At 53.8% G+C, this 262672-nt stretch overlaps 12 protein-coding genes, 3 long non-coding RNA genes and 2 other non-coding genes across 38 annotated transcripts; 10 read left to right on the top strand and 7 right to left on the bottom strand.

The window, feature by feature from the left end:
* Positions 1 to 9465: 9465 nt before the first annotated feature.
* Positions 9466 to 67368, bottom strand: LOC102447265 (uncharacterized). Of its 5 annotated transcripts, none has more exons than XM_075918139.1 (10): positions 67216 to 67368; positions 21154 to 21300; positions 19664 to 19754; positions 15831 to 16302; positions 15038 to 15060; positions 13858 to 13955; positions 13269 to 13373; positions 12538 to 12725; positions 11184 to 11287; positions 9466 to 10202 (listed from the first exon to the last, which is right to left on the bottom strand). In XM_075918139.1, the coding sequence occupies exons 4-10, from the start codon at positions 16239 to 16241 to the stop codon at positions 10034 to 10036; spliced, it is 1098 nt and encodes a 365-aa protein (XP_075774254.1). In that variant the 5' UTR covers positions 16242 to 16302; positions 19664 to 19754; positions 21154 to 21300; positions 67216 to 67368; the 3' UTR covers positions 9466 to 10033. The 5 variants fall into 5 exon arrangements, with proteins under 5 accessions (XP_075774254.1, XP_075774253.1, XP_075774255.1 ...); XM_075918138.1 differs by lacking the exon at positions 67216 to 67368 and adding an exon at positions 23905 to 24044; XM_075918140.1 differs by lacking the exons at positions 21154 to 21300; positions 67216 to 67368 and adding an exon at positions 20420 to 20800.
* On the top strand, positions 19775 to 23989 carry LOC142825925 (uncharacterized). The gene is made up of 3 exons (XR_012900239.1): positions 19775 to 19943; positions 23725 to 23781; positions 23860 to 23989. It is a non-coding gene; the product is annotated as an uncharacterized LOC142825925 (long non-coding RNA).
* LOC112544979 (U2 spliceosomal RNA) lies at positions 25483 to 25673 on the top strand. Its single transcript, XR_003088372.1, has one exon. It is a non-coding gene; the product is annotated as a U2 spliceosomal RNA (small nuclear RNA).
* On the top strand, positions 42031 to 53695 carry LOC112546115 (uncharacterized). Its single transcript, XM_075918086.1, has 3 exons — positions 42031 to 42112; positions 44580 to 44717; positions 49964 to 53695. The coding sequence occupies exon 3, from the start codon at positions 49980 to 49982 to the stop codon at positions 52068 to 52070; it is 2091 nt and encodes a 696-aa protein (XP_075774201.1). The 5' UTR covers positions 42031 to 42112; positions 44580 to 44717; positions 49964 to 49979; the 3' UTR covers positions 52071 to 53695.
* A 6743-nt stretch (positions 67369 to 74111) lies between the features above and the next one.
* Positions 74112 to 80466, top strand: LOC142825923 (uncharacterized). The gene is made up of 2 exons (XR_012900236.1): positions 74112 to 74248; positions 79686 to 80466. It is a non-coding gene; the product is annotated as an uncharacterized LOC142825923 (long non-coding RNA).
* Positions 79434 to 79624, top strand: LOC112545347 (U2 spliceosomal RNA). Its single transcript, XR_012900240.1, has one exon. It is a non-coding gene; the product is annotated as a U2 spliceosomal RNA (small nuclear RNA).
* Positions 80467 to 81022: 556 nt separating the features above from the next.
* On the bottom strand, positions 81023 to 104671 carry LOC102446875 (butyrophilin subfamily 1 member A1-like). Of its 7 annotated transcripts, none has more exons than XM_075918130.1 (13): positions 103506 to 104671; positions 102895 to 103070; positions 100753 to 100869; positions 99149 to 99496; positions 96621 to 96905; positions 94592 to 94696; positions 92588 to 92608; positions 91791 to 91811; positions 90273 to 90293; positions 89642 to 89662; positions 89033 to 89059; positions 88514 to 88546; positions 81023 to 82303 (listed from the first exon to the last, which is right to left on the bottom strand). In XM_075918130.1, exons 2-13 carry the CDS (start codon positions 102905 to 102907, stop codon positions 81792 to 81794), a joined length of 1524 nt encoding a protein of 507 aa, XP_075774245.1. In that variant the 5' UTR covers positions 102908 to 103070; positions 103506 to 104671; the 3' UTR covers positions 81023 to 81791. The 7 variants fall into 7 exon arrangements, with proteins under 7 accessions (XP_075774245.1, XP_075774249.1, XP_075774250.1 ...); XM_075918134.1 differs by having other exon boundaries at positions 102905 to 103070; positions 103506 to 104670; XM_075918135.1 differs by having other exon boundaries at positions 102925 to 103070; positions 103506 to 104670.
* Positions 88295 to 94116, top strand: LOC142825924 (uncharacterized). Of its 2 annotated transcripts, none has more exons than XR_012900237.1 (3): positions 88295 to 88568; positions 89059 to 89200; positions 93984 to 94116. It is a non-coding gene; the product is annotated as an uncharacterized LOC142825924 (long non-coding RNA). The 2 variants fall into 2 exon arrangements; XR_012900238.1 differs by lacking the exon at positions 88295 to 88568 and adding an exon at positions 88589 to 88677.
* Positions 104672 to 110130: 5459 nt separating the features above from the next.
* Positions 110131 to 125440, bottom strand: LOC102458154 (butyrophilin subfamily 1 member A1-like). The gene is made up of 8 exons (XM_075918102.1): positions 125308 to 125440; positions 120954 to 121142; positions 117858 to 118205; positions 115005 to 115289; positions 113247 to 113351; positions 112074 to 112094; positions 111930 to 111956; positions 110131 to 110953 (listed from the first exon to the last, which is right to left on the bottom strand). Exons 2-8 carry the CDS (start codon positions 121051 to 121053, stop codon positions 110451 to 110453), a joined length of 1389 nt encoding a protein of 462 aa, XP_075774217.1. The 5' UTR covers positions 121054 to 121142; positions 125308 to 125440; the 3' UTR covers positions 110131 to 110450.
* Positions 125023 to 142480, top strand: LOC102458398 (butyrophilin subfamily 1 member A1-like). Of its 4 annotated transcripts, none has more exons than XM_075918121.1 (9): positions 125545 to 125685; positions 127074 to 127291; positions 130139 to 130486; positions 133399 to 133683; positions 137688 to 137792; positions 139322 to 139342; positions 139466 to 139492; positions 140081 to 140192; positions 141767 to 141949. In XM_075918121.1, exons 2-9 carry the CDS (start codon positions 127099 to 127101, stop codon positions 141882 to 141884), a joined length of 1209 nt encoding a protein of 402 aa, XP_075774236.1. In that variant the 5' UTR covers positions 125545 to 125685; positions 127074 to 127098; the 3' UTR covers positions 141885 to 141949. The 4 variants fall into 4 exon arrangements, with proteins under 4 accessions (XP_075774235.1, XP_075774236.1, XP_075774233.1 ...); XM_075918119.1 differs by lacking the exon at positions 140081 to 140192 and adding an exon at positions 125978 to 126085 and having other exon boundaries at positions 125560 to 125685; positions 141767 to 142480; XM_075918120.1 differs by lacking the exons at positions 125545 to 125685; positions 140081 to 140192 and adding an exon at positions 125023 to 125217 and having other exon boundaries at positions 141767 to 142480.
* A 367-nt stretch (positions 142481 to 142847) lies between these two features.
* On the top strand, positions 142848 to 163204 carry LOC102458639 (tripartite motif-containing protein 10-like). Of its 2 annotated transcripts, XM_075918107.1 has the most exons (9): positions 142848 to 148392; positions 149957 to 150052; positions 150539 to 150769; positions 151111 to 151133; positions 152678 to 152793; positions 155370 to 155429; positions 157094 to 157285; positions 158185 to 158349; positions 159888 to 163203. In XM_075918107.1, the coding sequence occupies exons 1-9, from the start codon at positions 147793 to 147795 to the stop codon at positions 160061 to 160063; spliced, it is 1659 nt and encodes a 552-aa protein (XP_075774222.1). In that variant the 5' UTR covers positions 142848 to 147792; the 3' UTR covers positions 160064 to 163203. The 2 variants fall into 2 exon arrangements, with proteins under 2 accessions (XP_075774222.1, XP_075774223.1); XM_075918108.1 differs by lacking the exon at positions 157094 to 157285 and having other exon boundaries at positions 159888 to 163204.
* Positions 163205 to 163289: 85 nt separating this feature from the next.
* LOC102445456 (butyrophilin subfamily 1 member A1-like) lies at positions 163290 to 175568 on the top strand. Of its 4 annotated transcripts, none has more exons than XM_075918116.1 (8): positions 163290 to 163621; positions 165510 to 165710; positions 167407 to 167754; positions 170024 to 170128; positions 172552 to 172572; positions 172981 to 173001; positions 173124 to 173150; positions 174553 to 175568. In XM_075918116.1, the coding sequence occupies exons 2-8, from the start codon at positions 165611 to 165613 to the stop codon at positions 175065 to 175067; spliced, it is 1137 nt and encodes a 378-aa protein (XP_075774231.1). In that variant the 5' UTR covers positions 163290 to 163621; positions 165510 to 165610; the 3' UTR covers positions 175068 to 175568. The 4 variants fall into 4 exon arrangements, with proteins under 4 accessions (XP_075774231.1, XP_075774229.1, XP_075774232.1 ...); XM_075918114.1 differs by lacking the exon at positions 163290 to 163621 and adding an exon at positions 163791 to 164253; XM_075918117.1 differs by lacking the exon at positions 163290 to 163621 and adding an exon at positions 164333 to 164708.
* LOC102445691 (uncharacterized) lies at positions 170414 to 185564 on the bottom strand. The gene is made up of 4 exons (XM_075918103.1): positions 185421 to 185564; positions 181648 to 181848; positions 179879 to 179992; positions 170414 to 177858 (listed from the first exon to the last, which is right to left on the bottom strand). Exons 2-4 carry the CDS (start codon positions 181832 to 181834, stop codon positions 176333 to 176335), a joined length of 1827 nt encoding a protein of 608 aa, XP_075774218.1. The 5' UTR covers positions 181835 to 181848; positions 185421 to 185564; the 3' UTR covers positions 170414 to 176332.
* Positions 185534 to 204243, top strand: LOC102446793 (butyrophilin subfamily 1 member A1-like). 2 transcript variants are annotated; one of them, XM_075918105.1, is made up of 8 exons: positions 185534 to 185681; positions 192632 to 192739; positions 193984 to 194331; positions 195745 to 196023; positions 197706 to 197810; positions 198612 to 198632; positions 200190 to 200216; positions 202484 to 204241. In XM_075918105.1, exons 2-8 carry the CDS (start codon positions 192643 to 192645, stop codon positions 203083 to 203085), a joined length of 1479 nt encoding a protein of 492 aa, XP_075774220.1. In that variant the 5' UTR covers positions 185534 to 185681; positions 192632 to 192642; the 3' UTR covers positions 203086 to 204241. The 2 variants fall into 2 exon arrangements, with proteins under 2 accessions (XP_075774220.1, XP_075774219.1); XM_075918104.1 differs by lacking the exon at positions 185534 to 185681 and adding an exon at positions 189915 to 190635 and having other exon boundaries at positions 202484 to 204243.
* A 10-nt stretch (positions 204244 to 204253) lies between these two features.
* On the bottom strand, positions 204254 to 221454 carry LOC102458564 (zinc finger protein RFP-like). 3 transcript variants are annotated; one of them, XM_075918112.1, is made up of 8 exons: positions 218309 to 221454; positions 217125 to 217546; positions 215572 to 215667; positions 212187 to 212417; positions 211851 to 211873; positions 211046 to 211161; positions 208614 to 208673; positions 204254 to 207679 (listed from the first exon to the last, which is right to left on the bottom strand). In XM_075918112.1, the coding sequence occupies exons 2-8, from the start codon at positions 217539 to 217541 to the stop codon at positions 207168 to 207170; spliced, it is 1455 nt and encodes a 484-aa protein (XP_075774227.1). In that variant the 5' UTR covers positions 217542 to 217546; positions 218309 to 221454; the 3' UTR covers positions 204254 to 207167. The 3 variants fall into 3 exon arrangements, with proteins under 3 accessions (XP_075774227.1, XP_075774225.1, XP_075774226.1); XM_075918110.1 differs by lacking the exon at positions 218309 to 221454 and having other exon boundaries at positions 217125 to 218301; XM_075918111.1 differs by lacking the exons at positions 215572 to 215667; positions 218309 to 221454 and having other exon boundaries at positions 217125 to 218302.
* Positions 221455 to 224604: 3150 nt separating this feature from the next.
* On the bottom strand, positions 224605 to 233694 carry LOC102452791 (uncharacterized). The gene is made up of 2 exons (XM_006114725.4): positions 233591 to 233694; positions 224605 to 226905 (listed from the first exon to the last, which is right to left on the bottom strand). Exon 2 carries the CDS (start codon positions 226894 to 226896, stop codon positions 225508 to 225510), a length of 1389 nt encoding a protein of 462 aa, XP_006114787.2. The 5' UTR covers positions 226897 to 226905; positions 233591 to 233694; the 3' UTR covers positions 224605 to 225507.
* Positions 233695 to 238632: 4938 nt separating this feature from the next.
* LOC102453049 (uncharacterized) lies at positions 238633 to 254278 on the bottom strand. Its single transcript, XM_075918100.1, has 5 exons — positions 253508 to 254278; positions 246808 to 247356; positions 240791 to 241291; positions 238698 to 239146; positions 238633 to 238656 (listed from the first exon to the last, which is right to left on the bottom strand). The coding sequence occupies exons 1-5, from the start codon at positions 254106 to 254108 to the stop codon at positions 238633 to 238635; spliced, it is 2124 nt and encodes a 707-aa protein (XP_075774215.1). The 5' UTR covers positions 254109 to 254278.
* Between the last annotated feature and the right edge of the window lie 8394 nt (positions 254279 to 262672).

The raw sequence follows: 262672 nt of genomic DNA, 5'->3' as shown, positions 1-262672 counted from the left end.
CCCCCCCAGCCCTGCCAATGCCCCTCACTCCTGCCCCACAGCCCCTGCCCCCCAGCCCTGCCTGTGTCCCTCACTCCCACCCCACAGCCCCTGCCCCACAGCCCTGCCTGTGCCCCTCACTCCTGCCTCACAGCCCCTGCCCCCCAGCCCCTGCCCCTCACTCCTGCCCTGCAGCCCCTGCCCCCCAGTCCTGCAGGTGCCCCTTACTCCTGCCCCACAGCCCCTGCCCCACAGCCCTGCCTGTGTCCCTCACTCCCGCCCCACAGCCCCTGCCCCACAGCCCTGCCTGTGCCCCTCACTCCCGCCCCACAGCCCCTGCCCCACAGCCCTGCCTGTGCCCCTCACTCCTGCCCCACAGCCCCTGTCCATGTCCCTCACTCCTGCCCCACAGCCCCTGTCCATGTCCCTCACTCCTGCCCCACAGCCCCTGCCCCACAGCCCCTGCCCATGTCCCTCACTCCCACCCCACAGCCCCTGTCCCCAGCCCTGCCACTGCCCCTCACGCCCGCCCTGCACAGAGCTGAGCGATGGGGGGGCCGGCTGGGTCCCAGAGGCCCAGCCGCGCGTCCCAGGGGTGAGCGAAGCCGGTGGGGGCCGGATCCAGGCAGCGCGCAGGCGCCCCGGCCGGCCCAGGCGTGCCAAGGACTCGGGCTTCGGAAAAACAACTCCCGGCCTCGGCAGAGCCCCGGGGATGTTTATTAAACACAGCGGCTAATTGCCGTCACTTCCCTTCCCCTGTGGCCTCCCGACCTCTCCCCGGGATGCTTGGCTGGGCAAGGGCAGCGGGGCTAGTGGTTAGAGCAGGGGGGCTGGGAGCTATGATACCTGGGTTCTCTCCCTGGCTCTGGGAGGGGAGTGGTGCCTAGTGGTTAGAGCAGGGGGGGCTGGGAGCCGGGATGTCTGGGTTCTCTTCCAGCTCTGGGAGGGGAGTGCGGGCTAGTGGTTAGAGCTGGGAGCCAGGTCGCTGGGGTTCCCCCCAACTCTGGGAGTGGAGTGCGAATGCTGCAAGAGGAACGTGATTGCTGGTGATGTCAGCCCTTGGCCGGTGTCCGGGCTGACACAGAGCTGCTGGCCTGGCGGTTCAGACGTGTGGTGCAGCACAGCACAAACAGCTGCTCAGGGCCAGCTGGGATGCTGCCAGCTGGGATGCTGCTGCCAGGGACCTGCACCTGTAGCAGGGTCCCTGGAGCAGCAGCACATGGGGTGTTTGGGGGCTAGAAAGGGGGGGTGTAAGTCAGGGGCCTGTTGTGCCGGACGCTGCACATACACGGTGAGAGACAGTCCCTGCCCCGGCTGAGATCAGGGGCCCGTTGTGTATCCACCCCATGTGTCTGTCTATCGCCACACATCTCTGTTTGTCCATCTGTCTATCCCTGTAACCCCCGTATCTCCCCTCCCCATGCACGGCTGTCTGTCTGCCCACTTCCCCCCACATCTGGCTACGCTCGGACGCCCCTGCTCCAAGGGAAAAGACGCAGCGCGACAGGCTGGAAACGGGTTTGCAGAGCAGAGATGCCCACAGCACTGAAGGTTTGGAGCCGGTCGGAAGCAGGAAGCCACGAGCACACGAGACGGCGAGGCCGTCGAAATGAATTCCGTAGCTCGCCCTTCACAGCGGAGGATGTTGGGGAGATTCCCAAAGCGGAGCCCTTCTTGGGGGGGTGGCAAAGCTGCGGACCGGTGCCAGCGGGAGGGGTTATTAGAGGAGGCTTGGGAACGAGTAACGAGTCCCCGGGACCAGATGGCATTCGCCCAAGAGCGCTGAAAGAACTGAGATGTGCAATTGCGGAACTAGGAACTGTGGTTTGTAACCGATCCTTCAAATCAGCGTCCGTCCCTACCGCCTGGACAATCGCTTACGTGATGCCAATGTTTGAACAGGGCTCGACAGGCGATCCTGGCAATTACAGCCGGTAAATGTCACGTCAGCACCGGGCAAACAGATTGAGACTTACTGTAAGCAGGGAATGATCTGAGAGAAAGATAAATATGCAGTGGGCGAGGTGTTAGCACAGCCTTGAAGGGCAATTCTGTCTCATCAGCAGGGGAAATCAGGCCTCACCGATCTGCTAGACCGGTGTCTCTCAACCAGAGGTACGAGTTCCCTTTGGGGTACTTGAGAGAAGTCTGAAGGTTACGTCAACACAACTGACATTTGGAGCACACGGATGTTTGGTTGTAAGTTTTACAGCGCTTGGGTGTAAGTTTTACAGCGCTTGGGTGTAAGTTTTACAGCACTTTATTATGTTTGTAGTTTTTACACCCAAAAAAGTCATCGCCCATCCGGTTACGATGAAATTGTTTACACAAATATGTTGCAATGCTAGAAAAAAAAAAAGGGGTGTCCGAAAACTGTAGGTACCGGGGGTACTTACAATGTTTTTAAAGGGATACTTGATACAAAAAGGTTGAGAGCCACAGTGCTACAGTTCTTCGAAGGGGTCAACCATCATGTGGACAAAGGGGATCCAGTGAATATAGTGTACTTAGATTTCCAAGAACAACCAGAAGTCCTGTGGCACCTGATAGACTAACAGGTTTATTGGAGCTGTCATGGCTCCTTCTCCACTCTGGCATGCTAAATGCAGGAATAGGGACCAGTAAAAGTCCCCCCAAACCGTCTCTACCAGGCTTTGGTATAAAACTTCCCCCCAAAATCTTAACAATCTAGATTTTGGGGATAAAATCCTGCTGCCACCACACAAGTATTGATACAAAAATATCAGGGGAACCTCACCCCTAAAGTACAAACCAGGACACAAAAATGAACCACTACCAGGTTAATAAAAAGAAAAGAGAAAGAACTTTTATTATCACCACAACATCCCCCTTGCAAGCATAAAGACTAGATGGAAAAATCACAAAATAATATACTCATGGAGAAACTCCACCATGGGCCTAGAACTTAGGGTATGTCTACACTACCCTCCTAGTTCGAACTAGCGGGGTAATGTAGGCATACCGCACTTTCAAATGAAGCCCGGGATTTGAATTTCCCGGGCTTCATTTGCATAAGCGGGGAGCCGCCATTTTTAAAACCCCGCTGGTTCGAACCCCGTGCAGCGCGGCTACACGGGGCATGAACTACCATTATTCCTCGTGAAATGAGGAGTAACGGTAGTTCGAACTAGGAAGCCTAGTTCGAACTACCTAGTTCGTGCCCCGTGTAGCCGCGCTGCACAGGGTTCGAACCAGCAGGGTTTTAAAAATGGCGGCTCCCCGCTTATGCAAATGAAGCCCGGGAAATTCAAATCCCGGGCTTCATTTGCAAGTGCGGTATGCCTACATTACCCCGCTAGTTCGAACTAGGAGGGTAGTGTAGACATACCCTTAGTTACAAAGGAAAAGTCAAAACATTTTTTAAGAGTGCACAGACATCAGATCCCATACCCAAACCATGAACAAGAAAACCCAAACCATGAACAAGAAAACCCAAACCATGAACAAGAAAACCTAACAGCTTGATCTAAACTTTACCCTACTCACAGAAAGTGAAGAATGGTTTCTTGGCTTTTGGCCGTCCCGTCCAGATCCGGCCCGACCTGACCGGATGCCGGGGTCTCAGTAGCTGGAGAAGAGCTGCCCAGGACAAAAGAGGGAAAAAATGAAAATTCCTTTTTCCCAATTTGAAATTCCTACCTACATTCCTATTGGCCACTCCACCTGGCTTAGGTAAGGTTAACCCTTTAGTTCCCAGGCTGCTGACTAACCCTCGTGGTCACGACAGGAGCGTAAGCTTTCGTGGGCAAAGACTCACTTCGTCAGATGCACTTGGTTAGATTCCCAGAAAGCCTTTCACAAGGTCCCTCACCAACGGCTCTTAAGGAAGTTGTCATGGGATAAGAGGAAGGTCCTTTTGTGGCTTGAGAAATGGTTACAAGACAGGAAACAAAGGGTAGAAATAAATGGTCAGTTTTCTGAGTGGAGAGAGATCTCTAGTGGGGTCCCCCAAGGGTCCATCCTGGGACCAATCCTATTCAATCTATTAATAAAGGATCTGGAGAAAGGGGGGAAACAGAGAGGAGGGAAAATCTGCAGACATCATGGTGGAGGGTCCTCTGCAGACACCCCCGTCCCTGGGCAGCTGCCGCCAGGGAAGCAAAGAGGAAGCGGGGACTCTCTAAACCGGGAGGGAGAAGGCGGCAGGGGCTGTTTTAATTGCCTCTGGATAAATTCCCCGGGACGCCCTCTGCTTGAGGGCTGCAGGCAGATGTCTCACGGGCAGGGGGTGACTTGTGGATTTCGGGAGGCCTGGGAGGTCCTAGCAGGGAGGGGAGGGGCACCGATGCCTGGACCATGGCCCCGCCTCCATGCTCAGAGGCCCCACCCATGTGCGACCACTTCCCCCACCCCCAATCCGCCTCCTCCTCTGAGTCTTCCCCCGCCTGCAGCTCACTCCTCTGAGGGCCCCCTTCTGTTCCTCTGCACCCCTCCCACAGCCCCCCCCACCGGCCACCCGCTCCTCTCTGTCCCTGACCACCCCCAACCCGCCACTTGCTTGCTACTGTCTGCCCCACCTTCTGGCCGTCAACTGGATCCATTCTGCCCCCTCCTGGTGGAAAGGCGAGTGCTGGGAGAAAGGGGGCGGGGAGGAGCGAGCGAGGGGGCGGGGCCTCAGGAAGGGGCGGGGCCACAGTCGGGATACAGGTGGACTCCCACGTCTCGGGAATTTCGGGGGCGGCCCTGCGCAGGGAGACAGGCCACATCCTTTGTGGCGGCTTCGCCTTCCTAAGCCTCGTAGAATCAAAGACTCCTACGGCCGGAAGAGACCTCAGGAGGCATCGAGTCCAGCCCCCTGCCCACGGCAGGACCAACCCAACTCAATCAACCCAGCCAGGGCTTGGCCCAGCCAGGTCTGAAACACCCCTAGGGATGGAGACTCCACCCCCTCCCTCGGGAACCCAGCCCAGCGCTTCCCCACCCGCCTAGGGAAATAGTGTTTCCTAATCTCCAACCCAGACCTCCCCCGCTGCAACGTGAGCCCATTGCTCCTTGTTCTGCCGCCCGCCCCACTGGGAACAGCCTCTCTCCAGCCTCTTGGGAACTTCCCTTCAGGAAGCTGGCGGCTGCTCTCAAATCCCCCCTCGCTCTTCTCTTCTGCAGAGTAAACAAACCCAAATCCCTCAGCCTCTCCAGTCTCCTGAGCATTTTGGTCGCCCTCCGCTGGCCCCTCTCCAATGCGCCCACGTCCTTTGTGTAGTGGGGGGCCCAGAACTGGACACAACACTCCAGATGTGGCCTCACCAGAGCCAAATAAAGGGGAATAATCACGTCTCTGGATCTGCTGGCAATGCTCCTCCTAATGCACCTAATATGCCATTAGCCTTCTTGGCTACAAGGGCGCATTGTTGACTCATCTCCAGCTTCTCATCCCCTGCAATCCCCAGGTCCTTGTCTGCAGAACTGCTGCTCAGCCAGTTGGTCCCCAGCCTGTAACTATGCTTGGGATTCCTCCCTCCCACGGGCAGGACTCTGCACTTGTCCTTGTTCAACCTCATTGGATTTCTTGTGGCCCGATCCTCTAATCTGTCCAGGTCACTCTGGACCCGATCCCTGCCCTCCAGTGTATCTACCTCTCCCCAATCGCCCCGCTCTGCCCTGGCAAAGCAGCACGGGAACTGGGAAAGGCCCAGAGAAACGAGGCAGGGCCAGGATCGGCGTCCAGCCGGGGCTGCTCTGTTTCGGAAAGAGACGCCCCTGCCGGAGGTGAACGAGATCCTGACGGGGGCCGAGAAGGCGAGTCGGGAAAGCGGCATTCATCCCGACTCGCGCCAAAAGTGCCAGAGGGCGCCTGCGGAAAAGAACAGGCAGCAGCCTTGAAACAAACCAAAGGCAGTCACTTCCACCCAGAAGCCAGAGTTAACCTGTGGAACTCCCTGCCGGGGGAATGTTGTGGCGGTCAAACGTGTAATTGGGTTTAAAAAAGAATAAGAGAGTTCATGGAGGATAGGCTATCTATCTATCCCCTCCTCTCTCTCTCTCTCTCTCTCTCTCTCTCTCCACTATCTATTTACCTGTCCATTCATCTATCTATCTATCTATCTATCTATCTATCTATCTATCTATCTATCTATCTATCTATCCCCACACACCCCCTCTATCTATCTATCTATCTCACCACCTGTCCATCCCTCCATCCCTCTCTCCTGCAGGGCTGAGGACGGCAGCTGAGCAGTGACGGGTGAGTCACCATGGCGTGTGAGCAACCAGAGGGTCATGCAGCTGGAGGATGAGCGAGCCCCGGGTGTCGTCATCTGGTCCTTTCCCTGCTGGGTGCCGGAGGAAGGGTTCGGTTCACAGGCCAGCCCTGCCCCTGAGGCGATGTCTAGATGGCAGGCTTCTTGCGAAAGATGTTTTTCCCGAACAGATCTTCTGGAAACCGGCTTCCGGAAGAGAGCGCCCGCACGGTCACAGCGCCTCGAACAAGCCACCTGCTTTTTCGACAGAGCGTCCGCACTGAACGGACGCTCTGTCGCATGTCAGCTGGGATTGCTACGGGCGGAGCTGGGCACCTGGGCTTTCTCCTCTTCCCCCTTCTTCTGGCAGAACTCCCTCTTCCCCGCCCACATGCGCCTTTTCCCGAAAGAGCTCTTTCCCCAAAAGCCTCCTTCCTCACAGGAAGAGGAATACCGACGCCGGAAAACCCCCTCTGGGCTTTCAGTTTTCTTGCAGAGGGTTGCAATCGCAGTATGGACGTAACTCACGTTTGGTCGGGAAAAACGGCCGCTTTTCCGACAAAGCTCTGTAGCGTAGACATACCCTGAGCGTCAGACTCGTCTGCCCTCCGGTGGGTGGGACACAATGTGGGGAGGGGAAAGGGGGCAGGGGCCTGTGTGCGTGAGAGTTACAGGCTGACACTAGATCTAACTCTCCCCGGTACCCTCTGTCCCTTAGTTCCAGCTCATCGCTCTGCCGGGACAACAGGCCCCGTCACTCATGAACAGCCCCCCCCCACCTCCGATCGCCCCATTGGCCCAGCCCTGGCCCACACGAACCAGACGTTTGCCCTGCTGGCAGGGGTGGAGTGCTCTGGATGCGGCCTGTGACGCGGGTGTTGGTGTGACCACCCGGGGCAAGGGGCGCTCATGCCCAGCACCAGTGGTGGCAATGCAGCCAGCGCTGGGGAGGAGCAGGTGGGAACAGCTGCACAGGGACCCCGCACAGGGATGGTTTGCCTGACACCGACATGCAGCCAGCTCTGAGGCGGAGCAGGTGGGAACAGTCACCCAAGGATGGATCAGGCCAACCCCGAGATGCAGCCAGCTCTGGGGTGAAGCAGGTGGCAACAGCCGCACAGGGACGGCTTGCCCAGTGCCGAGATGCAGCCAGCTCTGGGGTGGAGCGGGTGGGAACAGCCGCGCAGGGACGGCTTGCCCAGTGCCGAGATGCAGCCAGCTCTGGGGCGGAGCGGGTGGGAACAGCCGCGCAGGGACGGCTTGCCCAGTGCCGAGATGCAGCCAGCTCTGGGGCGGAGCGAGTGGGGACAGCCGCGCAGGGACGGCTTGCCCAGTGCCGAGATGCAGCCAGCTCTGGGGTGGAGCGAGTGGGAACAGCCGCACAGGGACGGCTTGCCCAGTGCCGAGATGCAGCCAGCTCTGGGGTGAAGCAGGTGGCAACAGCCGCACAGGGACGGCTTGCCCAGTGCCGAGATGCAGCCAGCTCTGGGGTGGAGCGGGTGGGAACAGCCGCGCAGGGACGGCTTGCCCAGTGCCGAGATGCAGCCAGCTCTGGGGCGGAGCGGGTGGGAACAGCCGCGCAGGGACGGCTTGCCCAGTGCCGAGATGCAGCCAGCTCTGGGGCGGAGCGGGTGGGAACAGCCGCGCAGGGACGGCTTGCCCAGTGCCGAGATGCAGCCAGCTCTGGGGCGGAGCGAGTGGGAACAGCCGCGCAGGGACGGCTTGCCCAGTGCCGAGATGCAGCCAGCTCTGGGGAGGAGCAGCGGGTCCCACCCTCACCACATAAGCTGAGGCTGAGCAGGGCAGGAGAATCCTGGGACTGAGAGAGGCTTCGGCCGTGCAGGGGCTGGCTGCTAGGGGGCTGGGCAGGGGCCGGGCTGGGCCAGGGGGGCCGGCCCCTGTCGGTCTCTGTTCTCTGATTGTTGGGGGGACATTCCAGGGGTAGGGGGCCAAGCAGGGTGCAGATGCCCTGCCCTGGAGTCCCCCCACCCCACAGAGTCACCCCGCCCTGAGAGGCTCAGAGAGGCTGTAACAGGGGGCCCATGGGGCCAAGGAGGCATGTGCCCGAGGGAACCTCACCCGGGGCCCATTCTGCAGCCTGCTGGGACCAGAGGGAGGCACCGCCCCTGGCCGGGGGGGGGGGGTGGAGAGAGACCTGGTGTGTGTGTGTGTGTGTGTTTGTGTGTGTGTGTGAGCACCACCCCCTGCTGGTGGGTATAGAGACCTGGGCACGGTGTGTGTGTTAGCACTGCCCCCTGCTGGTGGTAGAGAGAGACCTGGGCCGTGTGTGTGTGTGTGTGTGTGTGTGTGTGTCTGCCACTGTGTGTGTTAGCACTGCCCCCTGCTGGTGGGTACAGAGACCTGGGCAGAGTGTGTGTGTGTGTGTGTGTGTGTGTGTTCGCCCCCCCCCCCCACTAGTCACACAGACCCCTGCTTCCCTTTTCTCTGGTCTGGTGACCCCCCCATAACACACCCATCCTCCACTTCGACCCAGACTCCCCTTTACCGATCCCGCAGCCCTGGTCCCATGTACCCCCTCGCCGAAACCCCACTGGGCCATACCCGGCTCCTGTGCCCCCCACCCCGCCAATGGCAGGGCGGGGTGGGGAAGGGGGGAGGGGTGGGTGGGCAGGGCCGGAGGGCTGGCTGGGGGGATGTCTGTGGGGCTGGGTAGGGGGCTGAGGAGGGAAGCGGCACCTCTGCCAAAGATTTGGGGGGTGTGGGGGACTGTCCGTTGTCCGGGACCTCCCTGGGGGACGCTGCGGAGACCCGGGGAGGCATAATCAGGGGAGGCGCGAGAGGAATTGGCCCCGGTGCGACCGCTGCCGGGATCCTGCGTCCACATCTGGGGCCCTCTGTCCACGCAGGCAGGGCCACGGGAGTCGTTAACGGCGCCGCGTCGTCGTCTCCGTCACGCAACGTTTTAGGTCAAGACCGACTGCTTTTCGGAAAGCGCTGGCCCCAAATTATCCGGGATCCCCTGAGGCCCAGACTGGGGGAGCCCAGCGGTTCTGTCTGGGCCGGGGGTGGGTAGGACCACCTGGCATTTCTAACCCGGCCCCTCTGTTTGCGGCCACAGTCGCTTCCATCCCCCCCGCCCCCCCGGCCACAGCTTTCCCTCTCTCGTGGCCGCAGAAAAACCTATCAGTCTGCGTAACCGGCACAGCCCGGAACATTTTAACCCGCCGGGGCACTCGCTCACGGGTTTACAAGGAGCTGTTCTTCTCAAGGAATTTCACAAGAGTGCGAAATTGACACTGATCAACAAATGTGACACAGTTTCCCTGGGTTTGCACAAAGACTTTAACTGGATGGCGCATTATAAAGCCAGTCTCTCCCCTACCTCCAACCGCCGCATTTTTTACAACAAACACAAAGACTGGGACACTTCCAGCTCACCCAATTAGCCTCATTAGCATCGTCCTACAATTGACAGGTAGCTTTCCCCTCTGTTATAGCCATCTTGCTTCTGTTCTTTCCACGCCAGTACCTCTGAGGAAGTGGGCGTTGCTCACCAAAGCTCCTGGTCCCAGCTAGTGATTCGTTTTTAAGGCGCCACAGACCCGCTCGTCGGTTTCAAAGCCAAACAGATTCGTTTCCCCATCTCCGACCGATCTCTGGGCCTAGCGTGGCTCTTGGAGGGTGTCTCACGTGCGTTTGCTGTGTTGGGGACACGGTCCGCTTGTGTTAAAATTCAGATCCTTGCATGCCGTCCAATGTTAGCCGTGGGCTTTGGGACCCAGCGGTACTACAGGCCTCCCCGCATGCGAGGGTGACGCTTGGAGGAGACCTGCTCTGGTGTGGTCCAGTCCGGTTCCTGCCGGGAGCTGTCGTGTAAGGCTGCAGGTTGAGGGCTCTTAACACTCGGCGTCTTCCGGCGACGCGCCTATCCGTCCGTGCGGCTTGCTGCAGGCCCATTTCCTCTCCGTGTCGCACCCCGCGCTGCTCACAACGCCGTCCGCCAGGTAAGCGCACAGTCCGGCCCCCCGGATCGCAAAGCTGTGGGGCTCAAGGGGGCTGGTTAATCTATCCAGAAGAGGCACCCATGGATAGAATGAGGAGCAGAGGGAGAGAAAAAAGGAACCCGGGTGTGAACCTGGAGAGCGTGGGGTAGATGCAGGGGGACGGACAGACTTGCCAGGCCCCCAAAAGGGGCAGGACTTCAGATGGAAAGAGGGGGGCTGGTCCTAGCCCCCAGTTTCCCCCACTAGCCATTTTCACCCCAACTCTGTGCCCCCCAGTAGCTCCATCTGCCCCACGGTTCTTGCCTAAGGGGCTGGGCTGGGTTCTGCCCCATGGCACTTCTGCAGCACGGGGCAGAAAATTTAATAGTTGCCCCCATCACAAACGTGGTGGCCTGGACAAGCTGCCATTCCGCCCTCACCCGCTAGAGGGCGCTGCAGGGGCTGGTTTGATGACACAGCGGCCCCTGGTGGGCAGAGTCGGAACTGCAGCATTTAGGCCAAAGGTTTTTTTAAGCAGGGAAATACAAAACCATGCCAGGCGGATGGATGTGCAGAATCCCCCCCGAGTCTCTCACGAGTGCTTGGGTTATACGAACCCTGGGACACATTCCTAAGTGCCACTAGACAGCGGTGTTCCCGTTCCAGGAACTGGCCTTGGGAGACGGGGAAACGTTGCCTGCCGTCCTCTCCCAGTCATGACTTACAACACTGCCCAGACATGGGATGTTGCACCCCTGCTAGTGAGTGACAGTCCATAGCAACCCCAACCCAGCAGGGGGTGCTGTGGGGCAGGAATGAGGAGAGCAGTAGACCCGGCTGTTGGGCAAGGTATCCCACTGCTGCCACCAATACCACTCTGGGAGTAGACAGGCCTCTGCGGCCACTTCTGGAGGTGCCAGAAAGGGGGCAGCTACATCTCTGGGAACGAGGCTTTCCTAATGCTCCCAAGTAGTGGGTGGGGCTCTGACCATAGTTGTCTTCTATCATGACGTAATCCCCTTAATCCTGCCCTTCGTGTGCAATCAGAAAGAAGAGGACTCACGGGTGGTTGAATGCAGCGCCATCCACCCATCTCCAGGGCTGGCCCGGTTCCCTCCGGAGTCCAACCCAGTGATTGGAGGGCCCTTTACGGTGCAATGTGATATTCTGAATAATGCAAAGGGAAATCACGTCATACATATCCCTCTCCCCTGCCCATTTATGGCGCGTATGCGGCCGTGGGGGTCTACCATGCAGTTCCGTTGGAGGCCACCAGGTCCGTCCATGGGAGCTGGGCTCCTAAATATTCTCCAGGTGACCACAAAGGTCTGCAGATGAGCTAGGAATCGAGCCCAGGTTATTGGCCTAACCCTGAGACTAAATGGTGAAACCAACCTGCATTAGCTGCATCTCACCCACCTCCCATCCGGGGCTGCCCTACAGGAGCTGAATTGGGGATATCAGCTGTAGCTTAAAGTCCCATGCCTGGAACTAGGTCACTGAGCCTACCCGTGGCAGGCAGGGAGTGGGGAGGAAGGGCTGCTATTTTGTGCTTCCAAATCTTAGATTACAAACTCTTCAGGGAAGCATTGGCTGGCTCCTTTGTGACATGTCTATACAAGTATCTCATACAGCCAGTAGATATCGCTGGGATCTTCACAGAATCACAGGGTGGGGTTCCTTGGTTAACAAAAGAGGCAAAGTTGGAGCACGAGCTCTGTAGAAGTCTGTTTGGGTCTATAGTTTGCATCTGTTTTCTTTTAATAATTCCCCACACATTTAAGATGGATTGTGGTTCCATATATCAATGTGCCCTGATCTCTGACTGTAACTTCTAGGCTGACTATAATAGAACTAATAGAGTCAGAGAATTGAGATGCTCTATCCCACATGGTTGAAAATGAGAACTGATTGTAAATGATACAGCCACTCCTGCCTGAGTCTGCAGAGAGCCCAAGCCAATCATTTAACACGATGGCACACGCCCTGCTAATTGCCGCTGGGTGTTGACTCTGAACCCTAATGACAACATCTGGATGTTTAACCCCATCTGGAGTTGCCCTCTCTTATGATTTCATCGTTAGACTCAGTGTGTAGTCCTGAAACCCCAGCTCGTAAGTCCTGGGACTAGATAAAATTCTCTGCCTCCCGTTAAACATGTAAAACGTTGCCAGCTCTGTGTTTGCGGAGGAAAGCTTTGAAATGTGTCTGAGTACCACGGTTTTTAAGCCTCATCTCATGATTTCTGTGACAGAGGGACACTTGGTGTCATGTGGGGGCGGGGCTTGCATTGGGGCAGGGCTTGCATTGGGGGCGGGGCTTGCGACCACATTATTTTTCCTGGTCTCATACCCATACCTCCTACTGTCCCCAATGTGGTATCACTGAATCAACACGTATAGATGGTTCTGTCTTACCAGAGCTTCTAAGCTATCGTTCGCAGCCAGAGAGGCGGCGTGCACAGAGCAATAATTCTGACTGGTTTCCCAGTTCCTTTCGTCTTCAGAAAAGTAGTAGCAGTTTCCTCCGGCACCGATCCAGCCTTCTGGACAACAGGAGGCTGCGGATGGTCTTGGATCAGCCCCATCAGGTTTGACGGCTGCTCCTGGTAATAAGTTATAACACCACATGAAGGCTTCCCCCTCACTGGGGTGTCGTCCTGGTGCCACGAGAATGGCAGGTAAATTTCCCACTGGCACCAGGGAGACACAGCTGTAATTGTCGAAATGTTGGGCTGGGACAATGAGAGGGCATCAAGTCTGCTGGGGCAGAATCAAGTATACCCAGACTGTCCCAGATATCCCCAATCTTGATTTTTTACACTTGCAATTTGTTCCCCCTTGGTCAACAAGAGAAGCAAAGTTGGAGCGCGAGTTGTGTAGATGTCTATTTGGGGGCTGTAGCTTGCATCAGTTTTCTTTTCATAATCCCCCCCCCCATTTGAGAAAGTGATTCCATATAAGACGACATTCTCAGTTGTCTACGCTAGTAGGGATCTCCCCTCTAAGAAAGGGAATGGCCAACTAGGAAGCTGCCCATTTCCATCAGGAATAGCTCAAAGGGGATGGGGTCTGGTCTTGCCTGGGAAAGGGAAAAGAGAGCCAGGAGGACAGACTGTGTAGCCGAGTCCTGGGCCCTTCCCACTCACGTGCAAAAGCAAAGATGGTGGCGCTCAAGCCGCCGATGGCAATCAGGAAAAGGAACAGGACCAACCACGCCATGAACGTCTGGACCCTGGAGAAAGACGGTGCATCTGCAATGGGGGAGGGGAAAGCCCTTTAAAATCTCTTGGGGGCAAAGTGAGAGCCCAGGTGTGGACAGACCTTGGAGGACACTGGCCTGCATTTTCCCATCCCTGAGCCATTTCACGCCCATCCTTGCCTCAGTTTCCCCTCTGCAAAACGGGACCAATTTCCTGTGTCAAGCCCTTTGCGCCCCACCAATGAAAAGCACCACGTATTCCTGGAAGCGTTTTGGCCGGGTGGCCCTGCCTTCCTCCATACCCCCGGTATGCGCACATCCCATGATGCACCAGGCTCTTCCTATTGGATGATGCATCACAGGAGTCACGTTACCATGGGTGCATCATGGGAGATGTAGTCCAGCCCGGGAGCCCAGCCCCTGGGGGAAAATGAGGGCACGCGGGAACTACAACTCCCATGAGGCCCTGCAGAAAGATGCAGATCCACGCATTCTGAAGAAGAAACCCTCTGCCCCAAACAATCATTTCCCGTTACCTTTGAGTCCAGCTAGATCACCGTCTGCCGCCAGCTCCTCCATGTGTAGGTCTCTGCTCGCAGCAGAAGTTGGCTTTGAGCTTGGAAACTTCTCCCAGCTACAGAAACACAAGAATCCACTGAAGCCGCCGGCCGGGCCCTCTCCGGGTGGGAAGGGGGGAGAATGGGGGAGAGGCAAGGGGGGGTGGGATTTATTATTACTGGCTATGTGGGCCATCAACTGAGTCCTCATCCAACGTCAACAGCTGGCTGGCCTTGCAAGTTATTGGCCAGTTATGACTCAGCCCCCTATTTCTGTCTCAACAGGAGCAATGAAGCCCCTTTCGGCAGGAGGGAGAGCCGCAGACACCGGACAGACTGCCCAAGGCCCGCGACTGCTGTAGCCCACGACACAGGCAGTCAGGCCAAGGGGTTCAAGGAGCCTGGGACAAGGCAGGAGCTAACGCAGCAGCCAGAGAGAGATTCAGGCTACGTCTACACGGCGAGTTCTCAGCAAAGAATATGCTAATGAGGGACTCATTTGCATGTGTTGCCATCTCATTTGCATATTCTCTGCGGATTCGTTTTTGTGCTGGAGCGTTTTTGCACAAAAACAAGCTGTGTGGACGGTTTCTTTTTGCATAAAAAACCCTTTTCTGGGGCGTATGGATCTTGCGGAAAAAGGGGGTTTTGCACAAAAAACCCCTTTTCCCGCAAGACCGGTGTACCTCCTTTTTTGGGGCACAAGGATCTTACAGAAAAAGGGGGTTTTTGTGCAAAAAGAAACTGTCCACATCGCTTGTTTTTGCGCAAACACCCCGAGCACAGAAACAGCTCGGCAGACAATATGCAAATGAGATCATGATGCATGCAAAACGAGTCCCTCATTCGCATATTTTTTGCCGAGAGAAAACGCGTAGTGTAGACGTAGCCTCTGACAGCGAGGACAGCTAGCGCCTCCCGGCAGCTGCAGAACCCGCACGACAAACAAAGCAGCAAAGGAAACTTGGCCCGGGGCTGGAATCCGTCTCCAGTATGAGTGGGGGAGTTCTCGCCGCTATTACCAACCTGCCGGGGGAGCCGCCGTCAGCCGAGTGGGGCCCTGACGGTGCGGACTTACCCTTTGGGCTCACACCTGTTTCCCTGAGCCCTTCCTAGCATCACAAAGCACAAGAGGAAGCAGACAGCCGGAGCCACTTACCCGCCCCAGGTGCGCCGGAGGTCCTAGAAGAAAAAGCAACAGCCCCTTACCCTGTGTTCCCGACACCTCTAGTAGCAAGAGGCGGCTCACACCGGAAGAGGCCACCAACTGTTGTAACTCACCCCCCTGCAGAACAACTGTTTCTTGTCAGTCCAGCACATGGGACTTGGGAGCGAGTAGAGGGTGAAGGAAAAGGCTTGGCCGGCCGGATTCATAGCTCACTTATATTTGTCACTGATATTCAAAGTGTGTGTGTGTGGGCCCGACATCAGAGCTCTTGGCTCAGGCTGTGACCACTACAGCTTGTGCCTTAGAGGTAACTCCATCAAGCGACAGAGGTAGTAGGCTGTTATCCACCATGTGGCCCAGCTGTGTGACAGCAACGCAGGTCGCGCTTTAGACGTAGTGAAACTCCCCAGGGCAGTGGGAAAACGCAGGAGAAGTTCAATGTTTTGATCCCAGTTTCACTGACATTTATTAAACAATCAAATAAAAAAAATTAAAAGTGGCCATTTTCCCACAACTTATTTTGTTCAAAAATATTTCAGTTTGCTCTAAGGATGGTGCGTTTTCCATTGTTTGCCTTGTCCCGCCCTGCAAGTTGTTTGGGGCAGGGACTGTCTCTTGCTGTGTCTGTGCAGCGCCCGGCACAACGGGGCCCTGATCCCAGCTGGGCAGGGACTGTCTCTCGCTGTGTCTGTGCAGCGCCCGGCACTATTGGACCTGATCTCAGCTACGGCATCTGGGAGCTGCTCCAGTGCACGTAACAATTATCGAATTTGCAGTTTCTTACCTGGCTCATGTCGGTTTCAGCCTCCCTTCTGGGAAGCACCGTGTGGGGTTGATGACTCCGGCTCGCCCTGCAGACCCGGCAAATGAAGGTTTGATCCTCCACGCAGAAGAAGTTTAGCTCTTCTTTGTGGTTCGCACACACCCTCTCCGGCCACGCACCCGGGTCCTCTAACAGGAATGGCTCGTCTATTTCATCCCCCGCCCAGGCGTGGCTGCTGGATTTCCCCCCCTGAAAATCTTCCTTGCACCAAGGACAGGGGATTTGCTCTGTCACGTCCCTCCGGGGCCGGTGGACGCAGGCCGGGCAGAAGCGGTGCCCGCAGGATCTGATCACTGGTTCTCGACAGCGCCCCTGGCAGAGAGAGCAAGTCGCGGGACCGTGCCGGTGGTCAGCATAGTCCGGCGTTGCCATGGCTCCTGACAGAGCTGGCCGACTGTGAACCTTCCTTGTGTGTGTCGATTTACCCCCGGCCCTGTGGGAAGGAGGAGACGGAGAGGGGGTGAAGAGGAATCAAACCGAGCACGGACGGGCAGAGATATTCCCTGAGGCAGCGGTACAGAGATGGGCGTGTGACCTCAGCGCTAATCAAACCAGGCTGGATGGGGCTCATCTCCACCAAGGATAAGGTGAAAGACAATATGCAAATGAGATTGCCACTCATGCAAATGAGACCCTCATTAGCATAATTTTTGCAGAGAAAACTCATAGTGAAGACGGAGCTTTAGGGTTTACACTCAGCGTGAAATCTAGTTTGTTTCAAAGTAGGAGTCAACAGCTGTTCCTGCCGTTCCTGCTTTTGCATCCGCCTTGGTGCTGTCCTGCTATTGATCGGTTTGCAGGCTCTTTACTCTCGTACAGGTTTTTCTCCCGCCCCACTGCTCTGGGGAGGAGGGACCCGCGCACAGGACACTAAAACTGGAGGAAGTGGGTCTGGCCCACGAAAGCTCATCACCTAATAAACCATCTTGTGAGTCTTTAAAGTGCTGCATCGTCCTGGCTTTTGTTTCAGCTACACCAGACTAACACGGCTGCATCTCTATTACTAAACTGGAGCGGAGAAATTGTGACCGATTGTACACAAAATGCTGCTCCATGCAGGAGAATAAAAGCAGAGAAATGTTTTTTCTCTCTCTCATAACCTGATCTCGTGGACACGCCCGTCGCTGCAAGCGTGTGAGAATTCCCACTGGGACTAATCAAGTGATACAAATGAGCTTAGACTCAGGACTTAATTGAAAACAATCCGCTCAGTCTAAGGGCGATTCTGTGCCAGCACAAACATCCTTGCACCAGCCACACAAACTAAACCCACATCCCAGCCAGTTCGAGCTGTGAAACACGCGACGCTTTCTCCAAAGGCTGCTAGACGGCCGGGGACTGGATCAAATTGATTCGACCGAGGCTCGTGGCGGAAAAGGCAAATTCATTCGCCCGTGTCGGGGTGCAACCAGCTTTCTGGAGAAGCCGTACCTGGACGGTGGCCTGGGGTTGTAGCAGGCCCTGGCTCCCGGGAGTCCTCACCTGAGACCCTGCGCTCCGCCGCACCGAGGAGTCCCCAGTGAAACAGCTGGTCGCAGCAGCCAGAGTCTGAGGAGTTCAGAGAGGGGCAGTGAAACTGATCAGGGGGAGACCGAAATAGCGAGCGGGGCTTGGTTGGCTGATTTCTCCTTCTCCGCGAGGGTTGATTGGCTGCTGGCAGGAGCCCCATCTGGGGCCCTGGCCCACAGCTGCTTCACCTCAGCCTCACCCCACACCTGCCCCCCATAACTCTCCTGTCCTGGCCTCCTTGCCCCTCCCCGTGCCCTGGCTGATTCAGCTAGCTAATGCCCTGTGAAGTAAACCGTGCTGCAGCTAACCTGCCTCACACCGATGGTTCGCTTTGCTTGTGTGTTACACCCCCTTAAACCTACCCTGTGTCTACTGAAATTGTAACTCCTTTGGCACAGGGACTGTCTCTCGCTGTGTCTGTGCAGCGCCCGGCACAACGGGGCCCTGATCCCAGCTGGGGCAGGGACTGTCTCTCGCTGTGTCTGTGCAGCGCCCGGCCCAACGGGGCCCTGATCTCAGCTGGGGCAGGGTCTGTCTCTCGCTGTGTCTGTGCAGCGCCCGGCCCAACGGGGCCCTGATCTCAGCTGGGGCAGGGACTGTCTCTCGCTGTGTCTGTGCAGCGCCCGGCCCAACGGGGCCCTGATCTCAGCTGGGGCAGGGACTGTCTCTCGCTGTGTCTGTGCAGCGCCCGGCCCAACGGGGCCCTGATCCCAGCTGGGGCAGGGACTGTCTCTCGCTGTGTCTGTGCAGCGCCCGGCCCAACGGGGCCCTGATCTCAGCTGGGGCAGGGACTGTCTCTCGCTGTGTCTGTGCAGCGCCCGGCCCAACGGGGCCCTGATCCCAGCTGGGGCAGGGACTGTCTCTCGCTGTGTCTGTGCAGCGCCCGGCGCAACGGGGCCCTGATCCCAGCTGGGGCAGGGACTGTCTCTCGCTGTGTCTGTGCAGCGCCCGGCACAACAGGGCCCTGATCCCAGCTGGGGCAGGGACTGTCTCTCGCTGTGTCTGTGCAGCGCCCGGCACAACGGGGCCCTGATCTCAGCTGGGGCAGGGACTGTCTCTCGCTGTGTCTGTGCAGCGCCCGGCACAACAGGGCCCTGATCCCAGCTGGGGCAGGGTCTGTCTCTCGCTGTGTCTGTGCAGCGCCCGGCACAACGGGGCTTATCTCAGCTGGGGCAGGGACTGTCTCTCACTGTGTCTGTGCAGCGCCCGGCACAACGGGGCCCTGATCTCAGCTGGGGCAGGGTCTGTACCCAGCAGCGCAAGCACCCACTCACAGCCATGTGTCACGCACCAGTGCAAGCAGCCACACCAACACAACACAGGCACATTTGGGAGAGTCGGTGAGAATCTCCCCTCCCAGCGCAGGGGGACCCCGGGTCACAGAGCAGACACCCCCCTTGTGCCACAGCAGGGACTGTGCCCCGCACAACGGTACCATGGTCCCTAGGTTCGACTGTACTACACTTCATGCGTATTAACAATGTTAACAGGCTTGTAAATTGGAAGTTGTAAACAGCCGGGCGGCAGACACGCTCCCTTGAGCGACCGGCCCAGGTGCAGGGAGGAACCTGAGAACGGGAAATGTCAGATCCTTCAGCTCTGCGCTGAGTAAGGTGATCTGCCAGGCTGTGTAATTACTGCTGGACGGGCGGGGGCCGGGAGGAAGCCCTTAAGCGCTGGCGGTGATCCGGGAACTTGCGGCTCCAAGCCAGGTTCTGACAGAGGGATGCTCAGAGCAAGGCCCCAGGAACCGAAACGGCTGGTCCAGCTGCCCCTGTAATGCAGGGCGGGGTCGTGATTTCCTGCCCCACGGATCGAACTGCATCAATGCTGAGTCCTGCGCCTGGCCCATGGAAACATTCACTGCCAGTCTGAGCCCCACAGACAGACCCCCCTCTGCCAGCCCCTCCCCCACATCCCTGACTAACTGCCAGTCTGACCCCACAGACAGAGCCCCCCCATGCCAGCCCCCTCCATCTCACTGTAATAAAACAGGTCGGGCCTAGGCATCGCTCAGGGCGAATTGCTGAAAACCAAGGCTGCTTACAGCCCCAGACTGGAAACCTTCCCTAAACAGTCCACACACCAGTCCCACTGAGCGCTCCAGCTGCCAATCCGGCCCGCAGGAAGCCTCACGAGCAAAACCCCTCAGACACGCCAGCTCTCCCTGCGCCACCATCAGCCCCGGGCCTGCACACAGGTGAGGGGCTATAGCATCCAATCCTACCTGCCCCAATGGGTCCCCCAGTCCCAAAGAACCAGCCATACATCTCCAGACAGTTTACCGTGAGAGGGCCTTGAGTCCCGTCCCCTGCCCCCATGGCAGGACCAAGAGCCAAGGCAGCAGTGAACCCAGCGTGAAGAGCCAGGGCAAAACTGTCAAAAAAGAAAAAAAAAACAAAGACGTCGTCCCCTTTAAGAAAACAGCTTTAAGTGCCTCCAGGGTCAGACTAGGGACAGCAAGACGGGAGCCGTTGAGCACTAAGACCCAGTTCTTTAGGCTTTTTGCCAGCGGCTCTTTTGTTTTCTTCATGGAGCTGGAACGCAGCTTCCCTACGGACCCAGGTAAGCGGGGGAGGGAGGGGCGGAGATGGGGGGCCCTAGGGGCTGGGCCCAGTTGCTGAGGGTGTAGGGTTGACGAGTATCCAGTATTTTTGCCTCCTGGCTAGGAAAAAAAAAAAAATCAGAAGATACAGGACTTTTTAGGTGTCTGGTATTTTCTGAAGTTTTTTATCGCACAGGAGGCGAAAATACCAGACTGTCCGGGTCAATACTGGACACCTGGCGTAGGGGCAGCTTAATGAGCCATAGTGGGGGGGGGGGGGGGGGGAAGAGCCACATGTGGCTCACAAGCCACGGGTTGGCCACGGCTGGTCTTAGACCGTCCCTGACAGGTGCGTGTCCAGCCTGCTCTTGAATATCTCCAGAGATGGCAATTCCACAACCCCCCCAGGGAATTTAGTCCGGTGTTTCACCACCCGCACAGGCGGGATGTTTTTATTAATGTCCAGCCTGAACCTCCTGTCACGGGGCCGACTCACCCCCACGGCGCCTCCGGCGGGTTGCTCTGGGAATTAGCTGGTTGACTCGCTGGACGCCTCCCCCCAGCTGGGGTCTCCCCGTGTCTCTTCAGGACACGGCCCTCCGGCAGTGCCCACACCAGAGTCTGAGCCCTACTTTCGGGGGTGGCTGTTTATCCTGCGTGCACTCCAGGGTCCTCCCCTCCCTAGGGGCACCCAGTTCTCCTGTCCCCACCTTGCCTCAGAGACCCACGGCCAGTCTCCATCTAGGCCCTGCCTCTGGGGCAAACTGCCGCCTGTAATGGCCACTCAGCACTGGCAAAGGGGGTTGACCTGCTGCCCCTGCCTAGCATGGCTGCCTCTCTACAGCCCCAGTAGCTTCAGGCCCTATAGCCTGGGGGCTTGTCCAGACCCTCCTGTCTTCCCCAGCCCTGCTCTACCACACTGCTAATCCTGCTTCCCTGGCAGCCAGGTCCCTACTGCTCTATGTCCAGAGCAGCAGTGAGTTCCACCTCTCCCTCCAGGAACCCTTCTTTATATCACCCCCAGCTGGGCCCTCATTAGCCAGAACTGCCTCCCCTGGGGCTTTGCTCTCAGCCTCGCTCACAGCTGGGGATTTGCCCTTAAAGGATCAGTGCAGAGCAAACACCGTCACACTCCCTGGCTGCAGTTTCAGCCCCTTGCTGCTTGCCCTGTCCTCAGAGGCCCAGGAGAACAATTTTTCTCCTTCCTCCTTGTGACACTCTTTTAGATACCTGAAAAAGGCTCTCATGTCCCCTCTCGGTCTTCTCCTTTCCAAACGAAACAAGCCCAGTTCCTTCAGCGTCCCCGCACAGCTACGCTGACCACATGACTTGGAAAATCAGGGACAGTCCCGAATTTCAATCTTCTGTCCTGGTGCCCTGTAAATGCCCCGGAAAGGAGAGTGCAGCTAGAAGCGGCTGCAGGCTGCTGTTTCTCCCCCTCCGCCCTCTTCCAGGGGAACGCACATGTGCCAGGACCTCCTGACGGGTTTTCCCCACTGCTCTGGAGCCAGCCAATAGGAGCAGCGGGAGGCAGGGCCTGATCCTGGCCCTCTGCTGCTCTGTGCTCAAACCGGGATCAGTGGATTCTCAGCTCGGCTGGCACCCTCCTGGGCGGCTTTGCCTTTTAAAGCGAAGGAGACCTGCATGGGCCTTCCTAGGGTTAAAGGGCAGAGCGGCAGCAGGAGCGGGAGCTGGGAATCAGCTGATTCCCGGTCTGGATGCCGCTTTGCCCTTTGAACTTAGCAAGAGCCACGTGGGTCATCTTAGATTTAAAAGGCAGAGCTGTGCAGGGCAGCCTCAGCTCAGACTCCCAGGTACTAGCTGAGCTGCTCCTGCACCCTCCCCCTGGCCAGACCTACCACCAGCACCCTACTCCCTTCCCCTGGCCAGACCCCCACCAGCACCCTGCTCCTTGGCCAGATGCCCACCTGCACCCTGGCCAGACCCCCACCAGCACCCTGCTCCTTGGCCAGATGCCCACCTGCACCCTGGCCAGACCCTCCACCAGCACCCTGCTCCCTTCCCCTGGCCAGACCCCCACCAGCACCCTGCTCCTTGGCCAGATGCCCACCTGCACCCTGGCCAGACCCTCCACCAGCACCCTGCTCCCTTCCCCTGGCCAGACCCCCACCAGCACCCTGCTCCTTGGCCAGATGCCCACCTGCACCCTGGCCAGACCATCACCAGCACCCTGCTCTCTGGCCAGATGCCCACCTATGACTACTGTGATGTCTACACTGGCCCTTTTCCGGAACAGTTTTTCCAGAAAAGGACTTCTGCCTGAACGGGAGCAGCATAGTTTTTCCAGAAAAACAATGACGATTTTACATTAGATTGTCATTGCTTTTCTGGAAAAGCAAGCGGCCAGTGTAGACAGCTGGCAAGTTATTCCGGAAAAGCGGCTGCTTTTCTGGAATAAGTGGCCAGTGTAGACACAGCCATTATGGGTTTATGAGATGCAATCCTATTCCGGGCACATCCCATTTTCTTGGCACAATCAAACCTTGTGTTGCTTTACGTTATGATGAGAGGAAGCTATATTCCGGATTTGGTGGGCCTCGCTCTTACCGTTTTAGAGGCATTCTTGAACAAACAGACAAACTCTCTAAACTATATCGTACTATTCTCACGGGAAGCAGGCTGCCTGTCAGGTATGGAGAGTTTATTTTCCCCTCGTTCAGTCAAGTGTTCGGATCAGAACACCAGGTGGTGCCAGAGCTCCACAGCCAATGGCAGAAAACATTACAAGAAAGGAAGTGAGTTCTGACCGAACGTGATTTCGCTTTCGGGGAAATGGACAGGCATAGCTGCAGTGCCTAGCTCCTGTGCTGTAGCTATTTCTGTATAAAACTCCCCCGGGAGCCTCTGTGCTAAATAAAAGCAGCTCTATTTCCAACTTTTACGCGGCTTCCAAAGCTATTCTGCTCTAGCCATGCGGGTCAGTTTTGTCCAGGCAGACGGGCCCTGAGACTTGCCTAAGTGTGCAATGATCCAAGCTGATGGGAGCGAGATTTTTGTCATGTTTTATTGGTGCTCCCTTGGAACAAACGAAGAGCAGCCAGGGACTGTCGATGTCGTCAAGGGTGCCTGCCTTTCTGGACGACAGATCTAGTCCCAGGCATGTTATTTGGCTTCCGGTGGGGCGAAAGGATGAAATTCTAACGCCTGCGTGACATGGGCAGTCAGATCGAACGACCCCGTTGTCCCTGATGCCTTTAAGGCTAAGAATCAGTTGGTAGCTCACCCCATCCCCAATGAATAGTATATTTTCAGCACTTTAACCCTTTACTTAACTGGGAATCCCCAAACTCTTAAACACTGGGCCTGCCTCTTCTCCCCTGAGCTAGAGCAGACTTGCCCTTCACACACTTGGGCTATGTCTACCCTCGCGGCTTCTTGCACAAGAACATCTTGCACAAGGGTTCTTGTGCAAGAAGTCTTGCACAAGAAAATGTCCACGCTGTCATGTGCGAGGTGTGCTTTTGCACAAGAGCGCCCTTGGCAGTGTGGACGCTCTCTTGTGCAAGAAAGCTCTGATGGCCATTTTAGCCATTGGGGTTTTGTGCGCAAGAAATCCCTGCTGGTGTCCACACTGCCCTCTTGTGCAAGAGCTCCTGTGCAAGAGGGCTTACACCTGTTAGAAAAGAGCAGAGCTCTTGCGCAAGAATCACAGAACACTAGGACTGGAGGGGATCTCGCGAGGTCATCGAGTCCAGTCCTCTGCCCTCATGGCAGGACCAAATACTGTCTAGACCATCCCTGAGAGACATTTATCTAACCTGCTCTTCAATATCTCCACAGACGGGGATTCCACAACCTCCCTGGGCAATTGATTCCAGTGTTTGACCCCCCTGACAGGTAGGAACTTTTTCCTAATGTCCAACCTAAACCTCCCTTGCTGCAGTTGAAGCCCATTGCTTCTTGTTCTATCCTCAGAGGCCCAGATGAACAAATTTTCTCCAAACAGAAGCCCTCTCTTACCACGCCGTACTGTAAAGTTCCTTGCACAAGAGTGGGCGGGCAGTGTGGATGCTTTGCGGATTCTTGCGCAAGAAGCCACGAATGTAGACACAGCCTTGGGTTCCACTGCTTGCCTCCTCAGTGGCAGACTCGCATTCAGCTCCCAGGCCGTGCAGGACCAGAAATGACGAACCTTTCAACATTTCACATTATCGAAGTGCAGAAACTGAACAGGACTCGCCAGTCAGTGATGGGGAGGCGAGTGTGAATGCTCCATAACAAAGCACATGGCAGTAGATTCAGGAGACAGGAAGGAACCTCTGGAGTGGATATCGGCATGCAGAAATGAACCCTTCTAGGTCTCAGCTCTGTTAGCAAGAATAGGGATTTTGCTGGGTAGGCCTCTGTGAATGCTCCTGCCAACCCTCCTGGTGTTTGTACAATGCAGTATTTTCAATTGTCCTTCCACGTGACAAGCCTTGCATTATGCAATTTGATCGTTTCAAGTGTGTGAGATAAGACCCTTGAATACAGACATTCATTGATAAAAGGAAGACAATGATGTGTGCCTAAGGGAACAGTGTAAAATGAGCAGTTCACGCTGTTGACAGTCCTATTCTAGATCCCCGCTTTTAACTCTATGAACTCCTTGCCTGTTTTCTCATTTGTTGCCCACTGTATTTATTTGATCCTGGATCCAGTAGCTCCTCTCCTTAGTCTGGGGGGGAGGCCAGCACGCCTGGGAACTCAACACAGTAGAAACTCAGTTACAAACACACCAGAAAGGAGGCTGTTTGCTTCAGAAAGCAATAATTCCAGCAGACGTGCGCGTTTCCTCCTGGTTGCTTGTTTGTCGGTCCGAGAGAGCTTGTCTCATCTGCATGAGGCCAGCCCTTACGTTGCAGCGTGCTGACGACATGAGGCTGTGAAACGTTCGTAACACTGAACAAAACAACAACGGTTGTTCTTTCACAAGTTTACAACTGAACACTGATTGAATACAGCTTTGAAACATTACTAGGGAGAAGATTCTGCTTTAACGATCTTAAACTAAATGGAAAGAAAGGACAAAAAAATGTTCCTTTCCCTTTTCAAATCTTTACGCTTTCCCTCGTATTTTTAGTAGTTGACGTTGAACAGAGCACAGTGTTGTATTTGCTCTCCCTCTTCTTCACGTCGGCTTCCGGATTGAATATTTTCGGTTCCAACTGAGAAGTGTATGGTTGATTGCACAGTTCAGAGTTTGTAACTGAGAGTCTACTGTCGATACAGGGTTAACAGCCTCGTGTCGTCAGCACGCTGCAACGTAAGGGCTGGTCTCATGCAGATGAGACAAGCTCTCTCGGCTGGAGAAACAAGCAACCGGGAGGAAATGCACATGTCTGCTGGAATTATTGCTTTTTGAAGCTAAATTACCAGGCAAGAAGTGCTTTCCTTTGACTGGATACACAGGAGACGCGGGACGGTCAAGTACATGCAGGTTTTAGGCAAACGATTGTGAGAGTCTCGTTGCGGTGCCTAGTACATGTCTCATGCATGTCCTTGTGATGTAGAAAAATGTGCAGGTAGGAGGGGTGCATGAAATTTCAGCGTATTGGTATCGCTTCTCGGCCTTTTGGCTAAGATCAAGTGTAGTATCTGTTCTTATCAGTTTAATATCTGATACGTCCTCTATCTGAGGACTATATATTAAATGGATTTTTGGAACAGGGAGATGGAATAGGAGCTTGCTCCATCCACTCCACGCATCGACCTGGTATTGCAGTACCTCCAGGAACGGTGCACCTCCCCTTGGGGAGACTATTCTGGTTGAAAAACAGAATGAATTTCACTCTCTGCTTCTGCCCCGAGCTTCACTCTGTTGCTGGTTTGAACCAGAACGGGTCTCACTCCTGCGCTGGCTGGGATTTGACTGCAAATCTGCCACGAAGGAGGAGATTAGAATCCATGTGTTTCTAAGGGGCAGGGCAGCTCTAGCTCAGCTGAGAAAAAGCTGCCATCGGCACCCCCTCCTTCTCCGCTAAAAAATTGCTCCAGCACCCCTGGACAGACCCGGAATCTCAGTTTGATTAAATACTTAAGCCTTTGGGAGGCTGGTCATTGGTCCAACACCAGCCCCCTGCTCGCTGCTCTCTGTTTCCCCCTGCTACCCATTGGTCCCTCTCCAGTCACCTGCTCACTGCTCCCGGGCACTGCCCTGCTGCCCAATGGTCACTGGCTCACTACTCTCTGCCACCCCTGCTGGCCATTGAAAACTCTGCAGCCACCTGCTCACCGCTCTTTGGTACCTCCTGCTGGCCATTGATCTCACCTCTCCATCACCGGCCTGCTGGCTGCTCCTCACACTGCTTAAGCGAGTAGTCAACTATGCTCCCCTCCTTGGTGCTTCTGTACTCTCCCTCCCGCTTGCTGCCTTGCTTCTCCCCCCCCCCCCCCACTGCCTCTTGCTACTCGCTTCCCCCCGCTTCCTGAACCAGAGGCAGCAAGTGCGGTGTAGGGGAGCCTGGACAACCCCGTCTTGACCGGTATAATACTGTCTGCATTGTCCGGCCCTGCCTTGACAGGACTAACGACGGCTGTCTGACCTACAAGGTGGATTTCTAACAAAGCAAATCCAGGCCTGTCTCAAGTCTGGTGCATGTATGTGTCACAAGAGGGCGCTGCTGCTGCTCGGATGATCAAGCCAAGCAAACAACCTAACCACAGGATGCTTCTTCCCAACAACCACGAGACTTACCACACTAATACCAACTCTGGAACTTTCCCTTGCAACGAACTGAGTGATTGGGCAACAAAATGGCAAATGAAATTTAATGTGGATAAGTGCAAAGTAATGCACATCGGGAAAAATAACCCCAACTAGACGTACAGTATGATGGGGGCTAATTTGGCTACGACAAATCAGGAAAGAGATCTTGGAGTTATCGTGGACAGTTCTCTGAAAACTCCCACACAGTGTGCAGCGGCGGTCAAAATGGCAAATAGGATACTAGGAATTATTAGGAAAGGGATAGAAAATAAGACCCAGAATATCTTACTGCCCCTGTATAAAACTATGGTACGCCCACATCTTGAATACTGTGTACAGATGTGGTCTCCTCACCTCAAAAAAGATATTTTGGCCTTGGAAAGGGTTCAGAAAAGGGCAACTAAAATGATTCGGGGTTTGGAACGGGTCCCATATGAGGAGAGGCTAAAGCAACTGGGACTTTTCAGTTTAGAAAAGAGGAGACTGAGGGGGGATATGATAGAGGTCTATAAAATCATGAGTGGTGTGGAGAGGGCTGATAAAGAAAAGTTATTTATTAGTTCCCATAATAGAAGAACTAGAGGACACCAAATGAAATTAATGGGTAGCAGGTTTAAAACTAATAAAAGGAAGTTCTTCTTCACACAGCGTGTTGTCAACCTGTGGAACTCCTTGCCAGAGGAGGCTGTGAAGGCTAGGACTATAATAGAGTTTAAAGAGAAGCTGGATAAATTCATGGAGGTTAGGTCCATAAAAGGCTATTAGCCAGGGGATAAAATGGTGTCCTTGGCCTCTGTTTGTCAGAGGCTGGAGAGGGATGGCAGGAGACAAATCGCTTGATCATTGTCTTCAGTCCACCCTCTCTGGGGCACCTGGTGCTGGCCACTGACGGTAGACAGGATACTGGGCTAGATGGACCTTTGGTCTGACCCAGTACGGCCGTTCTTATGTTCTTATGAACCCCCAGTGCCAGCTTTGTCCACATATTTACTCTGCTGACACCATCACTGGACCAACCCATGTCAGTTACATGAGCAAAGACATGTGTTCCTGTTCATCCAGTAATATAATTTATGCCATCATGTGCCAACAGTGTCCTTCTGCTATGTACATTGGACAGACTTCTCAGACACTTTGCCAAAGAATTAATGGCCCACAAATCAGACATCAGACATTATCACCACGAAAATCACTTTCATTTCATTTCAACCAACCTAGGCATAGTCTTAACGACCTTACTACATGTATCTTACTTCAAAGAGACTTTAACACCAGACTACAAAGAGAAACCTCCAAACTAGTAATAGAGTTGTAGCCGTGTTAGTCTGATCTTGCTGAAACAAAAGACAGGACGATGCAGCACTTTAAAGACTAACAAGATGGTTTATTAGGTGATGAGCTTTTGTGGGTCAGACCCACTTCCTCCAAACTGTCATTCATGCTTAAATTTGACACTTTACAAATGGACCTTAACAAAGATGCTAATTACCTTACCCATTACAAAGATAGCTTCCCTAACATTCCACGAGGAGTAACGGTAGTTCGAACTAGGAAGCCTAGTTCGAACTACCTAGTTCATGCCGCGTGTAGCCGCGCGGCACGGGGTTCGAACGAGCGGGGATTTAAAAATGGCGGAGCCCCGCTTATGCAAATGAAGCCCGGGAAATTCAAATCCCGGGCTTCATTTGCAAGTGCGGTATGCCTACATTACCCTCCTAGTTCGAACTAGCAGGGAAGTGTAGACATACCCTGTCTGAAGGATTGGAGCCCATAGGGTTGTATCTTAGGACTGGCTGTAGACGATCGATCGGGTGATGGGTCCTGGACGGAAGCTGGAGGCATGTGGATAAGAAGAGCGGTCAGTAGGGTTCCAGGATGGGGTGATGTTTATGTGACCATAAAATATTTGCGCTGTAGCACCCAGGACGTGGCTTCTTGTGTGGATTGGTCCAGGCTGGGGTTGATGGTGGGGAGAACATTTCTGCAATCCTGGTGGAATATTTCAAGGGCTTCCTTTGGGTGGCTCCATGTGATGAAACAGGGCAGGATTTGCATTTCTCCTTTGGGATTTGCAGTGTCTGAACGTACCCACAGCCAAGGCAACTACCTAGGAAGGGGATTTTGGCCGTTGCTTGTTGGATCTGTCGTCTGTGGGCGATGGCCCAGCCCTGGGTCACTGACCGGCACCCACCGAACAAAGACACCCTGGAGCTGGAGCGGAACCAGGAAAACTTCACGACTTCCCCGTCTTTGTTCTGCCCGTGCTCAGGGGCCGGTTCTCCCCTGGGCTCTGTCCCCTGCAGGGCACAGGGGCCAGCAGTGCTGGTGATACAGGCGGGCACCATGCCGAGGGAGGGGGACTGTGCTCCAAGGGGTGTGAAAAGGGAACAGTTCAACGAACAGCCCCCCCCACCTCAGTCTGGCTCTGCCCCTCAGCCCTAGGCTGGGCTCAGCCTTCCCCTCCCCTCACAGAGCGCTGGGCAGCTGTCTCTTCCAGTTCTATGGTTCTATGATAAGGGGATGGTTTGATGAGAACATGATCTTGGTAACTAATTGACCATTCATTATCAGAGGTAAATAGGTCAATGGAGGGATGACAGGAGTTACTACAGGGAACTTTCTGGGTGTCTGGCTGGTGAGTCTTGCCCAAATGCTCAGGGTTCAGCTGATCGCCATATTTGGGGTCGGGAAGGAATTTTCCTCCAGGGTAGATTGGCAGAGGCCCTGGAGGTTTTTCACCTTCCTCTGTAGCATGGGGCACAGATCACAGCTGGAGGATTCTCTGCATCTTGGGGTCTTCAAAGTATTTGAAGGCTTCAATATCTGAGATCTAGGGGAGAGGATTATTCCAGGAGGGGTGGGTGAGATTCTGTGGCCTGCACTGTGCAGGGGGTCAGACTAGATGATCATAATGGTCCCTTCTGACCTTAAAGTCTATGAGTCTATGAGCTGGGCACCGGGTCCTGCTTGTGGCTGTCACAGAGCCAGGCTGGAGCTGACGCTGTTCTTCCTGTGGCAGTCAAAGTCTCCCTTGTGTGGGAAGTGAAAATCTGTGGCTTGGCTAAATGCCTGTAGCATGCAGGGGGCTGTTTTCTTGTCATCTCAGCAGGCCGGGTGCCTGCCACACTCACACGCAGCCCTCTGGTGTCTCTCACAAAAGCACCATCAGGGAAGGTCACTGACCCGCCACGTCCCAAGCCGCCTGTGCATTGTCTGGCTGGGCTGCCCCTGGCTGGAACGACGACTTATCCGCCCAAGCTCCGAGCGGTGCCAGCCTGCCCCCCAGCACATGCTGAGGGTGCAGAACCCGGCGCTCCCCTTGGGTGGTGGCGCAGGGAGCCCCAGGCTGGGCTCCTCTGCTCGTCTGAACCGGCGTCACGGCCCTGAAGTCGGGGGGAGGGACCCCAAGAGCAGAACCCAGCCCTGGCCTATGGCCGGCCCTGGGGTCGCTCTGGATTTGCACCCGGGTCTGCTCCGTGGTTCACTTCCTGGTCACAGGCTGGCAGTGGGGGGCAACGGCGGGATGGGGGGGGGTCAGTGCGTAGGGAGGCCCTTGGCCTGTAATGACCCTACTGCTTTGGCCAAAGGAGGAAGGAGGGAAGTGCAGCCGCCAGCAGCGAGTTCCCAGCTCTGCCCTTGTGCGCAGGAGGATTGTGACAGGACACGGACACGAAATCCATCCTCTGGCAGGGAGTCCCGGCCAATGGCTCCCTCCCCTCCCCTCCCCTCCCCCACAGCCAGGGCACTGCCCTTCCCCTAATCTAGGCACTTTCACTTCCCTCTTCCTTGTTCCCGGGGCCGGCCCCCAGCGGAGATCAGGGCTCCAGGCTGTGAGGCAGCCCAGCGCCCCTCTGGCCCGGCCCAGCCGCCTGGGGCTCTCGCTGCACCTCCTGCCCCGTGAGGCTCAGGCTGCGGGATGTCGATGGGTAGCAGAGTACAGGGTTCATCGATAAGCCTGAGCTCGTGGGTTAACCCTGCTGAGTACATGCTCTCCCCTCCCCTTGCTGCCTCTGTATCAGAGGGAACGAAGGGGGGAGGGGGAGCCAGTGGCCTGGGTACGGGCTTCCAAGCCAGCTCCCCACGAGTCCTGGATCTGCACAACTGCCTCTCCCCCGCCCGGCACTGCTGCCTCTGATGGGCGGAGAGGGGCAGGTGGGAGCTAGTACATGCAGGAAGCCGGCTTTCCAGCCCGCTCCCCACACATGTCAGCTAATGCGAGCTGCTTTCTTCCTGCCCGTCCCCCACCCATGCTGCTGCCTCAGTATCAGAAGCAGCAGCGCTGGGACGGGAGGGCAGAGGCTGCTGCCTCAGAGCCGCCTTTGTACATGGCGGGCCCAGACTCACCACAGACAGAGGCTGCTCCGTGGGATTCAGGCAAGGCCTCTGTCCCCAGGGAGCCTGGGCCCATTCTCAAGGTAACCCGTCTCCTAGACCGGTGCCCTGCTTTTGTTGCTGCTGGAGAGGACAGCCGAAGAGATGGCGCCATGTCTGCCGCCGGATGCACAGGCGGTGCTGCTGGTGCTGTTACACAGGTGAGTCTGATGCCGTCGGGCTCGTCGGTGAGCGGTGCCGACACTGGCGGTGCCGACTTTGACGATGCCATTGGTACGTCTTGTTCTTCCAGCGCCGATGCCGGAGCCGAGTCTCCGCCATGGAGGTCAATGGTGCCGGTTCCCTTGGAAGGGCCAGTCCTGGTGCCGATGTGCTGTGGTCCTTCTTGTGCCTCTCGGCATGACGGCTGAGGGCCATTCCCGACGTTCCCGGCTTATCCCCCACACTGATCCGCTTTGATGACGAGTAGCGGGGTGGGGATACCTCCTTCTTGGGAGCGCTTGGGGTGGTCCAATGTTTACTCCCCTCCTCCCGACCCCGGGATCTGAAGGACTCCGTGTCCGTAGGCTGCAGAGCCTTGTGGAAGAGCAGCATTTTCAGCCGCATTTCGCGATCCCGTCTGGCTGGTGCTGGGAGCGTGGAACAGCGCGGGCATTTCTGAGGGATACGACCCTCGCCCAAGCTCTTAATGAGTCTCGAGTGGCCATTGGAGGCGGCATTAGATTGCGACACATAAGAGATTTTTTGAATCCCAGAGATCCCAGCATGGCTACTTGCTAAGCTATCTACCGAGACTATGACAGCAACGTTGTTGTTTTTGAATGACTATGAACAGAGAACTATCGACTGTAACTACTGAACTAACAACTCTACCAATTGCCCTGGAACAGGAACTTTCTAACTCCCTCTAATCTTTTCCCCTCAGGCATGAGGAGAAGCCGTTCACTCCGTCTGCGGTTAGGAGGAACTGGCGGGAACTGGACTGCGCGCACTTGAAAGACGTCGCAAGCATCATGAGACGTCTGCCGGCTAGACTACTGCTCACGAGTCTCCGATCTGCGGCCCCGGGACGAGCTCGACACCTAGACTGGAGCACCCGCGGGGACACGACCTGAAGAAGAACTCTGGGTGACTGTTGATCCTCACAATGAAGCCTTTCTCTTGGAAGCTCACGCTGCAAAGGCCACCGCCAAGGTCCCGGGAACACAGGTCTTCGCTCGCTGGGGAGCCCTGTGAAAGTGCAACCAGACCAGGGCAGTTCTTCAAAGACTGTCTCCAATTGTTGGGAGTCCGGCAGAGACGTCCGCATCCCATCCAGGCAACAGTCACCTGAGGGGGTGGAGTGAACAAATTGGACCCTGAGCTTGACTCTGAGGAAACTGGTCGAGGTCAGTGGATACCGACCTTCCTGCAGAGCCCAGGCCAGAGATGAATAATTTTTCTGGGCGTTAGACAAGTCCAAAATGGTCCCCGGGTGTCGGGGGCTGGGGGATCACGTCCAGTATCACTTACTCCATCCCCACATGAGTCCCCGTTGAAGTGACATGCAGCACATTTAAAAAGGGACATTTTTCCTGCCCCGGGGCAAGTAGCCTGTGGAATGCCTGGTCACGGGACCTCATCAGAGCCAGAGGCCTGGCAGCTGTCGGACTGGACAGTCACAGACCCGTATGCGAGGAAGGGAAGGGAGGGTGAAACGTGCAAATCCCCCCCCCCCATATTTCCCCTAAGTCTGAGGGGGCTCTTTTAGAGCAGTGGGTCCGCAGCTTGAGCTCAGCCCGCCTTCCTCCCCCCACGGCAGGAAGGGGGAGCTGGCGCTCCAGCCTTGCCCTCCTCACCCCCGCGAGGTTGGAGCGCCAGCCCCGGCTTTCTGCTGTGGGGGGAAGAGAAAGCTCCAAGCCCTGCTGCTTGATCAGACTAGCGGGGAAGAAGGGCTCCCTAGCCCCAGTCGCTCTCCCTCCCTCTCTCGGGCTAGGGGAACAGCAGTGCATGGGCACACTGCCTGGAGGCTTTCCCCACTGCTCCCATTGGCTTGAATGCAGCCAATGGGAGCAGCAGGAGGCCTTGCCTCAGAGCAGTGCAGGGCACAAAGGCAAGGAAGTGTCCCCCTACCCCTTCCTGTCCAGCCCCCCGCAGTCCCAGACCGCTCATGCTGTCCCCCACCGAGATTCTGCACCCCCAGCCTGCTCCTGCCCCCTCCTTGCTGGCCAGGCACTTGCCTCCTGGCCAGAGACTCTACTCCCAGCCTGCTTCTGCACCCTACCTCATACAATCATAGAACCATAGAGCCGGAAGAGACCTCAGAAGGTCATCAAGTCCAGCCCCCTGTGTGGTTCCCAACTGATTTTTCTGTGGCTCAGTGGCCCCCTCCAACCCCAAAAAGATTCCCCCCTGCACTGCTCTGAGGCAAGACCTCCTGCTGCTCCCATTGGCTGCATTCAAGCCAATGGGAGCAGCGGGGAAAGCCTCCAGGCAGTGTGCCCATGCACTGCTGTTCCCCTAGCCCGAGAGAGGGAGGGAGAGCGACTGGGGCTAGGGAGCCCTTCTTCCCCGCTAGTCTGATCACGCAGCAGGGCTCGGAGCTTTCTCTTCCCCCCATGCCAGAAATCCGGGGCTGGCGCTCCAACCTCGCAGGGGTGAGGAGGGCAAGGCTGGAGCGCCAGCTCCCCCTTCCTGCCGTGGGGGGAGGAAGGCGGGCTGAGCTCAAGCTGCGGACCCACTGCTCTAAAAGAGCCCCCTCATGCTTAGGGGAAATATGGGGGGCGGGAGGGATTTGCACGTTTCACTCTCCCTTCCCTTCCTCGCATACGGGCCTGTGACTGTCCAGTCTGAAAGCTACCAGGCCTCCTAACCGCAGACGGAGTGAACGGCTTCTCCTCACGCCTGAGGGGAAAAGATTAGAGGGAGTTAGAAAGTTCCTGTTCCAGGGCAATTGGTAGAGTTGTTAGTTCAGTAGTTACAGTCGATAGTTCTCTGTTCATAGTCATTAAAAAACAACAACGTTGCTTTCATAGTCTCGGTAGATAGCTTAGCAAGTAGCCATGCCGGGATCTCTGGGATTCAAAAAATCTCTTATGTGTCGCAATCTAATGCCGCCTCCAATGGCCACTCGAGACTCATTATGTGCTTGGGCGAGGGTCGTATCCCTCAGAAATGCCCGCGCTGTTCCACGCTCCCAGCGCCAGCCAGACGGGATCGCGAAATGCGGCTGAAAATGCTGCTCTTCCATAAGGCTCTGCAGCCTACGGACACGGAGTCCTTCAGATCCCGGGGTCGGGAGGAGGGGAGTAAACATTGGACCACCCCAAGCGCTCCCAAGAAGGAGGTATCCCCACCCCGCTACTCGTCATCAAAGCGGATCAGTGTGGGGGATAAGCCGGGAACGTCGGGAATGGCCCTCAGCCGTCATGCCGAGAGGCACAAGAAGGGCCACAGCACATCGGCACCAGGACTGGCCCTTCCAAGGGAACCGGCACCATTGACCTCCATGGCGGAGACTCGGCTCCGACATCGGCGCCGGAAGAACAAGACGTACCAACGGCATCGCCAAAGTCGGCACCGCCAGTGTCGGCACCGCTCACCGACGAGCCCGACGGCATCAGACTCACCTGTGTAACAGCACCGGCAGCGCATCCGGCGGCAGACATGGCACCATCTCATCGGCTGCCCTCTCCAGCAGCAGCAAAAGCAGGGCACCGGTCTAGGAGACGGGTTACCTTGAGAATGGGCCCTAGCTCCCTGGGGACAGAGGCCTTGCCTGAATCCCACGGAGCAGCCTCTGTCTGTGGTGAGCCTGGGCCCACCACGTACAAAGGTGGCTCTGAGGCAGCAGCCTCTGCCCTCCCGTCCCAGCGCTGCTGCCTCTGATACTGAGGCAGTAGCATGGGTGGGGGACGGGCAGGAAGAAAGCGGCTCGCATTAGCTGACATGCGTGGGGAGCAGGCTGGAAAGCCGGCTTCCTGCAAGTACTAGCTCCCACCTGCCCCCCGCCATCAGAGGCAGCAGTGCCGGGCGGGGGAGAGGCAGTTGTGCAGATCCAGGACTCGTGGGGAGCTGGCTTGGAAGCCCGTACCCAGGCCACTGGCTCCCGCTCCCCCCTTCGTTCCCTCTGATACAGAGGCAGCAAGGGGAGGGGAGAGCATGTACTCAGCAGGGTTAACCCACGAGCTCAGGCTTATCGATGAACCCTGTACTCTGCTACCCATCGACATCCCGCAGCCTGAGCCTCACGGGGCAGGAGGTGCAGCGAGAGCCCCAGGCGGCTGGGCCGGGCCAGAGGGGCGCTGGGCTGCCTCACAGCCTGGAGCCCTGAGCTCCGCTGGGGGCCGGCCCCGGGAACAAGGAAGAGGGAAGTGAACGTGCCTAGATTAGGGGAAGGGCAGTGCCCTGGCTGTGGGGGAGGGGAGGGGAGGGAGCCATTGGCCGGGACTCCCTGCCAGAGGATGGATTTCGTGTCCGTGTCCTGTCACAATCCTCCTGCGCACAAGGGCCGTGCTGGGGACTCGCTGCTGGCGGCTGCACTTCCCTCCTTCCTCCTTTGGCCAAAGCAGTAGGGTCATTACAGGCCAAGGGCCTCCCTACGCACTGACCCCCCCATCCCGCCGTCGCCCCCCACTGCCAGCCTGTGACCAGGAAGTGAACCACGGAGCAGACCCGGGTGCAAATCCAGAGCGACCCCAGGGCCGGCCATAGGCCAGGGCTGGGTTCTGCTCTTGGGGTCCCTCCCCCCGACTTCAGGGCCGTGACGCCGGTTCAGACGAGCAGAGGAGCCCAGCCTGGGGCTCCCTGCGCCACCACCCAAGGGGAGCGCCGGGTTCTGCACCCTCAGCATGTGCTGGGGGCAGGCTGGCACCGCTCGGGGCTTGGGCGGATAAGTCGTCGTTCCAGCCAGGGGCAGCCCAGCCAGACAATGCACAGACGGCTTGGGACGTGGCGGGTCAGTGACCTTCCCTGATGGCGCTTTTGTGAGAGACACCAGAGGGCTGCGTGTGAGTGTGGCCCGCACCCGGCCTGCTGAGATGACAAGAAAACAGCCCCCTGCATGCTACAGGCATTTAGCCAAGCCACAGATTTTCACTTCCCACACAAGGGAGACTTTGACTGCCACAGGAAGAACAGCATCAGCTCCAGCCTGGCTCTGTGACAGCCACAAGCAGGACCCGGTGCCCAGCTCATAGACTCATAGACTTTAAGGTCAGAAGGGACCATTATGATCATCTAGTCTGACCCCCTGCACAGTGCAGGCCACAGAATCTCACCCACCCCTCCTGGAATAATCCTCTCGCCTAGATCTCAGATATTGAAGCCTTCAAATACTTTGAAGACCCCAAGATGCAGAGAATCCTCCAGCTGTGATCTGTGCCCCATGCTACAGAGGAAGGCGAAAAACCTCCAGGGCCTCTGCCAATCTACCCTGGAGGAAAATTCCTTCCCGACCCCAAATATGGCGATCAGCTAAACCCTGAGCATGTGGGCAAGACTCACCAGCCAGACACCCAGAAAGTTCTCTATAGTAACTCCTGTCATCCCTCCATTGACCTATTCCCACTGATAATGAATGGTCAATTAGTTACCAAGATCATGTTCTCATCAAACCATCCCCTTATCATAGAACCATAGAACTGGAAGAGACAGCTGCCCAGTGCTCTGTGAGGGGAGGGGAAGGCCGAGCCCAGCCTAGGGCTGAGGGGCAGAGCCAGACTGAGGTGGGGGGAGGGGTTGTTCGTTGAACTGTTCCCTTTTCACACCCTTTGGAGCACAGTCCCCCTCCCTCGGCATGGTGCCCGCCTGTATCACCAGCACTGCCGGCCCCTGTGCCCTGCAGGGGACAGAGCCCAGGGGAGAACCAGCCCCTGAGCACGGGCAGAACAAAGACGGGGATGTCGTGAAGCTTTCCTGGTTCCGCTCCAGCTCCAGGGTGTCTTTGTTCGGTGGGTGCCGGTCAGTGACCCAGGGCTGGGCCATCGCCCACAGACGACAGATCCAACAAGCAACGGCCAAAATCCCCTTCCTAGGAAGTTGCCTTGGCTGTGGGTACGTTCAGACACTGCAAATCCCAAAGGAGAAATGCAAATCCCGCCCTGTTTCATCACATGGAGCCACCCAAAGGAAGCCCTTGAAATATTCCACCAGGATTGCAGAAATGTTCTCCCCACCATCAACCCCAGCCTGGACCAATCCACACAAGAAGCCATGTCCTGGGTGCTACAGCGCAAATAATTGATGGTCACATAAACACCACCCCATTCTGGAACCCTACTGACCGCTCTTCTTATCCACATGCCTCCAGCTTCCGTCCAGGACCCATCACCCGATCGATCGTCTACAGCCAGTCCTAAGACACAACCCTATGGGCTCCAATCCCTCAGACAGAGACTAACACCTCCAAGGCCTCAGTTGGAGTATTGTGTCCTGTTCTGGGCACCGCATTGCAGGAAAGAGGTGGAGAAATTGGAGAGGGTCCAGAGAAGAGCAACAAGAATGATGAAAGGTCTAGAGAACATGAGCTAGGAGGGAAGACTGAAGGAACTGGGCTTGTTCAGTTTGGAAAAGAGAAGACTGAGAGGGGACATGAGAGCGGCTTTCAAGTATCACAAGGAGGAGGAAGAAAAATTGTTGAGGAAGAAAAAAGGTCTAGAGAACATGACCTGTGAAGGAAGGCTGGAAGAATTGGGTTTGTTTGGTTTAGAAAAGAGAAGACTGAGGGGGGACATGAGAGCAGTTTTCAGGTATCTAAAAGGGCGTCACGCGGGAGAGGGAGAAAAATAGTTCCCCTTGGCCTCTGAGGACAGGACAAGAAGCAATGGGCTTAAACTGCAGCAAGGGAGGTTTAGGTTGGACATCAGGAAAAACTTCCTACCTGCCAGGGTGGTTAAACACTGGAATAAATTGCCCAGGGTGTTTGAGGAATCTGGAGATATTGAAGAGCAAGTTGGACAGTCAGGGATGGTCTAGACAGTATTTGGTCCTGCCATGGGGGCAGGGGACTGGACTCGATGACTCTCGAGGTCCCTTCCAGTCCTAGTGGTCTATGATTCTGTGAATCTAAGGCAGTGTAACTTTGTAAGGCCGAGGAACACCAAACACACACCGGTGTGCCGCAGAACACAGTTTAAGAAACACCGTTCTAAGCTCTTTATCCAGCATTCTTACAACTTAAATATACACCTGGGCTACGTCTACACTGGCACCCTTTTCTGGAAATGCTTAAAACGGAACAGTTTTCCGTTATAAGTATCTCTGGAAAAGCGCGTCTACATTGGCAGGATGCTTTTCTGGAAAATCACTTTTTGCGGAAAAGCGTCCGTGGCCAATGTAGACGCGGTTTTCCGCAAAAAAGCCCCGATCATCTTTTTCGCGATCGGGGCTTTTTTGCAGAAAAGACTACTGGGCTGTCTACACTGGCCCTTTTCCGGAACAGTTTTTCCGGAAAAGGACTTTTGCCCGAACGGGAGCAGCATAGTTTTTCCGGAAAAACAATGACGATTTTACATTAGATCGTCAGTGCTTTTCCGGAAAAGCAAGCGGCCAGTGTAGACAGCTGGCAAGGTATTCCGGAAAAGCGGCCAGTGTAGACACAGCCCTGGGGAGAGGAGAAAACAGACTGACAAAGCCAGTCAGGTACCCAGAGCCACTGAAACGCTTAGCCATGAACCTGTCCCTGCAACAAACACCGTTGCCAACTCTGTCCACACATCTACACAAGCGACACCATAGGTACATCCGGACTACACAGCTTTTTCGACAGATGCTTTTTCCACAGTATCTTTCGAAGCATCTAGAGAACAAGAAGTTTTGTCGAAAAGGCGGTTCGCTTTCTCAAAAGAGAGTCTAGACAGTCTCTTTTGAAAGAGCCCTGTTTTCATGCAATAGCGCCTTTTTTCGACAGATTTCTGCCGGAAAAAGGCGTTCTTCCTCGGAGAATGAGGTTTAGGTGTGCCCGTTAAGTGCCCGTTATTTCATAATAGTAGGTTTGAGAATGGGGACACTTCTCTTGTTATTTTGAAATAATTCCCTAGGGCAGACCATGGTGCACAGTCATCATCCACTTCCTGATTTACTCCAACTGATTTTCTCGAAACACAAAGCATGTGGAAAAATCTAAATGTAACCCTTAGTTTTTCGTGTGACTGTTTTGATTAATCCAATTCCCCTCCCTTCGCCCTAAAAAGAAACAACACGTACTGGAAATTATGCCTACGTCTAGACTGCAAGCGTCTTTCAAAAGAGGCTTTTTCGAAAGATACTTTGAAAAAAGCCTCTTTCGAAAAAGAGCGTCTAGACGACAACCAATACTTTTGAAAAGGCAAGCTGCTTTTTCGAAAGAGAGCATCCAGGCAGTCTGGATGCTCTTTCAAAAAAGCACAGTTTGCATTCCATGGTGCCTTTTTCCGAAAGAGCGCTTTTGAAGAAGGCGTTCTTCGTCATAAAACGAGATTTTCTGGGGTTGAAAAAACTGCCACGTTCTTTCGATTTACTGTCAAAAGAATGCGGCAGCAGTCTAGACACAGGGGAAGTTTTTTCAAAGAAAGGCCACTTTTTTTCGAAACCCCCCCTATAGTCTAGACACCCCCATGGAGTGAATTGTTGAATAAGGATGGATTTGCGCACAGGCCTAATGTTAAGTTGTGCTTAAATGAATCAGGGCCTTTTTTAGCACAATTCTTATACTATCTAGTGCTAGTGTGTGTGTGGGGGGGGAGAAGGAGTGGTTAGGAACTGCTTCTTTCAAGTGGCAATGGGTTGCGGTCTTTGCATAGCAAAAGTAGGTCCCTCATGTTGTCACTTTTGAGAGTTTCATTAAAACCATTTTCTAATGAACTAGAACCTCCCAAAGGAAAGAGAGAATTGGACCATCTATGGACTCCAAATCTTTGTGGAATGGGCACAAACCCTCAGGGATAGAGAGTGGCTGGCTCTCAAGAACAGGGCAAAGTGATTTCCTAGATCCCCTCCTGCCAAGAAAAGTTGGGGACCCAACATATCAACACTGGTCATCTTGTCACACTCAGGAACACTTCCACAGTGTAAGGACGGCCGGACCAGGCTGCTGAGGGAGGTCATGGAAACTCCGCCCCTGGGGGCCTTTTGCTCCGGGGAATCCTGCGCCTCGGAGCTGTGCGGGGTTTGTGCAGAATGACTGTTCTGTGCAGAATGTCACTGTTCTCCGCAGCACTGGCCCTGTGGAGCTGCCGGCTGCCACTAGGGGTCGCAGGATCTGGCAGAGCCCAGCAGGCTCCCCAGTTTGCAGAGAATGTTGCCAGTAAATGGGAGGGGGAACTGGAGGATTCCTGGCAGCTGTGGACATGACCTCTACCACCCCCAGAAGGAAGGACGCTGCGTGTCCTACAGTGAGCAGAGCCAGCCGAACACAGCCCAGTGCTGAAATCCACACAGGAAACCCCACCCAGCCCATCTGCCCAGCTTCAGGCTGTGTCTGCCTATTGGCCTCTGGGAAGAAAGGCTGCAGGTGCCTGAGTCGGGGGCTCTGTGCAGCCCCCTGGACGGTCCCCCTCCGAATCCTGCTCACTCTCCCCCTTGCAGGGCCCTCTCTTTGGGAACCTCTGAAAGGCAGCCCCAGGGTGGAGGGGAATCGACTAACAGGCCGGAGGGGCAACGCTCTGCCCCCAGCTGTGCCTGGCTGGCGTGTGTGACCCGTCCCGCCCCGGACTGCGGTGCCCAACTAAACGAAAGCAAAGCAGAGAAACAGGCATCATGTGAACTCGACTCCTGGCGGGTCAGTGGGGCAGCCTGGATTAGGGACGTAATAGTGGAGTCGATTAACCGAGAAGCAAAAGCTGCCAGTTTTCATCGGATGTGTCCCTGGAGGTTTCATCTCATGCCAGTCTTTATGGAATGAGCTTTGATCCCGATAAGCCAAAGCTGATTGGTTAATGCTTTAGACTACACGCGTTCACGCCCCCCGCCCTTTTCCAGTCCATTTTTTAGCAGACTGGCGAGCAACCCAGCCCAGCCCAGCCCAGTCCTGGATTGCCCCGGGGCTGGGACTTACCCCCGCTGAGGTTCTGCATTTAAAGTGTATTAGGAGCTGGGTGGGCAGGCAGCCTGGCTCAGTTCTGGCTCGCACCGGGCCTGGGAGTTTAAGTGCTGGATAGGGGCCCTGTTTCAGGGCAGCAGCATGGGGCAAGAGGCAGCTGGTCCCTGAGGGGAGCTGGTTTTTAAACTGGCTTCTCTCTTGGTACAGCTCCCACCTGGCACCTGCGCTGGAGTGGCAGGGGGCTAGCCGAGCGTGGGGCTGGACGCACTGGCTGCCGGCCCCGCCCCCAGGGACTATGGGCTAGTCAAGTAACCGATGAGAATTCATGAGGTTACTCACCGATTCAGTGACCGGACACTTCCCGGCTCCCCTTGTGGGCTCACACCAGCTCCTGGGCCAGCAGCAGGCGCTGGATAAACTGCGCCTGGAAATGAGGTGTCAGGGTGGCCCGGAGGGAGGGGCGGTAGAGGGGCTGGTGCCCAGCAGGGTCCCCTCACTGATCTGAGCTGGGATCGTCTGGGGTTAGCTGGGGGGCGGGGTTGCCAGCACAAGGGCCCTTCTGGCTCCGAGAGCCACAGACAGAGTCCGGCCAGCTGGGGCCATTCCCACTGGGGGGGGGGGGGGGGGGGGCAGCGCGCTCTGCCCCTCTGGGGCTGGCACCATCTTTGGGGGGCATTTATCGGGCCCAGAACTAGCCCTGGGGCGGGGAAGGTGCGCTCCGCGCTCCACCCGCCCCCGCGCAGAGGCCGCTCCACCCGCCCCCGCGCAGGGTGTAGACGCAGCTGGGCAGGGGAATCCGACGTGACGCCGGGCGCTGTCCATACGGGGCACGCGAGCGGTGGGCGCTGGGGGCAACACGAGCCCCCGGGCCCCAGCCACGGCGAATTGCACAAGGGCCCCCCCGGCCCCGCAGGCGCAGCTCCCTGGGCGCTGCTCTGGCGTCATTGGTCTGCGGGTGGCTCCGGCCCCACCGGGGTGGGGGGCAGCGAAACTGAAAGCGGAGGGAGCCAGCCCCGTCCGCCCGCCGCGCTGCCCCCAGGCCCTTAAAGGCAGCCGCCCGCCCGTCCCCGCTCAGAGCGCGGTGCCCCGGAGCCCGGAGGAGGCAGCGCGTCGCGGACGGGCGCAGCGAGCGAGCGAGCGGGCGGTTCGTGGTGAGGCGTCTCCCCCGGCAGGTGCGGGGCACTTTGCAGGGAGAATCAGGCCTGGGAGATCTCGCCCCCCCCCCCTCCCATCCCCGGCAAGTCAGGCGGCTCCGGGTGTGAGTAGCCGGCTCTGTGCGCAGCCCCCCCCGCCGCAATCCCCGCACCGCTCGCTTGCGGGACTCGGAGACTCCAGAGCAGCAGGGCCGGCCGGGGCTGGCAGCGTCCGTGAGCGGAGACCCGCCCCGTTCCGTTCCGTTCCGTTCCCCGCGTCGGATTCCCCCGGCCAGCTGCGTCCACACGGGACTCGGGAGCGCACCCTGGGCACCTTCCCTGCCCCGGCACCGGCCCTGGGCGGCTCCCACGCCTGGGGACGCCCAGGAAATGCCCTGGGGGCGGCTCGGCTGGGGCTGGGGGAGGATCCGAGCCCGGCGGGGCACAGCGAGCTGCCCCCCAGCGGGAAACGGCCCCGGCCGGCCGGACTCTGTGTCTGCGGCTCTCCGAGCCAGAAGGGCCCCTGTGCTGGCGACTCCGCGCCCCAGAGGATCCCAGCACAGATCAGCGAGGGGACCCGGCCCCGCTACCGCCCCTCTCTCCGGGCCTCGCCGACGCCTCCAGGAGGAGTTTGCCGAGAGCCCGGGCACCCCTCTAGCTCCCGCTCCGGCCCAGGGGTGACATGGCCAGAGGCTGGGGGAAGGGCAGAGAGGAGGGTCCCAGGGGGTACACAGGGTGACATGGCAGGAGGCTGGGGGAAGGGCAGAGGGGAGGGGTCCCAGGGGGTACATAGGGTGACATGGCAGGAGGCTGGGGGAAGGGCGGAGGGGAGGGGTCCCAGGGGGTACATAGGGTGACATGGCAGGAGGCTGGGGGAAGGGCAGAGGGGAGGGTCCCAGGGGGTACATAGGGTGACATGGCAGGAGGCTGGGGGAAGGGCAGAGGGGAGGGGTCCCAGGGGGTACACAGGGTGACATGGCAGGAGGCTGGGGGAAGGGCAGAGGCGAGGGGTCCCAGGGGGTACACAGGGTGACATGGCAGGAGGCTAGGGGAAGGGCAGAGGGGACGGTCCCAGGGGGTACATAGGGTGACATGGGAGGAGGCTGGGGGAAGGGCAGAGGGGAGGGTCCCAGGGGGTACACAGGGTGACATGGCAGGAGGCTGGGGGAGGGCAGAGAGGAGGGTCCCAGGGGGTACACAGGGTGACATGGCAGGAGGCTGGGGGAAGGGCAGGGGGAGGGGTCCAGGGGGTACACAGGGTGACATGGCAGGAGGCTGGGGGAAGGGCAGAGGGGAGGGGTCCCAGGGGGTACACAGGGTGACATGGCAGGAGGCTGGGGGAAGGGCAGAGGGGAGGGTCCCAGGGGGTACACAGGGTGACATGGCAGGAGGCTGGGGGAAGGGCAGAGGGGAGGGGTCCAGGGGGTACATAGGATGACATGGCAGGAGGCTGGGGGAAGGGCAGAGGGGAGGGTTCCAGGGGGTACATAGGGTGACATGGCAGGAGGCTGGGGGAAGGGCAGGGGGAGGGGTCCCAGGGGGTACACAGGGTGACATGGCAGGAGGCTGGGGGAAGGGCAGAGGGGAGGGGTCCCAGGGGGTACATAGGGTGACATGGCAGGAGGCTGGGGGAAGGGCAGGGGGAGGGGTCCCAGGGGGTACACAGGGTGACATGGCAGGAGGCTGGGGGAAGGGCAGGAGGGGAGGGGTCCCAGGGGTACATAGGGTGACATGGCAGGAGGCTGGGGGAAGGGCAGAGGGGAGGGTTCCAGGGGGTACACAGGGTGACATGGCAGGAGGCTGGGGGAAGGGCAGGAGGGGAGGGGTCCCAGGGGGTACACAGGGTGACATGGCAGGAGGCTGGGGGAAGGGCAGGAGGGGAGGGGTCCCAGGGGTACATAGGGTGACATGGCAGGAGGCTGGGGGAAGGGCAGAGGGGAGGGTTCCAGGGGGTACACAGGGTGACATGGCAGGAGGCTGGGGGAAGGGCAGAGGGGAGGGTTCCAGGGGGTACATAGGGTGACATGGCAGGAGGCTGGGGGAAGGGCAGGGGGAGGGGTCCCAGGGGGTACACAGGGTGACATGGCAGGAGGCTGGGGGAAGGGCAGGAGGGGAGGGGTCCCAGGGGGTACATAGGGTGACATGGCAGGAGGCTGGGGGAAGGGCAGGGGGAGGGGTCCCAGGGGGTACACAGGGTGACATGGCAGGAGGCTGGGGGAAGGGCAGGAGGGGAGGGGTCCCAGGGGGTACACAGGGTGACATGGCAGGAGGCTGGGGGAAGGGCAGGGGGAGGGGTCCAGGGGGTACACAGGGTGACATGGCAGGAGGCTGGGGGAAGGGCAGAGGGGAGGGGTCCCAGGCATGTCACCCTATGTACCCGCCTGGAACCCCTCCCCTCCTGCCTTTCCCCCACCTCCTGCTAGTGCAATGGGCGGGGGGGAAGGGAAGCCAAGGGGGCTCCTCACAGGGTAACATCTCACCCCAGCCCCACAGATCCCTCGGTGCAGCTTGGACCCCCAGGGAGCCGCGTGGAGCCCCCACTGTGTCTGCAATCGGCGCCAGGCAGCGGCTTTCCAGCTTCCGCAGCAGGACTGAGCGAGCACCCGCACCCCGACCGCTTATGGTGAGGCTCTGTGCTGTCCCGGTGGCAGCTGGTTGGATCTGTTGTGAAACAGATTTCCCTGGCCGGGAAATCCCCCCTGGTGAATCAGGCGGGTGGGGGCCGACAGGGTGTGAGGGGTCGGCTCTCTCCGCGCCCAGCCCACTCCGCGCCCACTCCACTCCAGACGGCCCCTGAGGTCCCCAAGCCAGACGGGAGCCGTGGGGTGTCTTGTGTGAGCTCCCGCAGAGCGCCCGGTAATTCCCAGAGCAGAACCCTCCCAACTGTGCATGATGGAGGCTCCCCCGGCCCCCGGGGAAACTGGCCCCAGGGTTAATTCCCTCGCTGTTCCGAACCGACGCCTTGTTTCCAAGCTGAGCGGGCCCCGTTTCCTCCCAGCCACCGTATCCCGCTGGCCCTGCCCCATTCACTGAGCAAATGTGTCCCCGCGTTGGCGTCCTGGAGAATTCCCTGGGGAAACTGATTCGGCGTGTTCTGCTGTCGGAGGAACCGGCTCTCCGCACGCCCTGCCCGAGAGCCATTTACTGCAACTCTCCGGTCAGCAAGTCTGGGGGGACCATGCAGGCGAGGGATGGGAAATATCGTTAACTCAATCGCCGAGTAACCTCCCGAATTCTTATCGCTTTCTTGACTAGTCCATAGTCCCCGGGGGCAGAGCCGGCAGCCAGTGCGTTCAGACTGTACTCCTGAGGAGCCCCCACCCCTGTTAGACATTGGGAGCTTTTACGAAAGATCTCCAAAAACAAGGACTACACGATCGTTTTTGTTTTGGAGAGTATAAGATCTTTTGAAAAAGTTCCCCGTTGTCGGAAAAACCTGTCTAACCCGGGGATTCACTTTCGACATGGCGCTTGTTCAAAACAGTGCCATGACAGGATTATGCAAATGATTATTTAAATCCCTGCTTCATTTGCACTTTCAAAACATCTAATTTACCTCCCTCAGCTGACAGAGGGGTGTGGTTTAGAAGTACCCTTATTGGCAACGGGCTGGGGGAGGGGGAAGGGAGGTGTGGAGTCTGTAGCATTAACCAGTAAGCTTTGTCTTTGTTTTCGCTTATCAGTTAATCGACTATTTTATTAGTCCCTCATCCAGGCAGCTCTACAGGCCCACCTGGAGCTGAGTTAACGTAATGCCTGTTTCTTTGCTATGTTTTGGTTTAGTTGGGCACCTCAGTCTGGGGGTCACGCACACCAGCCAGGCACAGCTGGGGGCAGAGCGCTGCCCCTCCGGCCTGTTAGTCGATTCCCCTCGACTCTGGGGCTGCCTTTCAGAGGTTCCCAAAGAGAGGGCCCTGCAAGGGGGAGAGTGAGCGGGATTTGGAGGGGGACCATCCAGGGGGCTGCACAGGGCCCCCAACTTGGGCACCTGCGGCCTTTCTTCCCAGAGGCCAATAGGCAGACACAGCCTGAAGCTGGGCAGATGGGCTGGGTGGGGTTTCCTGTGGGATTTCAGTGCTGGGCTGTGTTAGCTGGCTCTACTCACTGTAGGACACGCAGCGTCCTTCCTTCAGGGGGTGCTGGGACCCTCCAGTTCCCCCTCACATCCACTGGCAGCATCTGCTGCAAACTGGGGAGCCGTGCAGGGGTCTGCCAGGTCCTGCGACCCCTAGTGGCAGCCGGCAGCTCCACAGGGCCAGTGCTGCGGAGAACAGTGACATTCTGCACAGAACAGTCATTCTGCACAAACCCCGCACAGCTCGGAGACGCAGGATTCCCCGGAGCAAAAGGCCCCCAGGGACGGAGTGTCCATGACCTCCCTCAGCAGCCTGCACCATGGTCCCGCTGTCCTTACACTGTGGAAGTTTCCCGAGTGTGACAAGATGACCAGGGTTGATATCTTGGGTCCCCCACCTTCCTTGGCAGGGAGGGTCTAGGAAATCCCTTTGCCCTGCTCTTGAGACCCAGCTGCTCTCTACCCCTGAAGGTTTCTTATGCTCTTCCACCTTGGGCAGGGTTGCCCTCAGTCCTTTCTGCTGGGGCACAGGGTCTCTCTTCCCCCAATTCCCCAGCCTTTCAAATCTCAACAATTGCTCCGGTTCATAGACTCATAGAACACAAGGAGTGGAAGGGACCGCGAGAGGTCATTGAGTCCAGTCCCCTGCCCTCAGGGCAGCACCAAGCACTGTCTAGAGCGTCCCCGTCTAACCGGCTCTTAAATATCCCCAGAGATGGAGATTCTACAACCTCCCTAAGCAACTTATTCCAGTGTTTCACCACCCTGACGGGTGGGAAGTTTTTCCTAATGTCCAACCTAAACCTCCCTGGCTGCAGTTTAAGCCCATTGCTTCTTGTTCTATCCTCACAGGCCAAGATGAACAAGTTTTCTCCCTCCTCCTTGCAACACCCTTTTAGATACCTAAAAACCGCTCTCATGTCCCCCCTCAGTCTTCTCTTTTCTAAACTAAACAAGCCCAGTTCCTTCAGCCTTCCTTCCTCTAGACCTTTCATCATTCTTGTTGCTCTTCTGGACCTTCTCCAATTTCTCCACATCCTTCTTGAAATGTGGGGCCCAGAGCTGGACACAATCCTCCAGCTGAGGCCTGATCAGCACAGAGCAGAGCGGAGGAATGACTTCTCGTGTCTTGCTCCCAGCACTCCTGTTCATGCAGCCCAGAATCATGTTTGCTTTTTCTGCGACAGCGTCACACTGTTGGCTCCTGTTTAGCTCGTGGTCCACTCTGACCCCTTGATCCCTTTCTGCCATACTCCTTCCTAGACAGTCGCTTCCCATTCTCTGTGTGTGAAATGGATTGTTCCTTCCTAAGGTGTGTTGTGAGCAAGACACGAGAAGTCGTTCTTCCGCTCCACTCTGCGCTGGTTAGGCCTCAGTTGGAGGATTGTGTCCAGTTCTGGGCACCGCATTTCAAGAAAGATGTGGAGAAATTGGAGAAGGTCCAGAGAAGAGCAACAAGAATGATGAAAGGTCTAGAGAACATGAGCTATAAGGGAAGACTGAAAGAATTGGGCTGGTTTAGTTTGGAAAGGAGAATATTGAGGGGGGACATGAGAGCAGTTTTCAGGTATCTAAAAGGGTGTCACAAGGAGGAGGGAGAAACCTTGTTCTTCCTGGCCTCTGAGGATAGAACAAGAAGCAATGGGCTTAAACTGCAGCAAGGGAGGTTTAGGTTGGAAATTAGAAAAAAGTTCCTAACTGTCAGGGTGGCTAAACGCTGGAATAAGTTGCCCAGGGAGGTTGTGGAATCCCCATCTCTGGAGATATTGAAGAGCAGGTTAGAGAAATGTCTATCAGGGATGGTGTAGATGGAGATTGGTCCTGCCATGAGGGCAGGGGACTGGACTCGATGACTCTCGAGGTCCCTTCCAGTCCTAGTGTTCTATGATTCTAAGTGGAGCACTTTGCATTCGTCCATATTGAACTTCATCCGATTTACGAGAGTTTGAATTAGGACCCCATCCTCCAAAGCAGGTGCAACCCCTCCCAGCTTGGTATCATCTGCAAACTTAATAAGCACCCTGGCTATGCCAATATCTCAATGATTGATGAAGATATTGAACAGGTTCCAAAAGAGACCCCTGTGATTTTGGGCTCCGGATGTCAATTTCGGGCTCCGCACCCCAGGTCGGCATTTTCGGCTTCAAAAACGAAAACCTCCTTTGTTCTGCCCTCCCAGCAGGTTTGTGAAGTGTTAGTAACGACTCTGTGAGAATGGTTCTCCAGCCAGTTCTGCACCCACCTTCTAGTAGCCCCATCTAAGTTGTATTTGCCTCGTTTACTGATAAGAAGTGCATGCGAGACCAAGTTCCTCCATTCTTCCTCACTCCACCTTGTCTTCCTGAAGCTGGGTGGGGGCGTTTATTAGGTTCCTAAGCAAAGACTTAATTGGCTACCGATGCTTCAATTCGCCTAGCATAGCCGTCCCCTACCCACAGGGACCCCACGGCTTAATTAGCCTAGGGTTCCCCTTCAGCCCTTTGCTCCTGCTCCCTGCCCCTGCCTTGCTGCTTTAAGATGTAATTGACATCGGTGGTGCTGTAGCTGAACCTGTGCAGCAAGAGAGAACAACTTTTCTCCCCCCCTTTTTTTTAATAGCCGCCCTCCACATATTTACAGACTATTATCATGGTCCCTCTTAATTTCCTCTTTTCTGAACAAAACGTACCCAGTCCCTTTGGCCTTTGCTCACACAGCTTCCAATCCATCCCAGCTCTGTCACTCGCCCCTGCAGCCTTTCTTGGTTGGCTACAGACTTTCTAGGCACTGGAGACCAAAACAGGCTACAGGGCCCTAGCTGAGGCCTACCCAGCACAGACTAGCACCATCCGATCACCTCCTGTGAGTTGATGCTCTGCTTCTGTTAATGCGGCCTACGCTAGTGTGTGCTTTTTATGTAACACCATCCTGCCGGTGACTCATACTGAGGTTGTGATCCACCATGACTCCCAGACCCTCCTACGCACTGTTCCTGCCAGGCCAGCCACCCCCCCCCCCTCCATCCCCCATCTGTATTTGTGCATTTGCCTTATTTCTAAGCATGACACTTAACATTTGGGCCCCGTTGTGCCGGGCGCTGCACAGACACAGCGAGAGACAGTCCCTGCCCCAGCTGAGATCAGGGCCCCGTTGTGCCGGGCGCTGCACAGACACAGCGAGAGACAGTCCCTGCCCCAGCTGAGATCAGGGCCCCGTTGTGCCGGGCGCTGCACAGACACAGCGAGAGACAGTCCCTGCCCCAGCTGGGATCAGGGCCCCGTTGTGCCGGGAGCTGCACAGACACAGCGAGAGACAGTCCCTGCCCCAGCTGGGATCAGGGCCCCGTTGTGCCGGGAGCTGCACAGACACAGCGAGAGACAGTCCCTGCCCCAGCTGAGATCAGGGTCCTGTTGTGCCAGGTGCTGCACAGACACAGTGAGTGACAGTCCCTGCCCCAGCTGGGATCAAGGCCCCGTTGTGCCTCAAACTGAGATTTACAGGCTCTTGCAGAAAAGGGAGTTTTGATGACAAATTGCCCCATGTACACAGGGCTTTTTATCGCAAAAAGCCTCTTCTACAAAAAGGATTGGAAGTGGATATGCAAATGAGAGCATGCGATATGCAAATGAGCTCTCCATTTGCATTTCCTCTTCCACAAAACAGCCACAGTCTAGCCGTAGCCTTCGTGCACTAGGTCTCTAAGGGAAGCGAACATGGGTTCAGGTCTCTGTCCTACACCCAGCACGTTGGAGTCTCTCTTCGCATTGGGTGCTGCCCTAATGGACAAATTTAATCACAACTCATCATGTTTTCAGCGTTACTGGCTGCCCAATGGCGGATGAAGACAGGAAGTCGTCCCAAGCGCTGGTTAAAGCTGAGCTGAATGTCAGCAAAGCTCAGAGTGTGCGGGAGGAGACGGCGCTGAGGATGAAGTCCTACGCCAACTGGGAGGAGTTCCTCATGCCGGCCCCCATCTCCATCGCCATCCTGGGGCAGCTCGTGTTCATTTCAGCGGCGCAGAAGGACTTCTCCATCAATAAGAACCCCCCTAAGGATGGCTTCAAGCACATCAAGTACCCAGAATCCTTCAGGGCCTCCTTGTGTCAAGTCAGCAACCAAGGCTGGGAGGCCTTCAACGCTGCGCACGTCAACATGGACAAGATCCGGCTGCTCTCCATGAGCGTCCCGGGACGGACGAAGACGATTGTTAAAATTCTGTTCCAGGACATGGAGACAGTGAACGCCATGCTGCCCACGCACCTAAAGAACATGAAGGCCGTGGCAGACGACTGCCAAGCCTTAGCCAAAGCAGTGGAGGACAAGTATTCAGACGTCATCCACCTGATCCAGGAGCTGATGGAGGCCTGTTTGAACGCCAAGAAGGGTTACGAGGATGAGCTGAAGGAAGTCGAGATCGCCCTGCAGCAGGCTCGGATCAAGGAGGAAGCCACCAGGGAGGCGCAGAAGCTGGCTGAAGAGTATCACAAGCAGATGAAGAAGCACGTCGATGAGACCTTTGACCAGTTCAAGGACGCCATGAATTCCATCCCCACAGGGTGGGATGTAGTGGGCATGAACATTGTGGAGAGTCTTGCAAATGGAATCCTGAATGTTGCCAATGGGGCTGCAAGTGTGTACACAGGAAAACTAGGCAATACACAAGCTGGGGCAATGGGAGGAGGTACAGTGGCCAGCCTAGAGGAGAGTGAGCATGGATGCATCATACCAGAACTCAGAATTTTTCCCAAGTCAGGGACGCTCCTGGCGTACGCAACAAGCCTCAAAGAGCTAATCGTTCAGCCCGCTGGCCTCGACATGCAGAAAATCGTCAATGAGCAAACTCAGACAGTCAACACCAACTGGCTGAAAGATGCTTTCCGAGAGCAGAAGAGCAGCATAGACAGAGAAAACGAGTGTAAGCCAAAAACTCAAGCTCAGAAGATCTGTACATTTGGCCTTAGTATTTGTGAACAGCTGGAAAAGTTGGCCTTGTCCAAAAACAAAGATAAGGAAGAAGAAAAGTCTCTTGTTGAAAAGATCCAACGCTTATACCAAAGTGCCTCGGAGTTCGATACAAAGAGTAAATCGTCAATGGGATCGCCGGCCTTCACCGCCAAGCCGCCGAACATGGCTAAATCCCAACAAGCCTCCACGGCAGCATCCGGTGCCGTGCAAAATGCACATCTGAAGGTGGAACAGAGCCGGGCGATGATGAAGGAGACCCAGGAGGAGTATCAGAGGAGCTTTGACAACTTCAAGAAGCAGAACGACGAGCTGAAGGAGCTCTTGTGCACCATGGAGAAATGCAAGGTTCAGGAAATTGATTTCAAGACGGCCAAAGAGATGCTGATCAAAGGGCTGGAGGCCTTAGGGAGGGTGAAGGAGCAGTGGGAGAAGATGGTGCGGTTCTTCCAGATGATCTCCAGCCTGATTGAGTCCTGCCTCAGTCGGGACATCAAGGAATTTGTGAGCTCTGTCTCGGACGTACAGAAAATTGGAAATTATTCCTCTAACTGCTTTGTCCTAGACATGATCTACAGCCAGGCGTTCAACGCTTCCAACGTGGCCCACCTGGTGCACATGATCTCTGAGACCTACACCCAAGTGTCCAATAAATTCCTGATGGATCGCATAAGCAGCTTGGGGCGACTGATCGCCCTGGAACCATCTGACCCGAAATTCAACATTGAGCGGGAGAGGTTACAGACAGGTTGCGAAGAGGCCCGCCAAGCCATCCATGACTTGGTGATCGAGAAGAAGGAGGAGTTTGATCGGAGCGTGGAGGCCAGGGTGGAGACGATCGACAGGGAGCTGAAGGCCGTGCTGCCCCCAATGAGTGTGGCAGAGCAGAAGGCAATCGAGGGAGCGGTGCGCCAGGGGATGAAGGAGTTGACCGCAGGGGAAGATGATCAGTTTGCGTAGATGGACGCATTGCTGGGGTCCTAGTAACTGGCTCTCGCTGTGAAGAGTCTTTGTAATCAAGTAACTGCAACCCCACCTCGCTTCGCTCCATATACAACTTTGCTTTGCATGGCCTGAGCCCGGGAGAGGCCAGCCGCACAGTCAAGGTGCTTCATGAGAACACAGCAGATCTGGGTTCTAGTCTTCACTCTGCCACACGCTGTTCTTTCTCCCCCTGGGCAAGTCACCATGTTGCTCTGTGCTGTGGCTTCCCGTCTGCAAGCTAGGGCTGTCTCATTGCCCCCATCTCAGCCATGGGGTGCTGCGCGTGGAGGGTGAAACACGCAGGCTGTAGTGGGCCCTTGTAAGAATCTACTGAGTGATCCGGGGAGGGGCGACACTATTGGGCTGTAACATGAATGTACGAATCCTTGTTGCAACCAGTGTAACATGTTTGCACCAAACCCTATACAAGGCAGGCCAAGTGTCATGTCCATGAGAAGCTTCGGATTCCCTGGTTTCTGTTGACACTGCTCGCACGCACGTAGCGGTGTTGTACGAGGAGCTCTGAGCACTGGCTCTGCACTTGCATTTCAACGCTGGCTTCGGGGACACGCCCTTAGGAGACGGGGCCCGTCTCTTCGGAGAGGTTTGACAGCCAAGGGAATCGCAGCCCTTCCCTGCCAGCGCAGCTCAGGGTTGTCAATCCACATCTGATGAGCTTGGTCGCGAATGTTCAGACCAGCACGCGAGCCGGGGCGGTGCCGGAAACGGGTGGAGTCCTGCGTGGACAGATGACCTGTTTGTGTGACAGACTCTGTCCTGGGACCTGCTTTTGCACAGCAAGAGCAACGGGATTCTCTCCACGTGGGTACGGCTGTGAGATGGCACAAGCCCCAGGGCCTCTCTCTCTTCAGCCCGGCGGATCACCTGGCTGCAGTTCAGTGCAGAGTCTGGAAGAACTGACGGCCCCGCCTAACAGACGATGGATTCCAGAGACATAATCACAAACAGCTGATTGCAGCTCTGCTACAAGCGGACACCAAGACCGTTGTAACTGGGGGGGGGGTCATTTGATTCCTTTCACAATTTTACTCTGTTTCGTTAATAAAGCTTTAGACTGCAGATTCTAAAGGACTGGCTCGCGGGGTGTTCTTTCAGGGAAGAGCTGAGGTACAATATTATGATTTCAACTGAGAGCTCCCCGCTGAAATCCTAGATGAGCCTCCACTGATCAGTTATAAAATGGATAGGTAGCGTGCCTCAGTTTCCCTTCTTATACTGCCGATCAGGCTTGATACGGTTTTTCTGCTGTGCTAATGGTTATATTTATTTCCAGGTGACTGCTCAGAAGCATGATTACAATGACTGTTTAATTACTTCGAGCATGCCTACACAACAGGGCAAAACACAAAATAAGCCACGCAACGTTGCGTCGCTTAATCCAGAATAGCTTATTTCGACGTTGGGTGCTGTCTACACAGCTGTTATTGTGAAACAGAGCCCTGCCCCCCCCGACTTGCCTTACTCCTCGTACAATGAGGGTTACAGGAGTCGGAGCAAGAAGCTGGTTGTTTTGAGTCCTTTAACTAGTCCTTTAACTGCCCCATCGCAGGGTTTCCATAAGAACCAGACTCCGTCCGTATCTTGCTATTTTAAATTGCGGGTGAGGGTTTGTAAACCAGTAAACGTTAAGCCCGTTTGTCCTCTAGGTGAGCACGGGACAAGCATCAGTTAAAGCAGCAGTCACCAGCCAGCAGCTCAGGATCGATCAGTAGATCTTGGAGCCGCTGGCAGGTGATCCTGACTGGTTTGGCCAGGAAGCTATCAGGGGCTGGTACTTCAGCTGCCCTTCCACCCACTCTTGTGCTATTCCTGCCCCCTGGGAGCCTCCTACTTGCTGGACAAGTTGTGGGAGGGAGAAGGGGGCCGGGGAGGGGGGCGCGGTGAGTTCTAAAATGCCGAACCTGGCATGGCTGGAGGAAGTATCCCCGTGGGAATTGCTGCTCCTGGATGTGGCTGGCCTGTCCCTGTGGCCTCCGTGAGAGGTAGATCAGGGGGTCTCCACGTGCTGTCCTGGCCTGCAGACACCGCTCCTGCAGCTCCCTCTGATCAAGAATGGGGAACCGTGGCCAGGAGAAGCTGTGGGCTCAGTAGATGAGGGCAGCACATGGAGCCATTGCCGTACGTGCCAGCTGCTTTCAGGAGCGGTGCAGGGCCAGGGCAGGAGTCAGCTGCCGTAACCCCACAGCTCCACCACCCGGAAGCCGTCTCAGTTAAACGTGCCCAGCCAGAGCCTGCTCCCTGACCCCCCGCCCCAGCCCTGAATTGCCTCCTGCACCCAACTTCCTGCCCCAGTCATGAGTCAACCTGTGCCCAAACTCCTTCCTAGAGCTTGCACCCTGAACCCCTCCTGGACCCCAATCTCCCACCCTGGGCTAAGCCCAGAGCTCCTGCAAACCCCTTGGCCCAAGACTAGAGACTAGAGCCTGCACCCCAGTCTGGTGCGAGTGAGTGAGGATGGGGGAGGAAGGGGTTGGAGTGAGCAGGGGGAGGCCTTGAAGAAGGGGCAGGAAGGAAGTGGGGCAAAGGGATTTGGGCTTCAGGTTGATCTCACCTTGCACTTACATTGAAAAAGTGATCTTGTGGTTGTTGCTGGGTGCGATGGGGTGGAGTGGAGCCCATGCGCCCTACACTCAGCCCGCGCCGACCCCCACGCTTTATGGGCACGCAGTGAGCGGTCGGCTGCCTGTGCCACCTGTTCCCACGCAGTGGCCCAGTGGAGCGGCGCCGCGGCCGGGGGATGCCGAACGCAGCCGCTGCAGTGGCGCGCCGGGCTGTACATCCAGGGGGAGAAGGGAGCAAGAAGTCGAAATAGCAGGCAGGCCTGTAACGGCACTAGTGGACTCTGGGTGTGGCGCGCCGGGCGGTACATCCAGGGGGAGAAGGGAGCAAGAAGTCGAAATAGTAGGCAGGCCTGTAACGGCACTAGTGGACTCTGGGTGTGGCGTGCCGGGCGGTACATCCAGGGGGAGAAGGGAGCAAGAAGTCGAAATAGTAGGCAGGCCTGTAACGGCACTAGTGGACTCTGGGTGTGGCGCGCCGGGCGGTACATCCGGGGAGCGGAGGAATCTGGAGACATTATCGGGTACGTGGGTTGGGGGAGGAGCTGGCAGGGTGGGGCCAGGTGAGTATGGCCACAAGAGGCTGCGGAGGAGAGAGAGAGGGAGGGAGAGAGGAGGAGGGTCGGGAGTAGGACGGAGAAAGGAAGCAGAGGGGTAGGGAAGACGCCAGGCGTCTGGGGTAAAGAGGCAGAGGGGGTGGGAGAAGTGTGAGCAAGGTAGGCCGGCTCCAGAGGCTCTCGGGGGTAGGAAGTAGCCTAGGGTGGGGCTTTTTTACAATTAGCCCGTGGGCTGGTGCGTTGGACAGGTCTCCACCTGTGCCGGGCCCTGGGCTGGGACCTGTGAGAGAGGGCAGGTCCGGGTCCCCCTACCCCACCCGCCATCAGCGGGGGAGAAGCGTTTGGGACTATCACAATGAATGACTGGAAGTGGTCTAACGGGCGTGGGGATCCCGCGTGACTCTGGCAGGTGAAATGTGCAGGATTTTCAAATCCTGGGCGCAGAATTATTTTGGGGCTCAGAGTTCCCTTGGGAGTACTCCTGCCCGGGATGTGTGCGCCTCCTTCCCACCCGACCCCGAGCCCCCTTCCCACCTCAGCATGGCGTCGGGATGCCCCCTCCCCATCCCTACCCAATGTGCACCCTCCCCTCACCCTTCCTGTGTTGCCCGTCTCTGGCTGGGGAACCAGGCATCCTGGCTGTCAGCCTGCTCCCGGCCCGGAGACGAGGGGCAGAGCAGCAGTGACGAGGCATTTTGCCGCAAGCTGCCAACAGCCCGTTCGCTGGCCTACAAGTATCTGCAGAAGTTGCTGCAGGTGCCACCTCAATAAATTGCCTCCCCTCTGCCCCGCCCTGCATCAACTCAGGTCCATGCTGGCCCCACTGAGGTCAGGGAGCTGCTCCTCCTCCTCCCCACAACCTCAAACCCCTGTGAAGCAGGGAAGGCAGTTAAAGGTGGGTGTGGCTGGATCTCATTCTCCAGCCGTCACCTGCCTCCTTGCCACGATGCACGCGGGGCACAGGGCGCCATTTCAGACTTGGTAGCGGGGGGCCGACCTTGCATGCATGATGGGGTGGGGGAAGGGGAGTGAGAGCAAGGGGGGGCAGATGGAGGACAGAGGCTTCAGCAGTGTTACTGAGCATGCTTGGTACAAATCAAGCACAAATGGGGGGGCAACCCCATTCGCTCCTCCCCCGCCACACTTCTACCCAGCAGCTCCTAAGGCCTGGAAAACTCTGCGTTTCTGGCCGACGACTTGGCAGGGAGCTGACGGGAGCCCTGACTCTCATTCCTATCCCAAAGGAAGGAACGATCAGAGCCGCTCAGATCTAGCACTAACCGATGCTGGCGTCTTGGGGCAAGGCACTTTAGGCAGTTCCCAACCACCAGGCCACAGCCCACGGCGGAGCCACGGCGATGAAGCAGGAGGCACCTTTCCACGGCTCCCGCTCCCCCAACCGGGTTGAGCGGGGTGGGGTCACAGGGCAAGAGGGTGTTGGCCTGGGCTGTAGAGGTCAGCGGTTAAGGGTCAAATGGCATGGGGTATAGGGGTAGGAGTCAAAGCATGTTAGGCACTGGGGACACTGGGCTGGATTGGGGCTAGGGGGACTGGTAATATTTTATTTGCATATTTGCATGTTCATTTTGCATAATGAATATGCAAGTTTGCACATTACCAGTCTGCCAAATGTTTGTGAATGAGTTTGACGGTCCGTGGCATAAGAAAGATTGGGAACCACTGACTTAAGGGACACTGGTTAGCCTCAATATTGTCATCTAGGTCCGAACTCGGTGGGGAGAGACAGAACCCATGTGGACTCCTGGGCGCTCTCAGCTCTGGGAGGGGAGTGGGGTCTAGTGGGTACAGCAGGGGGCAGGTACATTTCAGCTCTATACAAGAATATCAGAATGGCCAGACTGCGTCAGCCCAATGGTCCATCTAGGAGTTGATGACACGGAGAGTCACCTCCATGTTAAACCAGGGACCTGGTGGGGAGTCAGGGCCCTTGGTGGCTCTGTGGGTACGTGGGGCCCTTTCCCACGGAAAACAATGAAATGACAGATGCTGCTCATGGGAGCTGATGCACTTTGGGGTTCAGGTCGGCGGGGGAAGGGCAGACACGGACGTGCAGAGCAGCCAAGGGATGGGTGTGTCCGGTAGGAGAACTTTGGGCCTGAACTTTTCCATTTGGGAGGAATCAAATAAAGGGCCAGATTCTGAGCTCAGCAACCCGGGTGTGAATCCAGAGCTACCCTGCCTCAGGGGTTGGAGACAAGGCTGGGATCTGGTCTCAGTGACCCCAGGGTAAATCCAGAGCAGCCCGGCTCTACCATGGAGTGATGCTGTACTGGAGCACAGAGCAGCTAACAGCTGGACCCAACAGCTGGCTGTGCTGCTCAGAGTTATTTTGTTCTTTCAGGCAGGTACCATCTTGTGGCAGGTACCATCTTTCCCCATGGCTCTTTCGACTCTTTCTGGATGGGATGAGAGTTATAAGAAGATTGTCCGGGACCATTTTGAGGCAGGGATGAGGGAGCTGGTGGGTTTCACCCAGCACCTGCTCGAAGCTGAGGCAGATCTGGACGCACATGGGGAAATCCGGGAACGAATCGAGGCAGCTTCCCGAGAGTTGTCAGCTGCTGAAGAGGAGCTGGGAAGGCAGCGGAAGAAGGTCGATGCCAGAACGGAGGAGCTGGTGGTGAAGAGGAAAAGCCTGCAGGACGAGCAAGCTGAGAAGAAAGGGAACCTCACGCAGTTAAGGATCCAGCTGGACTCCTGCCGCAGGTCGGAACGCGAGGCCAGAGAGATGCTGGAAAGGGCCAGCCGGCACCTCAGTGACATGCAGGCCGAGGTGCAGAGAAGACGCGATGAAGCCGAGCGCAACCGAGTGCAACGCGATGTCGGCATCGGCCTGATGTTTCTTCCTATTATAGGGACAATTATCGGTGAGTGGCTGGTGGAATTTGTACCCTATAATCCCACGGCACCTCGTGGCAGAGTCCGTCTGTTACTGGTGCCGTAGGACGGGGCCGCTCTGTCCCCTTTCTAGCCGTGTCTGCTGTCCCAGTCTCCACTGAGCACGGAGAACCAGAAGAAACGGGCCGGCATAAAGGGCTTGGGAAAGAGATGGGGCCTTTCCCTTTTAGGGGGCCCTGGCTCACCTTTGGCCCCAGAGAGGGTGAATGGAAGCGGGGGGCTGTAAGGGATGAACCAAGAGCCAAGGGTTTGGGCTGGGTCGATGCCTGGCTGCAGCTGGCCTGACTCTCTCCCCAGCTGCTGGGCAGCTAGGCTGGGCTGAGGCATCGCTACGCTACGGCAGGCCTAGTGCTCTCCAGACTGACAGTGGGGGGTTGGGCTTCGCCAGGCCCAGCTGGAGGCCATGCAATACCCCACCTGCCTCTCCCGCCCTCCCCAGGTATGGAGAGCTGCTCGACAACACTCTGTCACCCCCCCCCCCGGGAAAAACCTATTTTATAGAGAGACATGGGCAGGTTCTGAGCCTGGGTTTCCCCAGGGCTGCTAAGTATGGTCAGACACTGAGACCAACACTCCCTCTCCCCCAGAGATGCCTCGCTTCACAGCTCAGGCCCAGAGCTTAGCACGTGGTAGCAGGAGACCCCGCCCACCAGCCAGCTGGGTGCAGGATAGATTCCAAACCCAATGGGGAACCCAATGGGGCCTCCAAGAAAGTGGACAGAGACATGGGCTGCAGGAGGCCAAAAGTGTGTGGAGATAGATAGAGGAAGTGGGTGGGATGGAGGGGGGTGTATGGGAATTGATGGGTAGATGGAGGAAGAGGTGGGTGGGATGGAGGGGGTGTATGGGAATTGATGGGTAGATGGAGGAAGAGGTGGGTGGGATGGAGGGGGTGTATGGGAATTGATGGGTAGATGGAGGAGGTGGGTGGGATGGAGGGGGTGTATGGGAATTGATGGGTAGATGGAGGAGGAGGTGGGTGGGATGGAGGGGGTGTATGGGAATTGATGGGTAGATGGAGGAGGAGGTGGGTGGGATGGAGGGGGTGTATGGGAATTGATGGGTAGATGGAGGAGGAGGTGGGTGGGATGGAGGGGGTGTATGGGAATTGATGGGTAGATGGGGCAGGAGGTGGGTGGGATGGAGGGGGTGTATGGGAATTGATGGGTAGATGGGGAAGGAGGTGGGAGGGATGGAGGGGGATGGATGGGAATTGATGGGTAGATGGAGGAGGAGGTGGGTGGGATGGAGGGGGTGTATGGGAATTGATGGGTAGATGGGGAAGGAGGTGGGTGGGATGGAGGGGGTGTACGGGAATTGATGGGTGGATGGAGGAGGAGGTGGGTGGGATGGAGGGGGTGTACGGGAATTGATGGGTAGATGGAGGAGTAGGTGGGTGGGATGGAGGGGGTGTATGGGAATTGATGGGTAGATGGGGAAGGAGGTGGGTGGGATGGAGGGGGATGGATGGGAATTGATGGGTAGATGGAGGAGGAGGTGGGAGGGATGGAGGGGGTGTATGGGAATTGATGGGTAGATGGAGGAGGAGGTGGGTGGGATGGAGGGGGTGTATGGGAATTGATGGGTAGATGGGGAAGGAGGTGGGTGGGATGGAGGGGGATGGATGGGAATTGATGGGTAGATGGAGGAGGGTTGATGGGGATTGATGGGTAGATGGGGAAGGAGGTGGATGGGTTGGAGGGGGGTTGACGGGGATTGATAGGTAGATGGGGAAGGAGGTGGGTGGGATGGAGGGGGTGTATGGGAATTGATGGGTAGATGGGGAAGGAGGTGGGTGGGATGGAGGGGGGTATATGGGAATTGATGGGTAGATGGAAGAGGAGGTGGGTGGGATGGAGGGGGTGTATGGGAATTGATGGGTAGATGGAAGAGGAGGTGGGTGGGATGGAGGGGGGTTGATGGGAATTGATGGGTAGATGGAGGAGGAGGTGGGTGGGATGGAGGGGGTGTATGGGAATTGATGGGTAGATGGGGAAGGAGGTGGGTGGGATGGAGGGGGTGTATGGGAATTGATGGGTAGATGGGGAAGGAGGTGGGTGGAATGGAGGGGGGTATATGGGAATTGATGGGTAGATGGAAGAGGAGGTGGGTGGGATGGAGGGGGTGTATGGGAATTGATGGGTAGATGGAGGAGGAGGTGGGTGGGATGGAGGGGGGTTGATGGGGATTGATGGGTAGATGGGGAAGGAGGTGGGTGGGATGGAGGGGGGTGTATGGGAATTGATGGGTAGATGGGGAAGGAGGTGGATGGGATGGAGGGGGTGTATGGGAATTGATGGGTAGATGGAGCAGGAGGTGGGTGGGATGGAGGGGGGTTGATGGGGATTGATGGGTAGATGGAGGAGGAGGTGGGTGGGATGGAGGGGGGTGTATGGGAATTGATGGGTAGATGCGGCAGGAGGTGGGTGGGATGGAGGGGGGTTGATGGGCATTGATGGGTAGATGGGGAAGGAGGTGGGTGGGATGGAGGGGGGTGTATGGGAATTGATGGGTAGATGGAGCAGGAGGTGGATGGGATGGAGGGGGGTGTATGGGAATTGATGGGTAGATGGAGCAGGAGGTGGGTGGGATGGAGGGGGGTTGATGGGGATTGATGGGTAGATGGAGCAGGAGGTGGATGGGATGGAGGGGGGTTGATGGGGATTGATGGGTAGATGGGGAAGGAGGTGGGTGGGATGGAGGGGGGTGTATGGGAATTGATGGGTAGATGGGGCAGGAGGTGGATGGGATGGAGGGGGGTTGATGGGGATTGATGGGTAGATGGGGAAGGAGGTGGGTGGGATGGAGGGGGGTGTATGGGAATTGATGGGTAGATGGAGCAGGAGGTGGGTGGGATGGAGGGGGGTTGATGGGGATTGATGGGTAGATGGGGAAGGAGGTGGGTGGGATGGAGGGGGGTTGATGGGGATTGATGGGTAGATGGGGAAGGAGGTGGTTGGGATGGAGGGGGATGGATGGGAATTGATGGAGCAGGAGGTGGGTGGGGCACTTCTGTGGGGAGAACACAGGAACAGCCCCTCGGGGCTCTGCCTGGATACCCACTCTGCTGCCCCTCTCTGGGGTAGATCAGAGGCTACACGGATGTTGGAAGGAGGCAGAAGCTCCAGGGTAAATGGGAGGCGCAGCAGAGCCAAGAGGGCAGGAGGCCCCCGGCTGAGGCTGTGGGGAGGGTCCCTGAGACTGAGTGGCGGGAGGTGAGTCCTGGGTGAAGGCCCGACTCCCCAATGGTGTTGGAGGAGCTGCACCCACACAAGGGGGCTAATTCCTTCCCAGCTAGGGCAGTGGCTGCCTTCCTTTATGCCGGGGATCGGCAAACCCGTTCGCCAGCATTTGGCGAACCCGTAGCCTTTGATTTGCATATTTGCACATTCAGGATGCAAATAAACTGTTACCAGCCCTAACCCTAGCCCAGCCCCGTGCTCGCCAGCACCAACCACCCGTTCACCCCCTCCCTACGCTCCATGCCCTTTGATCCTTTAACCTCTGACCCCTCCAGCCCTGGTCAACAGCCTCCTGCCCCAACTTTGCCCCCCAGAGCAAGGCTGCCCTCTCTAGGGAGCATGGCCATTACCTCTGTGCGGGCAGGGGCAGCAGCCCTTCTCCTTCGCGCCCCTTCCTCTTGAAGCCCAGGCGGGATCGGGGCAGGAAGGTGCCTCCTCCTGCCACCACCTCAGTCACCACGGTTGCTGGGGCTCCCAGAGCCGCCGTGGCCGGGTGGTTGGGAACCACCGAGCTGGGGGACCCCCTGCACTTGTGAGTCTCTGCTGGGGAGTGTCTGTGCTGCCCTAGTGCCGGGGGGCCCTGCTCTTGGGGAGGGGCAGGTCTGTACAGGGCCTGTCATGACGGGAGGTCTGACCTTGGACAGGAGCGATACCAACGGTAACACTGCCGGGAATACTTTCAGGGACAGTGATAAAATTGCTTGGCCCATGGGCAAAGCGGGGTGGGGCGGGGGTAGCTCCTCTCTCCCGCAGGGGCGGGGCCTGAGGTGGAAGAGGTGGGGCTGCCCCCTCGCTAGCCCTCGGCACAGTGCAGAGCCCAGCGCCCCAATGACAATTTAAAGGGCCCCAGGCTCACTACTGTGGCAGCAACGGCGGCCAGAGCTCTGCTCCCTTTTGAATGCCCAGGCCCGGGGGGACTTGCCCCTTTGTTCCCCCAGCCCCAGTTGGCCTGACTGCTTCTACTCGCTTTTGCCAGGCGCTACCTTGGTCGGCTGCGGGCATGTGGCTATGGAAGCCGCTGAGGCAGCGGCGGGGGAGGCCCAGAAAGCCGTCGATCAACACGCACATGAAGAGTACAAGTACTCGGTGGAAGTCTGCAGCTGCAGCGCACAGGAGCAGCAAACGGAGGCTGAGATCGCGGCTGACGAGCGGCGCCTGGCTCAGATCGACGAGGAGAAGCAGGCGCTAGACAGATTCCAGGAGGAGATCGTCGCGCTGCAGAGCGGGCTGCGGAAATGCACCACCTTCATCAATGTGCTGGCGGGGAGGGTCTGGGTGGTTGAGAGGCTCACCAAGGACCTGCTGATCTACGAGGAGATAGCCGGCATCCTGGGAGAGGTCGTCCAGCAGGTGCTGCCCCTAACAAGCCCGGGAGGTGAGGCCGGCACGGGATTCCTGGCCCTGGGGGAACTCCGGGACCTGACTGAGAAGTTGAAGTCGGGCAGCCAAGGCCTCAGAGCCCTGGCCGACGCCGAGTCAGCAGCAATCGACTATTAGGGCCACGGTTTGAGAGGCCACAAGCCCACGTCCATGGCTGAGCTGCAGTGAGCTCATTGGTTTACACCAGTGGTCACCAGCCAGTCGATCGGGATCTGCTGGTCAATCGTGGAGCCTCTGACAGGGGATCCTGGCTGGTTTGGCTGGGAAGCTCTCAAGTGCTGACTCTTCAACTGCCCCTCCACCCCCTCTCATGCTGCTCCTGCCCTCTGCCTGGGAGCTGCCCCCCGGGAGCCTCCTGCTCGTTGTGCAGGGTGTGGGAGAGAGAAGGGGGGCGCTGATCTCAGGGTGTCCCTTCCCCCCACTCCTGTCCCCTAACTCCACCCAGAGAGAGGGGGCTGGAGGGAGCTTGGCAATGCAACTCTCTGTCATTCTCACACACACACTGACCTGCACTCTCCTCTCCCGACCCAACACATACGTGGGGGGGTGTTACTTCTGTCACTGCTGGCAAAGTGGGGTATTTGGGGGGTTTCACTCACCTGTGCAGTTCATTGTTTTCATCTCTCTTGTGCTCAAATGGGATTCTTTGCATGGTGAGTTCTAAAATGCCGAACCTGGCGTGGCTGGAGGAAGTAGCCCTGTGGGAATTGCCGCTCCTGGATGTGGCTGGCCTGTCCCTGTGGCCTCCGAGAGAGGCAGAGCAGGGGGTCTCCACACGCTGTCCTTGCCTGCAGACGCCGCTCCTGGATGTGGCTGGCCTGTCCCTGTGGCCTCCGAGAGAGGCAGAGCAGGGGGTCTCCACATGCTGTCCTGGCCTGCAGACGCCGCTCCTGCAGCTCCTTCTGATCAAGAATGGGGAACTGTGGCCAGGAGAAGCTGCTGGCTCGGTGCCTGTAGACGAGGGGCAGCACATGGTGCCATGGAGCCATTGCGGTACATGCCCGTTGCTTTCGGGAGTGGTGCAGGGCCAGAGCAGGAGTCAGCTGCCTTAACCCCACTGCGCTATCACCCAGAAGCTGTCTCAGTTCAATGGTGCCCAGTCAGAGCCTGCTTCCTGAGCGCCTGTCCCAGTCCTGCACCCAACTCCTTCCCCGATGTGAGTTCCCCTGCACCCAAACTCCTTCCTAGAGCTTGCACCCTGAACCCCTCCTGGTCCCTATTCCCCTGCCCTGGGCTAGGACCGGAGCCCTCCACACTCTGAATCCTTGGAAACAATCCCCCCCGGCCTCTGTTTGAATCACAGACAGAGCAATGAAAAGGCTGGGAGAGACCCACCTAAACCCCTCAGACAAGGGCGATAGGGTGAAGGGAACACCCCAGCCCCATCTGCACTGAAGATATATATAGATATAGCATATAGAATGGAGAGCAGCTCTTCCAAAGCAGGAACCGCACTGACCAATGGGATACCGAAAGCAGAGAAGCACGGCCTGATGGGAAATCTCTGCTCCAGAGGCTAATAAACCCAGGCCTGCTCACCCCCAAGTTAGTCATGATCAGACCAATCCCAGTAATGGAGCCTATTGATATCCAAACTACTGACACTGCCTATTGCATCGTGAGCTGCTTCAAGGGACATCCCCCACCATAGCCAGGAGCGATCAGTCTCTGTTGTCTCGCCTCTGGTTACCCAGAACAAACCCAGTGTCCTGTCCCGACAAAAACCCCTCCCCGTGCCCAAGAAACACTGCTCTGATACCTGCATTTAAACTGCATCAATTCCATTGAGACTCCATCTCCGGCCTGATCGAGCTGGGGGCTCTGCTCTGTTTGTCTCCTCCCCTCCGGACCCCCAGCTCCCATCGCCATCTGGGAAACCCCGATGAGTGCAAGCACCATGGAGTGGTGAGGTCTCTCTCTCTCTTACCTCCCCCCCAAACGCCAAACCTACCTTTCTCTAAGCTTAGCCTCCTGCCCCTGCCCTATGTAATCAGTTATATGACTTGCTAGTCCTAACACTCATAATCAGTTTTCATTTAGATTTCATATTGTGCCTGTTGGATTTAATATTGTCCCTGTTTTGTGTGTTTGGCTCTCGCTACAAATATCTGTTCACTACCCAGAAATAAATCACTTTCACTGTTAACCTGGTTGCTTCTCCCTCTTTCTCTTTTCTCTCTCAGTCTTCCTCAGGGGTGTGGTTTTGGCTTCCCCATTCACTCTGCAAGAACGCCTTCTGTACCCACATTAAAGATCCCTGGAGGGCCCCAAATCCTGGGGGTTTGCTCATCACGTGGTTTACCAGCGAATGCTTGTGGGGTGAGAGTGGGGATAGGGAGGTGCTGAACCTGGGGGCATAGGTGGATGGCAGCTTAAAGTGCTGTGAAATCCAGCCCACGGCGCCCAAAGGCACACGAGGATTCAGTATGATACTGCTGTTAAACCAGCTTGCTGAGTCCAGGGACATAGGGGGGTCAGTGAGTGAGTTCTGATGACCCAGTCCCCTCAGACGCGCTCTGGTTGTGGGGGTGAGTGTTTGTGTGTTGCTGAGATGGGAAAAACCCGTCCTGAGGATCCCAGTTCCTGCAGGAGAGCTCCAGTGGGAGGGGGAATTGGCAGCAGGTAGAATCCAGCTCCATAGGCGAACACAAGTAGCACAAGCAGCACACGGGTAGAATTGTTAACCCCCCCTTAGCCTGATGAGGAAAACCCAGAGTATTGGGCAAATCTAGCAACACTGGTGAAAGTGAGGGTATGTCTACACTACCCCGCTAGTTCGAACTAGGAGGGTAATGTAGGCATACCGCACTTGCAAATGAAGCCCAGGATTTGAATTTCCCGGGCTTAATTTGCATAAGCGGGGCGCAGCCATTTTAAAATCCCGGCTGGTTCGAACCCCGTGCCGTGCGGCTACACGCGGCACGAACTAGGTAGTTCGAACTAGGCTTCCTAGTTCGAACTACCGTTACTCCTCGTAGCCGCGCGGCACGGGGTTCGAACCAGCTGGGATTTAAAAATGGCGGCGCCCGGCTTATGCAAATTAAGCCCGGGAAATTCAAATCCTGGGCTTCATTTGCAAGTGCGGTATGCCTACATTACCCCACTAGTTCGAATTAGGAGGGTAGTGTAGACATACCCTGAGTGAGGATGAGGAAGGAAAGGAAATAGAATGAGCAGGGTGAGGACTAGCAGAAGGGGTGGGGCAGGGGCAGGGCCTAAGAGAAGGGGCGGGAAGGAAGTGGGAAAAGGGGGTTTGCATTCGAGGTCAATCTTACATTGCACTTTTATCAAAAACGTGATCTTGTGGTTAAAAAGGTCGGAACCCCCGATTGACACTCTTCCAGCTCTCCCACCCCAGCAGTGATTAACCAACTGACTCACGCTTGAGAATCCTAGCCGTCTAACAACACTGTGCAGGATAAACTTAAAAAACAGCAAAAGGTCTGGCAGCACTTCATAGACTAACAAAACATGTAGATGGGATCATGAGCTTTCGTGGGCTCAGCCCACTTCTTCAGATGTGCCCACGAAAGCTCATGACCCCATCTACATGTGGTGTTAGTCTATAAAGTGCTACCAGACCTTTTGCTGTTTTTTAAGTTTATCCTGCACAGACTAACTCAGCTACCCCCTGAAACACTGTTTAAGTACGGTGGCTATTTCTGAGCCGAAATAGATTCATATTTATGGCGGCCCTGAGCATAAAGAATATTCCTCCCCACCCCATGATAAACACAACTGTATCAAAATGCATTATTGCAAAGTCTCCGTTCGGTGTTTACACACACTGCATTAAATAATAAAGTCAGTCCTGTCCCAGGTCACTATGACTCCATTAACTGCTCAATTTTTTCACATTGAAAATGAATCTGGCCAGATATTACCCATTCCCCAGAAGTGTTCACAGCTAATCTGGACAAGACTGGTGTAACAAGAATCAGTCATTCTCAGGTTAACATGTGGTTCTTCCATCTCTCCCAGTTTTCTTAAATCCTGATCATTATGCATTTTTTCCACCAATTGATCCTGTTATGGTTCAGCTTTTCTACCATGGAAACAACTCTCACACTCCCCAGAAAGTAATTGAATTTAAAGAAAGAAACTTAATCAGAGGTGAAATAACTCTACTATTAAGAACTTTACATTTCAGCCAATGGTGAGAACTGGTTGAAAACGAAGTTTGCAACTGCTCATATAAGCTATGACAACATGTTTAAAAAACTGGATGTGTGCCAATCACGTTTGAGGACTATTTCAGCTAATCAGAAACTTTCAACTTAGGCTTGAATAAAGATCTGAGCTGGCTAATGCACTACGAAGGCAATTGATACTGTTTTGATATTCGCATCTCCAACTACAAATACTGGGAGTTGAGGTACCGGGAATTCCCCAGCCCCCCTGAGCGCAGCAGCCCCCCACGACCGCGGCCCCCGACCCCACTTACCGTCCATGTTCTCCTGGGCGCTGGGGGGCTGCAGGGAGCGTCTGCCCCCCCGGCTCAGCTCCGGCTCAGGGCGGGAGGACTCCAGCTGGGTGCGGCTCCCCCTCGGCCTGCGGCTGGACAGGACACAGCGGGGACCCCGTCGCCCATCGCAGCCTGGCCATGGGGCTCTGTCTGTGGGGCAGAGACTGGCAGTTAGTCAGGGATGTGGGGGAGGGGCTGGCAGAGGGGGGTCTGTCTGTGGGGCACAGACTGGCAGTTAGTCAGGGATGTGGGGGAGGGGCTGGCAGGGGGGGGCTCTGTCTGTGGGGCAGAGACTGGCAGTTAGTCAGGGATGTGGGGGAGGGGCTGGCAGGGGGGGGCTCTGTCTGTGGGGCACAGACTGGCAGTTAGTCAGGGATGTGGGGGAGGGGCTGGCAGAGGGGGGCTCTGTCCGTGGGGCACAGACTGGCAGTTAGTCAGGGACGTGGGGAGGGGCTGGCAGAGGGGGGCTCTGTCTGTGGGGCACAGACAGGCAGTTAGGGATGTGGGGGAGGGGCTGGCAGAGGGGGGCTCTGTCCGTGGGGCACAGACTGGCAGTTAGTCAGGGATGTGGGGGAGGGGCTGGCAGAGGGGGGCTCTGTCTGTGGGGCACAGACTGGCAGTTAGTCAGGGATGTGGGGGAGGGGCTGGCAGAGGGGGGCTCTGTGGGGCACAGACTGGCAGTTAGTCAGGGATGTGGGGGAGGGGCTGGCAGAGGGGGGCCCTGTCTGTGGGGCACAGACTGGCAGTTAGTCAGGGATGTGGGGGAGGGGCTGGCAGAGGGGGGTCTGTCTGTGGGGCACAGACTGGCAGTTAGTCAGGGACGTGGGGGAGGGGCTGGCAGAGGGGGGCTCTGTCCGTGGGGCACAGACTGGCAGTTAGTCAGGGATGTGGGGGAGGGGCTGGAAGAGGGGGGCTCTGTCCGTGGGGCACAGACTGGCAGTTAGTCAGGGACGTGGGGGAGGGGCTGGCAGAGGGGGGCTCTGTCTGTGGGGCTCAGACTGGCAGTTGGTCAGGGCTGTGGGGGAGGGGCTGGCAGAGGGGGGCTCTGTCCGTGGGGCACAGACAGGCAGTTAGTCAGGGACGTGGGGGAGGTGCTGGCAGAGGGGGGCTCTGTCCGTGGGGCACAGACTGGCAGTTAGTCAGGGACGTGGGGAGGGGCTGGCAGAGGGGGGCTCTGTCCGTGGGGCACAGACAGGCAGTTAGTCAGGGACGTGGGGGAGGGGCTGGCAGAGGGGGGCTCTGTCCGTGGGGCACAGACAGGCAGTTAGTCAGGGACGTGGGGGAGGGGCTGGCAGAGGGGGGCTCTGTCTGTGGGGCTCAGACTGGCAGTTGGTCAGGGACGTGGGGGAGGGGCTGGCAGAGGGGGGCTCTGTCTGTGGGGCTCAGACTGGCAGTTAGTCAGGGACGTAGGGGAGGGGCTGGCAGAGGGGGGCTCTGTCTGTGGGGCACAGACTGGCAGTTAGTCAGGGATGTGGGGGAGGGGCTGGCAGAGGGGGGCTCTGTCTGTGGGGCACAGACTGGCAGTTAGTCAGGGACGTGGGGGAGGGGCTGGCAGAGGGGGGCTCTGTCTGTGGGGCACAGACTGGCAGTTAGTCAGGGACGTGGGGAGGGGCTGGCAGAGGGGGGCTCTGTCTGTGGGGCACAGACTGGCAGTTAGTCAGGGACGTGGGGAGGGGCTGGCAGAGGGGGGCTCTGTCCGTGGGGCACAGACTGGCAGTCAGGGACGTGGGGAGGGGCTGGCAGAGGGGTGTATGTCTCAGACCACATAAGCGATGTTACAAGGACTCTCGAGGTTACGCAGCACATCAGTATCTGCACTGGGCAAAGCAGAGAGACATTGTAAATCAAGCAATTAAGGCCTTTAGCCGTCAACATTCCTTTAGTCTCATTAACATAGACAAAATACCAAAACTCTGTCTCTTTATTCGCTACACTTTAAAACAAGGAAATATAGGCTCTATATACTTAACTAAAGAATTGTAATTACGACAATATTAAGTATGATTATATATTACCTTACACCACTACATTACTGACCCTAAACTACAAATATAAAAATATGATACAATTTTCAATCCTACATCCTCTGTTTCAGAGACTGGCTCCGGACTTTGGAGGACAGGCTGCTCTAGCCCAGAATCCACCACAATGGTGGGGAAGAGGGATTCTCCACCAAGGACGTGGTGGAGCTCTTGATAGTTGGGTGTGGAGTCCTGCCCCTGAGCGTCCCCTCCACTCTGTCGCCCTGAAATATCCCTGATGGAGTTCCTTTACCTCGGCCCACACCTGTTCTATGGTGACCTCGCTCCATCAGGGACGTGGCATGTGGGTGAAGGTGTTGGAGGTGCAGACACTCCGCTGGTTTTTGCACAAAAACCTTGTAGTGGAAAGGTGGCCAGACATCACACTTGGCCCTTGTACAAGATTTGGTGCAAACGTGTAACACTGGTTGCAACAAGGATTTATACATTCATGTTACATCCCAATAATGTCGCCCCTCCCCGGATTGCTCTGCAGATTACCAGGGCCCACTATTACCTGCGAGTTTCACCCCCCCTACCCACAACACCCCCTGGCTGAGATGGGGGCAACGAGACAGCCCTAGCTTACAGACGGGAAGCCACAGCACAGAGCAACACAGTGACTTGCCCAGGGGGAGAAAGGACAGCGTGTGGCAGAGAAAAGACTAGAACCCAGATCTGCTGGGTTCTCACAAAGCACCTGGACTATGTGGCTGGGCTCTCTTGGGCTCAGGCTGTGCAAAGTGAGGTGGGGTTGCCATTGCTTGACTGGGGAGACTCCACATAGCGAAAGCCAGCTGCTAGAACCCCAGCAATGTATCCATCTACGCAAACCACTATCAGTGGTACTTCTCTCTAGCAAAACTGATCATCTTCCTTTACGGTCCTTTCCTTCATCGCCTGGCGCACTGCTCCCTCAATTGCCTTCTGCTCTTCCATGCTCAATAGGGGCAGCACGGCCTTCAGCTCCCTGTCGATTGTCTCCACCCTGGCCTCCACACTGTAATTAAACTCCTCCTTCTTCATGATCACCAAGTCATGGATGGCTTGGCGGGCCTCTTCGCAACCTTTCTGTAACCTCTCCCGCTTGGAGTTGAAGCTCGGGTTGGTTGGTTCCAGGGTAATCAGTCGCCCCACGCTGCTCACGCGATCCATCAGGAATTTATTGGACACTTGGGTGTAGGTCTCGGAGATCATGTGCACCAGGTGGACCACGTTGGAAGCGTTGAACGCCTGGCTGTAGATCATGTCTAGCACAAAGGAGCTGGAGGAATAATTTCCAATTTTCTGTACGTCCGAGACAGAGCTCACAAATTCATCGATGTCCCGACTGAGGCAGGAGTCAATCAGGCTGGAGATCATCTGGAAGAACCTCACCATCTTCTCCCACTGCTCCTTCACCCTCCCCAGGGCCTCCAGCCCTTTGATCAGCATCTCCCTGGCCGTCTTGAAATCAATTTCCTGCACCTGGCATTTCTCCATGGTGCACAAGAGCTCCTTCAGCTCGTCGTTCTGCTTCTTGAAGTTCTCATAGCTCCTCTGATACTCCTCCTGGGTCTCCTTCAGCATCACCTGGCTCTGTTCCACCTTCAGATGTGCATTTTTCAGGGCACTGGATGCTCCCTTGGGGGCTTGTTGGCATTTACGCACATTAGGCAGCTTCAGGGCGAAGGCAGGAGCTCCCATTGAGGATTTACTCTTTGTATCAATCTCTGATGCTCTTTGGTATAAGAGCTGGATCTCTTCAATGAGAGACTTCTCCTGTCCCTTTCCTTTGTTTTCAGACAAGGCTAACTCTTCCAGCCTTTCACAAATACGAAAGCCACAGATGCAGATCTTTTTTGCTCGATCTTTTGGCTGACACGCATTTTCTGCATCTATCGTGCTTTTCAGGTCTAGGAATGTTTTTTTCAGCCAGTTGGAGTTACTAGCCCCAGTTTGCTCATTGCCAACTTTCTTCATGTTGAGTCCAGAGTGCTCATTGATTAGATTTTTGAGCTTCAATGTATAAACCAGTGGGTGTCCTGACTTTGCAAAAACGTTGAGTGTTGACATTGGGCTTCCATCATCATCTTCCTCCAAGTTATCTCCTGCATGGCCTTTCTTTTTCCCAGATGTGAACAAGCTTATGTGCCCAATAGCCGAAGCCTCCACAGTGGCCATGCCCATTAAATCCCACCCTGTGGGGAAGTCTTGCATGGCTTCCTTGTACTGCTTCAAGGACTCACCGACCAGCTGTTTTATCTGGTTGTGATACTGCTCGGCCAGCTTCTGGGCCTCCCTGGTGGCTTTCTCCTTGATCCGAGCCTGCTGCAGGGCGATCTCGATGCCCTTCAGCTTATCCTCGTAACCCTTCTTGGCGTTCAAACAGGCCTCCAGCAGCTCCTGGATCAGGCGGATGACAGTTGAATACTTGTCCTCCACAGGCTGGGCTAAGTCTTTGCAGTCGTCTGTCACGGCCTTCATGTTCTTTAGCTGCATGGGCAACATGGTGTTCACCATCTCCACGTCCTGGAACAGAATTTTAACAATCACCTTCTCCCATCCTGGGACGTTCATGCAGAGCAGCCGAATCTTGTCCATTTTGCCGTGCGCGGCGTTGAAGGCCTCCCAGCCTTGGTTGCTGATTTGACACAAGCAGGCCCTGAAGGATTCTGGGTACCTGATTTGCTTGAAGCCACCAGTAGGGGGGTTCTTATTGATGGAGAAGTCCTTCTGCGCCGCTGAAATGAACACGAGCTGCCCCAGGATGGCGATGGAGATGGGGGCCAACATGAGGAACTCCTCCCAGTTGGCGTAGGACTTCATCCTCAGTGCTGTCTCCATCTGTACAGTCTGGGCTTTGCTGATCCTCACCAGAACTTCAACCAGTGCTTGGGATGACTTCCTGTCTTCATCCACCATAGTGCAGCCAGTAACGCTGAAACCATTAGACACATTTAGTCACAACTCATATTAGAATAGCGCCCAATGAGGAGAAAGGGCCCAGTGTGCTGTGAGTGTGACAGAGACCTGGGAAGACATGTTCAGCTGGCAGAGCATCAGACTCTTAATCTAAGGGTCATGGCGTCGAGCCCCATGCTGGGCGATGCCTTTCCTTCACTTCCATTCCAAGAACTTAAAAGAGTGTTACAAGGACCATCTGTGTGTCTGTGCAGCGCCCGGCACAACAGGGCTCTGATCTCAGCTGGCACAGGGACTGTCTCTCGTGTGTCTGGGAATCACCCAGCACAACAGTAGTACGGTACCATGGTTCCTAGATTCTACTTCACTGTACTTCATGAATGTTAACAAGCTTTTAAATTGGAAGTTGTAAGCAGCTGGGCGGCAGACACGCTTCCTTGAGTGACCGGCCCAGGTGCAGGGAGGAAGGTGAGGAAAGTGAGACTGGGAATTGTCAGATTGTTCAGCTCTGTATTGAGTCAGCTGATCTGCCAGGCTGTGTAATTACTGCTGGATGGGTGGGGGCTGGGAGGAAGCCCTTAAGCACTGGACATGGTCCAGGATCTTGCGGCTCCAAGCCAGGTTCTGACGGAGAAATGGCCTTGGGAGAGAATCTGCCTTTTCCACAGGAAAATTTCCATTTGGTTGGAAATTTCCAGACTTTTCCTGATTGCAGACACACGTCTCCTATGTGGGAGCAGAACCACGGCCAGATCGGGGGCTTTTGGTAGGTGGCACGGAACAGGTGGCACGCAGACACCAATGGGGTTAGTGCCGCTCGCGTCCTACACAATGACGGGGGCACCAATGGCCATAGATCGAACCCCGCAGATACCAGAGAAGGGAATGCCGGGCTGAGGCTGGACTCTCAGTGCCAGGGCAGGGCGCAGCCTGGAGGATGCAGGGGAGACACTTTGCGGTCTGAAACTATTTAAAAAACACTGATATATATATATATATATATATATGAATAAAAGTCGCCTGCCCCTTTAAGGGTGGCCATTTTGAATTCTGTTGTTCTCCGTGGCACACATCTGACAGCCTTGCGGCACACAGGTGTGCAGCAAAACACAATTTAAGAAACACTGGTGTGGAATGACCACAGGGGGGTATGGGGGGCTGCAAGCCCAGGCCCTGCCACTCTAGACAGCTCCGGCGAGAGAACCCCTCCACCCTTCTAACCCCCTGCCCTGGCTCCTGCACCCTTGCCCCTCTGCCGAAGCCCCCCACAGCTCCCAACCCCCGCCTTGCCTCCTGCATTCCCCATCCCCTGTCCTGAGCCCCATTCGTGTACCCTCACACGTGCACCCACCGTGCCCTGTCCTGAGCCCGCACAAGGACCCAAGCAATTCTGGGTAAATCCTCTTGTCTGCTAGATAGTTGAGAGAGTTTGTGAGTCCATCTGTTTGTCTTTGAGTCTGTTTCTTCCAGAACTCCTCCTAAATTGTAAGAGCCAGGACCACCAAATTCAGTCTGCAGCTTCCTTTTATCGTAACGGAAAGCCAGGTCAGGGTTTGGCTGTGCCGGGAGAATGGGATGTGCATGGAATGGGATTGCTCCTCAGAAAACCACAGAGAAAAGAGACAGGATCCCCAGATGAAATATAGTGCTAAAAAATTAACGCAACTGAGCGACTGTGGAAAGATCCTGAAGACAGAAACGGGATGAACCTGGAATAGGATTGATTCTCAGGACACCTCCCAGAAATGAGATACAACAGGCATTTGAAGTCATGCTGTGTTTTGGCACTACTGGGCAACGTTGGGTACATTTGCTAGTAGGGTCAAAAATAAGGGATATGCTTGACCAGTTCTCACGGGAACTCACTAGATGGCGCTCACCCCTATCTGGGCCCATGCACTATAATAAAAGCCGGACAGGACGGGAAGTTGGCTCACTTATATTTGAGGCCATGGGAGGGGTGGGTGGGCACAGCCCGCCCACTTCTCAAAGTCCTTCCCCCAGCCCTGCGGGAGGGACAACTAGACCCAGGCTCAACTGATCAGAAGCCGACTCTCTTGATGAGAGAACAGCCTTCGAGTCTGCAGGTAAGTGTTGAGTGTGGGTGTTTATTTGCAGCGTGAGTGTGGTGCTCCGCTTTTCTCACACGCCAATCTTGTTGAGCCATTGTGAAAATACGGTCGCGTGGGCCCAAAATGATGAAGAAAGAAATGTTATTTTATCGCCCCATTTAAGAAAAAAATGAGCCAAGCCCATCTCAGGCAAATGGGTGAGTAGAATTCAATGACAGCGAATTGTCTTCCTCATCTGGTCAGATTGAAGCATTGGGTTCCTAGCTAAGGGGAGAATTTCAAACCATAAAATTGGCAAGTAAATAAAATAGATTCATTATTTTAAGTTCTGTATAGTATGTAGAAATAAGGATGTTCCTGGCCCTGGTAAGCTTAGACTCCCAAGGTACGTCTAGACAGCAGCGCCATATCAGGATAACTCTGTTATCCCAATATAGTGTTCTCTGTATCTTAACAGGAGGTCCATTATTTCGAAATACAGGAGGCCCCCGAATTGCGACCACCCAAGTTCCAACTCCTCGCACTTACAACCATTTTTGTAAGTGAGGAAGGGGCCAGAAACCCCCGACTTACATCCTCAGCCCACATATATGATGGCGCACGGTGCCGATCGTAAATGCGGGTTCGAGTTACAATGGCTCCGACTTGCGACACTTCCCCCGGAAGAAGTCGTGCTGTGAGTCGGGAGCCTCCCGTATATTCAAAATAACAGGCTTGCTGTCCCAAAATCCTGGTAAACCTTGTTCCACGAGGATGAAGGGACTTGTCGGAACAGCGGTCTATTTCGAAATTTGGTGCTGTGTAAACAAGAGACTGTCTTAAAATAAGTAGCTTGGTTCTGTTATTTCCACTCTAGTTCACCATCTGAGGAAGTGGATTTTGCCCATGAAAGCTCATAATTCTATATATTTCTGGTCCTCTCCAAGGTACCACAGGGCTACTCGCTCTTTGGGTATGTCTGGACTGCAAGACTATTTTAGGATACCGGAAGTATCCTGAAATAGCTACCCCATGTCCAAGGAATGCTATTTTGAATTTTTTTTCGAAATGACCAATGCACTTTTTCGCCATCCGTGTAAACCTCGTTCCACGAGGAATAAGAGATGGCTCATAAGAGTACTTTATTTCAAAATTTGGCACTATGTAGACACAGCAAATTTCAAAATAGTCTTGTTTTGAAATTAAACCTAGAAAAGACATGCAATTTGCTCATCTTTTTTTGATTTTTGAGTGCAGTCTGGATGTAGCCTTTGACTCAGATCTGCTGGCTGTTCAGTGGATGGAGCAATGTTCACTCACTGGAATCAATCCGACTAGTACTGACACCCAAATAACACAAGTGTTAACTTCAGGAGTTGTGGATTAGGGCACTAGAACTTGCAGTGAGTGTGGGACTCCAGAAAAGACAGACTGTGCTTCCCTGTCAGTTACAGAGTCTAGGCTGGTCACGTCAGAGCCTTGTGAGAGTAAGATGGGAGGGCGGGACCTCCAACCAGCAGACTGCCTGCCCCTCTGAGTCTGGGCAAGGCTGTTTCAGCCTGTTTCTCCCTCTGTTGCAGTATAGAGCTAAACAGGCTACGTTAGGAGCCTTCCTTGTTATTTCACTCCACTGAGGTATTGGTGCCTTCTGCTTGGCACTTTTAGTCCCTCCTCGACAAACCATCTGGGAACCCTAGGTGGCGCTGAAAGCTATCCGTTTTCATCTGTGCAGCCCTCAGCAGGCTTCGAATTTGGCATGCCTGCCCTAGGGGGGTTTCTCCACAGCCATTCAGAAAGGGGCTGAGGATCAGGGACAGGGAGCTGGTCCCAGGGAGGTTCCCTGTAGTGCAAGGTCTGGACACCCAGAGAGGCTGGTATGGGACACTGTCACTGGGACGTGGTATTTGCTGTGTGTGTGTGACACTCGCACACCCCCAAAGCCGGGACAGCAACATTGACATCAGCATCGTACTAGTGCATCCAAACGCAGCCCCTACCTGCGCCTGGAGGGATGCTCAGAGCCAGGCACCAGGAACCGAAGCGGCTGGTCCAGCTGCCCCCGTAACACACAAAGGAGTCATGATTTCCTGCAAAAAGGAAAGTGAGCTCTGACCGAACGTGATTTTGCTTTTGGGGAAATGGGCAGGCATAGCTGCAGTGCCTAGCTCCTGTGCTGTAGCTATTTCTGTATAAAACTCTCCCGGGAGCCTCTGTGCTAAATAAAAGCAGCTCTATTTCCAACTTTTACGCGGCTTCCAAAGCTATTCTGCTCTAGCCATGCGGGTCAGTTTTGTCCAGGCAAACGGGCCCTGAGACTTGCCTAAGTGTGCAATGATCCAAGCTGATGGGAGCGAGATTTTTGTCATGTTTTATTGGTGCTCCCTTGGAACAAACTAAGGGCAGCCAGGGAGGAGAAGGACCTCGGAGTCCTGGTTGATTATAGAATGACTATGAGCCGCCATTGTGACATGGCCGTGAAAAAGGCTAATATGATCTTGGGATGTATTAGGCGAGGTATTTCCAGTAGGGATAAGGAGGTGTTAGTCCCATTATACAAGGCATTGGTGAGACCCCATTTGGAATACTGTGTGCAGTTCTGGTCTCCCATGTTTAAGAAGGATGAATTCAAACTGGAACAGGTACAAAGAAGGGCCACTAGGATGATCCGAGGAATGGAAAACCTGTCTTATGAAAGGAGACTCAAGGAGCTTGGCTTGTTTACCTTAACCAAAAGAAGGCTGAGGGGGGACATGATTGCACTCTTTAAATATATTAGAGGGATAAATACCAGGGAGGGAGAGGAATTATTTAAGTTTAATACCAATGTGGACACAAGAACAAATGGATATAAGCTGGCTAGTAGGAAGTTTAGACTTGAGGTTAGACGAAGGTTTCTAACCATTAGAGGAGTGAAGTTCTGGAACGGCCTTCCAAGGGAAGTAGTGGGGGCAAAAGATCTATCTGGCTTCAAGATTAAACTAGATGGGTTTATGAAGGGGATGGTTTGATGAGATAACATGATCTTGGTAACTAATTGACCATTCATTATCAGTGGGAATAGGTCAATGGAGGGATGATAGGAGTTACTATAGAGAACTTTCTGGGTGTCTGGCTGGTGAGTCTTGCCCACATGCTCAGGGTTTAGCTGATCGCCATATTTGGGGTCGGGAAGGAATTTTCCTCCAGGGTAGATTGGCAGAGGCCCTGGAGGTTTTTCGCCTTCCTCTGTAGCATGGGGCACAGATCACAGCTGGAGGATTCTTTGCATCTTGGGGTCTTCAAAGTATTTGAAGGCTTCAATATCTGAGATATAGGTGAGAGGATTATTCTAGGAGGGGTGGGTGAGATTCTGTGGCCTGCACTGTGCAGGGGGTCAGACTAGATGATCATAACGGTCCCTTCTGACCTTGGAGTCTATGAGTCTATGAGACTGTCGATGTCATCAAGGGTGCCTGCCTTTCTGGATGACAGATCTAGTCCCAGGCATGTTATTTGGCTTCCGGTGGGGCAAAAGGATGAAATTCTAACGCCTGCGTGACATGGGCAGTCAGATCGAACGACCCCGTTGTCCCTGATGCCTTTAAGGCTAAGAATCAGTTGGTAGCTCACCCCATCCCCAATGAATAGTAAATTTTCAGCACTTTAACCCTTTACTTGACTGGGAATCCCCAAACTCTTGAACACTGGGCCTGTCTCTTCTCCTCTAAGCTAGAGCAGACTTGCCCTTCACACTCTTGGATTCCACTGCTTGCCTCCTCAGTGGCAGACTTGCATTCAGCTCCCAGGCCGTGCAGGACCAGAAATGACGAACCTTTCAACATTTCACATTATTGAAGTGCAGAAACTGAACAGGACTCGCCAGTCAGTGATGGGGAGGCGAGTGTGAATGCTTCATAACAAAGCACATGGCAGTAGATTCAGGAGACAGGAAGGAACCTCTGGAGTGGATATTGGCATGCAGAAATGAACCCTTCTAGATCTTAGCTCTGTTAATAAGAATAGGGATTTTGCTGGGTAGGCTTCTGTGAGTGCTCCTGCCAACCCTCCTGGTGTTTGTACAATGCAGTATTTTCAATTGTCCTTCCACGTGACAAGCCTTGCATTATGCAATTTGATCGTTTCAAGTGTGTGAGATAAGACCCTTGAATACAGACATTCATTGATAAAAGGAAGACAATGATGTGTGCCTAGGGGACCAGTGTAAAATGAGCAGTTCACGCTGTTGACAGTCCTATTCTAGATCCCCACTTTTAACTCTATGAACTCCTTGCCTGTTTTCTCATTTGTTGCCCACTGTATTTATTTGATCCTGGATCCAGTAGCTCCTCTCCTTAGTCTGGGGGGGAGGCCAGCACGCCTGGGAACTCAACACAGTAGAAACTCAGTTACAAACACACCAGAAAGGAGGCTGTTTGCTTCAGAAAGCAATAATTCCAGCAGACGTGCGCATTTCCTCCTGGTTGCTTGTTTGTCGGTCTGAGAGAGCTTGTCTCATCTGCATGAGGCCAGCCCTTACATTGCAGCATGCTGACAACATGAGGCTGTGAAACATTCGTAACACTGAACAAAACAACAGCAATGGTTGTTCTTTCACCAGTTTACAACTGAACACTGCTTGAATACAGCTTTGAAACATTACTAGGGAGAAGATTCTGCTTTTAACGATCTTAAACTAAATGGAAAGAAAGGACAAAAAAATGTTCCTTTTCCTTTTCAAATCTTTAAGCTTTTCCTCGTATTTTTAGTAGTTGACGTTGAACAGAACATGGTGTTGTATTTGCTCTCCCTGTTCTTCACGTCGGCTTCCGGATTGAATATTTTCGGTTCCAACTGAGAAGTGTATGGTTGATTGCACAGTTCAGAGTTTGTAACTGAGAGTCTACTGTCGATACAGGGTTAACAGCCTCGTGTCGTCAGCACGCTGCAACGTAAGGGCTGGCCTCATGCAGATGAGACAAGCTCTCTCGGCCAGAGAAACAAGCAACCAGGAGGAAATGCACATGTCTGCTGGAATTATTGCTTTTTGAAGCTAAATTACCAGGCAAGAAGTGCTTTCCTTTGACTGGATACACAGGAGACGCGGGACGGTCAAGTACATGCAGGTTTTAGGCAAACGATTGTGAGAGTCTCGTTGCGGTGCCTAGTACATGTCTCATGCATGTCCTTGTGATGTAGAAAAATGTGCAGGTAGGAGGGGTGCATGAAATTTCAGCATATTGGTATCGCTTCTCGGCCTTTTGGCTAAGATCAAGTGTAGTATCTGTTCTTATCAGTTTAATATCTGATACGTCCTCTATCTGAGGACTATATATTAAATGGATTTTTGGAACAGGGAGATGGAATAGGAGCTTGCTCCATCCACTCCACGCATCGACCTGGTATTGCAGTACCTCCAGGAACGGTGCACCTCCCCTTGGGGAGACTATTCTGGTTGAAAAACAGAATGAATTTAACTCTCTGCTTCTGCCCAAAGCTGGGAACGTCGGGAATGGCCCTCAGCCGTCATGCCGAGAGGCACAAGAAGGGCCGCAGCACATCGGCACCAGGACTGGCCCTTCCAAGGGAACCGGCACCATTGACCTCCATGGTGGAGACTCGGCTCCGGCATCGGCGCCGGAAGAACAAGACGTACCAACGGCATCGCCAAAGTCGGCACCGCCAGTGTCGGCACCGCTCACCGATGAGCCCGACGGCATCAGACTCACCTGTGTAACAGCACCGGCAGCGCATCCGGCAGCAGACATGGCGCCATCTCATCGGCTGTCCTCTCCAGCAGCAGCAAAAGCAGGGCACCGGTCTAGGAGACGGGTTACCTTGAGAATGGGCCCTAGCTCCCTGGGGATAGAGGCCTTGCCTGAATCCCACGGAGCAGCCTCTGTCTGTGTTGAGCCTAGGCCCGCCACGTACAAAGGTGGCTCTGAGGCAGCAGCCTCTGCCCTCCCGTCCCAGCGCTGCTGCTTCTGATACAGAGGCAGCAGCATGGGTGGCGGACGGGGGGGAAGAAACTCTTCCAGAAGAAGCCCTGTTTTCCGACACTAGACTGTAAATTTACTTGTGCAAGAACGCACGTGCAGTGTAGACACCTGGCAAGTTTTTGCGCAAGAACAGCTGTTCTAGTGCAAGAAGCTGCCAGTGTAGATGTAGCTTCATTGTACGAGAATTGAGGGAAGTTGGAGGAACACTGCTTCATTTTGAAATAAGTGCTGTGTAGACATTCCCAATTTTGAAATAAGATATGCAATTGACGAAGCTCACTGTGTGTAGCTTATTTTGAGTTGAGCCCTGCTGTGGAGACGCATCCTAACAGGGATCAAGAAAGAGCTGGATAAATTCATGGGGTTAGGTCCTTCAATACTTATTAGCCAGGATGGGCAGAGATGGTGACCCTGGACTCTGTTTGCCAGGGGCTGGAAATGGGCGATGGGGAGGGATCACATGATGATTCCACGTTATGTTCACTCCCTCTGGGGGTGTCGCTTTCTTCACTGTGGAACTCTGGGCTGGATGGACCATTGGTCCGACTCCATATGGCCGATCTTATGTTATGTCCTTAAAGAGCCCCTGCCCCGCTGCACCCAAGTGTCTCTGCACCGACACACACGCAGCAGCGCAGGGTCCCGGGTACCTGAGTCCAGTCGTGAGTTCACAGAGAATCTGAGTCCTGCTTCTGTTCAGAAGAATAGTCTGAACGGCAAACACCCCTCCCCCCACAAAATCTACCCCCTAGAGACAGCAAAGCCCCCCCCCCCCCTTTGCAGCAACAATCCATTTCCTAGAGGGGGGACACACCAGAGAGCAACCGCACAGGGGCAGATGGAAACATTTTATTCAAGCGACTGATTCCCACACAGTTCCCCACACACAAGTTACACAGGGGCTGGGCAGGGAGGGGGCCCTGGTCTGTGTGTGGGGGGCTGGGAATGGGCGACAGGGGAGGGGTCACTGGATGTTCCCTCCCCCTGGGGCACCTGGCACTGGCCACTGGGGGCCGACAGGACACGGGGCCGGAGGGGCCTTTGGTTGGACCCCGTCTGGCTGCTCTGCTGTTCCCTGGTGAGCGCCCCCCATAGACTAGCTCAGGCAGCTCCCTGCCGGGCCTGCTGGCCTGTCCCAGACACTCCCACCCCCCGTCACTCAGGCTGGGGGCTCGCAGCGTCGTGCCAGGGATTTTCTGGGCAGCTACAATCCCAGGCAGCGCCGTTCAGCGTTGCAATAGCCCAGCCCCCGCCTGGAGCTCGCTCCTTGGCTCCAGCTCTGCAGGGAGAGCAACGTTCCCAGCAGGCGGCAGCTTCAGGAGCCAGGGCGGCTGCTTTCCTGAGCCCAGCTGGCCCCAGAGCCCCGAAGCCGGGGGGCTAGTGCGGGGCAGAGCCGTTGGGCTGGTCGATTTGTGTGACCTGATCTGAACTCCGCCTGTCCCCAGCCCGGCTGTTCGCTCTGCCCCTGCCCAGCCCCCAGCTCTGCCCCACAGGGAGGGAGGGGGGGAGCTTCTGGGGTCACAGAGAGGAGGAGCCGGGGTGGGGTACAGGGGAGTCGTCCAGGGTCACAGAGTCTGGGGGGTGTGAGGCCAGAGGGGCTGTTGTCATGGAGACAGTCGGAGTGTTTTTGTGTCCCACATCAAGATCCAGGGTCGGATTCTCTCCCCGGGGAGGGAGCCCGGCGGGAAAGTGAAGATCGGGGCCTCGGTTCCAGCATCGATAAATGTCACCTGCCCCCGGTCACAGTCCAGACAAACCCGGATCCTGCTGGGGGGGCTCAGGGACAGGAGGGCCGCAGGGCCAGTGAGAGACAGGAAGTGATCCCCCCACTGCCGCACACCCCAGATCCCGCCCTGGGGGCTCAGGCTGAGCTCTCCCTTAGTGCTCACAGACTCTCTGGCCACCCCCACCCCCCAGTCTCGCCCACCCCCCATCTCCGCCTCCCAGCAATGTCTCCCCGAGGTGAAGCCCTCCCGGCCCAGCACACAGGGCACAGTGTCAAATCTCTCCGGGGTGTCGGGCAGTGGCTGCCATGTCCATTCCCATCTCACACGTTTCCCATCCTCCGACAGGACGAGCCGGGGATGCGCCGTGTCTGGATCCAGAGTCACGTTGGCTGGGGGGGGGGAGAATCAGAGCGTGAGGGGCAGAGCTCGGCCCTGGGGGGTCGATGGCGTCAGGGACAGAATCTGCCCCAGCTGGGCCGTGACTCAGGGACTCTCCTGCCCCCCGGGGCGCCCGGCTCTGAGTGGGGAGCAGCCCTGAGGTCTCGGCCCAGCCCAAGGGGAGATGGGGAGCGGGAGGCCCAGGGCAGCAGCAAGGGAAGGTTCAAGGGAGTTGCTGGGTGAGACTGAATCCAGCAACTCAACTACCAGTTGCCTCCAGCCCGTCACCAGCCCTCCAGCCCGCCCACCTGCCCCCCCGCCCACTGCCCCCCACCAGCCCTCCAGCCCGACCACCTGCCCCCCCGCCCACTGCCCCCCACCAGCCCTCCAGCCCGACCACCTGCCCCCCCGCCCACTGCCCCCCACCAGCCCTCCAGCCCGACCACCTGCCCCCCCGCCCACTGCCCCCCACCAGTCCTCCAGCCCGACCACCTGCCCCCCCGCCCACTGCCCCCCCACCAGCCCGACCACCTGCCCCCCCGCCCACTGCCCCCCCACCAGCCCTCCAGCCCGACCACCTGCCCCCCCGCCCACTGCCCCCCACCAGCCCTCCAGCCCGACCACCTGCCCCCCCGCCCACTGCCCCCCCACCAGCCCTCCAGCCCGACCACCTGCCCCCCCGCCCACTGCCCCCCCACCAGCCCTCCAGCCCGACCACCTGCCCCCCCGCCCACTGCCCCCCCACCAGCCCTCCAGCCCGACCACCTGCCCCCCCGCCCACTGCCCCCCACCAGCCCTCCAGCCCGACCACCTGCCCCCCCGCCCACTGCCCCCCACCAGCCCTCCAGCCCGACCACCTGCCCCCTCGCCCACTGCCCCCCACCAGCCCTCCAGCCCGACCACCTGCCCCCCCGCCCACTGCCCCCCACCAGCCCTCCAGCCCGACCACCTGCCCCCCCGCCCACTGCCCCCCACCAGCCCTCCAGCCCGACCACCTGCCCCCCCGCCCACTGCCCCCCACCAGTCCTCCAGCCCGACCACCTGCCCCCCCGCCCACTGCCCCCCCACCAGCCCGACCACCTGCCCCCCCGCCCACTGCCCCCCCACCAGCCCTCCAGCCCGACCACCTGCCCCCCCGCCCACTGCCCCCCACCAGCCCTCCAGCCCGACCACCTGCCCCCCCGCCCACTGCCCCCCCACCAGCCCTCCAGCCCGACCACCTGCCCCCCCGCCCACTGCCCCCCCACCAGCCCTCCAGCCCGACCACCTGCCCCCCCGCCCACTGCCCCCCCACCAGCCCTCCAGCCCGACCACCTGCCCCCCCGCCCACTGCCCCCCACCAGCCCTCCAGCCCGACCACCTGCCCCCCCGCCCACTGCCCCCCACCAGCCCTCCAGCCCGACCACCTGCCCCCTCGCCCACTGCCCCCCACCAGCCCTCCAGCCCGACCACCTGCCCCCCCGCCCACTGCCCCCCACCAGCCCTCCAGCCCGACCACCTGCCCCCCCGCCCACTGCCCCCCACCAGCCCTCCAGCCCGACCACCTGCCCCCCCGCCCACTGCCCCCCACCAGCCCTCCAGCCCGACCACCTGCCCCCCCCCCACTGCCCCCCACCAGCCCTCCAGCCCGCCCACCTGCCCCCCCCCCACTGCCCCCCACCAGCCCTCCAGCCCGCCCACCTGCCCCCCCGCCCACTTCCCCCCCCCCAGCCCTCCAGCCCGACCACCTGCCCCCCCGCCCACTGCCCCCCACCAGCCCTCCAGCCCGACCACCTGCCCCCCCGCCCACTGCCCCCCACCAGCCCTCCAGCCCGACCACCTGCCCCCCCGCCCACTGCCCCCCCACCAGCCCTCCAGCCCGCCCACCTGCCCCCCCGCCCACTGCCCCCCACCAGCCCTCCAGCCCGCCCACCTGCCCCCCCGCCCACTGCCCCCCACCAGCCCTCCAGCCCGACCACCTGCCCCCTCGCCCACTGCCCCCCACCAGCCCTCCAGCCCGACCACCTGCCCCCCCGCCCACTGCCCCCCACCAGCCCTCCAGCCCGACCACCTGCCCCCCCGCCCACTGCCCCCCACCAGCCCTCCAGCCCGCCCACCTGCCCCCCCGCCCACTGCCCCCCACCAGCCCTCCAGCCCGCCCACCTGCCCCCCCGCCCACTGCCCCCCACCAGCCCTCCAGCCCGCCCACCTGCCCCCCCGCCCACTGCCCCCCACCAGCCCTCCAGCCCGCCCACCTGCCCCCCCGCCCACTGCCCCCCCACCAGCCCTCCAGCCCGACCACCTGCCCCCCCGCCCACTGCCCCCCACCAGCCCTCCAGCCCGACCACCTGCCCCCCCGCCCACTGCCCCCCACCAGCCCTCCAGCCCGACCACCTGCCCCCCCGCCCACTGCCCCCCCACCAGCCCTCCAGCCCGCCCACCTGCCCCCCCGCCCACTGCCCCCCACCAGCCCTCCAGCCCGACCACCTGCCCCCCCGCCCACTGCCCCCCACCAGCCCTCCAGCCCGACCACCTGCCCCCTCGCCCACTGCCCCCCACCAGCCCTCCAGCCCGACCACCTGCCCCCCCGCCCACTGCCCCCCACCAGCCCTCCAGCCCGACCACCTGCCCCCCCGCCCACTGCCCCCCACCAGCCCTCCAGCCCGACCACCTGCCCCCCCGCCCACTGCCCCCCACCAGCCCTCCAGCCCGACCACCTGCCCCCCCGCCCACTGCCCCCCACCAGCCCTCCAGCCCGACCACCTGCCCCCCCGCCCACCTGCCCCCTCGCCCACTGCCCCCCACCAGCCCTCCAGCCCGACCACCTGCCCCCCCGCCCACTGCCCCCCCACCAGCCCTCCAGCCCGACCACCTGCCCCCCCGCCCACTGCCCCCCACCAGCCCTCCAGCCCGACCACCTGCCCCCCCGCCCACTGCCCCCCACCAGCCCTCCAGCCCGACCACCTGCCCCCCCGCCCACTGCCCCCCTCCAGCCCTCCAGCCCGACCACCTGCCCCCCCGCCCACTGCCCCCCACCAGCCCTCCAGCCCGACCACCTGCCCCCTCGCCCACTGCCCCCCACCAGCCCTCCAGCCCGACCACCTGCCCCCCCGCCCACTGCCCCCCACCAGCCCTCCAGCCCGACCACCTGCCCCCCCGCCCACTGCCCCCCACCAGCCCTCCAGCCCGACCACCTGCCCCCCCGCCCACTGCCCCCCACCAGCCCTCCAGCCCGACCACCTGCCCCCCCGCCCACTGCCCCCCACCAGCCCTCCAGCCCGACCACCTGCCCCTCCGCCCACTGCCCCCCACCAGCCCTCCAGCCCGACCACCTGCCCCCCCGCCCACTGCCCCCCACCAGCCCTCCAGCCCGCCCACCTGCCCCCCCGCCCACTGCCCCCCACCAGCCCTCCAGCCCGACCACCTGCCCCCCCGCCCACTGCCCCCCACCAGCCCTCCAGCCCGACCACCTGCCCCCCCGCCCACTGCCCCCCACCAGCCCTCCAGCCCGACCACCTGCCCCCCCGCCCACTGCCCCCCACCAGCCCTCCAGCCCGACAACCTGCCCCCCCGCCCACTGCCCCCCACCAGCCCTCCAGCCCGACCACCTGCCCCCCCGCCCACTGCCCCCCCACCAGCCCTCCAGCCCGTCACCAGCCCCCCCGCCCACTGCCCCCCACGAGCCCTCCAGCCCGACCACCTGCCCCCCCGCCCACTGCCCCCCACCAGCCCTCCAGCCCGACAACCTGCCCCCCCGCCCACTGCCCCCCACCAGCCCTCCAGCCCGACAACCTGCCCCCCCGCCCACTGCCCCCCACCAGCCCTCCAGCCCGACCACCTGCCCCCCTGCCCACTGCCCCCCACCAGCCCTCCAGCCCGCCCACCTGCCCCCCCGCCCACTGCCCCCCCACCAGCCCGACCACCTGCCCCCCCGCCCACTGCCCCCCCACCAGCCCGACCACCTGCCCCCCCGCCCACTGCCCCCCACCAGCCCTCCAGCCCGCCCACCTGCCCCCCCGCCCACTGCCCCCCCACCAGCCCGACCACCTGCCCCCCCGCCCACTGCCCCCCCACCAGCCCGACCACCTGCCCCCTCGCCCACTGCCCCCCACCAGCCCTCCAGCCCGACCACCTGCCCCCCCGCCCACTGCCCCCCACCAGCCCTCCAGCCCGCCCACCTGCCCCCCCGCCCACTGCCCCCCACCAGCCCTCCAGCCCGCCCACCTGCCCCCTCGCCCACTGCCCCCCACCAGCCCTCCAGCCCGACCACCTGCCCCCCCGCCCACTGCCCCCCACCAGCCCTCCAGCCCGCCCACCTGCCCCCCCGCCCACTGCCCCCCACCAGCCCTCCAGCCCGCCCACCTGCCCCCCCGCCCACTGCCCCCCACCAGCCCTCCAGCCCGACCACCTGCCCCCCCGCCCACTGCCCCCCACCAGCCCTCCAGCCCGACCACCTGCCCCCCCGCCCACTGCCCCCCACCAGCCCTCCAGCCCGCCCACCTGCCCCCCCGCCCACTGCCCCCCACCAGCCCTCCAGCCCGCCCACCTGCCCCCCCGCCCACTGCCCCCCACCAGCCCTCCAGCCCGCCCACCTGCCCCCCCGCCCACTGCCCCCCACCAGCCCTCCAGCCCGCCCACCTGCCCCCCCGCCCACTGCCCCCCACCAGCCCTCCAGCCCGCCCACCTGCCCCCCCGCCCACTGCCCCCCACCAGCCCTCCAGCCCGCCCACCTGCCCCCCCGCCCACTGCCCCCCACCAGCCCTCCAGCCCGCCCACCTGCCCCCCCGCCCACTGCCCCCCACCAGCCCTCCAGCCCGCCCACCTGCCCCCCCGCCCACTGCCCCCCACCAGCCCTCCAGCCCGCCCACCTGCCCCCCCGCCCACTGCCCCCCACCAGCCCTCCAGCCCGACCACCTGCCCCCTCGCCCACTGCCCCCCACCAGCCCTCCAGCCCGACCACCTGCCCCCCCGCCCACTGCCCCCCACCAGCCCTCCAGCCCGACCACCTGCCCCCCCGCCCACTGCCCCCCCACCAGCCCTCCAGCCCGACCACCTGCCCCCCCGCCCACTGCCCCCCCACCAGCCCTCCAGCCCGACCACCTGCCCCCCCGCCCACTGCCCCCCACCAGCCCTCCAGCCCGCCCACCTGCCCCCCCGCCCACTGCCCCCCACCAGCCCTCCAGCCCGCCCACCTGCCCCCCCGCCCACTGCCCCCCACCAGCCCTCCAGCCCGCCCACCTGCCCCCCCGCCCACTGCCCCCCACCAGCCCTCCAGCCCGCCCACCTGCCCCCCCACCCACTGCCCCCCACCAGCCCTCCAGCCCGACCACCTGCCCCCCCGCCCACTGCCCCCCACCAGCCCTCCAGCCCGACCACCTGCCCCCCCGCCCACTGCCCCCCACCAGCCCTCCAGCCCGCCCACCTGCCCCCCCGCCCACTGCCCCCCACCAGCCCTCCAGCCCGCCCACCTGCCCCCCCGCCCACTGCCCCCCACCAGCCCTCCAGCCCGCCCACCTGCCCCCCCGCCCACTGCCCCCCCACCAGCCCTCCAGCCCGACCACCTGCCCCCCGGCCCACTGCCCCCCACCAGCCCTCCAGCCCGACCACCTGCCCCCCCGCCCACTGCCCCCCACCAGCCCTCCAGCCCGACCACCTGCCCCCCCGCCCACTGCCCCCCACCAGCCCTCCAGCCCGACCACCTGCCCCCTCGCCCACTGCCCCCCACCAGCCCTCCAGCCCGACCACCTGCCCCCTCGCCCACTGCCCCCCCCCACTAGCCCCATTCAGCTGCTGCCTGCTGCTCTCCCACCCTCCCGTTCTTACCAGGCACTGCCAGCCCTCCAGCCCCCTTAAATGCTGCCCCCTCCCTCAGTCTGCTGGTGCCTTCCCCATCCTGACGTGCCTCCCTGTGTGGGCACAGGGGGAAGGCGGGAAGATGAGCAGGAACAGCCATGGAGCTCGTGGGGAGGAGGAGGAGGAGGAGGGCTCTCTTGGCCCTGTGCGGCCAGGCTGGGCCTGTGCCCAGGAAGCTCTGCCGGGCGCACGGCCCAGGAGGCAGGGGAGGGACGGTGCCTGGAATCTGGACCCAAGGCTGCATGTCAGGCCAGGGCTGCACAACCTGCCTTCAGCCCCTGCTGTGAACTCTGCCTGTGAGCTCTGCCCTGAGCAACCAAGTCCCCTCCCCCAGTCACAGTCAGCAGCAAATGGCACTGGGACACTGACAGACCCTGAACTCGACTTACCTTCTAGTACAGGCGGCGCAGCGCTTCCCAGCCCTGAAAGCAACACGGGATCAGAGTGAGAGCCCCTCCGAGCAAGGGCAATAGCAGAGGGCAGGGCGGTGCAGAGGGAGGCCGCTCGCCGGGAGGGATGGCCGTTGAGAGCTGCGTCTGCTCCCCGGCACTGGGTCAGAACCGGACGTGACTGTGCCCAGTGCTGGACGGGGACATGGCCTTGTCCTCTCTGTCTCCCAGAAATGGCGGGCTTCTGAGAACTGAAACGAGCACCAAGCCCTGGCCCAGCCCTTTGCCCACCTGCCCCCCCAGGGGCAAGAACAGCATCTCGCTGAGACGCCTTCGGGCTCCCAGTGCGCCCAGAGAACCCTTTTAGGCCCCCAAACCAGCTGTTCTGGTCCCAGCAGCCTTTGCGCCTTCCCCCTCAGCACAGCGCCGCCCCGAGGGGCAGAGCACAGAGGCTCTGCCTGAGAGGGGCAGTCCCGGGGCAGGGGGTTTGCGGACTGATTCCACAGGAGCTGTACTTACCTGGGCAGACGATGTCTCTTCTCCAGGCTGAAAGCAAATACGGAGGGGTGAGAACTCAGCTACCAAAGGCAGCAGCCCCGGGGCTCTGGGATGAGGAGCAGCCGCCTTACGGTGAACCCGGGCGAGAGCCACGTGACGCAGGAACAAGGGCCCGTTTTGGGGCGCTAGGTAAGTGCTTTGCCCCTCGCTCCATCGAATGTGCCCAGCCCCCCTTTGGCACAGAGACACAAAGGTCCCCCCCTCTCAGCCCCCTCACTGCTTCAGGGGACCAGGTAGCGCCAGTGTCTAAAGCAGGCGGAACAGGGTCAATTTACCTTCGGGCCAGTGCCAGGCCTCACACCCTCCTCGTGGCCAGTGGGCACCCCCCTGGCAGGGTTTGGGGGGAGGGAGCAGGGGGTCTCCATGCATCTACTGGCCCTGTCTGCCCGTATCTATGCTGCCCCATACATTTCCCTGGGGGAAGGTCTTGAGGGAAGGGAGAGAGCAGAGGAAGGACGAAAGGAGGCAGGATGGGGCAGAGCAGGGGCTGGACTTGGCGGGGGGGGGGGCAGAAGGTGACAGATCGATTGACCCAGGGACAAGGCTGCCTGGGAGAAACAGGGAACTTACCAAGTTCTCTCTGGAGGGTCCCTAGGGAAGACAGGAGGAGACACACACACAGTAACTAAGTGCCCCTCTCACAGGACGGATGTAACCCCCCCCCCCACCAGGCCGCCTGCCCCTCCCAACCCCACTGATTCAGGGCGTGGGCGGGTCAGCTCCAGAGGTCTGGGGAGAAGGGTCCATTGGCCAACCCACGGGCAGGGCACAGAGCACCTGTGGAGCCCCATGAGACAGCCACACAGCAACTGACCATCCACAACCGGCTCGTGTCCGCTGGCGGGACATGGGCCGGGGGCTGTAACACTGGGCCCGAGCTCTGGGACCCTGCGAGTCCTGAGTCTGTTCCCAGGGCTCAGCTCTTCATGTGCAACTGCTGTGTAGCCCTAACATCAGTGACCTCTGAACTCGCCTTGAGGGGGTGACTGTGACCCCTGCACGGCCCCTCATGGACCCCACAACGTCCTCTCCCTGGCTCTGGGGGGCTGGGACGTGGGGTGTGACCACAGCAAGGAACCAGGGAGAATCCTTTTCTGTGTCACTCCACAAAGAATAGTGCACACGCCTCCCCACCTGAGCACCTGAGCCTGCCCTGTCCCCAGCCCAAGCCACAGAGAGAAAAGGGCCTTTTGACACTTACCCACTTCTCCAGTAAGTTTCCCTGAAAAGCACAGAAAGAAAGGTCAGGGATTGTCAGCCCCTTGCTCCATGAGCCAGTGTGAGAAGGGACATCCTACAGTCACACAATCCATTGGGAAAGACGCCGGCTTTCTTTGGACATTCGGCAGAGAGCCCTTCCCGAGGAAGTTCTCCTGGGCCTGGACGGCTGGGTCCGAGTTCATAGAACCCCAGGGCTGGCAGAGACCTCAGGAGTCATCAGATCCAGCCCCTGCTCTAGGCAGGACCAACCCAACTCCATCATCCCAGCCAGGGCTTTGTCCAGCCGGGACTTAAACCCCTCTAGGGATGCAGACTCCACCCCCTCCCTCGGGAACCCAGCCCAGTGCTTCCCACCCGCCTAGGGAAATAGTGTTTCCTAATATCCAACCGAGACCTCCCCCACTGCAACGTGAGCCCATTGCTCCTTGTTCTGCCACCTGCCTCTCTCCATCCTCTTTGGAACCCTTCCTTCCCCCCCCTCCGCTCAGGGAGTTGCAGGCTGCTCTCAAATCCCCCCTCACTCTTCTCTTCTGCAAACTGAACAGACCCAACTCCCTCAGCCTCTCCTCATAAGTCATATGCTCCAGCCCCCGAATCTTTTTGGTCGCCCTCCGCTGGCCCCTCTCCAATGCGTCCACAGCCTTTCTGTAGTGGGGGGCCCAGAACTGGAGGCAATACTCCAGATGTGGCCTCCCCAGAGCGGAGTACGAGTTAGGTGAATATGGGGTTATTTTTATTACTGAACTGAGGAACAAATGTGTTTTTTACCGATTTACTACAGGGGCCTATCTCTGTACAGCCGGGGTGAGCTACACTTTAATAACAAAATAAATGTGCATTACAGATATGAGAGGCCAGGCCTAAAGCCTAGGACCAGAGACAGACAGTGGTAACCCCCTGGGGACTAGCCAGGGCAGGAGGGGAAGGAGGTTGCAGAAAACAGATGGATTTGCTATGACCAGATTCTCTCGTTCGGTTCTATTTCCCCAGACTCCGCTCTCCTATTCCGCGCCTCTCCACACCCCCCCTGCCCTCGGACCCCGGGTTACACCGCACACGTCCTGCACACCCCTCCCCCACCCAAACTTTCGTGAGGCTCTGGGGCTCTCGGGCGCCTCCTCCCCGCCACCCCAATCCTCGCAAGGCCACATGGCTGCTGAGCCCCTCCCCACACCCAAGGCCCGCAAGGCCACTCAGCACTTGAATGCCCCCACCTCTTCCTTACCCGAGCCCCCACGGCTCCCATGTGCTTCTCAGCCGGGTGCTTCTCACCTGAGCCCAAACTGTTACAATGACACAGGCTGTTCTCTCCCAGGGCAGCCTGCAAACTGAGCCCCTCACCCCAGCCCCACCCCAGAGCACGGCTTTGCATGAAAAACAAAAAACCCCACACAAATGATTCCCGGTAAGGACCTGAGCAAGGCCGGGGAAATCTTCTAGTCAATGGAACAGCCCAACAGGGCGCAGAAAAGGCTCCAATGGGAAAAATCCAACTTACCAATCGTACTAAGATGTTTCTCTAGAAAATAAAATAAAGACCCAGATACAAACACAAATTAGGTAAGAATATTTCCAGTCACTGCAGATTAAAAGAGCCTTTCATTGCATGACTCCCTAACACCGGGTCATAAGCAAACCTCCATTTTCTGTTGGCAACTGTTTCGTATTTACCGGGGCAAAACTGATCAGATTTGCGCTCATCCCAATTCCTTATTTAATACCAAATGAAATCACACACGGGTCCCTTAATAAGCACAACGCACAGTCCTCATGCTGATCCAGCTCTGTGCCAGATGCTGAGCTGTGAGGCTGAATCTCATCCTGATTCATGTTTCAATTTAAAGGGGCTGCTACCGCTGCTCGCTACACTCACCCACCCACCTCTCAGGGGTGGGCAGCCCCTCTTGGCCCTGGGGAGAGCCAGGCTGAGGCACAGCAGCCCTGCCTGTCCCAGCTCTCCCCACTCCGGCCAGCGAGAGAAGGGGGTTGGGCCAGATCAAGACCACGCCGGCCGGCTCTCTCCCCTCCCACCGCTGGGGAAGGGAGGGCTGGGAGTTGGGCCTGACTGAGGCTGGCCCAGCTCTCTCCCCTCTGGCCGCTGGTGGGTTGGGCTTGGCCAAGGCCACTGCTGGGCCTGCCCTCTCCATCTGACTGGAAGGGGGGAAGCCACGCAGCTCCCAGACCCCCACCAATGAGAGACAACGGTGTGCGGCTCCAGACCGCCGGTGAGGCTGCATGTCCTGTGTGCCCTCCCCCACCTGGGCCCCCGAGGGGAAAGGGCCATTTGAAACTTACCCACTTCTCCAGTAAGTTTCCCTGAAAAGCACAGAAAGAAAGGTCAGTGATTGTCAGCCCCGGCCTATTAAACAGAGTGAGAAGCAACATCCTACAGTCACACAATCCATTGGGAAAGATGCCGGCTTTCTATGGACATTCAGCAGATAGCCCTTCCCGAGGAAGTTCTCCTGGGCCTGGACGGTTGTGTCTGAGTTCATAGAATCCCTGGGTGGGCAGAGACCTCAGGAGCCATCGGGTCCACGCCCCTGCCCAAGGCAGGACCAATCCCGACTAAATCAACCCAGCCAGGCCTTTGTCGAGCAAGGACTTAAACCCCTCTGGGGATGGAGACTCCACCCCCTCCCTCGGGAACCCAGCCCAGCGCTTCCCCACCCGCCCAGGGAAATTGTTTTTCACAATATCCAACTTAGACCTCCCCCCACTGTACCTTGACACCATTGCTCCTTGTTCTGCCATCTACTACCACTGAGAACAGCCTCTCTCCAGCCTCTTTGGAACCCCCCCCAGGAAGCTGGCGGCTGCTCTCAAATCCCCCCTCACTCTTGTCGTCTGCAGACTAAACAGACCCAAACCCCTCAGCCTCTCCTCATAGGTCATCTGCTCCAGCCCCCGAATCATTTTGGTTGCCCTCCGCTGGACCCTCTCCAATGCGTCCACATCCTTTGTGTAGTCTCCCGCAGCTGTAGTAGGTCAGGACAGATCTATACTAGACCCGCTATATCAAAGGCCAGAAGATTGACCTCCAGAGAGTCAAGTGTCTGGTAAGTACAGACGTGTCCTTAAGCTTCCCCTGTTTTAAAAAATGTGAATAGCAAATCTTCCAAAAGAACCAGGAAACACCATCCCCACCCCCTTCCCCACGCTGCTACAAGGACATGAGCATGTACAACAATGCCACACATGGAAAGAGAGAAGGAGACTTACCAAATGGCTCTGAGTGCTTTTCCTCATCAGAGAACACATTTATTTACATAGCGTTCCTCAAGGAGCGCTAGTGCAGAACAAGGGAGCACGGCTCTTGATTAGCAAAAAATGATTTTAAGTATAGAAATCAGGCTTGGCAGTGCCATGTGCGAAGGTGTAGCAAAAATGTATATTTCATATTGGTTATAAGATTATAAGTATGAGCATAATGATTTGATGTAATGACTTGCTCGTAAGTTCTCTTTCTCGGTCTCTCGTAATTAAATAATGTTACTGCAAGGCCTTGCTCCCTGCTAGTATTGAAGATTAAGTTGTACCCCTAGTAACTATTGATCTTGTCTAATACTCTATACAGTTGTTGTTGGGGGGGTGTCTTTATGACGGTATGCTAACTGCTTCTCTGCTGTCTTCTTAATAAACATGGTGTGTTGCCTTCTCCCCTGAAAAAGATCCCCTGTGCTTCTTAAAGGCATAACAAAGGGAGACCAGAGCCAGACGGGAGTGACCCCAGAGAACGGGGAGAGGGAAGACGGAGCAGGATGCAGATACCTGCTGTGATCTGGCTCTCTGGTCCGGCCCCGCTGCCTATTTGCCTCCTTCCAATCCCATCCCCCTGCGTGTCCGTAAGTACGAACCACCTGGCGGCTGCACTTTGACAAGCCCGTGTCTGGCAGAACTCGCCACACAAGGGAGTGAGGGGAATGAAACCTCCGTAGTCCCAGGCCTGGGCTCCCTGGCTCCCTGCTGTGCCATTGGGTGGAGGAGGCCCAGCTGGCGCAATAGGCCCCTCTGCAAAGGTGGGTGGGGATGGCCCAGGGCAGAGGACTGAGCTTTTCACCCCGTCCTCCGGCGCTGCCGTCAGGTCCTGGGGAGTCCCCTGAGCCTGCAGCCAGGGGCTGCTGCAGACGATCAGCCCACGGACAGAGGGGAACCTCAGTGGCATTTCCAGCCCTGTGCTGCGGGGTGGGGCAGTTCTAAGCTCCCGTCATGCCAGGCCCAGTGTCAGATCTGTCCCTGCGCGCGGCTTTGAAGGAAATCCCTTGTGGGCGTCCCTGTATTTCCTGCTCCATCATTTACCTTTGATTCTGAAGAGATAAACACTCAGGGCAAAGGAGCCCAGCAAAACCACCAGGGTCACTCCCAGAGACGCCATCCAGGGATTCACCTTTGGGAAAAAGGGATCTGAAAAACACAAGCCCAGAGGCACCCACGTTACTCAGTGAGCAGGGACCCAGCTCTGATGACTCCATGTGTGTAAGGCCGCCCCCGTGGGACCAGTTGGACACAAAGGAGGGAACGTGGCCCCATCGGCACGGCACCAAACACCACAAAGCAACCAAGACAGCCACCACATTTGTACACTGGTGTGCGAGTGAGCCTGGCCTGGCGTGCCATGGGAGACAACGATCAGTCTCCAGTCCCTGGGGCAGCGGGGTGGGACTTGTGAGATCTGCCGTGGGAACCTGGACGAGCTCTTTCCCCTCTCTGGGCTCCATTTCCTGGCCAGCCTTTGTGGGGTCCTGATTATTTTGATGCTTGTTCTTTGTAGTAGGCACTGACTGTCAGTCTGTGGCTTTGTGCAGAGCACAGCACAGCAGGGCTACTGTCTCATTCCAGCTATCTAACATAGTACCTGCTGCTAGTAACAGTAACAGGCCCGAGTGTTCACAGTTAAAGTCTCTGATCACCAGGTGTTATGCCAGGGAGCACAAGGCCGTCAGTGTTACAGAACACTCAGAAACTGCTGGGTTGTCTGGAAACAACAGCTTGTAGATCCACTATTTACCCCATCATCTGTCAATGAATCATAATCACAATTCATCCAAACCACTGTGCGGGAAGCGATTTATGATTTGTGGTTCTCCTCTTTAAACCTCAGATCTAAATCCCACCACTTCTTCCTGTGAAACATCACCCTGGTCAGACCTTTTCTCTCTGCCCACACTGCCAAATTCTGGAACACCCCCTGTCTTCACTTCTGTCCCCTCCTCCTCCCTGGCCTCAATGCTCCACTTTCCCTGCCATGAAACCAAAGCTAAACACCACGGCCACCATCTCACTGCCCAGACTGCATTCTTGGCCACTTTACACCCCTCTATTGGCTGCCCTTTTCCAAAGCTTCAGACATGAACCTCTTGCAGTCAAGGATTTAACAAACCATAGATGGTGGTGCTGAAATGTGGGTCCCACTGAACTCAATCAAACTCAAACAATTGACTTCATGGGGTCAAGGATCTGCCTGGAGTTATTCCCTCTCTCCTAAACAGCCAGTAGAATATCTAACCATCATACGTCTGTGCAGAGCGGAAGGATGTTTGGCTGTTTGTCTCCTGCGCCTTCCCTTTACTCTTCAAATACAGTTACAGGTTTTGGGTGAGACATTCAAAACTTCCTCAGTCAAAGAAAGCAAGTAGAACACAGCACATCCTTCAGCCAGGTCAGTGCCCTTATGGCATTTCTGGCAGAGACATAAAGTAACTAGGTTGGTCTGATTACTCCACACAGTGCGGGCAGGAATTTGAAAAACCTCATGTTTGCTCTACAACAGAAAATATTTCTAACAGCAGAGCCATGTGAGTTGGGATTGTGATATTTATCAACAGAGCTATGTCAGTTTGGGACTCTGGCATAAGATAGACCAGAAAAAGTACAGCTTAGCCAGTATAGCAGTGTCCACACCAGTGTTCCCAGTAAGCTGTGTGCTGGGGCGGCCACTCAGGAGAGATTCAGATGCCACCAAGTTGATTAGCAGAGTGCACAGAGCACCCTCAGCCAGAGGGATGTGTTTCTACTGGTGGTGCACATCTGCACATTCTGTTGGTGCATACTACAAAATGTATTCTGCACATGGATGGAAAAACAGAGAGAACACTGACCCACACTAGAAGTGTTTTGTTGGTAGAGCTGTACTGACAAAATCTTCTTAGTGTAGACAAGACTTAAATTAAAATTTTTAAAAAGTGACACCATTAATTAACTAGATTTCTTGGAGGTTTTTGGTTTGTACGTTTGTTTTCAATACACATCATATTTAATCTGATCAAGAGGTTGTTGTCTTTTTTTTTTTCTGTTGCTGCTCAGAGTGTGGTTTTTGATGGTCACTGACCTGAAATATAAAATAATGTTGATTCCTTTTCTTGGCTGAGGCGGGTGTTCCTGACCAAACAGGATAAGTTCTGATTGGAATTTTCCATTATAATGGCAGATGTTTGTGCTCCGTACAGTCCATTGGCTTCTTGGGTATTTGTCTGAGAGGCTGAAGGAAAGGCCTGTCCATTGAGATCTCTCCACGTCACCTGGGGCTCTGGGTACCACCCAGCCGTCCGGCACACCACTCGGATCCCTCCATCCTGGTAATCCTCAACCGACACATGAGGAGCAGAGCCTGAAGCTAGAGACAAATGTATAAATCCATGTTGATTTATGCACATACTGAGCCTAGAGAATAAGAAATTCAACTTTCCCTTTATTCTCAAATGATTATGGACTCAGGGAACTAGATGAACAAGCAACTAATTATTTCATGGAAGGGATGGAAAGCTTTCTCTGCAGTATTGTTCCCTCTCAAGAGCCACACAGATGTGCCATGTTTGGGACTATAGGAAACCCTTTAATTGATCATTTAATTTAGCATTAGCAGATTCTGAAAAAAAAACCAGAGAAAAATAATCCTTGTATTTCAAATGTGCCTCAAGGTGAAATGTCACCTTTTTGATTATGGAACCTCTTCTACCTGGCCCTGCATATTCAGAACTAAAGCAGAAGGGGAGAAATATCTGGACACCTACTTGAGCATAATCATCTTCATAATGGACTGCCCCCTCGCCATGCTTTAGAACATGGAATTTTGGACACAGATATCACTAACTCAAAGGTGCTTTGGACAAATTAGCTCAAGTAACTTCTCAGTCTTCATAGAATCATAGAATGGCAGAACTGGAAGGGACCTCGAGAATCACTGAATCCAGTCCCCTGCCCCCATGGTAGGACCAAGCACCAGATCATCCCCGACAGGTGTCTGTATGAGCGGCACTTAAATATCTCAGAGATGGAGATTCCACAACCCCCCTTGGCAAGTTTCACCATCCTGACAGCTAGGAAGTTTTTCCTAATGTCCAGCCTTGACCTCCCTGGCTGCAATGTCATGTCATAATCTGCTGGCTCTGTTTCTCTTATTTTGGTGTCTGTATCATTCTTGTGTGTGAAATTAGACATACGGGGCATGCACTGGCATCATGGTTTCAATCTGCCATCCAGGGTGTTCCCAATGCTGGGATGTTAAATTTTTTTAATTAAATCGTCTGCAAACTGCCTTTTGTCTGTAAGTCGTTGCAGTGGTTGGTCTTAGGAAGTCGCATGACCTCCCTAACTGGCCTTGGCTGGGGGAGACCAGGGAACTGGCCCAGCAGGACCGGGCAGGGAGGAGCCCCAGAGAGCGGGAAGGCGAGTGGCAGTGGCGGTGTCAGCACCCCAGGGGAACTCCCAAGGGGTCGTCTGTGACCTTCACCCCGTCACAATCTTCAACCACTTGACTGATGAGAATCAGTAGAGAGCTGCCCACCATGGGGTGAACTCTTCCTCCTCCCAGCTGTGTGTCGTGTTCTCCAGAAAGCAAGGGACCCTCCCAAGGTGACACCAGAGCGTCCCAGGGCAGTAAGTCACGTGGTTCTCTGTTCTAGATTAGGGATGTCAGTGACCAGTCGACTAACCGATAAGCAGGAGCTTACCGGTTAGCACTATCGACTAGTCCATCGTACCCTCCCCCCCCCCCCGGGCGCTCTGCAATGTTGGGGCAGGGGAGCCAAAGCACAAAGACGCTGGCTCTGACCCACAGGAGAAGGGACTGATCAGTCTGCATCACTTTCCCTGCTGCCGCTTCACACGGAAAGGGCCAGGGGAGCCGGCGCGTGAAGATCAATCTTCAGAGGCTTCAGTGAAGGACCTTGTCCTGCCCTCTGCTCCCCCCACTGCCTCTCGCTCCCTGGCCACTTCCCCTCTGGCCCTTTGCACCTCCTGGCCATGCAGCAAGGCCAGCGCCGGGCAGGGACCAGGCTGGAGCCTCCCGCTCTAGCCCCCTGGGCCTGCCCAGCCCTGCTCTACTGACGGTGCCTTCTCTGAGGGAACCAGGCCCTGCCCCCTCCTTGGCCAGGGCCTCACTGACTCTCTCTGCGGGGCAGCTCTCTCTATAGGGCTGTCCCTGCAAGCTGCACCCTGCTTGGCTCTTTCAAAGCCTCCCCCAATGGGCCAGGGCTCTGCCCAGGCCCCCTCCAGCCTGCATTGACCCTTCCAACCAGCGTGGGGCTGTCGCCCCCCACAGAAGGGAATTTGCATATTGGCCAATTATCTCGGGAAACAAAAAGCCATTCCTGGGCATTAGATTTAACCGTGAGACCATGGGAGATCGGGTTTTGTGACCCTGTTTGGCCCATTTACCACACCCGGGAAGTGTTCGGTGAAAGGGTGAGATGACTCTTGAGGAAGAAGGCGTCATAATCCAAGGGCACCTTCTCCAATTGTCTCCACATTTGGTACAAGTAAGTGAGTCACCTCGGCAACAGACCGTGGGTAAACTGCTCAAATAATTCGACTCACTCGGTGCCATGCCCAAGAGACGTGCAGACACACGCTACTGACCTGCCACTTTTAGTTCCAGGACGGCTTCTTCAAAAAAGAGGCCATTTTGAACAAAACAGCTGTACCGCCCTTCATCAGAGAGTCTGACGTGGAGAATTTTCAAGGTAACATTCCCCTGGCTCAGACCATCTTTCAAGAGCTCTGTCCTCCGCTGGTATTCTGGCATCTGCTGCTCGTACTGGTCCTTTCCATCGCTATAGCGATGGACGAATGGGGAGAGATGGGACCGGAACCAAGTCACCGCCATGTTCTCAGCGCTCATCCGGGGGGCCAGGTGACAGGGTAACACGATCTCTTCCCCCACCACGGCCGTGACAGGCCGGTCAGGTCCCACCACTTTAAATTGTGCTGTGGAATGTCCCAGGAGAGAAGGGAGAAAAGCTCAGAGAGAAGATCTTTCCATTCAGTCAGTGGCACACACAAAACCGGTCCTGTTTGCTGTAGTTTGTATTCCCTGGAGATACTGGGAGGAGACCAGGCACAAGGAGATGTCACCAGCCTATGGATCTTGCAGGCCGGGCTGGAGGGAGACCCCAGCTGAGAGAGCTAATGCCAGGGAGAAGAGTCCTTCCACCTTGAGCCTGAGGGCATGTGGCCACCTCCAGAGCAAGTGTCCGACCCCCGGCATCCCTGTGGCACAGCCAGGAGCAGGGTGACGGGATTTCCTTTAACATTCCCCATTTTTCAATGTAGGAAGTGCCCAGTGCGGAGACAGCACCATGGAGCGAGGACAACTCAGCCCCCATCTTAGACTTAGTCCCGCAGGAACCCTGGGCCCAGCCTTGCTGAGTTCCAAGGACTCTGCCAGAAGGAAGGTGGAAGTGGAGCCCTTGAGGTCCGGGAGGCCGCTGGGGCTGTGTCTGCCCTGCCAGAAATAATAATTCATTCCCCAGATAACTATTTAGAAATAAGCTTTTTCCTCTTCCCAAACAGGAGTGGACGCTCACCTTGGTATTTTGAAATAAGGGGAGTTCTTTTGCAATGACTGCCCAGTGTAGACAGGCCCTGGGTAAAGACGTGGGAGCGAGGACTCAGATCCTGTCACTGGCCCATCTCACCGGGGTCGTACAGAAGCCAGGAGAGTTCCACAGGAGCAGGACCATCCCCCCGCTTACACTGAGCTTGCTGTGTTATGTTTACACACTGTGGGTACGTCTGTACTGAACGCTTATTTCAAAATAGCACGTCTGCACTGCAGGGAAGCCTCAAAACTAGTCCGAGGCAGACTGTAGACGAGCTACCTCGATGTAGAGCCCCAGGAGGCCCTGGGGAGGAATAACTTTGAATGACCCTGGTGAGGGGCTATTTTGAAATAGCAGCAGCGGAGCGTCTAGACGTGCCTTATTTTGAAATAGCTATTGCGGAGGAGGCGTTATTCCTCACAGAATGAGGTTTACTGATTTTGGAATAAGCCGCCCATTGTTTTAAAATTATTTCGAAAGAAAGGAATGGCTGTGCAGACGCCCGCATTGTTATTTCAAAATACCGGTGCAGTGTAGACGCACCCTGGGAGAAGTTCCACTGACTCCGAGTTGCGCATCTTGTTAAGACACTTCTGAGACTTAAGCCCTCTAAGAAACAGCAGCCCCAGCGCAGAGTCCTACCTGATTCCATGCTGCGCACATAACAAGTCAGGAAGAAAAGAAGAAAACCAGGCAGAGGGGAGCTGGCTCTGGCGCTCTGGCAGATGGAGGGAACCTTCATCTTCCCCGTAACTTCATCTGAACAACAGGAAGGAGAAAACAAAAACTGACCACAGTGAGCAGGACACTGACTAGCATTAAGGCCAAGTCTAGACTGGCAAGTCACTGTGCAGTAAATCAGCCCCAGCGCTGTGACGTTCAAGGTATCCACCCTGACAAGGCACTTACCCCAGGCCTGCACTAGGGCCTCAGTTCAAAATAACCCCCCTTAGGTTGAATTTAGAGGTGGAGCATCCACCCTAACAAATCCCTTCTTTCCAAATAATGGGCCGCTTATTTCGAAATCTGGACTCCTGCTTTCCTCGGGGAATAGTGTTAATTTTGAAATAGCTATTTCGAAATAGCATTAGTGTGGACGCTCCAGTGTCATTATTTCAAAATAACTGCTCCCCCGAGGAATCTGAACTAGTTACTCCCTACGGCTTCCTGGGGCTCTAAGTCGAGGTCTCACATCCTCATTAACGGAGCCTGCTTCGGACTATTTTTGAGGCTTCCCCATACAGGGCATTCCTGCTATACGTCTCCCCAGTACACTAATGTTGTTGACCCTTGTAGGAAGTGTTGTGTTATACGTCCTCCCATTCCCTGCTCTTACGTCATGCAGAAAAAAAGAGACCAATTAGTGCAAATGGAAGTCAGCCGTGGGAAAAAATAGCCCCGCTTTACGTCGTTTCACTCTACACCCCCATGTTTTGGAACATATCTTGGGTGTACAGCGGGGAAGCCCTGCAGTGGGAACACGCTATTTTGATGTTGTAAAATCAGGGAAGTTATTAAGTGAAATTTAGTGATGTTGAAATCGTTTCCTAGTGTAGACATGGTCTCTGGGTACACTAGCTCTGCAGTCACTGCACTCTGCTATGCGTAACAGCCTCCTTCCCCTCCCCTCCAGCAGGGTGGGAATGGCAGCTGAGGTAACTTCCGGGGGCGCACAGCCCCTTCCTCTCCACTTACACCCCCCCCCCCACTGAACTGCCTCTGCCATGTGGGGTCCTGGTTCGATGGCATGGCCTCCCTCTCTGCCGGGCTGCCTTGAGAGCTTGGTTCTATGGGGTGGGGCAAGTTTGGGCCCAGCAGTTGCAGCAGAGGCAACCTATGGTGCTATATTTTAATACCCAGGTCCCAGTCCCTGTGAGTGTCTCCAGCTCCAGCTGGAGTCAAGGGGTAGCCTCACAATGCACATTCCAGTTGGGTCAGCCTCACTGGAATGGGCCTCCTGCAGCTGCTGCTCAACTCCAGCTGGAGCCAGGCAGCCTGTGGGGACCAGTACCACAGTACTAAAAATAGCACCATGGGCAGCCTCTACTCCATTCTCACAGTCCCACACCAGGAGCAGCTGGGATGGAGACTGTGGTAATACCATTGCAGCCCCAGGGCTGGTCCACAACATTTTGCCCTCTGAGGCAGGGAGCTCAAATGACCCCCCATGCCTGCTTTTCTCCTGCCTGCCTGTTATGTCTCTTGCTCCCTCCTTCCTCCAGCACAGCACTCCCCCATCTCTGTGCATCTAGAGCAGAGAGAATACATTTGCACCAGCAGCAGACACAATTTTCTACACTCTGGGTCCTAGTGGTGTCCCCCCCAGTCTGGCACCTGAGGCGGCCACCTCAGTTCACCTCACGGTAAGGCCAGCCCTGCGCAGCCCGGCTCCAGCCCCACAAACTGCTTTTCACATGAAATGCAAAAGGTGAGGGGGGGCAGGGGGTGTACTAAGGGGAAGGAGGGCAAGGAGAGGAAGGGGCTTGTGTGGAGGGCAGGGGGGCACGCCAGGAGAAGAAAGGGGGGGCACCAAGGGGCAGGGTGGAGGACAGACAAATGCCAGGGACCAAGGGGAGACAATGAGGAAAAGGGCAGGGGAAAGGAGAGGGGAGGTGTCAGTGGGAATGGCAGTAGGGAGAGGACAGCATGATGCTAGGAGAGGAGAGGGGAAGGGCACTGGGGGCAAGAGGAAGGAAAAGGAGAAAGGGGAGCGAAATGAAACCTGAAAGAAAGAAAACCCAAAATATTTCGTGTTCCATAATACATGATTCAAACCAAACCAACCATAACGTGCCATTTCCCAGCCAACTCTACCAGGTTTGACTCGCTCCTCCTCCCATAGGTTTCCTCGGGATATTGCAACGCCAGTGGCTTGTCAGGAAGGAGGAAAGGATCCGTTTCACAACGTGTAACACATTTCCCTGTGTCCGTGTAGCCTGGAGTCCCCCCTCAGTGACACCCTGGAGCACAAGATCAGCTTCAGGCACATGCAGAAGGAACCAGCTGCGGTTTGCTGCCCTGGCTGGTTCCCGGCAGGACTCGATTGGGCTTTACAAACCCAAGAGGATTCACCCCACCGGCAAGAGGCGGAAAAGCTCAGCGAGAGCGGGCGGGGAACCAGACTTCGTGCAGCGAGGGGCCTGTCCCCGCAGTCTCGGGCGGGGTTTGTCACAGGTCGCCCCGGGGACCAGGAGCGGGCGCCTCGCTCTGCACAACCCGCAAGAGGCAGAAATTCCCAACCCAGCCGGCGGGCAGAGGGACACCCCGCGGGGGTGGGACCCCGCACGGAGCGGGGCCAGTGCTCGCGGGGCGGCTCCCGCCGGGTGTTTCCAACCATCCGCCCGCGCCCCGCGCGCTCCCAGGCTCGACCAGCCCCGCCCGGGGGCAGCACGTACCGGGCTGGAGCCGCGGGGCGCGGGACGCTCTGCCGGGTGCGGCCGGTGTAGCGAGCAAAACACTAACTTCTCCGAATTTGCTACTTTGGGTGCACTGAGCATGCGCACCCGAACTGAGCAAACTCAGTGTCCCTCGCTGTAGCCGCTGCCCTCTCTCTGCCCTCACTGCCTCCTCAGATTTGCTTCCTCCTCTTCAAAAACGGAGCGGTTTCACTTTTTGCCTATACACCGACTCCCTGCCCCGGGCGCTACATGCCGCTGGGCTGGGTCCGGGTCCCGCCGCTCCGCCCCCACCGGGGCGCTCCGAGGCCCGCAGGGTCCCGCTGCTCCGCCCCCGCCGGGGCGCTCCGAGGCCCGCAGGGTCCCGCCGCTCCGCCCCCGCCGGGGCGCTCCCAGGCCCGCAGGGTCCCGCCGCTCCGCCCCCGCCGGGGCGCTCCCAGGCCCGCAGGGTCCCGCCGCTCCGCCCCCCGCCGGGGCGCTCCCAGGCCCGCAGGGTCCCGCCGCTCCGCCCCCGCCGGGGCGCTCCCAGGCCCGCAGGGTCCCGCCGCTCCGCTCCCCCCGGGGCGCTCCCAGGCCCGCAGGGTCCCGCCGCTCCGCTCCCGCCGGGGCGCTCCCAGGCCCGCAGGGTCCCGCCGCTCCGCCCCCGCCGGGGCGCTCCCAGGCCCGCAGGGTCCCGCCGCTCCGCCCCCGCCGGGGCGCTCCCAGGCCCGCAGGGTCCCGCCGCTCCGCCCCCGCCGGGGCGCTCCCAGGCCCGCAGGGTCCCGCCGCTCCGCCCCCGCCGGGGCGCTCCCAGGCCCGCAGGGTCCCGCCGCTCCGCTCCCGCCGGGGCGCTCCCAGGCCCGCAGGGTCCCGCCGCTCCGCTCCCCCCGGGGCGCTCCCAGGCCCGCAGGGTCCCGCCGCTCCGCTCCCCCCGGGGCGCTCCCAGGCCCGCAGGGTCCCGCCGCTCCGCTCCCCCCGGGGCGCTCCCAGGCCCGCAGGGTCCCGCCGCTCCGCCCCCGCCGGGGCGCTCCCAGGCCCGCAGGGTCCCGCCGCTCCGCCCCCGCCGGGGCGCTCCCAGGCCCGCAGGGTCCCGCCGCTCCGCCCCCCCCGGGGCGCTCCCAGGCCCGCAGGGTCCTCGCGCGGCTCGCTAGGGACGCGGCCTTTGTTCCGGGGACCCCGGGGCGTTCGATTGGGGAAAGTGAAAGTGACAGTGGAACGTTCGGACCCGTCACGTGGGCCGGCTGCACCCCGCCCTGACACAGACACTGGGGGCAGCGCGCGCTTCTGGCTCTCGGCTCCCGGCGGGGGGGGGGGGGGGGGGGGGGCAGTGGGTATGAAAATATCAAGGGGAATTGCCTCTTCTTCTTCCTTCTCCCAGACCACTTGTTGTTGTTTAAGTGTCCTGTAAAAGACGAACTCTGCTATCCCCTGAAGCTGCTCTCCATAGTTAAGCCCAAAGCAGACTGCGGAGCACTTCAGAAATATCTCCCCAAACCAAGTGACTGGGCCACAAAATGGCAAATGAAATGGAATGTGGATAAATGTAAAGTAATGCACATTGGAAAAAATAATCCCAACTGTACAGACAATAGGATGGGGACTATTTAGCTACAACTCCTCAAGAGAGATCTTGGAGTCATCCTGGACAGTTCTCTGAAAACATCCGCTCTGAGTGCAGCAGCAGTGAAAAAAGCAAATGATGTTAGGAGTCATTTAAAAAGGGATAGAGAATAAGATGGAAAATATCATATTGCCTCTATAAATCCATGGGACCAGGGGCAGCCCGGGAGTGTAGGCAAGCTAGGCAGTCCAATGATGATGCTGGCCCAGGCGCCCAATGATGATGTCACAAGTCGCCGAGGTGCCCCATGATGACATCATGGCCATTGATGGCTGTGCAGGCAGAAGCGCAACAATTGGTGCTCCGCCCAGGGTGCCAGGTGCAGCAGCCGGCCTCGGGCCGCTCCTGCATGGGACGCCCACATTTTGAATACTGTGTGCAGATGTGGTTGCCTCATCTCAGAAAAGATCTACTGGCATTGGAAAAGGTTCAGAAAAGAGCAACACAAATGAGCTGGGATTTGGAATGGATCCCGTATGAAGAGAGATTAAAAAGACTGGGACTGTTCAGCTTAGAAAAAAGGAGACTAAGGGGGATAGGATTGAGGTCTATAAAATCATGGCTGGTGTGGAAAAAATAAATAAGGAAAAGTTATTTACTTAGTCCCGCAAATATAAGAACTGGAGGTCACCAAATGAAATTAATGGAAAGCAGGTTTAAAACAAACCAAAGGAAGATTTTCTTCATGCAGTGCAAAGTCAACCTGTGGAACTCCTCGCCAGAGGATGTGGGGAAGGCTAAGAATTTAACAATGTTCAAATAAAAGCTGGAGAGATTCGTGGGGCTTAGGACCATCAATGGCTATTAGCCAGGATGGGTAGGAATGGTTTCCCTAACCTCTGTTTGTCTGGAAATGGTAGGAGAGGGATCAGGTGAGGTTTCCCTGTTCTGTTCCCTCTCTCTGGGGCACCTGGCATTGGCCACTGTGGGCCAACAGGACACTGGGCTGGATGGACCTTTGGTCTGACCCAGTCTGGCCATTCTTATGTTCTCTGGTGAGCGCCTCCCACTGGCTAGCTTAGGCAGCTCCCTGCCGGGCCTATTGGCTTGTCCCATTCCCAGACGCTTACATCCCCCCATAACTCAGTCTTGGGGGCTCACAGAGTCGTGCCAGGGATTTTCTGGGCAGCTACAATTCCAGGCAGCACCGTTCAGCGTTGCAATACCCCAGCCCCTGCCTGAAGCTAAGCTGCAGAAAGGAAAGCTCCCAGCAGACAGCAGCCTCAGGAGCTTGGGGCCCGGTGTTATGTTCAGAAGCACATGGGATCTTTTTCATGGGAAAAGGCAACATACTGAATTTATTGCAAATACAGTAGAAAAACAGTTAGTGTCTACTTCATAAAGTGTCCCCCTCACCCACACACAACGTCTTGTCGTTGCTTGAAGTTACCAGCCTGCTGCTCACATTAACTCACTGGCCAGACAAGTTCAATGTGAGGGGCAGGAGCGGGGGTTTCTCTCAGTCTGGACCGATGCTCCGATGTTGACGAGACCTGGAGATTCATGCAAGGCGCTCCATCTCTTATAGGACTTTTCTCCTATTCAAGGCTATGCATTTTGCCTCATCAACTCTTAATCAATCACCATCCGTTCTGCTTAATGTCTGTTTATCTGGGCAGTATTTGTAACAGAGCGCTTGCTTCTTCACACTCCAAGCTGTCCATATGTCCCCCAACGGTCTGCTTTGCATTGGGCCCAATTTATGGTACTTTGACGCCTCTGAGTCCCCTCCCCTCTTCCACTGTCTGGACTCTGAAACTGTTGGGCATCTAAGTTGTTACCTCTCCACACACTCTATTCCCTTCCCTCTCCTGCCCCATGAACATTCATTCTCACACTGCCCATTCAGCACGTTACATAACACATTACAAAACTCTGTGGTCTACACTGGCCTGCTTTCCTGATCCCAGCTGGGCCCCAGAACCCCCAAGGCAGGGGGGAGCTAGTGAGGGATGGTGCTGTCCGGTTGGTTGTTTTGTGCGACCTGATCTGAACTCTCTTGTGCTTTCTCTGGTGAACTGACAGAGCACTGCGGGGTGGGACTTGTGCAAAGAGTCTATGTGTGTGTTCAGTGCTACACAGCTGCTTCATGTCTCTGGACAGAGATCCCCTCAGACGGGGGGTTTCAGCATGTGGGAATCCGAAGGGTCAGCTCGGCACCAGAGTGTTAGGCAGAGGGTTACGCACCTCAGGCAGGGCCTAGACAGCCTGCCCCCAAGCATGTACCCAGGGACCCCAAGATTGGGGCAGGGGATGGGCCTCTGATTTGGTCCCATTTTTTTCTCTTCATTTTATCCCTTTCCCTCTGGCTGTCCCAATGAGATCTAATGACCCGGCTCTGTACAAAAATCTCCCTACTCCCAGCTTCTCCCCAGCCCCCCTCCCAACCCTGATTAATTCTGTGACCTACCACCCTCACCTCCTCCTCACCCCAGCCCAGCTGTTACTTCTGCCCCTGCCCAGCCCGCACCTCTGCCTCTCCCCTGCCCAGACCCCACCTCTCCCCCGCTGCTTCTTCTGCAGCCTTGAGGTTTCTTCCCACATACGACTGTGGTGCAGGAAGAGGGCGGAGGAGGTTTCAGGGATCAGAGATGAGGAGCCAGGGGCTGGGTACAGGGGAGTCTTACAGGATCACAGAGACTGGGGTGTGCGATGCCTTAGGGGCTAATTTCAGAGAGAGAGGCTGATCTGGGATCCTGACCCCACCCAGAGCCAGGGTCGGATTTTCTCCCCAGTGAGGGAGCCTGGTGAGAAAGTGAAGATTGGGGCCTCAGCTCCAGCATCGATAAATGTCACCTGCCCCCAGTCACAGTCCAGACAAACCCGGATCCTACTCGGGGGGGGGGGGGGGGGGGCAGCTCAAGGGCAGTGAGAGCCAGGAACTGTTCCTCCTACTGCCCCACATCCCCCCCTTGGGGCTCAAGCTGATCCATCTCTTCCTGCTCACACTCTCGGGACACCCCCACAGCCCACAGTCGCCCACCCCCCACCTCCACCTCCCAGCAATGTCTCTGAGGTGGAGCCCTCATGGCCCAGCACACAAGGCTCAAGGAGAAATCTCCGGGGTGTCGGGCCGTGTGTCTGCCCAGCTCACACGTTTCCCATCCTCCCACAGGATGAGGTTGGAATGCACAAGAGTCACGTTGGCTGGGGGAGAATCAGAGCGTGAGGGGCAGAGCTCGGCCCTGGGGGGTCGATGGCGTCAGGGACAGAATCTGCCCCAGCTGGGCCGTGACTCAGGGACTCTCCTGCCTCCAGGGGCGCCCGGCTCTGAGTGGGGAGCAGCCCTGAGGTCTCGGCCCAGCCCAAGGGCAGCTCGCTCCCCGGCAGGGAGGGGCCGTGGCAGAGAAGGGGTCAGAGGGGCCCTGACACTGGGAATCTGCCCCCCTCTCCCTGGGCCGGGGACGAGCGACTCTGGGCCGGGGACCCCAGAGGGACGGATGGAAACTGCCTGGTCAGGGCTGGCTGAATCCAGGCCCTGCCCTCGGCTGGGCCCCCCCCATTGAAATGTCCCTGGGTCCCAGCTGCCTCTGGGGGGGTTTGTGATTCCCCCTGGGACACGTCTCCGCCCCACGGCCCGTCTGGGCTCGGCTCCTTTCCTGCCGCACTGGGGCTCTGGGCCGAGCTCCGACCTGCCCCCACCAGGCTGCTCAGCCTCCGGCCCAGTAATTTACTTCAGCGTTTTATAGCCCCCCCTCCCCCCCCGGGTAAAGAGCAGGCGAGATATGAAGGGAACCCAGAGGAAGAGCCTGGGGGAAGGAGCCAGAATCAGGGGATGTGGGGCAGAGGCTGGGGAGTCCCTGGATGCTATGGGGGGAGAGGAGAGAGCTGGGGGGGGGTTCGGGGCAGACAGCAGTGACTGGCGCCCCCCCCCCCCATCTCATACACCCCCTGGGCGGGTCCCCTGAGGGGAGCGGAACTCTCGCCAAGGCGGGAAAATCCGGTTGGAACCGGTTCCCAACGGTCGCTCGGCTCCCTCGCCACAGGGCTCTGCAGCCATTTCCCCTCCCCCGCCCAGTGCGGGTGCAAGAGCCCAGTCACAGCGACACTGTCCCCCAGCCCGGCTCCCAGCCCGCTGCCCTCTGCCGCCCGGCCCCAGGGTGCGCCCTTACTGCCCCCATGGTGGAGCAGAGCGCAGTGGGGCTAGGACATGGGTGGGGGCACCGCCGTGATGGGTGTGGGGGGCTGGCCCCTGGTGCCGCCCTCTACCCGGCCCCCCAATAATCCCCTGACTCATTTCATACAGTAGAGGGGGCTTGGGGAAAGGGGGGCAGTGGGGATGGAAGGGGGCAGGAGCTGGGGGAAGCACTGAAGGGGAGCTGCAGCATTAGGGGAGGGGTTTGCTCTGGTCCCCATGTTGCCCTAGGGACAGCCCTGCCTGCTTCCTAGTGAGGATAAATACTCAGAGACGGTCGCTGGGAGCAGGTCCCATCCCACAAACACCCCCCTGGAGACCACAGCCTGGGGGGACCCAACCCAGCACAGAAGCAAATCCGACCCCTCGCCCCCCAGCAATGGCAGCAGGGAGGGACATTTAAAAAGGGACAAATCAGACGTGTCTTTTCTGCCCCCCTTTTTAATATTGTAAAAGCCCCTCAGAGTGGAAATGAGCGGAGAAGCAGCTTTAATACCCAGGCCAATGGCAGAGAGGCCCACGGGTTTGGGGAGCAGTTTATGTTTTAATGACACTGACATGGCAACCAGGTCAAGGTAGAAACCTGAAATGAGTGAGCGCGTCTCCCCTTCCCTCAAGACTGGGACATTTCTCTGCCCCTTTGAGCTGCCTTCACTTCAGCCTCGACTTCCGCCCGTTTCATTTCCAGGCGCCCTGTTCCGTCCCTGTTCATTTCTGGGTGTCTCTTCTGCTCTCCCCCGATTCCTCTCACAGACCCACCCCCTCACGTTCTCCCTTCTTTCCCCTGCGTTTATACCCTCCCCTCCCATAGCTGCTGGCAGTTTTCTCCCCCAGGAGTGTTTCTTTCATTGTTTTTATATCCAGTTTTACACTTTTCTTAGGACACTCTGTCTGTTTTGCTTTACTTGAACTTGTCCTTTTGTTTTCTCTGTTACCTCAGGTTCAGCTCCTCCTGCCCTGTCCTCCTGCCCCCGCATTTTGTAGCCTGTCCTCAGTCCAAATTTAGTTGTCCCCTGCCCAGCCCCCCATCGGCTCCTCCTGCAGCCTCAGGCATTCTCCCCCCTTCCTGTCCCATCCCTGGGGCTACAGGAAAAGAAAGGGGGGGAGTCCGGGGTTATAGAGATGAGGGTGGGGAGCCCTCCAGGGTCATAGAGACTGGACAGGCTGATTTAAAGGTCCCCACTGGGACGTCCCTCTCCACCCCCATGTCTCAGGGACTCAGGCTGAGCTGGGATCCTGACCCCACCCAGAGCCATGGTCGGATTCCAGAGAGGGAGCCCGGCGGGAAAGTGAAGATCGAGGCCTCGGTTCCAGCATCAGTAAATGTCACCTGCCCCCCATCACAGTCCAGGCAAACCCGGATCCTACTGGGGGCCTGGCTCAGGGTCAGGGGGGTCACAGGGTCAGTGAGAGCCTGGAACTGATCCCCCCACCGTCCCACAGCCCAGATCCCCTCTTCAGGGCTGATGGCTCCTTTTCCCCTCCCAGACTTCCTGGCCACCCCCACAGCCCAGTGCACCCCATCCTCCACCACCACCTCCCAGCGATGCCTCCCCGAGGTGAAGCCCTCCCGGCCCAGCACGCAGTGACCACTGTCAAATTTCTCGGGGTTGTCGGGCAGCAGTTGCTGTGTCTCTGCCCGGCTCACGCGTTTCCCATCCTCCGACAGGACGAGGTCGCGCTGCGCCGTGGCTGGATCCAGCGTCACGTTGGCTGGGGAGAGAGAATCAGAGCGTGAGGGGCAGAGCTCGGCAGGGGGCGGGGGGGGGGGGGTCGATGGCATCAGGGACACTCTGTCCCAGCTGGGCAGTGACTCTGGGACTCTTGTATCTCCGGAGTACACCCGGCTCTGAATAGGGAGCCACTTTGAGGTCTCAGCCCAGTGCTGGATGGAGTCACTCACCAGCAGACAGGGACGTGGCAGAGCAAAAAGTCAAGCCTGAGACACAGAATGTCTCCCTCTGAAGGGTATTAAAGACCTTGAAATGTCAGGAAGCCCCAGCGACTTCCACTCACATTATTCACAATTATCTTTACCCTGATGCACCCTCCCTGCATTCTAAAATCTTGATGCTTGGACACCCGTTGTCTGGCGTGGGGGCCAGCACCGTAGCCCATGACAGAATTAAACAAATCCCCCATTACATTTCTGTCGCTCCTCATCTGGGCCAGCCAAAGAGAATTATCACCCCCGATTTCAGAGTCTGAAGTTGGGATGTTGGTTTACAAGCACAGAGCTCTCAGAGCTGAAGGAGGGGTGTGGAGGAGGAAGGGGAAAGAGAGTTAGGAAGTGAGTCCATGAAGGAGAGAGTGGAAAATATGAATTAAAACAGCAGGAAGTTGGTGTTGGACAGAGAGAGGGAAAAGGGAGGAGAAAAGCAGAACTTGACCGATCACACGGGGGCCTTGGTTTGAACACTTGGCTGGTCACTCTTGTGCCTCGACCTGACAATAGGACTGGGATCAAACGGGACAATAACAGCTCAATCACTCGGAGCTGGGAACGTTTTCAGAATTAGTAGAGCGAGGTGTCAGGAGGGCGTGTTGTTGTGTTGATCCCTTCCTCTTCCTCCTTGAACCACAGGGCCCCTCTGTTCTTTGGCCCAGGAAATTACATTCCCCTTTCCTCGTGTTTTGTATGTTGAGAGGGAGCAGGGTCTCCCGTCGATGAAACACGCGTTGGAATTACCTGCGTCACTGAATGATCTCCTCTGCTCTGAAAGCAAAGATACATGTGAGGATGAGAAGGAAGCCTGAGAAATTCAGTAGCAACAGGGAGAGTTACTGCAGAAAGGGGTGCAGTACAGAGAAGCCAAACAGAACATGCCCTTACCTAGCTCTGTGTGAAGTTTACCTGAATGAAAAACAAAGAAAAAGGCTTCTGTAAAAGCTTCTCCTGGGTGAATTAACCTCCACTTGGCCCCCAGTCACTGATCATTTCAGCCTGTCTGCTGGGCACTGGTTAACATCGGTACCCCCTACGCACTGGGGACAGGGTAAGCCCACCAGTGCAAGTCACTTTTCACCGGGGTGTGGCTGTGTTAGGGTCTGACCTGCTGCCCCCTACCCCCACTGCCTCTGCAACAGAGGCAGCAAAAGGCAGAGGTGTTGTAGGTCATCGTTAGGATTAACTGATACATCCAGGCTTATCGGTTAATTGTTTAAACGTCTGTTCTCTACGCTAACAGCCCTAGTGAAAACAGGAGGGCTGGATCCCACATGCTCATTGAAGGAAGGGTGAGGCTCTGAGGAAGAGAGACCCCTTGGAGATGGGGCAGACTCCAGGGGATGAGGCGCTTGTTTAAAAGCGAGGGAAGAGCTCCACTCCTGTGGATCCAGGGCACTTACTTCCCAGATAAACTCAAGAGTTGATGCCTCAGGAATTGGCTCTAACCTGAAACCAAGACAATGAGCAAACTCTGCTGTTTCCTGCTCAGCTCCCTCCTCCTGGAACTGCAGACTCCAAACTAACAGGAGTGCAGCCTGCCGGCCCAGGACTAAACATTTGTGCGCACATTCAAAACAAAAATAAAATAGAAAAGCAGCACCCCTGGAAGTAGCCTGCCAAACACCTCAACAATAACAGGCCATTCAGGAATGCTGTAGTCATCTTTTGAACACACTAGAATTAACCCTCACCCACCCTCTGAGGCAGGGGTCTTCATAGGGGCCAAGGGTAGTTACAAGCCACAAGCACATCCATTTTCAGTTAGAGTTGGGAACTTGACTCCCTCAGGCTCCATTTTCAGCCTAATTAAACTGGCGCAAGCCTAGTTTTAGGCTGATTTTAAGGGAAACAGAAACATGTTTAAACTGCACTGAATAAACTCCACCGAAATGGACGGGTTCGCACAGAAGTCTGCGCTGGTTTCACAAAAATCAATTTAAATTCACACCATAAGCTGCTGTCACTTTCCAACATCAGCAAGTCTCAGTATCGTTTCGTACGGGCAGTTCTCAATATTCTCAATTCCCATCACACTGCCTCCCCCCAGTAGAGCTTTACCTCTTAATTTGAACAGAAAAAGGGTCAGGCCGATGGACACCAAGAGAATCACCAGAGTCACACTCCAAACCACCATCCAGGGAGACGTTCTTGGGAAAAAGGAATCTAACACACAACACCCTCGTTAGATTGGAAGTAATCAACGGCATTCTTTCCTTTGGAATGACAAACTATAATGGTGTTCCAGAAGAACCGATCCCCTTTGTTGTTTCACACTGTACTAGCGTGTGGAATTACAAACTATACTTTTCTAGGCAAGTCAACATCCGAAACTGCATGAACCAAAGGAGGGAAAATTTCTCCCTGAGATGTACAAACCGTCAGAAAGCAATGTTAAAAGGTGATGCTGCTCACACACTGCTGCTAGTATTAAATACTGTCTGAAACCGGGGACACAGCCTGTGGGCCACCCCAGAGCACTGGGATTGCACTCTGCCACACACACACTCCCGAAGTGGCAGGAGCCACAGGGTAGCGGAGTGAAGTGTGCGATCTTGCTGTTGCAGGGAGTGCAGTGAGGGCCCGACCACTCCTGACAATGTTGCATTCCTTGGGGGACGGGTACATTGGGGTGGGGAGAACATGGGTGGTTGGCAGATAGGGGTGATCTAAAGCTGGTGGGCAAGAGACAGTTAGCCAGATCCGGCCTGTCGCCACCTCACCAGCAGCCTCACTACACAGCGGCTCATGACACGGTAAAGAGCTGGCTGCTAATTGCTCTGGATGCTGGGGAGAGACAGGGAGCTTTGTGTGCTGTCCCCACCTCCTAGAAATATCCCTCAGTTCCCATTGGCCAATTTCCATCCAGTAGGAGCTGAGAAATATTGCTGGAGGCAGATGCAGTGAATGAAGCCTCTTTCCTCCCTCCCTTCCTGTGCTGGAGCAGAGCAGTAGTTGATACAAGTTGCATTGACTACACGATTAGCCAGATAACTGCAATTTAACCTCCTTACCCCAGATTACAACCCTTTCTTCACCCAAACTTCCTCTCACCCCTCCCACCTCCTCCTGCACCCGAGTTCTCTAACCCAAATTCCACCTGCCGTCCCAGGCCCCGCGCCCTCTCCACAGAAGTGCGGCCTTTGACCACTTACCAAAATCTTGGAGAGGCCCCTCTCAGCAAAAATCATTGCCCATCCCCAAGCTAAAGTAGTACCAGCCTCTCCCTTTCCCCCTCCCCCTTCTCCTCCCCAGCATAGATATGTAGGCCTGGCCACACCCTCTGTTATTAAGGTGGCTCTACCCCTCCCATTACATGGTCTTCAATTGCTCATGACTTTGCCAAACTTTACCCATCTGGGCAGAAAAATTCCATGCTGGGCGGCTGCCCCAGACTGACTTTTAGTGACAAGTTTCAGCCAAAATGTGTGGACTCGTTCTGAGAATGGGACCAGGGAATAACACCGTGTTCTGACATTTCAAAAACATCCAATGAGCTTTTCTAGGAGAAACTTCAGTGGCCTAAGCATTGGAGCAGAGACATGATATGAAGCAAAGGGTGACCTAGTGGCAGGGATGCGCCTTTTCCCTGGGAAAATCCACCCAACAACTGGCTAAGTGCTAAGCCTCTGAAAAGCTGTTGTTTGAGCACATGCGGGAGAGTTCTGAGAGTCCAGCAGCTTCACATTGCGCTCTGACTGTAACCCAATCTTAAATGCAGATTTTTGTGAGGGCATATTTTAACCTTTTGCACTATTAAGCAACCTAATGCTTCCTTCCCCTTAGATACAACAGTGTTTGGTTTTGGTGGGAACTGACCTGATATAGAAAAAGTTATTGATTCCTTTTCTTGGTCTACGTGGGTGTTTCTTAAGGAGCAGGACAAATTCTTCTTCGTATTTTCCGTTATAACGATGGAATTTTTTATTTTAAAGAAGCCACCTTCCTCTTCAGCCTTTGTTTCAGTCAATGCAGATAAAGGCTGCCCTTTGGAATCTCTCCACAACACCTGGGGCTGTGGGTACCATCCGGCCGACTGACACACCACTCGGATCCCTCCGTCCTGGTGACCCGCAACAGAGATGCGAGGTGCGGAGCCTACAGCTGGAATGAATCAGTGTTCAATGAGATACCTGTGCAGTCCAGTGTATAAAAGTTTACATTTTCAGTAAAATGACTGTCTACACTTCCTTCCTTGCTGATATTCATGAAAACTTGTCTGCAATGGAACTTAAGTGCTTGTTAAACCAGGGCTGGGGAATGATTTTGGGTTGGGGGCTGCACACTAGTGAGAAAAACCCCCCAAAACCCCCACTGTGTGGTCCCTCACTGAGGAAAAGTACACTGTCCACATTCCCCTTCGTACCTGAGTCTAAGGGGGCCCAGGCTAGCAGATTTTGTGTGCTCCTGGGGCACCAGCATGGGCTCTTCCATGCTGGGGCAGGGAAAGGGAATCAGTGAGTCTCAGAAGCCAGATCCAGACAAGGCTGGAGCTGAATCCGGGCCCCGGGGCTGAGGATCCCTGCCCCAAACATTTGCTTAACTGCGCTGCAATCCTGGGGCCTCAGAGATAGAGGGGAAGTCTTTCAGAACACGTTACCAACAGCACTGCAGGTGATGGGAAAAGAGCAAGAAATGCAAGAGATTTCCCTCTTGGGTTCTGGTTTTTACGCTGTTGTAGGTATTTTTAGTTTGCTTATTGCCTTCTGGTGGGGAATGTGAGAATAGCCATTTCCCGTGAGTAGCCTCAAGGCTTCTCCAAGCATGTTCCAGGAAGTTGTGGGCTGTGGGAAGAAACTGCTCAAGACAGAGGTTGATGAACATGTACCAGATTAAAAGATTCCCTTTTTCAGTTCTACCTGCTATTGGGTCACCATGTCCACTGATGGTAGGACAAGAAGTAATGGGCTGAATCTCCAGCATGGGAGATTTAGGCTAGATATTGGGAAAATCTTTCTAATAGGATAAACTCTGGAATGGGCTTCCAGCATTGTGGAATCCCTGTCATCGGAGGGTGTTTAGACCAGACCGGACAGATCTATCAGGGATGGTCGAGATTTATCTGGTCCTTGTGTCAACATAAAGGATTGGACTTGATGACTTCAAGACCTCTTTCAGCCCTACAGTTCTACCCTTCTGAATATTACATCAGTGATGAGAATAAAGTGAGACTAGCCAGAAGTTTTATACACTGTGTGTGTAAGTGAAAACCTTTACAAAAACGATAAACAACGGGTGCATATGGAAAAATGCGTCGTTTATCAGAGGGCTGTGATTTTGGGGATACGTTCATTGCCATGCTGTGGAATAGGCTTGCCTGTGGTACCACTGATGAAAGAATTCAGAGACATCTGCTGGCAGAGTCCATCTTAGACCTTAAGAAAGCTGGGAATAGCACCAGGCATGGAAGTAGCTGCGGAGCACTTTGGGTTTACTCAGCGTTTCTTAAAGTGTGTTCCACGGCATAGAGGCAGCTGGAGGTGTGCTGCAGAGAACAGAGTTCAGAATGGCACCCTTCACAGGGCAATGCCTGAACAGATTTTAAAAGGCCAATGCCTGCTCTCTCTCTTTTTAACTTATTTTCCCTGTCCTTTTTTGTTTGTTTAGCTCAACAACTTTTCGTTGGTTTTGGGGGTTTTTTTTGGTCAACTACTTTTCCCTTGGGAATGGCCACCCTTAATAGGGCAAGCCTTTTTAAAAATCCTTGGTGTTCCCTATAAAAAAAATTGTTTGGTATTCCTCGGTCTTAAAAAGTTTAAGAAACGTTGGTTTACATGGAAGCTCCAAGCAGCACTAAGACAAAGTGTTGCAGGCACCTGAGACAAAATGCCCAGCTTTCCACTTTTACGTAAGCAGAGGTGCCTCCTTAAGAGCACAAAAGTTGCCTAAGATGTGGGAGGAAGCGTGACTGTCTCACCTGCCCATGCAAAGATATGGAAGGCAGGGTTTACCAGAAGCAAGGTCGTCCCGGCGCACACCTGGTCCCGGCACCAACCCGCTGCAGCTCTGCATTGTTAAGGGACTGGGAGCCAGTACGCAGGCAGGCTGGCTTAGTCTTCACTGAGCACTGGTTCCCCAGTTCACCAACTGTGCAGAGCCACAGCGAGGTTCTTGCTGGGACCTGGCGTGAGCCGAGACTGAGCAAGCCTGCCAGTGCGCTGGCACTCTAGGCCCCTAATAATTCAAAGCCACAGTGGGAAGCCCGGGATTGAGCCAGCCTTTTGGCCAGCCCATTAAAAAAATGTACTTACAGTGCTGAGACGAGAGGGCGAGAGAGAGAGAGTGTATGGCTACTGCTTATAAATTTGTAAATGGTCATTGGGCCAGAGAAAGCAACTGCGGGGCAATGGTCAGGGAGGCTGGAGAACCCAGGTCCAGTCCCCCTACTCCACTGCCTATTTAATTATTTATCCTGACTGGATAAATAATCAAAGATCAACTAGAGCTGGGAGACTGGTCTTGGGGTCTCCCACTTCTGAGATGGGTGCTCCAACCACTGCACCACACAGTCTCTCTTTCTGTCCTAGTGTCTCCTTAATTTAATGATTATTTAAAGGACTTGGCTGGAGGTTACCAAAATTTTGTGCTGACGTGGGCATTAGGAACCTAACTACTTTTGTGGCCTGGGTCTACGAGCCAGCTAACAAGAGACGACAGACCCGTGTTACTGACCTGCGACCTTCAGCTCCAGTACAGCTTCATCATGAAAGTCTCCATCCCCAACAAAGCAGCGGTACTGTCCTTCGTCGGAGGGCCTGACCTCGATAATTTTCAAGTCAACAATCCCATCCGTGATGTCGGCTTTGGACAGCTTCGTCCTGTCACGATACTTGGCCATCTGCTGCCCAAACTCCTCCTCCCCGTGCCGGTACAGGTGCACAAAGGAAGTGAACTCATGTTGGAACCATCTCACCTCCATGTTCTCCACGCTCATGCTGGGCAACAGGCGGCAGGGTAACATGATGTCCCCACCTGCAATGGCCGTGACAGGGTGACCAGGCCCAACCACTGCGAACCGAGCTGCAAAATGCACCAGGACACAGAAAAAACAAATAAATAGAAGGAATTGAGTATCAATTTGATCAATCACACAAGATTCTACTTTATATATTTCCAGTTCTATGTCTCTACTGCAGGGCTCTGTCTTTTAATAGGATGTGTCCTGAATTGCGATATGATTTTTCCAACAAACAATGTATTTGAGTATCCATAATTGCATATCCATACTTAATATTTGTTTTAATCTGATTTGCCATTGTTTTTCCAAGCAGCTCCAGACGGAATTAACTCGCATTAGCAAACAGTTACAATTGTTGCTTTCTGGTTTTGCAGTTTTTTTGACTGTTATAAAATATATAAACTAAGAGAAAAAACATAATTAAGGAAAGAACCTTTCCTCAGGAAAGGAGCTAAAACATGTGCTTTAGGAAACACTTAAATGCTTTCCTGAGCTGGGGCCCTAGGTTCCCAAATAAAGCCCCCGATATATTAGGAGCTGACAGATTTAAGAGGTTGCTCGAACTGTTTGATTTCTCCCCACTTGAGTGCACAGTCGTTTTCAGTTACGTGACCTCACTCTGTTTGCCTTGCCACAGTGCCCCAGCCTCCTTCACCACCTCCTCAGCTGGCAGGAGTGGGCAAGACAAGGTTTCCTACAGCCAGACACATGCTTGACTTGCTGCTCACTTTGCACTTAAGCCCTGCCAGCTCAGAGGGTGTCTCAGAGCTCATATTTCCCCTCCTCTCCCTCAGTTTTTAACAGTCAAGAGATAGGTGGCAGTGACCTTCAGTGAAAGCTTCGTTATTCAAATTCCTTTGTGCCCCCCACCACCCCACCAGTTCCAATAGAATCTGGGCCTCCAGTCTGGACTGCCTGGGTTTCTGAGAAGAGCACGGGTGTGTTAAGGAGGACACAGGAGGAAGGCCATATTGGGAACTCGGGTGGATGGAATGTGGTAGGTGTGACACCGGAAGAGCCGGTGCCAGGAATTAGCTAAGGACTCATAGCTGGAGACCTGACCCATTCACCGAGGTGTTAGTTTTGCTCAAAATCGCTTTTATTCTTATAAGAATGTATTTAGCATTTAGCCTGTGTGAAATGCTTGTAGGCTGCTGCAGGAATGAATCTCACTTGCAATGTTTGTATTTCATGCTATAAGAAAACATGTCACTTCTACTTTAGAACTTTGAAAATGTTTGCTCTGAACTTGTAATCCCAAGTACAGGAATTATTCATCCTCCTCCCCTCCCAGTCCAGGAGATCAACATTTAAATGGGCCATGATAAGACAAATCTTTGTTAAGTGCCTTATCCACGATGTGCTGTCCCATTTTTTTGAGCGCTGGAAGAGGGCAATAATACAGCCGACCTGACGATTTTCCATGTCTTTGTGATCTGAACTCTGAAAAGGCCAGGGAAACTAGACTGAAGCCAGAGATCCCCAGGGCTTCTCTCCTGTGTCCACCCTGAAGGACACTTGGAATGGGCAGATCTCTACAACTGTCACTCTTAGGAGCTAGCTGTTAACTCTCATGTATACATTTGCTTGCTTGGACCTGCACAAAATTCTTATTTCTTTTTCCTGCTTAATAGACCTTCCAGTAGCTTATGGCAGGATTGGCTGCAGGCGTTGTCTTTGTGATCTAGGGCAGCAGTGCACAACCTTTTTTGATCTACGACCCCTGTTCCGTGGGGGCCACCAATGGCCAGGCCCAGTCCCCGGCTGGTCAGATCTTGGCGCTGTGCCGCGGGGATGGCCAACTGCTAGGCCCAGCCACCAGCCTGCATGATCTAAACACCATGCCGCATGGCTGCACCGAGCCCCTGACCAGCTGGATCTAAACACCGCGACCCCCTGGGAAGACATCCACGACACCCTTGGGGGTCGTGACCCATGGGTTGCGCACCACTGATCTAGGGTACAAACTGATCTAGGTAAGTGACTGGTCTCTTGGGACAGGAAGCAACCTGAATGTGGTGTGATTAGTGATGTACGTGACCAGTTGTCAACATGATGCAAATCCTTCCCAGCAGCCACACATCACACCTCAGACACACTCACCCAGGAACCTGCCCTTCTAATAAACTCCATTGCCAATTCTGTTCACACATCTATACACATGACACGATCACAGGACCTAACCACATTAGCCACCATATCAGAGGCTCATGCAACTGCACATCCATCAGTGTGACCTAGGCCATTAAGTACCAGCAATTCTCTTTGACCATGGATATTGGCGAAACTGGGCAGTCTCTGCACAAGAGGGTAAATAGACACTAGTCAGACATCAGAAATGGTAACACACAGAAGCCTGTAGAGGAACACTGTAACCTGCCTGGGCACTCAATCATGCATGCAAATGTCACCATTCTTCTAAAAGGAATTTCACTAACCAGTTACAGAGAGCCTGAAGAACTGGAATTTATCATCAGATTTGACACCATTCCCCTGGGCCCAAACAAAAACATTAACATTAACACTACAAAGCTAATTTCTCCTGCAATGAATATCTGCATTTCTGTATAAAAAAACCATGTATGGGACACATCCAGTCCACTTAATTAGCCTCATTAAAACAGGTCCTATAATTGAGGGGTACTTCTGCTGTTAAATAAATATCTTGGCTTTTGTTATTTCCACTCCAAATCACGAGTCTATATATTTTGGTTAGTCTTGAGGTGCCACAGGACCACTCGCTGTTTTTAATAAATCAAAGCAAATCAATAAATCATGCAAGAAGCAGCCGAATGCACGGACATTCCTACCTGATTCCAGCTTGTGAACATAAAACATTATGAAGAAAATGATAAACTCAGGCAGAGAGGAGCTGGCTGTGGAGCAGTGGCAGATGGAGAGAACTTTCATTTCACCGGAACTTGATCCAGACAACAGGAGCAGAGAGAGAAACGAAAAAGAATGTATTGACTGTAACAGTGTCAATGATGTAAGGCAACCTGGATACAGAGAAAATAGAAAATTATCACCAGGATACATTACTGGCCAAGAGAAAAGTTCTTAGAATCATGGAATCATAGCGCTAGGATTGCAAGATGGTTTCAATAAAAATACTAGACACATTTGACATTCCATCACAATCGACATTACATCGTATTTAGAAAATATGGGTCATTTCTATTGTCTCACTTTGTTTCCCGAACAGAAAGCTCAAATACTGGACTGTCCAGTTCAAACCCGGACACCTGGCAACCCTACATAGCGCACTAGAATTGGAAGGTACCTTGAGAGATTGACTCCAGCCCCCTGCCTTCACGGCCTGACTCAACTTGTCTTTAGGCACTTCTGCATTCCTCCTTTGAAATGTACAGGAGCCGGTTGGGCCAGTGGGAAGTTGTTGTTATTTACTTGTGATCTTTATCAAGCTGCATATTGATGGAAATTGGAATTCAATTACAACTGCAAACTAAGAAACAACAAAAGAACAATGTTCCCTCCAAAATTATTTTTTTATTTGTTAAATAAAACGTCTTTGAATGGGATGGATATTGAAAAAAAAGTAAGCTTATCAAAGCCAGTTTTGTGTTTAAAAGTGGATCTGTTTAACAGAAGAATTATCATCTATAGTTAGTGAACTGAAGTTAGTTGTGCCCACCAAAACTCATTAGACCATCTAGACCAGTGGTCCCCAACGCGGTGTCTGTGGGCGCCATGGCACCCGCTGGGGCATTTATGTGCGCCCACCTAGTGACCAGGGCTGGCCCGAGCCATTCTTGTCCCCCGGGCTCCGGGCGCCCGGCAGCCTCAAAAGGTTGGGGACCACTGATCTACACTTTTTATCAGAGGGATAGCCGTGTTATTCTGAATCTGCAAAAGTGACGAGAAGTTCTGTGGAACCTTGTAGACTAACAGTATAAGCTCTCGTGGGCAAAGACCCACTTCGTCAGATGCATATGATGGAAATTCCAAAGGCAAATATAAATATACAGGCATGAGAAAAGAGTACCACTCAAGAGTAAGATAATGAGGTCAATTTAATCAGGGAGGATGAAGCCCACTTCTAACAGCTGATCTGAAGGTGTGAACACCAGGAGAGGAGAAGCTGCTTTTGTAGCTGGCTAGCCATTTACAGTCTTTGTTTAACCCTAAACTGATGGTGTCGAATTTGCAGATGAACTGTAGCTCAGCAGTTTCTCTTTGAAGTCTGTTTCTGAAGTTTTTTTGCTGCAGGATGGCTACTTTTAAATCTGCTACGGTGTGTGCAGGGAGATTGAAGTATATTCCTCAGAAACAACTCTGACATTATAATCAAAGAGGCTGATAAAGGAGGTGCTGTTGTCCTCATGAATAGGTCTGACTACCAAAAGGAGGCTGCCAGACAGCTCTCCAATGTCACATTCTACAAGCCACTTTCCTCTGATCCCACTAAGAAACTGCGCCATCTGCTCAGGACACTCCCTACACAAACACGAAAACAAATCTACACAGACATACCCTTAGAGCTCCGACCGGGGTTATTCTATCTACTACCCAAGATCCACAAACCTGGAAATCCTGGATGCCCCATCATCTCGGGCATTGGCACTCTCACTGCAGGACTGTCTGGATATGTGGAGTCTCTACTCAGATCCTACACCACCAGCACTCCCAGCTATCTCCAATACACCACTGATTTCCTGAGAAAACTACAATGCGTTGATGATCTTCCAGAAAACACCATCCTCACCACCATGGATGTAGAGGCTCTCTACACCAACATCCCACACATGGATTGAATACAAGCTGTCAGGAACAGTATCCCTGATGAGGCCATAGCACAACTGGTGGCTGAGCTCTGTGACTTTATCCTCACACACAACTATTTCAGATATGGTGACAGTATGTACCTCCAGACCAGTGGCACCACAATACACCAACATTTTTATGGCTGACCAGGAACAACGCTTCCTCAGCTCTAGTCCACTAATGCCCCTTCTCAACCTATGCTACACTGATGACATATTCATCATCTGGACCTATGGGAAGGAGACTCTGGAGGAATTTCACCACGATTTCAACAGCTTCCACCCCACCATCAACGTTAGACTGGACCAGCCTGCACGAGAGATCCACTTCCTGGATGCTACGGTGCAAATAGGTGATAGTCACATAAACACTACCCTATACCGAAAACCTACCGACCACTATGCCTACCTTCATGCCTCCAGCTTCCATCCCGGACACACCACATGATCCATTGTCTACAGCCAAGCACTAAGGTACAACCCCTCAGACAGAAACCAACACCTACAAGATCTTCACCAAGCATTCTTGAAACTACAATACCCGCCCAAAGTGAGGAAACAGATTAACAGAGCCAGGCATGTACCCAGAAGCTTCCTACTACGAGACAAGCCCAACAAAGAAACCTACAGAACACCACTGGCCATCACCTACAATCCTCAGCTAAAACATCTCCAACTCATCATCAGTGATCTACAACCTATCCTGGACAATGATCCCTCACTGTGTATGTCTGTGTCACAGGCCTTGGGAGGCAGGCCAGTTCTCACCCACAACAACCGAACAAACTGAAGCAAATTCTCACCAGAAACTATACACCGCATCATAGTAACTCGAACTCAGGAACCAATCCCTGCAACAAACCTCGGTGCCAAATCTGCCCACATATCTACAGCAGCAACACCATCACAGGACCTGAGCAGACCAGCCACACCATCATGGGTTCATTCACCTGCACATCTACCAATGTAATATACACCACCGTGTGCCAGCAATGCCCCTTGCTAGATACATCAGCCAAACTGGACAGTCCCTACGTAAAAGAATAAATGGACACAAATCAGATATTAGGAATGGTAATATACAAAAAGCTGTAGGAGAACCCTTCAATCTCCCTGGACACACAGTAGCAGATCTAAAGGTAGCCATTCTGCAGCAAAAAAACTTCAAGACCAGACTCCAAAGAGAAACTGCTGAGCTACAATTCAACTGCAAATTTGACACCATCATCTCAGGATTAAACAAAGACTGTGACTGGCTAGCCAACTACAAAAGCAGCTTCTCCTCCCTTGGTGTTCACACCTCCACATCAGCTACTAGAAGTGGGCCTCATCCTCCCTGACTGAATTGACCTCATTATCTCCAGCCTGACTCTTGATTGGTGCTCTTTTCTCATGCCTCTTTAATTTTCACTACATGCATCTGACGAAGTGGGTATTTGTCCAGGAAACCTTATGCTCCAATACATGTGTTAGTCTATAAGGTGCCACAGGACTCCTTGTCACTTCTACACTTTTTGATAGTCTCTAAGGCACAGCAGGACCATTTCTTGTTTGCTTATGGTCATCCCGAACTTCAGGCTTTTAGAACTGGTAGAGTTCATCCTCCCAGGCCTGACTTGTTAGATAGAGATTGGAAGAGGGTAAAAAGCCAGCATCTCAGCTCTGAGTGAACTAATCATTGAACTGAGCTAGTTCAATACACTGAAATGAAGGACATGCTCTCTCTGCATCTCATAAGAAGCTATTGATGTCAAAAGCTGGTTTAGAAATTTTGTCAAACTCTGGTTCTCTAAGTGGAAGGATAAGGCAAGTGTAAGAGACAAGAATGGTGGCTGTTTAACAGAAAGACTGTCTAATAATTTTCCCATTCCCACTTGTAAGTATCAGGCACAACAGGATTCATCTCCCTCTCCCTCCCCCTCCCTTTCTGATTTCCAAACACCAGGATTCATTTTGTGATAAGTTCCCTCTGACACCTCTGAGAACAGGGCCAGAGCCCGCAGTGTGGAATGAAACACAATTGCACAAGAAGCAATTGCCTTGGGCCCTGCAGGCGCTGCCGATCTCAGGATACAAGGGCAGGGAGAGGAGCAGACAGGCCTGGGAAGGGGAATCATTTCGAAGGCTGGTCGTGGACAGTTTCCACATCGAGGAAACTAAATATCAGCCAGAGGATCGACTCTTGGGGACAAACATCAGGGGCGGAGCCGCCTCAGTCTGTATCAGGCAGAACAAGGAGTCGTCCCGGGACCCTGTAAAGACTCACACATGTATCTGGGGGTTCAGTGGGGTGAGACAAGCTCCATCTGCCGGGACAAACAGGACACAGGGCGGGAGGGGCTGCGAGCGAGGAGCCATTTCTGAAGCAAAACTGACCCACCTCTTTGGTCCCGCTGAGCGGTGGGATGAACTTCGGGGGGCTTGTACCGCCCAGGGACGCTGTAGGGGGCTCCGTTCCCTGCGGCAGCGCGTTCCCCTGGTTTCTCCTGGCCCTGGGTTAAAGGCACCGCGGCGCGCGCCCTTCCCGGCCCGGCGGCTGCAGCATTTGCGCACCAGGGAAAGGGAAAGCGAAAGCTGCAGCCGCGGGGGAAGCTCCTCTCCCGCCAGGCCTCGCAGGGCGGTAACCGGCCCCCCTTGCCCCTCCGGCCCCGGCCCCAGCAGGAAAGGGGCGCAAGGGGCGGAGGGGACGGGACGGTCCCGCCCGGCTGCAGCCGCTTTCCGCGGGGGATGCGCCCGGGGGCCGGGGAGGGCTTGGCAGGTAGGCTCGTCCCGCGCCCAACCCCCCTCGGCCCCTGGTCCCTGGGCTGGGTGCCCGGGGGGGGGGGGGGAATTTGCTTCGACCCGTCCCAAGCCCCCTCCCAGGCCAGCGCCTCGCAGCGAGTCCCGGGCCCGCGGAGACTGGTCACTAGTCGGGGTGCGCCTGGTGGGGGCGGCGAGTCCTTGCGGGCCCGGCCCCTGCAAAGGGGAAACGCGTCCGGCCCTGCGGGGACCCGGGGCTCCAGTCCCGCGTGTGTTAAAAGCTGCTGAACGGAGATTTCCTCCTCTGGCAGAAAACGAGGGGAGCTGATATTGGGGGTGGCCAGGCCCGGCCCTGCCGTGGGGCGAACTGAGGCGGTGCCAGGCTGGGGGGGCACTAGGCCCCAGAGTGTCTGCTGCTGGTGAGTGTGGGTAGCAGAGCAGCTATGAGAGGGGCAGAACTGAGACCTTTCAAAGTGTTGGCCCAATTGAGGGGGTGTCATTTGAGCTCCCCGCCTCAGGGGCCAAAATGTTGTGGGCCGCCCTGGGTGTGGCAGAGCAGCTCTGAACAGCTACTGGGAGGGAGCGTGAGGGGAGAAACCTATAAATTCCCCCCCACTTCCTCCCCGATCATCGGCTGTGTCGAGACTGGCAAGTTTTTCCACAAAATCATCTGATTTTACAGAAAAACTTGCCAGCTGTCTACACTGGCTGCTTGAATTTCCAGAAAAGCACTGACGATCTCATGTAAGATTGTTGGTGCTTTTCCAGAAATACTGTGCTGCTCCCGTTCGGGCAGAAGTCTTTTTCCGAAAGACTTTTGCGCAAAAGGACCGGTGTAGACAGCAGAGATTTGTTTTCCGCAAAAAAACCCGGATGGCAAAAATGGCGATCGGGGCTTTTTTGCGGAAAAGCGCGTCTAGATTGGTCACGGACACTTTTCCGCAAAAAGTGCTTTTGCGGAAAAGCGTCCTGCCAATCTAGCTACACTTTTCCGAAAATGCTTTTAACAGAAAACTTTTCCGTTAAAAGCATTTCCGGAAAATCATGCCAGTCTAGACGTAGCCATCTAGTACTGGGATCAGGATTTAGTACTGGGATCAGGAATGTGAAGGACAAGCTGACTATCCAATAAGAAAATGCTTGTTGCATCTATCAGATAGATGCAGCAAGCGGGAGGGGAGCGGAGGGGGTACTTCAAAACAGCAGCACCACTAGAACCTGGGACCGGATTCCTGGGCACCACATGGTGCGCCTTGGAGAAGTGAAGGATGAGAGATCTGTGTCCCTGTGTTGCTCCAACTATAAACTTTTCTCAAAGGCTTTGGCAAAAAGACTTACTGGGTGGGTTGTGCTCAGATCCACTGCATCTTCAACGGGTCCCCTTTAAATCCTCTTTACCTATGGCAGGATACAATTTTGGCTAAAATATTTGATGTGTGCGTGGAGTCCATTTCCCGGAATCAGGAGAGGGCTTTGGAGCGGTGCCGGGAGATCTCCATGGGATGCTCCCCCCTGTCTGTTGTCTGGATCCAGTTCCGGTGAGATGGAAGTTCTCTCCGTTGGCTCGTTTCTACACGAATTGATCATTTTCTTCCTGATGCTGTGTGTCCCTGGGCTGGACTCAGGTAGGAATGTCTGTAGCTTCTGCTGCTGCTTACAGGATTGATTGATTGGTTTGATTTCAGCAACTGCCCTGTTTACCTGTTTATATAAAAGTGAACTAATATTAGCACAAATTGTCCAGTGTCTCAACATCAGTTAAAAACATAAATGAATGATTATGGGTGGAGTGAAATCTTGTAGCCGCCCATAAAACAAAGCCAGCCTGAGTCTGGGCAGAAGCGGGGGTTATGTAGCTGTACAACTACAGTGGTGCCACTGTGAAATCTCCCCTGTGGCTGCTAGGGATGTCTGCAGATAACCGGTTAGCACCTTCCCACATGAGGCTTGACAGTTACTGATTAACCCGCGGCCCTGTAGGCCCAGTGTGTTACCGGTAGGGGTAGGGGTGTTCCAGCCTGGCTGGTTGGAGCAGCTCCATGCCCACACTTCCCTCATATAGCGCTTAACCAGTTAATGGGGATGTTAGTGATTGATTGAATAATTGCATGACCACACACAGAATGCATCCGTTACACGACTTTTCTATACTTCCAGGGGCAGGGCCAGCTCCACTCCCAGGAGCTCCCTGCTGCCCTGTGCTGCTGCCTCTGATTCAGAGGCAGCAGCGCAGGGTGACAGCAGCCCCCATCTGCTGGGATGCCAATCTCCCCATGACAGAGGCTGCCCTGGCACCCCACGGTTCCCCACGAGTCTCTGCCCCTTCTCTCTGTTGTGCTTAAAAGAAGCACCCGGGATCTTTTTCAGGGGGATAAGGCAACACGCCACATTTATTGAACATACCTAGATCAATCAGTACTTATCATATGCATGCGATACATCACACTCAAGCACTCACACACACGCAAGCACACTCCATCTTGTTGTTACCAAAAGTTGCTCCCCCTAACTGCACGGGCCAGGTGAGTTAGATGGGGGAGGGGTGGAGCCGGGCTTCTGCCGATCCGGATCAATGCTCCCATGGCTTGAAAGCTGACTTCCCACGTGTACCGACTCCTGCCTGCCCCCCTCACCCTCTGTGCTATTGCCTCTCTGTCAGAGGCAGCTTGTTCCACGAGGAGTACAGGTAGTTCGGAATAGGAAGCCTAATCCGAACTACCTAGTTCGTGCCGTGTGTAGCCGCGGGCACAGAGTCCGAACGAGCAGACATTTAAAAATGGCGGTGCCCGGCAACATGCAAATGAAGCCCGAGAAATTCAAATCCCGGGCTTCATTTGCAAGTTTGTATGACTACATTAACCACCCTAGTATGATGGGGGAGGGGCAGGCAGCTCTGCGGATCCTGTGCGCATGGGCAGCTGTTTTAAAAGCCGGCTCCTCATGGGCACCAGCTCCCACCTCCCCCGCTGCCTCTGACCACATCATGGAAATGTGGCTGTCCTAACGAGCGGCAGTAGCTAGGCCAGGTGAGCGTCTCCTGCCAACACAGCCCTGTCTGCACTGGTGGTTTTATTGGCTGGCCAGAGAGGTGGATTTTTCACATCCCCGAACGACAAGTTTGTAGCACAGATGTGCGCGTGTAGAAAGCGCCCACGGCTCTGACTGTGCTGGGGCGGGAGGAGGTGGCAAATTCCGGGAGCAGCTTTCCCAGAGGTGTTACAAAGAGGCAAGTGTCGGAGTTTGAGAGACAAAAGGGTGGAAACACAGACCTGCAAGGGGACAAGACCAGAGAGAGCGGCAGAGACACAAAAGCAAAGAACCCAAACAAGAGCCTGTGAGCGCAGGGTGACTCTGGGAACCGCTCCAGAGGGAACAATCGAGTCTGTTGTCTAGAAAGGGGTGGGGCTGGTCACTACAAAACTGCTTCTTTTGCTTTTGGGTCCTTCTGCATTTAGAGAAGCAGGACTCGGCACATTCCCTGCAAATAAAAAAGATCTCAGCAGAGTGTCACAGCCTCTGCTCATTTCTGCTTCCAGCAAGCCCCAAAATGGGACTAGCTGCTGAGACTGAAAAGGGGATCACATGGCAAAATGTCTCCTGTGCCCTTCAGGATCCAAAACTATGGACCTACTGCACCTCATCAATCCCCTTTCTTCATGTGGGTCTCTCTGAGTGTCCTCCTTAACAGACCCCTTTGCTTCTCAAAATCCTAACTGGCTTGAAAAATGTGAGAACTCCTAGGCTACGTCTACACTGCTTCCCTCTTTCCCTATGCAAATGAAGCACAGATTAGCATATTGCTGCACTTCGTTTGCATAATTAATTAGGAGCTGGTTTTGCACAAGAGGTTTTTGTGTAAGAGCCTTTCTTCCCCAAAAAATGAGGAAGAACAGCTCTTACTCAAGAGGGGGTTTTGTGCAAAAAGAGCTCCCAATGAATAATGGAAATGAAGTGTGGCTATATGCTAATCCGTGCTTCATTTTCATAGGCTCTTGCAGAAGAGGGAAGCAGTGTAGATCTAGCCCCCGAGGGAAAGATTTCAGCCCATGCTGATAGTTAAACATCTCGTTAATTTTCCTTTCTGAAAGCCAGATTCTTTCCCGACTGGTACCCTCACAACATTCTGTAACTTACTTTATATATTTTATAACATTCAAAAAACTTTGAAAACTCTTTCAATGAGGAAGCAGCATTTTGGAGCATTTGCTAAAGCAAGGGCATTCAATCTGGAGCGGCTGGTAAGGAAAACGGCAGACAGTATTTCAAATTCCATTAGCACTCCTATCAATTATGGTTATCCCAGTGTATTGTAAAATGTGTGTGTCAGTTCAGGGCACATTCTAGTGACTGGCAGAGCGCTGCAAAAGAGGCACAGAATAGAAAATACACCCAAAAGTATCTAATTTAGGGGTGTCATTGATTTCAAGGGAATATGACGCACACTTACTTTTTCTTCTTTGTGCCTTTCGCAGCTCGGTTCTCAGTGATTGGGCCCGATCACCCTGTCACAGCTGTGGTGGGGGGGCACATCGTGTTACCCTGTCACCTGTCCCCCAACATGAGCGTGGAGAACATGGAGGTGAGATGGTTCCGACATGAGCTCACTCCCTTTGTGCACCTGTACCGGCACGGGGAGGAAGAGTTTGGGCAGCAGATGCCCGAGTATCGTGACAGGACGGTGCTTTTGACAGACGGCATCGCAGATGGGAACGTGGACTTGGTAATTCTCAATGTCAGGCCCTCCGATGAAGGACAGTACCGCTGTTCTGTTCAGGATGGTGACTTTCAGGAGGAAGCTGTACTGGAACTGGAGGTCGCAGGTCAGTAACGTGAGTCTGTCATCTCTTTAGCTGGCTCCTAGACCCAGACCCACAGAACTACTCAAGTGTCTCTCTCCCCACATCAAGCACTTAACTCCGAAAGTGAGGTGTCCGTGAGACCCTCAAAATAGTCATTGAACAGCTGTTGGGCTAGTGAGACAGAGCATGGTTCTGTAGCCCAATGGTTAGGGCTGTCCGGTGCTAAAAGGAGATTTGTGGTCTAGTTCTCCTGCTCTCATGACTAATGATCTGTCCTGAGTGAAACAACTTCAGCAGGAGGGTGAAAGAGCTTCACACCAGACTACCCCAGAGCCGTGTGGCCAGGGCATGCTCATGAGCAGTGGCAGTGTCCTGTTGAGACCATTTCTCCCTGTTAGGCAGAGGGGGAAGAGGAACCAGAGTCTCTCACATTCAGCAAGGGCTGGAAACGCTGGGATGAAAGTCACATGAGAGCTCCCAGCACCAGGGCAGCCGGCCAAAGGGGCTTAGGGGACTGACTCCTGCAGAGCTGTGCCAGGCTGTGGGTCACAAGTGGAGACAAGAGCTTCAATCCAGCTCTGGAATCAAGGGGAGGGGGATTGGACATGCCCCTCAGATCAGCATCTGTTATGGGCTGTTAGCCTGCTCCCTGCCTGGATTGTGGGGATCCTGTTCTCAGGTGCTGATCTATCCCCTAACTCAGGCTTTTGTGGTCTCCAGCGGTTTTCTAAATGCCTTAAAGTTTAGGCCGTTGGATGTTGCAACACGAATCCTCTTTGTGGATCTGGGGCTTCGTGTTTATCATCCGTGTACCTTTAAATCCCCCTTCACTTCCGCGTTTCCCCAAGCAGCAGGGCTGGTGTCGGTGCTGGTGTCAGTGTGGTACAGGCTTTCTAACCAAATGAAGGACTGGACAACGGCCCTAGAAGATAGGAAGTCCCATGTCCTCAGAAGAGAGGGATACTCACAAATGCAGGTTAAACCTCTCTCATCCCGCACCCTCGGGACCAGACCAGTTCCGAACAAGAGAGTTTTCCAGGAGGTCAATATTGTCTAGCAGCGTTACCAACACGTCCACTGCTTGCTGGGCTGTTAGAAGACATTGAGGGGTAAATTAGAGCTAAAGAACAGCACAGAACACTGAGAGCCAGGGCTGGTGGCTGTAAACAAATTTTCTGAGGCCGCGGGAAACTTTGCTGCATCCATGAAAAGTGGACCTCTGGCTGGCTAACATCATTCCGGACCACGGAGGTTTCTGGATAAGAGCTTTCTGGATTAGAGAGGTTCACCCTGTATTTGGGCTCTTTTCTGTTCGAAATATGGAATTGTGGAGTATTTGAGCTGGTGGGGGGGGGGGCACTCCATGTTTTTTCTTAATGATTTTTGTATCAGCTGTACTGTCTGAGCCCAGCTTGCTATCAGTTTGAAACTAACCTGCTTTGTTGGATCTGGGCCCTTAGAGGCACATCTTGTATCGTGCATCCTGGCTGACACATGAAGGTTCAGCATCAAGCAGGATCTTCTCCATCTTGTGTCTAATTGCCAGTGAAAGTTTTAGTCACCAGATTTGCTACTTGGTGGCCAGTGTGCAACTCCCCCAGCCACGACCGGTGGCGTGTTCATTTTCTTTTTCTTTTTATTTGATTGCTTATTAAACAAACATTTAAGGTCATGCATCTTGCTAATGAGCCCTGGTTTCGGTATTTTTTTCTTCCCTAACATTTTCAAATATCAAGGGCTGTGTCTACACTGCACCCCTTTTCCGGAAAAGGGATGCAGATTAGACAAGATTTTAAGAGGAATAAGGGACCTTTCGGAAAAGGCTTTATTTTCCGAAAGATCCTGTCTAGACTGGCGCTTTTCTCCGGCAAAGCCCCGAGCCAGAAAAAAGTGACAGCCATGTTCATGCAAATGCAGAGGGGGATATTTAAATCCCCCACTGCATTTAAATCCCCCACTGCATTTGCAATTCCGACTTGTCTAAACTGCATCCCTTTTCTGGAAAAGGGGTGCAGTGTAGACACAGCCTATATGTTTGTGAATAGCTTGGGTGCCAGAGTGGCACACGTCCGAACAAGCGCACATGACCTCAGTACTGGTGCACAAGACAAAACTCACTCCCCCATGCCTGGAAAATCTTAGAGGGACACTGGAGCTGACCCTCCCCTCCCCGCTGCTGTTTTTGAGGACTCATTTAAGTAATTGTTGAAACTAGTGAAGGAGGCTGAGCCGGGGTGGGGGGCATGGGCACACAGGCTTCCGCCTCCTGGCTTCACCTGCCAGTCTCTGCTGCCCCAGGCCATCGGATCTCACTCCCTTAGAAATCAATTGAATCTGTGAACTTAGACCTATAAAGCACAGAAATCAGGGAGAAATCTCTTGGGTTCCTTGCCCCCTTTATGTCCTCTTCAAGCCTGTCAATCACAACACTCCCCTGTTGTGAAAAGCTTTCACTTCTGCCTCTGAGGTGCATCGACACTGCACCCTTAACTCAGAATGAGAAACACACTTTGCGCTACTTTGCAGATCTTTATTTTGAGTCAGTTTCAGAATAGCTTATTTCGTCATTTGGTGCTGTCTACACAACGCCAGATTTCAAAATAAACAGCTATTTTGAAATGTTCCTTAGCTCTCGTGGAACAAGGATTACAGGGATGCCAAAATAGTGCATCTGTTATTTCAAAAACTACTTAAGATTAAGGTGCGGAATATGCTATTTCAGGATACCTCCGCTATCCCAAAATAGCGCTGCTGTGTAGAAATACCCAGATTGCAATATGGTTACACAATTGCTTTACAAGCGCTTCTGTCAAGTTCCCTGTCTCCATGAATCTCAGCCATAAAGCTGGTGTAGTCAGTCGTATTGAAAATGTCGGTTTTTATACTCTAGGCTGTACACTTATCTCGGTGAACACCGATTCTTCTTACTCTAGTTTCAGGCTCTGCTCCTCAGATCTCCATGGAGGGTTACCAGGACGGAGGGATCCTGATGGTCTGTCATCTGGCCGGGTGGTACCCAGAGCCCGAGGTGCTGTGGAGAGATCTCAGCGGGCAGCTTTTATCTTCCTCGGTGGAAACCAAATCCAGAGATGCCCAGGGGCTCTTTGAAATCAAAAGTTCCCTCGTTGTGACCGAGCGCTCCAACCAGAATGTGTCCTGTTCTGTCAGAAGCGCCCGCTTCAGCCTGGAGAAGGATCCCTCGACATTCTATATGTCAGGTCAGTGACCACCCAGCCCAAACGCTGCCATCCCCAGCAGGGGAGAGGAAAAGAAATAAAACTCAAATTTGCTAAATAACACAACATTTAAAACACTTCTTCATGGAAAATTACATTAAGATCCAGTTGAGAGCACAGTTTATGGTAACAGATATTCCAGGTACATTGTAACTGTCCCAGAGAAAAGCAGTTTGAACCTGGGAAAAGGGTTACGGTTACATTAAAAAGAAATCCCAAAGGATTACTGTCCACAAATGCCCCCAGACAGGGTTATAAAGTGGTATTTCATTTCTGTTTTTGTTAATATGTGTTTAAACTGAAATTAGATTTCTTGTTGTCATGCACTCACTACAGGGCAGGGCTAAGGTACCGACTGGCTGGCTGGACTTTCTGGCACCCAGTGGACTGGTGGGTCAAACACAAGGCTCCTTGCCCCAGTGACTGTGGAGAGAGAGATGTGATCTGCTGAGATCTCTTTAGCCTGAGGAAATTTGTGACAGTTGAGTCTCTGCTCACAGAGGGTCAGGAGCAAGGCAGGGCCAGAGTTTGATCTGTCACCGTTAGCAAACTTCACCCAGGGAAAGGGGCGTCCATAACCACAAAATACTGTGAGTCCGATCCACAGCCTGTCACTGACGTGAGGAGGATTTGGGTCCGTGCCTATGCCAGGAACTCCTGAGCCCGCAGAAGTGAAGAGTTTTGGGCTATGAATTAGCCCTTTAATCATTTATTTCTGCTCTTAAAGCCTCCGGTTTTCTTTTTCTATGAAATTCCCTGGGGGTACAGAAGTTTGTTTCACTTCAGAGTAAGATTTCTGCTGGGAAATGTAACAATACCACAATTTCTCTTCCTCCCTGTTTTCAGTATGTCACTAACTGCATGAAGAGGAAGCTTTTCCTTCCCTCCGTTTCCCCAGACGTGGCTGCTGGGTTAGGCGGTGGGTTCAGAAGACCTTCCTTGCGCTCCCTGCAATTCCCTGCCTCGTTCTGTACACGCTGAGGCCAGGGATCCAATAGGCACCCTGCTCAATCCAGCTGCATCCTGGTGGGGGGGGAGGGTACATCCAGTGCGCTGAGGGCATGTCTAGACTACGTTTAGTTTTGAAAGAGGATATGCAGATTCCATGGGAAAGGCAGGCAGGGCTGGGGAGCGTTGGCCTGGCCTCACTCCCAGGCTGCAAGGCCTGAGGACACTGGGGCTGTGGGGAAGCAGCCAGAGCAGGAGAAGGCAGCAGGCCCATCCCCCCCCTTGCCAGTGTGGGGTGGCCATGTCCGAAGCAGTTTTCCCCAAGATAAGGGGCCAGATGACGACTGGCCGTGGGTCACTGAGGCAGGTGGGTCTAGAGCAGGACTGGGCGATCATTTTTAATGGGGGAGGGGCACTCCAAGAATTTGGTAAGTGGTCGAGAGCTGCACTCTTCTTCCTTTGTGCTGGTGGAGGAGGTCGGGGGAGGGGTCTGAGATGGGGGGTGGGTTCAGGGGGGGATCTTGGGGTGGGGAGATTGGGGTGTGGGATCTGGGGGTGTGTGGGTGAGGGGGTGACTGTGACCTGGAAGGGGGCTGGGGTGCAGGGTCTGGGAGAGGAGTGTGACCTGGGGCAGGGGTTTGGGTTGTGACCTGGGATGGAAGATTGGGGTGCAAGGTACCTTTTCCACTGAGCCACTGGAGGAGCCCCCCAGCCTCCCTGTATTCTGGGCTCCCCCTTGTCTGTCCCAGGTCTGAAGGGTGCCAGCTCTGTCCCATGGGAGCTTGGGTTGGAGGTCCTTGGGGGGTGGGGTGCGGAGCTTGAGCCCTTGATCTCTGGCTCTGGAGGTGGGTATCCTATCCTTTGTGCCACCGGGGAAGCCGCCCAACCTCCCTACATTCTGGGCCTGCCATATATGTCCTGTGTCCTGAGGGTGCCAGGTCCGTCCATCAGCAAGCTCTGAGGTTAGCAGGGAACGTTGAGGACCACGGCAAGTGGAGGATGCTGAGTGGTCGGGTGCATTCAGGGGACTGTAGGAGAAATACAGGACGTTAGTGAGTCTTGGGTTTGGGATTTTGAGGTGACGGGGATGTTTGGGGCTGTGGCCAGTGGGGCAGAGTTGGTGCAGGAGAGGATTCTGGAGTGTAGGAGGAGAGAGTGCCAGGTCTGGAGGGAGCTGTGACCTGGGGCAGGAGGGCAGGAAGGAGGTGCAGGGTCTGGAAGAAGGTTGTAACCTAGGGCAGGAGGGGGAGCAGGGTTTTGGGTTGTGCTAGGGATAGCAAATGGGGTGCAAGGTCTGGGAGGGGGTTGTGACCTGAGGAGGGGTGTGGAAGGGGATGTCTGGGAAGGATTACGGGGGCTTGAGCAGGGATGCAGAAGGTTTGGGTTACATGGCTGAGAGATTGGGGAGGGAGCAGCTGTGGTGCCAGGGGCCGGCTCTGGCAGGGGAACTCTTACCTGGGTGGCTCCCAGCCAGCAGCCCAGCAGGTTCCTTAGCCGGGTCCCTGCCTGCCCTGCCCTGTGTGTGCTCAGAGCAGCAGCAGGGGTATGTTTGCTGCTGTGAACACTGGGGGATGAGGGGGGAGGCCACTTCACGTGCTGCCTGTCCAGTAAACAGGCAGCTGCTATTGGCTGGAAATTGACCAATGGGAGCTACTGGGGAGGGGACGGTGAGGGGGGCTGTGTGAGAAGCCTCTCGCCCCCTCCCCAGGGTCTCAGCATTCACAGAAGCACATGGCCCTAGAGCCCCACCCCTCAGCAGCTGGGAGCTGCCAGCCGCAGCAGTCACCGGGAAAGCTCAGCTTTGTCCCTCTGCCCTTGAGCGGGAGCGTGGGGATGTCGCGTGTGCAGCACCAGGGGGTGTGAGCGGGTGTAGCAGGCTCACTGAGTCACGATCTTCAGACAGAGAAGCTGCTGAACTCTCAGAACTCTCCCGCGTGTGCACAAACAACAGCTTTTCAGAGGCTTAGCACTTGGCCAGTTGTTGGGTGGATTTTCCCAGGGAAAAGGTGCATCCCTGCCACCAGGTTGCCCTTTGCTTCATCTCACGTCTCTGCTCCAACACTCAGGCCACTGAAGTTTCTCCTAGAAAAGCTCATTGGATGGTTTTGAAATGTCAGAACACGGTGTTATTCCCTGCCCCCGTTCTCAGAACCAGTTCTCACAGTTTGGCTGAAACTTGTCAATAAAGTTCAGTCTGGGGCAGCCGCCCAGCGTGGAACTTTTCTGCCCAGATGCTTGAAATCTGGCAAAGTCGTGAGCAACTGAAAAGAGGGCCCTACAATGGGAAGTGCCGAGCAACATTTATAACCGGTGATGTGACCGGCCCCAGAGAGAAGCAGAGAGAGGAGGTGACGGGGGTGGGGTTGCAACCACATTAGATAGTATTGAATGGTGTATTAAATACTATTGAAAGTCTTCTTCTTTGCCTTTGGCTCCCAATGGGAGCCTAGACTGTCAACAATTTCTTTCCAAGCCTCTCTGTCTTGTGCCACCTTTTCTAATTCTCTCCAGCTTTTATTCGTTTTCCTCACATTCACATCCAGGTCTCTTCTCCAACTAATCTTTGGCCGTCCTCATCCCCTTTTTCTTGCTGAAAGACGGGGAATCGGCAGTTCAGTATCCTTTCGGGTTTGGCTGCCTCGCATCATAATCCCTCTTTGAGGGCCTTTTGTAGTCAAGGAAGGCTGGCTTGCTATTCAAATTGAAACTGTTGATGTTTTTGTAGCATATTTTTATTTTTACAGGATGGGGTTGCTAGCCCCGTGCCCAACCCTCCTTAGTCACCTCTTACGACATGCTTGGAAGGGTACAGAGGTGCTATTCTTACTTCCCCATAGGGCCCCGGGAACCTCACGGGGTACTATCGAAAGTGGGTGAACCAAATCTCTTCAAATTGATTTCTGCCAGTTTGTACATTGCAGGGAGCCATTTTTTTCTACATGCATTTCACACAAATCTTGGTGTGATGCATTTTCTTACAATAAAAATATGCAGCCTGTTGCTACTGTGTCTAAGCTAGTCTGTGCTTTGTATTTCAGACTCTTTTTTCCCAAGAGCCTCTCCCTGGATGGTGGGCTGGAGTGTGACCTTGGTGATTTTGTTGCCATTCGTCTGCCTGGCTTGTTTTCTGTTTAGATTAACAGGTAAAGCTCGAAGCGGGGAAATAAAAAGTAACCAGAATTGTTCTCTTTAGAAAAGACAGTTTGGATGTTTCTACATGAGAACGTTACCCCAACTTACGGCATGAATGTGAACTGACTGTGTGAAACCAATGCAGATCTCTGTGTGGACATACCAATTTAAGAGGAGTTTGTTTCAGGATAGATGAAACGTGTTCCCTCTCATTGTAAAGGAAGCCTAAAACTAGGTTTGCAGCAGTTGAATTAGATTGAAAATGGAACCTGAAAGCATTCAGTTCCCAACTCCCTTTGACATTCAATGTGATTTGGTTCCTAACTCCTCTAGACGCCTCTACAAATCCCTGCCTTCTGGTGTGTTTGAGGTTCATTTCCACTGTATTCAAAAGACTATTCCAGTGTCAATGAACAGCTCATCACTGCTGTTGCGGCAGGCGCTGTTAGATGGTGTCGGTATTCAGAGTCATCCACGTCTTGTGGTTTTGAATGTGTGAGCAAATGTTCGGTGTTGGGGCAGACTGACACTGCTGCTCCTCGTACCCTCGGAAGAGGAGGGAGCAGAACAGGAAACAGACGAGTTTCCTCATTGTCTTGGTCTCAGGTCAGACTCAGTCCTCAAGGCACCAAGTTTTGAGGTTCTCTAGGAAGCAAGTGTGATGGATCCGTTGGATCGGTGCTAAGTCCCAGCTGAGTCTTGGAGGAAGCCATTTAGCCAGATCCCATAGGGGTGTCGCTCTTCCTTCAGAGTCGGTCCCTCAGCCTCACCACCTCCTCTGCTGGGCCTCTGGGCTCCAGCCCTCCTGGTTCACACCAAGGGCTCTGCCCGGCAAGTCCACACTGAGACAGGCCCTTGGAATGTAACCTGTGTGGGCTCTAATTCATCCCAACAAGAATTTGCTTTGGCAAGAAACAGCCTTTTCCAAACAGAGCAGGATTTGTTCATCATCTGGCCTCCATCCCTGGCCTTCCCTGTGGACCAAGCCTGGGAGACCCAATTTTCTGTTATGGAAGATTTTGACACGATGTCACAATGACAATGTGACAACCCTAAGCAATACTGCCCATGCTAATTGCGTAACTAGTTACTGAAATAATAGGGTAGGGAGCCGACACTGTGCTAGTGTCTCGTGGGGGGGGGGGGGGGCTTGTGCACTGGATGCTTGTGGCAGAAATGCGTCCGTACAAAGAATGTCAGAGGGGCTGGTGGCAGCTCAGAAGATAAGTAAAGATGCGGCCACTGGGGCCAGCGTCACGTAGAGTCAGTGCCCACAACCCCGGCGTGTAGGAACTTTGTGAGTCAAAATTGTGACCTTTTGCCAGACTCCAGGCTGGAACGCTGGAAATGGGGAGACACAGCTCACACCCCTCACACAACTGCACCAGTGTGAAAAGTGACTTGCTGTGACTCCCTAGGCCTGTATTGACACAAAACAATGCCCAGGAGATCAGCCTCAGTGATCAGTAGTTGGGGGCCTGCGGTCGTTAATTTCACACACGAAGTTTTACAGCCTGGTCTCTTTCTCTTTATTATTTAGGTAAAATTCGCACAGAGCTAGGTAAGGACCTTTTTGTTGTTTGTTTTATTTCTCTTTCTGATTCAGTCTTTTCTGCAATAGTGAACCTTTTTGATTCTACATTTGTCTGGTTTAATTCATTCCTATTTCTGTGTTGACTTTCAGAGTGGAGGAGAGCCCTACGTGACGCAGGTAATTACAACAAATGTCTAATCAATGGGTGACCCTGCTCTGTCACTGTGTAAGAAGGTGAAAATATAATAAACAGAATAGAGTATGTTCCTGGTGGGAAAAGAGAAGGTGCTGAGGTGCGAGGAGTAAGAGGCAGAGAACATCCAAGTGTGTCCTGGTTACAAATTGCTCCCCACCTCCAGAGATAATCCCAGGTCTGCATCTCTGAGTGGGTCTGAGTAGCCTTAAGAATCCAGTCCTAGAGTCAGGGAGAGGAAGGAGAGCAGGGACCAGACAAAAGAGTTCAAATCCAGAATCCCCTTTATTTTCCAAAATATCCGCGTCTAGACCGGCGCTTTTTTCCGGCAAAGCTCTGTGCCGAAAAAAAGCGGCAGCCATTTTTATGCTAATGAAGTGGGGGAGATTTAAATCCCTGCTTCATTAGCAATTGCGATACGTCTAATTTGTATCCCTTTGCATCCCTTTTTCGTAAATCTAGACGTAGCCCTGTTCTTGTAGAAGCCCATAATTCTCTGTCTGCCCCTGATTACTAGCCATAGACGTTTAATTAAGGGTCTACTGACTCACGTCATTATCTTCGGCTCTCAGATGTGGCAGGATGGAACCAAAGTCAGGCCGGTGTCAGCAAGAGGCGTCCAAGCTTCAGGACTTTCAATACAAGGGAGGAAGGGCGCATCAGGGGAGAGCTAGTTGTGACCATGTAACTGATAAGTCTCAGAGGGTATGTCTACACTACCCCGCTAGTTCGAACTAGCGGGGTAATGTATGCATACCGCACTTGCTAATGAAGCCCGGGATTTGAATTTCCCGGGCTTCATTAGCATAAGCGGGGAGCCGCCATTTTTAAATCCCCGCTGCTTCGAACCCCGTGTAGCGCGGCTACACGGGGCTCGAACTAGGTAGTTCGGACTAGGGTCCTATTCCGAACTACCGGTACTCCTCGTGAAACGAGGTGTACCGGTAGTTCGGAATAGGCACGCTAGTCCGAACTACCTAGTTCGAGCCCCGTGTAGCCGCGCTACACGGGGTTCGAAGCAGCGGGGATTTAAAAATGGCGGCTCCCCGCTTATGCTAATGAAGCCCGGGAAATTCAAATCCCGGGCTTCATTAGCAAGTGCGGTATGCATACATTACCCCGCTAGTTCGAACTAGCGGGGTAGTGTAGACATACCCAGAAGGAGTCACTGTATTAATCTGTCTGTAAAGACAACAAGAGGTTCTGTGGCACCTTTGGGACTAAGAGATGTGTTAGGGCATCCGCTTTCGTGGGTGTAAACTCCACTCCGAGTCATCTGATGAAGAGGGTTTTAGAGGTGGGGGGTATCTCTATAACACAACAATAGAAAGCAGGTCCAAGCACCCTCTCTCTTTTCTTGTCCATCTACACTCCTGCCTCGGTTTTACCCACGAAAGCTGATGTCTTAATAAATTTCTTAACCACTCAGATTTCACAGGACTCTGCATTCCCCTCCCCCCCCCCCCACATATGTCAGGGGGAATCCCCTGGGTGTTCCCTGTGAGCCCAGGGCAGGGCGAAATAAAGAAAGACACGAGGGGTCACATGCCCCCAGCACTGTGGGAGGGAGGGAAAGGGGCTGGCCTGTGGGGACACTGGTGGGGGGAGGCTTGGTGGGTCAGCAGGGGTCTGGCCTCCCCACACTAAGCAGCAGCAGTGGGGGAAGCAGAGGGATGGGGCCAGGGGAGCAGAGTGAGCCGGGGTCACTTTCTCTGTCTCTCCCTCCTGATGCTGTTGAATGGGGGGGCGGGGAGACTCCCACTGCTGCTACTGGTTCCCCCCCCCCACGCCATGCTGCTGTTCCCCTGGGGCTGCCTCAGTGGGGGGAAGAGGCAGGGCAGGGACAGAGCAGGGAGGGGGCAGAGCAGTGGCAGGGGGAGGTGCAGCCTGTGCTGGAGGGGGGTTGTCACAGCCCTTCTCTGGGCTGGGGGGGGGGTCATGTGGCTGGTGGCCTCCCCGTCCCCCCCCGCACCAGTTACCTCTGCAGGGCCCCTGATCCCCACCCAGGGACAGATGGTGCCTGAGGGGGAAGTTTGAGTCTCAGGTCGGGGCCAGTAAATCTCTGGGCTCTGTCACTGGCCGGTGGGATGAACCTCAGGGGCTGGGCCGAGACCTCAGGGCTGCTCCCCACTCACAGCCGGGCGCCCCGGGGGGCAGGAGAGTCCCTGAGTCACGGCCCAGCTGGGGCAGATTCTGTCCCTGACGCCATCGACCCCCCAGGGCCGAGCTCTGCCCCTCACGCTCTGATTCCCCCCCAGCCAACGTGACTCTGGATCCAGACACGGCGCATCCCGAACTCGTCCTGTCGGGGGATGGGAAACGTGTGAGATGGGAACGGACATGGCAGCCACGGCCCGACACCCCGGAGAGATTTGACACTGAGGAATGTGTGCTGGGCCGTGAGGGCTTCACCTCGGGGAGACATTACTGGGAGGTGGAGGTGGGGGGATGGGGACTCTGGGCTGTGGGGGTGGCCAGAGAGTCTGTGAGCAGGAAGGGATGGATCAGCCTGAGCCCCCAGGGCGGGATCTGGGGTGTGGGGCGGCCGGGGGGGGATCAGTTCCTGGCTCTCACTGACCCTGCGACCCCCCTGCCCCTGAGCCCCCCCAGCAGGATCCGGGTTTGTCTGGACTGTGACCGGGGGCAGGTGACATTTATCGATGCTGGAACCGAGGCCCCGATCTTCACTTTCCCGCCGGGCTCCCTCCCCGGGGAGAGAATCCGACCCTGGGTCTGCGTGGTGGACACCGACACCGAGCTCCGACTGTCTCCATGACAACAGCCCCTCTGGCCTCACACCGCCCAGACTCTGTGACCCTGGAGGACTCCCCTGTACCCCGCCCCGGCTCCTCCTCTCTGTGACCCCAGAAGCTCCTCCCCCTCCCTCCCTGTGGGGCAGAGCTGGGGGCTGGGCAGGGGCAGAGCGAACAGCCGGGCTGGGGACAGGCGGGGGTGGGTGTTTGGGCTGGGGACAGGCGGAGGTGGGGGTTGGGCTGGGGACAGGCGGAGGTGGGGGCTGGGCTGGGGACAGGCGGAGGTGGGGGTTGGGCCGGGGACAGGCGGAGGTGGGGGTTGGGCTGGGGACAGGCGGAGGTGGGTATTTGGGCTTGGGACAGGCGGAGGTGGGGGCCGGGCTGGGGACAGGCAAAGGAGGGGGGCGGGTTGGGGCCAGGCGGAGGGGGGTGTTTGGGCTGAGGACAGGCGGAGGTGGGGGTTGGGCTGGGGACAGGAAGAGGTGGGGGCTGGGCTGGGGACAGGCGGAGGGGGGTGTTTGGGCTGAGGACAGGCGGAGGTGGGGGCCGGGCTGGGGTCAGGCGGAGGTGGGGGCCGGGCTGGGGACAGGCGGAGGTGGGGGCCGGGCTGGGGACAGGCAGGGGTGGGGGTTACAGGACACAGAATTAACCCAGCAGGGTTGGGGGGGAAGCTGGAGGCTCTGCAGCAGCAGGAGGCGATTTGCAGAGATCTGGGTCCATTGGCGCAGCCAGAGGGGAAGGGGTAAAATCAGGACAAACAATGGGGCCAAATCAGAGACCCGTCCCTGCCCCAATCTTGGGGTCCCTGGACACATTCTTGGGGGGAGGCTCTCTAGGCCCTGCCTGAGGTGTGTCACCCCCTGCCTGGCCCCTTGGAGCCGAGCTGACCCTGCAGAGTCCCACATGCTGAGACCCCCCCGTCTCCCAGAGCTCCAGGCCAGGGTGATCTCTGTCCGGAGACACGCACAGGCCCAGAGACTCTGCACACAAGTCCCACCCCGCAGCGCTGAGTCACTGCACCACACAAAGCACAAGAGAGTTCAGAGCAAGATGCACAAAACGACCAACCCGACAGCTCTGCCCCTCACTTCCCCCCTCCCCTCCCCCCCATCTTGGGGCTTCTGTGGGTCACCTGGGCTCAGGAAAGCAGCCGCCCTGGCTCCTGAAGCTGCTGCCTGCTGGGAACGTTGCTCTCCCTGCAGAGCTGGAGACAAGGAGCGAGCTCCAGGCGGGGGCTGGGCTATTGCAACGCTGAACGGCGCTGCCTGGGATTGTAGCTGCCCAGAAAATCCCTGGCACGACGCTGTGAGCCCCCAGCCTGAGTGACGGGGGATGGGAGTGTCTGGGACAGGCCAGCAGGCCCGGCAGGGAGCTGCCTGAGCTAGTCTATGGGGGGCGCTCACCAGAGGGGAATTGCATGAGGAATCCAGGCCCCTCTCCTCTCAGTCTGGGATAATGCTGGTTACCGATACCGTGTCTCTTGCAAACTGTTTAAACGGATCCTAGGAACTTCCCAGAACTCAGGCGTGACCACAGATGTACGGAGCCTTCCTTTGCCAACTGCGCACCCGGAACCTTACCTGAAATGTTTCCTTTAATAAATGTTCTTCGAGTGATGTCACTGTGGGAGCGCCACTGTGATGTCGGATCATCCCGGCGCCACAGATGGGAGTTTTCATTAGCAGCAGTCGGTCAGACTGTACATGTACAGTGACTGCCTTGTGCAGCTCATGCCCTTTTGCTCACGCACACGGTCTGCTTCCCGCCAGTTCCCTCTTCACCGCCCTCGGTCGCAGACAGAGCGAGCTCTTCTCCTCAGGGGCTTTTTGTAGTCAGAGATAGTTTAGTTGTTAGTTTTTCCATAAGGGCTGTGTCCAGACTGGCAAGTTTTTCCACAAAAGCAGCTGCTTTTGCGGAAAAACTTGCCAGCTGTCTACACTGGCTGCTTGAATTTCTGCAAGACCACTGACTTCCTACTGTCTGAAATCAGTGCTGCTTGCGGAAATACGATGCTGCTCCCGTTCGGGCAAAAGTCCCTTTTGCGCAGAGCTTTTGCGTAAAAGGGCCAGTGTAGACAGCTCAGATTTGTTTTGCGCTAAAAAGCCCCGATGGTGAAAATGGTGAGGCTTCAGGCAGGCTGCTGCAGCGCTCCGTGGGACTGGTTTGCGGCCTGTTTGGAGAGGTCACCAGTCTGGGGCTGTAGGGAGCCCCGAAGTTGAGCAATTCACCCTGAGCGGACGCCCTCAGCTGTGCCCCGACACGGCCCGGTCTGTCACAGTGGCGTAGTCCAGTATCCTGCCGACTACCAGACTGGTGACCTCTCCAAACAGGCCGCAAACCAGTCCCACAGAGCGCTTCAGCAGCCTGCCTGAAGCCTCACAAGCAAAACCCCTCCGAGACCCCAGCAATATCCGTGCCCCAGATGGCCCGACCACACTCACGGGCTCCACCCCAGGGCCCTAAGGACTTGGACCACACCAAGGTCCAACTCTGGCTAGTGGGGCTGCTGCCTCAACTCACTAGCCCACGGGCATTGATTCTCGCCCTGCCCTGGGCTACTTCCTCTCTCCTCCCTCCCCGAACACCGCACATTGGGTTGGTCGCCTACCAGTCACGGCCTGGATCTCCCCTCCAGCCATAGCTGCTGTCATGATTATGAGGGTTAGCCAGCAGCCTGGGGATTAAGGGGTTAACTACACCTAGCCAGGTGGAGTGGCCAGTAGGAATGTAGGGGGGACTTTCAAACTGGGACAAAGGAATTTGGGTTTTTTTCCTTTCTCCCTTTTGTCTCTCTGAGTGAGTCCTCTGCAGCTACAGAGAGGGACAAGCATGTCTCTCTCTCTCTCTCTCTCTCCAAGACACCAGTCTTCATTTTCTGTGAGTAGGGTAACGTTTGGGTAGTTTCGTTAGGTTTTATTGTTTTAAGGGTTGGGTGCGGGATCTGAGATCTGGCCCTGCTTAAAAGATGTTTTGGCTTTTCTTTGTAACTAAGGTCTAAGCCCATGAGGTTTCTCCATGGCTATATTTTGTTACCTTCCCATCTAGTCATTATGCCTGCAGCAGGAATACTGTTGTAATAATAAAATATCTTTCTTTTCTTTTTATTAACCTGGCAGTGGTTAATTGTGTGCCCTGATTTTTATTCTAGGGGTGAGATTTCCCAAATGATCTTTCCCCTGATTTCTTTATCAACATTTGGGTGGTGGCAGCAGAAGTTTTATTCCCAAGATCTAGGTTTTTAAGATTTTGGGGGAAGTTTTATGCCAAAGCCTGGTAGAGAAGGCTTTGGGGTACACTTGCTGGCCCCCACTTCTGCATTTATCGTGCCAGAGTGGGGAAGGAGCCATGATAGTTGTTGCTCGCCTCCTCCCATTGCTCCAGGGGCTGGAGCAGCGGGGATCGCTGGGCCTCCTCGGCTCCAGCATCAGACGCTCCTCTCCCCTCGCCTCAGGCTCTGGGCCGGGTGGCGTTTAAATCGCCCGCTGCTTCTGGCGGCAGGCGTGACGTCAGCCGGATGTCATTGGCGTTAAACCGCCCCGTCCTGCGACGCAATGTGGATCCCAGCATATCTGATGCCATATCCGCGGGTGTCAGCTGAGCCGTGGCCCCACAGCATCTGGCACACAGCTGGCACGGGCTCCCCTGTAGCCCCAGAAAGGCGCTTGCCATGGGGGCTCCCATACGGAGTCATTGCGCATCGTCACAACAGCCTTGGAGTGTGAAGAAGCAAGCGTGCCGTTACAAATAAGACAGCCTTGAAATAACACTGGGAAGGAGACACCCACATCGTGATGTCGGAGTAAAGAATATCGCCCGGACATTGAGCAGAACGGATGGTGATTGATTAAGAGTTGACGAAGCAAAATGCATAGCCTTGAATTGGAGAACAGTCCTATCAGAGATGGAGCGTCTTGCATGAATCTCTAGGTCTTGTCATGTCAACATCCGAGTGTCGGTCTGGACCAAGAGAAACCCCCGCACCTCCCCCTCACATTGAACTTGCCTGGCCAGTGAGTTAATGTGAGCAACAGACTGGTAACGTTAAGCAGCGACAAGACGTTGTGTGTGTGCAGGGGTTTGTCTTTCTGAAGAAGATGCTCACTGGTTTTCTACTCTTCAGGGGTAGCCGGTCCCATCTCCGTGTGTTGTTAGTCTTTAAAGCGCTGCCAGACTATGTGTCGGTTTTTATGCTTTTCTAGGGTATTGGCAATAAAAGTGGCGTGTTGCCTTTTCCCCTGAGACAGATCCCGCGAGCCTCTAAGGATAACACCAGGGTTTCTCAAAAATCAAAAATCAAGGCTCAGACACTGGCTGGCGGCTGAGGCCAAAGGTTCCAGGGAGAGACTGGGACAGCTGGAATGGGGATGAGGGTGAGGGTGGAGGTGGGTTGTTCTTGTCCCTGCGGTGCCTGGCGTTTTACGAAGCGGAAAGGTAACATCTGCTTTCCAGCGCACAGCAGCAGCGGGAACAGGCTCGGCTGTGACCTTCAGACTGCAGGGTCATAAAGCTGAAAGCTTTGCCCTGAAATCCCTCTTCAGCGCAAGGGTTGCTGCTGATTAGCGAGTTGCTGTCGGTTTCGTGCCTTGTCACCAGCACACGCCCGCTGCCTGTGACCTTAACCCGGGAGCCCGGCTGGTCCCAGGCTGGAGGTGGGGTGTTCGGCCACGTCGCTCCCCTGCACACACGGTGTCACTGCAGTAACTCCGGGGGTTCGTTCCCACCTAGTGTGGTCTCAGTTCAAGCCGGCGTGAGGCTGTGGATGCCAACACTTTGAGGTGAGAGCGGCCCAGTTCGATTGCTGGCCTGTCGACAGAGCTACAGAAGGGAAGATTCCCAGCTCGGTTCGCATGCCCACGCTGGTTCTCAGCCCATAGTGGGGCTGTGGAAGTGAAGGGGGCAGCATGGGGTAGACACTAGAGTCCAATCCAGCCCCGCCTTCAATGACATGCAGCGGTGTTTCCCAAAGTGTGGTCTGCGGCCCAGTACCGGTCCCTAGAGAAAAAATACCGGTCCTTAGAAAAATTATCGCGCACGATCCGATTAATTTGTGTGACAGGGTAGCAGCACCCTGCGCTGCCGAGCACGGCGGCGTGGCCCTCTTGGGAGAAAGCCCGCCACCCCGGCATCTCTGCCAGGCATGCTCCTGGGGGCGTGGCTAGATCCGGCGGGCGGTAGGACGCAGGGAGAAGGCCTGGCGCCAGACAAAGCCAGGGAGCTGGTGCTGGCTGATAAAGCAGCCTGGATTGGGGCCAGAAGGTGGGGGAGCAGAATAACCTGCTGGACAGGTAGGGCCAGTGACAATTTATTTGCATATTCATCATTTGCGTAATGAATATTCATGTATGCAAATAAATGTTGCCGGACCTCCAAAAGCTTGTGAATGGGTTTATTGGTCCCCAGTTTCAAAAAGGATTGGGAACCACTGACAGGCGGTATTGGCAGCACCTGGGTTCAAGTTTTTGTCTTTTGTGTTTCCCTCTCTACTTTCCCCCTCTCTGCTACTTCATACCCGCGGCTCCCATTCCCTGCCCATGCTGTTCTGCCGTCTTCTTCCCTTATCTTTCTGCAGCTCCTCCCTCCACCCCCATCTCTACTTTCTCTTCACCTCACCCTGCACCTGTGCAGCTGATAGGAGGTGGGGTGTGGGCCTCCGGCTCCCAGCAAAACCATTCCAGGCGCAGAGAGAACAGAAGTCCAAAGAGCTCCCGGCAGCCATGGCCGCAGCGACTCCTGCACAGGAAATCCAAGAGGAATCCAAATGTCCCATCTGCCAGGACTCTCTCACTGCCCCGGTGAGGATAAACTGTGGGCACAGCTTCTGCCGAGGCTGCATCACTCGGCACCGTGAGACACAGGGAGAGCCGGGCTCTGACCCCCTGAGCTGCCCCAGCTGCAGAACCCAAATCCAGAAAGGGGCCCTCCGGAGCAACCAACAGCTCACAAATATCGTGGAAAAACTCAGGCAACTGAATGTCAGCCCAGGCAAAGAGGATCTGTGCGGGAGACACGGCAAAGCCCTGGATCTGTTCTGCAGAGAGGACTGGGAGGCCGTGTGTGCGGTTTGCTGGAAGTCCCCCGAGCACAAATCTCACACGGCGCTGTCCCTGGATGAGGCTGCCCAGACACACAAGGTAGGACCCACGCTGGATGCGGGTTAGTTCTACCCTTCCCTTTTCAGACTCAGTCTCTCTGAGCCCCAGAATCTCCCCGTTTCCTAGATTTTCTCTCCGGATCTCTCGACCCTCCTAAAGCTCTGCCCGGCAGGCTTCTGTCTCAGCCACTTCTGGGGCAGAAGCTGAGAACCCACAAGAGAGCTCAAAACCCTTGCCTCTGTAGCCACCAGTTACCAAAAACTTCCCCTTAAAATCACAGTTCACAGGGTTGGAGGTTGCTGCCACCATCCAGAAATGTTTATCCAGCCCCAGTATCACCACTGACTCTCAGCTGGTACCAGCTGTAGCAAAGGTGGAGGCAGCAGTTGGGGGGGGGGGCAGGGAACTTGAACCCCTAGTTTGGGAAGTTGTCACATTATCCATTAGTTCACTGGCGGGCGTCCCTCAGACTCTTGTCTTCCAGTGGATTCTCAAATGTTCTCTATGCGGGTGTATCTCTTCGGCTGTGTCTAGACTGCAGGCTTCCTTTGGAAGAAGCTTTTCCAGAAGAGATTTGTCTGAAAAACTTTTTTTTTCAAAAGAGAGCGTCTACACAGCAAAAGTGTGTTGAAAAAGCAATGTGCTTTTTCGAAAGACAGTGTCCACATTCATGGGACGCTATCTCGCATTTCAGTTGTGATGACTATGGACAGAGTAGCCACCAGGGCACCTGTGCTTTTTCCTGGAGGCCTCTTCTTTCGAAAAAACACTCTCTTTCGTGTCCACACACACTAAAAGCCTTTTCAGAAAAGGGCTTCTTCCTCATAGAAAGAGGTTTACCAATGTCAGAAAAACCCCTCCGTTCTTTCGACTTTCTGTCCAAAGAACACAATAGCAGTGTGGACATAAGTTTAGTGTTTTGGAAAAACTCTGCTGTGTAGACATACCCGAAATTCAGGTCCAGGAAAGCGTCTGTTCCTGAGCTCAGAGTTCAGCTCTTTTACCAACAGGAGCTGGGCCGGTAGAAGATATTGCATCCCACACTAAGTCTGTCTAGGAAGACTGACGATTGTCTTGGAGTCTGGGTGGGAAAACGCCCCCTACAGGTGTTCTAGACTACAGGTGTTCTAGACTACAGGGTGTGTCTAGACTACAGGGTTTGTTGACAAAAGTGGACTTTTGTCAACAAAACTATACCTGCATCTACACTATCGCCGAGTTCCGTCGACATAACGTTGACAGAACTCGGCAGTTTTGTCGATAGCGGTAAACCTCATTCTACGAGGAATAACGCCTTTTGTCAACAGAGTTCTGTCGACAGAAGGTGTTATTGCATCTACACTGTCCTTTGCGTCTACATTGTCATGTCGACAAAGTGGCTTGCTTTGTCTACAGAACTGGATGTAGTCTAGATGCTATTTGTTGAAAAAAGCTTGGTCAACGGTATCTGTCGACAAAGCCTCTGTCGACAAAAGCCCGTCGTCTGGACGTACCCTTAGAGAGTAACACAAATATAGAGGATCATGACCTTTCCTGGGTAAGACCCCCTGAAACTCCCCTACAGTCATCAACATAAAACCACCAACTCATTTCTGTTTTATAGGAAAAACTCCAGGCCCATCTGGAGACTCTGAGGGAACAGAGAGAGAAGCTTCTGGGATTGAAGATGACCGGTGAGAAGAGATGCCAGGCGGGTCTGGTAGGTGCCTGTTGTTCTTTATCTGCTGGGCAGATGGAGATGGGAGGGTTGTTTATTGTTAGCTTGCTCTGTGGCCTTGGCAAATGTGGGTATGGGCGTGATTCTCCATTTTCATGGGATAGTATGTGTGTGCATAATTAAAACTTCAGCCTTCAACATCCCTCTAGTCTTATTACCATAGACACAACTCTATTTCCGAAACTCCATTTCCTTCCTTACTCAACACACTAAACTTTAAAATAAAAGGGCTTAATAAAGGGCTTAATTTAATAAAATAATAACATGTTATCTGACGTATTATTAAACCTACATTATTGCTACATTATTAAACCTAAAAACACAAATATAACAAGAATACAACTTTCAATCCTAACGCTGGTCCCTGTACAGATGTCTTAGAAATATAGTCTTAATATTGCCAGACTATATTACGGGCCTTCAGGCTCCATTACTGCCCCGATCAGCCTTTTCCCTGTTTTCACACAGAAACAGACACAAGCCGAGCGGCAGAAAATTGTGGCCGAGTTTCAGCAGCTGCGGCAGTTCCTGGAGCAACAGGAGCGACTCCTGCTGGCCCAGCTGCAGAAGCTGGAGGGGGAGATTGTGAAGATACAGACGGACACTGTCACCAAACTCTCGGAGCAGATTTCCCGTCTCAGCGAGCAGATCCGGGAGCTGGAGGAGAAGTGTCAGAAGCCAGCGAGTGAATTCCTGCAGGTGAGACTGAGGGGAACAGCCCAGCCCCCCACACGGGGAAGGGAGGCTTCTGAATCACAAGCGCTGGGGTGCAGCCGTCAGGTCTGGGTGTAACTCGGCGGGTGCTTTGCTGACATGTGAGCGACTGTTGGGTTTTGCAGAGTTACAGACACAGAGATATTAAAGATGATGGATTCACTCAGGGAATCCATGGTCCTGGGGCCAGGGCAGGGCCTCTTTTCCCATGTTTGCAAAATCCCTTCTCTGGGTCCCCGTTGTATGTCTGATGGGTATTCCCTGTGTGACTTATGGGATTGTGATTCTTTTCTCTCTCTCTCTTTCCCTCTCTGTCTCTCCTCCAGGATGTCAGAAGCACCTTGAGCAGGTACGTGGCTCTCTGACTTCTCATTTGTCAAAGCTGTTCCCTGCTCTGGCACTTCGAGTGCAGAAGGTGGGGCCCACAAGAGATGTTGGATCACCCTGCCACTGAAGGCTTCTGCTTAAAAACTCCCCAAGGTCACAGTTTCTCTGACCTTGTTGGAAAGCTGCCACCAGCCAAACGCAAAACCCACTTTGAGAACCCAGGAAGCCACACTTGAGAATTCCTTCCTGTGGGTACCCTCAACCTCTTTTACCCTCCCACAGGAAAGAGCATGAAAACAAACTGCAATTTCTTAATAGCCAACCTTTCAGTCTCAGGCATGTACACACAGAACCTCCGGCTTTCTAGGACACAGGAATCATATCCTAGTCTTACAATGGTGATTTTATTAACAAAAGAAAGCAAGCATACTTGCTAAAGCATACTTGGTTGGTAAGTGCAACAGAGCCACTGGAAAAAAAGGCAGATAAAAAACACAGATAATTGCTACCCTGGGATTCAGTTTAAAAGTTACAGTGTATGACTCAGCACAGAGTTCAAAACTAAAGAAAATAACCTGATTGCATCTAACTAAACATTCTCTGTTCTACTCACGTATCTGTTGTTCAAGGTTTATTCCTTTCTAGATATGAATATCACTGGAAATTCCATGCCTGGTTCCTAGCTCAATCCATCTCCTCCAGCCCTCTTCTGTCCACACAAAGACTGCTGAAGGCAGATCACTGCTTCAATTCATATCTCACACTCTCTTCCCATTGGCTCTCCTAGCTCCTTGCCTACACTTCCTGGAGATGTTCTGGTTTAACACTTGAAGGAAATGTTTGGGAAGTCTAGAAAGAGATATTTCCCCTCCGATTCATCACACCCTCACACTGTACAATGCTGTGAGCTTGGAGATGATGTTAGTGCCTCATCTCCCTAGGGCTCTACAGCCAAATGTGTGGGGAAGATCACAAATCTCTCTGAGCAACTTCAGCCTGAGGGGCTCACACCTGCACAAAGCACTCTGGAATTCTCCATTCACTGGCGAAGTCTGACCACAAGTAGTTCCTAGAGCTGTCACCTCCCTGAGGACTGGCTGCCCCAGGACTGAGGGATGGAACGTGGTCCTGTCCCTGCTCGTCACTAGACACCATTCAGCCCAGGGCAGCAGGGATCAAGAGTTTTTCCTGCCCGAGGGCTGTTTGGAGACCTGAGCTGGGGAGGGGGAGCTGGTGTCTCAGTCTAGCTCCCAGTGGGCAGATTCTACGGCCCTTCCCCTGGGAACTTCCCGCCCCTCAGCATCTGGAGGCCCAGGAGTGAATTGGCTGTGGAGACTCAATTCCTCTTTGTCCCCAGAGCTGGGCTCTCCAGGCCATATTTTAAGACTATTAATGGGTCCATTGAGGGGAACATTGCCTGGTCATGAGTTGTGCTGCATCTGCTCTCAGGCTGGGAGAACTGGAGGGATTCTAACTCCAGGCCCATCAGAGCAGCGACTCACTGGCCAGAGGGTAAGAACGGAGTCACTCCGTGTAGGGTCACTATGGGACGTTGTTTCTCTCCAGGTGTGAGGAGGGGCAGGCCCAGCAGCCAGAGGAGATGGCTCCTCAACTGGAAGAACAAGTCCGTGGTTTCTCCCAAAAAGTGATTGCGCTGTCGGAGACGCTGAGGGAGTTCAAAGGTACCTGGGGGGATGGAGGAGGAGAAAGTGAATTAAGCAGCTGAGATTGTGGAAAGAGAATGGTCCATAATTGGTTCATAATTAGATTAAGCTTCTATTTATTTGTGGGGTGAGAACGGTGCAGAGTTGGGATGCAAGTCATTAGTGTTGATTGATTCAACCTCTTAATTGTTCCAAATACCTGCCATGTAATTACAGTGACGATGAGAGTGAGAAACGACAGACATAGAGAAAGAAACACGCCCAGTTCCCTTCCCCTGGGGCATAGGTGGGGCATGATGCATTTCTCCTGTGGTGCTCTGACTGCCCCTTCCAAGGCTGACATGTTACGCACGGCCAGATTACTTACCCATGAGTTCTGTTCCAGTCACCTTTGTGTGTTAGGAACAGTGAGTATCTTGTGTACGCAGTAAACTGCTCACGCACAGGTCTGCCAATGGGAGGGAGGGGTTAAAAGGGGCAATTTCTCAGGACCTTGGGCAGTTTAAAGAGGCCTCGGATCCCTGGGTGACAGTAGTGGTAGCTGGGGGCCCTGGGCCCTTCTACATCACCCGGGAAGGCTGCAGGCTCCTAGGCGCATGCTCCCAAGTCCCAGCCCAGAGTTGTATTCTGATGTGAGCCCTGGGTAAGCAGAATTCAGGTCGGGAGAGAAGTCCCCAGTTGCACTAGGAAGGCAGAGCCAAGGGGAGGAGACAGCTCTGGGGCAGCAGCAATCCTTGCAAGGTTGTAGCCATGTGAATGGGGTTGGGACTGGGCATGGGGCTGCGGGGAACCAGAGGTGGGGGATGGAGGAACGGAGCTGAGAAGGGAAACGACCAAGAAGAGCGGAGAGGTGGGGGAGGAGGCAGGCAGGGGTGGCTGGGAGGGAGGAGCCAAGGTGGGGAGAATAGGACGGCTGGGGGAAGAGCTGGCCCGGGAGGTGCAGAGACGGGAAGGAAACAGGCTGGGCACATGAGCGCTGGGGGCGGGGGGATCAGAGCTGGGTAGCAGGTGGGGGGGGGGGCAGAGAGGGGAAGAAGGGTGGGAGAAACAACTCCAGGCAGGTGAGGGATGGGGCTGTGAATGACCAGGGGTGCTGATTGGGCTGATTGGGGGCAATTTCTGGCTCCATCTGAGGCTAGGGGAGGCGGGTGTATTGATCGCGCAGTCCTGGGCCGGAGCGCCTGAGGCCAGGCTGCACACGCAGGACGTGTTTAATCATCAGAGACTTTCCCAAGCACTTTTCACCTTTGTCCCTTTTCTGATTTGTTCCTTCCACTCGGCGCGGGCCGACGGGCCCGGGGCGCTTCTCTGCACGCCGGTTTCTAGGCTTTCTCAGCTGCTCCGCAGCAGCAGAGTTGGGGTGTCTGCAAGCCCCTTGTGTGCTCACAACATTTTTGTCCAGCAGCGCAACCCGTGGGGCTCCCCCCCGTGCTGAGGCCGCTCACAGCCCCCGAACTGGGGCTGGTTCTTCTACCCCAGCCCAGCCCGGTTACCAGTTAACTGGAACCAGTGAGCATTAGGCTGATGCTTACTGGTTATCAGCTTGACCAGTTACCCCTTCACAGCCCCACTGAGACCCAGGCCCAGGGCCTAAAATCAGCACCCAAAATCTAAACCTAAAATTAAACGCTGCGGGTTCGAGCTGGGCCCAGCCCCTCCCTGAGCTCTGGTCCCGCCTGGCAGCCCGTCTGGGCCAAGGGGCTGCAGGGAAGGAGAACGCCCCCCCCCCCCCGCAGCGAGGGGTCCCTCCAACATGGGGGTCTTGTGCCTCCTCCCAGCAGCGGCACGCCCAAGGCCTGTCCCTGAGAGGAGTGGGGAGGGGGTGAGGATGGGGAGGGTCGGGGAAAAGGGACGGGGGTGTCCCTGAGAGGGCTGGGGAGGGGCGGAGCTGGGGAAGGGTGGGGGGAGGGACAGAGGGACGGGGGCCGTGTGACACTGGGCCCCTGGCTCTCTGCGCCCTGGCCCAGGCACACGGGGCCATTGCAACTGGGATGTGACTCTGCCCGAGCCTGAGCCAGTCCCGGCCCCGGCCCCGGCAGCCACTGAGCAGCAGGTCACAAGTGGCCTCCCCGCCCTGCTCTGCCACCACAGGGTGAACCTGGCCCATGGAGCCCACCACCCCTGCCTCAGTTTCCCCAGGGATAAAGTGAATTTCTCCTTATTCCGATTGCTGCCTCTGGAGGCCGAGGCCCCGTCGTGAGCAAACAGCCCCGCTGCTCCCAGCCTGAGCCAGGAGTTTGCAAACTTTGACCCGCCCATCGGCGTGAGAAGATCCAAAGGGGGTGAAGTGACTTTTAAGGGAAAGTCTTTGCAGGGTCTATGTCGGGTCCTGGCAAAGGCCGTGAGCGAGTGAGACAAACCCGCTGGGGTCTGAGGGGCGGGAGGGGATGCGGAGGGAACGGTAAATCTCACCCACAGCTTGTCCCTCCTGGGACGGTCACGGGGCTGTGGGGATGTCGGGTCCAGGGCCGGGAGGTACCAGAGTGAGAGAGGAAACAAGAGATTTCAGCCCTTGTCATGAGTGTGTGTCTGTGACATGACAACCCAGCTCTGGGCTCCCTGTGCAAACCTGAATCTCCCCTCTCCTTCCCCAGACACTCTGCCGGCTGCACTGGGGACACAAAGTGGGGACCCCCTTGGAGCACACAGACCAGGTGAGCTGCCTCGGGCCTCATCCCCCCCAGAGCCAGGACTGCTGGCCACTGCCAGGGCAGGAATCGGGCAGGCTGCTTAGCACCACTGGCCAGGAGCCAGCCATGGAAACAAGAGCCACAAACTGCCCCTGCCCCCAGGGGACAGGCAGAAGCAGGGGATGGGCAGGGATAGAACTAACAGCCGGGCTGAGGACAGGCAGAATTGGGGGTTCACTACGCAGGAATCCAGGGCCTGTACTCATAGGCTATGTCTACACTGGCAGGTTATTGTGCAAGAACATCTTGTGCAAGGGTTCTTGTGCAAGAAGTCTTGCACAGGAACATGTCCACACTGCCATGTGCGAGCTGTGCTTTTGCACAAGAGCAACCATGGCCGTGTGGGAGCTCTCTTGCACAAGAAAGCTCCCATGGCCATTTTAGCCATAGGGCTTTCTTACACAAGAAACCCCTGACGCGTGTCCACACTGCTGTCTTGCACAAGAGGGCTTACACCTGTTAAAAAAGAGCGTAGCTCTTCCGCACAAAGCCCTCTCTTCCCACGCCGTCCTGTAACTCTTCTTGCGCAAGAGCGGGCGGGCAGTGTGGATGCTCTGCAGAAGAACGGCCGTTCTTGCACGATAGCTCACCAGTGTCGACATAGCCTTAGGTTATCCTGTAAACTCGGGGGCTGTACCAAGCGTTTCCACTGTCTATAATATTCTGTCTTCTTCTTCCTTTCTCTTATCTGACACACTAACGACGTCCCTCCCTTCTTGTCCTGTACCGCGTTTTGTAAAAAGCTGACTTGCCAGCTAAGATGGATGCAAATGAATCAGCGCTCAGAATGGCAGAAATCTGAAGCGTGTACAAAATGGAGTAACACGGGATTTACAAAGCCTCCTCAAACGTCTGATTCATTGAGTTCTCTCGTGGTTCTGAGGATGCCTCTGCCATTCCCTTTGCACATGTCCATATTGCATCTAGTCACTTCTCTATGCAGATGGGGGAAACACGCCGTTCTACCCACTGACAATCAGCTTATGTCCCTGGCGCGTCTGTTTTGACACCAGTAGCACTTATACATAGATCTGACCACTAATAACACAGTTGTGTTTTGTAGGTTTAGCATGTAAAGCCTCTGGCTGCGTCTAGACTGGCCAGTTTTTCCGGAAAATCAGCCGCTTTTCTGGAAAAACTTGCCAGCTGTCTACACTGGCTGCTTGAATTTCCACAAAAGCACTGACGATCTCATGTAAGATTGTCAGTGTTCTTGTGGAAATACTATGCTGCTCCCGTTCGGGCAAAAGTCCTTTTGCACAAAACTTTTGCACAAAAGGGCCAGTGTAGACAGCTCAGATTTGTTTTCCGCAAAATAGCCCCGATGGCGAAAATGGCGATCGGGGCTTTTTTACTGAAAAGCGCGTCTAGATTGGCACGGACGCTTTTCTGCAAAAAGTGCTTTTGCGGAAAAGCGTCCATGCCAATCTAGACGCTCTGTTCCGAAAATGCTTTTAACGGAAAACTTTTCCGTTAAAAGCATTTGCAGAAAATCATGCCAGTCTAGACGTATCCCTCTGTGTCTAAGCAGTGCATGGTTTTGTAGTGCATGCTGTGTCTTCCTCTGCCACGCACAGCCTAGTATTTACATTCCTGTTTCTAATAAAAATCTCCAAACTTTTTTTTAGTTGCTGACAGTCCAGCTCATTCCCCTCCACCACCTCCAGATAAGATGCCGATGTTTGGTGCTTCTCCTCCTCCTTCCATTCCCACGCCCCCTCCTGTGGATTATGATGAGGAAGAAGCTGCAATAGGGCAGTACAATGATTCTTATGCAGATGGGGACCCTGTTTGGGAACCTAAAAGCTATGTTGAGAATGGTAAGAGAAGAACCATTTCAGGCACATGGGGCTGGACGAAAGGAATCCAAAATCTCCCTACTCGATCCAAACTTAGAATCCTAGAGCTGGAAGAGACTCAGGAGTCATCAAGTCCAGCCCCCTGCCCAAGGCAGGACCGATCTCAATTAAATCAACCCAGCCAGGGTGGTGTCAAGCCAAAACTTAAACACCTCTAGGGATGCAGATTCCACCACCTCTTTAGGGAACCCATCCCCATGCTTCCCCACCCTCCCAGGGAAATAGTTTTTCCAAATATCCAACCTAGACCTCCCACACTGCAACTTGAGCCCATTGCTCCTTGTTCTGCCATCTGTCACTACTGAGAACAGCCTCTCTCCATCCTCTTTGGAACCCACCTTCAGGAAGTTGAAGGCTGCTACCAAATCCCCCCTCGCTCTTCGCTTCTGCAGACTAAACAGACCCAAATCCCTCAGTCTCTCCTCACAGGTCATGTGCTCCAGCCCCCTAATCATTTTAGTCACCCTCCGCTGGACCCTCTCCAATGCGTCCACATCCTTTCTATAGTGGGGGCCCCAGAACTGGACACAATACTCCAGATGTGGCCACCCCAGTGCCGAATAAAGGGGAATAATCACTTCTCTAGATCTGCTGGCAATGCTCCTTCTAATGCCCCTAATATGCCAGTAGCCTTCTTGGCTACAGGGGCGCATTGTTGACTCATATCCATCTGGAGCATTTGCTTTGACGCTAGTAGAACTTATAGATAGTTTTGACCACTAATAACACAGCTGTGTTTGTAGCTTTAACATGGAAAGCCTCTGTGTCTAAGCAGTGCATGGTTTTGTAGTGCATGTGGTGTCTTTCTCTACAAGGTTTACATTCCTGTTTCTAATGCAAATCTCCAAATATTTTTTTAGCTGCTGACAGTCCAACTCTTCCCTCGGCACCACTTCCAGACGAGATGCTGATGCTTGGTGCTTCTTCTCCTCCTTCCACTCCCTCTCCCCCTCCTGTGGATTATGAGGAGGAGGAAGCTGCAGATGGAGACCCTGCCTGGGCACCTAAAAACTATACTGAGAAAGGTAAGAGATGAATCAGTTCGTGTAACTGCAAGTTAACTTGCAGGGTTGGACAAAAGGAATCTAAAATCTCCCTGCTCAATCAAAATTTAGGAAAGATGGGTTATAATCTGCCCAGTGGCTGTGTCCAGTGTAACAAATCCAGTCCTTGATGCCACATTAAATGATACACCAGCACTCTGAAGTGGATAAGTAATGCATTATAAGAAATAGCAGTACATTGGATTTCATTCATTTTGTTTGTTAAACAGACCAGCTATGGCTGTGTCAGCACTGCCAGAGATCTATCCAGAAATAACTAATTGAAAGACCAATGGAGCTTCAAACTTATGTTTTCTTCCTTGATGCTTAATAAGTGAGATAACGAAGGTGGCTTTTTAATAAAATGTTGTTTTGTTTGGTAAATGCCTTAGAGTATTTTGAATCTTGCTTGCATACAGAACTCCTTATGGAGCTCATAAGATTGGGAATGTTAATTAATTTTACAGAAAAAAACAAGCCATTTCCTAGCTGTAAGATTAGTCTGTGCTAAGAAAATATTTGTGACAACTCGTGCCAGCTACATGTTCCCTGTAGTCTGATGTTTAAAATGGTTTGACTGCCACTACAGAGAATAAAACAGTTTCAGAGTCATAAGGGTATGTCTAAACTTGTTTTCACTTTCAAAAAAAACCTTGAATCCATAAAACCATGGTTAAGGGTACGTCTAGACTACAGGCTTCTGTCAACAGAAGTTTTGTCGACAGATACTGTCTATGTCGACAAAACTTCCGTCGACATAGAGCGTCTAGACTACATCCAGTTCTGTCGACAAAGCAAGCCGTTTTGTCGACATGACAGTGTGGACGCAAAGGACAGTGTAGATGCAATAACGCCTTCTATCGACAGAACTCTGTCAACAAAAGGCGTTATTCCTCGTAGAATGAGGTTTACAGCCATCGAGAAAACTGTTGAGTGTAGACGCAGGTATAGTTTTGTCTACAAAAGTCCACTTTTGTTGACAAAACCCTGTAGTCTAGACACACCCTAAGGTTCAAAAGTCAAGCACCCAATGCTTTGGAAAGACCAGAATTAAGGCTGCATGTAGAACATTGATTTGGCCCTCTGGTATTTATGTCTTGTCTTCATTTACATAATTACATGCTTTTGCGCAAGAGGGCCAGTGTAGACAACGCAGTATTGTTTTGCGCAAAAAAGCCCTGATCACGAAAATGGCGATCAGGGCTTTCTTGCGCAAAACCTCATCTAGGTTGGCACGGACTCTTTTCCGCAATAAGTGCTTTTGTGCAAAAGCGTCTGTTTCAATCTAGACGCTCTTTTCCACAAATGCTTTTAACGGAAAAGCTTTTTCGTTAAAAGCATTTGCGGAAAATCATGCCAGTCTAGAAGTAGCCAGCATGTTTAAATATGAGCCAGAGACCAACACTGAAAACCCTTAGATGTCCGTACTAGTAATTTTAAAAATGAGACCTGCACTTCAAAATGTTGTCTCCTTGATGAAGGTGCACACCAGACTAACTTGTCTGACTCCTCCTTCCTAGTTGTTGCTCTATATGACTACACGAAGGACATGGATGATGAGCTATCATTTAAGAAAGGTGCAATCATTTATGTGACAAAGAAGAATGACAATGGGTGGTATGAAGGAGTTTGCAATCAAGAAACTGGCCTCTTCCCTGGGAATTATGTTGAATCCATCAAGCACTGTGCAGATTAAAATCGTTTGTTTTTGAAGTTGGATCTTGTATTCAATCATACCATGATTATTTACAAGAGGTAAATACAATTGTCTTAACAAACTTAAAAAAATGTGTCTATCTTTTCAGGCCATTCTGTTTTAATGGTGTGATTGAAGAATGTCCATCTCCATAAGCATAAATTTCTGGCGGCAGCTTGTCTTAACTGATAGTAGTTTGTAAAACAAGCATCTGTCTATTAATGGTTATGCCTATTTACTTGTGCATTGTTAATTTTATGACCAGCCTAAATATTCTTGGGAACCAGGGTATAATATTTACTGAACCACGATTCAAATTGTACCATTACATTTTTTCAGTGCCGCATGTTAACTAACTATGTTAAACTAACATATTAAAATCTGGGTGAAAAGTTTAATGTCCGTGCTGGTCATATTACTTTTTGTTAAACCTCTTGCTCATTCTTGAATTATAATTGTTTAAATCATGCGTGCAAACTTGTGTATTGAAATATATATTTTTTTAAATCCAAGATGCTTCCAATGCATTATAATCTTTATCTGGAGGATTCACTAAAGTCTATTATGATGAATCGCTTGCGTCTCTAAGGTGTCCATGTGAATAAAAAATAGGTGGTCTTATGTACGTGTAATTTGTACCAGGCTTTTTTTTTAATGAGTATATTTACATTACAACTTTTCCAGTCATAAATATATAAGTGGAACCAAAGGTCTTGTCCATTACTTTGTCAGCACTTCTAATTGTTTTGCCACGTAAGTCAGTTTGATTATGTTACTGCAAGCACCGTACTAAACTAAATACAAGTGTTATAGCCTTATTTAACATTGAGATTAGTGGGCAAACATATGCAAAACCTAAACATTAGCCACTTACCACAATCTTCTTTCAAAAGTAACTTGTGTAAAGGGTTGAAGTACTGCTAAAATGAAGTACTTGAAAAAGGATTCTCAGCTGAATGTTGAACTTGTAATTTAATAATTGGTTTCAGTTTGTTGCAACTGACATTGATAAATACAAATGATGCTAGATCAACAGGAGAGCAGCTGTGTTCAGAACTGATAATACACCAGCTAGGCAGTCAGAGCAGTTGTAGGGGAACAGACATAAACATCCTAATTATTATTGGAAAGTAACAAATACACTTTGCCTCTCCTCTGCATTATGGCACTCGGGAAAAAAGTCAAATGGGACGCTCACTTCATTTTGTACAAAACTGGAGTGCTTCACTTACCTGCGCACGTTATGCTGCATACTCTATTGTATGTACCAAGGATTTATTTTGGACTTCAAGGTGCTGTCCTAGTGGAGTGTTCAATATACACTTCTTAATAGAAGTGCTATAAAACTGGTAGTTGGAAGCTTGATTGGTCACTGCCTCATTTGTTTTCTAGTGTAAATTTAGAAACATCAAAACTCCCTCAACTTCCTAAAAGACATTGTAACTTCCAAAGGCTTTCTGCTTTTTTAACTGTTAATTTCACTTTCTGAAACATTATCAACCAATAATTTATCTGTATTTTCTTTATAAATTGGAAAGTCTTCACTTAATGGCTACCTCTAGACTGGCATGATTTTCTGCAAATGCTTTTAACAGAAAAGTTTTTCCATTAAAAGCATTTGCGGAAAAGAGCATCTAGATTGGCACGGACGCTTTTCCGCAAAAGCACTTTTTGTGGAAAAGCGTCCGTGCCAATCTAGATGCGGTTTTGCGCAAGAAAGCCCCAATCGCCATTTTCGCCATTGGGGCTTTTTTGTGCAAAACAGTTTTTACCTGTCTACACTGGCCCTCTTGTGCAAAAACATTTCCAGAAAAGGGCTTTTGCCCGAACGGGAACGTCAAAGCATTTGCGCAAGAAGCACTGATTTCGGACAGTAGAACGTCAGTGCTTTTGGACAAAATCAAGCGGCCAGTGTAGACAGCTGGCAAATTTTTGTGCAAAAGCAGTTGCTTTTGCGGAAAAACTTGCCAGTCTAGACGCAGCCAATTTGTATATAACTTGTTAAAGTTTATGTACAGTCTTTTATAATAAACCATTCTCCTACATAAAATGTTGGGTACTTCTGAATTTTAACATCCAAAGTTTGGAAAGCAACCAGACTGTTTTCACAGTAAACATTAACATCAGCAGAAGAGAAGGCTTTTTGCGGTAGAGTTTTTTCTCTTCCCACAAGGAATAAGTCCTTTTAGTGCTACAGCTCTTGTGCAAAAAGGCAGGTGTGGGTGCTCCGGAGGGGTTTTGCACAAGAAACCCCTATCGGCAAAAGCACAGGTGCTCTGATGGCCATTCTTATGCAAGAGTATCCATGCAGTGTGGATGCTCTCTTGCACAAAAGCACATCACTTTTACCTTATGCTTTTGAGGTGTAGACGCGCTTTTGCACAAGAAGTTTTTGAGGAAGATCTCTTCTGCAAAAAGATTTTTGCACAAAAACCCTGCAGTTAGAAAGCCATAGAAAGGTTATGCCTGAGCCCAAAGATGGGTAACGGGGGGTACCCCCAGGGAGTGTGAATGACAGAATTGTGTATGTGTAACAGTTCCAAGTGCTTAGTCAGAGATTTCTACCAGTTCAACAGTTTGTTTTTGTGTAAAACTTCTGCAGCAACCATACACTGTTTGCATATTAATGTATGTATATTTAATTTAAATGATTTTACTAGATTATAGACCTTTATAATTTACCTTGGATTGTTACCATTTTAAAAATTGATTTTTTTAAAATAAATTGTTTTAAAAGTCCAAGTTAAAGAAGCTCTCTAGTTTAAAGTTTTCATTGCGATATCAATTCCAATTTTCATCCACCCTGCGTGTTGAATGTTTTCTTTAATCCCTCATTGCCAAAGGAAAACAGCCCGTTGAGGGGTGAAATTCATAGATTTAATTTCCTTTGTCTCCCCCCGCTTGTTGAACCTTTCCCCTCCAGCAGCATCCTCTTTTGGGGAGACTAAATTATGGTAGGCCTGCATCAGGGGCATGCGGAATCCCCCTCTCTTCAGAAAAAGAGCAAGATGTAAATTTCAGCTTTGATTCACCCAGGAAATAATTTCCCTCCCCGCTCCCCTTGTAAGTATCTGGAACATCTGGATTTATCCTTCCCCTCTCCCCGTTGCTTTCTGATTTCTAAACACCAGACGTCATTTTGTTACGATTTCCCTCTGACATCTCAGAGAACAGGGGCAGAGCCCACAGCTCTGGAATGAACACGATTGCACAAGACGCTGCTCTCCGGTTACAAGGGCCAGGGAAATGACACGGAAGGCGCCGGTAACGGAGCCAGATGTCTTAATCGTGAGCTTCAGAGGAGCAGCCCAGTTAGTCTGTAACAGGAAAAACTTAAATATCAGAGGGGTTAGTCAGTTTCAGTGAGAACAAGGAAGAGTCCTGGGGCAGTGGAAAGACTAGTGCAGGCCTGGGGAACTTTTTCTGGGTCGGGGGCTGCTGACCCACGGAAAAATCAGTCAGCGGCCGCAGACAAGGGAGAAGCAAAGGGAGAAGCCCCTGAGTGAGGAGAAAGACACCCCCACATTTACCTGGCACACCAGAGCCTGGAGGGACCAGGTTAGTAGATTTTCTGAGCTCCAGCCCTGCAGGTGGGTGGGAGGGGGAGGGGGAGGGGGAGAGGGGCGGGCGCATGAATGCTGGCTCCTCAATGCTGAGCCTGGAGGGGGGGGGGCAGCTCCAGGCAAGCCAGGAGCCGAGGGCCTGAGGTTCCCCACCCCTGCTTTCCTGGGATAAGAAAATCCTGCTCCATCTAGTCAGGCACAAACAGGCGTTATGAGGAGCCACTTCTGAAGCAAAACTAACCCAGCTCTTTTGTCCCGCTGAGCGGTTTGATGATCTTGGCGGGGAGGGAGTCTGGTACCGTCCAGAGACGTTGTAGGGGGCTGTGCGCAATTCCCTGCGGCAGCGCGTTCCCCTGGTTTCTCCCGGCGCTGGCTGAAAGGCACCGCGGCGCGCGCCCTTCCCAGCATTTCCCCACGAGGGGAAGGAAAGAAAGTTACCGCCGCGGGGGGGAAGTTTCCCTTCCCCAACTCCACAGAGCGGTGACCGGCCCCCTTTGCGGCGGCCTGGCAGCCGCGGGGCGGGCCCCAGGAAGAGGCGGTGCGGCGCTGGAGAGGCGAGTTCGCTGCGCGGAGCCCGGGAGCCGAGCGCAGCCCGGAGCTCGCCCAGGGGCGGGGAGGGCCCGGCAGGTAGGCTCGCCCCGCGGAGACTGGTCACTAATCGGGGTGCGCTGCGCGGAGCGCAGTTACCGCCCCGGCGTTGGGCCTGGTGGGGGCGGCGAGTCCTTGCGGGCCCGGCCCCTGCAAAGGGGAAACGCGTCCGGCCCTGCGGGGACCCGGGGCTCCAGTCCCGCGTGTGTTAAAAGTCGCTGAACGGAGATTTCCTCGTCGGATAGAAAAGAAAACCGGTTGATCTGGGGGGTGGCAGAGCAGCTCCGTGTGAACAGCCGCTGGGAGGGGTGGGGGAGAAATCTGTACCTCCTAGGATTGGCAGGGAGCTCCGGGCTATGTCTACACTGCAGGGTTATTTGGGGATACCCGAGGGAGCCTGAAATGGCGATCCCGCCTCTTCCCAGCAAGCTGGTTATTTCGAAATGTTCCGGGCTCGTTCTTCCGACGCCCCTGTAAACCTCACTCCACGAGGCGTAAGTGGCGTTTTGCAACCCGGGGGTATTTCGAAATGTGGCGCTGCAGGGACAGTGCCAAAGTACAAGATAATCGATTCTGAAATAAGATACATGCGTTGCCTAGCTCCAATTGCAAATCTTATTTCGAGCCATGGTGCAGTGTAGACCCATCTCCAGAGATCATCCTGCACTCGAACAGGACTTAGCATTCTCTATCTACAGCAGAGTTTCTTAAACTTTTGAAGACATCGGAACACCAAAGGATATTTTTTTTAAATGCAGAACACGGAGGATTTTTTGTTGAGGAAAAACAAACCAACCAAAAACCCTGCCTCTGAACACAGTTTCAGAAACACTGGGCAAGCTCCCAGCAGAGTGTGGGTGGGGCTGTGTCTGGCAGTTTGGGAAGAAAAAGCCTTCCCACCTAGGCTACCAGATGTCCATGATCTTAGTGTTGAATGGGGACAGACTGGAACAGGATCTGACCCTCTCAAAATTGATTTCTGCCCTACTTGGCGTTGCTCCTCAGAGCCATCTGGTAATTAGGGTTGCCAGATGGCTTAGCCAAAAATACCAAAACTCCTCACCCCCCCAAAAAAATTCTGTTGGCTAACATATTTGCTATGTGTGGGGGGTCCGTTTCCTGGGATCAGGAGGTGGCTTTGGAGCGATGCTGGGAGATCTTCATGGGGTGTCGGGCTTGATCAGATGTAGAGTTCGGGAAGTTATCGAGTCAGGCAGAAGAGAAATGTGCAGCGCCTGGTTTGGTTTGTCTCGTAATGCATCATGTTCATCATTTTCCATTGTCTCTGTGTGCAGGTTGTCTGAAATCACTGGGAGTGTGCTACACTCAAGACATTGCTGCTGTTGCTGTCTTATCCTTCCCTCCTGCCCTGTGGTCCGGATCCAGTTCCGGTGAGATGGAAGTTCTGTCCCTCGGCCGCAGCTCCGGAGCCGGCTCCTTGCTTCACGCATTGATCATTTTCTTCCAAGCACTGCGTGTCCCCGGGCTGGACTCAGGTAGGAATGTCCGTAGCTTCTGCTGCTGCTTACAGGATTGATTGATTGGTTTGATTTCAGCCATTGCCCTGTTTACCTGTTTATAGAATGGTAAACTGAAATTGGCACAGACTTTCCAGTGTCTGAACATCAGTTAAAAAAATAAATGAAAGATTATGGGTGGAGTGAAATCTTGTAGACGCCCCTAACACAAAGCCAGCCCGAGCGTGGGCAGAGGTGGGGGTTATATAGCTGTACCGCTACCGCAGTGCCACTGTGAAATCTCCCATGGCTGCTCAGGATGTCCGCAGATAACTGGTTAGCATCTTCCCACATGGTGCTTGCTGGGTACTGATTAACCCGTGGCCTGGCTGGGCCCACCCCACTGTGGGAAGGGGCGTTCCAGCCTGGCTCACCGGCTCCTCCCAAACACCAGCTTTGCTCCCCATAATGGGGAGAGGGGCAGGCATCTCTGTGGATCCCCTTCACATGGGCAGCTGGTTTAAAATCCGGCTCCTCATGGGCACTGGCTCCCACCTCCCCCTGCTGCCTCTGACCACAGCGGCAGCATGGAAATGTGGCTGTCCTAACGAGCGGCAGTAGCTAGGCCAGGTGAGCGTCTCCTGTCAACACAGCCCTGTCCACACTGGTGGTTTTATTGGTGAAACTTACGCTGGCCAGAGAGGTGGGTTTTTCACATCCCCGAACGACAAAAGTTTGTGGCACAGAAGTGCGCGTGTAGAAAGTGCCGACTGTGCTGGGGCGGGAGGAGGTGGCAAATTCAGGGAGCAGCTTTCCCAGAGGTGTTGCAAACAGGCGAGTGTCAGAGTCTGAGAGCCAAGAGGGCAGAAACAGAACTGCAAGGGGACAAGACCAGAGAGAGCGGCAGAGACACAAAAGCAAAGAAGCCAAACAAGCCTGTGAGCACAGGGTGACTGGGAACAGCTACAGAGGGAACATCGAGTCTGTTGTCTAGAAAAGGGTGGGGCTGGTCGCTACAAAACTGCTCCTTTTGCTTTTGGGTCCTTCTGCATTTGGAGAAGCAGGACTCAGTATATTCCATGTGAATAAAAAAGATTTCAGCAAAGAGTGTAGCAGCCTCTGCTCATTTCTGCTTCCAGCAAGCCCCAAAATGGGACTAGCTGCTGAGACTGAAATGGGGATCACACAGCAAAATGTCTCCTCTGCCCTTCAGGATCCAAAACTATGGACCTACTGCACCTCATCAATCCCCTTTCTTCATGTGGCGTTCTCTAAATGGGCCCCTTTTCTTCTCGAAATCCTAACCGGCTTGAAAAATGTGAACTCCTGGAGGGAAAGATTTCAGCCTATGCTGATAGGAATATTGAGCAGACGTTTAACTTTCTGAAGAAAGATTCTTTCCTGACTGGTACCCTACTTTATATATTTTATATCATTCAAAAAACTTTTTAAAAACTCCTTTCATTTGCTAGTGCAAGGGCATTCGGTCTAGAGTGGCTGATAAGGAAAACGGCAGACTGTATTTCAGCTTCCATTAAAACTAATATTATGGTTATCCCAGTGCATTGTTTATTGTAAACTGTCTATGTTGGTTCAGGACACATTCTGGTGAATGTCAGAGCGTGCTGCAAAAGAGGCACAGAATAGGAAAATACACCCAAGGGACCTGAATTTAGGGGTGTCATTGATTTAAAGGGAATATGACGCACTTACTTTTTCTTTGTGCCTTTCACAGCTCGGTTCACAGTGGTTGGGCCTGGTCACCCTGTCACGGCCATGGTGGGGGAGGAGATCGTGTTACCCTGTCGCCTGTTCCCCAGCATGAGCGCTGAGAACATGGAGGTCAGATGGTTCCGCTCTGAGTTCACATCCTTCGTGCACCTGTACCGGCGTGGGAAGGATGAGTTTGGGCAGCAGATGCCCGAGTATCACGGCAGGACTGAGCTTTTGAAAGCCAGCCTCACGGACGGGAATGTGGCCTTGAAGATTGTGAATGTCAGGCGTTCCGATGAAGGACAGTACCGCTGTTCTGTTCAGGATGGGGTCTTTCACGTAGAAGCCGAACTGGAACTGAAGATCACAGGTCAGTAATGTGGGTCCGTCATCTCTTTTTAGCGGGCTCGTAGTCCCAGATCCCAGAGCTACTCAAGTACCTATCTCCCCGCATCAAGCACTTACCAATTAAGTGCCCATGAGACCCTAAAAATAGTCATTAAACAACCACTGGGCTAGTGAGACAGAGAATGGTTCTGGTAGCCCAGTGCTTATGGCTGTCACATGCTAGAAGGAGATCTGTGATCTAGTCCTCCAGATTTCTCCAGAGTGAAACAACTTCAGCAGGAGCGTGAAAGAGCCCCACATCAGACTCATGAGCAGTGGGAGACGGCTGTTGAGACCATGTCTCCCCAACAGGTAGAGGGGGGAAGAGGAACCAGGGTCTCCCACATCTTCAGCAAGGGCTGGAAACACTGGGATGAAAGTCACATGAAAGTTCCCAGCACCAGGTTTGTCAGCCAAAGGAGCTTCTGACTCCTGCAGTGCCAGGCTGCGGATCACAAGTGGAGATAAGAGCTTTGACCCAGCTCTGAAATCAAGGGGAGGGCGATAGGATGTGCCCCTCTGTCACGTTACCGAATTTGAGGGAAGCAGGCAGATCATGGCTGCACCCATAGGTGGGGATGCTGGCCCAAAAATGGTATAAAAGTCATACACTTTGTTAATTGGCCTTTCTTTTAGTAACCTTTCTTTTTTCTCCACTAACATTTAAAAATATCTGTATGTTTGTGAATAACTTGGGCGCCATGGTCACACACGTCCGAACAAGTGCACATGACCTCAGTATTGGTGCTCAAGACAAAACTCGCCCCCCTTATGGATGGAAAATGTTAGAGGAGCTTCCCCCCGCTTTGCTGTTTTTGGGGACTCATTTAAGTAAATGTTGGAAATGGTTAAGGGGGCGCAAGTGCAAGGAGGGGCCAGGGCGGAAGAGCACAGAGGATGCCAGGGTGGAGCTCGCCTACTCATAGGCTACCGTCTCCTGGCTCTACCTGCTAGTCCCTGCTGCTGCAGCTCTGCTCCACTCCCTTAAAAATCAATTAAATCTGTGAGCTCAAAACCTATAAAGCATAGAAATTGAGGGAGAAATCTCTTGTGTTCCTTGCCCCCTTTATGTCCTCTCCAAAGAGGTTAATCACAACTGGCTCCCCTGTTCTGGAGAGCTTTCACTTCCCTCTCTGAGGCCCCCGGATTGAAACACTGTTACACAACTGCTTTACAAGTGCTTACGTCTTGTGACCGAGCACTCCAACCAGAATGTATACTGTAAGAAATGCACACTTCAGCCTAGAAAAGGATCCCTCAGCTTTTTATATGTCAGGTCACTGACCACCCAACCCAAAAGCTGCCATCCCAAACAGGGGAGAGGGAAAGAAAAAAAAGTCAGGTTTGCTAAATATCACAAAATTTAAAATACTTCCTCACGGGAAAACTTCTTTTAGATAAAGTTGAGAGCACAGTTTATACATTCCAGAGATATTGTAACTATCCCAGAAAAAAAGCAGTTTGAACCTGGGAAAAGAATTAAGGTTACATTAAAAAGAAATCCGAAAGAATTACTGTCCACAAATGCCCCACAGATAGAATTATAATGAAAACATAGTGGTTGGGTTTTTAAGCCCTATGAAAGATGAAAGTGGAATTTTATTTCTATTTTTTAATACAGTAAAACCTGTGTTATCTGGCATGCTCGGGGATAAGGGTGTTCTGGTTATCTAAAAGTTCTGGTTCTCTGAAGGTCCCACCAACCTAGGAAAAAACAATGGACAATAATAGTAAAACTCAGGTTTTTAATATTGGTAGTTTTGTAGCATGAGGCAGTTGGTCTCACATTTCTAGTTTGAGTTAAAGAGGATTAGTAGTTCTTAAATAAAAAAAATAAGCCAATCAAGTCAGGCCTGAAAATGTGACAGTATTGTGGCTGGGGGCGATGGCAGTTAAAGTTTTCTGGTTAACAGAGTGCCGGATAACAAAGGTTTCACTATATATGCTTAAACTGAAATTAGATTTCTTGTTCTCATGCACTCCCTACAAGGCAGGGGCAAGTTACCTACTGGTTGGTTTCTGATAGGTTTTTTTTTTTTTAAATCTCAGGGAGCAATTTTTCCCTTCTGTGTTTCATGGCAGTTTTTGATGTTGCGCACATGCATAGTAAAAAGTATAGTTTTATTTCAAACGCTAGTATAGTTTGAAATAACAAACGTGATCTGTTTTCCTGGAATATAATTCTAGTTTGTTATTGCAAATGAAAGAATGCCATTTGTTATTTCCAGCCTAACAGGGGCTTTGTGTTTCAGATGTCTCTTCCCCGGGAGCAGTTCCCTGGATTGTTGTTTGGATTGTGACTCTGGTGATTTTGTTGGTGTTCATCGGCCTGACCCTTTTTCTTCTCAAATTAAGAGGTAAAACTCTAAAGGGGGGAAGGCAGTGTGATCGGAACTGGGTATTACCCTTATGAAACGACAGCTGAGACCTTTTTTTGTAGTCGAAACACAGCCATAGACGAGATGGAAAAAGAGACGCAAATTATGAACTACAATTTTCTTATCTTTTTCCGCTTTCCTTCTGAAAGAAGCTTTTCTGACATTTGGCCCATATACACGGGGCCAAATGTTGTGGGGAGGAGGGGGAGAATCCTCTTTTGGAACATCCCTTCCTCATAGAACAAGGTTTACAGGGAAACCGAAAAAACGCATCTGCTTTTCCAGTTTATTCAGTGTTAAGTAGTGGCATTATCATTCCCACTCGCTGGTTAGGCTGGCATTACACAGGGACACTTATTGTAGCAAACACAAATGAAAATTGTTTTCAATAAAATTCATAAATGAAAATTCTATTCTGATAGTTCAGGTTGTAATGGAATTCTCTCATGGAACCCTGGGGTTCCACAGAAAACCATTTGGGAAACATACGTCTAGATGTACCCTAAGTGAGAAAGTTACAACAACTTGAGTTCTGAATTTAAATTGATTTTTGTGAAACTAATCCAAACTTCTGTATGAACACATCCATTTAGGTGGAGTTTATTTTAGTTTTGTTTAAACATGTTTCTCTTCGTCTTAAAATTAAGTCTAAAACTAAGTTTGTACTAGTTTAATTAGGCTGAAAATGGAGCCCAAGGGAGTCAAGTTCCCAACTGTTACTGAAAATCGATGTACTTAGGGCTCGTAACTACCCTTGGCCCCTATGAAAACTCCTGTCTCAGAATGGGTGAGATTTAATTCTAGTGTGTTCAAAAGATGATTGCAGCACTCATGGATAGCGTATTATTGTTGAGGTGTTTGGCAGGCTACTTCTGTGGGGTGCCACTGTGCAGAGACTTCCTAGTTTTTCTGTTTTATTTTTTATTTTAGTGTGGGAGCAAATGTTCAGTCTTGGGGCCGGCAGGCTGCACTCCTGTTAGTTTGGAGTCTGCAGTTTCAGGAGGAGGGAACTGAGCAGGAAACAGCAGTGTTTGCTCAACGTCTTGGTCTCAGGTTAGAGACAATTCCTCCGGCGTCAGTTATTATCTAGGAAGTAAGTGTCCTGGATCCACAGGAGCGGAGTTCTTCCCTCGCTTTCAATCAAGCTCTTCATCCCCTGGAGTTTGCCCCACTTCCAGGGGGTGCCTCTTCCTTCAGAGAAGGCCTCACAGCCTCACCCCTCCTTCAATGAACATGGGGGAACCAGCCCGCCTGTTTTCACTAGGGCTGTTAGCGTATAGAACAGACATTTAAACAATTAATTGATAAGCCTGGGTGTATCAGTTAATCCTAACGACTCCCCCCCCCCACCTCTACATCCCTGTACATGCCAATTCTTGTAGAGCTGCCTGCTGCTTCCCACAGAGGCATCAGCATCTTGGGGGGGGGGGGGGGGGGGGAGGCAAGAGCTGGTGCTCAGGAGCCGGCTCCCCGTGAGCTCTGGATCCTGCAGAACCACCTTCTCTGCTCTTCCCCCCCACCTCCCTGCAATGCTGCCTCTGCATCTGAGGCAGCAGGATGGAGTGGCAGGCAGAGCCAGTCCATGAAGAGAGTCAGAACCGGCAGGGGCTCCCCAGGAGTGGGGCGGGGAGCACAGTGGCTGCTGGCCCCTCCCCCAGGGACAATTTTAGTAACCACGTAACAGTTTAAAATTGCCACAGCCACATGATTACTAAAACCCACAAAATTGAACACCCCTAGTTTTTACATAAAGAGCTCTCCCCGATGAGTCCCCACTGAGCGAGTCTCCTGAATAGAGACCTGTATGTTCTTAGGGACAAATTCATCCCAGCAACGGTTTGCTGTGACACCAAACAGCCCTTTCAAACCAGAGTAGAATTTATTAGCCACATGGAGTTCCCTAGGAACCAAGCCTTGGAGTTAGGGGAAGTGCCTGTTGAAGGGTTTGCCTCCTTGGAAGGGCTTACTGTGTGCTGTTTGTGACCATCGCTGTTCTAGGGCGGTCTCTGTGTGTTAACACATCAATTTATACTTACAGTGCCCCCAGACTCCGCCACTTATTTCTCTCCCACTGGGAACCCAGTCTGCTCACACATGCCCTGTAAGCGCTTGGTCGTTCACCCAGAAGAGATTGAAATGCCGCCTGGCTGATTAGCAGAGCGCCCGCTGACGGCAGCATGTTTCTGCTGGTGGTGCACATCTGCACATGCCTTGGTGCACATAATAAAATGTTTTCTTCACATTGGAAAAATGTGAGCAAACATTGCCTGCAAGTCCTGGAATAACTGCAATGGCTTGGTAGAAGGGCAGCATGGTTATTACACAAAGTCTCATCATGAAAAATTACTTTAAACCTAGAACCACTGAAAAAGTCCTGACCTGTCTGTTGTTTTCTTTTCCAGGGAAATATCTTCACCTGATCAGTAAGTTCCTTTTGTCTCCTGGTAGAACCAATATGATGTTGCGAAAGATTTCTGAATGGATGCGACCACATCCGCTGGGAACTCATGAGTAATACTGCCCGTGCTGATTGCATGTCATGTTATGCAATTAAGGGTAGGATGCCAGCACTGGCCATGTGTTTCCAATGAGGTAGCCTGGATGGTTGCCAGAAGATTTCTGGGCTCCTTCCGCCTTTCCTTGTAAATCTGCAGCAGATCAGACCACTCGTGCAGCCACACCGTGGTGGAGTTACCTTGTGCCGTCCCTAGGGGTGAACGGATGTTAAACACTGCCCGGCATTGCCCAAAATGATCAGTGATTGGGGGGTAGACAGAGGTTAATTCACCCAGGAGAAGCTTTTACAGGATGCCCTTTTGTTTTTCATTCAGGTAAACTTCTAAGAGAGCTAGGTAAGGATATTTTTTGTTTCGTGGTTTTTTTTGGACTGCAGCTTTTTCTGTTGTTCTGACTCTTACAGATTCTGCATTTTGTCCGGTTTAATTTTTCTCCTTGTCTGTTTCTTTGCTTTCAGAATGGAGGCGATGCCTAATTGACGCAGGTAATGACAGTGTGAGCTTAACCAATGGGAAACCCTGCTCCCTTTCACCGTGTAAAAGCTAAGGAGATGTGTGTGTAGAATATTTTCCTGGGTCAGGGATCAGAGGCTTTGGAGGTTCCCAAAGGAGAGAGGAAAGGTCCAACGCAACACGCCTGCCTTACATGCCGCTCCCACAATTCGGGAAATATCCCTGCTCGGAGTCACTGGGCAGTTAATGCTTCTTAGGATCCATCCTAGTCCTAGTGTCAGGTAGAGGACCAGCAGTTGGCTTACGTATAGACTACAGGCTTCTTTCAGAAGAAGCTTTTCCGGAAAAGAGTTTCCAAAATAACTTCTTCTGAAAGAGATCATCTACACAGCAAAAACATAAAAAAAGGTGATCTGCTTTTTTGAAAGATAGTGTCCACACTGAATGGATGCTCTCTTGCATTTCAGCTGTGATTACTGAGTGAAGTGGCCACCAGGGCACTTGTGCTTTTTCCTCTTTCCTCTTCTTTTGAAAACTCTCTTCCCTGTTGACACACACCTTTATCCGAAAGAGCTCTTCCTTGTAGAAAGAGGTTTACCAGTGTCAGAAAAGTCCCCCAGTTCTTTGTTTTTTTTGAAAATGAGATTGTAGTGTGGATGTAAGTGAAGCTCTTTCAGAAAAACATGTTTTTGAAAACTCTGTAGTGTAGACATAACCTAGGGATCACGCTCACTAGAATTCAGGGTCTGCTCTGCTGCTTTTGCTTTCTTCCTCGCCATAAAATCCCAGGTTTGTTCTGCTTTTCAACCATCGTTCTGCTTTCTCCTCCATGAATTCTCCAAACCCTCTTTCTCCTCTCGCCGCTGTTCTCATCTCTTCTACAGGCTCTTTGCTTCACAATCAAAATCCCAATGTGAAAGCTGCAGTCTGCACTAATAAACCTAGCTGGCAGCCCTGCTGACTTCCTGTACAGAACCTGAATGAAGCATAGATTAACTACTGAAATGTCTACAGAGCCCAGGCACATGGAAGGCTGCAGCAGGCGTAAGCTGGAGCCAATCAAGTTCCAGGGTTTTAAATAAGAAGGGAGGGCACCACAGGGAAAATATATTTGTGATCATTTGACTGATGTAAGTAGAAATCCCCTGGGGCTGCCCCAGGATTCCAGCATCTCTGGTGTCCGGCAGGAGGAGGGCTGGACGTGTAACGCCAGGGCTCAAGGTTGGCTCTACAAATCTTGCTCTGTTCCTCGCATGGAAAGTGACTCTCCACTTCACTGGGTTGAGGTCTCAGGGCTGCTCCCTGTTGGAAGCCGGGCAGCCCCTGGAGGCAGAAGATTCCCTGAGTCGCTGCCCAGCTGGGGCAGCTTCTGTCCCTGACACCATCGACCCCCCACGGCCGAGCTCTGCCCCCACACTCTGATTCTCTCTCCAGACAACGTGACTCTGGATGAAGACACGGCGCATGTCCTGCTTAAACTGTCGGAGGATGGGAAATGTTTGCAATGGGGATACGATGTGCAGTCACGGCCTGACATCCCGGAGAGATTTGACGTTGACCCCTGTGTGCTTGGCAATGAGAGATTCACCTCGGGGAGACATTCCTGGGAGGTTGATGTGGGGAATGGGCATAACTGGGCTGTAGGGGTGGCCAAGGAGTCTGTAAGCAGGAAGGGAGGGATCAGTATGACCCCCGAGGGGGGGATCTGGGCTGTGCAGCGGTCCGGGAGTAATTGCTGGGCTCTCACTGACTACGTCACCCCCCTCCTCTTGTCCCAGATCCCCAGGAGGGTCCGGGTTTGTCTGGACTGTGACCGGGGGCAGGTGGTATTTACCAATGCTGATACTGAGAATCTAATCTATGTTTTCCCGCCAGGCTCCCTGCCCCAGGAGAGAATCCGACCCTGGCTGGGGGTATGGGACATGTGCCCACTCCGCCTGTGTCACTGACCTCAGCCTCTCTAGCCTCACAAACCCTCGTCTCTGTGACCCTGCAGGAAACCCCCTACCCAGCCCCTGGCTCCTCATCTCTGTTACCTGAAAGCTCCTCCCCCTCCTTCCCTGAAGCCGCTGGGAAGAAGGGGGAAGAACCCCTGGGGCTTACGGGGGAGCAGAGGGGCTGAGGTGGGGGTGCTGCTTATCTCTGTAGCCAATGGCAGGGTGCTTGGGCTGTGCTTCTGGCCAATGGCAGGGCAGGTTTGGTTAGTCTCAGTGCCTAGTGGCAGTGATATCACCTCTAATATCATTAGCTCACAGACATTTACCTTCCCCCCTCCATCCCCCTTCTGTTCTGACATTTGATTTGTCCTTTTCATATGTGTTCATTTTTTTAAATTGTATCCTTTGGTATATATGGTTGTGCCAATTTTCTTCCACTATTTGATCTGAGGAAGTGGGTCTGGCCCAGGAAAGCTCATCACCTAATAAACCATCTTGTTAGTCTTTAAAGTGCTACCTAGTCCTGTTCTTTGTTTTGGCTAGTGGCAGGGCAGCTTGGCCAAGCTAATGGCCCAGGGCAGGGCTCACACCTCTTGGCTGAGTAGCCAATGCTAGGGTGGCTCATCCAGGCTCATGGCCAATGGCAGGACCAAAATGGCTTGAGACACCAGCCAATGGCAGGGCTCACTCAGCTCAACAGCCAATGGCAGAGTGGGGCTGACTCAGTTCAACAGCCAATGGGAGAGTAGCTAAGCCAGCTTTGTGGCCAAAACATGATGATCACATTTGCATTTCCCTTGCCTGGAAATAGGGTCCTTTCAGGACGAAGGGGAGGGCCCAGCTTTTCCTCCGACCCCCCAGTCCCTTGCCTTCAAAGGGCGGCTGCATCAGGAAGCAACATCTGCCAGCGATGCCTCCTTTACAGTCAGGGAAGCATATGGGACCAGAGGGAAGGCCTCCCCCAGCACGAGGCACCTTCAGGAGGAAGGAGCATGATTAAATTGTTTGGTGGGCCAGAGATTCCCCAGCCTTGATCAAGCCCGTCCCTGAGAGCTCTCTGCCTAACTTGCTCTTAAGTTTGTCCAGTGATGGAAATTCCACAACCACCACAGGCAATTTATTCCAATGTTTAGCCACCCTGCCAGGAAGTTTTTCCTGATGTCTGATCTCAATTTCCTTTGCTACAATTTAAGCCCATTTCCCCACAGTCACAGCAATTAAAGGGCTTCTCACCCACGTGGGGTCTCTGATATTCAAAAACCTCTGAACCTTTTTCGTCACTCTGAGCAGTTGTAAGGTTTCTCTGCGGGGTGGGCTCTCCTGTGTCTAAGCAGGTGGACCCTCTGACTGAAACTTTTCCCACAGTCAGGGCAGCTGAAGGGCTTCTCTCCTGTGTGCGTTCTCTGATGAATAACAAGGCTTGAGACATGGCTGAAGGTTTTTCCGCAGTCAGAACAGTCAAAGGGTTTCTCCCCATGGCTTTTCTGGTGATTAATAAGATATGCGCGCACACTGAAGCCTTTCCCACAGTCAGCGCATGTGTAGGGTTTCTCCCCGGTGTGGTTTGCACGGTGATTCTTAAGACAGGAGCGCCGACTGAAGCTTTTCCCACAGTCGGCACAGCTGAAGGGCCTCTCCCCAGTGTGGATTCGCTGATGTTTAATAAGGTTGGCGCGCTGATTGAAGCCTTTCCCACAGTCAGCGCAGCTGAAGGGTCTCTCCCCCGTATGGGTTCGCTGATGTCGAACAAGGTCGGAGCTCCAGCCAAAGGTTTTCCTGCAGGCAGGGCAGCTGAAGGGTTTCTCTGCGGTGTGGATTATCCGATGCTTACTGAGGTACGAGCGCCGACTGAAGCTTTTCCCGCACTCGGAGCAGCTGAAGGGCTTCTCGCCCGTGTGGGTTCTCTGATGATCAAGGAGACTGGAGCGCTGCTGGAAGCTTTTGCCACAGTCGGAGCAGTTGTAGGCCGTCTCGCTTGTATGTAGTGCCTGGTGGCCAATCAGGTGAGAGCGCCGACTGAAGCTTTTCCCACAGGCGGTACAGGGAAAGGGTTTCTCCCCGGTGTGGATCCGGAGATGACTGTTGAGACTTGAGCGATGACTGAAGCTTTTCCCACAGGCGGCGCAGGGGAAGGGTTTCTCCCCCGTGTGGATTCTGTGATGAACGTTGAGATAGGAGCGCTGACTGAAACTTTTCCCGCAGTCAAAGCAATAAAAAGGTTTCTCCATGGTGTGGATTCTGTGATGTCTAACAAGGTCTGACCTCTGGCTGAAGCTTTTCCCACACTCAGAACACTTGAAGGGTTTCTGGACTCGGTGGTTTCTCTGATGGTCAGTAACACCCGATGGGCACTGTAGGCTTTTCCCACACTCGCAGCACTCACACACAGTCTCATTTGGATGCACTCCCTGCAGGGAGAGAAGCTTAGGCTTCTGACTGAAGTAACTCCTACAGTCAGATAACTGGAAGGGGTTCTCACCTGTGTGGATCCTTTGGTGTGAAATGAGGACCTGTCTACACTGGAAACTTTTCCCACAGTCGCTGCAAGTGTAGGGGATTTTCTGTGGAACGGTTTCTTTGTTTCTTTTCACCCCTCTTTTCCTGTGACTAGATTTCCCCTTTTGCTCCACCCCACGGTTTTCCTGCTGCCGTTCTGAGCTAGGCTGACTCTCACAGGTCTCTCCCTGCTCAGGACTCTGGGCAACAAACCCCTCAGATCTTCCCAGTAACATCCCATGTGGATCCACTTGCTCCAGTCCTGTCTGCTGAAGATTGTCCTCATTCTCCATCAGCATTCCATCACCTGCAGAGACAGACAGAAACCAGACAGGGGTCACTCTCTGTGCTGAACTGAAAGGAAACAGGAAAAGGGGGAGAAAACACCCAAAATCACTGCTATCCACTTCCCCCAGTTTCATGAAAATTGGCTTATGAAAATTAATTTTCATAGAGCTTATTTGGGTATGTCTACGCTGGCACCCTCTTTCAATAGAGGGATGCAAATGCAGACATCAGAGATTGTAAATGAAGCGGGGATTTAAATATCCCGTGTTTCATTTGCAGAGTCGCATTATGGCGCTATTTTGAAATAAAAAGGCTGTTTAGCGGTTATTTTGAAAGAAAACCCTTCTTCCAAAATAACTGTTAACCCTTATTCCTGATAAAATGAGGTTTATTTTGGAAGAAGGGTTTTCTTTTGAAATAACCGTATCTACACAACGTTTATTTTGAAACAGCGCAATTTTGAAATAGCGCCATAACGCGATTATGCAAATGAAGCATGAGAATCAAAATTGTATCTCACGCTTCATTTACAATTTCCAATGTCTGCATTTGTATCCCTCTATCGAAAGAGGGTGCAAGTGTAGACATACATGTCCTGGTATACTGTCTCAAAGGGGAACATACCATTTTTACAGTTACAGCCTGCTGAATCTGTATGTGCTGTTTTTGTGCCTGTATCATTTTTGTATGCAAAGACAGACATATGAAGTGTACATTTGTTTCTAGTTCAAAATGTGCTAATGAGGGCTGTTAGTGACATGTCAAGAACTTAGCAACTCAGTACTAAAACCAACAACCAATGATGGTTCTATTTTTCCTGTGAGCCCAAACTGTGCTTGATCAGAGGAAGTCACATGGCCATGCCACCTGAAACTGAACTCCATCTTGAATCTAGTATTTTTCCATGAGGAGCATGAACTCAGAGTTCCCACCCTGGGGGAAGTGCATGTAAGGAAAGGAAAGCAATCAGGTCTCTCTCATCAGCTGGCTTAGACATAGCTTCATCCACCCTAAGAGGGTGCACACAAAGAAACCTGAAAACAAAGAACTCTGAGCAGCAGCAGACCTAAGTCCAGAATAAAGATCAGCTCTGTGACTTGAAGTATTTTACTTGAGATAAGAACTGTTATGGGTAAGAACTTGCAGGTAACAAGTTTCTTAGTGGATTAGAACTCGCGGGTGTACATTGCTGAAATTAGTCATTTACTTTGATCTACTCTCACTTAAATCCTACTTTGTCCTTAATGAAACCACTTTTGTTTCTTATCAAGCCCAGCCTAAGTAACTTAACTGGGGAGCAATTGCTGTCCACAGGAGTGACCTGAGGCTGGCTGCAGCAGCTGGTGACCCAGGCAGAAGGCGCGATCGGCGCCCCCACCTGCACGGCCGTCAATGGCTGTGACGTAATCATCGGGTGGCACCCTAGCCCCCTGCCTAGTTTGCCTAGCCTCACAGGCTGCCCCTGGTTGTCCGTATTTAGCGTCAGTACATATCTTACGGCAGTACGTAGCATAACCAGGTTGGGGGGAAGGAGGAGTTGGGCACCACAGAAAAGACCCCACATCCTTCCTGAGGAAATCTCTGTTGCAATTGCTGAAAAGTTTGTCTGCGTGCCGTCATGGCTGAATCTGTCAGGACCCCATGGCAAGCCAACTCTGAAAATTCCCATCTGGCTGGCTAATGGTTGGAAGATAATATCCTGCCTGACCTTCGGAGTTGCTCACTCAAGTTTTCTTTGAATGATGGGTTATTGAAATACTAAGAAATAAATAGGGATGAAAAGTTAGGGGCAGGTGGACCCTGTGGGTGGGGCTCTTCAGGGACTTGCCCTGGATAGACCTTAAAGTCCCACCAGCAGAAGGAAGACTGGCCACTGGAAAAGTTACTGAGATCTATGGGTTGACGGAACTGTGGGTAACTTCCCCCCGACTGCAGTTGAAGACAGGCTGAATGGTCAGTGAGACTTGAGGAAAATGCACAAGTAACTCCTGCTATGAGGACACACAAATGGTTTCTGAGTCAGTTTAGTGACTGCTCACCTGTGCGGGTGTCACTGACGCTCTCCCCTTCTTCAGAGCCCTGGCGATCTGGGATCCGCAGCTCTGCCCTTCGCTCTACCCAAGAGATCCCATGAGCTTTGGAGACTGGAAATCCTGCACAGGGAGCAATTAACCAAGTGCTGACTGTGTTCATTACGGTCTGGGCCGTTATTGCTTGCACAGCCAGGGTCTGAGTCACCCATCCAGAGAGGCTCCTTCGCCACCTTGCACATACTGGGCTCTGGTTGGTACAAGATCCTAGGACATGCTCACCTGCAGTAAAGGTGCATCCCTCTCTCCCTTGCTGCCTTGGGAACGGCCCAGCTGATTCCCTGGGGAGCCGAGCACCCTACTGCACTCTCTGGGGTACAGCTACATCTCCCAGCGTGTTCTATCCTCCCCGTGCCAGGGCAGGACGGAACACAGTGCTCAGAAGGGGAGCTCTAGTGAGGGCCGGCAGGTCTGACATCGAGGCCCCCAGGCAGGGCTCAGACTGCAGCTGCCACATGGCAGGTCACTAGGACTTGGAGGGAAAGGACCTAGCAGAGCTCTGGCCCCCCAAGGGCTCTGTCCACAAAGCTCCTGGCTGGGGGGCTCGGCTCGCCCTGCTCTTTGTCTCGGATGCTCTACCTAAACCAGGAGGCAAAGGAAGTTATCTGAGCAGCTCAGTGAATCCTTGGTGGCTGTTCCACACCCTGCGTACGCTCCTGACGTCTGCCTCCTGAGTCTGCCCCCTTGCTGAAGAACAGTCCCATTCCAGGTACCTTTGGTTGCCCTGGCACAACCAATCCCTGATCTTGCTTTAAATGATGGTCAGAAGAAGCTGCCGACAGAATGGGGTGGCCCTAGCTCTTACCGTTAAGAGGAGTTTTTGGACACAGACACAGCCTCTCTCAAATACACAGCAGATGAAAGATCTCTATGTATCATCCATTGTAACAATATCCAGCCTCTCTCTCATCATTCACGTGCCTGTATTAAGACTGTTTAAGTTTGTTAGTCAGACAAAACCCTCTGGTGATATCCAGGCACCTTTTACACTTGTGGGCCAGCTACACCAATGATCAGTTCATGGTAACAGACAAGCAAATGCTGAAGAACCTCGGGTCCAAATGTTTGGGTTACTGTAAGTGACTTGCCCAGGGTCTCACAGGAAGGCTGTGCTAGGGCAGGGAATTGAGCACAGGTTTCCTAAGTGCAGGGCTTGAGATGCAAAAATTGCTCCCGTTTATCCGCTATGCACCTAACACCCTCTCCCCCCCACAAACACTCACAGAGCATGAACTTCCTCGTCCACCCTCCCTCAGTCCCAGCCCCTCTCACTAGTAGAAACCAGCATGTCACAGAGACCAGCCACAGCCAAGAAAGGACTCTGGGAAGCGCACCCTCCATCCAGGGGTAAGCACCCTGGCACAAGGGGGACCCTGCTGGCACTGACAGCAGCTGGACTCAGCCCCACAACTCTGGTACTTGTCGTTCCTGCCTGGGCCCTTCCACTGACACCTCCGGCCAAGGCACAACATGGCTAAGATGGTGAGGAAGCAGAGAGATCTTGGCTGTGGGAAGGGCAGCACCACTGTTATGTCCCTGAACCTGCTTCCCCTGGGAGGAGGTGTGGATGGGACAATCTCTCACCCAAGAGCCAGGATTATTGGGGATGACACTCCTGACATTGGGAGTGGGGGCAATGAGGTACCCTGAACCAAACCCAGCCCAGCTGCTCTAGAGCTCACCCAGCTTCTGATACCCGAGGGGACAGGAGTCCTTACCTAGCCAGCTCACAGCCTCGTAATTCTCCTGCATCACATCCCAGTAGAGGGCTCTCTGGCCCGGATCCAGCAGAGCCCATTCCTCCTCAGAGAAATACACAGCCACCTCCTCGAAGGTCACCGGCTCTGCCACGGCCATTCCCTGACTCTGGCTCTGCAGTCCACGGGCTGAACTGGAGACAGACATGAGTATTCTGCAGCCTGTCGGGGGAGAAGGGCAACTGGAGACATTCCAGAAGAGGCTTTAATCCTTTCCACCCCCCATGCTACCCAGACTCGGTCCCTGGTGACACAAACGCTAGACTCCACAAATGCTTGCATCTCGATATTCTATAAACACCACACGAGTTAGATCCCAAAGTCATATTCATTGTCCCAATACATGGCTTGAGTTTCAACACTGCTGTGCCTGCAACAATGGGATTCGGTTCTCAGCACCCAGCGGTTCTGATAAACAAGCCGCACAGTCACCTGCCTGAACATGGAGGTAGGTGTGTTCGTTTAGGCTTCTGTATTTAAAGCCCCTATTCTTCCTCCATTCATTTGCAGCAAAGATCTAGGCCCACTCATAAGGACTAAACCAACAGAGATTAAGTGAAGTTAAGGTGACCATTCAGATGCTTAAAATTAAATGCACCTGCTGAATGTTTACAGGATGAGGTCCTAAGATTCATAGATTCACAGAATCCGGAGGAATCTTATTTCATGTACTTTGGTCTCATTTGTCACAGGCCACTGTATTTAACCCTGTTACCCCCATAACAAACCTTTATTTCCCCAAAGCATGTTTCCCAGAGTTGGGTTTGTAGTAAGGGAAAACCTGCCCATGCGGATTAGTGTATGCACAATGAAAGTAGGCCAGTCTATGTACAGGTACACTGAGGGAAACTGCCCCCTGGCCCGGCTCTCCACAGTCCCTGACACTAGAGACGGCTTCTGTGCAGCAGTCCTAGCTTCCACTCCCAGCTTGGGAAGGGACTATTTCTGGTTTGGCGCTCTCTCCCCCCGCAGGGATGGCTTCGGTGTTCTCTGGAGCAGCAGGGAGAAGTCAGATAAGGGAGGTTGTATGCATGCACCATACGAAGTGGCCACATTGCAACTACTGCAGAGATGATACCATCATTAAGGAGTGAGGAACCTTTTTTGGTTTGGGGGTTACACATGTGAGAAGTTAAAAAAAACAAAACCCTCACTGAGGTGGCCCCTAGGTGTAAGGTTCCCCACCCCTGCTTCAGATTGAAATGTTTCAACTGCTCTTCTGTAACAGCTACACATAAGGGGCTGCACACTCAGACACAGATACTGGTGACAGCAAATTGCACCGTTTGCCCCAAATTGATATCAGAGCTCTCCAGCTGTTAATAACATTTCGCTTCACATCCGAGTCAGCATTCCAGTCTCTGTCTTCACAGCTCAGAAAATGTCTGTTTTACCAGCAACTAATGAGCTCTAGCTATTCACCTGTAACAAAAGCCAAATCTGGCCAGGTCAGCACCATGCCAGGCACCCAACTAATGTAGAGGATTATTCATTTTAAAAATGCTGGATTTTGGCAACACAGAATAGTAGCATTGTTAGAATAAAGAAGACCAGTGAAATGTGTAACAACAACAGATGTAGCCTGTAGGGATGTTACATTGCGTTTAATCAGCTAATTGAGTAATTGATGGAATTTCCATCGACTACTTGATAAAGGGGCAAACTGTAGACCTAGCCCTGGGAGCTAATCCTGCTGCAGCTCTGCCTTTCAAATGAAGTAAGAGCTGGCTCTTATTCTGTTTAAAAAGCAGAGGCATAGTGGGAGATGGGAGAACCTATTTCTTTCTACCTCCCCTGTGGAGACAGTACTGGGAGGAACCAGCTTTTAAGCTGCTCCTCATAACACCAGCTCCTGGCCCTCCTCCCCGTTGTTGCTTCTGATGACAATCCCCTGACACAAGTCACAACCCCCTCCTTCACCCAAACACCCTCTCAGACCTCACACCTGCTCCTGCACCCTAACCCACTACCCAGTGCGCCCTTCTGCACCCGGACTCCTTCACAGACCCCGCATCCCCCTCCACAGAAACGTGCGGCTGTTGACCACTTTCCAAAATCTTGGAGAGGCCTCTGACCAAAAATCACTGCTCATCCCTGAGCTAGTTCATCCCTGACAGGTGTCTGTCTAACCGGCACTTCAATATCATAGAATCATAGAATAATAGGACTGGAAGGTACCTCAAGAGGTCATCGAGTACAGCCTCCCGCCCTCAAGGCAGGATCAAGCTCCATCTACACCATCCCTGACAGATGTCTATCTAACCTGTTCTTAAATATCTCCAGAGAGGGAGATTCCACCACCTCCCTTGGCAATTTATTCCAATATTTGACCACCCTGACAGTTAGGAATTTTTTCCTAATGTCCAATCTAAACCTCCCCTGCTGCACTTTAAGCCCATTACTCTTTGTCCTGTCCTCAGAAACCAAGAGGAACAAATTTTCTCCTTCCTCCTTGTGACACCCTTTTAGATATTTGAAAACCGCTATCATGTCCCCCCTTAATCTTCTTTTTTCCAAACTAAACAAGCCCAGTTCATGAAGCCTGGCTTCATAGGTCATGTTCTCTAGACCTTTAATCATTCTTGTCGCTCTTCTCTGTACCCTTTCCAATTTCTCCACATCTTTCTTGAAATGTGGCGCCCAGAACTGGACACAGTACTCCAGCTGAGGCCTAACTAGTGCAGAGTAGAGCGGCAGAATGACTTCACGAGTTTTGCTTACAACACACCTGTCGATACAACCTAGAATCATATTTGCTTTTTTTGCAACAGCATCACCCTGTTGACTCATATTCAACGTGTGGTCCACTCTGACCCCTAGATCCCTTTCCGCCATGCTCCTTCCTAGACAGTCTCTTCCCATCTTGTATGTATGGAACTGATTGTTCCTTCCTAAGTGGAGCACTTTGCATTTCTCTTTATTAAACCTCATCCTGTTTACCTCTGACCATTTCTCTAACTTGCTCAGGTCATTTTGAATTATGTCCCTATCCTCCAAAGAAGTCGCAACCCCACCCAGTTTGGTATCCCCAGGGACGGAGACGCCACAACCCCCCAGGCAATTTATTCCAGTGTTTCACCTCCCTGACAGGCGGGAAGTGTTTCCTAATGTCCAACCTCAACCTCCCTGGCTGCAGTTTCAGCCCCTTCTCCCCGAGCCCCTGAGAAGGGGCCAGATGACCCCCCCCGACTCACAAGGCGGGTGTCGGGGGCCTTTTGACAGCTGAGCCCCCCCAGGGTGTGTGAGGAGGAGCTGCCCCCCCACGTGCAAACAGAGACCAAAGCTTCCCCCCCCCGTTTGTCTGCCCCAGCGTCAACCCCCCCCATATCTGTGACGTCACTTCCCCCACGGCTTCTCTCCCCCATTAAGGCCCCAATCTGTGACGTCACCTGCCCCGCCCCTCCCTTGAACCTGCCCCTCCCTCACAGGTTCCCTCCCTCCCTTAAGGCCCCCGATCTGTGACGTCACCTGCCCCGCCCCTCACCCCTCCCTTAAACCTGCCCCTCCCTCACTGGTTCCCTCCCCCCCTTAAGGCCCCCGATCTGTGACGTCACCTACCCCTCCCTCACAGGTTCCCTCCCCCCCTTAAGGCCCCCGAGCTGTGACGTCACCTGCCCCGCCCCCCAAACTTGCCCCCCCCTCAGCAATTCTCTCCCCCTCTCTTAGCGCCCCCATCTGTGACGTCACCTGACCCCCCCGCTCCCCAACTCTCCCCGCGCCTGCCCCGGCCTCACCTCAGCGCCCCGGATCCCTCCCGCCGCCCGGAAGCGGAAGCGGAAGCGGCCGCGCGCCGAGTAACGGCGCCAACGGCTCCCGGCGGCGCATGCGCAGTGACCGCACGGCGGGGAGCGGCTGTGCCCCCACCCGCCCGCGCGCCGCGGCCAGGGGCGGGGTGGGCGGGGCCCGGCCCGAGCGGGCGGGGCGGTGACTGCGCGTCGCTCAGGCCGGGAGCTGTCTGGCCCCGCCCCCCCGCAGCCGCGTTCGATGCCGAGCAGGTGAGCCCCGCCCCCCGGGCCCCGCCAGGGTTGGGAGCGGGGCGGCCACGTGTGGGGAGCCGGGGGGAGAGGCGGGGCTGTGGGCTCTGGGGGGGATGGAGGGAAGCCAAGCAGATGTGAGGGAGGGGCTGGGGGGTACAGGAGGGGTTGGGGGGCGCTGGAGGGGGGCACACAGAGATGGGGCGGGGGGGACACTGAGTGGGGGCGACAGGGAAGCAAAGCGGAGGTGGGGGGAGGAGTTGTGGGGCGCTGGAGGGGGCGCACAGGGCTGGGGGGAATTCTGGGGCAGCGCTGGGATGAGGGAGACACGGGGGGACGGAGGGGGAGAAGCAAAGTGGAGGTGGGGGGAGGAGTTGTGGGGTGTAGGAGGGAGGGGAGTTGTGGGGCACTGGAGGGGGCGCACAGGGGTGGGGGGAATTCTGGGGCAGCGCTGGGATGAGGGAGACACGGGGGGACGGAGCGGGAGAAGCAAAGTGGAGGTGGGGGGAGGAGTTGTGGGGCACTGGAGGGGCTGTGGGATGGTGGAGGGGGCACACAGGGGTGGGGCGGGGGGGAGAATTCTGGGGCAGCGCTGGGATGAGGGAGACACGGGGGGGACGGAGGGGGAGAAGTAAATCTCAGTTTGTGCACCAGCAAATCCCCCCAGGAAAGCACACTAATTTCATTAGCTACTGCAGTGTTTCTTAAACTTTTTAAGACTGAGGAACACCAAACAATTTTTTTATGGGGAACACAAAGGATTTTTTTTTTTTAGTAAAAAAAAAAAAAAAGTTGGGGGAAGTTATTGGGGAGGTAGCCTGTCCCTTTAAGGGCAGCTATTTTGAATTCTGTTTTCTGTGGCACGCTTCCGAGTGTGCCACAGAACACAGTTTAAGAAACACTGAGCTAGTGAGTGAAATGCATCTGTTGGAGCTTGGGCAGCGCAGATAGCTCCACACCTAAGGGAAATTCTCCCAGAGCCCTGCCAAATTCCCACACACACATGAGTAGCCTTTGCCTCCCAGGGATCCCTCTGTCCAGCGCTGGCATGAGGAGGCTGTAACACCCAACAGTCAGCTGGCCTGGGATCCTCTGGCTCTGCCTGGGTCTGAGCAAACACCAGGTGGGGGGGACCCCATCACCCCTCAGGCTGGCTGCTAAGCTGCTGGGCCACAGGAGGGAGAAGGAAGAGACAAACTCCGCCAGACGCACCTCATACCTACCTCAAATTCCCCCTCTTCCTTCCCATCCCAGCTAGGATCTCTCTGCCATGGACATTATGGGAGGACACTTGGGCCAGGCCTCGCTTTCTCTCTAGACACTTGTCCCCCACCCCCATCTACCATCACCCCTCGCCCTGGAGCTGTTCCCTGTGTGCAGAAAGGCTGTAAACTCCTCCCTACCCCAAATCCCACAGGGACACGGGGAGTTGGGAGACCAAATACTGAGGATGGTTTGTGGAGGAAACTGGGGCCAGAGCTCTGTGCGGATACAAAAAAGTGTGTCCACAGCTGCAAAACTTTTCTGCGGCTCTCCGGACGTACATGCAGAGTTGCAGGATCCTGCCCTGGATCAGGGCATGTGCAGGGGGGCTGGTCCCCATAGCTGCCCATGTCGCTCTCCCAGACCCACTCTTGTCGTCAGGGTGGCTCAGAGTTGCATGGGAAGTGTCAGTGGGAACTGTGGGGTGGCAGAGGGCCCTTCACTTCCCTGGGAAAGGACCCTGAGCATCCCCCTGCTCTCTGGTCAGACGGAGGGTCCGTATCACAGTTCGTCACAGCTGCCAGCTGGGCTCTTACCCTCTGAGCCCTGTGCGGATACAGAATTTGTATACACACCTGGTAACTACATGATGGGTGGCCAGTACAGAGCAGCTCTGCAGAGTGACAGGCCCTGTCTGAGAGAGGCTGGCTGTGGGAGCTATCGCGTGTTTGAGGAACATGGGATAAGAAGGCAGGGAGAGCAGGTGGTGGGCCGGGGGCGGGGGGGGGGGGGGAGGGAGATGCTGTGTAACCTTCATTGTTTATTGGCTTATGTGCTCATTCCGTCTTGCCACTAGAACCTATGAAATTGCTTCTCCGCCCATCTGCTGCCTATATAATCTACTGTAATGTTTTGATTAACTAGTGTTCACCTGGTTAACCCCTCAGGGACACTCCACTGCACCCAGAGTGTTTCCTTTTGTGTTGGTGCCTTGGGGATTCTCTCCACTTTCCAGCCCCCCAGGTCTGAATGCTGCTCTCTGGGGGGGGGGGGGGGGGGGGGTGTGCGGCTGGGGATGCAAAGAGCCAGAGTGAGGGTGGGGACAGGAGTCTGCCTTTGTTCCTTCATTGCAAATAAAGGAGATGGTTCATTTCTCCCACTCTCTAGTGTCCTTTGTTCCGCAGTAACTGGCTCCCACCATCCCATAGCTGCCGCTGGGGATCCTAACATGAGAGCCCCAGCCCTTTGCCCCACCTCCAAGCTCCTCCCCACAAAGCTGATTGGCTAGCAGAGAGCGTCACTCAGGGGGACAATCTCTCTGCTCCTTGGGGTGCACTGACCGAGCAGGCTGGTGGGAGGAGCCTCATGCCGTTACAGCTGCAGGGCAGATCACCCACTGGTAAGCTTGCCAGATGCTTTCACCAAAAATCCCGAACGTGGCAGGAAAAAAACTAAAGAGGGAAAAAAAATGGGGAGAACAACAACAACAAAAAAGTTGCTGCGCCTTTAAGAATCCCCTCGCTCCCCCCTGCCTCTGCCAGATGTGGCAGGGGAAGAATGTTCCCACCGATCTTCCGTCCAAGAAAAACGAAAAATTCTGGACACGTACAATTCTCTGACTTTTTTTTTACCGGACTGTTCGGGCAAAAACCGGACACCTGGCAACCCTACCCCCAGGGCCCCTGAGCTCAGCCCATGCTGGTGGCAGCTTGGAGTGAGCAGTAGTGGGGCAGGGCTGTGTGTGGCCCTGGGTCTGTGCAGTGCCAGGGAGTTGGTGTCAGGGCAGTCGGGGGTTCGATGGTTCCATGAAAGTGGTGTCTTTGCTGCAGTGTGGTGCTTGCTCCAGGGGCTAATGCTGATCCCCATGCTGCACTTCATGCCAGGGCCACGGGTCTGTGTGCCCACGTGTGTGTGACTGGGATCCAGGACGAAGGGCCCTTCCCCACATGTATAGATCCAGCCACCCTTTCTGACACCCTGTCCCGCTTACCTCCCCTGTGTCCTCACTTTGCCTGGCTGGTGCATCTCAGCATGTCCCTAGGTGGGGAATTCGCTCCAGTGGCCGGGTGCTGGCCTGGTACGGGAGAGGCTGTGGGGTGGATACTTGCGTGGCCAAGCTCTGACCTGGTGTCTCTTCCCCCTGATGCTTGGCCAGTCTTGCTTGCCTGCCTCTTCCTCCTTCCTCGAGTTAGCGCCAGGCCGACGAGCCAAAGCTGCCTGCCTCTGCGCCTCAGTGGGTCACGGCGGAGGATAGCAGATTTAGGGCAAATTGCCAAGAAATGTTTTCCTCAGCCAGGGCCCATATCAGCAAAGGTTTGTTTGGTTTTGGGTTTTTTTCCCCTTTGCTTCTCAATCGTGTGCAACCCCCAGCTGATTTTTTCTGTGGGTCAATGGGCTCTGACCCAAAAAACGGTTCCCCAGCCCTGCGCTAAGGTGCTGTAGAGCCATTCATTCTTTTTTATTTTTTTTTCCTGAGAAATGGGCAGTCGTGCCCCCAAACGCGGTGGGTGATTAGTATCCCAGGAGATCTACCAACCAGCCACAAGAGTAAATTTCTCTTTCTCTCCACTGGCTAACAAATGTCAGGAAAGCAGGCTCCTCGAATCATCCCCACCCTCCCAGACACTGAATTTACTGAGACATGGTTATTGGAAGCCAGATTCAGCAATCCAAATTCTGCCGCCCTGAGGGGTCTCTCTCCTGCTGCTTCTGATCCAGCAGGACCAGCCACACCCCTGGGTCAACACAAGCCCACCCACTTTCTACATCTCAGTTCCCAGGCATTGGCTGTCTCATCCCGACCCTCACAAGGGGGAGGGGGATTTGAACCCACCACCCTGCGCTCCCCAAGGGTCCTGGGTTGCAGGGGGCTCCTCTGGAGTGGGGCCAGAGTGCATTGGCTGCTGGCCCCGCCCCCCGGGAGTATAGAATAGTGGAGTAACCAATAAGAATTCATGAGGTTACTCGACTAGTCACTTAACCGATATTTAACATCCCTACTCCAGAAAGGGGCTCTCTGCAATAACTATCGGCTCTGGTTGGGATGATTGAGTTGGGATTGGTCCTGCTTTGGGCAGGGGGCTGGACTCGGTGCCTCCTGAGGTCTCTTCCAGCCCTGGGATTCTGTGACTCTGATTCCTGATGTTTAGCCTGTGAATGTAACATCCCTGCTTAGACCCACAGCCCCTGCAAGCTCAGCATCCCAGCTCAGCCCTGATGCCTCAGGAAAGCGCCAGCAGGGTCACAGCCCCGCTGGTACACTTCTGTCACCCAAACCTCTAGGGCTGAAACCTCCCCGGACCAGCTCTGTAAACAGCCAGAGTCAGTTCCTGGAAGGGAAACACCCAGCCAGGGCTGTAAGCTGGACAGCATTCCAAGCTCAGGAAAGTGAAACTAACCCTGTTCCATAGTTCAGAGGCAGCCCTCAGTCATGGTCTCAAAGAAGCCCCAGCGAAAACCTCCAGGGTGGGGCCAGTGATTCCTGCTGTCTGGAATAATTTAAAGGCCTAGACTATGGGCACAATTTCTGGGAGCCTGCATCAGCTGGCGCAGGGACGGATCAGATACAGCCACCTCCTGCCCTCTGTGCCAGAACCCTGCCCCGCCGAGACGCTGCTGGCTGAAAGGGCAGCTGGCAGATGTCCTGGAAACAGGCCGCGTCGTCAGGGAGCAGGAGGGACAGGGGCGTGCGGGGGGCTGTTCTGCGTCAAGGATCAAGCCACCTGTCATCTGCCTGCTTTACGCCCGAGCCAGGCCCACCCAGGAGCTCAAGGTAGGGAGTCGCTGGAGGCTGTAAAGAGGAAGAGCTTTGCTTTTCCTGGCAGGCCAATTCTAGCCGCCAGGCCAGGCCATCCAAGAGCTAATCTTGGCCCTGTCTGTAAAAACACCCCCTCTTTGCAGTGGAGCTGAGGACTCCCTCCCACTGGGCTCTGGGGTACGTGCCGCAGGGCAGCTCTGGGGTGTTTACAATGCCCGGGGCAGGGGGAGGAAATTGGGGGGGGGCTGCACTCCTCTGCCTCTACTTTGAAATCTTCTTCAGCATCACTAGTGTCAGTGCAGCAGCAACTTTTGGTGGGTCGGGATGCAGTGCGCACCCCTGCCAGGCTCCCAGTGGCTGGGGAGGGGGGCAGGGGACAGTTGGCCGGGGGTAGCAGCCTCCCACAGGTGCCCCGCTGGTCAATCACAGAGGGGTGAGCTCTGGTGGCAGCCCCCAGTCCCAGCTGGGCAAATGGCCCTGGGTATCCCCTCCCAGAGTGGGGGGAAGGCCAGGAGGGGAAATGGTTTGGGTTGAAGAGGGCTGTAACAAGAACAGAATCATAGAACTGGAAGAGGTCATCAAGTCCAGTCCCCTGACCTCACGGCAGGACCAAGCACTGTCTCTAAACCATCCCTGACAGGTGTCTGTCCAACCTGCTCTTCAATATCTCCAGGGATGGAGACTCCATAACCCCCCTGGGCAATTTATTCCAGTGTTTCACCAGGAGCACAAGTTTGGGAAATTGCTGGTGACTGTAAAGAGTAAGAACTTTGCTTTTCATGACAGGGTAGTGTCTAAGAAGGAGTCCTGCAGAAAGGGATCTAGGGGTCAGAGTGGACAACAAACTAAATACGAGTCAACAGCATGATGCTGTGGCAAAACAAGCAAACATGATTCTGGGCTGCATTAATAGGTGTGTTGTGAGCAAGACACGAGAAGTCGTTCTTCCGCTCTACTCTGTGCTGGTTAGGCTTCAGTTGGAGTATTGTGTCCAGTTCTGGGCACCACGTTTCAAGAAAGCTGGGGAGAAATTGGAGAAGGTCCAGAAGAGAGCAACAAAAATGATGCAAGGTCTACAGAATGTGAGCTAAGAGGGAAGTCTGAAAGAATTGGGCTTGTTAAGTTTGGAAGGGAGAAGACTGAGAGGGGGCATGATAGTAGGGTTGCCAGATAGTTTCACGAAAAATTCCAAACATGGTGGGAAAAAACATGGTGGGAGGTTGTGGAATCTCCATCTCTGGAGATATTTGAGCGCAGGTTGGACAGACGCCTGTCAGGGATGAGCTAGACGGTGCTTGGTCCTGCCGTGAGGGCAGGGGACTGGACTCGATGACCTTTCGAAGTTCCCTTCCCGTTCTAGTGTGCTATGACTCCATGAAGCATGACAGAGGTGCCACGGTGGCCCAGGGTAGCCCCGTGAGCGTGGGCCTGGCCTCACTGTCTTGTGATGGTGAAGGAAAGGTGCTCCCAGCATCCTGGGCTTGTCCACACTCCCTGCCACACCCCAAAGGGAGAGCTTGGTCCATGCGAGCAGGAAACCCTCCCCTCCCAGCAGGGTGGCTACATTGACTGGGGAAGCCATCCCCTTGTCAGGACACTACTTGCTGGTGTGGGGGAGGGGCTAAGTTGGGAAATGCACTTCCCAGGGTGTGATTCTACCCTAATAACCTAGGAAAACCCTCTTCTCCCCAAACCCTACCCCCAGCCTGCCTCTTCCCGCTGTCGCCCTGCCCCCACCCACACATTCCGCTGCCTCCCTCCCGCCTCTTCCTTTCCCACCCCATCACTTCCTGCAGCCCGTGGAACAGCTGATCAGGGAGAGAGGGGCTGTGAGGGTGGGGAAGGAGCGGATCTGTGGGGCTGCGGGTGTGAGGGAGGTGCTAAGGAAGAGGGGGAGGGGCTGATCTTAGTCGGCGCCGATCATCACCAGCCTCTTAACGTGTTTGCCGTGATCGGTGTTAAACTGACCAGACTCTTCCCTCCCTCCCCTGCTCCTGTTTGGCGACGGAAGGGACCGGGAAGATGCTGGTTTCCTTGCTCCGCTGGGCCACAGCCACCTCCTCCCGGGGTGGCTGCCTCATTTTCTTACTGGTCTGCCACATTCACCCGCAGGTCTCAGGTAGGAGACCCTGGCGACGCCCCCTGCCGTTACCGAGAGCTCGGTTCCCCCTCTAAAACCGGCCCAATTCCCTATCACAACCGGGACACTAGAGCTGCACAGAGAGCCCCTCCAAAGCGTGGCAGGGCTGACTGCCCATCACACTCTGCTCTCCATTGCTGACCCTTCCTCCCCCTTCCTGGAGGGCCTGGGGAGCTGCCCACCCCGGCGACAGGGTGGTCCTAGGGAGGGACGCTGCCCTTGGCCGTCGCGGAGAAGTGCGGTGAGGAGGAGTCTCTGCAAGTGCCCCACAACCAAGCCGAGTGTTTCTTCAGCTCCCAAAGCCCTTGTAGTATGCCAGGGGTACATCTGCTAGGGGTGTTAGATATCGGTTAATTGAACAGTTGAGTAACCTCGTGAATTCATATTGGTTACTCGATGATTCGATAGTCTCCAGGGGTGGGGCCGGCAGCCAGTGCGCTCCCAGTGAGCCCCCTGCCATCCCATGCTGCTGCCTCTGTATCAGAGGCAGCAGTGCAAGGTGCCAGGTGGGAGCTGGTCTGTGAGGGAAGCCGGTTTAAGATGCAGCTCCTTTCGAGGACCCTGCGCTGCTGCCTCTGATAAAGAGGCAGCTGTGTGGGGTGGCAACAGCCACTTCACACTGGGAAGTGAGGGGTGGATCTGAGCTCCCAAACCCAACATGAGCTGGAACTGGGTTGGGCTGCCTGCCCGCCCAGCTCCTAATACACTTTAAATGCAGAGCCGCCGTAGGGGTAGGTCCCAGACCTGGTGGAAGCCGGGATTGAGTTGGGTTGCTGGCCAGCCTGCTAAAAAATGTACTGGTGGCAGGGGAGAGTGCATATAGTCTATAGCATTAACCTATTAGCTTTTGCTAATCGACTACGCTATTACTTCCCTGACGTCTACATGGCAGATTGATTTCAGAATAAGCGCTTCTGGAAGAAATACTCTGAAATAGCTAATTTTGAAATAGTGCGTCTACACTGCAGAAAAGCCTCTGAATTAGTCCGAGGCCGGCTTCCCTGATGTGGACACGCTCCCTTGATTGGGGACCAATGGGTGTGCAAATGCCTTTTTCCTTGTAAGCTTCCAAGTAGCCTCCAGACAACCTGCCCACGCTCAGGGCACGGCCCTGGCTCCATGAATGTAATGCGTATAAACCAGAACCGGCTTCACGCACCTTTCCAATCAGTTTCTCCCTCTCCCCCTGAGTTTCTTTTCTTGTGTTCTGCTGCGTTTCCCAGCCCAGTTTCAAGTCATCGGACCAGACCAGCCAGTCACGGCGGTGGTGGGGGAAGACACCGTGTTACCCTGCCGCCTGTCCCCCAGCACGAGCGCAGAGCACATGGAGGTGAGGTGGTTCCGGGCCGAGCTCTCCCGCTTAGTTCATCGCTATGTGGATGGGCAGGATCAGACAGAAGACCAGACCCCGGAGTACCAGGGAAGGACGGAGTTTCTGAGAGACGGCCTGGCCGCGGGAAATGTCTCGCTCAGGATACGCAACATCCGGCCTGCTGATGAGGGACAATATGGGTGTTTTGTTCAGTCCCTGACGTTTTATAATGAAGCCAGGTTGGAACTGAAAGTAGCAGGTGAATAAGCTTGTGTCTGTATTTGCTTTTGAGATGGCTGCTAGTGTGACTCGTGCATGTTGCTTGGGCTGGATCTTTCTTTCTTTCTTTCTTTCTTTCCTTTCTTTCTTTGTAAATTTTCTTTCTCTTTGTCTCTTTCTTCCTCTGTAAATTTTCTTTCTTCCTTCCTTCCTTCCCTCCCTCCCTCCCTAGGCTGCCCTGATCTCCCTCCCTTCACCCACCGCCCAGCCTGCATATCTCAGCTACTCTGCATTTCCCTTCCTCCGCCAGTCTCTCTGCCCCCCTCCCTGCCCCTGACTCCTTGTCCCAGTCTACTCCCTACACCCTCCAGGTCCATACCCACTACCCTCCAGTCACTTTCCTCCTCCATTCGGCTCGGGGCCAGCGGGGGAAGGAGACTGAAAGAACAGGGCTGTCAATTCTCCTGCTTTCCATCCAGGTGCCCAGTCCTGGCCTGATCCACAGCAGCAGGGCATTTTTCAGAAGAGACCTGTCCAGGATGTACCCGGATGGCTGTGCTGGACTAGCGACACCAGCAAATCCTCCTCATGTAGACACGTTTGTTCTGTCATAACTTTGCTGCTAGAGCTTATGCCAGCTGCACAAACAAAATCAGCTCTCTCCCAACAGCATATTGGTGCTGGTAAAAAAAAAAATCAATCAATCCTTGGCCAACATAACTACACCAGCAAAAGTATTAAGTCTAGACCAGGCCAAAGTCTCTGAGAAACTTCCAGCTTTAGTTACAAAATGTGCCAATAGGATTTTGTGGGGAGATCTTCGGTAACCCTGTCGCTCTGTTTTGACTAATGCCGTGTTTCTTAAACTGTGTTTCGTGTGTCACGAGGCAGTCGGAAGTGTGCCGCAGAGAACAGAATTCAAAATGGCTGCCCTTAAAGGGACAGGCGACTTCTTCCCCTCCCCCAATAATTTTCTCCCCGACCGTTTTCCCCAGCCTCGTTTTTTTTTTCTCGTCAAAATGTCTTTGGTGTTCCTCCATCTTAAAAAGTTGAAGAAACACTCTAGTAACAGGATCAGATAGTGAGGGCCCTACAAGTCAGTTTCCCAACCGGGGGCAGAGATGGATAACACAAGAGCCCTGCACCTTAAGCAATCAGTCCTGGCTCTCTTGGCCCTGCGAGTGAGTGTTCACTCCATTAGCAGTGCAGTGCAAGTCTCTGCAAACCAGTGATTCCTAGTGGTGACCTTGTGCATTGTGAGGGTGGCCTGCCCCCAACCATGCACGGTTTATTGGTTTTTAAATGTTTACACACTTTACTGTGTCCATGGGCCCAGGGAATTCAGAATCAGAATCCATGTATCCCTTCTATCAATGGATACAAACATCTTTTTTGTTGAATATTCACATAAATCAGCATATCGGATTAACAGCGGTATCCCATTCGGCTCCAGCTTTAGGTGCTGATCCGCAGATCTCTGTTGAGGGCTACCAGACAGGAGGGATCCAGGTGATTTGTCATTCCGCGGGTTGGTACCCGGAGCCCCAGGTGCTGTGGAGAGATGCCGGTGGCCAGACCTTGCCCTCAGTCTCTGAAACCTCCATGGTGGGCGACGGCCTGTTTGAAGCCAAAGCGACAATTGTTATCACGGAAAACTCCAACCGGCAGGTATCCTGTTGTGTCTGGAACAGCCACCTCAAGCAAGAAAAGGAATCAACGATTTCCGTGTCAGGTCAGTTCCAGCCAAACTACTTACCCAATTTTGTGTGCGTGTGTGTGTGTGTGTGTGTGTGTGTGTGTGTGTGTGTAAGAAAGGAGAGGAAGAGTAGGTGTGCGGTGAAGGAAGTACACTAAGGCCAGCAAGAACTGTTCTTGGGCTCCAATTCTGCTAGACACTCTCTCTAGTCAAGACATTTAATCTCTCTGGCTACGTCTACACTGGCATGATTTTCCGAAAATGCTTTTAACGGAAAAGTTTTCCGTTAAAAGCATTTTCAGAAAAGCGCGTCTAGATTGGCAGGATGCTTTTCTGCAAAAGCACTTTTTGTGGAAAAGCGTCCGTGGCCAATCTAGACGCGGTTTTCCGCAAAAAAGCCCCGATTGCCATTTTCGCAATTGGGGCTTTTTTGCGGAAAACAGTACTCTGCTGTTTACACTGGCCCTTTTGCGCAAAAGTCTTTCGGAAAAAGACTTTTGCCCGAACGGGAGCAGCATAGTATTTCCAGAAAAGCACTGACAATCTTACATGAGATCGCCAGTGCTTTTCCGGAAATTCAAGCGGCCAGTGTAGACAGCTGGCAAGTTTTTCCGGAAAAGCGGCTGATTTTCCAGAAAAACTTGCCAGTCTAGACACAGCCCTATGGAAGTGTGGCTTCGAATGTGCACTCATGCACTAGTGTGTTTGCGCACGTGGAAAATTTCCTAGTGCACTTTGGACCTAGTGCCTTTGCCAACTTGCACACAGTGTCCGTGCATGTTAGAAACGATGCCCCTAATGTCCACATCACTGGAAGTGAGCCGTTGGAATGGAAAAAAGAAAATAGTGACGGGGACAAAAATGCCTGTGGAGCGAAAAATGAACATATGTGATTTTTAAAAAAAATTAGCATTATTTCAAAACAATGGGCTTAGCAGTGTGCATGCTCCACTTATAAATTCGACCTAAGGGGTGTTATTTCAAACTAAGCCGCTAATGTAGGCCTGGGCTTAGAGATTTATTAGGTCATGTGCTTTCATGGGTAAAACCTACTTCATCTGATGACTTGGAGTGAAAATGACAAAGTCCCAGGTGTACATAACAGCAGAAGATGTTACTTGTCAATGGCAGGGCCAGTGTTAATGAGGCTAATGAAGTCAAGGTGCATGTGTCTCATTTGTAGCATTTGATGTGAAGATGTGCATATTAAAAGAGGGGAAATTGCCTTTGCAGTGTGTGAATTAGTTAAGAGAAATCTGTTCAAATGAATGTAAGTGTACAAAGATCGATGGTTGAATGGCCCTTTTGAAAATCCCATCCAAAATTGCATCCAAGTTAACATTTTCAAAAGTTCGCGTCTCAGGTGATTCGGTCTTTATAAACGTAAAGTGTATGTAAAGTGCAGCAAGTAATTTTGATTGAAAGCTGCTAAAAACTCCACCAGGTAGATATTATTTACTGCATGGATCACGGCATTTTGGCCACATGATGACTGCTCCTATTGAGCAAGATAATAATATCATGCGTTTCTTTCTCCATGGTGCAGCTGAATGGTGATTTATTCCAATGGCGTGGCACATACTACAACTTTATTCCATAATGGTTCCGTTCATGCTCGGTGGGGCCAGACGCAGACTCTTTTCTGGGTGCCTTTTCCTTGTAAATACCACCATTTGCCCTTGCCAAGGAACACAAGCTGTGGGATTTTGTTTCCCCAGGTGCTTTTTTCTCAAGGGTCTCCCTCTGGGTGGTGGCTCTGGGTGTGATCCTGGCAGTTCTCTTGGTTTGCGTTGGCCTCCTGGTTCATCTCTTCAGAGTAAAAGGTAAAACATCACACAGCGAAACACCGAGCGGCTCCATGTGTGACCTGGGTCAAGTCACTTACGCCCCCAAAGCACAAGGGGAGTTAGGCACTGCAGCTCCAAGCTGTGTCTCAGGGCACCCAGGATTCATGGACAGCGCAAGGGGAGAGACAGGTCCCTAAACACGAGCTCTACCACAGCACCGAGCCCAGGGCAGCTGTGGAAGATGCTGTGCCCTCAGCCCCACCTTTCTCAGGGAGTTGGGGGCTGACATCTGGGCTAGAGGGAGGCAGGTCTCCCTGTGTAGGAAGGAGTCTGAGCCCGGAGCCCGCGTCTGGAGTCAGAGGTCTGGGGTGTTGGTTACATCTACACTGGGAGTTCAGTGCTAAGGTTTCTTGTGGGCCTGGGTCCTCACCTCCCTGCGCGTCAGTCCCCCTCCTATTAATATAGTTCGCCCTTCGCCAGGATGCTGTGAGGTGCCCTGTTGTCATGGTGATGGGGGCCAGGTAACTACCAGTCTCTCCGTAGTTAAGAGGCTGCTCAGGTGCCATGTTAAACCCCTCTTCTAGGATCCTCCCCACCCCAATAGCTGTGCCCTCATTGTGTCAGGGACTGGTGCCACTGGGCCGGCAAACTAGTTGGGGTGTGGCCTGCTCCCACCCTGCACCATGCAGCTGCCTGCCCCTCTGTGTGGTCAGCACAGAAACCCTTCTTGCTCTGTGTCTGAGGTGCAGTGATGCCTTTAACTGGGGGATGGGATGGGGGGGGAGAGCGAAATAAATAATTAATAACAATGCCTATTCATTTCTGTCTCTTTTTCAGAGAAACTTGCAGCAGAACTTAGTAAGTCTCACAAATGCTTCCCCTACAATTACATATTTTGCACAAATGTCTGTCTTCAAAGGGCGTTTCCTCGATAGTTTGGCGTTTGGGTGTTTAGTGTCAGTAGTTTTAATGTGGGTTTAATATTAAGCATGAGAAATGTCACTCCCAGGCTATGTCTACGCTGCAGGTTTCTTGCACAAGAAGCTTTTTGTGGAAGAGATCTTGTGCAAGAGCGTGTCCACACTGCAAAAGAGTGTTGAAAAAGTGATACACTTTTGTGCAAGAGAGCATCCAGACTGCAAGGATGCTCTCTCAAAAGGAAACTCTGATTGCTATTCACAGAATGGCCCACCAGGGCACCTGTTTTTTTTTTCGATAAGCCTCTTTCTGCACCAAAAACACATTCTTCATCCACGCATACCTTTTTGTGCAAGAGCTTTTGCACAAAAAGGAGCTATTCCTTGTAGAAAGAGGAATACCTACACTGCAAAAACCCTCTGCTCTTTCAATTTTGGAAGGCAAAAACACGCTTGACGTGTGGACGCTCCGCGAGTTTTTGAGGAAAAATGGCCATTTTTCTGCAAAAACTCTGTTGTGTAGACGTAGCCCAAAAGTAATTTTTAAAATTCTCAAGCGCTCTGACTAAAAATGCCCAGCGAGCCTGCACGATAGTTTCAACTTTGTGATGTGAAGAGGGTGTGAGGTTGGGTGAGGGGTGTAACATTACTCCCTATGTCTTCAAGAGACTGGATCTAACCTTTGTTCAGAGTTTTGCAATATGGTTTCAGTGAGTCATCAAAGAAACGGCAGTTATAATTAACACATTTGCATATGGTTAATGGGAAGTTGTATAACGGAACCAGTTTCACTATGTAGCCTCTGAGGGAGAATTACAGTATGTTTACTCTGCAGTGGTATTTCAGGATTCTTCCGCGGTCCTGGAATTGCTATTCCGCATCTTTGAAATAAGCCCGTTAGTTCCAAATAGAACAGGCTCACTCTTCCAATGTCCCTATAAGCCTCATTGCAAGAGAAATAAGGGATGTTTTGAAAGAGCATTCCCCCCCCCCCGCCCCAGAATTTGGCACAGTGTAGACAGAGCCAAGTGATGAAATAAGCGTTTTTGAAATTAACTTGAAAGAAGCGGCGGAATTTGCTCAACTTTCATCGCTTGTTTCGAGCTACGGATGCAGTATAGACACGCCCTGGCTGGTTACTTATTGGAGCTGCTTGGGTTTTGTGTGTGGGGGGGGGGAATTAGACAGTTCCACAGGGATATGCCAAGTGTGCTGACACTGAAAGGTTTTTCCAGTGAAACATCAGAAGAAAATGGGGTGGGTTGAACTCACCTATATCCGCCTTAGCCATCTGCATGCCCGCCAGAAGGTGTAGCTGGGCATCATCTAGGATGCACACTAGTCTCTGTTAAGGGCTTTCCCTCTGTCCCCCCCGACCGATTACTTTACTTTATTTTGGGAGAGGAGTTGAGGCAGGACTGTCCTACATGCACAGAATGCTCTCTAACCAATGTCTGGTCTGTCTGTGTCTCACCTCTTGTTATGTGACCTCTTTCAGGATGGAGAAGTGTCCTTACCCACCCAGGTAAGTCAAGAGCACATATCGCCGTGGTCCACAAGCTGTCCCTGCGGAGGAAATGCGCCTCCTTTCCCTTTGCAGGCTATTTGGAACCGAGCCACATCTGGGCAAGAGACAGACAGTGAATTAGGACCTAAATCAGCCGTGGCCAACCTATGGCTTATGAGCTGCATGCGACTCCTCCCCCACTCCCCGGGTGCATGAAGCCCCCTCCCCCGCCGCTTGTGCTGCCCCCACGCCCCTGAAAATGGTCCTCTCCTGTCTTCCTGTGCTCACCGTGGCAGAAGAGCAGTTTAACATGTCCATTAAAGACGGCGTTCTAAAGATGGTGGCCAAAAAGCCTCGAAAAGAGTTTTCTTAAAGGGGTAACCACCCCCTTTTTTATCCACTTTATTTTTATCCACTGATATCTTGGCTCTTTGCCCAGAATGGGTTGGCCACCCAGATCTTCATGGAGTAGCAACAGAGAAAGTAGGTCTACAAAGGGACATAGGCCCTCTCTCACAGTTACAATGCCCAACACTCAGGTCCTGAATTAACCCACCAAGGCTCTCTGGACAATGAATGGGGAGAGGGTTAGTGTTAGTGTCTGTCTCTGTTGGCAAGCCACAGCCTGGTTTGAGGTTGCCTAAACTGCTGCTCCTGAGACAGAGTGAGCCGGCATAGCCCCACCTCAAGGAAAGATGTCCCCTCCGCTAGTATGTCCCATGCTGCAGCGGTTGGGGCCCTCACCTGAGAGGTGGGAGATCTTCAGGGCCTACATTCAAGTTAGGTGTCTACAAGCCTTCCTAATAGCTACTAGCCATATTTGAGTGAGTCTACACTGCGGCATTTTTCCAGGAAAATGGCCATTTTTCCGGAAAAGCAATACTTGTGTCCACACTGCCATTGAGTTATTTCGACAGAAAGTTGAAAGCATAGAGGGGTTTTTCCAACGGCGGTACACCTCTTTCTACGAGGAAGAGCAGACATGTTCCTTGGATACAGCAGGTATCCCAGAAAAACTCTGCAGTCTAGACATAGCCAGAGTTATCACCCACTCTCTGTGAGTTCTCAAATTTTTTTCGGAAGAGCAGACGTGTTTTTTCGGCGTCCCTTTAACCTCATTTTATGAAGAAGAAGGGATGTTCTGAAAAGGGTTTTTTTTTCTCCACATTTGGCCCAGTGTAGACAGGCCAAATGTCTGAAAAACTTCTTCTGAAAAAAGACACGGAAAAAGCAACACAAATTGCAGTTCTTAATTTGTGTATCTTTTTTCCGGAAGAACTGTGTAGTCTAAACACAGCCTCAGAGGACCGGAGAAAGAAGAATATAGTATCTGTCTTCAAAAAGGGGAACAAAGGATGACCCAGGGAATTGTAGACAACTCAACCTAACTTCAATACCTGGAAAGATACTAGAACAAATTATTAAACAATCAATTTGTAAGAACCTAGAGTTGATAAGTAATAGCCTACATGGATTTGTCAAGAGCCAATCATATCAAACCAGCTAACTTCTTTCTTTGGCAGGATTTGTGGGCTAGTGGGCGTGGGGGAAGCAGTAGATGCGATAGATCTTAATTTTAGGAAGGCTTTTGACAGAATCCCACATGACATTTTCAGAAGCAAAATAAAGAAATGGGATCTAAATGAAATTACTGCAAGGTGGGTGCAAAAATGGTTGAAAGAGTAGTTGTCAATGGTTCGCTGTCAAACTGGGAAGAGGTGTTGAGTGGGATCCCATTTGGGTCTATCCAGTGTTCATTGTTTTTCAGGATTTGTATCAGTGGCTTGGGTGACGAAGTGGAAAACTTGCTTATAAAATTTGTGGATGACACCAAGCTGCAAGCACTTTGGAGGACAGGATTAACTTTAGAGAGACATTACTGTCACTAAGGCTTTGTCTAGACTGCACTGCTTTTCCGGGATATGGGAGGTATCTCGGCATAGCAATGCTGCATCCAAGGAATGTGTGTCCGCTTTTTGGAAAAATTTTTGAAAAAGCGGACGCAGCTCTTTCACCATCTCTGTAAACCTCGTTTTACGAGGAAGAAGGGAATGTGTCAAAAGAGAACTTTTTTCCAAAATTTGGTGCTGTGTAGATACACCCAATATTGGAAATGCCTCTTTTGACAGTAAAGCGGAAAAAGATACACAACTTGAGTACCGCAAATTGCGCTTCTTTTCCCGACTTTCCACTGCAGTGTAGACCTAGCTTGAGACAGCCAAACCCTTCCCAAGTCTCGGCTATGCCTGGAACCTTGATTTTTTTTTCTCTCTTTCTCTCCGCAGAGAATGTGACTCTGGATCCAGACACGGCTCATCCCCAGCTTGTCCTGTCGGAGGATGGGAAACGTGTGAGCTGGGGAGTCACACGGCAGGATCTGCCCGACAATCCTGAAAGATTCAACTCTAGAGCTTGTGTGCTGGGCCAGGAGGGATTCACCTCCGGGAGACACTACTGGGAGGTGGAGGTGGGGGACAAGAGAGGCTGGGCTGTGGGGGTGGCCAGAGAGTCTGTGACGCGGAAGGGATGGATCATGCGTACTCCCGAGGAGGGCATCTGGGCCGTGGACTACGACTGGAGCAGTCACTACCGGGCTCTGACCTCTCCTAGAACCTCCTTGCCTTTGAGTGAGGTCCTCAGGAAGCTTGGGGTTTATCTGGACTGTGACCGGGGGCAGGTGACCTTTTCTAATGCTGATAAGGAGGCCCCGATCTTCACTTTCCCGACAGTCTCTTTCCATGGGGAGAGAGTCTTCCCTTTACTTTGGCTGTGGGACACCAAATCGGAGCTCAGGCTGTGCTTCAGAGAGGGCTGCAGGGGTGGGGACCCGCCACTGGGCCCATTAAATGAGGCCACAGACATCCCGGTCTCTGACTCTGGAGACTGAAGGCATCTCAGGAGGGTCAAAAGCCGAAGCAAGGAATAGGCTGTCCAGGCAGGTTTCCTGGCCATTGGTCTGTGGTGTGCTCCCTTTGGGGGGGCCCCTCTGTGTGGTCCCGCTGCTATTGCACGTTCTGCCCAGCTCCACTCGGAACAGGAATCGGGATGAGCTGCAGTGACATCATGGGGATTTTGTCCACTCTTCAGAGTCCTGTGTTCATGCTGTTGTTGTATTCGCTGGTGGCTTGGTGGTGCTGTACATGATTCCTGCTGTCCTGGGCTGCTCTGCAGTGACGCCGGGTGCTTGCCTCAGTTTCCCCAGGCACTGCAGCACTGCATGAGGAGGAGGAGCCTGGTTAGGACTCATGGGGGAAGTATCTTCAGTCTCTCAGGGCCTGAGGACCAAATGACAGCAGATAACCCCTTGGACTCGGAAGCAGGACAAAGCAGGAGGTGGGGCTGCCTGGGGTCTGTGAGCAGTGGCTGTGAGTGAGTTAGTTTCCGGCTGGCTGAGGGAGAAGGGAGCCAAGCTGGCTTAGGGGGCAGGGGCTCTGAACCCCCCTTTCCCCAAGATGGATTGTACTGCCAGCTCCTGGTGCCTGTAACAAGAAGTCTAAGCTATGCTGTGTCCCCATGAACCAATCAACCTTCTCTTCTGCCTGCCGGATGACAGTCACGCTTGCCTACGTATAGGGGTGCAGGGCCTGGAGACTTCCCCCACGCCCCATGATTGAGGCGGGTAGGGTCCTGCCTTTGGGGTTAATGAATTCTGGGGCTCTTTCCCCCTGGTGCTGCAGGGGTTACAAACGTGCTCCAGAGCATGTAGAGATGTCAATCAAAGGTGGCCTGTCAATCAAGCCATGAAGCGGGTCCAATTCTTACAGGTCTGTCCAGCTGCTACCAGAGGTTTCCAACGTGGCTTAGTGCAGGGCTTCTCGAACTTTTTGGCCTACCTGGCTCAATGCAAACCTGTCCGCGGACCACCAATTGCGAATGGAAATGCGCCGTTAATTACGCCCGAGCCATTCTGTGTGTGCTGCAGCGCGGGCGAACGGTTTAATTTAACCAGTAAGAAAGGAAATACTCATTTAAATTATTAAACAGACTGAGAACGTTAACTGCCTCATGCTGGTTTTATCAAACTTCATTTTAAACCAAGTAAAATATTAACTTATGTCCAGCACAAAAGGGTTCAATGTTTTCTTTCTTTATGCAGGGGTAAGGAACCCTTTTTGGGTCGGGGGCCACCGACCCACAGAAAAATCAGTTGGGGGCCACACAAGAGAGAAGCAAAAAAACCTCCAACCCTCACTGATGTGGCCCCCAATTGGGACACCTCGCTCCTCTGGTGCTCTAGCCCCACAGGATGAAGGGAAGGGGCAGGGAGGGCTGAGATCCAGGGCTTCCCATAGGCCAGATTTACTTTTCTGGGGTTCTGGAGTTACTGGATTTTATGGACCCCCCTTAGGCTCTGGGGTGGGGACAAAAATGAGGGTTCAGTGTGCAGGACTGGGCTGCCAGCGAGTGGGATAGGGATGGGGTGCAGGATCTGGGAGGGAGGTGGGTGTAGAAGGGGGAGAGGTTACAAGATCTGGGTGGGAGGTGGGGTGCAGAAGCAGGCTGGGAGTAGGGTGTCGGGCCAGGGGGAGGGAGCATTAGCAGGGGAGGGTGCAGAAGTAACGGTGGATGCAGGGGCGTCTGGCAGGAGGGAGGGTGCAGGAGCAAGGGAGGGTGTTGGAGCAGCTGGGGATGTGGGGTCTTGCTGGGGGGAGGGTTACATGTCATAGTCACACCACATACCCACACGGTTATACACCGAACTCCCAGTCTCTTTTGTTCTTCTATTCTCTTAAGCTGAAGTTCAAATCTGGCAGCTTCCTGGGTGTCACGTTACTGGAGTTTAAGGGAAGCAGCCAGGTCACTGCTGCACCCACGGGGGGGGGGGGTGTTGTTTGCCCCAAAAGTGGGTACAAAGGGGGCCATGTGAGGTGTCAAATGAAAGCTTTCCTTCTACCGATTCTGTATATGCTCTTCGTATACCTGTATAATGTCTGTGTGTGGAGTTATGAATATGTACTCTGTATGGAGACTGGGAGTTTGTATGTGGGTGAGCAACAGGCGAGAACAGCTCAGCCTATGGCCGTGCTAATTAGCAGGGATGGTACAAACGGCTATCTTAAAAGTCTCTGGTGTACATCCTGTGTCAGGACGGGTCCACGGTTCTTTCCAGCTCGCCGTTCCCTGCAAGGCTGCATCTGGGATCAGGAGCTAAACTGAAGCTTATGGCGCTTATGTATCTCTCCTGGCATCCTCCTGGCCAGAGCAGGTCGCATGGTCGAGCGACTTCTCTCTGTTTCACATGCTGGCAGCCATAATGCCCTGGCGGGTTTGCATGTTCCAGTCACGTTCCTGAGGTGCGTATTAGCACCTAGTGATACTGACCCAGCCCTCGTGGCTGCCGACTCTACCTGGGCGCAGGGCCCCAACGGGACACAGGCCGTCGTGCCTCAGGGTGGTGCCCCCGTCAGACAGTGGCCGGCTGGGGCAGGGCTCTGGATGTTACTGATCACCAATGCTACGTCATTCCTCCTTTTCTGGTCCCCCCCTCCCCACAGAAGCCCAAATCCCCCCCCCCCCCCAGAGGCTGGTTTGTAGCCACGTTGCTCCCAAGGGAGGCGCAGGAGCAAAGACCAAGCCGAGGGGCGGCCGGGGCCTTTTCCATTCTTTGCCAGAGGCTGGTACTTCCTGTGTCCCAAACAAGCTTCACTGCACAGGCCCCCCAGCTCGCTGGCCCAGCGGTGCCATCTCTGGTCTGTCCCTGGGGTTGGGGCACAGCCGATGTCCCTGGCTGGAGCCCTGAGCGGGGAGGCCGGGCTGATGCCGCTCTGTGTGGGGTTTGACCCTGCTGCACGGCGCCAGGGTGACATTCAGAGACCCCCGGCAGCCCCACAGCTCCCCATGCAAAGGGGACAAAAACCTACAGACACGACACTTGCAAACCAGCCCGTGTGCAGACACCTCGCACGGCCGCTCTGGTCTGAGTCCTGGCGATTGTGTAACACTGGGGTGAGCCGGAGCCTCCTGTGGCTCCCGTTTTATGCAGCACCACACCGGGGACCTGGGGAAGTGATTGGTCTGTGGGCCTGGGCACAAGCGGAATATTGGGCCGGTTTGTGGTGTGAGGAGCCGTTGATCACAGAGGCCGGCGCCCAGGGGCCAGGACAGAGCGGAGTCCCCATGAGGACTGACTCGACTCCGTGTCTAGCAGGGCCATGGACTCTCCCACCTGGCCCTTGCAGTGTCCCTCCTCCCCTCGGAGAAACAGCCCAGCAGGCCAGGAGAGGGGGGCAGGCTCCCAGGCTTGCATTGCATGGGGATGATGTTGGAGCAGGGGCAGGAAGCGGTGCGGCGAGGGTTGGGGGACTAGGGGTAGAGAACAGGGGAAGGGGTGCAGTGGGGTGGGGGTGGAGCAGAGGAAGGGTGGGGCCTGTGGCAGTGGGGTTGTCCCACACTCGATGCCTGGGGGTAGCCTCAGGCCTCACACCTCCCTTAGGGATGGCCCTGCTCACTGTGTCCCTCCTGTGGTCCAACCCCTACCTGTGAGACACCCGTGCCCACTGCTCGTTGTGTCACTGTCCCCAGTCCAGCTGTTAGTTCAGTCCCTTGCCCAAACCCCACCTCTGCCTGTCCCCAGCCCCGCTGTTAGTTCTGCCCAATGCTTTTTGTGGAAAAGAAAAGAAAAAAGGTGCTGATACTCAAGGGGAAAACTTGTTGAGCAAGAAAAAAAAAAGAAAGAGAAAAAGCAGTGGTGGGGTCGGCATTGCCCCTTTAAGAGACGCAGCCCAGCCATTTTCATTACAGAGGCGCCAGTAAGTACCGTCACAAAAAAACCCACTGGTTCTGCCCCTGCCCAAGCCCCACCTCTGCCCTTCCTGCAGCCCCAGGGGTTCTTCCCCTCCAATCCCTGAGGCTGCAGGGAGGAAGGAGGAGGAGTTTCAGGAGTCCTAGAGATGAGAAGCCAGGGGCTCGGTACAGGGGGGTTCTCCAGGATCACAGAGACTGGTGTATGTGAGGCTAAAGAGGCTGTTTTCAGGGATACAGGCCAAGCTGGGATCCTGATCCCACCCAGATCCAGGGTCGGATTCTCTCCCCGGGGAGGGAGCCCGGCGGGAAAGTGAAGATCGGGGCCTTGGTTCCAGCATCGATAAATGTCACCTGCCCCCGGTCACAGTCCAGACAAACCCGGATCCTGCTGAGGATGGTCAGAGGCAGGGAGGTCGCAGGGTCAGTGAGAGCCTGGAATTCATCCCCCCACCACCGCACAGCCCAGATGCCGCCCTGGGGGCTCAAGCTCATCCCTCCCTTCCTGCTCAGAGATTCTCTGGCCACCCCCACAGCCCAGAATATCCCACCCACCACCTCCACCTCCCAGCAATGTCTCCCCGAGGTGAAGCCCTCCCGGCCCAGCACACAGAACCAATTGTCAAATCTCTCCGGGGTGTCGGGCCGTGGCTGTCGTGTCCCTGCCCATCTCACATGTTTCCCATCCCCCGACAGGACGAGCCGGGGATGCGCCGTGTCTGGATCCAGAGTCACGTTGGCTGGGGGGGAATCAGAGCGTGAGGGGCAGAGCTCGGCCCTGGGGGGTCGATGGCGTCAGGGACAGAATCTGCCCCAGCTGGGCAGTGACTCAGGGACTCTCCTGCCTCCAGGGGCGCCCGGCTCTGAGTGGGGAGCAGCCCTGAGGTCTCGGCCCAGCCCAAGGGCAGCTTGCTCCCCGGCAGGGAGGGGCCGTGGCAGAGAAGGGGTCAGAGGGGCCCTGACACTGGGAATCTGCCCCCCTCTCCCTGGGCCGGGGACGAGCGACTCTGGGCCGGGGACCCCAGAGGGACGGATGGAAACTGCCTGGTCAGGGCTGGCTGAATCCAGGCCCTGCCCTCGGCTGGGCCCCCCCCATTGAAATGTCCCTGGGTCCCAGCTGCCTCTGGGGGGGTTTGTGATTCCCCCTGGGACACGTCTTCCCCGCACGGCACGTCTGGGCTCAGCCTGCCATGGGCCCAGGGCTGCCCCTGTCTGTGCCCCGGGCCCTGGGGCTCTGGGGTCTGATCCATCCCTTCCGCTGGCAGAGCAGGGACCCTCCCATGGACTCCTGGGTCCTCTGCCGGGGGCAGGAGAAAGAGCAACGTCCCCGAGTGCCCCGGAGTCCATGCTGGGCACAGCCCCTCAGTCACCGGGGGGAAGAGAAACTCCCCTCTTGGACCCCACCCCCCGTGCCAGAGAACAAGGGGAGACCAAAGCCAAGAGGAGTTTTGGATGTAGAGGGTCTCCAGGTCGGGGGGGGGGGGGGGGGGAGGGTTGTGAAATATCAGAGGGGATGCAAGCTGAGGCAGGGAGTTGGGGGGCTGGAGGGGATGAGGGCTCCGGGGTAGCCCTGGGGATGAAGGGTTCTGGGCAGGGGGCTGGGCTGTGGATTGGGGCTGTGTGCTTAAAATCAGGCCTGGCTCTGAGCGGGGCATGAGGCCCAAGGCAGCTCACCTGGTCTGTGCGCTCTTAGAGGTTCCCCACTTCTTGCCTCCAGTGCGGCCGGCAGAGTGTCTGGGGGGGGAGGGGGAGATTCAGGTTTGCACGGGGAGCCCAGAGCCAGGTTGTCACGTCACAGACACACTCAGGCCTCGCTCACATCTGGCCTTTTGTCGATGCCTAGGCCCAGGCCCTGCAGAGCCTTTGGCATCAAAGCAGCTTCCGGCACTTTGGTCCTGGAGGATGTGTCTAAACTATAGGGTCTACTTTACCTGTGTCTAGACTACCACCCCGTCCTGCTGACAGGAAATCGAAAGAACACGGTGGTAAACCTCACTCTATGAGGAATAACGCCTTTTTTCAAAAGTCATCTTTCGAAAAAAGGTGCTAGTGCATGAAAACAGGGCTTTTCCAAAAGAGAGCGCCTAGGCTCTCTTTCGAAAAATCAAGCCACTTTTTCGAAAAATCGTCTTGTTGTCTAGATGTTCATTTTCGAAAGATACTTTTGAAACAGCCCCTTTTGAAAGAGGCTAGCAGTCTAGACGTAGCCTGAGGTGCGAACAGGAGGTTTGGAGTTTGCAAAATCTTGGCTCTGACTGAGCTGTGGGGCTGTTTGCTCAGCATCTCTACACAGAGCAGCATGATGGGGCTTCAGCCTTCATTCACAGCAGTCGGAATAAGGAGAAAATCATTTTATTCCTGGGGAAACTGAGGCAGGGGTGGTGGGCCCCATGGGCCAGATTCACCTTGCTCCGGCAGAGCAGGGCGGGGAGGCCACTTGTGACCCGCTGCTCAGTGGCTGCAGGGGCCGGGGCCTGGGCCGGGCCTGGCTCAGGCTCGGGCAGAGTCACATCCCGGTTACAATGGCCCGTGTGCCTGGGCCAGGGCGCAGAGAGCCAGGGGCCCAGTGTCACACTGCCCATGGCCCTCTGTCCCTCCCCCCTCCTATCCCCAGGCCTCTCAGGGACACTCCCCTGTCCTTCTGTCCCTCCTCCCCCTGCCCTCTCAAGCCCCAACCCATCCCCAGCCCTTTCAGGGACATGCCTCTGTTCCGCCTGCCTCCCGCCTTCCCTACCCCTCTCAGGGACAAGCCTTGGGCCTGCAGCTGCTGGGAGGAGGCACAAGACTCCTGTGCTGGAGGGACCCCTCGCCGTGGGGGAGGGGCCTTCTCCTTCCCTGCAGCCCCTCGCCCCAATACTCCTCCCCCAGGCCAGAATCCTTTCCTGCACCCAGCACCCTCCCATTCCCCTGCCCCATGTCACCACCCAAACACTGCACTCTACACCTCCCTTTTCCCCTTCTCCCAGGTCACAGCTCCTTCCCAGACTTTGCACCCCTCCTAGCGCCCCTGCCCGGAATCCTCACCTGCACCCAGAACCCCTCCCTGACCCTACACCCCACACCTGACCCAGGTCACCACCCCAAACTTCCTGTCAGACCCCACATCATCTCCTGCACCTCAGTCCCTTACCCCGTGCGCCCTTCTGCACCCAACCTCTACCTTAGACCCCACACCTCTGCCACAGCAAAGTGTAGCCCTTGGCTACTTTCCTATACCTTGGGGTGCCCCCCCCCCCCGCGATTGGTGCTAATTGGCTCGGCTTGGGCCTGGTGAGTCGTGTGATTGCCACGTTCCTGAGTTGCTCTGCGGGACACAGATGTGTTGCCCGCACACGGTGCTTGCAGACAGACACCAAGTGACCTGCCCAGCCAGGAAGACACATCCAGAACCCCCCTGTGGAGAAGTGACCTATGCACATTGGCCTGTGCTGAGCGGTAATGAATCAGAAAAGAGATGAACCTGAAAGTTGCTTGGACAGCAAAACCCCTGACAATTCAATCTTCCTGTGTGTGCAGCGTGTGAATTATACAAGCCCTTTACTGTTCCTAACACAATGATGATTGGAACAGAACTAGTTACAGATAAAATATATATACATGTAGTGGAGATTGCCTATCTCCTAGGCCAATCAGAGCCTGTAGACAGGGGGGGACACGTGAAGTTTCCTCTGCCCTACCCCCACCCTGCGAGGGGCGTGTGGCACTTAGACGTGCCGTGTGCTCCTGGCAAGGTGGGAGGAAGCTTCGTGTGTCCTCCTGCCCCAAGCCCTGATTGGGGTGAGGGAACGTGGAAAGTCTCCTCTGACCACCAGGGGCATGAGCATCTAGTGAGAACCTGGGGGGAGTGGCAAAGGGCCCCCCATCCCCAGAGCAATCATGGTCTTTGGGTGGGGAAGCCCTAAAGCATCCTGGCCCCGCCCCTTCTGTTTGAGGTCCCGCCCCTTCTGGTGTGGCTTGGGAATCACCTCAAAAATTTTTGACGTGGCCCTGGCAAAAATGTATTTCCCACCCCTGACGTAGAAACATCATTTAATTATAAACCAACTGACCAGTGCCATTCTCCTTCCACGCTCTCACTTTCCCCTCCGCCATCCCCCCCTAGGTACCTTTGAACTCCCTCAGCGTCTCCGACAGCGCAATCGCTTTCTGGGAGAAACCACGGACTTGTTCTTCCAGTTCAGGAGCCATCTCCTCTGGCTGCTGGGCCTGCCCCTCCTCACACCTGGGGAGACACAACGTCCCACGGTGACCCTGCACTGAGTGACTCAGTTCTTACTCTCTGGCCAGTGAGTCGCTGCCCTGATGGGGCTGGAATTAGAATCCCTGCAATTCTCCCATGGCTGGGCCGTGTTCCCCTCAACAGACCCTATAATATTCTTAAAATCTGGCCTGGAGACACCAGCTCTGGGGACAAAGGGGAATTGGGTCTAGGCGGCCAATTCACTCCTGGGCCTCCAGGCACTGAGGGACGGGAGGTTCCCAGGGGAAGGGCTGTAGGTATCTGCCCACTAGGAACAAGACTGAGACACCAGCTCTCCCCACTCCTCCCCAGCTCATCCCACACAGGCTCCAAACAGCCCTCAGGTGGGACAGACCCTGGATCCTGCTGCCCTGGGCTGAATGGTGCCCAGCGCCCAGCAGGGACAGGCCCATGTCCCACCCCTCAGTCCTGGGGCAGCCAGTCCCCAGGGCGGTGACATGGTAGAATGTACCACAGGCCAGTCTGTGCCTTTCCCTGGGGCGTTGCAGAGTCGTCTCCAAAGGGGCGAGGGCCTGAGGGTTACATGGGTCAGAGATTTGAATCCCAAATGTGACCTTCCCGCACGTTCTGCTGTGGAGCCCTGGGGAGAGGCAGCGACAACTTCACTGCCCAGTGTTTCCCCAGCGCTGTGAGGTGTGAGAGCCACCGACCTGCTCAGGGTGCTTCTGATGTCCTGGAGAGAGAGAGAGAGAGAGGGAGGGAGAGAGAGAGAGAGAGTTTCAGTCCCACCTGACACACACTGTGAATTCCAAGGGAGGGATTTGGCGAGTGAGGGGGAACTAGGCTTTGCCTGGCCCCAGGGCCATGGATCCCTGAGCGATGGGGCTTTGCCATCTCTAGTCTCTTTGTGCCTGTGGGTCTGCACAAAACAACAATAATTTCCATGTCAGGAAGGTGCACACAGACTGCTCTGACTCCTGTGCCCATCTGTTAGGTGCTGTCCTGTCTCTGTGGTGGGAACTGGGCTGTTTCTCCCTCAGTCTCACCTGCAGGAATTCACTCGCTGGCTTCTGACATTTCCCCTCCAGCTCCCGGATCCGCTCGCTGAGACAGGAAATCTGCTCCAAGAGTTTGGTGACAGTGTCAGTCCATGTTTTCATGATCATCTCGTCCAGCTGCTCCAGCTGGGCCAGCAGGAGTCGCTCTTGTTCCTCGAGGTACTGCCGCAGCTGCTGAAACTCGGCCATAAACTTCTGCCACTCGGCTCGTGTCCATTTCTAGAAGAAGAAGAAGAACCAAAGGAAGAACATATTGGCTGTGTCTAGACTGGCCACTTTTTCCAGAAAAGCAGCCGCTTTTCCGGAAAAACTTGCCAGCTGTCTACACTGGCCGCTTGAATTTCCGCAAAAACACTAACAGTCTCATGTAAGATTGTCAGTACTTTTGCGGAAATACTATGCTGCTCCCGTTCGGGCAAAAGTCTTTTTCCGAAACACTTTTGCGCAAAAGGACCGGTGTAGACAGCAGAGATTTGTTTTCCTCAAAAAAGCCCTGATCGCGAAAATGGCGATCGGGGCTTTTTTGCGGAAAAGCGCATCTAGATTAGCCACGGACGCTTTTCCGCAAAAAGTGCTTTTGTGGAAAAGCGTCCTGCCAATCTAGACGCGCTTTCCGAAAATGCTTTTAATGGAAAACTTTTCTGTTAAAAGCATTTCCCGAAAATCATGCCAGTGTAGACATAACCCACCACCGCTAGGGGGACGTGGGTGGAGCCTGGGCCCCTTCACTGAGTGTGCAGGGGGAGAATCTCTTTGCAAATTCTAAGTCACCAGACAGTGAACAGTCTCCTGCGGTTACTAGAGAGAGGATTTTTGTCACGTCTTCCTGTTTGGCCCCAGACTCTCATAAAAGACGTTTCCATGTCTGACGTGCTTTGGATCGTGAGTGGCTGATGGCCTCAGCAATACCGATCTAAAGCAGCAGGGGGCATAATTCAGCATTAGCCCTTGGTGACATTTTCTGCATTATATTATTTTCCTGGAAAAATGCAGATTTTTTGCCAAAGAAACATTTCATGAATTACTGGTGATGTCACCTGGTTGTTGTGCAGCAGAAATAAATACATGACAAATCAAAATATTCCCTTTACTTTTCCCTCCAGATTTTAAGGTTTGAATTATTTTGGAAACGATCATTTTTTATAAGATTTCATTTGACCAAGCAAAGAAACAAATTGTGATGTGCTAATAATTTAAAAAATAGATAATTTTTGGTTCAATCCATCATCATATATATAGTAGCCCAGTGTCTGTGAGTCTGAGTACCATTCAGCTGGGCCCAGGGCAGCAAGTGGCCTTTTGGGGTCTGCGCTCCCCATGCTTGCCACCACCTGCTCCCCTGCCAGGGCCCAGCTGAGCGCCACTCAGGTGGGCCCGGCGGGAGCGCCACAGCACGCCACGGAGGGAGAGGAAGGGGGGTGGGCACCACACAGGGACGGGAAGGGACAGGGCTGGCTGGAAGGGGGGTGGAAAGCAGAGCTGGGGTGGGATTGGGGGCTGTAGGGCTGGAGGGGAGGATGGGGGGGCCCGGAGGAAGGGGGGAGGGAAGCAGAGCTGGCGGGGGGGGGGGGTGTCCAGGGGGGCCGTGGGGCTGGCTGGCAGGAAGAGGGGGTGGGATGCAGAGCTTGGGGGGATCGGGGGTCATGGGGCTGGACGGGAAGCAGACCTGGCAAGGGGGGCGGGTGCAGCCACTGGCCGCAACCGGAGTCCTTGTGTACATCACCGCCCCCCCTTCCTCCTCCCGCCATGGCACTGAGTGGTGCGCCCCTCAGCCGGGCCACCTCGGGAGAGGGGAAGGGGGGGGCGGTGACATAGACAGCCCCGCCCCCTGGCCATGTATGTCACCGCCCCACCCCCTCTCTCGTGGCAGCCCAGCTGAGCAGGCAGCACTCAGCCAAGCGCCGCGGCGGGAGGAAAAGGGAAGGAGAAGGGGGGCGGGGAGAGACGGAGGGGAGAGAGAGGCAGGAGGAGTAGGAGAAGAGAAAGGGAGAGTGAGAGGCAGGAGGAGGGGGAGAAGAGAAAGAGAGAGACGGAGAGAGAGGCAGAAGGTGGAGGAGAGCTGAGAGAGAGAGAGGGAGGCAGTGGGAGGAGAGAGAAAGAGAGAGAGAGACCGGAGGCTCAGGAGGGAAGACCGACGTGGAGGAGAGACCTGAAAATCCCGTCTTATGGCAGGCTAATTGGCTAGTTTTTTAAATACCCCGCCAGCGAAGATCTGGTATTTGCTCAGCTCTGCTCAGAACCACGTTCACAGAGACAGGTGGGAAGAAAAAGGCAAATGAACCCATGAGAGAAAAAGCAGGTACCCGAGGTGAATGACAGGAATGGAGAAACTGTCAGAGCACAAAGGGACTAAGCCAGGAAGCAGCAGAGGGAAGAACTTGACATCTGGGAACATGGGGCTTTATTTAGTTATTTAAGCGGGAGTTCAGAACAGCAAAGATTGCACAAAAGGCCTCCTCAGGAACTAACTCAGGCTGCGTCTAAACTGCCTTCTTTTTCCAGTAGAAGATACGCAAATCGCACTCTCATTTGAATATCTTCTGCCGATCCTTTTTTCGAAAGAGGATTTGCTGGTATGTGGCCCCGTGTAGACAGGGCCAAATGTCGGGGAAAAAACCCTTTTTTGCAAACCCATGTGATCCTTGATTTACGAGAAATAAGGGGTCTTGTGAAAAAGGGTTTTTTCCCAACATTTGGCCCCGTCTACATGGGGCCAAATACCAAAAAAACCGCTTCTGAAAAAAGGATTGGCAGAAGATATGCATATGCAAGTGCGATTTGCATATCTTCTGCCGAAAAAACCTGGCAGTGCAGACATAGCCTATATGTCCTGCAAACTCTGAGCTGAGAGAGGCTGGGAATTGATGAACAAACATATTTCACTGGGCCTTTGCTCTAGGGCACGGCATTTCCTCATTCCCAGTTTTGGCTGTTCGTTAATATAAATTGTTGCTTGTGAAGTGAGTTTAATAAACTAACCGTAGTTAACAGGCTGTAGATCAGAATAACAGTTTACCGAGTGAGCAGCAGTGTGGTCTTGGTGCCCTGGGGGCCATGGACCATGTCAGAAAAGGACTTAGACTGGACAGAATTCAGCTGTTCTCACAGATAATCGATTTACAGAGGGGTCAAAGAACCTCCCTTTGACATTTCTACAGGGTTCCACAAACGCACAAAAGTTGGAAGCGGCTGGTTTAGGGTCCAGCCCTAAGGAGGGGTTTTGCTAAAGCAATGAATTGTGATTTCTGGATGCTCATTCCCTGGCTGATGAAGAGAAACTGTAATCCAGTCTAGGGCTGCTCCTTAGTGTCTGATTCCGGATCAGCTCTCTCCGGCTCGCTACAACGGCAGGGTAATAACGCCGGGCACCTACCAGGTATGTCTGGCTGGTCTTCTCCCTGCTCACTTTCAGTCCCAGCAGCTTTTCTCTCTCGGCTCTCAGAGTCTGTAGATGGGCCTGGAGCCTTTCCTGGAGACACAGAAAGTGATGGGAATGGTGCTATGTTTAGTTTTAGGGTTTGGGGGGAGCTGGCCCAGCACAACCACACACTGTACTCCCCACTGCAGGGCCTGGTAGGTCTATGGGATCAGAGACACCAAGCAAGTGGAATCCTAGGAAGGGCACTGGGAGTGTTTTCATTTCAATTGTGGGACCTTGTTACTCTATTGACACCAATAGGGAACGGGTGTCTAATACTCAGAGGCTGCATGCAGAGGGAGGAGATGAGGGTGGGGGGGAGATCTCAGGGGAGGGAGCTGGAGGAGAGGAGAGACATGGTGAGCATCGGGGACCTCCAGAGAGGCTGGGGAGCGTGTGTGGGGGGGTGAGTGTGGAAATCTGGCCTGGCAGCCACCCGTGATGACCTAGCTCTGGCGATTGCAGGTGTTTGCAAACACCCCTCAGTGTCCCTCCCCCATTTCCTGGTTCTTTCTTTACCCACCTGCTGCGGGTGGTGTTCATGAGGCTGTGGCTAGGGCTAGGAGCTCTCTCTGTCTGGCTTGTCCATACGTTGCCCAGCCCCACGGGGCCCCAATCGCTCCCTGGGGCCCAGAGAGGCCGGTGCTATAGACACCAGTGCATTCTATCCACTACCAGTTATTGCCATTGCCATTAACATCAGCATGGACACGTGCTGGGCACAAGGTTTCCCCACTGAATCTGCAGAGAGAAATCCCAAAGAGGAATCTGCAGGACTGGGGCTCTCCCTGTGGCTCAAGAGAGGCGGGTGGGGATGAGGCTGGGCACAGGCTGGCTGCCCTTTCAAGGGAGAAGCTCTCAGCAGGGTCCCTGTAAGTTGGGTGCTTGGGCACCCAGCCAGGAGAGATTCCAGTGCTGCCCAGCTGATTAGCAGCATGGCCAGTCACCCACAGCTGGCAGCAGGTGTTTATATGGGTGGTGCACAGCCACACATGCCCGGGCGCACAGAACAAAATTTAATCCACACACAGATGGAAAATATTAGAAGGAACATTGGTTGGTAACCCCACCTTTGACATAGTCAATTCTCCTTCCAAGGAAGGGAGAGGGTCATGGGATCCAACCCAACCTGGGGTAGGTGAAACAGGCCCATGGAAAGCCAGAGAGAGGAGGCCCCTGGAGCAGGCAGAGGGGACCCTGGATCTTGCTCAGGATGATAAGGCCAAACTCCAGACTCAAAGTCCTGAGAGTCCCTGCTGGGAGAGCAGGGCTGTTACTGGCCACAAAAAATGCCACTGTGGGTCTTTTTTGGGAAACTGAGGCAGGGCTACCCCATGCCACCAGGGGCACTCGGGAGGCAGTGACCCTGCTGTGGTGCCCTATCACCAGGCCATCCCTGCTTCCTGCAGTCCCACCCCTGACCGGGCTAGATTCCCAGGGTGGGAGTTGTTCCCCAGAGCTCCCCCTCAGTCCCAGGAGGGCAGGGATTGCAGTCGGCATTTCCCTACCTGGAATTCTTCGGCAGCTTCCTCGGCAGGAATCACAGTGTGAGCTCGGTGCCCCTTGGATCTGTCGCACACCAGGCAGATGGGGATTTCATCCTCTCTGCAGAAGAGTTTGAGAGGCTCCTGGTGTTTCTCACACAGTCTCTCTGGGGCTGGTTCCCTCCCTGCCTGCGACTGGAGTTCTCTGGCTGCATCCACAAAACTCCTCAGCTGCCTGTTTGGCCTGAGGTTCCCCTGGGCAAAGGCCCGTCTGCACTGGGGGCAGGAGACGTCTGCAGTGAGTCCCCCCCAGCACTGGGTGATGCAGGCTCGGCAGAAGCTGTGATCACAGTCGAGAGCCACTGGATCGTTGAAATACTCCAGGCAAATGGAACAGGTCACTTCATCCTGGAGCGTGTTTGCTGGATTCACAGCAGCCATGGCTTCTGGTGCAGAGAACAGAGAGTTTAGTCTCACTTCCTTCTGCTGGGAAATGGGTGGACGCTCCACTGCTGCTATTTCAAAATAGCCCCTCCCCAGGGCCATTCAAAGTCATTACTCCCCAGCGCCTCCTGGGGCTGTAAATCGAGGTAGCACGTCCACATTAGGGGAACCTGCCTCGGACTAATTTCAAGGCTTCCCTGTAGTGCAGATGTGCTATTTCAGAATAAGCTATTTTGGACGATCTGTTCTGGATTAGCTTATTCCGAGATAAGTGTGCAGGGGAGACGTACCCCCTGTGAGAAAGGGGGTTTCACTGTCTGGCTGCTGGGGGATCTGGGGACAGACAGAGAGGGGTGCAGGAGTGCACAAAAAACAAATCCCTTGAGTGAATCTTGGTCTTGCCTCTGATTGTGTCTCTCTCCCAAGGAGTTCATGTACCGTAGGTGATATCTACACAGTGCATGTACCCCGGCCGCAAGCTAGGGCCGTGGGCAGAACACATTTATCACAAGCAGGTAACACACATTGGAAGAGAGCGTTCCATGGTTAATTGCCTGTCCGCACCTCCCCAGGGATGGGGCATTAGAGGATCACAGACTTGTCTCTTATTGCTCCGGGTCAAGGGAATTAGGAGAATTCTCATCCACTCACTATTCAGTTCCACTGGGTACGGAAGAACCTCCCCTAGAGTTTTCCTGCCTTCAGTTTGGCCAGCAACAGGCGGATCAGGCTGTTTTGGCACCAGACCTCTCAGAGGCTCTTACCTTTCCCACAGGGCGTCTGTCTACGAGCTCAGGTAGTTGCGGGAACGGAGAAGACCCCAAAGAGCCTCTTCCTGGTGCTCCCGGACGTGACTCTGAATTCAGACTCTTTTGCAGACCTCAAGGAAGAGACTCCCTGCAGCAAAGCCATGGGGGGGTCTCTGAGATTGCCCCTGCCCTGCAGCCTGTCCCACCTGGCCGTTGTCATGGATGCTCTGTGAGGTCACCGCCTCCCAAACTTCTTTAGCCAATAAGCTGAGGGGCTGCAATAGGCCCTTGTGATGTCGCTGCCACGCCCAGCGAGGCTCATGTCCTGCCTCTGGGCAGCCCCTTTGCATGGTTGAGCTGCTCCCCCCGGGTCACCCCCACTCAGGGCTAGCTCTGGGCTCAAGCCGGCCGCCCGTGGAAACATCAGAGGCTGCTCAGGGCCACACACAGTTGGCAGCTCCCAGGCCGTGTGCACGGCGCAGCAGTGCGTTTGGCCCAGCGCACACACCAGAAAGGCATCCGTAAGAGAGGCTCAACTTAACTGTACACCCCGAATTAAAACACACAGTCAGAGAACCAAAAAAGTGCCACCATGACTTAACCGAGTAACAGAAAGAAGCAGAGAGAGATAAAAAGGCATCGTTTACAAAGTGGAAGTTCAATCCTAGTGAGGAAAATCGAAAGGAGCCTAAACTCTGGCCAATGAAACATAAAAATATACTGAGGAGAGCGGACAAACAATTGGAAGAGCAGCGGCCCAAAACTCTATGAGCAATGGCAACATTTCTCTCGAAGGGCATCAGAAGCAGGAAGCCTGTGAAAAACTCCCCCCCCAGTGCCATCGGCAGGTGTGGGGGGGAGTCAGGCTAGGGGAGGGGCGCAGGTTTGGGTTGTTCTGCACACCCCTGAAATGTCTGCAAAAAAGCCGGCCCAGCTTGCAGGGAGTTTAGTGACTGATTTGGAGTCTCAGTTGAATGCTGGGCGGGCACCGGACGCGGGGGCAGCTGCTGGGACCAGGAGCCTGCGGCATCCTGTCATGTGGTGAGTTGAGCAACCCGGAGTAGAGGCTGGATTCTTACCAACCATGTGGGTTCCCCTCACTCCCGCTGCCTCCTGCCCCTTCCAAATAAGGAAGCACTGGAGCAGGAGGGGGAGCAAACAGTCCAGCCCCTGGTGCCCTGCCCCACTGCTCAGCACTGACTCTCCCAGCCGCCTGTGATATGAAGAGACTGGGGGCCTGGGTGTGTTCTCCCCCTGCCCCCCTGCTTGGGGAAGCTGGCCCCCTCACCAGGCCCCATACGAGGCCCAACCCCCCTGTCCTCCAGCATCAGAGTAGCCCCAACACCCCATCATGGCCCAGCCCCACCTAGCACAGAGGGGAGGGCCAGCCCCTCCTCTGGGTCAGGTGCAGCCTCATTGCTGAGTTCCCGTACTGGGGTTTCAGGGTGATCTCCCCCGAATTCAGCCAGTGGCCCGTGCTCCCCTCTGCTAGAAATGGGAAGACGAGGGGGGGAAATCCGGTTAGAACCGGTTCCCCAACTGTCTCGGAATGTTCCAGTGGGAGGGAGCAAAGCCCAAGATGGAACCCCGGGGACTAAGGTGACCGACTCCATTTTGTTTTACATAAAATCAATGTTTGAACATTAAAAGCACGAACATATAGTAATAAACATACAACACAATGACAGTATATATTGCAAGTTAACCACTAACAGGTGATGTGGCATTCGGAGAATAAAATAAAAATATTTGCTGTGAGACTGTAAACCTAGTGAGGAGGGAAGCATCATTAAGGGTGAACTACTAGAAGATCCCCCAGTGGTTGGTGTGGGTAAACCCTAAAAAGGATATATGGGACTCAGGCAGGGTGGGGATGGAGCCAGATAAGGGCCTGCAGTCGCTAGAAGTGCAGCTGTTTTCTGTCCCCATCACATTCCCCAAAAACATGCCATGGGGACTGTTGCAGACATGGCTGATTTCACACAGACTCTTTCACTCGTTGATGTTTCTCCTAATGCCCCAATGTGCTTCTGCGATTCTGTGACAATCTCAGCATTCACTTTAACCACAGTCACCTTCTCGCTCTCCTGGCTGAGTAGAGCACTTTGGGGACGTGAACAGAGCAAACCCGGGACGCAAAGAAACTCACTAAACTCCCAGAATGTCAGTGATTTAGAAGCAAAACCTCCCTGTTTCCTTCAGCCAAACTACTGGTCTTTGATGATGTGAGGTTGACCACATCTAGGGTTGCCAGATGGTTTCAACAAAAATACCAGACACACTTGACATTACATCACAATCTACCTTACATCTTATTTAGAAAATACCGGACATTTATATTTTCTCAATTTGTTTCCCAAACAGAAAGCTCAAATACTGGACTGTCCGGTTCAAACCCAGACAGCTGGCAACCCTATCCTGAAATGATGAAACAAAAACCAGGACTATGTAGCAAATTAGCATGATCATATATACCAAAGGATACAATTAAAAAAAATGAACACCTATAAAAAGGACAAATCATCGTCTGGCTTCTGAGGCTGTTAGGCTGCACTCAGGTCACAAATAATATCTAACTTTCTCTAAACCCAAGAAAACTAGTAACTTCCTTTGTTTAGAAGAGATTCTCATCTCATCACAGGCTTCTGGGAACTGGGGGCTTAACAAATACACCAGGGCTGCGTCTAGACTGGCATGATTTTGCAGAAATACTTTTAACGGAAACATTTTTCTGTTAAAAGTATTTCCACAAAAGAGCGTCTAGATTGGCACCAATGCTTTTGTGCAAAAAGTGCTTTTGCGCAAAAGCATCCGTGCCCAGTATAGATGCGCTTTTGCGCAAGAAAGCTCCGATGGCCATTTTAGCCATCGGGCTTTCTTCCACAAAAAATTAAGGTCTATTTTATGTGTGTTCACTTTTTTTTTATTGTACCCCTTTGGTATACATGGTCATGCTAATTTTCTTCCACTATTTGATCTGAGGAAGTGGGTCTGGCCCACGAAAGCTCATCATCTAATAAACCATCTTGTTAGTCTTTAAAGTGCTGCATAGTCCTGGCTTTTGTTTCAGCAAAACCAAACCAACTCGGCCACATCTCTATTACTATTCTATATGCAAAGCCTCCAGGACTGCCCACAGACAGACAGACAGACAGATAGGACCCCCCACTACCAGCCCCTCCCCCATCACTGACCAACTGCCAGTCTGTCCTCAACACAGCCCCCCTCTGCCAGCCCCTCCCCCGCAACCCTGACCAACTGCCAGTCTGTGCCCCAGACGCCCCCTCCCACATTCCTGACCAACTGCCAGTCTGTGCCCCACAGACAGAGCCCCCTCTGCCAGCCCCTCCCCCACATCCCTGACTAACTGCCAGTCTGTGCCCCAGACGCCCCCTCCCACATTCCTGACCAACTGCCAGTCTGTGCCCCACAGACAGAGCCCCCCTCTGCCAGCCCCTCCCCCACGACCCTGACTAACTGCCAGTCTATGCCCCACAGAGCCCCCCTCTGCCAGCCCCTCCCCCACATCCCTGACCAACTGCCAGTCTGTGCCCCAGACGCCCCCTCCCACATTCCTGACCAACTGCCAGTCTGTGCCCCACAGACAGAGCCCCCCTCTGCCAGCCCCTCCCCCACATCCCTGACCAACTGCCAGTCTGTGCCCCACAGACAGAGCCCCCCTCTGCCAGCCCCTCCCCACGTCCCTGACTAACTGCCAGTCTGTGCCCCACAGACAGAGCCCCCCTCTGCCAGCCCCTCCCCCACATCCCTGACCAACTGCCAGTCTGTGCCCCACAGACAGAGCCCCCCTCTGCCAGCCCCTCCCCCACATCCTTGACCAACTGCCAGTCTGTGCCCCACAGACAGAGCCCCCCTCTGCCAGCCCCTCCCCCACGACCCTGACTAACTGCCAGTCTATGCCCCACAGAGCCCCCCTCTGCCAGCCCCTCCCCCACATCCCTGACCAACTGCCAGTCTGTGCCCCAGACGCCCCCTCCCACATTCCTGACCAACTGCCAGTCTGTGCCCCACAGACAGAGCCCCCCTCTGCCAGCCCCTCCCCCACATCCCTGACCAACTGCCAGTCTGTGCCCCACAGACAGAGCCCCCCTCTGCCAGCCCCTCCCCACGTCCCTGACTAACTGCCAGTCTGTGCCCCACAGACAGAGCCCCCCTCTGCCAGCCCCTCCCCCACATCCCTGACCAACTGCCAGTCTGTGCCCCACAGACAGAGCCCCCCTCTGCCAGCCCCTCCCCCACGTCCCTGACTAACTGCCAGTCTGTGCCCCACAGACAGAGCCCCCCTCTGCCAGCCCCTCCCCCACATCCTTGACCAACTGCCAGTCTGTGCCCCACACAGAGCCCCCCTCTGCCAGCCCCTCCCCCACAACCCTGACCAACTGCCAGTCTGTGCCCCACACAGAGCCCCCCTCTGCCAGCCCCTCCCCCACGTCCCTGCCCGTCTGTGCCCCACGGACAGAGCCCCCCCCGCCACACCCGGTTGTACAGGGCGTACGGGGCTCACAGGCATTTTGCCTCCTTCCCCCCCCCCATGTGGCTTCTCTCTGTGGCTGCTGAGGGGCTCCCTCTGCACCCTCCCACATCGGGCCCGGCCCCCATGGCCAGGCTGCGATGGCGACGGGGTCCCCGCTGTGTCCTGTCCAGCCGCAGGCCGAGGGGGAGCCGCACCCAGCTGGAGTCCTCCCGCCCTGAGCCGGAGCTGAGCCGGGGGGGCAGACGCTCCCTGCAGCCCCCCAGCGCCCAGGAGAACATGGACGGTAAGTGGGGTCGGGGGCCGCGGTCGTGGGGGGCTGCTGCGCTCAGGGGGACTGGGGAATTCCCGGTACCTTGACCCCCAGCGAAATCTCCCCCCACATTCACAAGAGGAGCGGGCAGGGAGAAATCTCTGCTGTCCTGCCCCCCAGACACACACATCGGGAATCCCCAAATCCATCTTTTCCTCCCCTCTCAATGTTCAGTCACTTCTCTTCCCCAGCCTGAGTTCCTGCCTCCCCTCCTCTGCCAGGCTCTTCGCTGCCTCTTTTGGTCACTGCAAAATGTACTGCGAGGGAGAGACTTTCTGTAGGGTTTTCATGCCTCCAGCCACAGTTTTGGAGCCTCTGGATGCCTCTCTCCTTGCCCCACTCAGTGTAGGGTGATTTGTCCCAGTGGTCCCCAACCAGTACATCAGGATCTGCTGGTAGATCTTGGGGCCACTGACAGGTGATCCTGACTGGTTTGGCCAGGAGGCTATCAAGTGCCTGCACTTCAGTTGCCCCTACACCCACTCTTACACTACTCCTGCTTTGTGCCTGGGAGCTGCCCCCCTGGGAGCATCCTGCTTGCTGTTCAGGGTGCGGGAGGGAGAAGAAGGGGCACTGATCTCAGGGTGTCACTCCTTCCCTCACTTCTGTATCCTATCTTCACCCAGGGAGGAGGGGATGGAAGGAGATTGATATATATTTACATTGCCACTCACACACTGTGAGGCTACATCTAGACTGGCATGATTTTCCGCAAATGCTTTTAACGGAAAAGTTTTCCGTTAAAAGCATTTGCGGAAAAGAACGACTAGATTGGCACGGACGCTTTTCCGCAAAAGCACTTTTTGTGGAAAAGCGTCTGTGCCAATCTAGATGCGCTTTTGCGCAAAAAAGCCCTGATCGTCATTTTCGCCATCGGGGCTTTTTTGCGCAAAACAAATCTGAGCTGTCTACACTGGCCCTTTTGCGCAAAAGGACTTTTGCCCGAATGGGAGCAGCATAGTATTTCCGCAGGAAGCACTGATTTCTTACATGAGATCGTCAGTGTTCTTGCGGAAATTCAAGCGGCCAGTGTAGACAGCTGGCAAGCTTTTCCACAAAACTTGCCAGTCTAGACACAGCCTGCATGTCTTAGTCTCTCACAAACATACACCGTCCTTCACTTGCAGCACCTGACAACACGTAAGTGGGGTATTCATTTCCCTGGTCAGACTAAGAAGGGATGCACCTGTCACAGGTAGATGTCAGTCAGTATGACCTGTTGTGACCTGGCAGTGAAAAAGCCCAGGGTGAAATCCTCCAAAAATAAGGACCATCACAAACTGCATCACCTTCTGCTCTAGAGTGCCAGGTGCTTTTCGTTGACCTTGTCCTCTAATGTAAACAACAGAGCCACAGATATATTAAAAAATGACCCTCCCAAAATCAGGCTCTCCACTGCACACACAGCCTTAAGAGAATGGAACAGAGACCAGATGTTGGTGTTTGGTTTGGGGGTCTCTTGGCTAAGTTTTGACCAGGCTGTTTGAACAGAAATATACTCAGACATCTTCCTCACAGCTTTATTGAAGGAGCACCACTGATTGACTGACTGATAGGAAAGGATTGCAGCAGAAATGCAGCACAGATAACAGCCAGCTCATCCACCCCAATGTAAATGTAAATGCAAAATGCTCCACTTAAAGAGGAACAATCAGTTTCACACACACAGAATGGGGGTGATGGCAGCACCTTGTGGTTTTGCTTTCACCCTTCAGGGCTCTTTGGTTGTAGGTTTCTTCCATCACCATCTTTAACAAACATGGCCAGGGTTTCTGGCTTCTGTCCCTTTGGAAGAATATGGGATTCATCCATTATCAATTCTCCCCCCAGTGTTCATCATCCACTTTTGCCCCCTTTGCCAGTCATTTCCCAAGCTGTGAACCTCTTAACCCTCTCCCAGCTGCCGATTTCTACCTCTGCCTCCCATGAAAGCTCCAGCTCCTTCCTGCTGATCCCTCCTCTTAGAGAAGCTATTGTGGCAGGAGCGGCACAGACCCATCTCTGGCAGAGGGACCCATTCAAGACCTGTCTATGTATGTAATAGGGGTAATATTTTTGAGGGATCTTTGGAATGGGGGCAGGTGGTATGAGACCTTCATCCCTTGGGACCTTTAAAGCCATAGCCCTGGGGGAAAAGCCTGAAGGGAACAATTCTGCCTTGGTGCCTGCAGGAGATGTAAACTCAATGAAGCATCTTTTGTTTTTATCTCCCAAGTAGGAGAGGAATGGAGCTTTTCTAAAGTGAGCTTCAAGAGTGGCTGATGGCGATCATTCAGCAAAACACAAAATAAAAGGGCAGGAATCGTTAACCACTTAATTGTAGTGCTCTTCCCAACAGCTGGGATGTAAGTGGGACACCAAATTCATCCTAATCCTACTTTGAATTAGCCCCGTAAATTGCTTTCAGGTTCATGGGTGCTGTGCGGCCTTCATCGTCTCAATTGTCTCCTGCCCAGCAGTTAAGTTCCTCTTGAACTCTTCCTTCATCTCCAGCACAAGGCTGGAAATAGCTTTCTGGGCCTCCGCACAGCCCCTGTCTATCTTAGCATGCTCCGAACTAAAATCAGGATCGGAAGGTTCCAGAGTGAGGATTTTCCCTGAGCTGTGGAGCAGGTCTAGCAGATGGTCTGTATAAACTTGGGTGAATATCTTGGTGATCATGTACAGCATCCAAGCCACATTGGAAGCATTAAATGCATGAGTGGCCTGCTGGATGCCTTCGGCAGAAGCTAAACATTCCTCAATGTCCCAGGTGAAGCAGAACTGGATCAGGTTGGAGATCATACAGGATAACTGCAGCATCTTCTCCCACTGCTCCTCTGCCTTGGCCAGGGCAACCCGCCGTTCGATTAGCATCTCCTTAGTTGTCTCCAAATCTCTTTCGCTCATCTCACTCGCCTTCAACTCACAGAGGAGTTCTGTCTGCTCTTTCATCAGCTTAATGGTGTTCTCAAAACTTCTGTGCTCTTCTGCCTGGGACCCTCTCAGTGCCTCCCCTCTGCTCTCCACTTTCGATATTTGCTCTTTTATCCACTCGGTTTTATCACTCACACCTGAGCTGATGTCACAACATGAAGCAAAACTGATGGTCAGAGCTTTTTCAATCTTACTAAGAGCCTGCTTTATGTTCCCTTCTGTCAGCTTTTGCTTCAACTGAGCATCCTCCATAGCCTTCCTGACTGACTGCTCCATCTCCTTTGCCTTTCTGAGCTTCTGCTGCACATCCGTCAGGTCCTGCTCACAGCCGTGCTCAGCCTCCTGACAGGCTAGCAACATCTCCTGCGCCAGGGAAATCACCTCCGAGACCACGTCCCTCATTGCCTGAGCCGACTCTGTGCACTTCTCTGCTTTGTTCTGTATGTTCTGTCTCCCACTCTGGAGCTGGTCCCTTCCTGCTTGAGCATTTTGGAAGAAGCCCTGGGTGATTTGGTTCATCTTCCGTGAGACAAACATGGAATGCAGGCGGCTCCCGTCCATTTTGACATAAAGTTGATTCAAGGCCTCCCCTGTTCGGTCACACATTTGATGCAAACAAGCCCTGAAGGATTCGGGGTGTTTGATGTATTTAAATCCATCTTCAGGGCAGTTCTCTTTGATAGACACATCGGCTTTTTGCCTTGCACAGAGGCATGCCAGTTCCCCCAGGATGGCAACAGAGGCGGGGGCTGGCATGAAGAGCTCCTCCCACTTGGCATCCGGCTTTAGCAGCAGCTCGGCCTCTTTCCTCACACTGTCTTCTTCTGCGGGGCTCACTGTGGCTTTGGTTATGGCCTGAAATGGTCCTCCTGCCGCTGCCATGGGATAGCCCTGTAAAACACAGAAAGAGATCACAGACCTGGTTGAGATCCCCCTGCTGCGCACTCGGAAGACTTCTGTGTTTGGATCCACATAGTGTCCCCTGCACCCTTCTACGTCCACAGAGTCTGAGCCATATCCAGGTACTCTCAAGCTTACCGGTAGGGTTCACTACATGTGACATGAATTCTAGGAATGGGGACCGTGCTGTACACATGCCTTAGGAACTAAAATCAAGGCTCCCCTGTAGTTTAGGCTTGACTCTTGGGGTATGTCTACACTGCATTGCTTTTCCAGGATACCAAGGAACGTGTCCAAGGAACATGTCCGCTTTTTTGAAAAAAAAAAAATGTTCAAAAATGTGGACACGCTCTTTCGCTATCCCTGTAAACCTCGTTCTATGAGGAATAAGGGATATGCTGAAAGAGGATTGCTTTCCAAAATCTGGTGCCATGTAAATGTGTTAAGTCTCTTTAAACAATAAATTGGAAAAAGAGACGCAGTTTGTGTACTGCAAATTCCATTTCTTTTTCTGATTTAACTCTGTTGTGTAGACGTAGCTTTGGCCACTCTGGTTTACAGTTTAACCCTTTATGGACAGGTGACACTTGAGACAAGTAACTCACAGTGTGAGGAGCTTCAGGAGGTAGCCGAGTTAGTCTGTTACAGAAAAAAATAACAAATGGTCTGGTTGCACTTTATAGACTAACAACACGGGGACCCCAGGAGTGCAGCCTGGGACCGTTGAACCACTGTGCCCCCCAAATTCTCTCCAGACTGAGCTGTCTCCTACAGTGCCTTGCTAGTGACCAGCAGCAAACCCTTCAGGCTGGGTTATCACTCAGCACAACTAGCCCCACAGTCAGCTGCTAGATTGCATGAATCCTCCTAGGACCACTCATGAACCTCTCAGAGGAAGACACTGGCCAAATCCCCGCCTCCCTCCGGCTCCTTGTACTCTACCTCAGGAATATACCATCTAATTCCTTGACTGATTCACCCCTGCATGAGTGGAAATGGGGCACACACACAAGCTTTTGTAAAACCCTGGAATAGATTTGCCACACACTTCATCCAAACTCACTGGTGAAGATGAACAGTCAAAGAAATCGACTGAGTGTAGACACAGAATGTATGTGACTATAAGGGGTTAGGCAACAAGCCAGAGTCGTTACCAAAGGAAAAGACAACAAACACATAGTCTAGACCCTCAACCCTGTTAGATTGGACACCTGCAAGATCAGTGGTGAGCAGCCTGTGCCCCTTTGAGGTCCTAGGGATGGCCCATGTGAATTGGCCATTTGAGGACAGTCCTTTTTGGCTCCTCTGTCCTCTACTCATATGACACAGGACGCTTTTTTGTCCTGTTTTTCTCATGACCCGAGGTGATGGTTAGCTTGTGCGCCCTGGTGTGGCCTCCAGCAAGAAGAAGCGGGTGAGCCCGGCTGCAGCTATTCCCAGCCAGGTTCCCGGGCTCTCCTGCAGGCTGTCTTGCTAAGCAGCAGATAGCCAGGCAGGTGAAAGGGGCTGGCTGGGGTGTGTAAGCACCCCCTCCACCCAACGCTGCCCCCCCTTGCACCCTTTTGGAAGGGCGGGGGGAGGGGCTGCAGCCATACATACTGAGTCTTACTCTTCCCTGGATTCTTAGGGAACGAGGCTCAGCTTGGGCCTTCCTTTGGCTCCCGGCTGCCGAGAGGAGGGCAGGGGAGGATACAGAAGGTCGCAAACTTTCCCTTTGCTCCCTGAAAGTCAGAGGAAGAAGAGCAGCAGGGATCTTTATGTGTGGTTGCAGCTCCACCCCTCCTGAATTGGCACCCTTGCACACACACTCCCCGCAGACACCCCTATATCTGTCAGCTATGGGCCCCTCTGCCCCCAGCCCTTACTCCTGAACACCCCACATCCCCCTGCCCTGGGTCCCTATGCACTAAATGCAACTGCCCTCTATTCGCGAGGTACCTTGATGGCTGCCGATTGCACTTTATCTGCAATATCACAGTTACATAGAAATGAGGAATGCAGGAGCGGGGTGGGGGGTGGTTACAGGGCACTCCCCCAAGAAACAGAAAGTCCCACACAGATCTTGGAGAGGGATTCCTAAACCCAACACATTTTCACAGATTCCAGAGGCAAAAAGGACCCTTGTCATTATCTAATCTGACCTCCTGAGTAACAGGCCATAAAACTTCCCCAAAATAATTCCTACAGCAGTTTTTTTAGCAAAACATCTAATCCTGATATAAAAAAATTTCCACGATGGAAAATCCACCATGGCCTGTCGTACGTTAATTCTTCTCCTCCGCTGATAGAAACTTGTACTCCCTATTTCCAGTGTGAATTTGTCTGGCTTTGTTCTTAGAGGTGAACAGTTCTCCATATTAAATCACATCGTCATTGGTGGAGCCCACCTTGCCATAGTCTCACGATCAGTTTGTATCAATGATCTTTGTTGTTGTCCACTTTCTCAATGGTTGTGCCTGCAAATGTCATGAGGAATAGTTTTGTATTTTCTTCCAGGACCCTCAAAAGATATTAAACAGAACAGGGCCAAGAACCAGTCTCTGTGAGATCCCACTGGAAACCCACCCACCCATTTTAGTTAGATGTTAAGACCTATTCAGTGAGCCAGTTTGTAATCTGTTCCATATGTGCTGTATCGATTTCAGATCAATCTCATTTCTTAATCACAGTGTTGTGCTTACACCTTACAGAAGTCTGTTACATCATCACTGTTACCTTTATGAACCAAATTTGTTCTCCTATCACAGAGAGAAACCAAGTTAGTGTGACAGGAACCATTTTCCAGACACCTAGGTTGATTGGCAGTAATTATATTGCTGTCCTTTAGTTCTCTATTAATCTAGTCACATATTAGCCACTCCACTGTCTGGCCCTGGACCATTGTCAGACTGAACATAAGAACGGCTGTACTGGGTCAGACCAAAGATCCATCTAGCCCAGTAGCCTGTCTGCCGACAGTGGCCAATGGCAGGTGCCCCGGAGGGGGCGGACTGAAGACAATGATCAAGTGATTTGTCTCCTGCCATCCATCTCCAGCCTCTGACAAATAGAGGCCAGGGACACCATTTCTATCCCCTGGCTAATAGCCTTTTATGGACCTAACCTCCATGAATCTATTTCTCTTTAAACTCTGTTATAGTTCTAGGCTTAACAGCCTCCTCTGGCAAGGAGTTCCACAGGTTGACTATGCGCTGTGTGAAGAAGAACTTTCACTTATTAGTTTTAAACCTGCTACCCATTAATTTCATTTGGTGTCCTCTAGTCCTTATATTATGGGAACTAATAAAAAACTTTTCTTTATTCACCCTCTCCACACCACTCATGATTTTATAGACCTCTATCATATCCCCCCTCAGTCTCCTCTTTTCTAAACTGAAAAGTCCCAGTCGCGTTAGCCTCTCTTCATATGGGACCTGTTCCAAACCCCTAATCTGAACCCTTTCCAAGGCCAAAATATCTTTTTTGAGGTGAGGAGACCACATCTATACACAGTACTCAAAATGCGGGCGTACCGTGGTTTTATACAGGTGCAGTAAGATATTCTGTGTTTTATTTTCTATCCCTTTCTTAATAATTCCTAACATCCTATTTGCCTTTTTGACCACCGCAAAAACTATTCAGAAAACTATCTACAATAACTCCAAGATCTCTTTTCTGATTTGTCGTAGCCAAATTAGCCCCCATCATAGTATATGTATAGTTGGGGTTATTTTTTCCAACATGCATTACTGTACACTTATCCACATTAAATTTCATTTGCCATTTTGTTGCCCAATCACTGTGAGGCCTATAATAGATATGAGGCCTATAATTACTGGATTATCCTGTTTACCTGTTTAAAATATTGATACAACATTAGCTTTCTTCCACTCTTCTGGAACTTCCTCAGTGTCTCAAGAGTTACTGAAAATCAGAATGATTCACATGCTTTCTTGATGCACGTAGGGTGCTGTTTGGCCCCAAAAACGCCTATCATGGAGGGGTTCAGCTGGGGACAACAGACCTTTCTCACCATGGCCCAGGTGGCCTGGAATCCCCCTCATTCTCCTGCACCCCATTTTCCAGGTTGGATATTAGGAAAAACTATTTCCCTAGGAGGGTGGTGAAGCACTGGAATGGGTTACCCAGCGAAGTAGTGGAGTCTCCATCCCTAGAGGTGTTTAAGACTCTGCTTCACAAAGTCCTGGCTGGGTTGATTTAGTTGGGATTGGTCCTGCCTAGGGCAGGGGCTGGACTTGGGTGACCTTCTATCCAGCTCTATGGTTCTGTGATTCAATGATTCTGCCCCAAACCTACCCCAGAGCCCTTGCACCCTAATCCTTTGTCCCAGCCCTGCACCCCTCAACCCCACCCAGAGCACCCCAACCGTCTGCCCTAAACCTGAGCCCCTTCCCATAGCAGAACCCCTTGGCCCCACCCCCAAGACATGAATGTTACATGCACTCATATGAAGGCGATATGTTGCACATCCTCCCCCTGTGGCACATTATTCACGCTGCTCAGGGCTGGGAAAAGTTAGAGAGAGCACTGGTGCCAGCGAGCCAGCCCTTTAGTGACTAAAACGAAAGGTTTGTTATATATTAAACAAAAGAGCAAGAAGAGCGGTGCTGGAAAGTCAAATACATACAAAGAGCTCCGAGGCCACCAGGTTCCTAGCAATCCGGGGCCGTCTGCCGGCTTGCAAGCCCCTCTGGAACACACCCCGCGCTGGGCCGGGTCCTTCAGCCTTTCGTCTGGAGAACGGTGGCGCCGGAGCTCAGAAGCAGGGGTGGAAACAAAATGGAGAAGACGCAGCTCGCCATGCAGCTGGCGCTTTCTGTGTTTGCAGGCTGCCCGGCACGTGATCCGAAGCCCTGGGCCTGCCCCTGCGCGCCTTGCTGAGTCAGAAGCTGCATCTCTGGTCCTTTCGCTCTGCGGCGCGCATCCCCGGGTGGTCCCCAGGCTGCGCGGATGCGGGGATCTCACCCAGCCGCGCGGCGCACGTGTGCAAAGCAGAGATACCCTTGCAGGTGTCCCGAAGCGGTGCTCCTAGTCGCCTCCAGCGTCTCCACAGCGTGTCACGCCGGTGACACCCGTGTCCACAGCGCGCCACTGCCAGGCCCCTTTGATCCCTCCCTTGACAAGTTACAAGAGCGCAGTTAAACACTCCAGGCGTGCGAGTGTCATCCCTCCGTGCGGCTACGTCGCAAGAGTGACTCAGCTCTAGACACAAACAATAAAAGCACCCCTAGGATCGTTCCTTCTTCGCCAGGGTCTTCACCACCGCTGAGCGTCCTTTGGGGTTTTGTCAGGGTCTCCGAGAGCCCAAGACTGCTCCCTCTTTCTTCCACCTCCTCAGTCTTTCTGGTTGATGAAAGAGACATACTCAAAGCAGGACTGCTGCTTCTGACAGATCTCCTGGCCAGCATTAAAGCATCCTCAGTGATCAAGGTCCTTGTTCAAGTGACTTTTTGATGAGCTATGCCACACATATAGTCCAGACAGAAATACCTAGTTTTTTTCAGCTTGGCTATCTCTGTAGCCAACTCATTGTATGTCCAAGGCAGATGAGAAAGATCCATTCAAGTATTCTTAGGACTCTGCATAGTTCATCCTTTTTCATTTTTTTTATTATTCATCCTTATTCTCTGACTTGCTGGAGGCCCCCAGCTGGTGAATAGTATGAAAAGAAAAGAAAAGAAAAGAAAAGAAAAGAAAAGAAAAGAAAAATAGTATCAGTAGAAAAGACAAGACAAGGGAAGGGACAGGACGGTCTTTCAAACAAAAGGGTGTTCACAAAACACACTAGAATTTGTTTGTTGCTAGAGATGTATAGAGGCCTATGTTAAACCATCCCAAAAGCTCAAGAGACATGTACCAAGGAGGTACAAAAGGAGGGGGGAGGGAAATGCTTTATGATTAAAGCCAGAGTCCAGCAGCTCAAGATTCAAAGCTGGGAAAGCCTTTGATTTTCAAATTTTCCACCAATTTTTGTGTAATTATGAAGAGCCTCAAAGCTGATCTGCAAATAGGAATAGCACGGCCCCGCTCCGTGTGCCTTTGTCCGCCAGATTAAAGAGCTGGCTGTCAAATATTGGTTCTCGTGTTGATACTTTCAGAGTGTGATCAAGTCACCCCTTAATCTTCTCTTGGTGCAACTAAAAAGGTTGAACTCTGTGAGTCTCTCTCACTCTCCCGCATGTTGTCTAATCCTTCTGCCATTCTCACTGCTCTTCCTTGATCCTCCCCATTGTATCAGCGTGCTTCCTGAACTGAACCAGAACTGAACCCAGGAGTCCAGCAGTCACACCACCAAATACAGGTGCGAAATAACCAACCTCTCCTCTCCTGCTTGAGATTCCCCCTGTTCATGCATCCAAGCATCACATTCACCCTGAGGGATCTGAGGAAGTGGGTCTGGCCCACGAAAGCTCATCATCTAATAAACCATCTTGTTAGTCTTTAAAGTGCTACATAGTCCTGCATTTTGCTTCAGCTACACCAGACTAACACGGCTACATTTCTACTACGATTCACCCTTTTGTACCTGGGGTCTGACCCTATTCAAGCCAATGGAGCAACCCTTCCCAGCTGGGGTGGGTTAACACACACCGACTGAAAATCTGCCATAAACTCGGCAAGCTTTTTTGCTTTTTTTTCTTCTGCCTCACAACTCCCAGGGACAGGCGGGACTCACCTTTTTCAGATGTAAGAACAGCCCGAATGGTTGTCCATTTATGATGCCGCTTAGAGTCAGACGATCTCCAGTGCTGCTGAAGTGCTGGCAAAATGGGATTTCAATATATGAGGGAGTGGGGGGGAGTTATGCAAATGCAAACAACTGGGTGGGAAGCTCAGATTACCAGGGCTGAAGGAGGGCTCTTAAAGTGACCACACACTGAATTGTGTTTGCCAGGGCTCATTTGTGTTTTATCTCTACAGCTGTAGCTTCATTCTGTGGTTAGGGTAGGACAGGGGTCTCCAGCCTTTTCAAGCATGAGATCACTTTTTGAATGTAAGTGCATTCTGAGATCTACCTCATATATAAATACCCTTGCCCCTTCTCTGAGGCCTTGCTCCGCTACCTCCAGCCTCTCTCTCTTGCCCATCCTCACTCACTTTCATCAGGCTGGGGCAGAGATTTGGGGCGCAGGCTCTGGTCTTGGATTAAGGGATCTGGAGCGTGAGAGGGGTTCTGCGTTGCTCTTGGGGCAGGCAGATGGGATGCACGGGTGCGAGGGCAAGGACGTGGGGACCAAGAAAGGGGTCATGACTGGGATAAGGTTTCGGGGTGTGGGCTCCAACTGGGCACTGCTTACTTCAGGTGGCTCCTGGCTGGTGGTGCAGTGGGGCTAAGGCAGACTCACCCTGGCCCTGGCCCTGCACCAGTCCCAAAAGCAGCTAGCAAACTCCATCCCAAGTCCTGTTGTGCCCCTCTTGGCTTTGTGGAGAAAGGATACAGAATGGGAGGAGGCACCTTGATATCAGCACCCCCTCCTTGCCCTGCCCAGAAAGCAGGAGGCTTCCCAGGGGGAGGGGCAGGAGATGTGCAGCAGTGCGGGGAGGGGCAGCTGAAGTGCAGGCACTTGACAGCCTCTTGGCTAAACCCATCAAGATCCCCTGTCAGGGGCTCCAAGATCGACCAGCAGATCCCGATCGACTGGTTGGTGGCCACTGGGGTAGAGATGTTCATCTGGCATCAGATTAACAAATACTGGACAGAGGCAATGTAAGTGAGGCAATATCTTTGACTAGCCAACTGTGGTCGGTGGAAGGGACAAGCTCTGAGGCTTCACTGAGGTTTTCTGACGAGGTCTATGAAGTTTGACTTGCTGAGGCCCCCCAGCTGGTGAATGGCAGAGCTAGGACAGGCCAGGACAGTGGTCTTTCCACTTGGACACCCCACCGCCTGTGATTCCTCCGGGCTCCTCCCCTCTCTGGTGCACTTTGGGATAATGGACAGGGGACCGTGGCTGCCCTTTGAAATGTCTCTGCGAACAGAGCCAGCGAGAGAGATCTCATCCATGTTCCCCAGCCTCAAATTTCCACAGCTTCCCTGAGGGGGGGTTGTGTGACTTTAAGAACCTGGGAGAAGACTGAGAAGATTGGTTCCCCCCCCCATCCCCAACATTTGCAGTTTCCCCTCCCTCCCCATCCCGTGCAATCAGCAGCTGGCTCTGTGGAAAGTACTAACAGATGACAAGTTGCTTCTTGTTCGCTCCTGCCCTGTGCTATTGTGTACACACATCACAGGCTGCAGCATCCTGGTAGGCCACATATTGCCATGGCGACGCAGCCTGACCTTTACACTATGATGGACCCTTTCCACCTACTCCCACCTCCCTCTGCGAGTCAGGCTGAGTCTGCCGCCCCTCCAAACCAGGCTCCTGCCCCACACTCTGGCCAGCTGCACCCCTCCCCCCTGTGGTGACTAAGGTTGCCAGATAGTTTCAACAAAAATACTTGACACACTTGGCATTACATCACTATCTACATTCCATCTGCTTGAGAAAATACCAGGCATTTCTATCGGCGCAATTATATTTTCTCTATTTTTTTCCCAAACATAAAGTTCAAATACTGGACTGTTTGGTTCAAAACTGGACACCTGGCAACCCTAGGGGTGACGTGCATCTAAATTATTCATTTCCCGGGTTTCAGATGTTTAAAGGTATGTCATTTTGGGGTGGAAGAAGGGCTTAGAAACCCCACAAGGCCCTGGAGATCCCAGAACACACATTAGGCAGGGAGAGGGGCTCAGACACTTGCAGAGGGGTGAGGATCCCCCAGATCCCAGCACAGCTACAGAATGGAAGAATTCAAGGCTGACATGCCCAACCCAGAACCCCTCAAGCCCACCCAAACTAGGTAAATACAACCTAGAAGGAGTTACAGAACAGGTGGAGAAACTGTTCCCAGAGGCTACCTCTACTGCACTGCAGCCTTTTGTGGACAGAGAGTATGCGAATGAAGTGTTCATTTGCATTTGTCATGCTGCCTTTTGCATATTCTCTGCCCAGGCTTTTTGCACAAAAACAAGCTGTGAGGAGACAGTGCCATTTTATGCAAAAATTCCTTTTGTGCAAGATCCTTATGCCTCCAAAAAAGGAGGCATAAGGATCTTGAGCAAAAAGCGTTGTTTTTTTCACCAAATGTTCCCATCTACACGGCTTGTTTTTGCGCAAAAAGCCTTGGTAGAGTCTATTCAAATGACAGTGCGACAAATGCTGATGAATGCTTCATTAGCATACTCTCTGCAGACAAAAGGCTGCAGTCTAGATTTAGCCAGACAGTAATTATCACAGTTATGCTGGAAGGGCACAATTAGGGCTCAATTTGGTTCAGTATTTTCACCAGTGATGTGAAAGAGAATAGATGCAGTTAGAGTCAAACCTGGGTTCTCTAGAGCATAACAGTGAGCCTCTACTATTTGAGCTATAAAGCCAGCGGCTACTCAGCTATGTTTAGAGAGCTCCCTTGTTCTTATCTCTCACTGTAAGTGGTCTAAGTCCCCCTACATGGGACAGTGAACCACACTCTGTGTGTGGGTTACATATGCTTATAAAGTTTGTGGATAGTACTAAGGCCTGTTCTCTTCCCTCAGTCTCCCACAGATGCCACTGGCCTTTTCTCCCCCCCCCAGTCCCTTACCCCTGGCCATCAATTGCCTTTTCTCTCCTAGTGTCCCATATCTGCCAGAGCCTTTCCTCTCACCCCTGCCCTCTTTGGCACATGCATGGTACCAGCCCCGGGCGCGTGGGCGGCCCTGCCCCCAGGCGCACGGCGTGTGAGCAGCCCCACCCCCGGAAGCACAGCGTGTGAGCGGCCCCACCCCCGGACGCCCGGTGCGTGAGTGGCCCCACCCCCGGGTGCCTGGCAGCCATGAAAGGTTGGGGACCACTGCTCTAATATATATATAGGTACAGTTTTAATATGATTTTTAATCAAATGTGACAGTTTCCTTTGACTGGAACAATGACATTAACTGGTTGTCACATTGTCTGCATTTAACACCTCATTTTTACATCAAATGCTAAGTATGAGACACGTCCAACCCACTTAATTAGCCTCATAAGCACCTGTCCTACAATTGACAGGTTCCCTTTCTGGTATAAAATACTTGGTTTCTGTTATTCCTCTTCAGCTCATCATCTAAGGAAGTGGTTTCTGTCCCTGAAAGCTCATGACCCTCTCTATATTTTTGTTAGTCTCTAAAGCGCCAAAGGACTACTCACTGTGATCATTTTTTATATAATTAATTTTATATTTTTATTCTTCATATAAACTTCCTATCTCATTTTGAATTCTACTAACTTCTTGGCTCCAAGAATTTCCTGTGGCAATGAGTTCCACAGCCTAATCACATGTCCTGTTAAAATATTTCCTTTTATATTACTCAGATTAGCCCAATGTACTATCAGATCACTTTTTAGACCAGATTTGACCTTATCATTATTATCATTCTATCAAAGTATCAATTTGTGTCATATTGTCACTCGATCAGGAGGCTCGGATACACTCAGTGAAGCCATGGTGGGTGCATAATTATAAGAGGTTTTATTGCCAAAGCATATTACACCTTACAGTCTTCACGCATTACCAAATATGTGCTTCTCAGTGCAGAGAAGCAGGCAATTCAGCTAGCAAGCAAACAGGCAAGCAAGGATTCAACGCTTACGCCCCTTGGGCTGCCTCCAGTCCTGGGCCCTCCTGTCCAGGCTCTCGATGGCTGGTAGCAGGCGCTGCTCCAGCATGGGGAACTCTTGGGCATCTACCAGGCCTAGATCCACAGGTGAGACTGACCACTCAAGCAGCGCCTCTCAGCTGTTTTATAACTCTTTCTGAGAAGCACAAACATTCATAGGCAGATTCTAGCAAGAAGCACAAGGGCTATCCCATTCCCACACATGTCCTTGGGCCTAATTATCTTACAAATTGTTTATGCAGCTAAGAAGGCCTTGAGCCAGCTCATCACCGGTTAGAACCAGCCCACTGCCGGCTCCAGCTGAGCCACCTGCAGAAGATAGCAGGGATAACTAATGGTCATCCCTGACACATATGGAAACCTCAATAGCAATGATTTAATTTTTTCTTCCAGGTAGTGTTAATCCTATTTTTCCTTGGAGACAATATGGTTGACTGGAGAAACTGTAACACTGTGGCATTGCAAGACAACCAGATTGCAAGGTAAAGAGATATTTATTCAAAATAGATTTGGAGGCCACTTACTTAACTCAAATGTCCACAAATTCTTGGGAGAAAAATGTTCTTTGCTAACGATCAATATGCCCCTTCCCTTTAATTAAAAGCAGAAAACGCTTCAGCTATATTTCTATTGAGCTCCAATATGATTACCTGTAAAAACTGGGGCAAGCCTGACATGGGAAGGCATAAAACCTTGCTCATACTGAAGTCAGTTGCTAAGCTCCTGTTGACCTCCATTAAATCGAAATTTCATTTAGTGTTTTGTATTTCTCAAGGCAGACACAGAGGTGTGGCCAAAAACGGCCTTATGCTCACTTACACTGACATAACATAGTACGAATCCACAGAGACCCCAGGGGCAGCAGTGGAGTCAAGGCTGGATTCTGATCTCAGTGACCCTGGTGTAAATCTGGAGTAATTGGGGTCAGTCTCAGGCCCACTGAAACACCACATCCCTTCTGCCTTGGTTTATCTCAGCTCTAAAAATTCCTGCCCTTCCTCTCCCTAAGCTTTTGAGCCACATGGTTTAGTTCCTCAGCCATTTTCTTTATTGCTTCTCTATCAGTGAACCCCAAGCTCCCCTGTCCTCCCTTCCCCACCTCTGACAGCACTAACTGATTAATCTCCTCCAAAACTATGGTGGCAGTTTCATAGTCTGAGGGATCATCGATGTATGTTTCTAGCGTGTCGACCTTCTCTGTCAGCTTTCTCACAAACAGCTTGTGTTTTTCCAGCTCAAGCTTCTTTTCCTGCAGCACTTTTAAAAGCTTTCCCAGTTCATCGCTGGCCTCTTTAATTTTCTCCTGTCCGGCTGTGATGTCTTCAATCTTCTCCTTGATTTCTGCCTTCTCTTTGTCACATACATAGCCCTCCTTTCTGTAGTCGGACACCTGCACTTGGTACTGGTCGATGGCTTTTTGCAGCTCCAGGCCGGCTTTCTGCGCCACCCACGTAGAGACCAGACAGATGATGGTCACGATGCTAGCAGAGAGGAAAAGTGGCTGCGTATCAGTCACTTGGAGAGCTTCTTGAAAGAATTTCATCGAAACTATTTAGAAAAAGAAAAATGGGGGGATTGGTTAAACAAACATTTAAAACAATTATCCAACATTTTGACAAGTATCAGAGGGGTCGCTGTGTTAGTCTGAATCTGCATAAACAATGAGTAGTTCTGTGCTACCTTAGAGCCCCGGGTCGCCAACCTGTAGCTCATGAGCTGCATGCAGCTCTTCTCCCCGCATGGCAGGTCTGGGGTGGTGGGGACTTCCCCCCCTCCCGTGTTCCTGCTAATGGGAGCCACAGCTGGTGCAGGGACTTCAGTAAAATTAGCACAATGCGGCCCAGCTCCAGGCCTGGCATGTGGTCTGGAGCCCTGGAAGCAGCTGGGGCCAGGGCTGTGGGGACTTCTGGGGCCGGATCACAGACTCCAGCCCCACAAATTGGAAGGGAGAAGGTGGAGGAGGGAAAGAGGGAAAACTAGGGGCGGGGGAGAGGAAGGGGATTGTGCTGAGGGGAGGGGGGCAGGTCAGGAGAAGAAAGGGGAAGGGGCCAAGGGGCAGGGTGGAGGAGAGACAAATGCCAGGGGACCAAGTGCAGAAAATGAGGAAAAGGGCAGGAGGGGAGGTGTCAGTGGGAGGGGGGAACAGGGTGATGCTGGGAGAGGAGGGGGTAAGGGCATTGGGGACTAGAGGGGGGAGATGGAGGTGCTGAGAGGAGTCTTGAAAGAAGGGGTGCGTATGAGGGAGGCAGGGATGGAGCAAGGCATGTGTGAGGGCACAGGGGCATGAGGGGAATGGAGGCAGAGAGGGTGAGGGGAGTGGGCATCAGGGAAAAAGAGGGCAAAGGGGGCATAGGCAGTGAGGGAAGGGGGAGACACCAGGAGGGTGCAGGAGAAAGGGAAGGTGCAGGTACCAGGGTATTCTGAGGGTGAAGGAGAAGGGCAGACACCTGCAGGGGAGGGACCAGCACCAGAGGAGAGAGGCAGGGCTGGTGTGTGGAGGGAGGTGTTAGGAGAGGGGATGAGAAGGTGATCAGAGTGGGGCTACCGGAGGAGTGGGCACAGGGGAGAGAAGGTCTGATGAAAGGGGGCAGGTCTCAGGAAGGCTGAGGGCAATGAGAAGGGCTGGAGTCAGGACTCAGAGGAGGGTGAGGGGTTGGGGGGGCAGCAGGCACCAGGGGAGCTGAAGGAGCAAGGGGAAGAGACATGGCAGCAGAGTGAAACAAGGGCGCCCAGCTGAGCCCACCCTTTGGGGAAAGTCAGGATCCGTGTTAACCCCCTTGTATCCAGGCCTCCCACACGCCGGCTTCCCGCCCCAGCCCTTGACGACAGCCTTTTCCTGACTGCTGTGCCTGGGCATTTCCTCTGGGGTCCACAGCACCATGAACCCCTACTGGTGTGTGTGTGTTGTGCAGCCCCCCCCCCTTCCGCTGTGCACAGTCCACAGAGAATGAATCTCCTGCACCCCACAACTAGGAAATATGGGTTCTAGCTCCCAAGGCAGCAGCTCGGGCTCTCGGCTTGAGAGGTACCTGGTTCACCCTGGAGCGTCTGCGATGGCGGTGGCCATCATGGAGGTGGCAGAGAGGGGGGACACATACGGCACGCTCACCCTTGTGGTCTGCTTGCCTCTGAGCTGTTAGCCAACATGACACTCTACCAACATATGACAAGGGTCTCTGGACTGCTGCTTACCTAGAAGACAGTAAAGAGGCAGGAGCACCAGGGTGATGCTGAAAAGGATTTTAAAACACTTCTCCTCCCTTCTCGCCTTCCTCAGCAGTGTCGTCAGCTCCTGCAGGTGGGTCTCAGCCATGGTCACCTGGTCTCGGATGCGGGAGCTCATCTGTTCACAGTTCTTCATTTGGATCTCCAGCTGACTGAGCTTCATTCCCTTTTGCTTCTGCTCATCTGCCAGCTCTTTCGTTTGGATGTGCCCTTCCCCGATTCGGTCACTGACGGCACTCCTGTGGGCTTCTAACGCCTTCTCCGCAGCCTTCATTGTCTCCAAAGCATCTCTACAGTGTCCCTTAATCTTCTCATGCTTGTCCGGGTCTGTCCCCTCGTGGGCCAGGCACTTGGCCAGAGACCCCAGAGACGCCATCCCCACGGAGACCTCACGTTCATAGCTGTCGTCTTGTGAGACCCGTGCTGAAAAAGCCATCATGGGCCAGCCAGAGACGGGGAATGCGCAGCCTATACGAGGGAGAAAATTGTCATGACAACGGGGATGAGGACGGAGGGGGGAATTGATTTATCGCCCTGCATCACTAGATTGCCCGCCCCATGCGTCATGCAACAAGGACGGCCTCTCGATGAGGAAGCTCGATTTTTCATATAAAAAAAAGTAGTGTGAAGGCAATTGGTTTCTCCTGAGATTGTTCCCTTCCTGCATGCAGGGTATTCAGTGTGCTAGAAACCCAGGAAATGCAGAACGGAGGAGATTCTAAAGGAGGTAAGGGATAGGCCGAGCCTCTGAATTCTAATCCATGATGTAAATCAGTTGTGCTCCACCAGTCAATGGAGTCAAGGTCACACCCAAGGTCAGTAAATCCAGTGATCATATGGGATTTAATGGTATTTGGGGTGGATTCTGATTTTAATTACCCCACTGACCTCTTGGGAGTGAAGTCCAGATTCTGATCTCTGCAACCCCTCACCAAAGGCTCTTAAGTAAAGTGAATTGTTCTGGGATAGGAGGCAAAGTCCTCTCATTAACTGATAACTGGTTACAAGACAGGAAACAAAGGGTAGGAATAAATGGTCAGTTTTCAGACTGGAGAGAGGTAACTAGTGCAAGTGTCCATACTGAGACCAATCCTATTCAACGTATGTATAACTGATCTAGAGAAAGGGGTAAATAGTGAAGTGGAAAAATTTGCAAAGGACACTAAACTGCTTAAGATAGTTAAAACCAAAGCAGACTGCGAAGAGCTTCAAAAAGATGTCACCAAAGTGAGTGACTGGGGAACAGAATGGCAAATGAAATATATTTTTGATAAATGCCAAGTAATGCACATTGGAAAATATAATCCCAGCTACACATACACAATGATGGGGAATAATTTAACTATAACCACTCAAGAGAGAGATCCTGGATTCACTGTGGATAGTTCTCTTAAAACACCCACTCAGGGTACATCTAGATTACATCCCTCTTTCGACAGAGGGATGTAAATTAGACACTTTGAAATGGCAAATGAAACCGGGATTTGAATTTTCTGCACTTCATTTGCATATTTGCATCATGGAGCTCTTTCGGAAAAGCGCTCTTTCGAAAGTGAAGCCGCAGTCTATACGCAGTAGTTTTGAACATCGAAGCCTTTTTCAAAAGATCCTGTAAACCTTGGCTTCTATGTTCGAAAGAACCGTGTCTAGAGCCCTCTCTAGCTCAAATCTGCCAGACCCCCCCACTGCCAGGATCAAACTCATAGGATCATCTAATCCACTATCTCCCATTCCTCAGTTAGACCCTTCCATCTCTTTGCTCTCAGTACAGCACTGGTCAGTGACTCCATGGGGCAGTTTTCCTCCTACCTCCCCACTACAAATGTAGCATGAAATAATCCTCCCACTTCCGCACATGCGCACCCACCACCAGCACTTACCTTCGTGTTCGCTTCCAATCTCCACTCTTGTGCAACTGAACCCAGTGCCCGAGTTGTGATGATATTTATAGAGGGTGCTGTTGACCCAGGCCTCTTCCTAGTGGTGTGTCTGCATCGTTGCATGACCTCCGAGGCATGTGAAATTCCCAGCCGCACTGAGTTGACAAGTTGGAGAATATCTTTGATCACTTGGCCAGCAGGGGAGTTCCAACCCATAGCACCCATGGGTGCTCTGCAGTTGGGACAGTAGCAGCTGAGCTCCCCAGAAGCCAGTTCCACGTTCTCCTTCTGGAACTTGGGAGCCCTGAGATAGACTTAGCTCCCCAGGCAGCTTTTCCACATTTCCTGCCATGATGGTTGCTCTTTTCTGAGCCCTTCCCAGTTGGCCAACATCCTTGTGCAGGTGCAGACCTTCGAAACGGTCTCACCTGTGCCCTGTGCAGAGCTGGTACCAGGTCCCTGCTCCGACTCTATCCCCCTGCTCAACCAGGCAAAGGTCACATGCACCCTCCTAGCTGCAGCCTGGGTCTGGGCGGGATGGGGGAAGATAGGGGTCTGGAGTAACTTTGGGCTGCATCAGAGCCCTGGTATCTGATACTGAGCACCACTACATGGAACAGTGACCCACAGTAGAGCTATGTCTACACTCACAGCTTCTTGCGCAAGTAATATGCAAATGAAGCTAAGCGTGAAATATTACCGAGCCTCATTTGCATAGCTAATGAGCTGCCATATTTGCAGAAGAGGCTCTTGCGCTAGAAGGAGCATCTACACTGCCCCTTCTTGCGCAACAAAACCTCTCTTGCGCAATGCCATAATGCCGATCATTTTCAGGAAGAACAGCATTGCGCAAGAGGGTTTTTGTTGCGCATGAAGGGGCAGTGTAGACAACTCATTCTGGCACAAGAGCCTCTTCCGCAAATATGGCGGCTCATTAGCTATGCAAATGAGGCTCAGCGTTATTCCATGTTTAGCCTCATTTGCATATTACTTACGCAAGAAGCCACGATTGTAGACAGCCTAGGATATGTCTATAGTGTATCCAGAACTAGCTACCCTGCATCTATGCAAGCCACCTGTTATTTTGAAATATTTTTTGAGATGACGGATGTGCTATTTATTTTGCAATCCCGGGGAAGCTCATTTCACAGAGGATAAGGGATGGCTCGGAATAATGCATTATTTCAAAATCTGGCACTGTACAGATGCACCAAATTTCAAAATAAGCTACTTTGAAATTCAATCGAAATAAGATATGCAATTTGCATAGCACAAATTACATATCTTATTTAGATACCCCACAAGGCCCGGAGATCCCAGAACACACATCAGGCAAGGAGAGGGGCTCAGACACCTGCAGAGGGGTGAGGATCCCCCAGAACCCAGCACAGCTACAGAATGGAAGAATTCAATGCTGACATGCCCAACCCAGAACCCCCCAGGCACACCCAAACTAGGTAAATACAACCTAGGAGGAGTTACAGGGGCAGAACAGATGGAGAAACTGTCCCCAGAGGCTACCTCTAGACAACAATCCATTTCACACATACAGAATGGGCAGTGACTATCTAGGAAGGAGTCCTGCGGAAAGGGAGTTAGTCAGAGCTCCCTCCGAGACTCTGTACTCCCTCTTATACCCGTCCCCTAGGCCAGAAACCCCTCCTGCACCCAAATACCCCTTTCCAAGGGGCAACAGAGAGCCTGGGGTCAGCTGGGGACTCCAGCTGACTCCGGGCTTTCACCGTGCTGCCACTTGGAAACACTGGGGTGGCTTTTCCAAGGGGCAATGCATGCGATTAATTGTGTGATTAATCACAATCTCTTTAAAATTATATGATTAACTGTGATTAGTTTTTTAAATCTCATGAGAGCCCTAGGAATAAGCTATTCAGGACGAGATAATCCAGAATAGCTTATTTCAAAATAGCACGTCTACATTACGAGGAAGCCTCAGAATGATTCCGAGGCAGGCTCCCCTAGCGTAGACACACTACCTAGACTTAGAGCCCCCATAGGCAATGGGCAGTAATTATTCTGACTGGCCCCGGGAAGGAGCTATTTGAAAATAGCAGCAGTGGAACATCCACACTACTGGTATTTCAAAATAGCCATGTGAGGAGAGACGTTATTCCTCGTGGAATGAGGCTTACAGAAGTAAGAATAAGCCGGCCGTTATTTCAAATTTATGTCAAAATAATTATGGTGTAGATGCTCGCATTGTTATTTTGGAACAATGGCCATTATTCTGAAATAATAATGCTCTCAAAGAGAGTTGTCCTCTCTCATGGCTCATTTGGAGAGCAAGTGATCAGTTTTTGAGTGCTTTTGACCCCAAACCAGACATTCGGCAACCTTAGCTGCTGGTTCATCATGCAGTTATGCTTCCCCAGGTACAGTTTCTCCAGCCCACTCGGCTAGCTGTTGCAAAGTCCCATTTAAAGTTCCCATTCATAAATCCCTTCAAATGTTTTGCAGCTTGTTAGATGTGTTGTCGCATTCCAGCCTAGACTGCAAAGTCGCTTCAAGACCTGCTGTGCTCCAGCAAGACGGAACAATAGCAGAAATCTCCCATTTCTGTTCCCCTTCCTTTAAAAAAATACTAGCGCTGGAACCTTACTGTGTGTGGCTGAGCCAAATCCATGCGCTACTAAGCAAACAGTTACCTTTCTGATGAGTCCACTCTGTGGCCATGTGACTGTATAAACACATTCTGGGATTCCTTTTAATTTACCACTTCTTTCAACACAGGTTTATTCCATTAACTCGACAGCAAAAGACATTGATGGCCAGTGTTAGCCTGACTTCTTCACTTCTGTCACTTAAACTGAATGCAACTCCTTGTCTTTCCTCACAGATTGCTCCTAAGGTAAACCTGTCACTGAAGTGTGCAAAATCTCGCCCAAAGCTGTATCACTTCCTTTTATACACGTGGGAATGTTCATATTAGAGTCTGTCAGCTCCCCAGTTTACTGCAATATGTGGTGCATTGCGTAATAGCAACATTTGATACTAGAAGACTTATCGGTAGGGTTGCCAGATGGTCTCCCAAAAATACTGAATACTGAACAATACTGAACACAGGCTAAAAAAATCCACTGACACAAACACACATGCTATGTTGAATACTTTATTATAAATAGACTTCTTCCTACACCATCTCTTTTGCATTGCGTTGTATTTTTAAAAAACTCAACAGTCTACAACCTGCACCATATATTTTGCATTGGCTTGTGCAGCTTTTACCGGCGCTGGGAGACTGTGATTGGGCAGAAGCCTGGCGGGGGCGGGAGGTGTGAGAAATAATCTTACTATCACCCACACACTAAAGGATCTTTGTAATTGATTGATTAATTCATCATCACAACTGTCTGAAATTAAAACTGCAACCCTCACCTTAAACATGTCAGCATCAAACATGCAAATAGTCATTGAAACAAATAGTTGCTAATCCTATTTTTCCTTTGAAACTGTATGGTTGACTGGATAAACTGTAACACTGTGGCACTGAAAGACAACCACAGAAGTGTAACCTGGTTGATTGCAAGGTAAAGAGATATTTATTCAAAATAGTTGTGGAGGCCACCTTCTTAACTCAAATGTCCACAAATTCTTGGGAGAAAAACTTTCTTTGCTAAAGATCAGTATGCTCCTTCCCTTCAATTAACTGCAGAAAACGTTCCAGCTATATTTATACTGAGTGAGCTCCGATATGATTACCTGTAAAAACTGAGGCAGGCCTGACATGGGAAGGTATAAAACTTTGCTCATACTGAAGTCAGTTGCTAAGCCCCTGGTGACTTCCATTAAATCGAAATTTCATAATCGTGTTTTGTATTTCTCGAGGCAGACTCAGAGGTGTGGCCAAAACCAGCCTTACGCTCACTTACAGTCATAACATAGATTTCTGCCATCCCACCTGTGATCTGCAGCCTACCCCAGTGCGAATCCACAGAGACACCAGGGGCAGCAGTGGAGTCAAGGCTGGATTCTGATCTCAGTGACCCTGGTGTAAATCTGGTGTAATTGGGGTCAGTCTCAGGCCCACTGAAACACCATATCCCTTCTGCTCTGGTTTATCTCAGCTCTAAAAATTCCTGCCCTTACCCTCCCTAAGCTTTTGAGCCACATGGTTTAGTTCCTCAGCCATTTTCTTTATTGCTTCTTTATCAGAGAACCCCAACCCCCCCTGCCCACCCTTTCCCGCTGCTAACAGCACTAACTGATTAATCTCCTCCAAAACTATGGTGGCAAATTCATAGTCTGAGGGATCATCGATGTATGTTTCTAGCGTGTCGACCTTCTCTGTCAGCATTCTCACAAATGGCATGTGTTTTTCTAGTTCATGCTTCTTTTCCTGCAGCACTTTTAAAAGCTTTCCTAGTTCATTGCTGGCTTCTTTAATTTTCTCCTGTCCAGCTGTGAAGTCCTCAATCTTCTCCTTAATTTCTGCCTTCTCTTTGTCACATGCATAGCCCTCCTTTTTATAGTCGGAGATATGCACTTGGTACTGGTCGATGGCTTTTTGCAGCTCCAGGCCGGCTTTCTGCGCAACCCACATGGAGACCTGACAGACGATGGTCACGATGCTAGCAGAGAGGAAAAGTGGCTGCGTATCGGTCACTTGGAGAGCTTCTTGGAAGAATTTCATCGAAACTATTTAGAAAAAGAAAAATGGGGGCACTGGTTAAACAAACATTTAGAACAATTATCCAACATTTTGACAAGTATCAGAGGGGTCGCTGTGTTAGTCTGAATCTGCATAAACAATGAGTAGTTCTGTGCTACCTTAGAGACCCGGGTGGCCAACCTGTAGCTTATGAGTCGCATGCAGCTCATCTCCCCGAAAAGTGCAGCCCCCCAGAATGGCTCCCACCTCCTCTCTGGACCGCAACTCTCCTGTGCTCACCAGGGTTGCAATTGAAAATGGTGCCCAAGATGGCGGGCATCTCTGAGAGCCTTATATGGATAAAAAGCCTATGCTTTTTTCTTAAAGGAGCAGCCTCTTTTTTCTTTTCTTTTTTTTTTTCTCAATAAGTCTGGTGTGACTCTTCATATTTTTTCCACCACTGTTTTGGTTCTCTTTGTTAAATGGGTTGGCCACCCCTTTTATAGGCATATTGGAGTATCAGCTTTCATGGCAAAAGACCCACTTCATCAGATGCATGCCGTTTTGATGCTCTATTGAGTTGATTGTGTTTGGTTCATAATATAACAAACACCAAATGCACCAGACCAAAAAAAATCATAAATAGCATTTGTGTTGCTGGATGGGATTTACAGTTCTGTGGACTCACTTGCCTTTTTTCTCCCCCGGGCAGGTTCCTTGACCAGACGATATCATGGGAGATGTAGTTTGACCAAGGAGCCTGGCCCATACTGGAGAATGGGACCATGAGGCACCTGGACTACAGCACCAGTGAAGCACCTGTCCAGCCTTTCATAATCGAAACGTTTCCGTTTTCAACAACTGATTGTTTTGATGAAAGCTCAGCACTTTCTGTGGAAAAATTTGACCTGAACAACTTTTTGGGTATGTTTTCATTTAAACTTCTCATAGAAACAAATGTGTGTGTGTGTTTGGGGAGGAGGGGTGTCACAGCTGTTACACTCCTGGGTGATAGAACTGGACTTTTCCCCTCATGCTCCACAGGATCTAAAGATCTCAGGTTTGACCCTGTGTTGAAAGCGGATTCCTTCTGAGCCCCCTGTCCCCCAGAGCAAAGCCAACCTGGGCACTGGCAGGGTGAGCTGCTGCCACCACCACTGAACCTCCCCCTGGTTTGCAGGATTCCCCGGGACACTCTGTACTCCTGTGCTCACCCCGGCAGCCTAGTGTAACCATCAGCACAAGCCCTGAGAGGAATCCTTTAAACTCACGGTCACAGGCTGGTGCTGTGGCAACGTAAGCAGAGGTGTAAGCTTCCACCGGACAGTGTTACCAAACCACATCCCAAGTCTGGGGAGAGGCTGAACCAGTTCCTCAGAGTGATGCCTCTGGCAGGTGTAAACACGGCCAATGGGCCATAACCTGTATGTGACCCCCCCCCTTTTGGGGGAGGTTAGCCCTTCCCCCTTTTGCCTCAGGTCTGCCACCGCTGCCCAGGCTGCCAGCTCACTCCCCACAGCTGCAACAACCACCCTGGGCTGCTGGCCAGCCCGCCCCTAGCTATTCCCCGATCCTTGCTCTGGCTTGACCTGGAGGATTGCCAGCTTCCTAATTACACCCTTGGCCCACCCCTGTCCTGCCCCTTTCCTGAGGCCCTGCCCCTTCTGCGAGGCTCCACCTCCACTCACATCATCCCGCCCCCCCCCACTCACGTGCTCATTTGCACCAGGTCAGGACAGGGGTTGGGATTTGGGAGAGGTTAAGGGCTTTGGCTGGGGGTAGTCTCTGGAGTAGGGCCAGGGAGGAGAGGTTTGGGGCACAGGAGGGGGTTTTGGAAAGGGGATGAGACCAAAGGGCTGAGATTGTGGGAGGGGGCTTTGGGCTGACACAGGAGGTTGCAGTGTGGGAGTGGGTATAGTCCCAGGGCTGGAGGGACAGGCTCTGGGACAGGGGCAAAAATGAGAGGCTCAGGGAGGGGGATTCAGGTTGGGGACAAGGAGTTGGGGTTTGGGCTGTGGCTGCTGATGTGGGCTTCAGGGTGGAGCTGGAATGAGTGATTTGGGGTGCAGAAAAGGGCTCTGATCTGGAGCTGGGAGTTGGAAGAGGGTGAGGGGTGTGGACTCTGGCCTCACGGGGAGGTCTCAGGGATGAGGCAGAGGGTTGGGGCATGGGATGGGTCCAGGCAGTGCTCACATTGGGCTGCTCCCCACATATGGCAACATGGACCTCTGGCTGCCAGGCAAAGATATAGTCAAGTGACCCTACCCAGCCTCCACCCACACGTGGCACCCCTGCAGCTCCCAGTGGCTGCAGTTCTCAGCCAATGGGAGCTGTGTTGCTGGTATTCAGGCAGAGAGCAGATCCCTCATGGCTGTGCCTCCTCCTAGGAGCTGTAGGAACCGGTTGCTGCTTCTGGTCCCCTCAACCTCAGCCAAAGCCACTTCTCAGAGGGGGGAGAGAGCAAGAGAGACATCGCCAGGCACCCCTTGCCCTGCCCTGTCCCAGGAGGCACAAAGGGAGCAGCCAATGCACAAGTGCAGGTGGAGAGCAACTGGGCGTTGAATTGAACCCGGTTTGTTGTATGAAGTGTTAGTTGCATCTTCTCTGCTTTTTTCTTGTTGCTATTTCTGATTTTTACACCTCGTTGCCTGCAGTCACTGGAAACACTTCTCTTTGTAGCCAATCTGCTTGCTTTAGTGCTCTGTCTACACCTGGGTGCTTGAAACGGCGCAATTGGGCAACTCCGGTTTATCCAACCTGCTCCTAAATGTCTCCAGCAATTGAGTTTCCACAACCTCCCTTGGCAATTTATTGCCAATGTCAAGGGCTTGGCCCTGTATGGGGCTTGAACCATTGACTATGAAATTAAGAGTTTCACACGCTGCTAACTGAGCTAGCTAGATCCCTTTCAGCTCAGTCCACAGAGAACATGCGAGTTACAGCCCACAGCTAGGAAGATGGCCAATGGCAGGATGGATGCAGCAGGGGTGGGCAATCATTTTTTGAAGTGGCCCTCGGCTGCCCTGGAAGGGGCGGGGTATCAAGCAGAAGGGGCAGGGGTGTGGGGGTGGGGGAGTGGGTGAAGTTTTCCCCCTACCCAGGTACCTCCTAGGCAGCCCCGTTCCATCCCAGACTTTACACACTCCCCTTCTGACCCCAGGCCAATCAGGGCGTGGGGGCAGGGGAGTGCGTGACTTCTTCTCCCGCCCTGCCAGGAGTGAATGGCGCTTCTAATCACTGCACCCCTCTTGCAGGGCAGGGGTGGAGGGCGGAGGAAACTTTGTGCATTTTCCCCACCCCCAGGCCCTCAATGGTCACACTGCAGATCACGCTAAATCCTCCCGCTTGCAGGGCCAGATCCATCCCACGTAAGCCCCTTTCCTCACCCCGAGCTGCAGAGATCCCTCTGAGATAGCCCAAGGCTGGGTCGGGCTGGCACGCCCTGCAGGAGACAGGCCTCGTGTCCAGTTTCCCACAACCTGAGCCAGCCAGTCCCCCTGTCCGGGGACCAGAGTGGAGCAAGCACCCTCTAGCTGGGACAGGCCCCAACCCCCAGTCCTCAACCAGAGCCAGGCAATCCCCCACCCTGGGACCACACTGGAAGCAGCAGCCAGGAAGAAATCCCCCCTGCCCCAGACCGCAGGGTAGTGGATCCACGGTGGAAGTCCAGGAGAGCTGTGGTCAGGTGGAGGGGCCCCGCAGGACTGGTAGAAGCAGCCGGCCAAGCCAGAGCAGGGAAGCAGAGAGACAGTCGAGGGGTGGGGAGAGACTCCGGGGCAGTGTGCCCTAGGGAGGTACCAGTATAGTCGATTAACTGATAAGCAAAAGCTAATCTGTTAATATTGCAGATGACACATGTTCCTCTCCCCCCACCCAGTAAATGTTTTAGCCGGCTGGCCAGCAGCCCAACTCAGTCCTGGCTCGTGCTGGGTCTTGGATCTGCCCGTGCTGCAGCTCTGCATTTAAAGTGTATTAGGAGCCAGGTGGGCAGGCAGCCAGGCTCAGTTCTGGGTCACCCTGGATCTAGGAGCTCAGCCCCTCCCTAGACAAGGTTTACTGACACCCCACGCTGCTGTCTCTGTAAGAGAGGCCACTTCGCAGGGTGAAAGCCAGTCAGTATGCCAGGGGAGCTAGTTTTTAAACTGGCTCCCCTCCTGGTCCAGCTCCTGCCTGGCACCTCACGCTGCTGCCTCTGATACAGAGGCAGTAGCATGGAGTGGCAGGGGGCTCCTCTGGAGCTGGCTGCTGGCCCCATCCCTGGGGGCTGTAGAATAGTTGACTAAATGATATTCAGTTAATCAATATTTAACATCCCTTGTGTGTACTATCACCAGGGCAGGACTGCTGGAGGGGAAAGGGAGGCTGAGCAGTGAGTCAGGCAGCTGGATGCTTCGTGGATCCATGGGGCACAAACAGGGGCAGACTGGCCCGGCAGGATACTGGGAATTTCCTGGTGGGCTGTTGGCTGAAGGGCCGACTGTTGGCTGCTGAAGGAGGAAGGAGAAACCTGGCAGTAACCAGCCTCCTGGGTGTGGCTGCTGGAGTTCCGGCTTTGCACAGCCCTTTCTCCCTCTCTCCTCCCCACTCCAGAGGCACAGCAAAGGGGGGAGGAAGTGGGGAGGGACAGTTGCCCCTGCCCTCCTGGAACCACACTGGGAGAGAAGAGGGGGGCACTGCGTAGGGCTGGTGTGGGTCCGGGAGCTGCCAGCCGGCTAAGTGCTGCTCTCCAAACTGCAGCTGCCGGAATTCTGGCTCTGCATGAGGAAGGTGGGGATGGAACAAGTCATGTGTAAGGGCACAGAGGGGCATGAGGGGAATGGGGGCAGAGGGCGGTGAGGGGGTGGGCATCAGGGAAAAAGAGGGCAAAGGGGGCAGGGGCAGTAAGGGAAAGGGGAGGCACCAGGAGGGTGCAGGGCTAAGGGAAGGTGAAGGTGCCAGGGGATTCTGGGGGTGAAGCAGAAGAGCAGACACCTGCCGGGGAGGGACCAGCACCAGAGGAGAGAGGCAGGGCAGGTGTGTAGAGGGAGGTGTTAGGAGAGGGGATGAGGAGGGGTAGCTCACATGATCAGAGTGGGGCTACTGGAGGAGTGGGCACAGGGGGGAGAGAAGGGCTGGTGGAGGGGGGCAGGTCGCAGGAGGGCAGAGGGCAGTGAGAAGGGCAGGAGTCAGGACAGCAGAGGTGGATGAGGATGTGGGGGGCAGCAGGGGAGCTGATGGAGCAAGGGGAGGAGACATGGCAGCAGAGGGAAAAGGGAGAGATTTATAAGATATTTATTAATAACGTGGGTACCACAGTGGCACATCCAAACAAGCCCCATGAACTCAGTACTGGTGCACAACACAAAATTCATTCTGCTCATGGGAGGAAACTCTTCCCCCAGTCACTCCGCCCCCTCCCCCTCCGAGTTAGTGTCACACACATTGGGGCAATGCAATTGCAGGATAGTTGCATGAGGGGGGTTTGGTGGGGGCCAAATTAATCCCTGTTGGTAGGAGGATGGTGGGAAAAGTCCTTAGAGAGGGGTCACATGACACCCTTTCCCTTCTGTCGCACAAAGAGAACTCTCAGAGGAGATTAGTGATGACACCAGAGCCACCCCCGTCCCTCGCCAGGAAGCCTGAGGGCGGCTCCAAAGCCCACCGGAGTCAACAGAAGGATCCCAATGGGCTTTGGATCGGGACCTTCCATGGGAGCCTGGTGTGTTGAACCTGGGGAGAACCAAGGCCGCCCAGCTGAGCCCACCCATTGGGGAAAGTCAGGACCCGTGTTAACCCCTTTGTACCCAGGCCTCCCACACGCTGGCTTCCCTCCCCAGCCCTTGACAACAGCCTTTTCCTGACAGCTGTGCCTGGCCGTTCCCTCCGGGGTCCACAGCACCAGGAACCCCCACTGGTGGGTGTGTGTTGTGCAGTCCCCTTACCCCCATGCATTGTCCACAGAGAATAAGTCTCCTGCACCCCACAACTAGGAAATATGGGTTCTAGCTCCCAAGGCAGCAGCTCGGGCTCTCAGCTCAAGAGGTGCCTGGTTCACCCCTGGGGCATCTGCCTGGTTCACCCCAGGTGGCCATCATGGAGGTGGCAGAGAGGGGGGACACATATGGCACGCTCACCCTTGTGGTCTGCTTGCCTCTGAGCTGTTAGCCAACATGACACTCTACCCCTCATATGACAAGGGTCTGCTGTACTGCTGCTTACCTAGAAGACTGTAAAGAGGCAGGAGCACCAGGGTGATGTTGGAAAGGGTTTTAAAACACTTCTCCTCCCTTCTCGCCTTCCTCAGCAGTGTCGTCAGCTCCTGCAGGTGGGTCTCAGCCACAGTCACCTTGTCTTGGATGCGAAAGTACGTCTGCTCACAGTTCTCCAATTGAATCTCCAGCTGAATGAGCTTCGTTGCCTTTTGCTTCTGCTCATCTGCCAGCTCTTTCATTTGGATGTGCCCTTCCCCGATTCGGTCACTGATGGCACTCCTGTGGGCTTCTAACGCCTTCTCCGCAGCCTTCATTGTCCCCAAAGCATCTCTGCAGTGTCCCTTTATCTTCTCATGCTTGTCCGGGTCTGTCCCCTTGTGGGCCAGGCACTTGGCCAGAGACACCAGCGACGCCAGCCCCACGGAGACCTCACGTTCATAGCTGTCATCTTGTGAGACCTGTGCTGAAAAAGCCATCATGGGCCAGCCAGAGACAGGGAATGTACAGCCTACATGAGGGAGAGAACTGTCTTTACAATGGAGAAGAGGAAGGAGATGGAGAACTGTTTTCTCACCCTGTATCACAAGATTGCCCGCCTCGTGCGTCATGCAACAAGGACGGCCTATCAATGAGTAAGCTTGATATTTCACACAAAAAAAGGTATTGTGAAGGCAATTGGTTCCTTATGAGATTGTTCCCTTCCTGCACGCAGGGTATTCAGTGTGCTAGAAACCCAGGAAATGCAGAACAGAGGTAATTCTAAAGGAGGTAAGGGATAGGCCTGGTTTCTGAAAACTAATCCCTGAAGTAAATCAGTTGTGCTCCACAAAAGTCAATGGAGTCAAGGTCATACCCATTGACCCTTCAGTAAATCCAATGATCGTATGGGATTTAATGGCATTTGGGGTGGATTTTAATTACTCCACTGACCTCTTAGGAGTGAAGTCCAGATTCTGATCTCTGCTACCCCTCACCAAAGGCTCTTAAATAAAGTGAATTGTTCTGGGATAGGAGGTAAAGTCCTTTCATGAACTGATAACTGGTTACAAGACAGGAAACAAAGGGTAGGAATAAATGGTCAGTTTTCAGACTGGAGAGAGGTAACTAATGCAAGTGTCCATACTGAGACCAATCCTATTCAACGTATGTATAACTGATCTAGAGAAAGGGGTAAATAGTGAAGTGGAAAAAATTGCAGATGACACTAAACTGCTTAAGATAGTTAAGACCAAAGGAGACTGTGAAGAGCTTCAAAAAGATCTCACCAAAGTAAGTGACTGGGCAACAAAATGGCAAATGAAATATATTTTTGATAAATGCAACGTAATCCACATTGGAAAAAATACACATACAGAATGATGGGGAATAATTTAGCTATAACCACTCAAGAGAGAGATCTTGGAGTTAATGTGGAGAGTTCTCTGAAAGCACCCACTCAGGGTACATCTAGATTACATCCCTCTTTCGACAGAGGGATGTAAATTAGACACTTTGAAATTGCCTATGAAGTCTGGATTTGAATTTCCTGCACTACATTTGCATATTCACGTCATGGTGCTCTTTCGGAAAAGCGCTCTTTCGAAAGTGAAACCACGGTCTAGACGCAGTTGTTTTGAACATAGAAGCCTTTTTCGAAAGATCCTGTAAACCTTGGCTTCTATTTTCTAAAGAGCTGTGTCTAGACCCCCACTGCCAGGATCAAACTAATGGGATTATCTAACCCAGTATCTCCCATTTCTCTATTAGACCCTCCCATCTCTTTGCCTCCAGTACAGCACTGGTCAGTGACTCCATGGGGCAGTTTCCCCCCTACCTCTCCACTACAAATGCAGCATGAAATAATCCCCCCACATCCACACATGCACACCCACCACCAGCACTTACCTTTGTGTTTGCATCCAACCTCCACCCTTCTGGAACTGAACCCAGTGCGCGAGTTGTGGTGATATTTATAGAGGGTGCTGTTGACCCACGCCTCTTCCTAGTGGTGTGTTTGCGTCGCTGCATGACTTCCGAGGCATGTGAAATTCCCACCCCCACTGAGCTGACAAGTCAGAGAACACCTTTGATCACTTGGCGAGCAGGAGAGTCCCAACCCGTAGCACCCATGGGTGTCCTGCATTTGGGACGGTGCCAGCCGACTTCCCCAGAAGCCAGTTCCACATTCTCCTACTGGAACCTGGGAGCCCTGAGTCCTAAGCCCTTCTGCAGCTCTTGGTGAGGTTTCCTGGCAGGACAGGAATTCTTGGTGGCTATTTCTCCAGCTCCATCAATCAGGAAATGCTCTGTCAGGGAAGGCAGCAGGAAAAGGTACCAACAGGGGAGAGCTTTCCAGAGCCATTTTCTGCTGCAACCCTTGACTGGCACCTTTGACCGACCCCTGTAGCTCCTGATACTTTCCACTGCTGCACGTTGTTGCTATTCACACCCTCCCCACCGCCACACATGGTGTGCAGTGTAGACACAGCCTGAGCTACGTGGCATCAGCTCCTCCAACACCCTGTCAAGAGGGCAGTGGCAGGAGCTCTGAAGTTGGTTGGGTGATCTGAGGAGGCCCAAATGGCCACGCAAAGATCACACGGGGGCAGGGTGTTGATTTAAGGGGTGGGGGAGAGGAATGAAGAAGTACAACTGCTAAGGTAATGGAAGAAGAGTCAACATTCCTGTAACTCGGGTGTAACAATCCAAACAGAGCCTTCCAATGGGCGTTCGCTTCAGAGTCTCTGTGAACACTGAGCCCTGAATTTTATCTCCCTTCTTCTGCCCAGATGTACCAGCACTTGGAGATCTCTCAGTGCCTAAGCGGAGCCAGCTGAATTTTCAAAGCCAAATATTTTCCTGTGATTTCACTGAAAAATGGTCTTTTTAAGCAGACAGTGTCTAGTTTTGGGTGGGAAATGTCCGTTTTAGGCCGGGAATGTTTTCTATGTGCAGGAAGTATTAGGATTTTCTGTTGGTAATGTGAGTACGGGCTGGATGCAGTGTTGCTAGAGCTGGATCGGTCCCAGGATATTAACAAGACAAGGGAGAGGGTCCGTTGATACTTTTATTGAACAGTCTTCTAGGAGCTTAATTTTTGCAATTTTGCCACACACTAAAAACCATGGGCTGAGCAGAGACCCTGCAATGAGGGCTTAGCACAGCAATCGGTAACCCACTAACAGCCCCCCACAGATGTTCCCCCCCCCCTCCGCCTCAGGGTTAACAAGTGCTGAGAATTATTGTTCTGGACAGTGTAGAAAAAATGACAGAGAACCCGACTTTTGTGCCGACACGTTCTGATGTCCTATGAAGCTGGCTCAGGACAGAAGTGAACAATACTCAGCGTTCCGTGGGAGGGGTCGCTCAGCAGCTGCTTGCCTGGCTGGTACTGGGTCTGCCCCTCTGTGACTTACCAGCAGGGAGCTGTCAGAGGTTGCTATGCCCAGCTCACTTGCCCCTGTCCCCCCAGCTGCCGGGAACCTGGCAAGGGGGTATGTTGCGTGTGCACCCACCAAAAGATGCTGCTGTGCTGATGTTGCTGACAGTCAACCCAGAGGCAGAGAAGAGCAGCTCCCGCCAGCCAGCAGCAGGTCGGAGGGAGCCCCCCACAGGAACAATTCCCCGCTCTGCCCCTGCCCTGGGACTCCTTGGAGCTGCCCCGTGGCGTGGAGCTCACCCCGGGCCAATGGGGGTCAGAGACTCCTCAGCTCCCCTGCAAATCTGGTGTGTTTTTACTGATACCTAAATGTTTTCATGGATTTTACAGACAGGCCCAATGTTAGTTCTTTTTCATGGACTCTCCCTGGCTTTACTGCTGGCCAGCAACCCTGCCCCTTCTGCTCCCTGCCCATGACTGGAGGAGCGTTAACGGGCCCTGTCGTCTGCCATCTTCCCAGGTGTGTTAACTGCTCCTGCTAAGCCACCTGTCCCCCCTTTGTGTTTAGCTGCAGCGCTTTGAGGGCAGCCCACAGGGACAGCAGAGACACTCCTGTACCCGCCGGAGAGAGCTCTCCTTTCCGAGTTGTTAAAGCACCTGCCGGAGAGGTGAGAGGTAAGCACGTAGCATTAGTCACTTGCTCCTCTGCCCCTGCCCGCACCAGCCGGGAGTGAGAGGAATGAAGACGCCCTGCGTACTTTCCCCTCCCTCCCTGATACTCAGGGGATTGGGAAGAAGAGCAGCAGCATCCCGGTTTGAGGGGCATTAACCCCCCTGCTCTCCTGAAATGGCACCCTTGCAGGGAAGGCTTGGAACTGGGGGAGTCCCAGACTAGTGAGGGGGCATGCCCTCAGCCGGCCCCTTTCACCTGCCTGCTGCTTAGCACAGCTGCCTGCAGGAAGCCCCAGGACCCCCGCTGGAAGTGCACCCCACCTCCTCCTGCAGCGGAGCACCCAGTGCGAGCTGGCTCTTCCTTGCCGGGAGGGTGCATCCGGGCGCATCATCTTGCTTTCACCTCGGGGATCAAATCCCAGCATCTCCCTGGGCCAGCAGCTTCCCCACCTGTGAAATAGGAGATACCGTGAGGACCCCTTCCTACACGTCCGCCTGGCGCTCATTGTGTATCGTACCCACCTCACAGCTTCTCGGCGTTAAGCGAGATAGACTTAGCTCCCCAGGCAGCTTTTCCACATTCCCTGCCATGACGGTTGCTCTTTTCTGAGCCCTTCCCAGTTGGCCAACGTCCTTGTGCAGGCGCAGACCCTCGAAACGGTCTCACCTGTGCCCTGTGCAGAGCTGGTACCAGGTCCCTGCTCCGACTCTATCCCCCTGCTCAGCCAGACAAAGGTCACATGCACCCTCCTAGCTGCAGCCTGCATCTCAGGGGAACCGGGGGGGGGGGGGTCTGGAGTAACTTTGGGCTGCGTCAGAGCTCTTGTGTCTGATACTTCTTGATGTGGAAGCCCCCTTTCATCTCTCCAGCAGCATGGTAGGAGCTTAGAGACCTGGAGCTGTCTGAACCCTTTTCAGGGAAAATGTATTATTGGAAAAAACAGAATTAAACATATTCCTCAGCGGGGGGAGGGGGTGTTTCCTATAATACCCTCTTTTTTATATAAAATCCCTGATTTTTTCTAGGTTTTCTCCTTCCCCCTTTTCCTGAAGTAATAAAAAGGACGATGGGGGAGGGATGGTGGGAAGAAAAACGTCAGCCAAAAGAGTAATAACATGGGTAAAGAAAACCCCCAAAGTACTAAAATTTTACACACACACACACACACACACACACACACACACACACACACACACACACAGAAGGTAGAAGATTTACCTGGCATTGCTCAGGTCCTTAAATGAGATAATTATTGTTTTTCTTTTAAATCATGGCTCTGGGGTGGGGTTGTAGAGGAGGGGTTCGGGGGCAGGCTGCCCCAGAGAGAGAGGGCAACCCCAACCTTTGCTCAGTGCAGCAGCTTGAGGTCAGGGGAGAAGCACCTACGGATGGTTTCTACAGTTCCAGCAGGCATATTTGGGGGAGGGGCGCATGTCCCTTGGCTGGGGGACAGACACAAAAACAGATATACCCACAAACAAGTGTTCTCTAAGGGTACGTCTACACTAGCCCCCTAGATCGATCTAGCGAGGCTAATGAGGGCGACCGGAATTGCAAATCAAGCCTGGGATTTAAATATCCCACGCTTGATTTGCATGTTCCCGGCTGGTCGCCATTTTTAGAAATTGACTAGCCCAAAGTAACTGCCTGCGTTACATGCGGTCTACATGCGGCAGTGAAATGGGCTTCCGATTTAAAGCCCTAAATTGAAATAGGTGATATTCCTCCTGCAATGAGTGGGGGAGGTGGGTTGGGGGAGTGTCAGGGCTTTTTCCAAAGAAGGTATCCAGGTTGCCCGTTTGGCCACCCCAAATTTTAGAGGTGTTGTGATCTAGGGCTCAAGCTATAGAGTCACAGATGATTAGGGCTGGACAAGACCTCAGGAAGTCATCTAGGACCAACCTCAACTCAGTCATCCCAGCCAGGGCTTGGTCAAGCTTGGCCGTAAAAACCCACCATGATGCCCATCTGCCATGCCATGTTGGACTGGTGGGTGTCACTCCCCTGGGCTTCACCATGCCTGCAGATCTGACACCCCTGCACATCCTCCGAGGGACTGCCTGGCACTAGGGATACTGGGGCAGGAGGGGAAGGGCACAGGGAGGTGCAGAACAGTCCCTGAAGGCAGTATGGGAAAGGGACAGGATGCATGTGGCTCCTGGGGGCAGGACGGGGTAGGGGCAGGGGCTGTATTAACTGTCGTGCTGGTCTCAGAGTGCGGATCATCTGTCGCGCCTCCCATTAACTAGTTCCCATTGCTCCTGCTCTAGTGTCAGGCTGTAGTGACAGTTTCGTGAGAATTGCCAGTCGGGAGCAGACCGGGCGCATTGTGTTCCCGTCTCATGTTTCTGACAGGCCCGACTTTGTAAACACAGCTGTGAGACCAGCACGACAGTTAATACAGCCCCTGCCCCCACCCCGTCCTGCCCCCAGGAGCAGGGTGAACTGTCATGAATGCCAAGCCCCGTGATCCCCCATGGAATCAACCACAAAAATCCCCTGTTTGGTTTCACAGCGCGGTGGCAGAACGCCCAAGGCCTCGCCCACACGGCGCATGAGCCGAAAGGAGAGCTGGTCTCATCCGGGTTTGTAGATGCCGTTTCCTCTCCAGACTTGCTTTTACTGAACGTACTGAGACCAGCCTGCCCATTCAGAGAGAGGGAGGCTGGAGCCGGCATCTCTGGTGGGGGGGGGGAGGGGGAAGGGGGGGTCTGACATTCCCTTCCTAGGCTTAGCTGGCGAGAGAGAAACCTGCTCTCAAACCTGCAAAGGGCTCTGCTCCTGGACAGATCCCCCATGGCATCCCTGCTGAAAATTCCCTGCAGTTAACCAGCCGAGACACAGCTGGAATTAAAGCCTAGGAGATGTGATACCCAGAGCTTCTCCTGGCTGGATTCCACTTCTCTCCCATGGCCAGGAATAGAGCAGGAATCGGCCGCTCTCACCTGCTAGCCCCCTCCTGCCCTCCCAGAGCTGGGCCCAGACCCCAGAGTCCTGGCATCCTCTCGCAGTCACTGTGACCCATGAACCTTGCCTAGTGCTTTGGCCAAGGGCTGGGATCGTTGCCTGGGAAACACGTGTGTCAGAGCTTTGCAAACACACCTGGGAGTTCCTGGGAACTCCAAACCCTGCCAATTTCTGAAGAAGAAACCAAACACCGAGCTTGTTGTCACACTGTGGTTGTCCTGAAGCCTCGGCCGCGCCTGCCAGAGGAATGGCTCACCCAGGGAAGGGGAGGAGCTGAGGAGGGGGGGGGGGACATTCCTCTCTGCTACGTCCTGCCTCCCCTGACAGGTCGGGTTTTTACCCCGGGCTTCCCACCTGCTGGCCCTGTGGCCGCAGAGGAGTCCTTCTGACCTCCAGCAATTTGTGCTGAGCAGCGAGCGACTGCCACTGGCACCAAGAGGCAGCTGAGGCAGGAGCTGGGGAAAGGTCCCTATGGGCAGCAGCAAAGGTTTCCTAGCAGGCTAGCTAAGTGCCTCCCAGCCAAAATGCCTCCCAGTCAGAGCCTGCCTCTAGCACCCACCCCCTCTCCCCCACAACTACCTGCTTTCCAGCCCTATTAAACTCGTTCTGCAAGGAAGAAGGGTTGTGCCGAAAGAGAAGGCTTTTTTTTTGAAATTTGGCACGATGAAGATGCACCACATTTTGGAAAAGCCTCTTTCGAAAGAAAAGTGGAAAAAGATACACTAAACAAACTGTCTCATGGACCAAACATATAACCCTGATGGGGCACAGGCTGCCACTGCTGACATAAAACAAGGGCTTTTAGTTCTGGAGTGGCCTAAGGCTTTCACCTGGTAACTGCAGAGTGGTGGGTTTGAGTCCTGCCCACTTTCCACCTGCCCTGGAGCTCTCTGTGTACAGGGAGGTGGATTGGGTTGTCAAAGTCAGACAGGACTCACAGATTTGTCAGACCACTCTGTTTATTAGCAAAGCCTCTCTGCTAAATGCACCCAGAAAATGTGAGTACCCTGAAAGGTTCAAACTCCTTGATTTATACAGTCAAAAGAAAGCCAAGTTAACACCATTAAAAGAGGGTCAAAACTTCACATGATTAGTGTGAGGCTAGTGAAGTATCTTCATTTCCACATCAAGCACACAGCAATCTCCTGTCCATATCTCCCTGGTTATCTCAATTACTTTCTGCCTAACACCTAATGTTCCTTTTTCTATTATCTCAGGCCCACCTGGCTAGCACTCTGATCTGCCTACCTACAAACAACATTAACATACGTTTTCTTCTTCCTGTTCAGAGACAAACAGTATTCCTTCAACTTATTCAATTATTACAGCATAATTCATCTTTCTCGCGGGATTTAAATAAACATGGCCGCCGCTTTTTTTCCGGCTTGGGGAAAAGCCGGAAAAGAGCATCCAGATTGGCGCGATCCTCCGGAATAAAGCCCTATTCCGGAGGATCTCTTATTCCTACTTTCAAGAAGGGGCCAGTGTAGACACAGCCTTACAGTATAATTCTTTCTACTTTCCCAGGGTTCTGGGCTGGGCATTTGAGTGGCTCAGCAAGTTCTCTGGTTCACACGGGTCGGGTGCCAGACAAAAGAAGTTCAACCTGCACTTTGATCTTTTGTTTTGTTTTTCCATTTGCCTTTGCCACGTGCGCGGGACGTGGTGTTGCCGTATCACCACCCCACGGTGGCTGTTTAGCTCCTGCAAGCGTGAGAGCAACAAGGCCTGGCTCCGAAAGGCTCCGCGTTTGTGCGGTGGGAGTTCTGGCAAAACAAACTAAAACGTTGCCGTTGCCGTCCGTATGGATGCCCCCAGAGACCCGCCCCAGACAGACCCTCCCCTGTAAGCCGCTAATCCTCCCAGCCTCTCCTCCATCTGTTGTGGCTCTGGGGCCGGACCCCAGACTCTCCCCTCTCCTCAGCCCTGTTCTCTGGGCTGGGACCGTCCATCCCACTGCGGGGTCTCCTGGGACGCACGGCGCCTCCCTGCTTCATGGAGGCCGGTGGGGGCTCAGCAGGGGCCCCCTCCCATAGCTAGTGCTGAGCCCACTGGCCCATGCTGGCACCAGGGAGGGGCTGTGCAGCAGGGATCAGGGCAGGAGGCTGGGGGAGGGGGTTTGAGGGCGATCCCTGCTCAGAGCCAGGGCTGACCCTTAAGGTATCCCAGGGATG

This window comes from Pelodiscus sinensis, unplaced genomic scaffold (genome assembly GCF_049634645.1).
Source record: "Pelodiscus sinensis isolate JC-2024 unplaced genomic scaffold, ASM4963464v1 ctg68, whole genome shotgun sequence".
NCBI lineage: Eukaryota > Metazoa > Chordata > Testudines > Trionychidae > Pelodiscus > Pelodiscus sinensis.
The sequence above is the reverse complement of the archived record's forward strand: the minus strand, read 5'-3'. Positions and strand labels throughout refer to the sequence as shown.

Excerpts from the sequence above, each read along its gene's own strand:
- LOC102458639 (XM_075918107.1), top strand. The coding sequence starts at position 147,793 with ATGCTGTTCTGCCGTCTTCTTCCCTTATCTTTCTGCAGCTCCTCCCTC. Across the intron at positions 155,430-157,093 it reads CCTTGGAGCACACAGACCAG|TTGCTGACAGTCCAGCTCAT; the intron begins GTGAGCTGCCTC and ends ACTTTTTTTTAG. Across the intron at positions 157,286-158,184 it reads TAAAAGCTATGTTGAGAATG|CTGCTGACAGTCCAACTCTT; the intron begins GTAAGAGAAGAA and ends ATATTTTTTTAG.
- LOC102445456 (XM_075918113.1), top strand. The coding sequence starts at position 164,967 with ATGCAGAACACGGAGGATTTTTTGTTGAGGAAAAACAAACCAACCAAA. Across the intron at positions 167,755-170,023 it reads ACTGGAACTGAAGATCACAG|ATGTCTCTTCCCCGGGAGCA; the intron begins GTCAGTAATGTG and ends TTTGTGTTTCAG. Across the intron at positions 173,002-173,123 it reads TAAACTTCTAAGAGAGCTAG|AATGGAGGCGATGCCTAATT; the intron begins GTAAGGATATTT and ends CTTTGCTTTCAG.
- LOC102458154 (XM_075918102.1), bottom strand. The coding sequence starts at position 121,053 with ATGAAAGTTCTCTCCATCTGCCACTGCTCCACAGCCAGCTCCTCTCTG. Across the intron at positions 111,957-112,073 it reads TAAACTTCACACAGAGCTAG|AGCAGAGGAGATCATTCAGT; the intron begins GTAAGGGCATGT and ends CTTTGCTTTCAG. Across the intron at positions 110,954-111,929 it reads GAGATCATTCAGTGACGCAG|CCAACGTGACGCTGGATCCA; the intron begins GTAATTCCAACG and ends CTCTCTCCCCAG.
- LOC102458398 (XM_075918120.1), top strand. The coding sequence starts at position 127,099 with ATGTGTGCGTGGAGTCCATTTCCCGGAATCAGGAGAGGGCTTTGGAGC. Across the intron at positions 127,292-130,138 it reads TGTCCCTGGGCTGGACTCAG|CTCGGTTCTCAGTGATTGGG; the intron begins GTAGGAATGTCT and ends TGCCTTTCGCAG. Across the intron at positions 139,343-139,465 it reads TAAAATTCGCACAGAGCTAG|AGTGGAGGAGAGCCCTACGT; the intron begins GTAAGGACCTTT and ends GTTGACTTTCAG.
- LOC102446875 (XM_075918130.1), bottom strand. Across the intron at positions 99,497-100,752 it reads TGTGCGCAGCATGGAATCAG|CACAATTTAAAGTGGTGGGA; the intron begins GTAGGACTCTGC and ends GACATTCCACAG. Across the intron at positions 94,697-96,620 it reads AACATTATTTTATATTTCAG|ATCCCTTTTTCCCAAAGGTG; the intron begins GTCAGTGACCAT and ends TGTGTTTTTCAG.
- LOC102453049 (XM_075918100.1), bottom strand. The coding sequence starts at position 254,108 with ATGACGCACGAGGCGGGCAATCTTGTGATACAGGGTGAGAAAACAGTT. Across the intron at positions 241,292-246,807 it reads GGCTCAAAAGCTTAGGGAGG|GCTGCGCATTCCCCGTCTCT; the intron begins GTAAGGGCAGGA and ends TCCCTCGTATAG. Across the intron at positions 238,657-238,697 it reads ATCAGTTAGTGCTGTCAGAG|AGAAGCAATAAAGAAAATGG; the intron begins GTGGGGAAGGGA and ends GTTCACTGATAG.
- LOC102452791 (XM_006114725.4), bottom strand. The coding sequence starts at position 226,896 with ATGGCAGCGGCAGGAGGACCATTTCAGGCCATAACCAAAGCCACAGTG.
- LOC102445691 (XM_075918103.1), bottom strand. The coding sequence starts at position 181,834 with ATGTCTGTCTCCAGTTCAGCCCGTGGACTGCAGAGCCAGAGTCAGGGA. Across the intron at positions 179,993-181,647 it reads CGAGGCTGTGAGCTGGCTAG|GATTTCCAGTCTCCAAAGCT; the intron begins GTAAGGACTCCT and ends CTCCCTGTGCAG. Across the intron at positions 177,859-179,878 it reads CGTCAGTGACACCCGCACAG|GTGATGGAATGCTGATGGAG; the intron begins GTGAGCAGTCAC and ends CTGTCTCTGCAG.
- LOC102446793 (XM_075918104.1), top strand. The coding sequence starts at position 190,377 with ATGGGCACAATTTCTGGGAGCCTGCATCAGCTGGCGCAGGGACGGATC. Across the intron at positions 192,740-193,983 it reads CATTCACCCGCAGGTCTCAG|CCCAGTTTCAAGTCATCGGA; the intron begins GTAGGAGACCCT and ends TGCGTTTCCCAG. Across the intron at positions 198,633-200,189 it reads GAAACTTGCAGCAGAACTTA|GATGGAGAAGTGTCCTTACC; the intron begins GTAAGTCTCACA and ends GACCTCTTTCAG.
- LOC112546115 (XM_075918086.1), top strand. The coding sequence starts at position 49,980 with ATGGCGGATGAAGACAGGAAGTCGTCCCAAGCGCTGGTTAAAGCTGAG.
- LOC102458564 (XM_075918110.1), bottom strand. The coding sequence starts at position 217,646 with ATGGCCCTGGGGAGGGGCTATTTTGAAATAGCAGCAGTGGAGCGTCCA. Across the intron at positions 215,668-217,124 it reads AAGCTGCCGAAGAATTCCAG|GAAAGGCTCCAGGCCCATCT; the intron begins GTAGGGAAATGC and ends CTGTGTCTCCAG. Across the intron at positions 211,874-212,186 it reads CAGCGAGTGAATTCCTGCAG|GACATCAGAAGCACCCTGAG; the intron begins GTGAGACTGAGG and ends CTCTCTCTCCAG.
- LOC102447265 (XM_075918139.1), bottom strand. The coding sequence starts at position 16,241 with ATGGCAACGCCGGACTATGCTGACCACCGGCACGGTCCCGCGACTTGC. Across the intron at positions 12,726-13,268 it reads CACCATCTTTGCTTTTGCAC|GAGCAGCCGTCAAACCTGAT; the intron begins GTGAGTGGGAAG and ends ACTTATTACCAG. Across the intron at positions 11,288-12,537 it reads ACGATAGCTTAGAAGCTCTG|AATATCACATTGCACCGTAA; the intron begins GTAAGACAGAAC and ends TGCATTATTCAG.